Raw genomic sequence first — 236,920 nt, 5'->3', positions numbered from 1 at the left:
GTGTTGTTTCCAGTTCCAACAATTCTGTGTCTAATCCAGCTCCCTGCTAACATGCCTGGGAAAAGAGCAGTAGATGACCCAAGTGCTTGGGCCCCTGCACTCGTATGGGAGACCTGGAGAAAGTTCCTGTTCCTGGCTTCAGCCTCAGCCTGTTCCAGCACCAGCCTTTGCAGCCACTTGAGGTGTGAACCGGAAGAGGCATGATTCTCTCTCTCTCTCTCTTTTCCTATGTAACTATTTTCAAATAAATAAATCAAACTTCTAAAAAAGAAGAAGAGAATAAAGAGAACTTCAGAGGTTGTTTGGCCAGCTTGACCTAGGGGGTTCCCGGGCACAGCAATTTCTCATTTTAGATAGATGGCGGAAGTCCCACAAACCAGATACGTTGGTCGTGCAGCTTCCCATGGCAATGTGCAAATCCCTTCCAACACAACACCCTGGGCTGCTAGTGTTCCGGTTCACAGGAGAGGTGAGGGAGCTACACAGACCTGCTCTGTGTACACTCAGTGACCAGAAAGCAGCTCATGGTGTTGCTGGATGCCTCCCCCTCAACCTGAGCTCTCCTGCCTTATTTACGTGGATTGCTCCCTGCTGAAATGAAAAGCACAAGGTTTCCATTGTACACGTGTACAAAGTTAACTTTTTGAGAGGTCAAAAACTCATACCAACACCACACCCCTACCCAGCCTCTGTGCAGTTTAATTCCATTCTGCACACAAACCCAGGGCTAGGCTGCAGAGCGGATCCAACAACGACAACAACAAACGTGGACCCATGAACGAAGGCACAGACAATGCTTGATACATGTATGTAAGCAGGGTAGCCTGAAAAAAGTGTCTCTTTTGAAAAGAAATCAGGATGGGCAACACCTACAGAAAACGAATGCTGATCATTAAATGCAGGCAGTGACAAGTGGTTTGCTGTCTGTCAAATCGGTTTGACTTGGTTAAATACGTGGACATTTTCAGCTCAAAGAATAAATGAAACACCTACTTAGACTCAAACCGCTCCTGGAAAACAGCATTCTCAAGCTCATTCTGAGGCAGGAAAGCTCAGTGGTAACCCATATTCACTGCCGTTCTTCACAAGGAAATAAGAACCTGTAATATCTAAATGATTAGAATGAGCTAAAATTTTCATCTGCACAGTGTTAACATGCAGAATAAAATAAAAATATGAAATAAAATTGTCAGTACTAAAGCTGAGAGGTAAGAATTAATATCAGGAATATAGTTAATGTAGGTTAGAAAGAGCAATTATATGTTAGTCCAATAAAATATCTACAATAAAAAAAATACTGGGTTTTTTTTTCCTTTTTTTGGATTAGGTTACTACATGGTCCAGACAAGCCAGATCATTATGAAATTCCCACTTTAATTTGCATATCTAATTATAGCTCTGTGTATTATAAATGAGAACAAAATGAAATTAACAGATAAATTTAAGGGAGTATGTTTTGGCTAAAATAATACAATTAATGCTCAGAAATTTAAGAACAAATGCTGGACCCAGTGTGATGGCCCAGTGGCTAAATCCTTGCCTTGAATGCATCAGGATCCCATATGGGTGCCGGTTCTAATCCCGGCAGCCCCACTTCCCATCCAGTTCCCTGCTTGTGGCCTGGGAAAGCAGAAAAGGATGACCCAAAGCCTTGGTACCTTGCACCTGAGTGGGAGACCTGGAGGAAGTTCCTGGTTCCTAGCTTCGGATTGGCTCAGCATTGGTCATTGCAGTCACTTGGGGAGTGAATCATCGGACAGAAGATCTTCCTCTCTCTCTTTCCTCCTCTCTATATATCTGACTTTGCAATAAAAATAAAAATAAATCTTTAAAAAAATAAATGCATCTTTAAAAAAGAATTAATGCTCTGTATCAACATTTTTAAAGACTTATTTGACAGGCAGAGTGTGACAGAGCGAGGGAGAGGCAGGAAGATATTTACCTTCTGTTTTTCTGTTTTTGAGATTTATTTATTTATGTAAAAAGTAAAATTACAGAGAGGGATGCAAAGAGAGATGTTCCATTTGCTGGTTTACTTCATAAACAGTGGTAACAGCGCTGCCGGGCCAGGCTCCAGCCAGGAGCCAGAAACTTCATCCAGAGCTTCCCATGGATTCAGGGGCCCAAGCGTTTGGGTTATCCTATACTGTTTTCCCAGACGCATTAGCGGGAACCAGGTTTAGAAGTGAAGCAGCTGGGACTTGAACCCCTGTGCATGTGGGAAACCAGCTTCACAGGCTGCAGTTTAGCCTAGTGAGCCACAGCAGTCCCTATTTATTTAATTTACTTTTAAAAAAATTGTTATTTTATGATACAGTTCCATAGGCTTTGGAATTTCTTCTCCCCCCTTTTTAAGCCCCTTCTCCACTGATTTCCCCTATATTATTATGATAGTATAGTTCTTCATGCATATTCGTAAGTCCATCATTCCACCGTTTAAGTGTATTCTGACAACATTATAGGCATGGACAATAGCAGAGAGGCCAGCATCCTATTGTTAAGATGTATTTAGGTTTCACTGGGAGTTCATCTTTGATTTGGAAGTAGAGATACACACTGCACTGCGTCCTCACATCTGGATAGGATAGTCTATTACATAGTTACTATACATCCCCTTTAAATACAAAACCGTAAAACAAAGCTGACAACAGGAGGCAAGGTAGAAATTAAATCACATCCTACACAATGACCTATGTGTTGATAAGGAAATGAAAAAGAAAATAAAAAACCTTCTTGAAGGAACAAATGCTACTGTCCTGAAGCTGCTGCAGTTTCCAGAGACGCGCACTGGGGCACAAGCTTAAACCTCTCCCCGTCCTGCCTGTGCAGCAGAGGGATGCAATGGTGTCATGGAGCTGCACTGGAAGAGGAATGGACCAACCGGTACATGTACTTCATGGAACACTACTGAGCCATGAAGAAGAATGACATTTTACCATTTGCAATGAAATGGTCCCAAAGAGGGACCATTATGCTCAGTGAAGAAAACAATCCCCCAAGGACAAATATCCTATATTCTCTCTCTGATATAAGGCAACCTCCATGCAAAATATAAATTAAATAGATATATAAATAAATATGTATATACATATATTCTCATAGATGAACTATATAATGGAGACTGGCATATCAGGAAGTGGAGATACATTGCACTGCGCATCTCCCAAATAAACAAAGGACTCCCAATGAGACTCTTAAATCTACCTTGACAAGAAGATGCTGCATTATCTACCATTGCCTGTACGTACTAAGCCATGATACACTTCAATGCTGGACTTGTGACTGTTGCTGTTTTAATAATAGGGGGAAAACAATGGAGGGAGCAAGGGGGGATGGAAGAAGGTGTCCCTATGCCTATGGAACCGTATCATAAAAAGCAAACATAAAATAGAAAGCTGAAATGTTTGTCCCACCTGCCTTCCTCCATGCCCAATCCTCCCTTCACTAGGCCGGTGCCCACATGGGCATGCATCCCTCTTAACCGTGTAGGCAATATTGAAAAGAGAATAAAAAAAATTTTTTAAGATTTATTTTTATTGCGAAGTCAGATATACAGAGAGGAGGAGAGACAGAGAGGAAGATCTTCCGTCCGAATATTCACTCCCCAAGTGGCCGCAACGGCCGGTGCTGCGCCAGTCCGAAGCCAGGAGCCAAGAACATATTTCCGGGTCTCCCACACGGGTGCAGTATCCCAAAGTCTTGGGCCGTCCTCGAAAGCTTTCCCAGGCCACAAGCAGGGAGCTGAATGGGAAGTGGAGCAGTCGGGATTAGAACTGGCACCCATATGGGATCCCAGAGCGTTCAAGGCAAGGACTTGAGCCACTAGTCACATTACATTTATTTAGTCAAAGTTTAATCCAACACTGGCTGGAACAGTGAAGCCCCAAAAAGCTAGAATGAACTGTTGAACACTTAGGTTGGGTGCAGAATGAACAGTGTAGAACTGTGATGGGGGAAAGGATATGATGCAAAGGCAATAGACGGAGGAGAGAAATCCAGCAGGGTGGTGCTTCCAGATCCTTCTTGGCGCGTCCGAATGGCATGCCCACCTCACAAAGTGTGGGGTTCTGGCCTGAACAACGTCCAGAAGGCAGAGCCCGCCTGTCTAGGGTGCTCTAGGGTGCGTGTTTTGTTTTGGAAGAGTGTTCTCACTTTTACAGTCTACCCTGGGGGAGAGGAAATCTGGTCTGTATGAGTCACTTTGCTTCAGGGAGAAAGATGGCAGGAGGTGGGAGGATGGAAGGTCAGAGGCGGTCAGGCCTCTGCCATCTTGCCCATTTCCTTCACTTCAACGCCTGCAGTTTGCCAGGCACCCTACACTTTGGGGTGTCATGCTCTGAGCCCCCAAACCAAGCCAAACAAGATTTAAAATATAGTATTTTGCTGAGTGCCCAGACTTCTAAAAATGTCTTGGCTGTGGAACGAAAAAACAGCAACTGCTTCGTTACCATCTAATACACAGACTGTCAAATGATTTATAGACAGAAACATATCTGACAGTTTCATCTGATATTTTAGTTTTTTAAAAAAGATTATTTTAAAGACAGAATGGGGAGATGGAGAGAGAGATCTTCCATCTGCTGGTTCATGTCCCATATGGCGGGAAGGACCAGGGCCTGGAGCCTGGAATGCTACCGCAGCATTCCCAGCGAGTGGCAGGCACCCACACCTAGGCTGAGGTTCACTGCTCTCCCAGGCGCATTAGCAGGGAGCTGCATCAAAAGCCAGGATTCCCACTGGGACACCAGCACCGCAGGTGGTCGCTGGCTCGTGCAAAGATTTTATAATAAAATAAATTTCTATTTTTTTATTGGTCACAGGCAAAGATGTTGATAATTCACCCGTTATTTACCAAAAAAAATTAAAATACTCCCCTAGTCCCAGAGTTGTTTATAGTTACAAGTAGGCTGAAAGTTGCTAAGCACTTGGAGATGAATAAGCATTCACGTTGTCCGGAATTCTTTGGAAAACCCTTTGCTATCGCTAGGACGCCAGAACAAAGCCGTGCCTAATAGAGTGATTTATGTTCAGTTTGACTGGTGATACTTTCTGCCGCAGGTTTATTCACTCCTGAGCCTGATTCCTGTGGGGAAGAGGTTTGGACCTCGCGTCCTGCAGCCCATGACTTGGGCACGACCTACAGGTAAAAACGGCAACCCCACGACGTGCCTCAGTTTCCCTATGTACAGAATGAATGGAAGGATAGGGATTGTTGTCCAGCCCGAAGGAGATGACCCGGAGTAAGCGTTCAACCTGTGAGAGGCATTATTAAGACACGAGTTTTCCTTCAGCAGGGCCACTTGGCCTGGCTCCTTACTCGCCAGTCAGTATAATAATAATAATAATAATAATAATAAATTATGTGGCATCAGAACGTGAGCGGGCAGGGGCCACGTGACCGCTCCACGGAAGCCACTTGTCGGGGGGCCTCCCGAGAGTTGTTGGCAATTCAGCTGCGAAAGGGAAAGCGGGCGCGCCCGCTGCTGCCCGCGCGGTTTCCCGCCGCGCCCGCGTCCCCGGCGGCGGGCGGGCTCCGAGGCGCCCGGGCCGTGGCGGCGGCGGCGGCGGCGCGAGCGGCGCCCTCGGGGCCGGTGAATCATCCCGGCAGACACCGAGAGCCGCGGCAGCAGAGAGCGCCGAAACATGGCTGAAGCGGCCACGGGCTTTCTGGAGCAGCTCAAGTCCTGCATAGTTTGGTCTTGGACTTATCTCTGGACTGTGTGGTTCTTCATCGTGCTCTTCCTGGTCTACATCCTGAGGGTGCCCTTGAAGATCAACGACAATCTGAGCACAGGTAAGGCCGGCGGGGCGGCGGAGGGGGGGCGCCGGGCCCGAGGCGCCCGCCCCTCCCCCGCCCCGGAAAGTTAGTGCAAACTCGCGCGGGGCCGCGGGCCGGGCGGTCACGGGCGCGCGCCCGGCGGGGAGAGGACCGCGCCGGGCCCGCGCCCCGTCGCCCCGCGGCCGCCTGCCCGCCCGGGGGCCGCTCGGCTGCCCGGGGCCGCGGCGCCTCAGGTGGCGGGGCCGGGAGGCCGCTGGCCTGCCCTGCTCGGCGGCCCCGAGGAGGAGGAGCCGCGCACGCCGCCAGGCAGGCCTGCTGCTGGCGACGGCTCGGTGGCCGGATGCGGCCGCCGCACGCCGCCCTCCGCCGGTGCTCGTAGGCCCGGGGAGGCAGGAGGACGCGAGTCCCGAGCCGGCGAGTTCCTGGCGGCTCCCCCTGTGGGGGCTCAGCGCCTCAACTCCCCCGGCCCCTCGGGGCGCGCGCCCGGTCCTTCCTCACAGCCTTCCTGGCCGCGGGCGCTGAACGTCCGACGTGTCACCCACGGGGCAGGCTCGGCTCCGCGCCCGGGCGCTCCGGGGGACTGTTCGGGCGGCGCAGGCCCCTCTCCCCGTCAGCCCGCAGCCAGGAGCCGGGCTGCCCCGTGGGGCGCCGAGTGCGCTCCTCGTGCGGGGGAGTGGGAGGGTTCGGGATGGTGGCTGTCGGGGAGAGGGGCCCGGGGCGTCCGGAGATGTCCCCAGGAGGATGGTGACGTGTCAGGTCTCCACAAGACAGGCTTAGGCTGGGCGGCCGGGCTCGGCGGAGAGTGGAAGTGACCTCTGCAGGAGCCCGCAGAGCCGCGAAACGGACCCGCGGGCAGCGCTCCCGGCCCCTGAAGCCTTTCACACTTAACCCGGGCGGAAACGCGCGCCCCTCCACCACACTCCTGAGACAGCTCCGTCACATCACGCCTCTTTGCAAGGAAAGGTGACAGTCCTTAAGATAGTTGTGACACTTCAGGTAGACAGGCCGCCTTTTTTTTTTTTTTAATTTTAGCTTCATGGAACTCTGGGAAATCCTTACACTGCTCTGTGTTTGCACACCCCGGGAGTCCAGGTCTTTTCCATGGCGTTAACTGCTCTAGGACGCTTCTTGGAACGTTGCCGATGAAGTTTTAGTGTTGCTAGGGACTTGTGGTCTTCAGGTGGTGAATTTGAGCCATCTGGGTGACTTTAGCCTGCACTCACAGGAGTTTGTTTCATAGTATCTCTTGGTTAGTACCCCTGAAAGGCAGGTGAAAGTCTGCACCTCAATTAGTGTCATTGTCTTAATAGGCGCAGCTCAGCCCTTTGGAGTCCAGTCATCCCAGAACGTGTAGCTTTTTGGGGGTTTTCTCAGGGTGCCTGTCACAAAATATTGTCCTCTTTGCTTTAGACACATCTCTAAGACACCTTTGTTCAGTTGTTTGAATATGTATTGTAGTGGAACCAAGCACTTAAGTGGGTTTGCTTATTTTCCTCCTAAAAAAAATCCTTGTAAAAATGCAACTCCTTGAGACATCTTTTGTGTTTAACTCAGAACATACATTTGTGTACCACATTTTCTTCTTTTTTTTTTCTTTAAAGATGTATTTACCTGAAAGGCAGAATTGCAGAATAGGGGAAAGAGAGCTTGCAGCTGCTGGTTTGCTCTGCAGGTGTTTGCAATAACCAGGGCCGGAATATACTTAAGCCAGGAATCTCACGTGTGTGGCAGGGCTGCAAGCACTTGGCGGTTCTCGCCCGCTTTCTCCAGGCCGCTTTCTCCAGGCCGCCAACACGGAGCTGGATCAGAAGTGGAACAGCTCGGCCTCAAACGGATGGCTGTACGGGATACTGGCACGCAGCAGTTCCACCTGCTGTCCTACGATGCTGCCCCCCCACATCAAAGTAGGTTTTCTTCACATAGCTTTGTTCATGTGCACACGTATGTGCTTTGCATATAAGTGCTTTATCTGGAATAGGCAGGACGCAATATCCCTACTGGAAAAAATGGATAGTTTTTAAGGAGCAAAGCAGTAGGTCTTGTTCCAGTTACTTGAAATGTAGCGTGTTCTTCGAGACCTTTGTCAGTTTTTTTGCAGGTGTATTTCTCATTCCAACTTAAAAAGAGAAATATCTGAAGGTGAATGGTCGGCCCGGCTGCCTGCCTGCTGGCGGTGCCTCAGTAGACACGTGAGAGGAGGAACCTGCGGCTGTCTGCTGGGTGACGCTGGGCTTCTGTTTTCAGTGTGGCTTTATGCATATTTTAGTCATAAAAGAAGATAAAAGGAGAAGCTCCCCATGAGCAAATACCTGTGCTGTTTCAGGGGGGATGTGTGTGTTGGGGGAGGGGCCTTGGGCACCAGCGTTTGAGAAGTGAAATGATGGCAGACCAGACAGACTCGGGAGGCAGTGGCAGACAGCGGAAGGCTTTTCTCTTCCCTTTTAAGTGAAAGTGAGAAATTGTAGTTAGGAAAAGTGCCAGAAGATTGCTGTCAATATAATAATTCCCTCTTAGCTTTGCCAGTTCCCCTTCCCCTTGGGAACACATTTCACACTTTTAAGATACTGAGGGGGAAAGCCTTGGGAGGGAGGAAGAAGAACTTGCTGGTTTGTGCTCTCAGGGGCCTGGAAGGGAGCTGTTGCATGACTGCTCTTGTCCTTGCAGGGAAATAGACCTAAACGTCTTTTTTTAATTCTTAAAGAATTTTTATCAATATTTCCTTTCTCTGGTTTTGTATTTATGTGTTGCCTGATTTTTTTTTTTTTAAGGAGTTATTTATTGGAAAGACATTTACAGAGAGAAGGGCGGAGAGAAAATCTGGCTGGATTTACTCTCCAAGGAGCTGCAATGGCTGGAGCTGAGCCGATTCGAAGCCAGGAGTCGGGAGCTTCTTTGAAGGGTCTTATGTGGCTGGAGGGTCCCAAGGCTTTGGGCCATCTTCCACTGCTCTCCCAGGCCACAAGCAGGGAGCTGGGTGGGAAGTGGAGGAGCAGGGACACGAACCGGTGACCATAGGGGATTCATGCAAGAGGATTCATCCATTAGGTATTGTGCCAGGCCTGAGAACTAAATTTAAAAGAGAAAAGTATATATTTAGTTGGGAGACAGAGGGACTTTCCGAGCACACCTGTTCTGTTTCACTTCCCAAATGCCTGCAATGACTGAGATTGGGGTGATACTACACCGGTTGAAGCCAGGAGCTGGGAAATCGGGTCACAGGTGGATGGCAGGAACCGAATTTCCTGAACCATCACCTGCTACCTATTCGAGTCTTCGTTAACAGTAGCTGAGCTGAAAATGAAGTTGTTACTTCAGTGTAAAGTGTTGGGCATCATAACTGCCATATCAAATTATCAAATGTCCACGCCCTAAACAGATGTGTGTGTTTAAGATTTTATTTATTTTTATTGGAAAAGCAGATTTAATAGGAGAGGAGTCAGAAGGGTCTTCCATCTACTGGTTCACTCCTTAAGTGGCCACAGTGGCTGGAGCTGAGCCAATCTGAAGCCGGGAGCTTCTTCCTAGACTCCCATGTGGGTGCAGAGTCCCAAGGCTTTGGACCGTCCTTGACTGCTTTTCCAGGTCTCAAGTAGGGAGCGTGTGCAAGGTAAGGATTTTAGCCACTGAGCCATATTTGCGCCAGGCCCCTAAATGGATTTTAGTGAGACTAATCTTGCTACTACTAGGCCCTGTGGTGCTTGCTTTTCCTATGACAAAGGCACAGGGGTGCCTGGTGAGGCTGTTGAATCAATGGGCATCTGTGGGTAACCAAGTGCCCTTTCTTGAGGGAAAAACAAGATAGCCAGGTTCACTTCCATGATGCAGTCCCCATTGGTGCACCTGTGAGGATGGGGGGTCTGGTAAAATTTTTCCAAGTTGTTCTTGGGTACTAACTGGAATTTTTTTTTTTAAAAGATTTGTTTATTTTTATTACAAAGTCCAATATACAGAGAGGAGGAGAGACAGAGAGGAAGATCTTCCGTCCGATGATTCACTCCCCAAGTGAGCGCAATGGCCGGTGTTGTGCTGATCCGGAGCCGGGAACCAGGAACCTCTTTCCGGGTCTCCCACGCAGGTGCAGGGTCCCAGTACTCTGGGCCGTCCTCGACTGCTTTCCCAGGCCACAAGCAGGGAGCTGGATGGGAAGCAGGGCCACCAGGACTAGAACCGGCGCCCATATGGGATTCCGGAGCGTGCAAGGCGAGGACTTTAGCCGTTAGGCCACGGTGCCGGGCTCTAATTGGAATATTTTCAATATGATGGTTACCTGTAGTGATTTTAAAATTCCTAACTTCATCTGAGAATGTTTTATGGTAAATGTGCTTAACTTGATTTTTTTTTCCAATTTTTTGAGTGCCTCCTCTTCATTTTGCACTGTGATAGGCAATACATTGCGAAGTGGTACACATTTGTAAAACTTACTAAAGAGTTTAGAACATAGCTGCATTTGGTCATGATGTCAGGTGTATGAGATAATGGGAAATTCCCTTGAATTGCACCTCAGAGGATGAGGGTAATTCCACGGTTTTGAGTTGGGCTGCAGCTCAGTGGAGCTCACAGACCAAGGTATGAGGATGTGAAAAGTCTGGGCAGTCTTGGAGAAGTGCGAATGTGTGGAATTTAACGTGAAACAACAAAAGAAAAGGACTTCAATGAGCAGATTTTTTTTGGCCGTTCTGTCATGGAGTTTTCCAAGTAGAACTACTTCCAAGGTTGTTTTCGCAATGTGCTTGGGTTTCGTTTACAACTTCTCTGTTATCACCTGCTTGCTCTGTTTGAATTTTGTTGCTTTAGGACAGGAATTTAACTAGAGTATCGAGCTACTGGTAGACCACACAGAGACAGACTTTACGGAGACAACCGTATCTTGTGATGAAAAGACATTTGAAAAAGGGGGAGGTCTCGGGGAAAGACATACTTTGGATAGTACATACTAGTTAACTTTGGTAATTGTTTTTTAATGCCTTGTCTTGAGTTGGAAAGAGTTAAAAATATATTGTAATTTACTGAAAGTGGAATGAATTTTAATAAGATTAAAAAAAATGCCTTATAACAAGATAAAATAAGCTTTGTTACTTGTCATTGTTCAAGCGAATCAGTCTCATAGAATAGTGTTTTTCCAGAGAAGAAAAGTTAATTGTAGGTTGAAGCAGCCATGCAAGATACTATTCAGGAAAAAATAGATTTTTCAAAAAGATAATACCATAACTTGCTTTGTAGTGTGGTGTTGGTAGCATTTTTTCTCACCCTGGGTTTTAAAGTCTTAGAAGATTTAAAATACCTCCCTGGGGCAAGTGCACTTGGGGTGCTAGCATCCTATTTTGGCCTGTCTGGGTTCCAGTCCTGGCTGTTCTTCTGATTCTAGCTTCCTGCTAATTTACTGTCTATGAGAAAACAGGTGATAACTGAAGTACTAGGACCCCTGATACCCCTTGGGAGACCTGGATAGCAGACTGTTGGCTGCAGCCTGATTCTGCCCTGGCTGTCGTAGGATTTGAGCCAGTGGATGGAAGATCTCTGTGTCTCTTCCTTTAAAATAAAGATTAAAAAATCTCAACATTTACCTTTTCTTAAAATGTGCTCCTTGAGTACTTTCATGCCAAGAAGCTTAAGTGGTTTTTTCCCAGTTATTTTTCTGTTTCCTGAAAAACAGATGTTCAAAGTTTTTTTTTTGAAAAAAGATTTATGTGTTTTATTGCAGAGACAGGTTTACAGAGAGAAGGAGAGGCGGAGAGAAAGATCTTCTACCTGCTGGTTTACTCCCCAAGTGGCCACAAAGAACAGAGCTGAGCCTATTCAAAGCCAGGAGATGGGAGCTTCTTCCAGGTCTCCAGTGTGGCAGCAAGGTCCCAAGGCTTTGGGCCATCTTCCTCTATTTTCCCAGACTACAAGCAGGACCTGGGGGTGGGGATGGGGTGGGAGGAGTGTGCAGAGCAGGGGAAAGTGGAGCAGCCAGGACACAAACCAGGGTCCATATGGGATCCTGGTACTTGTAGGTAGAGGTTTAGCCAGTTGAGCCATTGCACAGGCTCCCTCAAACCTTTGAAATCTGTATGATGCCCTTTTTTTTTTTTTTTTCAAATGCTCAGTTTCTGTAATTCTAAAGGATGGGCTTGCATTGCTTAAGATGCCTTTGAGTTGTGGGACTCTGTCAGTGTCAGGTCAGCGTCACGGAGGGCACAGTGTAACACCTGTTGGGTGTACTGCCTGAGAGCAGGTGCCTGGTTTGTCTTGTCTGTTCTACTGTCCATCTCCAGTATCTAGAGCTGTGAATTGTTGGACCAAATGTGCTCAGGTATGAATTTGTGGAATGAATGAAAAACATATTGTATGGACTCAATGGTAACACATTTCTTGTGGGAAATGATTTGGGAAGCTACCTTGTAGTTATTTCTTGTGAGGTTGGGTGTTGTTAGCCAACTCTAAGCTATGAAGATCATCCTGAATTGTTTACTCATGTTCCAAAATTGTGCTGCATTTAGATCTATCCTTTAAGGGTAGGGCTTAAAGAAGGCTATCCTTCCCTCCATGTTGTGAAGTTGAATTAGTATAAACAATGTGAAGAGTTAAACTTTTTGAGTCAATTTAGGTAACAGACCATGGACATTCAAACAAAGGAATTTAAAGATAAGCACCTGGTATTATTTATAAGGAAGGAGCTAGAGGTCCTATCAGTATGGGAAAAGCTCTTTTCTGTAGGGGAAGAATAGGCTAATAGAAGAAATGTTTGCTTGGGAAAAACTTTAGAATAGTTTTGGCTGGCAAAATAAAAACTGAGTTAGTGCACAGAAACATAACTTGAAATGATCAGAAATACTACATTATAATCTTAAGTTGTATTGTCAGTTTTTCTTTCCCCATAAACTACATCTACTTCCTGAGAAAAATAAATACCATCTGAGATGACTGGAAAGGAACAGTGGATTTAGAATGAGAAGATCTGAGTTCAAATTCCAGGTAATAAACTGGGGTGACTTGGACAGATTTCTTTGTTCTTTTGTTCTTTAAGATGAGGACAGAACATCTCTTTCATCAGCTTATTTTGCAGTCTCCATGGATGACAGCATTAAGCCACGAGCATAGCACATAGATACTAGTGAGTATATATAGTCTCTTTGACTCTCTGGTCTGTTTCACTGACTGAATTGTATTCATTCATTGGTATATTCATCAACTGATTATTTTTCCATTGGAAGAAGCAAGTGCCTATAAAATTAAGGTTGTACTATTTCTGTCAGTTCTTATTTGAAGATCCAGTCTTGGGTGTTATCTTTCAAGATTCAGCACTTGTTTTCAGTGTTGGACAACCACTGTGTACTCTTTTGTTCACTAGTACCTCTGCGTGTATCTTGCTGCCCGTGAGCAAGGATCATGCGCAGCGCAAGTCACTTCCCAAAGATAGGTTTGAGTGCAAATCTATTGAGCGGAACTAGAAAGAGACTAAGAATTAACCTTCATTGACTTCTTATACGAACTAGATACTGTGCATGGTGTTTTATCATTGGTTATTAGATTTGCTGGACTTTTTTTTGCAAATCTACATTATATCATACCTGATTCTCTTTGTACACATGGAGTGAAAATTTGTTCAAAATATAATGTGTACTGCTATAATACTACACTCTGGTAGGAAACACCTTATACATGCTTATTTAAGGTATATTTGGTTGAGAAAGTGGCTTCCTTTATGGATTAGAATTTGGGGACTCTTGGAGTACACTGGTGTACTGCTTCCTGAGGGTACACCAAAGAGTGTGGAAGCAGGGATTGTGACTTTGTCGTCACATTTCCGTGATGTGGCCGTTGCTTGGTGACCACGCGTGAAAGGGTGAATGCCTGAATTGCAGGCGTGCCTTCTAGCGTTTGCCAGGTGAAGGCCCTGGTGGTCAGTTTGTGATTTCTACTTCACCTGCTAAGCTTTCCTGTCCTCTGCTTCATATGGGTGCTTTGAGTACTCCACACTCCAGCCTGGAATGACTGTTGCTCACAACAGAGGCCGGGGGAGATGAGGGAGTCTCCTGGGGAATCTGGGGCAAGAGTCCAAAAACAAGGGAGGAAAAAGAGCATTCTTAGGTATTCAGACGCGATGGTTGCCTGAGCTGGAACTAATGGAAAAATGCAGAGAAGGAAACACTGGTGGTGAAGAAGGAATGTTGTGGCAAAAATACAGCTGATGAGGCGGATCGGAGCAGCGCCTGGGTCATCTGGATGCGGGGCTGAAATGGAATTGACAAACCGTGTCGCTGTTGAGTGATAAAGAGAAGAGTATTCATACATCTTAAAGAACCCGTGGGGGCATTCTTGAGTAGTTGTGTGCTTGAGATAGTTGCCTTTGGCCTTGGTCATAGAATTAGTCTCTTGGCTAGAAAACAGTATTATATGCTGGGAACATGAAATGGTTTTTAAAAACAGCATTGTATGCTGAGAACATGAAATAGAAAATGGTTTTTTAGACTACAAAGTACTATTTAAAGCCATGCCATTATATTAGGTTGTTTCCCCAAGAGGTTATATTCTATAGGCTTGGATTTCATAGTGAAACTACAGGTTAAACTATATAATGGAATCTGTTTTTATCTTAGATACTCGTTCTGACATGGCACCAATCATGAGAATTTTGTTGACTGTTTGGAACCAAATTACTGAATGTTTGTTTCAAGTGTGAAATGTTATCACCCCACATCCTTATTGCTTTTGTGATATCAGTGATATAAAGATAGCTATAAAGGATTTTTGAGTTTTCCAGAAGGGAGAAAATAAGTAATGAAACTCACTTTTGATGTTATAGTGGAATGTGACAATGGTCACGTGTTACTCTCGCCCATTATTTAAATATAGCAGGCATTCCCGCACTACCTACTGTGCTAAAATAAGAAATGGAGAGGCCCAGTTCACTGTGGCAGTGTTTTATAGTAGATGCGGCCGTGGTTAGGGGAGTTTCGGTTTAACTGCAACTACTAAATCTCTAGAATAAGGAAATGGTCACATGGAGAGCATTTTATTTCCCTGTGAATTTTAGAAAACTGAAGGATAAGTTATTCCTCTGTGGGGACAAATGCTGGTCCTGGTTTTGCGGCTATGTCCACATCTAATAAAAGATCTTGGTTCAGTGTCAATCTTTGAGAGAATCTGAGCAGGCCAATAAGAGCTTACGGATTTTGAAAGGATATCTTGGGTCAGTGTGCAAGGACTATTTGTTTTTTTATGAAAAGCCTAAAATTACAATAGTACAAACAGTAGGAATACCCTGAGTTATAAAAGAGTCTTAAAGAACTAGCTTCCACACGTAAGCAGTTTGGGTCTGGATTTCTGTGTGATGTAGAAATAGGGGTTTGTTTCGTCCTACAGTCCATTGTAGCACCATCCTGAAGTACTCCTTTAATAGAAATGCATTCTCGTGAAATGTTGATAGTTCTTCCTTTTGTTGAGCTTTTCCAATTTTAGTCTCCTTGAGAATAACAAAACAGAATTTACTTCCTTACCAAATTGATCTTTTTGTTTATTGATAAGGTGCTATGCATTGTGTATTTCTAATAGGACCAGTAAAAATAATGCTCCTGGGGATACTTTGCAATTTATGACAACCACTTGACTTGGTTGATTCTCTCTGAGACATGCTTGGGTTTGTGTAGTCTCATAGGAAGAATTGTGTGAGCTGCTCAGCACTGCTTCTGCAGCTGGGTTTAAAAGTGTATGTGTGTGTGTGTGTGTGTGTGTGTGTGTGTGTGTGTAGAAATCTTACCCTCTGCCATTGACATCACTTATTTATGAGAAAAATACCCCCAATTCTACTGGGTTATAGAGAATCTTTTTTTTTCGTAGTTTACTTACGTTGAAGGAAAAGAATGTTTGGCTATTTCCTTAATGGCTTTTTCCAAGACAGCTGTAAGTTATATCCTTTTCTATGAGAGATGATGCAGGAGAGGCTGAATTACAATTCTAAAATATTAGAAACTGAGTTTCATTTTTTCCCTCTAAGTTGATAATTGTATATGCATCATCATTCAGTAAGTGTTGGGACAAAATGTAATGAAGAAATCTCATCCATGTGGTCACCTGGAGAATATGACTATCCAAGGAATAAAGTGAATCTTTCTCTTATATAATTTAACAATCAAATTCTGTTTTGGGAAGAAATGTGTAGAAGTGATGCTAACATCAGTTAAGTTTGAGCATATGCAGACATTAATAAATTTGGACTATGAAAGTGTTACTATAAATGTGTTGCTTTTATACCGAGTTGTTTTTTTTACTGCTTACCTACAGAGAAAAAAATGCTATATTGAAGTAGCCTTACTGGGGCAGTTAAAGGAAACTATGACTTAAAAATGAGCATTTTCAGTTTTAACTGAAGAAATATGGAGAAGTATTCTAAGGTATTCAAAAGACACAGCCTGTCGCTGTTTCGACTGAAGAGATGTAAGCTTTGAACTTGTGTGAAAACTGGCCAACTGCTGGGAGGAAAAGGAGCTATAGTGTTTCTCAGTCCGGAGAGAGCAAGCTAAAGTTTATTGCTAAGTGTGGTGACCCGGGCCTTCAGGGGAGCAGGGCTGGGCAGCGGTAGGCTCAGGCCAGGGCTTTTCCCCACTGTCTTGAGCGTGGGGCAGTGTTTTGGGACCAGCTCACTGCACATGACTTAGAAGTAAAATGTAAAGTCCTTTCTTCTGTTTGGAGCCGGCAGAATGAAGACATACAAATGTTTACAATATCATTTTAGTGGACTGCCCTTATTTTTATAGTCTTGTATTTATGTAGATCATAAATGTGTCTCATTAAAAAGATTGTGTTCCTGTGTGAGTGCTTTTGACACTGATATTATGAAAATTCCTTTTTAACACTGACTAGGGGCCGGAAGTCTGAAAAGTGCAGGTTGTCAGTCCTTTCAGATCACTTTATTATCTAGAGGCTTAAGATGGTTTAGGAAAGTTCATGTATCCTCCTAGGTGGGAAGCCTCACTTAGTGAGGCTTGCATTGTCTTCACCTTGCCTTTAATGGAGAACTCCCCTCCTGGCCCAGGCACATTTCCCTCATTCTTTTTAAAAACTTAAAAAAAAAAATTTTTTTATTGAAAGTCAGATATACAGAGAGGAGGAGAGACAGAGGAAGATCTTCCGCCCATTGATTCACTCCCCAAGCAGCTGCAATGGCTGGAGCTGAGCCGATCTGAAGCCAGGAGCCTGGAGCCTCCACTGGGTCTCCCAAGCAGGTGCATGGCCCGAAGGCTTTGTGCCATCCTCCACCATACTTCCAGGCCACAAGCAGGGAACTGGATGGGAAGTGGGGCCTCCGGGATTAGAACCGGTGCCCATATGGGATCCCAGTGCATGCAAGGTGAGGACTTTATCTGCTAGGCTACAGCACTGGGCACTCCCTCATCGTTCTTTTCGGACAGGCACCAGAGAATAACTTGATTCTTGTCATGTTGTATGCCTTCATTTTCTTGTTCTAGTTTTCTTATCACTTGATGCAGCAAATTATCCAAAAGAGTGGTAAACTGTCAAACCCATAAAATATTAATATAGCATATACTCTTCTTAGCAATAGGATGTATGTTATGAAGTAAAACTGCCTGCATCTTTTGTGATAAAGTATTGCAAAATATCAAAGGATTCATTTTGCTGTTTGTGCATGTCTGTCATTCTCAATTCTTTTTGTGTCACTAATCACCAGGTAACTCAAACCTGCATTTCTCAAGCTGTGCTCGCCTGGATATGCAGGCGATACGGTGCAGGACATAAAGAATGACAAGTATGAGCCCATTTTGAGGGGCCCAGGCCCTTGCAGGTGCTCAGCCCAACTCCTGCTTGTGAATACTGTGGCCCTGGCATTCTCCATTGTTCTCCCGGTCCCAGCACCACTGCCCGTCTTCCCCTCTAGTTCCAGTTGCGGACAATGAAGGGTGACTGTGGACAGGCTCCCTGTTCAGGCAGAGTGTGTGAGGGGGCAGCTATGCAAGTCCAGCAAGTCCAGTCTCTTGGGCCTTTCTGTCAGTAACATCCAGCTTTTCCACTTTTGATTCATTGACTTGTAAAGCATGATGGTGCCTTGAGTGCTTTTAGTATAAGGCTTCAGTTATGTACTACTACTGTAATCTTAACAGTAGTTACCTTATTTTCAAAAAATTAAGTTCATTTAATGTATCTCAAAGGGATGGGGAGAGGAGAGAAGGTGATAACATTTGTTTCAGGAAGATCTTTGATTTTCACTTCTTCAGTGACATATTGGTCGTTTAGAAGCATGTTTTTTAGTTTCATGTTGTAAATTTTCTATTTTTCTCTCAGTTAATTTTGTTTACAGTTTTTAAGGGGATGTATAATAACTAGTAGAGACTATCACACACAGATGTGAAGACACAATGCAGTGTGCTTCTCTACCTCCAAATCAAAGATGGGTTCCCAGTGAAACTGTTGAATGTGTCTTGACAATAGGCTGCTGGACTCTCTGCCATTGTCCATGTCTAGAATGTCAGGGTACACTTAAATAGCAGAATGATGGACTTAAAATTGTGAAAGATTACACTGTTGTAATGACTTGGAAGAAGTTAGTGGGGGGGGGGTGTGATCCAAGAAGGGAGGAAGGGAAATCCCGGAGCCTATGGAACTGTATCCAGGAATAATAAATAAATTAAAACTTTAAAAAGAGGAAAGGAAAGAGGGAAAGAAGAGAGGAAGAAAGAAGCTATCTCTCATTGGCTGGTTCACTTCCCAAATATTTGCAATAGCCAGGACTGAGCCAGGAACTTAATTCAAGTCTCCCACACGAGTGGCAAAGACCTAACCACTTAAGCCATAACCTGTTACCTTTGGGATACGTGTAAGCAGGGAGCTGGAATCTGGAGTGAAGCTGAGCCAGGAGTTCCAAAATAGGGCATCTGAAGGGATATCTTAACTGCTGTGCCAAACACCTGTTCCTGTTATCTTACGTTTGAACTGAAGGTGATATGGTAGGCTCCCATTGTATTTCTGTGAAGATTAAATGACATAACATGAGCGAAGTCTTAGGCAATGCTGTCACTTTCGAAGTGCTTAATGCATTTCATAATACTTTGCTGTAGCTACTATTGCTAATGCTACCGACTTTGCTCTATAATTCTCACTGTCGATAATCAGCCTTTTTTCCAATTTTAGTATATTTGCTGTTGAAGCAAACACAGCCTTTTCTCTAGGATTTCTAGACTGATACTGTATTTTATCTACATACCTATAGATATGTGTTTGTATATAAGGAACGTATTTACATTTGTATGAATACATGGGGCAACTGAATTAAAGGGTAATATGAATTTTCTATGAATTTTTTGAGGTTCTTTCATGTGTAGATAAGTACAACCATTTTCAGTTTTTATAGTCACATGTATGTTCTTTACGTGTGTTATAGTGCCCCTAAGTGTTTTTTAAAGTTCATTTAAGTTTTTCTGGTGAAATACGTGTCGTTCACAATACGAGCTTTTGTTATCTGTCATCTGGCTTTATTCATTAACCTTTTGTATTCTGTTGCCTGCTTTCATAGTATATCTGGAACTTCTTAAACTTCATGGGTAAATCAATTTATCTCTTTCCAAATCTTGTCCTTATTGGTTAGTTGTGGAAGATGACTTTGGTGTTCCATCTCTGTAGTCTTTTCCCATCAAGTAATCAATTCATTGATTCATAATTTTCCTACTGAGTCTCGGTATTAGTTGGATGAGGATGGCTGGAACGATGATGATCTGGCTGTGCCTCCTGTCCTCGGTATTTTGAGATTTTGAACTATAGAGGGAGAGAGAAATGAGCTTATTGGCGCATACTTTTCTTGCTCCAGTTAGTTCTAAAATAACGGAAGCTGTCAGTTACTGAACAATTCTGATGGTTGAGTTGGATGCTACACAAATTATGTTCCTGTTGATTCAGGTTGCTCTAATGAATAATCATAGGCTGGGTAGCTTGAACAGCAGGCATTTGTTTCCTACAGTTTTGGAGGCTGGGAATTCCAAGATCAAGATGCTAGCAGATCCATGATTTGGTAAGGCCTCGTTGGTTTGTAGGAGGCTGAGGTCTTGTATCCTTATGTGGTAAAGAACAGAGGAAGTAAGCTTTCCTGTGTCTCTTTATGAGGGCACCAATCTCATTCATGATGCTTCCACCCATGTGGCCTAATTGTATCCCTGAGACTCCTCTCCCATCATCGCTGTGGGGATTATGTGTAAACATATGAAATTTGAGCTGACACAAGGATTGAGTCCATAGTCTTCTAAGTTGTTGCAGGTTGTGGATCAGAGTTCTATTTTATACATGGGCTGGTCATTTCTTATGTGTGTATTCAGTCTTTCACTCACTTGAATGGTACGTTTCTTAACTATTGGATAGATCAGTTTTTAAAACTTATTTATTAAAAATGCAGAAATGGTTTAGGGTTATGTTTAGAGTCACATCTGCTGGCTCACTTCCTAAACGCCTCCAGCAGCTGTGCCTGAGCTGGATCAAGGAGACAGGAACACAACTCCAGTCTCAAATGTAGACACCACTGATTTGACTGTTTGTTCCGTCACCTGCCAACTCCTGACAGGAAGATAGATTTGGAAGCAGAAGTGAGATTTGAACTCAGGTACTCCAAAACAGGAAGCAGGTGTCGCAAGTAGCATCTTAACTGCCAGGCTAAAGGCCTACCTCTTGGTCACCTTTGAATATCAATATGCACTCATGGATACTTCTGCTTTGGAGTATAACTGTTACATCAATTTTATGGATCAAATTATCCTAGTTTTGGGATATTCTTTTTTTTTTTTTTAAGATTTATTTATTTTATTACAAAGGCAGATATACAGAGAGTAGGAGAGACAGAGAGGAAGATCTTCCATTCACTCCCCAAGTGAGCCGCAACGGGCTGGTGCACGCCGAACCGAAGCCAGGAACCTGGAACCTCTTCCAGGTCTCCTACATGGGTGCAGGGTGCCAAGGCTTTGGGCCGTCCTTGACTGCTTTCCCAGGCCACAAGCAGGGAGCTGGATGGGAAGTGGAGCTGCCAGGATTAGAACCGGTGCCCATATGGGATCCCAGGGCGTTCAAGGCGAGGACTTTAGCCGCTAGGCCACGGTACCGGGCCCGGGATATTCTTTTAAGTGATTTTTGTGTCACTTTGGCCCTCATCAAACTGAGGTTTTGTGTGAGAGTGTGTGTGTGTGTGTGTGTGTGTGTTTTCCTGTGAAGTTTTAAATTTTTCAGCCTTGTAAGACTTTCCAGAATCGTTTTTTGTTATGTATATTATCTCTTTTTAAAAAATCAACTCTTGGCTTGGGACTGGCAGAATGGCGTAGTGGATTAACTTGCTTTCTGCCATGCCGATATCCCAGCTACCCTACTTCTGATCCAGCGGTCTGCTTATGACCTGGGAAAAGCAGTTGAGGCTGATCCAAGTGTCTGGGCATCTGCCAGTCATGTGGGAGATCCAGATCAAACTCTAAGCTCCTGGCTTCGGTCTGTCCCAGTCCTGGATGCTGCAGCCGTCTGGGGAGTGAACCAAGGGGAAGCTGCCACCAAATCCTTCCCTCTTCCTTCTTTCTCTATTGCTAACCATGGTCCTGAAGTTGGTATTGTCCTAATGCATTCAATGTATTCACAAACTGCATACAGTAAATTGTGAGTCTAAAACATTTACTTGCTATATTCTGGTTCATACTCTTCTGCAAGTTATTTCTGTTATTGAGTTTTATGAAATCTTCCATTTTGGATATCTGGTTCACTTGTATTCATTGTTACAGTATTCTGTCTTGTGAACACACCATGGCACAGTTGTTCAGCATTAACTGACAATGCTACATGGATTTACTTGTATTTGTATCTGATTGCCTAAGGGGAAGTACAGTCTATGGTGACAGGACCATTGGGAAAGTTCGGACGTTTGTGGAGGACGTTTTAAATTGGTGTAAAAAATGGGAGAACCTTCCTGCCATTGAAAGGATGAGGACAGCGAATGCCTGATGTCCCTAAAGTCTGTCTACTAGGGTGCCACATGCTTTTTCCTGCACGTGAAGATTTGGATACAAAATATCCTGACTATGATTTCAGCATTGTGGCCTCACAGCTTCAGCTGCTGTCTGTAATGCCAGCCTCTTATATGCGTGCCAGGTGCCCCACTTTCTGTCCATCTGCCTGCCAAGAAACCTGAGAAGAGCAGTGGCAGGTGGCCCAAGTGCTTGGGCCCCTGCACTCACGTGGAAGTCCTGGACCTAGCTGGCTCCTGGCTCCTGCTTGGTTCAAACCCACTTTTTGTAGACACCAGTGGATGGAAGGTGTCTTTCTTTTTCCCTCCATAATTCTACCTTTCAAATAAGCAAATAAAACATGATCTGACTTTAATCTGAGTACTGCATATAAACCTAAAGCATATTTGGCAGAGTTTTAGCGTGGTGGTGGTGTTTGTAACTGCCAAAGCTATGATGCACATTGAATAAAGCCCTTACTTTGCCCAGAACTTTGCTGGGAATTATTCACCATTTGGGGAATTCAGGTCTGCAGTGTCATCTAGAGCCCAGTCCCTAAACAGCACACTCAGATCAACCTGCATTTGTTAGTTTTTGCATTCCTGGTGATGCTGTACAGGTGTGTATGTGTTTGCCAAGTTACTCATGTGGTCCATCAAGGTCATGAAAAGATTTGCTTATTTTTACAATTCTGATTTTAAAGGAGCCTAGGAATAAGGTGAGACACGTGAATTTACTTGAGCTGCTGAAGGAGGTACTCTTTGTTCTGCAAAGGCAGGTTCACCCCTGGCATGACTTTTCCTCCTGTTTTGCATCCTAAACAGCTTTCTTGTCTCATCCTAATGCGGCCCCGATTACACATTATGTTGTTGATATCCAAACCGTAATATAAACAGGAAATAATGTGTTTTTGGCGTTTATGTAACAGGTACGTTGTCTATTAAGCTTGCTACAGTGTAGAAAGGTGTTTAAAATGGTTTGTTCCAAAATGAAGCATTATATAAACTGTCTGAGCACCACTTCCTGCGGGCATGCTCTTAGAAGCGTCCATTTCTGGGCTGTGTGAGCATCTTCAGTTTTGGGTGTTGCCAGATTGCTAAACAGTGATTCAGTCAGTAGTTGGGTAGTAAGGCTACGTTAAAAATACAAACAACAAGAAAAACCACTTCCAGTTTCAGTGGCTTAAAGAAGTATTTATTTTTTTCTCTGTCCATGTGTGAATTGTTGTAATGTAAATGAGCCGGGTTGGATTCCTCTGGACTCGTCTGTCTGTAGGTTGGATTGAGTTTGGGTTCAAGTATGCTTCATCTCTTATTTGAGTAAACTTCTATCCAAACATCTACTTGAAAGAAGCAAAGAAAGGCAAATTGAAATACGTAAAGCCTTATGCAGGTCATGGCTACAACTGGCTCACTCCTGCTTTGTAGTGTTCCTGTCCCCTTCTGCCTCACATCCTTTGGTATGACATGTACGCCTATAGGCCATTAGCAGACACTCGCACAGAGGAACAGCTATCAGGAAGGCTGAGCTGGTGTACTCATAGATGGAATATGATGACTCTTAGTAGATAAGGGAGAAATTGCTTCCTAATCTACAGATTTTCACTTTTTTTTCCCTGAAAGCCCCAACTTCCTCAAAAGTTGGTGACAATGCATATCAATTTTGATGTCTTAGAATGCAGCACCTTGAAAAGCAATGATAGAATGGACCAGGTAAACCCCAGAAAAGGCTGTCCACTTGAACTTTGTGTAAGGATAAATACTTTGACATGTATTCTAGAGATTATTATGGCCAAGAAAGGAAGGATTAGTATGTGAGATCTAAATGAAAGTCCCAGAAGAAAACAGAACACATCCCCAAATTGGTGTTAAGGGGAATTGGCGATAATGGCTGTTGACAAAGATGTTGGCAGGCCAACAACGAAGAGTGAGAAAGGATCGCTATGCTGCTCGCTGGGGCTAGCAGTAGAAGTGAGCTACTACTGTCCTTAGTGCTGGACCCTGGAGAACAAGCTGTAAGGAAAGGCTGAAGCCTTCCCGGGAGGAAGGAGGCGAGGCTGTGATGACTACATCACGAGCTGGGAGAAGATGCCCTCTGCTCGTCTTCAGCCTTCTTCATCCCTTGTTGGGGTCTCCCATCAATGGAAACCACCCAGAGGGCCAGTGGGCTGGGGAAGGAGGCAAGTAGAGCTGAAGAGACAGACCTAATAAAACATCTAGCAGAACACGTTCTCTGATTCCTTGAACCCTCCCTGCCTCCCTTCTTTTGTTTTACTGTGTCTTCCTAATGAAGAATTTCTTAAAGGGCCGTTTTCAGCAGCCCTCTTTCTTAAGCTTCGCCATGCAGTAAGCTTGTGTGCATGCATACCATTCTTGACTCTGCCCATTGAGTACTGTCAGTGAGACCCAGCTTATCCGGCCCCCATCAGAGCTCGGTTGCTTTTGAGGCCTTGAGGTTCATCATGAGCTGTATGTGTGTTGCTGCAGACGCTGACAACTCTGTAGTGCCTTTTGCATCTCTCTTCAGTTCTTTCTTCTCTTTATTTCAGCCCTTATAATCTTATTACAGTAATCTCCCCAGTGATCTTCCTGCCTCTAATCTCTCCTAATCTCACCCACAACCAGGATATTGTTTTCAAATCCTTTAATGTCTGTTGCCTAGCAAATTAAGCAGAGATGTCTAAACTTACACTGCTATGTCTTCCACCTTTGGCTGCCATGAGCCTCCTCACTTTGCACTCAAGCACTGTCTTGCACACTGCATGCTGCACTCGGAGACTCGTGCAACACCATCGTTTCCATCATGCTTTGGTTGTTCGTCACCTTCAACAGTTCTCACTTGCCTTATCAGGGAGGCCGGATGATTCGTCTGCAAAGTTATCTCTTCTTTACGAGTCCTAATGGTTCCATTTACCGTAATCCTCTGTATGCCACCTCATCAGTACAGCTTGTGACCTCTACGCTGTCAGCATCCCGAGATTCCTGATGACCTTCCTCCTTCCCTCCAGAGACATACTTCCACAGTGTTGCACTTACACAACTCCATCCTTCACCTTGGCACTTCTGATGAATACATGCCAGTTATTTTGTAGAATGTCCTATACTTTGGGCTTGTTCAATGATGCCACATGGTTAGGTCAGGTGCATGATTATAAATGCCCCATTGAGTAGAATATAGCGGAAGTGATACTGTGTTTTATTGTGTATCATCAGGTGACATAATTTTCATTTGTTTGCTGGTAAGCCTCTGTTTGATTACCTGATTGAGGTGGCATGCAAGGATTTTCTACTGTTCAAGTTGCTCTACTTCCTTTTGTGGTTAATAAGTAACTTTGAAAACTATATAAATTCTTCATCAGACTTTCTTGCATCAGTGTGTACTGCCGGGTTCCTGCTTTATGTAGTAGGCTGTCATTTGTTGCTACTAGTAGTATTTTGACGCTTACAGGAACTTGTTCTAACTGGTATCTGAATTTTTGGAAATATCCCTTATTCTTTGAGGACATGATTGCTTCTTTCCTTCCTTTATTTTTAAAGATTTATTTTAAAGTCAGAGTTAGGGAGAGAGAGACAGACAGAAACAGAGGGAGAGATCTTTCTTCCATTGTTTCACTGCCCAAATGAGCAGGGCTAGGCAGAAGCCAGGAGCCTGGAGTTTCTTCCAGATCTCCCTCTTGAGTATAGGGGTTTTAGGAATTGAGCTAACTTTCACTGCTTTCCCAGGCCAGTTACAGGGAGCTGGAGCAGAAGTAAAGTAACTAGGATTTGAATCAGTGTCTGTATGGGATGCCAGCCTCCCAGGTAGCAATTTAACCCAATATGCTACACCACCAGGACACAGATGATTCTTACTAATGAATTCCAATCTTGTTTGCACTTTTCCCGGTCTAGCTTTGGAATCGTTTTCTCCAAGTGTCTCTTTATCCTTTTAGTGGAGAAAAATGTGTGGAAGTTGAGATCTGGACACCAGCTATGCTATTTGCTATTGAGTGTTGCTACATGCAGTCGTCTTAGGACAAAGTAAAGGGATACAAACACACGTGTGTGTATTTATCTATACACATACAGATGCATATGTGTACATTTGCTTGTAAATTGCTTTTGTATTTGCCTAGTCCTTACCTATCAGTTCTCCTGAAATTGTGAGTCCACATTGATACAATTGTAATCAGAGGGCTCATTCCATTTTTCTTCTTCCTATATTTGTTTCTTCCCTGGCAGTGGGAAACCTAGATCTTTCTATCCTTAGTGTATTTACTTACGTACTCAATTGACCCATATACCACAGGTATCTCTTCACATCCCTTCTCACCTGACATTAGCTCTGACAGGCTTGTGTAAGCTCTAGCACCAGTTGTTGAGCAACCTCCCTTAGAGACCCTGCTGTCTTTATTTGAGCTCCAAAATCCAATATATTCCATACCCTTCTCCCTTCCCCGAGAGGTCACCATGATCACAGCCCCAGCTCTCACACTGTGTGTCGGCTCTCTGTTCTAGTACATACTTCTGAGCTGCTTCTGCTCAGGCCCTGACGCCCCCACACAGGGCTGCCCATGTGGTTAGACGCTCTCCTTGCCCTGTGTTGCTGCTTCTGCGCTTCACTGTGCGTCCCCAGCCAGCATGGATGTCTGCCTTGCTTGGCCTTGCTATGGTTTTAAACTGAGTTATTTAAGAAGGGAAGAGAAAGAAAAGACAGACCTACCTTTACGATTATTTTTTTCTTCACCGTTTCTTCCTTCTTACCTAACTATGTATATATATATATATTTTATCACTGTTAGTTACTTGAAACGTAACTAGTAGTCTCCTTTTGGTTCTTGCCTTCTTTTATTCTGCTATGCCATTATCTATTGTCTCCTTTGCTTCCTAAGATGCAGTTGATCTCATTCTGTGAAGGTGTGAGGAAAGCTTGAAGAATTGAGCCTTTGTTACAGAAAGTGTATCTGCTGGAAAGCAAGTCTGGGTGCAAGTTCCAGTTTGCACCTATTCATTTCTCTCTCTCTCTCTCAGGAAAGGAGAGAAAGAAGAAACTTCTGAACATTGGCATGATTAATTTGTAGAGCCTCTCTTCTTGTGAAGGGAGTATTCTTTAAACATTTGTTCTAATGTCTAGTAAACTTGTTTTGTCTGAAACTGGCTATACGTTAAGTAGCCTCCCCAAGTGTGGCTGAAGTGCCTAATTGTCAACTTTTCCATTACACTGGGAGTTACTCCAAGATAGACTTGCTGTTTTCTTTTCAACGTTTATTTATTTTATGTGAAAGGTAAAGTTAGAGAGAGATGGGGGAGAGACAGATAGATCTTTCATCTGCTGGCTTACTTCCTAGATGGCCACAATGGCCAGGGCTGGGTAAAGCAAAAACCCGCAGCCAGGAGCTTCCAGGTCTCCCACGGGGGTGGGGCTGGGTTGGAAAAGGGGCAGCCGGGACATGAACTGGATCCATTTAGGATGCTGACATTGAGGGTGACGTGTTTATGCACTATGTCCAATGCTGAACCCTGCGCTGTTTCTTCCACACTTCACCATATGCAGAACTGAGACGGGCTGTATCTCTTCTTGGCTAGTGCCGTGGTTGTCCCGGAGTCTATGGGTTGTCTGTTGCCTAACAGCATACCTCTCGTGTCCGCATTAGAGGCAGTTCTATGGGGCCTATGCTAAGTGCTCAGGGAGTTCTTATCTATTTCATCTCACTTATTGTGCTTATTAATTTTCACCTCAATTTCCTTTCAAGGATGTAGTATTAGATGATGTATGTGGTCAATGAGAAGGTGACTCTATTACTAAACTTAAGATAAATGATCTAATATTGGAAGGCAAGTTTCTTGTGTAGTACAGTAGTGATTTTAATGATTTTCTTACTGAGTTGTTGGAGTATTAAATGAGGCACGACTTATGTAAATGTGCCCAACACCTGTGGTAGAGTAGGTGCTCGGTACGGGCATGACTTACTTCCCCTGCTTCAAGTTTAAGGGATCATACAAGAAAGTGAAGACAGCCTTAACATTGTCCTAATGGCCATTCAGAGATAATTTTTAGCTAAGAACTTCATGGCCCTTGACTGGGTGACTCCACAACTGTTAAATTCTTTAATGAAATTGTATCCTGACCAGGAACTGTCCGTGGCTTAGAATTCTGTCCTCAGTTTTGATCTCTCAATAGTAACTGGTTTGGAGTAACTTATTTTGACACCAGATGGCGCTTGTTCATGTGTGTCTGAGGCTTTCCTGTATAAAGTTGGGTTTAGACAAAAACACGTCTGACTTTTTAGAATTCTGTAGTGGTTTTCACACTCATCCTGCTGGTGAGATATTTTGGGGTCAAACCATAAGGCAAGGATAAAAGGGAGGTGAAAATTTCAAAATCAGTTACTCATCCAATTCTTTTTTTTTTTTTTAAGATTTATTTATTTTTATTGGAAAGGCAGATATACAGAGAGGAAGAAAGACAGAGAGGAACATCTTCCGTCCGATGGTTCATTCCCTAAGAGTCACAATGGCCCGTGCTGTGCTGATCTGAAGCCAGGAACTTCTTCCGGGTCTCCCAAGCGGATGCATGGTCCCAAGGCTTTGGGCTGTCCTTGACTGCTTTCCCAGGTCACAAACGGGGAACTGGATGGAAAGTGGGGCTGCTGGGATTAGGACTGGCGCCCATATTGGATCCTGGCATGTGCAAGGTGAGGACTTTAACCACTATGCTATCGTGCCGGGCCCTACCCATCCAATTCTGAACTCCTATTTTTAAGCATAAGACATTTACTAAGGAAAATGATGGAAAAAAATGTGAGTAAATATGGTATTCATGTTTTAAAGATATGTATGAAATTCAATCTATCCTAAATAATGAGTTAGAACTAGGAAAACAATAAAGCAACCTCTAGATTTATACTGATTTCCTCTCAGTTTTTCAATATGATCAGAAAAGCTTAGTGAATAATTTAAACTTGGATACATTATTACTGGATAATCAACATAGTATAAAACTCAGAGTTCACTGGAAGTATGTTGACTACTGAAAAACTGAAGCATTTTCTGTATGCCTTTGGGTAAAATTTAACAGATATTTATCAAGCCTCACATAATGATACAAGAATGAGACATGGTCCCTTCCCTTCATGAAGTTAGAGTTTGATTGAAGTTCTCTGCTGTAATAGAGATTATATGCAGATAAAACAATTATCAGAATTTTTGGTGAGGGGTTGCAAGAGGAATAGTGTTAGCTATTGCTTACTTCTTGTATTTTCAATGAATATTCAGCATAAACAATTTGGGACCAAATGCTTTGGTGAAATATAATTTTAGTTTTTAGAATTTTTCAAATGATACTCAGAATGTTTCTGGATATGTGTGAATTGGGAGTCTGTGATAATTGGAAGTAGGGGGAACTCTGCTTTTTCATACTAAGTGGAAGAGGGGACTAAGGAGTAGAGGTTGGTGGTGTCTTTGGTTTGGATATGGTTTGTTTTCCCAAGTTTCATGTGATGGAGGCTTGCCCAATGTAAGGGTGTGAAGAAGCCATGGAACCTGGAGATGTGATCCCTGGGGCAGGGAAGGGATCCTGGGAACCACTCTCACAGGAGATTCTCACCTCCTAGGAGTAGGTTACGTCTCGGGGGGTTGGGTTGGTTATTACAAAGCATGACTCACTCACCTGCTTTCTCTGGTGCTCTTCTGCACATGTGTACTTGTCATTTTTCTTGCATGTGTTTCTGCCCAACGATGCCATCTGCCATGCTATGGTACAGTATGAGGCCCTTTCCAGCCTGTTCTTCAGCCTCCTGCCTTAGACTGTAAGCTGAATAAACCTCTTTGCAGCAGCAGACTTTTGTCTAATCAGTTAAGATGCCTGTGCCCCACATTGGAGTGTCTGGGTGCATCTCCTGACTCCAGGTTCTTGCTCTTACAGACTCTGGACAGCTCAGGTAGTGACTTCCTACCCCCCTGTGGGACACCTGGGCTTCCTGGCTCCTGCATGGAGCAGTTTTGTAGGTATTTTGGGAATGAATCAGTGAATGAGAGATCCCTTGCTGTCTCTGTTTCTCAAAATATTTTGCAAGCTTATGTTTTTTTCTGAAATACCTGATCATAGGTGTTTCCTTATAGAAATACAAAGTAGAATTATAGCCTGTGATGGTTTAGGACACATCGTTTTTGCAAACAACAGAAACTGGCCCTGGCTAACCTAAGGAAAAGTGAAACATTTCAGTATCTAATGGAAGGCTGAAGTGAGATTCTGGATGGGATGAAGTCTAGACTGTCTTGAGGGCTCTAGGTAGCAGGAAGTATGGGATAGTTTTCCCAGTATGCCATGGGCATGATGAATGAATTCCATCCACTCAATTTTCTAATCTTACTATTTCTTTCTTTTTTTAAAGATTTATTTATTTTTATTGTAAAGTCAGATATACAGAGAGGAGGAGAGACAGAGGAATGTCTTCCATCTAATGATCACTCCTCAAATGGCCACAATGGCTGGAACAGAGCCGATCCAAAGCCAGGAACCAGGAGCTTTATCTGGTGGCCCATGTGGGTGCAGGGTCCCGACTGCTTCCCAGGTCACAAGCAGGGAGCTGGATGGGAAGCAGAGCTGCTGGGATTAGAACCTGCGCCCATGTGGGATCCTGGCACATGCAAGGTAAGGACTTTAGCTACTAGGCCATCGTGCCGGGCCCTAATCTTACTGTTTCTTAAAAATCATCTAGGTGTCAGAATCTTCAGATAGAGTGCCTGATACCAGGCCTAGTTGTCATTCATTGCCTTGATGAACCTGATGGTTGTCAGAGGATTTAGTTATGTCTTTGTGGAGGACAGATCAATGGGAAATTAGACTGCACATTTCCCCACACTGGTGAGATGGAGTAGTTATTTGATATCTGTAAAATAATACTGATGCATATTTTTTCTTTAGATTTCTTTAATTATACTGGGTCACTTGAAGCCACTGTTTGAAGAAGAGCATAGTAAAAACTGAACACTTCTGAGTCTTCTAGTGTATTATGTGCAGATTTCATAGTTTATTTTAAATCTAATGGTCAAGCTTAATGGATGTTAGTGGACAAATGTTCTTGTTCTGGTAATACGAGCACTAGAGGGCACTCTTTAAAAGACAAAGCATAAATAAATTTGTTTCTTAATTTTTGGACTTCAGGATCCTAATTGAAATAATTTTGGTTTGTGATTAAAATGGTTATTATATTATATTCTTATCAAGTTGGTACTGAACAAATTGTGATCTCTAAAATGCCAGAAAATACTTTAAATGATACACAAAAAGAATGGAGTGGTGTTACTGAAATTGACTGTCTCCCTTGCCTCAAGATGTGCTTCCAAAATGATGTGACTAATGACTAATGGTGTGAAAACTCAGTTGTCCAGGAAATACCTCCTCAGAGTTCACCATGCTGTAACCTCTCTAGAAGACACACAAAAAAGGTTTAGGCGTAAAACTGTCCTCAGCAAATATACGCTCTAGTGTAGTGCTCTCTAATAGGGATAGGACATACAAGCTGTGAGATTTTGCATTTTCTAGAAGAGTCATAAAGTAAAAAGGACCAGATGAAATGAATTAATTTGGTAATATATTTTATGTAATTTAGTATATCCAAGATATTACAATTTGAAAGTGTGCTATGGAACAGTTACTACAGGGAGGCCAGGATTATTGTCCAGAGTTAAGCCACTGCTAGCAAGCTGGCATCCCATGTCTGAGCACTGGCTCCAGTTCTGACTGCTCTGGTTCCCATCTAGATTTCTGCTAATGAGCCTGGGAAGGCGGTGAACAGTGGCCTGAGTGTGTGAGCCCCTGCTGTCCATGAGGGAGTTGTGGGTGGAGCTCCTGGCTCCTGCCTTTGGCTTGGGCTCTCTCTGGCTTTGAGGGCCATCTGTGGACTGGTCCAGTGGATAAATGCTTTCTTTGTCTTTCCTTCTCTTTGTCACTCTGCCTTTTAAATAAACAAATGTTTTTTTAAAAAATTATAAATTGGACTTTTTTTTTTTCCTTTGGAATGCTTGGATCAAGAAGGGTTTCAGATTTGGAATATTTGAATATATATGATCTATCTTGGGGGATGGGATCCAATTCTAAATGCAAAGTTCATTCACATTTCATGTACATTTTATTCACAATGGCAGTGGGTCTTATGCAGCATTTAGCATGTGCCTCAGTTTTCACTTACAATGTCATGTTGATCTTCAGGGATTTTCAGATTTTGGAAGATTTTATATGTCTGGATTAGGGAAATTCGGTGTTTAGTAGGACAGGCATGTATGTGTGTGTGGTGATTTCAAGGGCAGAAAGATTGATTGGTTTCTCTATAGAGTGAAGAAGTGAAATGAATAATTTCTTAACTGCCTTTTGTCCAGCTTGGGCCAGTTTGATGCTTGCTTGTTTATTCCTTCCTTCCTACCATCCCTCCCTCTCACTTGCCCTCCTTTTCTCTGTCTCCTTTCTCTAATAAGAGTGGGAGGAGGAGGAGAATGTGGAAGAAGAGAAGGAAGAGAGGAGAGGGGAGAGGCAAGAAAGAGAAGAAGCTTCCATCTGCTGGTTCTCTCCCCAGGTACTCACAGTGGGTAGGGTGGAGCCAGGCTAAAGCCAAGATTCTGGAAGTAGAGCAATGAGGGCTGGAACTGACAGTCCAGTATGGGATGCCTGGGTTAGAAATGGTGCCTGACTTGCATTGCTACAGCTCTGGCAACTTGAAAAACAGCAGCACAGAAAGATGTGGGTGAAGATGGTAGGGGCGAGACGTTGAGTCTTCAAACTCCTGCAGTATTCAAGGCTGTGGCCAGGCCCAAACCAGGAGTTAGGGATTCCATTCAGGTTTTCCACATGGGTGGCAGAGAGCCGCTGACTGCCAAGATATGCAGCTGGAAGCAGAGAATCAGGACTAGGAACTGAGCACTTCCATGCAGAATGTAGGCATCCTAAGCAGATGCTTAAACCCTATGTGTCTGCCCACCAGAATCCACTTTAAGACCTTAATGTTGTTCTATTGTGTGTGCATTTGAGAAAACAACCCCCCCCTTTTTTAAAGATGTTAGTCTATTGTGTTATTAAAAAAGGAAAGAACAAAAATAGGTGGACAACTTTCTGTGTTAGGTAGATTACGGTATGCAATCATAGGTTGAACTGTATTCTCTCTTTTATGATTTAGTCACTTATTGGAAAGACAAAGTTAAACAGAAGGAAAGAGAGGGGTAGAGAGAAAAGGAGGAAGAGGAATCTTCCATCCACTGACGCATTCTCCAAATGGCTACAATCTGGGGGTGTGGGGGATAGGCCAGACCAAAGCCAGGGGCCAGAGTGTCATCTGGACCTCTAACATGGGTGCAGGGGCTAGAGTACTTGGACTGTCCTCTGCTGGTTTCTCAGGCACATTAGCGGGGAATTGGATTGAACGTGGAATATCCAGGGCCTACGGAACTATATCATAAAATGATAGTAATAATAATAATAATAATAATAATAATAAAGAGAAAGTGGAGCGGCTGGAACTCAAACCAGCATCTGTACTGGATGTTGGCTTTGCAGGGTGTGGTTTAGCTCACTACTCCAGAATGCTGGCTCCCTGAATTGTCTGTAAGTAGGTTTTAAACTTGGTTATAACATTTAGAAAGCACAGGAGTAGTGAGTTCACAGCTTGGTGATTTTTCACAGAATAACGTACCCGTATCCCTGTGTCTTAGAACAAGAACCAGGTTGCTGGAGCCAGTGTTGTTCAACTGTTGTAGCTGGCGCTTGTGATGCTGGCACCCCTTCTCTGAGTAAGAGCCTTGGCTGCTCTATTTTCTTTTCTTTTTTTTTTTTTAAAGATTTTTTCCATTTTTATTACAAAGTCAGATATACTGAGAGGAGGAGAGACAGAGAGGAAGTGGAGCTGCCGGGATTAGAACCAGCGGCGGCTGCTCTATTTTCAATCCAGCTTTCTGCTAATACACCTGGGAGGCAGTGGAGGTTATCCAAGTACTTGGTCCCTGCATGGGCGACCCGATGGAGTTCATGATTCGTCACTTAAGCCTGGCCCAGCCCCAGCTTTTCTGGGCATCTGTGGAGTGAACTAGCAGATGGAAGAGTTCTATCTCCTCCAAACCCAATAGCTGTGCATATGAAGCAGTGAACCAATAGATGGAAGATATCCCTGTCCCTGCTGCCACCAGTTCCATCACTCTGCGGTTGAAATAAATAAATAGATCTTTTTTTTTTTTTTAGATTTATTCATTTTTATTGGAAAGCCGGATATACAGAGAGGAGGAGAGACAGAGAAGAAGATCTTCCATCCGATGTTTCACTCCCCAAGTGAGCCGCAACAGGCCGGTGCGCGCCGATCCGATGCCGGGAACCAGGAACCTCTTCCAGGTCTCCCACGCGGGTGCAGGGTCCCAAAGCTCTGGGCCATCCTCGACTGCTTTCCCAGGTCACAAGCAGGGAGCTGGATGGGAAGTGGAGCTGCCGGGATTAGAACTGGCGCCCATATGGGATGCCGGGGCGTTCAAGGCGAGGACTTTAGCCGCTAGGCCACGCTGCCGGGCCCACATAAATAGATCTTACAGAACTAGAACATTAGTTAGCACTTCTAAGGCTGTTGTCATATCCTATACCATAATTAACCCTGCCATGAATATTTTCTAAAAGCTTACTACTCCTTGATCGTCTTTTACCTTGTATTAGTTTAATCTATTTGAGTTTTACATAAATTAGATAAAACAGCACCTGCTATTTTTGTCTAGATTCTCCCCCAGCATTGTATTTGTAAATTACATCTGCGATGTTGTGTCAGTAGTTTGTTCATTCTCTTTGCTATACAGTATATTGCATGACTGTAACTTATCTATCCATTCTGCTGTTAGTGTATAAGGCTAGTTTCCAGTTGGAGCTATTATGAATAGTTTTTTGTTTTGAAAAAGCCATATGGGTTCCTAGGCTACTATTTTTTCCATCCTGACACACACTTCCTTTGAGGCAATAAGCAAGGCTAACCATCTGCTCACATTCAGGGAAGCAGAAATGTTATCTGGCCATTTTCTCGTTCTCCTCTAACTGAGCTATTTGATAACAGAACTCTTAACTTAATCATCTCCAAACCTGCACTATTTGAGGGCCAGGCATATACTAATCTAAACAGTGTTCCTGAAGGCTTATGCAGACTTTGACTTTCAAAATGGATACAAGGCAGAGGGGAAAGAGTTTATTTAAAATGATCAGTGGCGAATTTAAAACTTTCAGTCCAACAATAAGAAGGGTTCTTAACACACTGAAAAGAAAAATTTGGCTAAGGCATTAGTAGTACTCTTGATTGTATTGTAAAATATATTTCCAGATGAATAGCATAGGTAGCAAAGTAATAGATGAGGGACTTTTTTTTTGGTGTTTTTATAACCAAAAAAAGGTAAAAACAGAGGTAGGTCTTGTTTTCTGTTTTCTTATTGTCCTGAAACCTCTGTCTCTATGTATCTCACACCATGTTTACGTGCATAGCATTAAGCACTTCGGCACTGTTATCACCAGCATGCTTCAGCTGAAATGCTGTGCCCTTTTTCTGTCTTTAGTAACTGTAATACTGCCTCCTGCTTCTATGAATTGATCTACTCAAGGAATCTGGTTTAAGAAGAGTCATACACTGTTCATCCTTCTGCAACTGGCTTATTTCACTTAGCATAATATGTCCCAAGATTCTAAGTTTTCTTTTGAAGTACTTTGATTGAAGATTGTTATGGGGTTGATAAATAAATATATTTGAATTTCTGAGATCCAAAGACATCTTTCCAAAAGCACCAAAGAGATAATTATTTGCTGAAATATATCATGAAAGAATGATTTTTACATATTGTGAATAATAGCATCATTAATTAAAGGAGCAACTAATTTTCTGGGAGAGAGAGAACCTGATTTCTAGAACTGAACTTATTAGATCTGTATGAGAAGGTGTCTCTGCCTCCAAACAAGGAAAAACCAATAGGCACAATGATTTAGAATCAAAGGAAATCTTTGATAAACACATACATTTGGGACAGACCCCTGGCACTTGTTTTCAAGCAAGTAGCCCTGCATGAGTTGGTCTTGTAGCTCTCACTATCTACATTTGCATATCCAGTTATTTCTGTAGCCTGTCAAAATAACTGAGTTATCAAGAAAGTTCTTGAGAACATTGTGTGGCTTATGATGACATGGGAAGGCATATGATGTTTGAGAGGACCGCCACTCAGGCCTCATGGAAATGTGTGTGGGCTTTGTGTTGTCACAATGACGGGTCACTGTTCCTGCCCTCCAGTTCCCGGGGGCTAGGTATGTGAGCTGCACTATTCTCCTGCTGAGAATAGCATAGTGCCCTCTGTGAGAAATAGGTGGATCTTTTGGATGGTAAGAGTTGATGTTAAAATTGAAGGTCTTGGCATTCAGAGGGTTATCTCCTCTCTGAAAAAACTCAGATGTCTGATACGCAGACTATGAAGTGCCTGGACATGAGGTGCTACTTTATTCTCAGGATTCTTTTTCAGCCTTTATCATATGGAGTATGTTACTGTTGATGAAGGAAAACACTGAAGAAATTATTGACCCTTGGTTTACAGCAGAACCAGTGAACCTGGAATCTTACCTTTCATGCTTAAAACTGCATGGAGATGATTAAAAAGCTGTTATCCTGCAAATAATGGGAAGCAAGCAGGTCTAATCGTAGTAGACTGAACTCTCAACCAGATTGTAATTTAAAGTGGAGATTAATAAATACAAACGAAACTACTTGTAGTATTATGTAGAACAGTGCATGGACTGGTAGAACACATTTCCAAATTTAAAGGCCACCTTCCTGAGGTGGATGTTGCGTTGTGGTGTCGCAGGTGAAACTGTCACTTGGGACACCTGCCCCTATGTATTGAGTGTCTAGTTCAAGTTGTAGCCACTCCATGCTGCTGTTTAAACTTCCTGATAATGCTCCTAGGAAGGCAGCAGAGAATGGCCCAAGCAGGTGGGTCTCTGCAGCCTATGTGGGAGACTCGGATGGAGGTCCTGGCTGCCTCTGGCTGACCTGGCTCTTGCTGCTGTGGACATCTGGGGAGGGAATCAGTGGATGGAGGCTATCTTTCTTAGTGTCTTTTCTTCTTAAGGTCACTCTGCCTTTCACATAAATAAGCAAGCATTTGTTTTGTTTTGTTTTGTTTTTTAATAAAATAAAAGCCGTCCTCCTCCAGAAAGAACATCATTGGAAAGAAAACTTCCAGTGTAGGTATAGTGGTTTTCATGTTGTTTTCTGTTATGCTGTGTGGAGCTCAGGTGTCTGTTCTTTAATATCTCTGAGTTACAGAAAGGACCAGTGAAGGTGGTGGAGTTGCCGAGGTTAGGTAGAGGCCCTTCCAGAAGGAAGCCAGGTTCTTTACAGAGCCTGCATGCTGGAAGGAGGCATGTCTTCTGTAACAGCTATGGCAGTCAGACCACTTTTTGGATACATTAGTGTTACTGTTAGTTTAAAATTATTTTGTTTGTAATTTTGCATGACATACTGATGATCATGTTAATTTTAGTACAAGGAAAGGTGACCAGATTTCATTCTTCCAGACCCCAGTGCTGCAGGAATACCGAGTACCCTGTTCTAGTGCAATAGAATCTGATGTCTCTATCTTGCCTAAAGACAAAATATAGGAAAAGTGCATGCACATAAGTCTGAAAAAAAAACCCCACACTGCTTTATGAACGTGCTTTCTTGAACATTGAAGTTTACCTAAGCAATTTATCTGGAGACCCACTGAGAGCTATTATGAGATTTCAAATTTTTCAATATTTTATATAGTATTTGGTATATGCATAAACTTCATTAATTACATAGAATTGAGATAGTATTGCATATTTTCAATGGATTCTGTTTCTGATACTTGAAAAAATTCTTGGAAAGCCAGTATTTAGAAGTGTGTGTGTGGTTTTTTTCATTTTGATGCAAAAAGATTGAAATCCATGTAATTTTGTCATAATATGCATTTTCCATAAATTTTGTGAAGAGCACTCATAGGCATGAATTTGATTATTTTTTGCATCAAAATGAACTTTTTAAGTGTATTTCTCAAACTTTTTGAAGCATCTGTATAAAATCTCAGCTACCTTAAGAGATTTTCTGACAGCAGAATGTGAGAGTGTGTGTGTGTGTGTGTGTGTGTGTGTGTTAAACGCAGTATCCTTCACTGGAAACCCTAGAATGAAAAACCTGTGCAAATCAATAGTTATATGAAGTCAGTTATTTATGGCGTCAGATGCATTTACTGAATTGGATTTCTGGAATGTGTGTTTCCCTTCCTGTGGTGAACTCAAGCTCATTACAAGAAGATTCTCATGAAGGGGATTTGAGTGAGTAGTCTGCAGGCTACAGTGGATTTGATTCATGCGTGGAGGGTGTCTCTGCAGGGTGACCACAGTCTGTTTAGAGAACTGTGATCCTCAGTTGTTCCTATAGCTCGAGGTCAAGGTTCCTCAAAGTAATATGGCCATTGTTTATTGTCTATTTTATTTTAAAGTGAGAGGACTAGGCCTGGCATGGTGGCGTAGCGGCTGAAGTCCTTGTCTTGGATGTGCCGGGATTCCATATGGCCGCCAGTTCTAATCCTGGCAGCCCCACTTTCCATCAAACTCCCTGCTTGTGGCCTGAGAAAGCAGTCAAGGACAGCCCAAAGCCTTGGGACCCTGCACCCACGTGGGAGACCTGGATGAAGCTCCGAGCTCCTGACTTCGGGTCGGCTCAGCTCCAGCCATTGTGGTCGCTTAGGGAGTAAATCATCCTCCTGTATATTTGACTTTGCAATAAAAAAGTAAAATCTTAAAAAACTTGAAGGGACTGTCTTATGATTTCCTACCATAAAAATCTGTTTTTCTTTATAAAAGATTTCTCACTTATTTGCATTCACATGGATGGATAAAACATTTTTTCACAGAATAACTTGGTCCAGGTGGAAAATGATTACTTTTTAGATATATAACAGGAAAACTTCAATTATGGATGAAAGTCCTAATGTTGTGAAAATGATTTCTTGTACTCTGATAGTCGGGTTTAGGCGGAAACCTAAGGGGTTCCTTAGTCTTGCTTTGCACTGTCCACTGAGCTTGGAATTTCAGGATGTTGTCATGGACAAGTCTCTGCAAAATAAGGATGACTATATAATCTTGAGGTATTCAGAGATATGTTGTAGAAGTTGAAGACAAATGGATAGTAAGTGGGTTCTTAAACTCTGGCAAGGCTGGACTTCTAAAAATGTGGAACCTTTTTTAAAATTTATTTTTATTGAAAAGGCAAATTATATTTATGGCGAGAAGGAGAGACAGAGAAAGGTCTTCCATCCACTGGTTCATTCCCCAAATGGCTGCAATGACCAGAGTTGAGTCAATCCAAACCCAAGAGTCAGGAACTTTTTCTGGGTCTCCGAACTGAGTGCAGGGGCCCAAGGCTCTGGGCATCCTTGACTGCTTTCCCAGGCCACAAGCAGGGAGCAGGATGGGAAGAGGAGTGGGTAGGACATGAACTGGTGCCCATATGAGATCTGTCACTTGAAAGGTGAAGATTTAGCCCTTGTGCTGGGCCAAAGAATTTAGAACTTTTAATGTTTTAAAATGCTTTTTGATAGAGTCTATTTTGATCTTATGGTAAAGATGGAGAAAATGAATGAAAATGCAACATGAAAGCGTCTGCAGTAGTATTTCAGTGTCTAACACATGCTAAAAAATGCTAATTCTTGTTTTTTTCTTTGAAATCCTGTCTTATTGAAATCTGTGAAGCAGGCATTTCAAGGATCAACGTAAATAATTTATACAGTTACATTTTTCATTAATTCATAGAAAAGTATTTATGCTCTAGTGTTGAATTGAACTACCAAAAAGAATGCTTTAGTTTGCTGGCATTTAGTCCGAACTCAAAAGCTCTGCCTCCTGTCCTTCCTTCCTAGTTTTTTTTTTCCTTGCAGCCAAATTTTTGTTCTGTACTCAGAAAAATATGGAAGCTAACTCTTGAACTATTATTCCCAGTGACCTAAATAACATCCACCTTTAAGATATCGATCTCCTAATAACTATTGATTCCGATTGGTAGTAGCTGAAAAGACTTGACTATAACAATAGAACTTTTTATACCTACTGTATATTTAGTGTATTTCTGCTTTATAGCTGATGTTAAAAATATATGATCCCCTGTTTTTATCTTGATGCTTCAGAGATCTGTGCTTTAGTATAATGTTAAATTAATGCTTAATTAAAAAACTATAAGCCACTGGAATAATTAAAACAATTTTTTAATGGGAATGTTCCGGGTCCAACATTTGCAAATCTTTAACATGTATCTTTATGAAAAAGACTTCATTCAGGTAGAATTAGGAATACACTTCAGGGAAATGGTGTGTGGGAACCTAGAATATTTTGTTTTCACTTACTTCCTCAGCTATTTTTGAGGCATGGCCGGGTTTAAGTAGGAACCTATTGTGTAAAGTCTGGAAGTTCACTAGCATTTGTGCTGTGTTCATTGTGATATCATCTCTGCTCAGAGTATAATTTTTACTGTAAGAATTTCACACACATTCCCAAAATAGCTTACATTCTCAGCAAAATGCCAATACAGGTCTGTTGAATATGATTTTACTGAAACAAACCTTGTTAATGCGTTATAATGCTGACAAAATAACTTTAAAAATTTCCTCTCATTTTACCATCATGTGCCCACAACTTATGAGACTCTCTTGATGCAAGTAAGTTATGTTGTATGAATGTAAAATTTAATTTGTTTGGCTGTTGATGCCAAGTCTAGCATGAGGTTCCAATCCACTTTACTTTTTTTCCTGTCCATCATAAGCCACAGAGGATCACTGTTTTCCTGGCATGACACTGGCTGCTACTGTTCATATAAAACCACTAGTGTTTATGAACAAATATATCAGATTTCTTATGAAATGCTGACAGGCATTACTGAGAGATGCTGGGAGACTCGGTTGCATCTTGAGGTTTCCCAGTCATGCTTGAGTACTGATGGGCTGTGGAACAACTGACAGGGAGCACCGTGTTGAGATACAGGATGCCGAATTCCCAGACGTTAGTTTAAAAATAGATCATGCTTCTCAGACGTATGAAGAGCATGCTGGGGGTCCATGCGATGGCTCAGTTGGCTAATCCTCTTCCTGCAAATGCCAGGATCCCAGATGGGTGCTGGGTCATGTCCCAGCTGCTTTAGTTCTGCTCTGGTTTTCTTACGGCTTGGGAAAGCAGCGGAGGATGGCCCAAAGCCTCGGGACCCTGCATTCACGTGGGAGACCCGAAAGAAGCTTTTGGCTTCGGATCAGCTCAGCGCTGACTACTGTGGCAATTTCGAGAGAACCTCTAGAAAAGTGATGGAAGCTCTTTTCTCTCTGTCAGCCTGTCTTTCCAACAAAAATGAATGAAACGTAAAAAGTGTTGGGAAAAATTACAGCTTGAATTTGGAGGGCAGTGTACATACAAAAGAATTGTTCCATCCAAGTTTTTCTGTTACTCTTATCTTTAAGCATCATTTCGTCATTCAGGAAGGTAATATTTTATTCGCTATAAATAAATAAGCATACCAGAAATAGAAATGTCTGAGATGTTTTATTATTTAAGAGGGAAAGTCAATAATAGTAATTCAATTAATAATAAATACAAACCCCTAATGTTGGACCATTTAGAGTGCATTCACCTGTGTCTCCTAGCTGTAGAAAACAACACACACAGTTGTCTAAGAACCTTACAAAAAGGGATTTTTCTTGAATTCCAGGACATTTCCTGCCTCTTTGTGTGTGTGATTTAAGTAGTGTCAAAGTGCCTTTCTGAAGGACAGTGTCTGTTTAAAAAATTCTCAGGTTTATTTGATTTCTACCCAAATGCCTGCTGTGGCCGCAAGTAGGGAAGCACAGAAGTTGGGAACTCAGTCTGGGTCTTGCTTATGGATGGCAGGACCCAAGCGTTTGGGCTGTTGCTACCTCTCAGGCTGGGCTTTAGCAGAGCCCTCCAGTTGGGAGCACAGCCGCAGCTCACACACTATTATGGAATGCCAGTATCCCAAGGTATGTCTTAACTGCTGTGCTAAATGTCCATATTTTACTGGAAACAATAAAGCTTGTAAAGGAGAACAGTTTTTATGAGTGTATTATCTTCTTACATCTTTACTTTTAAAGTTTTCTTTAAGCCCGAAACTTTGCTACTTATCACACTCCTGTTTAAAAGGTGCTGCCACCAGATGGTAACAGTGTGACATACTCCTGCATTCTGAATTGTCTGTATTTTCGGAGATTTTATGGTGTTGCCTAAATTTATATTTCTCGACAACTTTAAGGGCAGAAATATACCTTAGCAATGGTTTATAATTCTTTTAACCAGTTATCTGACCTTCATTAAAAATGCAGTTCCTAATTAGAATATTTAGTCTTAATTTATTTAAGACCGTTTTGTTAGCTGCTTAATTTTGCAGCTTTTTGACTTCCTTCACACATAAAAATGTGTATTTCTCACTGGATTTTTCTTAACTTTTCTTATTAGTGAGCTTGTACTACTTTTGCAGCAGTGAATAAATGTACCAAGTAGAAAGTGAAGCCAGCAGTAATTCTGCCAGAGATATCTGTTGCATGCTTAAGATTTAAAAAGTAAAATTAATTTTACTTAAAAATATTTTATTTTTGATTCTGATAAAATATATTTATCTGATTCATTTTAAAAAATTATCTTATTTTTAATTGGGAAGTGAGATATAAAGAAAGGAGAGACAGAGAAGAAGATCTTCCGTCCAATGATTCACTTTCTAAGCGGCCTCAATGACCTGAGCTGTGCTGATCTGAAGCCAGAAGCCAGTAGCCTCTTTTTATTTTATGAAGATTTATTTTTATCGCAAAGTCAGATGTAAGACAGGAGGACAGAGGGGAAGATCTTCCATCTGATGACCACAATGGCAAGTGCTGTGCTGATTCAAAGCCAGGAGCCAGGAACCTCTTCCAGGTCTCCTAAGCAGGTGCAGGTTCCCAAGGCTTTGGGTTGCAGGAGCCTCTTCTAAGTCTCCCACGTGGGTGTAGGGTGCCAAGGCTTTGGGCTGCCCTTGACTACTTTCCCAGGCCACAAGCAGGGAGGTGGATGGGAAGTGGGGCCACCGGGACACAAATCTGCCCCCATATGGGATCCTGGCACCACATGCAAGGTGAAGACTAGTTGCTGGGCTACTGTGCCCGGACCCATCTTATTCACTTTTAAGTGTATATTTCAGTTTTGAATACACCCACATTTCTATGCAGTCTTCATTTAAAAAAAAAAGATTTATTTTCTATGTATTGATGTAGTTACTTATTTTTAAAGCTTTACAGAGAGAGACAAAGATCTTCTATCAGCTGGTTTACTCCCAAAATGGCTGTAGCAGTTGGAGTTGATCCTATCTGAAACCAGGAGCCAGGAGCTTCTTCTAGGTCTCCCATATGGATACAGGGTCCCGAGACTTTGGGCCATCCTCTACTGCTTTCCCAAGCTACACAAGCAGGGAGCTGGGTGGAAAGTGGAGCAGCCGGGACATGAACTGGTACCAATATATGTGAGGCTGGTGTTGGAGATTAGGATTAGCTGGTTGAGCAGTTACACTGGCCCTAGTCTTAAGATCTTTTGAAAGACATTTGACTCTGTGTGTGTATGAAGGAAGTGGGGAAGACATGCATGCGGAAAAACTAAGAGAAATGGTTCCCATTTCCTGGTTTACTTCTCAGTTGTCCTCAATGACTGGGGTTTGACCAGAGCCAGGAACTCGGAACTCGGTTCAGGTCTCCTGCATAGCTGGTAGGAAGCCACTCACCTGGACCGTCACCTGCTGCCTCCCAGGATGAAAAACTGGAATCGGCAACAAAACTGTGAATGAAGCAGAGGTACTTCGCTGTGAGATGCTGGTATCTTACCCAGCCTCTTAACCACTAGACCAAACACTTGTCCCCAGATCTCTTGTCATCTTACAAAATAGGAATTCTATTCCTGTTACAAAACTTGCTATCTTTCTTTGTGCCAGCCTGTTGAAACTTCCATTCAACTTTCTATCTGTATGAACTTGACTACTTTAGGAACCTCATGTGAGTGGAATCCTGTAGTATTTCTTTCTGTGATTGACTTGTTACATTGAGCATAATGTCTCAAGAACATTTTTCTGCTGTATGGCAGCTTAAAAAAATCCACAGTGCTACCATATTACTCCTACTATGTAAATAATTTTTGTCATCTAGCGATACATTGTGGATATCTTCCCATTTAATATTTACATAGCATTGATACATATATAATTTCCATTACAACAGGTGTAGAATCTGTTTTACAGATATGAAAGCTCAGGCTTAGAAGTGAACACTTTCCAGTTTATGAGTAGCAATGGCTGGGAATAAATTCAGAACTGCTTGACTCTCTAGTTGACAGTAGTGTGGTTCAGACAGGTTAGGATCGTGATTATTGTGAAAAAGTGCAATTTTGCGGACAGATCTTGATGGTAAATAAAAAAATCTGACTTCATGCTTTCCTTCTAGAGAATCTCCACAATTTGGAGAATAAGATTTTATAAGACACATTCTAGAAATACTTCCCAAGTGTTATATTTCACTGCATTTTCCCCTCAGAGTCACTGAAGTCTTTAAGAATGAATTATTTCTAAGAGGGTAATTTTTGTCCTGATAAGAAATATATTTTTCAATGGGTCTTCTGAAAAAACCAGAGCTAGAAAGCTCAGAGAGGAAGTTATTTGCCACTTATCTTTTTTTTAAAAGATTTTATTATTATTGGAAAGCCGGATATACACAGAGGAGGAGAGACAGAGAGGAAGATCCTCCGTCCGATGATTCACTCCCCAAGTGAGCCGCAACAGGCTGGTGCGCGCCGATCCGATGCCAGGAACCAGGAACCTCCTCTGGGTCTCCCACGCGGGTTCAGGGTCCCAAAGCTTTGGACTGTCCTCGACTGCTTTCCCAGGCCACAAGCAGGGAGCTGGTTGGGAAGTGGAGCTGCCGGGATCAGAACCGGCGCCCATATGGGATCCCGGGGCGTTCAAGGCGAGGACTTTAGCCGCTAGGCAACCACGCCACCGGGCCCATTTGCCACTTATTTTAAGAATAATGAAAGGTGCAGATGTCTTGAGCACAAACTAATGGAAATAGCTTTTGGTTTTCGAAGAGCCAGGAAGATGTAACGAATAGTGTAGCTCATTATAAAGTCATGGTGTTCTAGAGATTTAGAAAAGAGCTTGGAAATAATCTAAAATCTCTAATTTCGTACATGAGTTACTATTGTAAGATACCTAATCAAACTAGTTAGCTGTGCAGTTAAGCTTGTAATCTGTTTCTTGTTTCTCATGTTAATATTTTTAACTATTTTTAATTACTGGGAAAGAACTGCATCTATTTTTCATAGCTTGTGTAAAGTGGTCCAATTTGTACTTTGATTAAAATGAAAAAAACAGGTCCAGCTCAATGGCCTAGTGGCTAAATCCTTGCTTCCAAGTGCTGGGATACCATATGGATGCTGGTTTGCATCTTGGCTGCTCTGCTTCCCATCCAGCTCCCTGCTTGTGTAGGCTGGGAAAGCAGTAGAGGAAAGCAGTAGAGCAGTCTCAGGATCCTGTATCCATATGGGAGACCTAGGAGAAGCTCCTGGCTCCTGGTTTCAGGTAGGATCAGCTCTGGCCATTGTTTGTGCTTACGGAGTGAACCAGCAGGTGGAAGATCTCTTGGTCTGTCTCCTTCTCTCTGTAAACCTGCATTTCCAATTAAAAAGTAAATAAAAAATAGAGAACTGAGATGAGTCTTCTTAGCAGCAGTGACTGGTAACATTGATAAGAATCAATAGCTTTTGACTGGTAACATAATGGTGGTCTAATATACCCTGTTTATGGTAATTGAGTATTAGATAACTGAAAGATGCTTTCTTATTTGCTTTATAAAATTACTGGGAGGACTTGTTGAATGATATTAGATTTCTGTCATACTTACTTCCAATACTGTATTGAAAATGTGTGTGAGGGTGAAGCTGGCACATGGCTCAGCTGGCTGATCTCCCTGCAAGCGCCAGCATCCTGTGTGGGCTCCGTTTCATGTCCCTGCTGCTCCACGTCCCACTTAGCTGCCTTCTTACAGACGAAAGGAAGTAAAGAAGGAAAGAAAGAGCAAGAGACAGAGAGAGAGAGCTAGAAAAAGCAAGCCTAGCAGCTAAAGTCTTTGCCTTGCACGTGCCGAGATCCCAAAGTGGCCTGGGAAAGCAGTTGAGGACAGCCCAAAGCCTTGGGTCCTGCACCCGTGTGGGAGACCCAAAGGAGGCTCCTGGCTTTGGATTGGCTCAGTTCTGGCCATTGTGGCCACCTGGGAAGTGAATCAACAGATGGAAGATTTTCTTTTCTGTCTCTCCTCTTTTCTATGTATCCACCTTTCCAATAAAAATTAAGAAAAAAAAAGGAAATTTTTTTAATATTGTCAACTCTGCAATTATCCTAAGAGGAAACTTTCAGTGGAAAAGAAATCTCTAAAAACAAACAAAAAATTCCACTACTTTTTTTTTCAAGATTTATTTTTATTGGACAGGCAGATTTACAAATACAAGGAGAGACAGATCTTCCATTCACTGGATCACTCCCTAAATGGAGTGCAATGAGTGGAGCTGAGCCAATCCGAAGCCAGAGGCCAGGAGCTCCTTCCGGGTGTCCCATGCAGGTGCAGGGTCCCAAGGCTTTGGGCCATCCTCCACTACTATTCCTGGCCATAAACAGGGAGCTGGATGGGAAGTAGAGCACCCCAGACATGAACCAGTGCCCAAATGGGATGCCGGTGCTTTTAAGTAGAGAATTCCAGTTGAGCCATTGAGCCAGGCAACTCCACTATTTTTAAGAAAGTGTTTGTAAACCTTCAATACTGTACTTTCTTTGAGATACCTGCAATTTTAGAGTATTGTTAAAATATTTATTTGAAAGGTAGGATGGCAAAGATGGAGAGAGTGGGGAGAATAGGGGAGTAAAGGAGATTGAAAGATTAGGATGCTCCATATGTTGTTCCCGCCCCTTCCCACAGCATTGGGTGGCAAGAGCCCATGTGCTAGGGCCATCCACCTTCCACTGCCTTTCCTTATGTATTAGCAAGACGCTGAGGTGGAAGCAGAGCAACTGGGTCTGAAACTTGCACTGTGATGTGAGAGGCTGGTATCACAAACATCACACAGCATTGGATCCTTTAGGATATTCAATATAACTAAATTGTAAAAGATTCAACCATTCAGATTTCTTGGGGAAAAATAGGTAAAACTGATTTAAAAAAAAAAACAACCTTTTTTTTTTGGTCTTTTGGAAAATTAAAGACAGGTATGTCAAGATGAAGTAGCCTTTGTTATGGTTTATTTAAAGTTCTAGGCAAGATATACTCCAGATCAAGTCAATTGACAAGGAAGGAAAGATGGCTCAGAATATGTGGAAAATTGACTTGAATATGTAGAAAATTGACTTTTATATTCTGGGTCTGTTTCAGTGAGGGCTGTGTGGCCTTTCCAGCCAACTGCTTTTTTGAGACTTGGATAAATGAGTTGGAAGTCTTAGATATGCTTTAAGTAATTGTTCTCCCATCACCTTTGTTAGGTTTGTTTTAAAATTAATTGGTTGTGTTTCTATGGATCAAATGTACCTATATCCTGTCAAATGAATTAAAACAGTGACAAAATTATGACTAATAATTTAAATACTGACTCCTCCCAGGCAGTGTGGCTTTGTAACATTAAGTATTAGAAATAAATATTCATCTTATGTTCTTTATACTAAAAAAAATAAGAGACTCGATTTTTTTTTTTACCCTAGTTTTGCCCTTCTAATGCAAGAAGGAAGTGGGAAGAAATGGTGTGTTTTTTTTTTTCTCCCTAGAGTCTAAGAGTGACTTGAAAAGAGCAGCCAAAGGAACCCCAGCCGTTGCTGCTTTAGATAAGCATAAGGGTGCTAGGTGGGTGTTTAATGTCACGGGGCAGGAGGTTTCCCCTGAACTGTTTGCCTGTCCAGGGAGTTGTTTCATTTTGAAGTTAAAAGAATTGTACTTGGAAAATACCCAGTTTCCTGCGACTGCCTCATTATGGATTATACAGGTAAAAGTTAATTTAAATGATTTTGTCTGCCATTTAGAATTCCATAGAGTAATTTTTCAATTTATAGGTAAGAATTATGTTGCATGTGTACCTTAAAATTATTAAAAATTATTCCTGAATATGTATAAATTTTTTAAAGTTAGGCAAATAATTTATCACCATGAATAAATACTAGTTTCATTTCGTTAAATTTGTCTTCTGAATCATTTACCAATACTATTAAGATAAATGTTAATATATCCAGACCAAAAAAAGACACTGCACACTGAGGTGTCGATATTCTAGATGATCAGAAAGTGTCATGTATAACAATAAATGCTGTGTTTAATGCCTACGATAGCAGAAAAGCAGTTCACTAACATTTAGGAAAATCTAGGTTATGTATGATTTTTATATATAAAATATATTTAGTATTGGGCAAACATGTAAGGGACTTTCTGAGGTCTACCCTGGTTGTCCCCCATTTCAATTTGGGCTATAGTCAATAATGGACTTGAACTGCACTCTATCATTAATCCACATTTGTCCCTCTGGGGCAAAAGGTTTGACGTATAAACACTGGAGTTCAGGTTAAGCCACCCGGAGAATAAAACACAACTATGTACAGTCCAGAGCTGGTGGTTGGTGTGTTTTTGGCATGATTATGGTGGCTTTTACTTGTATGTGGCCTTATCTTTAGGATGATGATAGCATAATGAAATGAATTGGAGAATTCGTGTTTTTCCCTTTAATTTTCTGAATATGGATGCACTCAAATTTTTCTCTTAGGCAGCTAATCTTTTTCTTTTGAAAACTTCTTAGCTGTTTTCTCAGTTTCTGGTTTCACCAGTATAGGTTCAGGAGTAAAGTTAAGGAGTAAGTTAAGGTTAAGGAGTAAGGTTAAGGAGTAAAGTTAAAGTTAACTGTGGATAGTGGTGTTTGAGTGGGGGATTCCTTTAGATCTGAAGTTGACGTGTGGGTGGGAGATGAAGCTGTGATGAAGGACCTAAGTCTTTGCCCAAAGTTTGTGAAGCCAATTCAGAAGTGTATTATCCTAATATAAAAATCGGGATGATGGTCACATTGTTTGCTGACAGAAGGATTTCTCCTGCAGGGTAAAACCCACTTTCCATTCTCCCTATAATGAAACAGAGTACATTCAGAATAAATCTACCATAGTTTTGTATGAAGTTAGATCTGTAGATGGACAAGACAGCTGATTATGGTGTGCAAATGCAATCTTTGTGTAACTTCCAGGAGCTTGCTGAAGGACTTCTGTGGTGAATAGTTTTTGAAAGTAAAATACTTTAAGGCAGTTAATTGCCAAAAATAGGTTTGTTATACCTATTTCCCATTTTAGGGTTTCTGTTAAACAAGTTTACCCATATATGGGGTCATCACAAAGTTCATGGAAAATGCATATTAAGTAAAAACCCTAGATTTCAATTTTTTTTTGCACCAAATACAGCTAATTTATTTTAATAATCTAATTCAAGTTTCCACGAACTTTCCTTATAAGATTAATACCCTGGGATTTTTGTTTCAGAGGTATGAAATAATTTTCTTGAACAGAATAATTGATTAATTCTTTCACTTTTCTGTATCTTGAATACTACTATTACAACATTTAACCATTATTTTAAAGTAATGTTTTACATATATGTAATTGGTATTTAAAAATATGCAACATTAACAGGCTAAGTAGACCTCGAGAATGCTTATAAAAGAGGTTTGAGAACAAAGAAAAGTTGTTTTAAACAAATCCACAGATATGAGACTTTTGTAACTTGTATTTATTGTAGAGTTGATATGTAGTTTAAGTTCTTATCACAATAATCAGTACATTAAATTAGTCTGATATTGTAGGAACCTAGGGGATCTTCCTGATAATTTACCAGAAGCCAGCCTCCCGTTCTTATTTCTTCTTCTCATATCTCTTCTTTCTTTTTATCTTTAAAAGTTATTTATTTATATTTTATTTGAAAAGGAGAGAGAAATTTAGCAATATATGTTTAAATTGAAGAGAGTGAAAAGGGAGAGACAAGGAAAGAGAAGAAAGGAGAGAGAGACCTTGATGCTACCTGCTGGTTCAGTTCCCAAATGCCAGTAACAGGCCTGTTCCTGGCCGGGGCAGGAGCTCAGGACTCATCCCAGACAGACGGCCAAGATGCACATTAGCAGGAAGCTGGAATCAGGCCTATGGGTGGGGCTCAAACTTAGGCACTCTGACATGGCATGTAGGTGATGACTTAATTACTGCTTTGTCTTTCCTCATAATCCACACACTACTTAACATAATGCCCATATGCCTGTTACACTCACTAGGATATGAGGTTCAGAGGGGATCCCCTGAATGTAGAATATAGGCTTCCAGAAAATGGTGGTTGAGTGAATGCATGAATAGGGTTTCTTTTAAAAGTGATTGTTGACTTTAAAGATTTTTCACTGTTAATTTTCTTCATCACTAGTCTACTGATGTAATGATAACAATTTGGCTATTCAGCTTTTTTTTTCCTATTGTTTCTAATCTTGTCCTGAGATTTACCATCTTTATAATGGGAGGGCAGTGTTGTAGACATGGTAGTCAGCTTGGATCATGGAAAGATCTCTGTTGATGGAATGTCATTGTATGATGGTTTTGGGCAGTGCTGAGGGGAAGGTGTGAGTGGTGAGGAACTTCAGTTTTCTTGTCTTTACATTATTTTGCTTTAGGCAACAAAATGAAAGTCCTATTCATTCTCTGAACTGATTAAAGAAGAAAATTAGAGCAAATGGCACGTTCTGAATCATGTTTGTCAAAGTTAGGCCATCAGTGATGCGGGTTCAAATTTAAGTGTTTGGAAACACCTCAGCCCTCCAGGTTATGGAAGCTTTCATGGGAGACAGATGGTGGAATTTGTGTCATTTCTGCTGGCAAGCGAGATGCCTGAGTTTATTAGTGTATGGACTGGTGCTGCTACACTTGTCCAAAAAGTAGAGTTAAAAAATATTAAAGCCTGTAAGTTTCTCTTAGAAGTCTAGGCCCTCAAAAATACATTTCCATGTACATGTATGTATTCTTGTATGTGAGCTGAAAATGAGTGAGTCAGCAAAGCAGTTACTGTGTATAAACTATTCTCTGAAATTATTTCTTACCCAGGAACTGTCTCCTCATTCTACATTCCCTCTTGCCTTGCTGATGGTCACATCCACCTGCCATCTGAGTGACCATTCATATACAGCATCTTAAATGCAATTCAAATTTCTGACATTAAGGCTCAACTATTTTGAGGTGTATTACCCTTTTCCACTTTTACCACTGTAACTCAACATTGTTATTAATATTCTCCCTTTGGTTGTTGACTTGACCTATTATTTTGGAAATGATTGTATTGTATTGTTACAGTTTTCAGGAAGTTTTTTCTGTCATTTTAAACTTTTCTTTGGTGACCGTATTTAATTTTTAAGAATCTGTTTTCCATGATGCAGCTTTGTAGCTATAGGGGTTCTTCTCTCCCCTAGTCTTCCTCCTTCCTCGATTGCCCCTCCCTCTCTTCCTCATGTCATCATAATAGTATAGTCCTTTAGTACAAGTTATAAGTTCAGCTTTCTGATATTTAAATGTATTATAAGTATAGGCAAAAGTAGAAAACCTAGTAATGTAATATATTTGGTAGTAGAAGCTCATACTGTATAGTACCTTTAATAGGCAGCTTTATCTTTTAAGCATTTTTTTTTCACTTATCACTTTTTCTGTTTTCTATCGTCCCTTAACGTCATTGAATCCGTAAGATACCACGTAATTTTGACAATTTCTTAAAAATATTTTGAGAGGGAGAGTGGGAGTATTGCTTTGGAACCTCACTGCCTGGATTTGAATATCAGCAAATTACTTACTACCTGCATGAATTTAACAAACTATTTAGCCATTTGTCAAATGTGAATAAAAATGTTATCTTCTATGAAGAAGATAAGAGGATAAAATAAGTTAGTCCATGTAAAGTATTTGGGATATAGTTGGAAAAAAACACTATTGGTACTCTTTCCCACAAGAGTGTGTTCTTTATGTTTCAGCATTTTAGTAATATAGAGGTCAGTTTTTAATCTTGGATAAATTATGGAAAATTCATTTGGTGGAATATTATATATCCATCAAAAGGGTGAGATACATCTACTTATACTGATCAGTAAAGTTCCTATTGATACTTTAAGATGGTAAGTACTTTGGAGTTCTACATTGATTTCAGAATTTCATATTTAAATTGTATCAATTCAAAGAAATTTTTTTCTAAATTCAAATTAGTAGAAAAGGTTGTGTCCTTGGATGAATTGGTAGGGAAGAAACTTCTTGAACTTCCTCTGTATATGATCTTAAAAGTGTAGGATTTTAGGATTGCACAAATGCATATATACAGAGGACTTTTTGCTGTGTTGAACAGTTCACTTTAAATTCCCTCTATATTTTTCTCATTTTTTTTAAAAAAAGGTTAAGACTAAGGCAATGTGGGGTTACTTTTATTTGCCGTTGACTCAAGAAACTAAATATTACCTGCAACCATTTCTTTGAGTAAATGAAAAAGAAATGTATTACACTCTTTGCAAATGTCTGTCCACATGCAGCTGTGCACTGGGGATACAGCTTCTAAGGCGACTGAATTACTCTGGAAAATGGCAGGAATTTTCTTCGGGCAAAATCAAGGCAAGTCAGGCAAAGGAACAGAGTAGTTTGAATGTATATAGATAAGTAACATTCCTAGAGCTGCTATTTTTCACATTTGAAGAATTGTTGCAAAAGAAGAAATAGTGTAATTACTAATATTTAGGGGCGCATTGTGCTAGCACTTGTGCATAATCTTGCTGTTACACCTTATGTATTCGTAGGCTCAGAGTGTGTGTGTAATGCGTACATTTGTGATTGAATGTGCAGCTCTTGTTCTGTCAGTCTACAGAGGAGCTGCTTGTAATTACTTGTAAAGTGAGATTCTCTTATTTCTGATAGCCTTCCCTTGAAAAGTTACATTTGCTGCAGAAAACCAAGAACCCTGACCTGCCTGATATCTTTATGGTTAGTTGCTGTGAAGCCAGTATTTCAACTTCTTTGATGTCTCTTATGTGCAGTGTCACAAGATGAAGACCTTGCCGGCAGGCAGAATGTCTATGTGGTTTTTGGTCTTGTGCATTTTGTGACAAAGGAATTCCCGTTTGAATCGTGCTGCTCCCCTGAAGCCCCTGGAGCTCTGGCTCAAGCCGCGCACTCGGTCTGTGCAGTGTCCCTGACGTCATCCAGCGTATGCATAAGCCCTGCTATTGTCTTACTGCTACAGCAGAGCTGGGGATTGCAGTATCCGCTGTTGCTGCTCCGAGTCCTCCCCCTGCTGCTACCTAGCCCAGCCTCGCTGCATCCCAGAAGAGACACGTCGGCCTTCCTATGCCTAGTGGATTTTCCAAAGCAGCGCTGCAGTGTTTGGTGCTGTAGGAGAGATTGCTTTTCAGTCACACGGGAGAAAACCGAAGCTCCTAAGAGGAGAATCTGGCAGCTGGACACAGATTGGACTGCATTGTCTGGCTTCATGACCCCTGCTGTGTAGCCAGCTCATCTCTCACAGGCACACACTCTGTGCTTTTTCTTCTCTCTCTTTTTTTAACCCCTACCCTCGTCATCTTTCCTTCTTAAAATAATTTTTTTTTTTTTTAAAAGCAGCCTCTGGAGCCAGCCATGTTTGGCACTGAATCTTCATGTAAGTAAATGAATCGCACTCCTCTGCTATTTAGAAATCTGTCTGCTGTCATGGTTTCATTGACTTGGAGTTCATATCACTTTGCCTTTGGCCGTTTGTATTTTGTGTTTTGGCTTTAGTTACAAAGGAATTGGTCTGAGGGAAGGGGACTCCCCTTAACTGGGTTATTCATCCTTACGGCCAGGGATGTCACTGTGGTCAAAACCAGGCCTCCAAGAGGGAGGTAGGAACATGGAATCCAGGCAGCCTGCCTGGAACGTGCTGATTGATGCGATCAGGCCTGTCACTGAGCTATTGTTGTGGGCTTCGTGATGGTGCTTAAACCTTAGAATAGATACTGGGAGGATCTGAGATGATACTGTTTATTAGAAAGGAAAGACAAGTTCATTTTTTTTACCTAAAGAAAGAAAAAGGTGTCATTAGACACTCTTCTTCCACGTTTTCACAAAGTAGACTTTACAGCTTGATTAAAAGAGTAAGAAATAGCTCTGTTTTTGAAGATGCTTTTTTTTTTGCTTGCAGTGGCTTCGATTTTAATATGCCGAGTAGCATCACAGTCTAGCAACATTAGGTCCTTCTTAAAACTTACACAGTGAAAATGCCTTGGTGCAGAGCAGGCCCTGCACAATGGGATGGGTTGGACAGCACTTGTAGACAGTTAAAAATTGGTATTTTAACAAATGATCATGAACTATTTGAGGACTACTAATGTCAGGTATAGAATAATGCTATTTGTCAATGCTGTCGTACAGGTTCTGCAGAATATTTTGTCATCATCTGTAAGCAAAGGTGACAGTTAACAATTTCCAAAGAGACCCAACCTGCTGGCCTAGAACATTACACATTGGCAAGACACTGTCTTTGTGGAGGAGAAGGGAGGTTATGGCAAGAATAGGAAAATAATTTCTTGTAATTTGATCTTTTTTTTTTTTCTGATTTGAGGTGATCAGTGTGGCTAGTAGCATAGCTGATTATTTGTTCCAAAATTGTGGCATTTCAGAAGAGCTGATAACATTCAGATTTTTTTGTTTTGTTTTGTTCCTTGACTGGCTGTTTAAAAGTTAGCTAATTTTGTTGTTCCACTGTGCAAACTTCCCATGTTTGAAATCACTAGAATGCCTCAAGGTCAAGAAAGAGTAAATGGGAAATATGATGTCCCATTCAGCATGCGACAAAATTATTGCCTAATTTGATAAAGAAATTTTGAATTCAACTAATGGTATATGTGGAGTTATTGTCATCCAAGGAATAGAAATAGTTTATTAAGCATCCAGGACCATCCAGTTTCCTTTCAGTCATGGAGTTTTGTTAATATAGAAGCTTAGTTGTGGGTAGACATATTTATATTGTATGCTAAAGGAAAATTAGACCTGTTACTTTGGTCTGCAAATGGAAGTTGACACGCTGTAGGGGAGCCTGGAGTCTCTGACAAGGGACACTTAATATCTGATCTGTTTAATCAGACACACACACATCCGTTCTTGATTCTCAAAGCTGATCTTGGATATCACTCATGTGCTGTGTGGTACGGTGGAAAACTGCTGGTTGCTTTTGGTTTCCATAGCTACCAGATTTCCGAACAGAAAAATACCATTCGGGAGACTGGAAACTGTTGTGTGTTTCAGCAATTTTTGCTTTTCCTGAGGATTGGGTTTTCTTTCTGGCTTGTTGGTAGAAGCTCACAGATTTGTACTGTCAGTAGATGTTGGGTGTTGATAACAGACCGCCTCCTTTAGATGCAGAGATGTTCTAGATCTAGGCTCAGAGTTAAGACCAGTATATCTTCTTGGAATTCTGAAGCATAACTTTTTAGGTCTTTAATCCTCACCATTTTGGAGGAAATTATGAATTTGAAGCGTGTAGTAAATGCCTAAGACTAAGTGTGCCACTCAGTGAATTCCTGCCCATCCTTACTCTTAAAGAACCAGTATCCAGATCCCAACACACACCACTTCCATTTCTGCAGGAAGGTCTCACTGGTCTTTCTCATTCAATGTGACTTCCCCTCTTCATCTAAAAGTCTGCCACTGAGACTACTTGTTCACATAGATTCACGTCGTAAATGGTTCTTTTTAATTTCTTTTCTCCCTTGCTGTTTGCCTATAAGACAAAAAAAAAATTTTTGTTTTCAAATACTAGTTAAGCAGCTTGATTTTGTGTTTTAAAACTTTGAGATTAGGAACTAGCTTGAATTAGCCTAAAGTAATATTGTTTGATTTAAATGGACTCTACCCTGACAACCAAAACACTGTTTGAAATGACAAACAAAAAAAATTACCTGTAAGAGTAGACCCTGCTTCATCAAAACAATAAAAAGACTCTCCTCCATGTCCGACATCACCTTAATACCTTCACAGTGCTAGTCTCATCTCTAACTTAGGAATCTGAATAGAACACTGTTGTGTAGATAGGCCACAGTTCATCTATATTGGGCTAGTTTTAATTTGTTTTTTTACTTTGGGCTATTTTGAAACAGCCTTCTATAGTGTTTACACACTAATCATTAGGGTTGCACTCTAGGACGTTTAACTTTTGTAACTCCTTTTCCATCTGGAGGTGTTTCACGGAGCTGTAGTATCTTTTACTAAAATATGCTAGCTCTAAAAGTGGGATTCACATGCCTTTTCTACATATGCTTTGAGGAAGCGCATTTTTACTTTCTATTGCCAGAATAATTTAGGTGTAAGAAGAAAGTAGTATAAAATTTTTTTGGAGGAGGGAGGTCAATAAAATTTCGTATTTGGGGATAATTCATTTGATTTAATGATAGTTTATATTTTAAAATCAGTCAACTGAATTCTTCCAAAACAAAATAAGTTTACTATTAAAGTTTTATTGCATTTGTTTAAACAAATTTACTGCTTTATTAATATGAAGTGCAGAGGGAGAGAGAAGAGAGACAGCAAGAATGAGAGTGGGGGTGGGGAAGAGAATTTCCTACTTTCTGGTTCACTCCCCGCAGTAAATGCACATGATAGCTGGAACTGAGCCAGGCTGAAGCCAGGAGCTGGGCACTCAAGCCAGGACTTCCCTGTGGATAGCAGAGACCAAGTACCTGAGCCTTGTGTCACCTGCTGCCTTCTGTGGCTAGGATTGGGAGATGGAGTTGAGGCTCCAACTCGGGCATTCCGGATACAGGATACTGGCGTCCCAAGTAGCATCAAACCATGCCCTGCCTAAAGTTTTGAAAGGAGAAAAAGTTTTGCAGGAGCAAGAGAGAAAAGAAATGTGTTCATCTTTTCTTTCTTTGGAGTAGGGAAAGGTAATCCCCACTCCTCAGCACCACCTGCTGTCCTTTGGTTACATTCTGATAAGGCTGGATATTCTCTAAAGAATAGATATTTATTTTAAGTATGATGAACATTTATTCAATTAGCATTTATTGGGCCTGGTTCTCCTCTTTTTTCCCTCTCTCATGTGTAACTTTTTCAATTCCCAAGGGTGTCATTTAAGGTACAGTGCAGTGGGAATTGTGTCAAGCTCTAACACCTTAGCTTGCCTTCCAAAGTATCTGACTTAATAGTTTGGCGAAGAGAGCAACAGCTCACCTGCTGAGAAGCACGCTGTCCAGTGAGCAACTAGTGTTCTAATCTGTCCTATGAAAATGTTGTTACAATAAATTCTAGAGAATAGTTAGAGCATCTGTGAAGGGAGAAGAAGAAATCACCAAAGTGTTAACAAAGCAGTAGTTGGGACCCACGCCTGTGAGCCTAGCGGAGAAGGGGAAGTAGTGGCTGCAGGTGTCAGGGCATTGGAACATCTCTCACTGTACTTCCCCATCATCCTTTGTTGTCCACATCACTTATTGTAGTAGCCAGAGACTGGAAAGGATTTGAGCTACAATGTGGTGATTTGTGGGATTTGTCTGATGAGCATCACATATGCAACTGTTGAAATTTATTTATTTAGTGGTGTGTGTAGTGAGTTGGAACGGAAAACTTCTCAATTTTATTTACTAATTTATTCAAAGATTTTTAAAAATTAATTGAAAGGCAGAGTCACAGAGAGGGGGAGGGAGAGCCAGAGAGTGGTCGTTTACCCTTAAGTCTGTACTTGAATATAAAAGAAAAGTATTATCACAAGAGCTTAGATATGGAGAATATCATAGACTGTTGATCACAATTATGGGAAAGTAGTTATAGATTTTAGACATGGTCAGGTGGATCCCGAGATGCTGATGCTCATGTAAATTTTGACTAGTCATCATATTCTTTCTTCTAAAATATGCTCATTTGAATTTTCCTTTTGGGTTTATTGTCTATTAATAGCTGACATAACTTTTACCATCAAGAGTATTTTAAGCTAAGTAAGATGGAAATTTTCTTCCATTTTGGCATTTATATACTTATTTTGCTTGCACAGAAATGGAATAAAAATAGCAAGTAGTTATTTTCAAATTCTCAGATTTCTTATTTTCATGTCAGTGTTGGTTTCCCAGATTGTTAGTCTGAAGTTTGTTTAGCAAAAATGAAACGTGGGTTTTGTGTGATTTTTTTTTTTTTTCCCTTGTCACAATGGACCAGATTCATATCCTGTAGCGGTTCGGAATCTATTGGGGGAAATTCCCATATATGGAACTTTCTTCATAGAATCCCCATGGAGTTACACAGGATGTGAAGAGAAGTCATTGTTATGAATTCTGAGCTGGGAAAGCCACTGATGGATACTTTGTAAACAGTTATAGTATCTACATTAAGTTGGTCTAAAATACTATTAAGCTCTCAGTTTGAGACTAAAGGAGACACCCGACTATGAATTGCATGGTTTCTTTTGTTTTACTTTTTTGAGTGATGTTGGTCAGTCTATTTCCCTCCTAATTTGTTTTTATTTTTTGTAAAAGATTTATTTATTTTTATTGGAAAGTCAGATGTACATAGAGGAGGAGAGACAGATTTATTTATTTAAAATGTTTTTTTCTTATTTAATTGAAAAGGAAGATACACAGAGGGGGAAGACAGAGAAAGTTCTTCGTCTGATGATACACTCCCCAAGTGACCGCAGTGGCTGGTGCTGCGCCGATCCAAAGCCAGGAGTCAGGAACCTCCTCCAGGTCTCCCACTAGGGTGCAGGGTCCCAAGGCCCTGGGTCGTCCTTAACTGCTTTCCCAGGCCACAAGCAGGGAGCTGGATGGGAAGTGGAGCTGCCGGGATTAGAACCGGCGCCCATATGGGATCCCGGGGCTTTCAAGGCGAGGACTTTAGCCGCTAGGCCACGGTGCCGGGCCCAAAATACAGTGAAAATCTTAAACTTCCTATCCAAATACAGAAAAGGTGACTTGTAAATAATCAAAATACATATATTTTCTAATTTAAGCCATATTAATGTGTTAATTAATGCTTTATACAAATTAGGAGGGAGGGCCCAGCAGCGTGGCCTAGCAACTAAAGTCCTCACCTTGAATGTGCCGGGATCCCATATGGGCGCCGGTTCTAATCCTAGAAGCTCCACTTCCCATCCGGCTCCCTGCTTGTGGCCTGGGAAAGCAGTTGAGGACAGCCCAATGCACTGGGACCCTGCACCCACGTGGGAGACCCGGAAGAGGTTCCAGGTTCCCGGCATCGGATTGGCGCGCACCGGCCCGTTGCGGCTCACTTGGGGAGTGAAACATCGGACGGAAGATCTTCCTCTCTGTCTCTCCTCCTCTGTGTATATCTGGCTGTAATAAAATGAATTAAAAAAAAATAAAATACAGTGAAAATCTTTTTTTTTTATTTGAATTAATAGTGGATTCAGATATTATCAGAACTGAAACTGGATAGGCAGTTTAATACACGTATAAACTTTCATTTGTCACAGTGAAGTACCTGCGGCAGCTAACTTTGTAAAGAAAAGATTTATCTAGCTCAGTTTTGGAAATTTCAATTTAAGATTGGGCAGCCCCATTGGTTTGGCTTCTAAAGTGGGTGGCGTGCAGTGGGCGCGTGGAGTACATGAGGAGCAAGGATCCCGTGGTGAGTCAGGAATAGAGGTCTGGGTATAACAAACTCTTGAGAAAAGTACCTTCTGGGCCTGGTGCAAGGGATCCATTGGCTAATTCTTTCCCTTATCACCAGGACCCCATTTGGGCGCTGGTTCATGCCCCGTCCGCTACACTGCCTGTGTAGCTCCCTGCTTATGGCCTGGGAAAGCAGCAGAGGATGGCCCAAAACCTTGGGACCCGGCACTGGCCTGGGAGACCCAGGAGATACTTCTGGCTTTGGCCCAGCTCTGCTTCTGCCATTGGGGCCACTTGGAGGGTGAGCCAGTGGATGGAAGTTCTGTCTCTCCTTCTCTGTACATCTGATCTGCCTTTCTAATAAAAAAATAAATTAATCTTAAAAAAAAAAAAAAGGTAGCTTCTGAGGGTGTCTTGCCTTTCCCTTCTCCCCATCTAAGGACTTCCCACTAAGTCCACTTCCTGGACATAATTGGATTTAGTTTCTGCCCTCTTAGGAACCAGATCATGTTCAAACCCTAACAAATGCATGCTATGGACAGGACAGCAACTAAATGCCAGATTCTGTGACAAAGTAAGTATAGACTGTGGCTACTGGTTATCTGAACTCAAATCTTTAGCTTTACCATATTTTCAGCTGTCTCTTAAGTTCAAAGCGTGGCTTATCTGATGAATTCTCGATATTAGGAAAAGAGGGTATCTTAGTAAAGCGGGGCATCTGGAGAGCAGTGTCCAGCAGTGGTGAAGACTGGCAGAAGAAGATAACTTTGTAAGAGTGAAAGTAGGGGAGGTCCATCGTACGGAGTTTTGAAGGGACTCAGTGAGAGATCTGAAGGTAGGACTACACGAAACGGGACTACATGGTCAGGGTTGGCAAGTGCTCCATCTGGTTCTGCCGCTCCCCTGGAGACAGGCATCAGGGATCACAACAGGATTAGGTTAGTTCACCCAGTGTTGAATGTTCACGTCAAACACTTAGTCAGTGCAAGTTTTCCCCATGCAGTAGTCACATAAATACATTTTCAAAAAGTTTATAAGAACTTACTGAATTTTGAACCAAGATATTGAAGTGTTAAAGAAATGTCTTTGTGGGTGTAGAATAGATTATTCTGTGTCACAAATGATGCCCAGCAATTTTAATAGGATAATAATTCAGTTACCACTGGCCCCTTCTGAATTACATTTATGCCAAGTGAAGACATATCTCCAAAGAACAGCATTTTATTTTAGCATAGAAACTAAGATTGTTTGTAATCCTGATATAATTTTAGGAACTAGACAAATTATTTCCTTTTTTGAAAAAGTATTTACTTGAAAGACAGTGAGTGAGAGTAAGAGAGATGGGGAAGTGATGGGGGCAGGGAGATCTGTCAGAGCTGGGTCATGTCAAATCCAGGAGCCAGGAACTCAGCCTGTGTCTCCTGTGGGTGGTGTGAAATCAATCAAAAGGTGAGTCATCGCCTTCTGCCTTCTCCTAGCAGGAACTGAAGTGGAAGCGAAGGAGCTGGGACTGAAGGAAGTGGTGGTTTAACTCACTACCCCAGCACTGCTCTTATTTATTTTGTGTTTCTTTGTGAGAATTTCACACTTAATATTTAGGCTTTCTGGCAGAATTGGGGCAATACTGAGGCTGACCGGCATGAGTATGTTTTAGAAAATAACGGTGACTAGGTTTTGATGTTTACATAGTTCATCAGGGTACAAAGGGTCGAGGATTAGGGAAAATTAGGTGCGACCATTGTTGCCACATTTTCTTTTTCTTCCTCTATCTGGGGGAAGGAGGAAGATAAGGGGAGAAGCCACACCTAGCCTCCCAACCACCCCAGTACCCGGGGATGGGAAACGGCCGCCTGATGTCTTCCCAGGGTCCCCGGTGTGGATCATGCTCTGAGGGGTCTGCTCAAGAGGTTTCAATAATTCTGAAATGCTGTCGATCTCACCGATCCAAGGATGAGGAAATCCTTCCAAGGTCCATTAGTTGACATAGTCCACCTTAGAGTCTCCATTTGCCCAGATATGTGCTGTCAACGCTTAACTGAAGTAGTTGTCCAATTTGTTTTACCCTCCTTGTTCTGCTCTGGTACCAGATGTCCTCTGCAGGCCCCAATGGACTTGCCATATCTGCAGTGTGCATCTGGGCATGCCATCGATTGCTCCATCTTAGCCACTGAGGAGGCCCAGTTCTGACACATGTCTCCCATGGTCAGTTCACAGATCCTGCAATTCTCATGGTTGGAGTTCTGAGTCCAGTGGTTCATTTGGGGGGATCCCCAAAGAAACTTCATCTGAGGTGATCCCAGACTTGATTCTTGTGTTTGCCAGTACGGCGTCTGACTGTCTGTCACCCACATCAGACTTCGCACATACAGGCAGTTGCAATTTTTGGGTCAGTTCTGTCCCCTGCCCTGTTTCTTATGCAAGCCATTGGAAACTGCAGCCCCGACCAAAACATCCCACTACACACTCGGCCCTCATGTATACCAGTAGGAACTGTTGCCTAGTTGGAGTGACCTCCATAGCCCCCACTAGGCCTGCGCCCAGCCCTGGTTCCTAGTTCCTACATTTGCCAGTTTGTACAGGATACTGGCCAAGCCTGTCCCATACCCCATTCAGGTCTTATACACATCAGTGGGCATTGGAGCCTAGTTCAACCCAACTGACCCCACTATCAGCCCACACTCATGCTGGCGGGTACCACTACCTGTCCAGCCAAGCCCTCTTCTAGCCCTGGTTCTCATGCTCACCAGTGGGGGTGGCAACACGTTAGAGAGGTGCTCGTAGTTTCACTACTGGGCCAGTCCTGGATCTTGTACTCTCCAGGTGATTCTGCAGTTTAGCTTAACAGGATTCCCCCAACCCCTTGCCTATCCAGTTCCAGCATTTGCCAGCTGATGCTATGCAAAACCCAACCAGCCTGCACTTAACTCTGGCTCAGGCATGCACGAGTGGATACTTTGAGTTAGCCCAGCCTGGCTCGCCCCTTAACCCGTTCACATGCAGGCCAACAAGTACTGTAGCCCTGCTCAGCCTGGTCTGCCCCCAGTTCCTATTCTCACATTCACCAGTGGGAACAGTGATCCAGCAGGGAAGTCTGCTGCCCCACTACCAGGCTCCCCTTCTCCCCTAGGTCTCTTGTGTACTGGTTGGTAGATTCTGTGGTCCAGCCTGGCATGACCCACCACACCTTAGCATTTGCTGGAAGATTTTGTAGTCTGGCTCAGCCTGGTCTGTTCCTGGTTCCAGTTCATGCTGGTGGGTGCTGCAGCCTAGCCCAGCCCAGCCAGCAGGTTGTGATATTCTTTAGTGCCTTCTCAATTCCTGGATAATTCGGGGAATCCTAGGTGAGAGGCTCATAGACAATGCAAGACTGCGCTTACCTCAGATGTCTAGTTTCCCGCCTGAAACTTACCTAGATTTGACTCAGTGTAATTGTGTTCTGGCTCTCTTGCTACCTAGCGAATCACCTAACAACTTAGTTGCTGAAAGTAAGTATATCAAGGGCATGTGTTAGGTTGCTGTTGGGATACCTGCATCTCACTTTGGAGGGCCTCCTTTGATTCCTGCCTTCACTGGCTCTCATCTGTCTTGTAAATGGACACTTGGGAGGCAAGAGACAATGATTGAAGTACTTGGGTCCCTGTTACCCATGTGGGAAACCCAACTGAGTTCCAGGCCCCTGGCTTTGGCATGGCTTGGTCCAATTCTGACTATTGCAAGCATTTGAGGAATGAACTAGTGGATGGAAGATCTTTCTATGTCCATCTGTCTCTGCCTTTAAAATAAAATGAAAATTAACAAATGAAAAATTTAAACGAATACAAAACCCAAATCTCTTATCTTTCATTTGACTGACTGCTGAAGCCTGCTGATAGTTTTCATGGAGTCGGTCATAGTCACAGTCAGATTTCTTCTGGTGCTCCAATCACATAAAGGCTCACCTGAGCTTGAGCCTTAGTTGGGATTGTTGGCAGGAAAGCCTGTTGGCTGTGGTTTGGATGTGGTTTGGGTCCCCTTTGAGGGATTGTGTGTTGGAATCTTGTTCCTCTTTGTGGTGATGCTGGGAATACGGAATCTTTGAGATGGAGCTTTGAGTGTGCTGTCCTGGGAAGAAATCTATACTGGTTTCTCAAAGTGAGGTAGTTGTTCTGTTGAGGGCAACATGTTTTAAAGGAACAGGATTGGCCCCTCCGTGCCCTTTGACTTCCTGCCTAGCTGCATCATGGCTTCTCACAGGTACTCCCATCATCCTAGACACAGCCAAACTGACTTTTCCCAGAAATGAGCAGATAGCAGTATCATGCTTTTGAGCCTCCACAACTATGAACTAAATTGTAAACCTCTTTTCTTTGTAAGTACTCAGTCAGGTATTTTATAATAATAAAGGAAAATATATACCAATACACCTACACTTCTTCTTCATGTGACTCAAGCTTCTTATTACGTGGTGTGATATTGCTAGAGGGACATCTGATGACCAAGTATTTCATGAGACCTAGGAAGAAGTTTCAGATTTCTTGTAATCTAGTTACTCTCTGAAGTCACTTCCTCCACATTACATTGGCCAAGCAAGTTGCTAAGGTGCCTCTGGGGTCCTCTAAATCCAGGATCTGAAAACCTTTTCTGTCAAGGGACAGAGAGAATATTCTATACTTGTAGGCCATATAAGTATGGTCTCCTTTGTAATTAACTCTACCATTGTAGTGCAAAAACATCCATATACAAATTTGGTCGTGTTTCAATATTTATGATACATAATTTTAATTTCACTTAATTTTTATATATCAAAATATTCTCTTGTTTTTCTTTAGTACAAGTATTTAGAATGTTAACCATCCCTCTCCCCCAAAACAAAAAACAAAACCAAAACCAAAAAAACCCTCAAAGTTGGTTACAAGACCAGGCACGCAGTAGGCAGGATTTGGCTCATGGGTCTTAGTTTGCTAGTCTAATCTTTTTAGCATTTATTTAAACTTTATTTGAATTACTCAACAATTGAAATAATAATGGCAGACATATTCACGTATTATACAAAGCTGATATATTGGGTACTACTAGTAGATAAGATTACATGTTAATGTTTAACTTTTATTAGATGTATTTGAATATATAAATGTAAGTGTTTTATGTATTGAGCTCCTGTGTAGTATTATGGTTTTGGAAAAATGGTTTTGAATAAAACGAATGAATGAAAGAAAATAAACCAAACTCTATAATACTTATAAACTTAGTTCTAAGCTGCTCTCAGAACTCCGGGTAGCAGAGACAGTCAACATAGGGAGACCTGTTTGATTTAATTATGTGATACTTGAATGAAAGGAATAGCATGTATTAAAGCCAGAGTAAGAGCACAGCACTTTCAAGACATTTGTAATTCAGCTGTGCTGGATGGTGATGGAGGAACAGAAAATGTGACAATATTAAAACATGTTTTCCATTCCTTTAAGGTATTGTACAGTATGCCAACAAAGGAAGTCTAAAATAATTGTTTTTGAGGAATAGTTTACATATGGCAAAATATATCCCTTTTCAATGCACAGAGTGGTAAATTTCACAAATACATACATGTAGCCATCATTATAATATCAAGATATGGAATGTTTCAGTCCCCACATGTAGAATTTTGTGCAAATGGAATCATACAATATGCATGTCTGTTAGATTGCTCAGTATAATGTTTTTAGTTCCATTGTTCTTACTGGTATGCCATTTCTTTTATTATCTAGAAGTGGAAATAACCTAATTACCTCATTTATCTGTCTGCCAGTGCTGAGTGCATTCCTGTCTTAGGTTCTTATGAATAAACCTGCATGTATAATCTTTCAAGTATATTTTTCACATGGACATATGTTTTCATTTTCTTCCTAGTATAAAATATCTAGGAATGTTACAGATGAGACTGCCAAACTGTTTTCAAAAGTGATTCTTATTATACATTTTACATTCCCCCCAGCAATATATAGGAGTTCAATTGCTTCAGATTCTTGTCCACATTTGGTATTGGAAATTAAAGGTGTGTAGTGCCATATTATTTTAATTTTTATTCTTAAGATGTTGAAAGTCTTTTTTTAAAGTTTTTTTTTTTAATTTGAAAAGCAGAGCTATAGGGAGAAAAGTGTTCCATTTGCTGGTTCCCTCCCCAAATGGCCAAAAGGACTGGGGTTGGGCCAAAGATAGGACCCAGGAACTGCTTCCAAGTTTCCCATATTGGTGCAGGACCTAAGCGCTTGAACCATCTTCCATTGCTTCCCCAGGAGTATTAACAGGGTGCTGGATTGGAGGTGGAGCGTCCTGGACTCAAACCCATGAATCAATGGGATGTTGGCTCTGAAGTCAGTGGCTTAACTTGCTGTGTCACAGCATCAACCCCTGGCCATCTTTTAATATGCCTGTTTTCCATTTAATTATTAAATTTGATTTTTTAAAAATCTTTTGATTTATTAAGTTTTGAAAGATTCTTTAAAAGTTTTTATTTATTTTTATTGCAAAGTCAGATATATACAGAGAGGAGGAAAGAGAGAAATATCTTCCGTCCGTTGATTCACTCCCCAAGTGACCGCAACAGCAGGTGCTGACCCGATCCGAAGCCAGGAGCCCAGATCCCACTTCAGGGTCTCACACATAGGTGCAGTCCCAAGGCTTTGGGCTGTCCTTGACTGCTTTCCCAGGCTGCAAGCAGGGAGCTGAATGGGAAGTGGGGCTGCCAAGTTTAGGATTAGTGTCCATATGGGATCCTGGCACGTTCAAGGTGAGGACTTTAGCTGCTAGGCCATGGTGCTGGGCACAAGTTGAAAGATTCTTATATATTTTGATACAAGTCTTATTGGATGTATATTTTGGGAATATTATAGCCTTCAAACTTTTTGCTTTCTTAATGGTGTTACATTTTAAATTTTTATGAAGTCCAGTTTATCAGTTTACTTTGTCTTGCATAAGAATTTGTCTTACCTGTCTATGTAATGATTTTCCTTTACATTTTCTCACAGACGTCTTGCATCTGTGTATACTGTGGTTTATCCTGTGTGAATTTTTTTGTATGCTGTGAGTTCATAATGAATAGTAATTTTTAAATCATAATTGTTAGGTTATTCTATCATCATTTCTTGAAAAGACTATCCTTTCTACATGGAATTGGCAACTTTATCAAAACTCGGTTGACCCCATACGTCTGGCTGTCCTTCTTATCTTGAAGTTCCTTATGTTTATCCTTATGTCAGTATCATAATCTTGATTATTGCAGCTTTGGAATCAAGAAATATAAGCATTAAAAACCTGTTCTTTTTGATCCTTCCGTGGCTGTATAAATTCTGAAACTTGCTTCCCACTTTCTGGGAGAGGACCACTGGAATTTTAATGATTTGTTTAATGTGTGGAACAGTTTGGGAGATTTGGCATTTTGACAGTAATGAACATTCTTATTCATGAACGAAGCTGTTGTATTGGGCTTTTATTGAGGTCTCTAATTTCTAAAAGCAGTGGTAAAATCAGTTTTCAAAAGAAGAGAAGGGCTTTTTCAGTGATAAAAGAATACGTATTTGCAGTGGAGTGACTTACATAACCTCCCTCCAAATTATATGTTTCTAGGGAAAGTGCTGTAGAGTAAAATGTAAAAGTTGTGCTATTAATAGTTCAGATCCAGAGGACTTCTTTGCATTTGTAAAAATCTTCGCCTAAAAAATGAAATTTTATCAAAAAAAATCTTGCCATGAAGTTTTTCAGGGGTATTATATATTTAAGATTTATTTCTTTTTATTTTAAAGGCAGGTTTATAGAAAGAAGAAGAAAGTAGAGAGAAAAATCTTCCATCCACTGGTTTACTCTCCAAGTGGACACAACAGCTAGAGCTGAGTTGATCCAAAACCAGGATCCAGGAGCTTCTGGGTCTCCCATGTGGGTGCAGTGTCCAAAGGCTCAAGCTGGGATCTGTATGGGAACTGGAGCCTCCAGGAGATGAACTGGCATTCATATGGAAGGCTGGCACTGGTAGGCAGAGTCAATTGGGCCATCTTTCGAGCCTCATCAGGGATATATTTTAACAAATGCATAGGAATGGTTTGTGCCTAACGTACTTAACATTATGTTCATATAAATACTACTTTTATGGTTCTTAAAACGTTTCTCTCAAATATGGATTGCATTTCTTTTGTTTTATCTTAGCTATTTTACTATATACACTTTCCATTAGTGCCTAAATATTCACATTATTTTCATTACAAAGGAATGAATTTAGGAGTTTTTAAATCAGAATGAGAATCTCCTTGTTATTAAACTGCTCTGTTGTCCTGTTGGGTTATTACTTATTTTTAGTATGAAAAGTCTTCGGATCTACATGATTTCAAGATATTTGAAACCAAATCTCTTTCAAAATAGATTCACCCTTATTTTTGTTGTCTTTAAAAATTCAGTTAGGGGATGGCTTGGTGGTTTGGTAGCTACCATCTACAATGTAGGTCGGTGCCAGTTTGAGTCCTGGTTACTCCACTTCTAATGCAGCTTCCTGCTGATTCCTCTGGGAAAGTAGCAGAAGATGGTCCAAGTCGTTAGGTCCATGCCTGGGGAACCCAGATGGAGTTATAGTCTCCTGGCTTCCCCTGCCCCAGCTGTAGGTGCTGTGATCCAGCAGATGGAAGATCTCTCTTTCCCTTTCTGTAGCTCTGCCTTTCAAATAAATAAATTCCTTTAAAAAAATCAGCTGAACTTGAGTTTATTTAAAAACAATTAAAAAAAAACTTTTCTCATTATTCGATATTACTCAAAGTGGTTTTTTGAGTGCTGACACTTGATTCTGATTTGACAGAAATTGAACTGAAATAATGTTTCAATGTAGATACATTATAAGATGAATCTATATGCATGTTTATCTAATGCCTACAGCAGCTGACATTAAACTTCTCTACCCTTGTTTTAGGATGTTTATAAAACTGTAATAACCTCTAGTTCAACAATGCAGAATTTCTTTAAAAAAAAGTTAATTTGAGAGCTGGGGAAGGAGGGAGAGGGGGAAGGAGGGAGAGGGGGAAGGAGGGAGAGAGGGAAGGAGGGAGAGAGTGTGCAAGCCAGAGAAAATTGCTAGCTGTTGTTAACCACTCACATGGCTGAAACAGCGAGCCAGGGCTGGGTTAAGCAGCAGCTGGGACCAGCAAGCTCCACCTGGGTCTCCAGTGTGGAAGGTAGCAACTCAGCTACCTGAAGCATCACCATTCTCCGTTTGGTCTGCGTTAGCAGGAAGCTAGAATCGAGAACCTAATCTGGGACTTGAACCCAGGCATTCTAATGTGGGATACAGGTTTAACGGGTATCTTAATCACTATGCCAAATGCCTGCTACTAGTGAAGACTTTTGAAAGCTACAGGATGAATATGCTTAATGGATTATGAGTTAATCTGTGCTTACTTTCTGATCCTTTTTCTGAGTTAGTCCCAGATCGTCTTACTTTGTCAGTTATTTTTAGTATGTATGGATAGTGCAGAGCTTTAAGAACCTGGGCTCTGAGTCCAGCAGAAAATGGGACCTAGTTTTACTAGTTGCATCTTACATTCTATCTTTAGATTGTCTCTAAAATGGGGATGATCACTAATCCTATGGAATTGTAGTAATACTTAAGTGAAATAGGTATGTGGACTGACAAGTCCTTACTTGCACAGAGTATGTGATTAATAGTTTAATTTCTCTTAAAGTTTCTGTACCAGGAACCTGTCTCATAGCAGAGTCATCAGTGCACGGGACATTCAGTTTCAAATAGAGTAAAAAATGACAGAAACTGCAGTGTCAAAGACAATTGTGAAAGAATAAGAAGAAATGTTTTAAAATGGGAAAACATTGGTTTCTGCCATCTGGCAGCTAACACTTAGAGAAGAAACAGTGAGTGAAATTCTAATTCATGCATATTAATATTGTTTGTACTCATACAGAATATGATCAGTCTTCTAGCTTCTCTTTACATCCACAGTCTTCTTTTCCTTAGATATTCTGAGCTTCTAGAATTGTCACTTAAATCGGCCTCCCTTGCTTTTCTTCCTGCATATCTAAGTCCGTTTCCCCTCTCCTCTTCTCCCCTCCCTTCCTCTCTTCCCCTCTCTTCCTCTCTCTTCCCCTCTCTTCCCCTTTTCTCTCCCCTCCCCTCCCCTTCATGAAGCTTCTGTGTACCTCTATCAGACAGTGTCCTTCCCCAAGAGGCAGACAATTTTCTAATTTTCTAACTGAATGTTAATTTTGCCTTTGACTTCGTATATTAGATGGAACCACAGGTTTGATTTCTTTTATGTCCTCTGCATTGCTGATCATGTTCTCCCATGAATACTCTCTGTGACTGCTTTTTGAACTGAATATAAACTACTGTGTGATTGCAACTTTCTTTCCCCAGTTTAACTCTCACTACTACCCTGTATAAATACATTGCAGCCAAACAGATCTCCTACATGGGTGCAGGGTGCCAAGGCTTTGGGCCGTCCTTGACTGCTTTCCCAGGCCACAAGCAGGGAGCTGGATGGGAAGTGAAGCTGCTAGGATTAGAACCAGCGCCCATATGGGATCCCAGTGTGTTCAAGACGAGGACTTTAACTGCTAGGCAACCACACCAGGCCCGCAAGCTGTTTTTTTCTTTTCCCTTAAACTTCATCCCCTTATAAACAGTTCTTTTACACACAGGACAGTGATTTCAAACTCCTTCTCTAACATCATTGTCCCTTTGTAGACCCGCTTCTTTGCACCCATCACTGTCCTTCATCACAATGCAACCAGCATTTTTTAAAGGATTTATTTATTTTCAAAAATTTTTAAAAAGATTTTTTTTTTTTATTACAAAGTCAGATGTACACAGAGGAGGATCTTCTGTCCGATGATTCACTCCCCAAGTGACCGCAACAGCCTGAGCTGAGCCGACCCAAAGGCAGGAGCCAGGAGCTTCCTCCAGGTCTCTCACATGGGTGCAGGGTCCAAGGCTTTGGGCCGTCCTTGACTGTTTTCCCAGGCCGCAAGCAGGGAGCTGGATAGAAGTGGGGGGATTAGAACCGGCGCCCATATGGGATCCCGGCGTGCTCAAAGCAAGGACTTTAGCTGCTAGACCACAGCGCCGGGCCTGAATATATTTATTTTTATTTGAAAAGCAGATTTACAGAGAAAAGGAGACTCACACAGAGAGAAATTGAGAGATCTTCCAATCTGTGGTTCACTCCCCAAATGATCACAACAGCTTGGGTTGAGCTGATCTGAAGACAAGAGTTTGAGTCAAGACAAGATCTGAGTCCAGAGTTTCTTCCAGGTCTCCCATGTGGATGCAGGGGCCCAAGAAGTGGAGCCATGCTCTGCTGCCTGCCTAGGTCATAAGCAGAGAGCTGGATGGGTAGTGGAGCAGTTGGGACATGAACCAGTACCCATATTGGATTAGCCTGCTAGACCACCATGCCAACATCCAGCATTTTATTGGCTTATTATTCTTTCTGCTGGCTGGAGCGTGGATTCTGACTTTATACTCTAGAATCATTTTTCAGGGTTGCAGTCTTTTCTGCTAGCTGCATGGGCCTGAGATACATTGACTTAGTTTTTTTCCTCTGTAAAATGAGGATGCAGAGTATTACGTCATGAGGCTGTTGTGAATTTTAAATAGCTTAAAATATACATTATTGGGGCCCGGCACCGTGGCCTAGCGGCTAAAGTCCTCGCCTTGAAAGCCCCGGGATCCCATATGGGCGCCGGTTCTAATCCCGGCAGCTCCACTTCCCATCCAGCTCCCTGCTTGTGGCCTGGGAAAGCAGTCGAGGACGGCCCAGTGCCTTGGGACACTGCACCCGCGTGGGAGACCCGGAGGAGGTTCCGGGTTCCCGGCTTCGGATCGGCGCGCATCGGCCCGTTGCGGCTCACTTGGGGAGTGAGTCATCGGACGGAAGATCTTCCTCTCTGTCTCTCCTCGTCTCTGTATATCTGGCTGTAATAAAATGAATAAATCTTAAAAAATATATATATATTATTGAACATAGTCTAATTGAATACTGCCTGTTTTTTATTAAATATTGTTATGCTGGTCATTTGTTATTAATATTTAATGCTTTAAAATTTACCAGTTTTCATCATTTTGTGTTGTTGGTTTATGCTTCTGGTTGCATTGTATTTTCCACTAGGACTGAAATTGACAACATCTTTGTGTCTATGAAACTAATTACTGAAAGTAATTTGTTGATATAATTGTTGTCTGTGAGGTGATGGGAAGTGGTTCAGAGTTATTTTGAGGGGCAAACATCAGTGCTTCTGGGTTTTCTGTTTATGCCACATGATAGCTATATGTAACTTTGTTAAAGTGTTTATTTAGGAAGATGTGTACAAATATGACTAGACTTCATACCTTTGCAATGGTATCATATTTTAACTTCTTTCAAGCTTGCTAAGGACAGGCGTCCTAAATATAAATAACCACTCGTGGCTTTATATGGTGTATGTGTTTGCTTGTTAGATTTTCATAAGTAATGCATGTTTGTAATTCTTAACACACATGTATTTGCGATATTTGGATAAATGTATTAAAGCATTTTTTTTGCATTGTTGAATTCAAGTGAGTTAAATGGCATTTTCTCCTTTGAGGATACTGATCAGTTATTCTGAAATTGTAACTGGGCTAGAGTTATCATTTTAAGGGGGTGGTAAGGCACGTGTGAGTGTATGTTCTGGTTAGTTTCAGCAGTTCTCCCAGCATGCATCGGAGACGATTTTGTTTGCCAAGTAAGGGGAACATGCAGCAGCACTGCCCCTCCACTAGTTATGCATTATCACAAAACCTTTACAGTCTTGTCATCATCTGCCTCATCGTCCTTCCAGCTCTCATATAGGTAACAGCATATGGAGTTGATGTCTGGTTTCATGCAGAGGACTGGCATATTGCTGGTTGTTATTAATTTTTTTTTAAGATATGAAATAGCCCCCAGAGTTCCTGGGTTTTTATTTGCTAGGGAATTATCACCTGACTATTGTCCATTTGTTTTTCATGTTAAATGAAACTTTTCCGGCTTCTCTTGTTGAGGAAGTTGGGATCTTCATAACACCAGCTGTGTGTAGTGTCAGCCTGGGACAATAATTGAGGGATGCAGAATATGCCTCGCCTTTGCTTCCTGAAATTGTGCATTGATATCTTTTGTCACTGGACTTTCAAATGAGTTGAGAGCAACAGTTTTCTATTTTCAGGTTTGTTTAAAGGCTGGGGAGCAGACTTGCATGTGCAAATTCGAACTTCACTTGATACAACTAATTTGCTTAATGTAAAGTACACAGAAATGTTGACTGAATCAGTCACTTCCCTTCCCATCACAAACAATGGCCATTGATACGGTGAATGTTTCTGAGGCTGGAGAGGCCAGATCTGGAGAGCACCTTCATGTTACACCTTCCCGTGACAGAAGATGGGAAGGCAAGTGAGACAGAAGATAGAAGCTAAGCTCCTTCCGTTTATATTAGGAACCCACCTCACATGATAAGTATCCCACTCCTGCACTAATGATGGCGGCTGTCATTATCTCCTCACTCCCTAAGGGTCCTGCCTCTCAGCACTGTGACAGTTTACAGTAAGGGGTGGAATTGTGGAGCAGTAGGTTAAACTGCAGCTTGAGACTCTTGCATGTTATATGGGCACTGGTTCAACTCTTGGATGCTCCACTTCAGATCCAGCTTCCTTCCTGTGTAAGTGGGAAAGCAGTGAAAGATGGCCCAAGTATTTGGGCCCCTGCTGCTAAAATGGGAGACCCAGATGAAGCTCCTGCCTCCCTGTTTGTTGAGGCTATCTGTGAAGTGAACCAGACAATGGAACATTTTTGTCTCTCCCTATCTCAAATACAGCAGAATAAAGCTTTCAAATACAGAAATAAACCTTCAACAAGAAGAAGAAAATTTGTATTCGAAGAGATATTAAAATGATAGTGTCTCCCAGAGATCTCTATATGCTAATCCTTAAATCTATGGCTATGTTAGATTAAATGATAAAAATAATAAAATTTTAACTTAGCTTGAATTATGGTTCTTAGTGACCTAACTTAAAAATAAATCCAGGTGAACTATGTGTAATCATAAAGGTGCTTAAATGTGGGACAGAGAAGCAGAAGAGGAAATCGGTTGTAATAGGAGAGCTCAGTCCACTCTGTGGGCTTTGGCAGACAAGTCCAAGAACATGGGCAACTTACCTAATAAGTACATGTACATGTTTTCTCCTTTAGTTTTATAAGAGTTCGCATTCCATGCTTTGATATTCCTTGACTTTTGCTACTTTTATTCCCAAAACGGTTTCATATCTCATTCTTTGTCTTAAAAGATTTAGTTTCATTGAAAGACAGAAACACAGAGAGATTGTTTATTAACTTACTCGCCAGGGGCTGCATCAGTCATGACTGGACCAGGCTGAAGCCAGGAACCATGAATTCCATCTAGACTTCCCATGTGGATGCCATGGGCCCAAGTACCTGGGCATCATCCATTTCCTCCCTGGTGCATTGACAGGAATTGGGATTAGAAATAGAGCTACTAGGACTTAACCTAACCCTAACTCTTAATATGATTGCAAGCTGTGGCAAACCTAGTTCACTGCAGCACTGGTTCCTTGAGTTTTGCTTTTTAAGAGCTGTTAGAGATGATCATTTTGATTGATTATATTCTTTTAAAAATTAGCTTTAAAGTACTCCTTTATGTAATCACATCATAGTTTATTTGAGTAATACTCCACTGATGTTCTATTAAATCTATTTTGGCTTTTGTAAGTCTTGTGAATATATGTAACTTCAGCATAAATAGTCTATGAGAGATCAATTTAGGAGTTTAAAATTTGGCCGGCCATTGCTCACATGCTCTCCCAAGATGTCATCTAACGTACACTGTGTTTTGTGGTCTCTCTGAGCAGGTTGTGTCTTGATGCTTAGTTACAACCAAGTGCAAAAGCAGAAGAGCCTAAGAGACAGATGTGAAACACTGTCTGCTCGTCTCTGTTTCCTGTTAAATGTCAGACATTGTGGTGTGGTTGCCAGGAGGGACTCTTTCATCCTCCAGCTGACCTGGGTCTTGGAAACTATGGGATTCTCTTGGCAGTGATGAGTGGATATAGATATTCAGCCATAGCCTGCAGCATTGTTTCTGTAGGATGACTGTACAACCATAATGGAACAAAGCTGGGGGCACGTGATCTCTAGGCTTGCCTGATGCGCTGTTTGCAAAGTGATCACAAACACCTTTAGTTAACGCAATGATTTTCACATGCAATAGTTCTGGTTTGGAAAGGGCAAAATGATCTGTCCCATGAGCAGGAAAAATCATGTAGCACTTTTGGGGCTCTGGGCTCCCCGATAGCTTTATATTGATTTATTGATATCTTTATTCTTTATATTGATATCTATTCTAATTAATCTAAATCCAGTTTGTTACTTCTGTGGCAATCTTCTCTCGTGTAGTCATTGTTAATATCTACTTGTAGTCAGATTTACACATTTTTTTTGCTTTATTAGCCATCATAAACCTTCTCTTTTCTGTGCTTAAAAAATGTTATAAAAACCATCTGTATTTCCTTATATTGCCTTTTACTTTTCAGTTTTTGGCTTAGTAATCACCTTTTCCTCCCTTTTGAAAAAAAATTCACACTATTAAGTGTTAAATTAAGATTTGATCTAATCAGTGTTAACTGTATAGAATGTTTGAACTTAGAGGTGTCATTGTATCTGTTCTTTCATGATGCTGACAGTTAATACACACTTCTTTCTTTTGAAATTTTCAGTATAACTGCTGGAAGTGTGGCAAGTCATATTTCAAACTATCAATGCAACAAGCAGTTCACATTTTTGTTTTAGAATTGATGTAGGACTCATAAAGAATGAAATAGACATTCAAGAATGAGTTTTCTTGAACTGTCATGAAATGCATGCTGTTAATAGCCCTTGGAACACCTTGCTATTTTCTAGCTCTCTGTCAAATCTGCTTATGGCAATTTGGGGAAGGAAAACCCATTCAGTGTTAGCAATTTTTAATTTTGACTTAAAGTGTCCCCAGTGGAGGAATAAGGACAAATTATTATGCTTTGAGGCTCTGAATTGTTTGAAATTGATGTGGATAGAGATAATGGCTAATGAAGCAAGCATTTGTACGCTGGTCTCTGTGACGATACTTTTTCCATTGTGGCTTAATGATATTATACTCTGTTCCTCAAAGAAGTCACATGTTTGAGACAAATTCAATTTTAGGTCAAGCAGTAGTTACTTGATTAAACATACATTGCCTCCATGGTGACAGCCTTGTATTCCCAAGTCTTGTAGTGTTTAATTGCCTTTCACCAATTAAGACTCGTCCCCAATGGGGTCTCCAGGGAGTCAGACCTCCTCTCCCAGGTTGAGAAACTGATTGTCCACAGAGTATCCCAGAAATTCATCACTCCAGTTCTTCAGATATTCCGATTAGTGCTATTGTTTCGAGTCCAAACTTGGGATGTGACGGCATCTCAGGCCTGTGGGACAGTGTGCGGTGTCTCCATTGCCTGTGGCAGAGGTCCGGCCGAGTGCTAGTACCTGCTCTGCTTTGGGGATGAACATGATGGTCTGTGTTTCTCCTCTGTGTAGTGCTTTGTCTTTTCATTAGGTTTGAATTTTGTGGGATCAAAAGTTGGGGGTGATGATACCACTATTTTGTCAACTATAGCAGTGGTTTTTGTAGTCATTTAGTTTTTTTTTTTTTAGATTTATTTTTATTTTTATTACAAAGTCAAATATACTGAGAGGAGGAGAGATAGAGAGGAAGTGGAGCTGCCGGGATTAGAACCAGCAGCCATATGGGATCAAGGCGAGGACCTTAGCCACTAGGCCACACTGCCAAGCCCAGTCATTTAGTTTTTAAGACATACTGTTTCAAGGCACACAGCCCGGGGATGTTGCTGAAACATATCCCCTTTTTCCCCTCTCTCGGAAGTCTTTTTTCTTGATCTTGTAAAGAAACGACAAAGGGTTGTTAGTTTCAGTTGATGTATATATACACTGATTTTGGTGAAAGGGATAGACAAGCAAGAGGAAGGTGAAAGAAAGAAGTAAAATTAGAAATTTTACCTATTGGAACAAATTTGATAAAACTACTCTTTGCATTGAAAGTCTGATAAAATTTTACTATTTAGGAGCTTGATACATACCAGGTGACATCTAGGTGCTTCATACACTTAATTCATTTAATCCCTATGGTAGTTTTATTATCCCACTTCACACAAGGAGGAAATGAATTCAGAAAAGTTTTTAAAGAAGTTTCTCTAAGGTTATACACACAACTTTGTAAGTGTTGAGAATCATACTCAGGATTTTGTGACTTCAAAGTTGATATTCACTTGGTTTTATCTCTACTAACATTAGAGAGTCAGATATACAGAGAGGAGAGACAAGAGAGGAAGATCTTCCATCCACTGATTCACTCCCTAAGTGGCCACAATGGCTGGAGCTGAGCCGATCCGAAGCCAGGAGCCTGGAGCCTCTTCTTGGTCTCCCATGTGTGTGCAGGGTTTGGGCTGTCCTCGACTGCTTTCCCAGGCCACAAGCAGGGAGCGGGGCCACTGCGACACAAACTGGTGCCCATATGGGATCCTGGCACATGCAAAGGGAGGACTTTAGCCAGTAGTCTACCATTCAGGACCTTCTACTAACATTTCAATGCAGACATACCATGGATTTCTTGACTTCTGTGGTCTTGAACTCTCTTCTGGACTCCAGACCTATTTATGCAGTGTTACAGTTGACATCTCTACTTGCATGTTCTGTAAGCACCTGGAACCAGAGGCACCCCAGAGCCAATTTCTGTCTCCCACCTGTTGCTCACCATGCTATCCCTTTACAGATGTGACTGCTCTGTTCCTCTACTCAGGCTAAAATACTTGAAGTCACCCAGGATGCAAACCCCACATGAACTCTGTCCAAAAGTCCTGCTGCTTCCATGTGGATTGCCCTGATTCAAGTCACCATCTGGAGCTTAGAATACTACAGAGATCTTCTGATTGTGGACACTGCTTTCTTTCTTCTTGGCTTCCCCACAGATATTCCAGCAGACAGATTCCAGTTAGACCTTGTCAGTCTCCTGCTCAAATCCTTTGACAGGTCCTCGTCATGCTCAGAGTTAAAGCCCCAAGGGATTTATCTCAGTTAAGTCTCTTGCCTTGCCTCAGTCTTGTTCATCTGCTGTGTCTTGTTCTGCTGTGGCTATACATGGTCTCTTACTATCCCTAGAACACAGCAGGCCACTGCCACTGCAGTTTCTTAGCCCTTAATATTGCCTCTTTCTGGAATGCTCCTCTCCATATCTGCATGATGTACTTCTTTATTGCTTTCACACCCTTGAGCAAACGGTATCCCTTCTCAGGTACCTCAGCAGGTACCCTGCTCTGTCCCCTCCTCATCCCTTTCCTCTTATTTTTCCCTCACCGTATTTATCACCTTCTTCTACTAGATTGTATCGTTTATTTATTAGAACATACAGTCGGTTTTCTCTGCTTTCTAGCCTGGTACACTGTTGATGACCAGTGTATCTGTGAGCAGAATATATTATTCATGAATGTGTCAGACTGCCAAGAGTGAGGGAGTGAGGGACGTAGGTGCCATCCCTGGCTACCAGGTTTCAAAGTGATTTTGTCATTTTAGGATTTCTACTTTTCAGTTAAAGAGAAGCAAGTTCTAGAAAGATTCTGACTCTGGTTAAAGGAACTAACATTTCATACCATACATTTCCTACAGGTAAAAACAGTAATAGCCCCCTTAGGAATGTTGGTGTTTTGCTGTTGAGAAATTGATGGTGTGTGGAATTATGCGCTGTGCTAAAGCCTCCTTCCCTGTAACTGACCAGTCAGCCCCCTGTTGGTTGCTGTTCTTTCCACTCTGCCATTCTGCAGCACCACTAGCAACCATCACCGTGTTTGTAGAATGAGCTGCATTTCCTTAACTGGAAGCAGAAAGCCCTTGCCGGTCTGCAGTCAGCCTACCTTGGTAAACTTTAGTTGTTTTCCCTCTTCTGGGACCTTGCCAACTCCAGCTTGTCTAAGAAGTTTTACTTTCCACCTGGAAGCTCACATGCTTGGACTTTCACCCCTCACACCTCTGCAAAGTGTTTTTCCTCTAACTGAAATGCTTCTTCATCCCGTTTCTGCCTGACACATCTCTGGTTGGCTTTTGAATCTTAGCACATATGTGACTTCCATGAAGCTCCTCATCCTTTTTTTTTTCCAGCTTTCTCGAGGTGACTGGTCACGAGGTGTCTTGCTGGAGTACTACCTGTTCCAGCATCATGTTCTAGCTGGTCCACTAGCAATGGGCTTCCTTCTGTCCTTTGTTTTACCAGTGCCTGGGACAGGTGTAGGATAGACGAATATAGAATATACTACATAAAAGATTTATGAAAGTGAGTTAGTGGCAACTTGAGCTGTACTGCATAATAGATTTACATAAATATTATAAATTTAGAAATGGAAGAAAGGTATAATTTGAGAGAAGTCCAGGTGACGTATCAGAAATACTCTGTGGAAAAAGTACTTGTTATCCAGATTTTATTTTGCAAAGTTATTTCTTTCTGAGCCTTTTGTTCATCTATGAAATGTGAAATGTTATCTGTGGCTACCTAATAGTACGCATTTGTCGAGAGGATTCAACACAATGCATATAACGTATCTACCATATATTAAGTACTAAATTAATAGACATAATTATAAGAAAGCTTTCTGCAGGAATTAATTGTATTGCATTTACAGTTTGGTAGGTAAAACTTGCATTGAATAGATTGAACAAAATGCTCAACTGTGGGTATTAGTCATTAAAAAGTAAGCAAGTCTAATGTTTTGTGCTGTTCATTTTCAGAGTGATTTCTCTATTTTCTAGAAAGAGTCCTATTTGAAGCGATAAGTTGAAAATTTAAAAGTTGAAAACTTTAACATTTAAAAAGTAAATGGAGTTTAGATACAGTTATTGTCTCAGGCGAAACAGTTGGAATTTGGGAGTTCTGTATTTCTTTAGAGCAGTTTAATTGCAGGCAGTTATAATTTTAGTATTGTTTGAGTTAGCATTGGAGAAGGTTTTACCAAATGGAACACTTGATTGGAAGAACTGAGACTTGTCCAAAATCCACTATGATATAGTTTCTGTATAAGAGGATTATGTTTAGAGGTTCTCAAGGAAATTTTTAGAATCATCCAAATGTGCGTGGCTAGCTGCAGTACAATTTTACATTAATTTAGTACATGGCACTTCATAATCTGCATTATCAGATCACTTCCTCGTCTGTTAATAATGAAAACCATTTGGTTTCGACTGATGTGATGTGAAGTCTGTACTATCTGGAGGAGGTGAGCCAGCTTCATACCAGGTGTTTGAAGGCTGGGGATTTTTTTTTTTCTGTGTGGTTCTAACTCCACACCAATTTCATTCCAGAAATTGGCCTGAGAGGGCATACTGAAAAAATTAAAGGCATAAATAAATAATGACTTAAATCAAGTGGGAAATCATGGTTGTGTTTTCTCTGTCAAGCTATCATTTTTACACACCTATATAATAATACCACAAATTGCTTATGAAACTGAAGTATTCTTCAGTTCATTTGAATGTTCTGTTTAGCTCGTTGAGATACAGCAGTGAAGGATGGACGTGTTGACCTCATGGAACTTACACAAGGGAACTTTAAAAGTTTATGGAAAAAAAACCAAAAATTATATTACTTACTTTTCTGTATAAGCTTCATGGAGTCTGAGGTTTGTTCTGGGTGCATGGAAGCCACTGTAAGGATACATACATTAAATCCAAGAAGGCTCAATACCTTGTATTTTGTGAAAAGCAGGTAGGAGGGAATAGAGCAGGAATGGAGGCTTTTTTGTAAGATGAGGCGTGCCCGTGGCTTGAATTAGGCTGGGCTCATAGAGAGAAGCAGAGAAGGATGCATTCAGGACACACTGTAGAATTGGTGGTGGGTTAGGAAGGAGAAGATTGTTGGATTGGGTGCAGAGAATGAAGGAAATGGAGAAATCAAGGCTAGCTCCCAAGTGTGTTAGTGTGAGGAACTGGATGGATGGGAGTGCCATGAGCTGACAGGGAGTTATCTGCAGGAGCTAGAGAAGGACACACAACAAAAGCCAAAGGGATCTGAAGGTTGGCAACCCTTAGCAGAGTCTAGCCAGCCACATGTTTTCATTCTCATTCTCTTGCTCTTTACCAAAATAAAAGCTTTTCATCTGCCTCAGACTCTTGGGACACAGTGCAGCCTCTGTGTCATCCATAATTTATGCAGTGTTCTCAAGTAAAAGTGTTAGTGTCCAAGGCCTTGTGATTCTGATCTGGTTTTCTGGCATATTTCACATGGCAGGTATGAAAGGGAAGATTTAAACACATGAATCTCCAGTTATTGCTCTGGTGCATTTTAAAGGGCAACATGAAATTATACTCAGGGTCACTCTCCTTTTTGGTAGGTGTGTATTAACTAGAAAGGTGGTCATTCCTCCAGGACCAGTTCTACCAACGCCTGCATTCTATTTGTAGGAAACTAAACATTTGGATTAATGTGTTTTCTTTTAGCTGCCTTCCCCCTGACCTCTGTATGTATCACCAGAAAGGATTTTGGAGTTATAGCATTAAAACCTTCAATCTGACATTGCTAGTACTTTTTTAGGGGAAAGTGATAATTCTTGTCAACTATTATTCTTTTAGAAACAAATAGTTGTTTTTGTTTCAAATAAGATGATTATAGGCAAATTGGAAAGTATAGAAAGTTATACAACCCCTTGGAATTCCAGTCTTAAAAAAAAAAACTCATTAGTGTGATGATGCTTTGTACTCCATTTTTTCTTTTGTTTAATCGTCTCTTGTGGTTTATTAATTATCACCCTCAGACAACATCTGAAATAACTGCAGGATACTTTGTGGCATGGAGTACTTAATAGTTTTCCTACTTTTTAATTTAATTTTTTATGTTATTTATAGAGAAATTTTAAGTTCATAAAAAAAAAACAGGCAAGGTTTGTTGACTACAGTGTTTTAACAAAAGAACGTAAATCATTGAAACCAAAAAGCCACTGTCTTGTGCAGACCACGTTAGAAGAATGATTGAGGTCTCAGAACAATAGCCGTGGACCCTCATCTCTCGGGGGTGTTGTGTTGAGCTCTCACCTCTTGCAGATCGTGTGGGTGTTCTGGGAAGTGCCAGAGTTAAACATGGTTTTCTCCCCTTGGAAGGCAGCAAAACACTTGATGAAGACCATCTGGTCCTTTGAAGGTTCTGTGTTTGTTTGTTGCTGACACCTCTGGATCTGGCCTTGCAACCCTGACTAGAACTAGGTAGAGATAGTCATTGCCCTCTTATTCATCGCTCTTGGCCTTCTCATACCGTCAGCCCAGAAGGCAGTGCCTTAGGACTCACCAGGACTCCTCCTCGTAGCATCCCACCCAGTTAGGGACAGAACTTACAATGTAAATCCCCGCTGGCTCTTCCCTGTTCCTGGACATGACAGGTTTTTGATTGAGTTGGTTTTATTTGGGAATTTGGAAAAATATATCTTCATGAGTGAAGCACGCTGTTACATTTTAGCTGCTAAATTGCATATGAACATTTTCCTAACACATTTCTTAAAAACAACTATTTTTGATGGATATTTACTGTTGAACTCTCCTTGCACGAGTCAGGGAAATGCAGCAAATAAATTGGGAATGTAGCAATGTGATCATCTCATGATATTGCTATGCAAAGATGAAGATCTATGGACTAGTTATAAGGAAAAGTAGGTGAACTGTGCATGCTTTGAGTTAGGGCTTCTCTTCTAAGAAGTAATGGTTTGAGCAAGTTATATGCTATCACATTTAGGCTTGCTTTTAGTTGGCTTTAAAATCCCAAACATAGCTAGTGATAACCCAACTGAATGGCTTTAAAATTAACTTGGTTTCAGGGACATAATAATTAATCAGTTTCAATATAGCTCATATTGGTTCTTATGTTTCCTCTGCAGAATTCTGTTAGAGATACAGTTGAAGGATCGAGAGACCGGGGTTTTGTCATTATGCAGTATGTGAACATGGACTTGCCGTATTAACTTCCCAGAATTTGTCAGTTTGCACTGTAAAATATGAAGGTTAAGAATCAAGACCCGTTCCTGTTTGTGGCCATCAGTAAGACCTGACAGTTACAGCAATCCAACCAGAGTGGGACATTGTGGAAATTATGCAGGATCTCAGTTGGTTTTAGTTTTCTGTTAAGACTGTTTTTGTTGGATGCTAACAGATGGTAAAAGTTATACAGATACAAAATGAATTCGGTTTCTAATGAGTGTTCATTTTAAAATTCTTTTTTAAAAAGATTTATTTTATTTTCATTACAAAGTCAGATATACAGAGAGGAGGAGAGAGACAGGAAGATCTTCCATCTGATGACTCACTCCCCAAGTGACCACAATGGCTGGTGCTGTGTCGATCTGAAGCCAGGAGCCAGGAACTTCCTCCAGGTCTCCCATGCAGGTGCAGGGTCCCAAGGCCCTGGGCCATCCTCGACTGCTTTCCCAGGCCACAAGCAGGGAGCTGGATGGGAAGTGGAGCTACTGGGACCAGAACTGGTGCCCATATAGGATCCCGGTGCATTCAAGGTGAGGACCTTAGCCGCTAGGCCATGGCATCAGGCCCTAAAATTCTTTTTTGTAATATTTGTAAGTAGGTATGAAGGGTGTCAGGAATATTGAATAACTTGTGATAATGAGTGGTTATAAACAGCAGCCCTTGCTTTTCTGAAATAGATTGTTGTTTAGCCAACCTGGCAATCTGTTTAAATAAGACAGATACATCAACATCAATAACAATTTTTTTTTGCAAAAGAATAGTTGTTTCTCATAAAATTTGCATGATGATTATTTTAGTTTTCCAGTAAAACATAAATATTTGATTTATCTGTCTTCAGAAATAAATGATCAGTTTGCATAAAGTGGCATTTGACTTGGAAAAAGAAAAACATAAAATACTTTGTTTAATATTGATTGCTATGAGTCTCTCCATTTGTTGATAATAGTAACCTCTTTTTTTTCTTTTATTTTTAATTTTATGGTATAATTCCATAGGCTCTGGGATTTCCCTTACTGCCTCCCCAAGTTCCCTCCACCCAACTGATTTCCCCCGTATTATCACTGTAGTACAGTCCTTCATAAGTCCATCATTCTGCTAATTAAGGCCATCATTATGCTAATTCATTACTGGTACGGACAGTGGCAGGCAGTCTAGCGTCCCATTGTCAAGATACAGCCAACAGTCTCATTGCTAGTCCAACTTTGATTTGGAAGCAAAGATGCATATTACACACTATCTTCAGATCTGGATATGATAGTCTCTATTATGCATTTACTATAAATTCCCTTAAATGAGAAGCCATAAAACAAAAATCAACAACAGGAATAAAGTTAAAGAAAATTTACAGCACCATGGAGTAAAGTAACATGCTATTGAAAGCCAGTGTGTCAACGAAGAAATGAAAAAGAAAACAAATGTTTCTTGGAGAGAGTGATGATACTGTGTCATCTGTGAGTCAGTGAAGAATTTAATAAAAGAAAGTATTTTGAAGAAAAAATGAAAACAAAAGTATCGAAAACCATGGGTTGCAGCAAAAACAGTATTGAAAGGGTTATTGATCTTAAAATTTGCATGAAGGTTGCATTGTATCAGAGAACATATGGTATTTGTTCTTTTGGGATTGGTCTCTAGTTGGGACCATCTGGTTGCAAATGGCATAATTTCGTTCTTTTTAATGGCTGAGTAGCACTCCATAGAGTAGATGTATTAGTGTCTTTAACCACTACTTTTTGGATGGGCTTCTGGTTTGTTTCCATGTCTGTACTGTTGTAGATTGTACTGTTCTAAATTTGGGATTCTAGATCCCTTTCTCATGCAGTTTTAACTTCTTTTGGATATATTCCTAAGAGTAGGGTAGCTGGGTCATATGGCAGGTTTATTTGCAGTTCTCTAAGCACTCCCCATTACTGACTTCCATGGTGGTTGTACTAGCCTATACTCCTACCAACAGCGAAGGAGGGTACCTTTCTCCCCACATCTATGCCAGCAGGTGTTATTAAAATTCTGAATGTAGGCCAACCTCACTAGAATTAGGTAGAATCTCATTGTGGTTTTCGTTTGTATCTCCTTGATGGCTAGGGAGCCTGAGCATCTTTTCAGATATCTGTTAGCCATTTGAATGAATCTGTTCTTTTAAAAATGTCTGTTCATTGGTTGAAATCATCTGGACAATGAGAGGCTGGACTCTAGGCATGGTTCATGCTTGCAATGAAAGAACCATGACTGAACATGAACTGAACTTCTGCAACAATGTGGAGGAATCCAACATAGGGGGAGGCATGGGGAGGGGATGGGGGAATCCCAGAACCTATGAAACTGTGTTAGAAAAACAAAATTTAAAAAAAAAAAAAAAAAAAAAAAAAAAAGCTCCTGGCTTCTGCCAGGCCCAGCCCTGGCTACTGTGGCCAATCGGGGAGTGAACTGGCAGACGGAAGATTCTTTCTGTAACTCTGAAAAGTAAATCTTTAAAAAAGAGAGAAAAAAATGTGTGTTCATTTCCTTTGCTCATTTATTTACAGGGTTGTTTGTTCTGCTATCACTGGGTTTCTTTGTAAATCCTGAATTTTAGTTCCCTATCAGCTGTGTAGTGTGCAACAATTTTCCCCCATTTTGTTGGTTGCTGCTTTTGTTGGTCATTTCCTTTGCTGTACGGAAGCTTCTCAGCTTGGTGTAGTCCCATTCGTTTATTTTGGCTTTGACTACCTGTGCTTTTGGTGACTTTTGCAAGAAGTCTTTCCCCATTCCTATATATTGAAGAGTGCTTCCCTGGTTTTCCTCTGATAATTTGAGGCTTCCTGGGTGCAGATTTATGTCATTGATCCGTTTAGAGCTGATTTTCGTGCAAGGTGACAGGCAGAGTTCTTGCTTCTTACCTCTGCAGGCTGCTGTTTCTCGTGAACGTATATTTTGTGATCTCTTTTTGAAGACAAGTTAACTTTGACTTCTTAGTTCATTGTGGTTGCTATTCTTTAGAGGAAAGAATGTCTCAGAAAAAAATGATCAAGTTAAAAATCCCGTTTTCATATTCATTTTCTATTTTATGAGAAATTGTAGAAAATTTTACTCAGCTTTTAAGTCAGTGACTACTGCAAAAGTGCTGCGTAAAGATATCAGTAAAACAGCAGTGATGATTTCTGAGTTTTAATTAGATTATAATTCAAAAGGCGAGAGTGCTGGAGCCAGGAACTGTGTCTTTGCTTGTGTGACATATGGTAGAAGAGTACAAACAGCAGTTTCATTCATTCATGGGTACAAATGTATGGATGTGCGTGAGGATGTTTCAAAAAGTTTGTGGGAAATAGAATGGAAAGATAACTTTATTCTAGCACAAAGTAATTTTAAAATCCATGCATATGAAGGAGTCTTAAAGTTAATAAGTGTGTATTGTGAAAAAAAGTATGAAGTAGCTTCATATTTGTGCAAAATATGTAGGATTTCTGGCACAAACACATACATACACATGCAAACTAGTAAGTATGTGCCAATTTGTATTTATCCTACAGTTCAGGATTGTGGCATTTTTTTTCTTAAGGACTGATGATTTGATATGAATTAGATCCTGGAGAATGATTTTTGTTGCAAATTTTGAGAAAATCCCCCTAAAATCAGTCTACATATCATATTAGTTGCTGCCTAAGTTTGTTTTATAACAAATCTTTTACGGATCTTCTTCATGTGGTGCTACATTCCCTGGCCTGATACACCTCGGGGAAACCTTCTGTCCATATGGTTTCTTCCCCAGAGACGTGCCTGTAGCTGAGGACCTTTCGCTGTGCCAAAGAACAAAACTGCAACAAGTTGGCTTAATGATCTTGATTTTATTTCCCCTTGTCAACACTTCATTCCATAAAATGGAGTCAAGTGTTGCAATGAGCCCTCTGAAGAGTTTTTCTTAACTTTGGATTGTTACTATTATTTTCCGTGATACAGTTCTGTAGATATAGGAGTTCTCCCTTTTCCTTCCCCGCTTATCCCTCCTCATTTCCCCCTCTACCATTTCTCTTCCTATTATTACAGTAGAATAGTCCTTTAGTAACAGTTACCAATTCAGTGTTTAGCTATTTAAGTGCGTCATCATGGCATTGTAGGTATAGACAATGGTAGAAAATTTATTATCATATTGTTAAGTTATATTTAACTGTTTTGTTTAGAGTTCTGCTTTTATTTGGGAATAGAAGTACATAGTGCAATGTATCCTCACTCCACAGTATGCTAGTTTCCATTATATAGTTCATCTATGAGAATATATGTGTATATATGTTTACCTGTATATCTGTTGATCTTGTATTTTACATGACGGTTGCCATATATTATCATATGTTCAGAGAGAACATATGATATTTGTTCTTTTGGGATTGGCTTATTTCACTGAGCCTAATGGTCTCCAGTTGTGGCAAATGCTAGAATTTCATTCTTTTTAATGGCTGAGTAGTATTCCATGGGAAATGTACCAGTTTCTTTATTCATGAGAGCTTGGTTTTTATTAACAGAGCTGAAGAAACAAGGAAAATTACACCTAAAAATTAAAGAAAATTGGTTGCATGACATTTTCTCAGGGCCTTTGCACTTGCACTTTTTCTGCAGTTTGGTCAGATTTTTTGTACCAGCTCCGACCTCAGAGGTCTGAAGGACCATCCTTTCCCCCTCCCAGCCTGTGTCCCTCTGTTTCATCCGTGTGTTTTCTTTCTCAACGTTTCTAATTGTCTTCATATTTACTTAATAATAGTATTTACAGATCCTTCCAGGGTGCCAACCACCTGTCTTTTAGTGAGTGATCTATGAGGGTTTGCATGCAGATTTCTGCCACAAGACTAAGCTCTGCCGGGGTACAGGCCTTGTCTGGTTCATTATGTCCCCAGGGCCGGACACGTGGTAGACCGAGAGCAGATGAGTGAGTCTATAACGCTGAGTTGTTTCTTTTAGTAGCTTTAGTGAAATGGAGTTCACAAAGTAAAATCTCCCACTTGCGAATAACTCAGTGGGTGTTAGTGTATTCCCAGAGTTGTGCCACCAGCATCAAGAGCTAATTTTAGAATCTGTTCATCACTTTGAAGAGAAACCCTGTACCCGTTTCCCCCTCCCACCATTCCCTGGAAACCACTGGTCTACTCTGTCTCTGGATTTGCAAATTCTGGCATTCTGTATTAATGGAATCACGCAACACATAACCTTCTGTGACTGGCTTCTTACACTTAGCAGAATATGTTCAAGAACCTTTCCTTAGCATGTATCAACACCCGAATGCTGTTTTTATTACTGGCTTTTATGATTCCATCCATCAGCTGGTGGACATTTGACTCATTTTTACTTTTCGTTTATGTGTATAGTTCTGTGAACATTTTTGTAAACGTGTGCACAGGCGTATGTTACATTGTCATGCTTGTATGTATAGAATTGCTGAATCATGTGATTTTGTCAAGGTACTTCGTAACATTTTTGAAAAGTGTAGTCAAAGATAGTTTTATTTTGAAAAAAATTTTCTTTGAAATCCATACTTAAGTTTTTCATAATACTCATTTGTATAAACCTTTTGAAATATCCTCCTGTTTCTAACATTTTGAAGAACTGCCAAACTGTTTTTCAGTGTGGCCCAGGGGTCAAGAAAACCAGAGTTGGCTGGCGCTTAGAGCAGTAAGAGAAGGTTTTATTCAAGACTGTTGCAGTCTGGGAGATGAGACCCAGTGTGGAACTGGACTAGGTTTTGAATACAACAAGGAAGGATGGAGTTTATAATCAAGAAGCAGGGTGGGGTGCAAATGAGGTTGGTGGATGGAAAATTACAAAGAGATCAGCAAAAACTGACCTAACCGGATTCTTGCTGAGGGTTGGCCAGGGGGGATCAGATGTCACCTGAGGAACTGTTGAGGGCGAGGAATTTGGTGAGATTTGAGGGATGAGGGTCCTTAGGGGGTGGGAGAGGAAGAGAGAGCTGTGGCTGAACTGATCAAACAGAATTCTTGGTGGAAATGGGCAATACAGAGGTGGACACAGAGGTCCTAAGTCGAGTCCTGCTTGCAAAGAGTGCTCTGAGGAGCCTGGCTGAAGTTCAGCTAAGAGACAGTTTTTTTTCGTGCCCTAAACAGAAGCTTCCCATTTCCTTCCAGTGCTTTCCCTCTACTGTGTTAACAAGGAAACGTCTCTTAAATTTCCTTCGGTTCTACGGAAGGTCATTTCGTGGGACACCCAAAAGGTAGTGCTTTCATGGTGTTGGCTGAGATGTGATAGAGTACATGGCGTGTTTTCTAAAACTGGTTCAATTGTTTCATTTTTTGCTTTCATATTTACATATTAGTGATCTTTTTTCCCTTTTAAAACATCTTTATGGAAAGATGGCAAGCCATACTTTTGACATCTTTGGAAATCTCATGCTATAAAGAGTGTGACGTAGAACATTGGAATCATTTAGGTAAATTGCTAATAGTACCATAAGTGCATATTTGAAATACTGAATTGTGGCTTTTTCTCATCTTTTTTACTTTTTACTATTGTAAGAAGCATTTTCTTCCTGTGCCTCAGGGTATGTAGCAGCTCACATCTATTATTAATGCTGACTCGCTTAGTGAAATAGAATGTATTTTTTTAAAATAATAAACAGTTGCTAAAAATGATATCTTTGTTTCATCCTGCATTTTTCTACTTTCCCTCACCTGTCCATTACATATCACATTCTTTAATTAATGCAAATTCAAGTCTATTTTAAAAACTTAGCAGGGCTTCTGAACATAATTGTCGGGGAAAGTTGGGAATCCAGAGTTACTACTCCCTGAATTAGGAAAATGAAGACCCCTCTGCGTACCTAAAGCTGGGCGTCCTACCCCTCCCCGTGATTCAGAGCAGGCTAGGCAGGCTTTTCTGTGTAGTGGGCAACTGACATGTGCCAGCTCCCTTTGTGTGTGCTTTTTATCACAGGAAGTGGATTCTAATGATAATTGCTTGAGCTGTTTAATTAATATTCATGGCACACGCCTCTTACCTTACACGGTCCTCATTCTCTGTGTATTTAACTAATGTGCCATTTTGCCTGTCTTCTTTTTTTTTTTGGCATGAGGAACCATGATTTTAGAGGTTCTGAAGCAGGGAGCAGCTGGGGGAGGAATGAATATGTAGACCCAGTGCCAGGATTAACATACTGATGCAGCTATTCCGAGAGGGATCTTTTGAGGCAGGTTAAAAGGAAATGCCAAGTAGAGCTAAAGCAGACCTTACACTGGCACGAGATGCCAGTCATGGAAATGTCTGGTTCATTCTGGTGGATTTTGCTTTTGGGTTGCCAGCTGCGTCAAGCCAGCTGCTTTAAGCACAACTAAAGGAAGAAAGGAATATTATGAATATGCATTTAGCATTTTAAAATCTGCCAGTAATTTGTTAATCTGAGAATACTGACAGTACTATATAGATGAAAATCAAACCTTAGCGTTCTAATAGGAAAATATCTTATCCTTCCTTCCTTTGCAGAATTTTTTTTGAAAGATGGTACCCTTCCTTTTTGGATAATTTTCAGAAGACTTGGGAAAAATAATTTGCACTCTTTATGAATATAATATTATCAGATATAATTGAATTTTAATTTGCAAGTTGCTAAAATGAATTCGGGTGGACGTGCTGTGTAACTACTTAAAGCTGTATGAGTGTAGATTTTGCAAAAAGAGGAATTACCTACTGCAAGTTCAATGCCATCCCACAGCAGACATTCATATTAAGATCTTCTTAGGCAATGTAATGCTCCTCTCCTTCTAATTCTCTCCTTGGCTGATTGTTATTACCAAAAGAATCCCCAACTTGTTTTTCTGTGAAGCTTTCGATGCTCTTTGAGAAAAAACAGTGTTTGGAGCTTAGATTGATGTGAACCACCAGGTGCATGTGGAAGCATGGTTTGGTTCATGTCTTTCCAGGACCCCTCTGCTATGTGCCCAGGGTCCTGCTGTAGATTCTAGGCTCCTCCCCTCTATTCGCAGCTTCTCAGGCTTCCCCTTCAGAGGCTCTTGGCACACAAATGAGAGTGGAGGTCCTAGGCAGCTAGGCCCTTGAAGTTCTTTTAAATCGATTTCTCATCCTATAATGAAATACACACATGATTACTTTAACATAACAATATTTAATTTTCTAATCATCAAGTGAAATTGATGGTTTAGGAGGGCCTGTCATGTTTCCATTCAGGCTCCCTGATGTTACCTGTATGTGCTGTTTTGGAAATCATGGATTGAACTGTAGCTTTGGAGCAAAATGCTTTAGCTTTATGTTTGAAATGGACCTGATGGATGCCAGTTATTTCAGATCCTATGGTTTTTAGATGGTCAGGGAGCAGCTAATGTCAGTTTTCTCTTTAGTATGGTGAAAAGAGACCAGATTGAAAGTGCACAGCAGCCTGAGTTCCAGACCTGACTCACCAGTGTCCTGTGCTCCTGGGAAAAAACCCTTTAGCAACCCGAGGCTCATGTTCCAAGAGAATGGACTTTAAGAGAGAAAGTACCATTTTCCAAAGTATTTTGTGAAGTTTGGCTTGCAAAATATATTTCTTTTTGAAACAATTGATTTTAGAGGCAGAGAGGGAGAGAGAGAGAGAGAGGGAAGGAGAGAGGGAAGGAGAGAGAGAGAGAGAGAGAGAGAGAGAGAGAGGGAAGGAGAGAGAGAGAGAGAGAGAGAGAGAGAGGAATTCCATTTGCTGGTTGCTGGTTCATGCCCCAAATGCCTTTTGGAAGCTGGTTCATCTGAATCTAAGAGCGCAGAATGCAGTCCAGGTCTCCCGCACAGGTGGCAAGGACTCAGTCCAAGAGCCATCACCTTTCATAGTGTGCTTAGGCAGGAAGCAGGAACTGGAAAATGACGAGAGCCTTGAGCCCTCGCATTCTGATACTGGGTGAGGATACATCTGACCTACTGCTAACGCACACCTTAGTTGCTGCACCAAATCTTCCGTGGAAAAGATGCCTGAAGAGCAGTGATCGAGAGTTGGGAGGAGAGGAAAATGGGGAGCTGTTTGAACTTCGCAAGATGAAGATGTTCTGCAGATTGGTTGCATAGCATTGTGAATATATTTAGCTCTACTACCTGTGTACTTCAGAATGATCTAGATGATGAATGTGATGCTGTTTAAAGTTTACCACATTCTTTAAAAAGGTTTTCTGAAGACTCCACTTTTAAATAAATGCCATTCTATGTACCCCGTCACCCACAACCTCTGAAGACTGATAGTCACCATAGTCAAGTTTCTAAAACTTTGTACACTGAGAAAACATCTTCTCAACCTTCACCCAGTATGTCTGAAATTATCGCGTCCCTAATATACTAACATTAAGAAATAGTTCACTTGCTTAGAAGTGATCTGATGTCTTTTTCAGCTCAACCATGCCATTTTTCGAAGATATGCTGTGGTATTGTGGACTGTGCCAAAGAAGAAGACCTATATAACCTAGTTTGTAAATATTAACTCAGATTTCCAACTTTTTTCGGTCAAAACGTATATCTAAAGTAATGATCTTGATGCTGTACACTGAAGTAAATAGTTGAGGTAGCTCTGGATTTAAGGAGCTTGTTGACCCAACCACCAATCGTCTGCTTATAAAGTTGTTGAAGAAACATAAAATGCATGCCTTTGATGGCTTCCATGAGCATTTTTGTCGTAGGAGAGAGACTCTAGATGTATACATGCTAAACGTTCTGCTGTTTTGGCAGCGGGTTTTTTTTTATGAAGATTTATGTATTTTATTACAAAGTCAGATATACAGAGAGGAGGAGAGACAGAGAGGAAGATCTTCCATCCGATGACTCACTCCCCAAGTGACTGCAAGGGCTGGTGCTGTGCCAATTCAAAGTCAGGAGCCAAGAACTTCCTCCAGGTCTCCCATGTGGGTGCAGGGTCCCGAGGTTTTGGGCCATCGTCGACTGCTTTCCCAGGCCACATGGAGTTCACTTCTTTTGGTGTAAGACAGAGGAAGAGAGGTGGGTTTCTGTGCTCATCCCATCTGTGCTTACTCTTGGGCCTGTGTGTTGGTGCAAGGCCTGGCTGATCTGAGAAGAAACACTCAGCCTCACACTGCCCTGAACTTAGTTTTCTTGAATAGTTGTGCCGTATGTTTTATGGGATTCTTATTAAAAAAAATTAATTCTTCCTGATATTTCTTAGAAATAATGAGAGGATTTCAGAACATCCAATTTTAAATATAGTCTGTAAAATCAAGACTTAGGAAATATTTTGACAGATCTGTTAGAAGCTAAAATTACATTTTTCATTTCTAGATTATCCATGTAGGATTTAAGAAGTCAGGAAGTCAGGATACCAATTCAGAATTTAGCTAATGCAATCTGTCTATGGAAATATCTATATCTCTCTCTATATATCTATATATATCTATATATCTATATCTATATATCTTTCAGTGTTTATAGAAGTATTTCTTACTAGGAAATCTGAGTGAATTAGAAGTATTGCCTCGTTTTTTATAAACATCCCTTAGAGGAAGAAGGAAGAATAATATGTAACTATGACAAAGTATCACTAGCGCATAGATTTATTTAAGGTCCTAGAGAAGTGTCCTGGAATCTAGCCACTCCATTTGCAAGAGCAGACATTGTGCTCAGTGTCTATTACAGTGTAACTTATAATAGCTCCAAGTCAGATTTTTTTTTCATGGAGCTGAACAATTTATGCTGGATAACACGTAGTAACAGTAATCATAATTTTAGTATTATAAGCAGCATATGAGTTTGCCATATTTAAGCAGACTATGGGAAAAAGGCATGTATTATCAAATGTCAAGATGATTGGTAAAGAAGGCATTCCCAATAGATTTGAGTTCTCTTGTGAAAGGGATACTGATTTCCGATGAGTTGTTGATGAGATTAGTTCTTTGAAAGTTGCCTGTGCTAGATTTGGTATTAGAGATCTGTCACTTGTCTTACAGCTGAAAAGGAACTTACAGTTCAAATTCCTCAATTTATAAATGAGAAAAATACACCCAAAGACAGTAAGCTCTAAGCCCACGAGAGAGCAATAAATCTGACTCCTAGGTCTTGTCCAGGAAACAGAGTTGCACGCTGCCAGAAACACAGTGGATTGAAAGAGAGGAACTCTGTTGCGCTTATGATCCTGGGAATACTCTATGTGGGAGTTTCCAGCACTGACAGTTCAAAACCTGGAACTCTGGAATGTTGAGAAGGTACAATATTTCAGCTGCAGAATAGAAAAAAATGAGAATGTCAAGGACCATGTCAAGGACCGTAATCAAGTTTCTTCATTCTTAGTTTGAGGAGCATTATGGATTAGATTTGTTCATTAAGCTAGCCATCTGGTGACATGAATTAATTACCCTTATTGGGTGATAACATAAACATTGTGAGTCAGACTTGCCATGTCACTATCATTCTTCATGATGACTTATTATACTCTTATCAATTTATTACCACGCAGTAATATACATTATTTTAACAATACTACCTGAAACCCAGAGTTAGGCATAGAAGTTCATGGTCCACTGGAAAGAACTGAATGCCAGCTAAGTGGTAGCAAGGTAGCTGCTTGGCATCATTGGTCATTCCTGCTGTTATAAACTTTGGAAAACAGCAGAACAAAGAGTCACGTTTGTGTAGATGTCTTTAGGGGCAATGAAGTGTAAATTAGGATATACAGAGCATTCCAAGACAATTGCTGTCCACTCTGTTAGTCAGTTGGCTGGGGTGAATTGTCCCTTAGTGTGCCATTTGCCTTGGAATTTTGCGGTAGCTCAGCTGCTTAGTGATGATCAGAACGCTGTGACGCTGAAGGACAGTGCTTGGATGGGTGACACTGCTTCGTGCATTCTGTGCATTTTTCAATCACTTGTTGCTACTTGTTGAATGGCTTTCGTTCTCTGGCTTTGGAACAGTCTTTTAGATTCTTGAATAAATCTCTGTAAGGTCCATATAAAAGCATAAATGCAATAAAATAATTTCATACAATTCTTTTTGTGATTGTAAGTATAAGGGGGGGCACGTGGCAGAAGAGTTAGGACACTGCTTGGAACTCTCACACTCCTGCGTTTCATGTAGAAGTGCCTGGGTTCCAGTCTCGGCTCCACTTCTTGTTTCAGGTTCCTGCCAGTGCATGCTCTGGGAGGCAGCAAGAGTTGGCTGAAGTGTTTGGGTCCTCCCACCCGTGTGGGGCCCTGTAATGAGTTCCTGGCTCTGGCTTCGGTCAGGTGTATCCCTGGCTGGCGTGCTGGGTTTTTGTAGGGTGAACCTGTGGGTGAGTGACAGGTTGATAGATCTTTTTTGCCTCTTTCAAACAAAATAAAATAAATGCGAGCAAAGGAATCACTCTTAGTGAAATAAATGGTCTGATGGTCGTATACTACCAGTCTAAACCTGGAACTTAGATACTTAGAAAAATATATAATACTTTCTTCTTTCATTCTCTTAGAAAAACCTTTGAAGATTAGTGGATTTTTGTTGTTGCTATTATTTGTAAACATAAGCTGAAATAAATGGCAATACTCTGCAAAATTCTCCTAAATTCCTGCTTTATAAAGTCACTGATTAATTGGAAAACAGCATGTACTGGTTGTCTTAAACACTGTGCTTTTGTTACCCAAAAAATATGACATTTTGTGGCTGGCATTGCAGCCTAGTGTGTAAGGCTGCTTGCTGCAACAGTGGCATGCTATGTGGGCACCCCTTGGTGCTCCTGCTGTTTCATAGCTGAGCTTAAATGGCTTTCCTTCTCTGGCTTTAGGACAGTTTTTTAGGTTCTTGAATAAATCTCTGGGCTGTCCATATAAAATCATAAATGTGATGAAATAAATACTAATATGAGCTATGTGATGAAAAAATAATAAAATGAAATAAATAAACCCAGTCATGTCAGATAATGGGCCTGGGCAAAGCAGTGGAAGAATGGCTCAAGTGCTTGTGTCCCTGCCAGCCTTCGGAGCTCCAGGTGAATCTCCTGGATTCTCCAGGTTTTGACTTGGCCAAGCCTGGCTTTTGCAGCCGCCTTGGAAGTGACCCAGCAGATGATACAGAAAGTTTGGAAATCATCCACTATTTATTACATACTGTCTGTTTTTCAGCTGTTTTAATAAGAACGATGAAGGAAGCAAAACAAGTAGGGAAGTGCAACAATGCCCAATCTTTTTAAGAGTTAAAATTAGTTTTTGTAAAATTATGAGCCAGCAATGTAATTGCATGTGTTTTATCTATTCTACTTGATTATATGCTATATTTTAACTTCTGTATTAGATGCATGTTATAAGCTGTATTTTTCAAGTCTTAAGAAAGAAGGGAAGGAAGAAAAAAAGGACTAGAGGAAAACATTTATTGTCATTGTCTGTGCCAGGAGTGGAGCTTGCCTTCTGAGCATGGAAGGCAGCTCTATGAGGCTGTCAGTTCCTGGTTCGTTCTTCCCTCTGTCTTCTCTTTATTAACTAATAATATTAGTTTATTTTATTAACTACTAATAATACCAATAAATAGATTATTAGTTAGTTAATAATTGACTATAACACAGAGAAACGGAAATAGAGGAATTATCTGAGGATGTGGCCATTTGGGAAAACATCATAGGCATCCTGATACTTGAGTTTAAGTTTCCAAATTTTGACAACAGAAAAAATACTTTCTGCTGTAGAACTGTATTACAAATATATTTCAGACAGAAGCTAAAAATAAAATTAGAAAATCTTACTGATCCCAAGACAAATTACCTAAAGAAAAATACTTACCTTTGGGTACTCATTTCTCCCTCTGTGTTAGCTAAACTTCAAGTTGGAGTGAATTGAGTCCTGTGTGTTGGAAGCATGGCTTAAGTGGCTGCCTTGGACTGAGCACGGAGAGATGGCATCAGAGATAGACAAGAGGATATGACAGTCTAGACAGGAGAAAAGAGGGTTGAGAGACTGAGGACAGGGCAGATGGGAAGAAATGATCTGACTAGATATGTGTGAGAATACAGGCTGTGTGCAGACTCAGCTTGAACCCAGGTTGAGAGCTGCTCTGAGATCAACCCAGTGGAAGAAGCACTTACGACTGTGGTTAGGAATTTGTACTCGGGTCTGCCACTTTCCAGCTGTATGACTTTTGGACAAGTGACTTGAGTAATTTAATCTCCACTTGGGCGGGATAATAACACAGTCCTTGTGAAAATGAAGACAGTGTATGTAAAGCTTTTAACCATCGTTGATTTTGTCCAAGTCCCATGAATGCTTGCCATCACTGTTATTACCATTTGTGGGAAGAAATCAAGTCTTCATGCCAGTGAGAACCCTCAGCCATGTGGCAGTCATTACAGGAGTTGTTACGATTTTTCAGGAACCTTGTTTTTTTTTTTTAAAATAATTTGGTGGAAATAAAAATCTGTTTTATGTTTATACTTTCTTATGTTTATACTGTGATCAAAAATAATAGAAGCAAACCAATTTTAAGTTGTCATTTTCTGTTCTGTGGTTTGAAAACAATTGCTACCCGTTCTCTTGCATGTGTTCTGTGTAATGTTTGAGTATGTCATAGTGATGGTTTCCAAGAAAGAGAAAACAGAACACAAGCACATCATATTTCCGTACCGGAAAAAAGGAGAAAGGGAAAATGGGGGGTGGTGGAAGGTAGGGAAAAAGAAATTCATTAAGTTACTAATGCTCTGTGATGGGATTGAAAGAGGTTGTTTTCTGTGATGTTGAGGCAGACTTTATGCTAAAAATATATTCTTCCCAGTGCTCAGAAAGTGAGGTCCCGCCTCCCTTTTCCACCCTGAGTGTATCTTTTCAGCAGCTAGATTCCTACTTTGTTTTCTCTGCACCTGTGATCTGTCTCATATTACATTCCCCATCATTTCTAAGTCATTCCTGCGATGAGGCCTGAAAAATATCTGCTTTTAATGGTTTCTGGGTTTTGTGTCTGTTTACTTTTCATTTTTCAGGAGGTGTTGAAACAAGTAGTCCTGTTGTACTAACTCCTGTGATGACATGCCCCTCTGCTCATTCTGCGGCTCTTGGTGAATGATGTGGCTTGTATGGGAGCGCACTTTGCAGTGCAGTTGCCTGGAGCATTGTGAGATGTGGTGTATTCAACATGGTGGTTTATCTTTGTTTCCTTTCTTGGCATGTCATCAAAGACTCCCAGAGTGTCCTTTCTTTGTGTATCAAATACAAATAGAAGATAAGGATATTGAACAAATTTTAGATTCTATTGAATTGTATAGAGTGGTTTTCTTTCAGCATTTTCTTCCCAACTGTTACATAGAAAATGTTCTGTAAAAATTCTGGAAATAAAAGGAAATATAATCTAGGGAAAAATCACATCAGTTATGTTGGGTGAGAGGTTAACATACTTAATAAATTTATCACTCAGCTTTTCATTACTAAATGGAAATACCTGCAACAAGCTACTTATCAAGGGGAGATATTTATTTCTGTTAATGATTTTGGAGATTCATGGGCAACCCTGTTACTTTGGCAGATGGCAACAGAGTCCCAGTGTGGTGCAGAGCATCACATGGCAAGAAGAATCAAAGAGGAAGGATCCTCTGGTGAGCCAGGAAGCAGAGAGAATGGCTGGGCATGACTCTGGCTTTTGTAGCCATCTGGCTTAAGTGAACCATCTCCCGAGGGCGTGGCCCCCAGTGACATCAGAGCATTCTGTGAGGCTCATATCCCGAGTATCATAGTTGCATTAAGTTTTCATCCTCTTGATACCATCAACTTATGACTTTGGGGTTTAAAGATCACCATATATTTGGTAGACTTGTCCCTAACTGTGTAAGTAAAGAAAGCATTTATGTATCATTGAAATTCCAACAGAGAAAGTAGGCTACAACATGAACCAATATTTCCCAAAGAGTAAAACCTAGAGAAAAGCAGCATGAAAAATTTATATATCTAGTAATAAAAATTTACTTTGTTCTTTTTTTTTGGTTAAGATTTATTTTATTTTTATTGCAAAGTCAGATATACAGAGAGGAGGAGAGACAGAGAAGATCTTTATCTGATAATACACTCCCAAATGACCGCAGTGGCCGGTGCTGTGCTGATCTGAAGCCAGGAGCCCAGAGCCTCTTGCGGGTCTCCCACACAGGTGCAGGGTCCCAAGGCTCTGGGCTATCCTCAACTGCTTTCCCAGGCTACAAGCAGGGAGCTGCATGGGAAGCAGGGCCACCGAGATTTCAACCAGCTCCCATACGGGATCCCCGCGCGTTCTAGGTGAGGACTTTTAGTCTCTAGGCCACCGCGCCGGGTCCGTGTTTGTATTTTTAGAAAACTGGCTTACCAATTTGAAAATATGAAACCAGCTATGTTGACAGCTGGCCAACCCGGGACATTTGTGTGATTACAGATGGCTGCCAGTGTCTGACTTGGGGAAATAGTTTTAGGGGACCTCTAGAGTACTAACTGCTCCATTGGATGCAATGCAAAGCCAACATACAGTTACTAGGTTTGGAACGTGGAAGCCAAGGGCTTATTTCACCAGGCAGTTAGAGCAGCCGAAACGTGCCTGGTGGCTTCCCATGTGGCTTCTCAGGCACCCTCCCCGAGAGGAGAGGTGCTTCTCCAGCTGCCAGCAACCCTCTTTCTGGAGAGCAGTTTCCTTCTCAAAGGAAAATTAACTTAGTTCTTGAACTCTCTGAGAATTTAATGCAAAATAAAACCTAACAGTTAAATCTGATTTACTTATCTAGCTCCTTCTCTAGCCCCGATTTTTATCTTCTTTTAGGGCAAATTCTTTTGCTTTAAGTGAGCAAGTAAACTAATGGGCAAAAAAATTTTAGAATAAATAGAAAGTGGACTTATTTTCTCATGTAGTTTCAGCTGTTAGGAGCTGTGTGCGATGGTCATGCTCAAAATCATGGCAAAGTGCTTTGCTATGTTTTGGTTTTTCTCAAAGACATGCACAAAACATCATTGTGAAATAATCTAAAAAAATTGGCGTGAGAATGAACTAGTATTTCTCAGAAAAGCAGACTGTCCTTGGAATAAAGGTTTTGCATTATATTCATAATTCACTGACTCGTTTTGATGCTATCTTTAAGTCATTCTTAATGGTAAACTCTCAACTACCAGATGTCCTGTGAAGTTGTCTGTGCTGTTGGCCATACCAACTCACTGATGTTTCTTCTTGGAATTTGACCTTTGCTCCACCTCATCAATCTTCCCCCAGATTCTTATCCTTGATGGCACATTGCCAACCCTGACACCTTGCTGAATTCACCTGTGAAACATCTGATGCACGCAACTCCCCAGTGTGGTGTTATTACAGGCGCCCTTCTCTGAAACAGTTCCTCCCAGTGCACATTTCCTGCAATACTCTGTCTTCATCACATCTCTGTTCATGAATGCTGAGTGCCTTCTCACGGCCTGCCACATTATGCAGTGGAATTCTTTCTGGGTGCTGCTTGAGCCCTCGTCTTCTCGCCCACTGCTCCCTCTCAGCCTCCAGGTTCCCCAGTCTTGTTCCCTTGTGCTGAAATGGCCACCTGCCGTTTGTGCCCTTTCTCCTTGCCAGTCTCGTGTTCAGATCATACCCTGTTTTCAAGTCTCAGAGGATGGAGAGCCCATTCATTATCTAAGAATCCTCGATCTTCCCAGCTGGAATATTTGCTTATTCTAGATTTTATCTGTTATCTCTCCGCTAATAGTCTTTTATTCGGTCCTGTGTTACTGGTGTAGGTCTCTGAATTTCCACTCAAAGGAAGGCGCAGTGTCGTTATTACCTATTCCCTAACTCCTGCGTATGGTTTGGCATCTTAATTTTTTTCTATAAGCTCAGTGCAATTTTGATAATTGAATGAATTATTTAATATTTACTAAATGTGGATGATACACTTAAAGATGTTTTGGAATCTAAATCTTTGACCTATTATGGTTGTTAATAAATATTAATCTTACCTTTGTTAGTTATTACTATGAGTTTTAAATCAAAAATATCACCTGTCCAAAAAGCTAATGCCTGCCAGTATTTTGAACATTTTTTCTGTTCTTGCACATTAAGTAATGAACTTGCTTGTCAGTTTTGCAGTATGTAATCTTCCTAAATCTAACCGCAAAGGTTTCGGTCTTTTTTTTTTTTCTGTATACCTTCCAGTAAAGGGGAAGTAAATGAGAAGCTAGTGACTAAATCCACTTCAAGATAATGGAAAGTCCTAGTGCGTGCTGCTTGGCTGATGTGGTAAGGAGCCTTTCGGAGCACTGCCGTGAGACTAGATGAACCGCTGAGCCTTCGCTTTCAGACCACTCTGCACAGGCAGTCGAAGCGTGTGTGGCTGTCGACTACCATGAGAACCCGTCGAGACCTCTGCAGTCTGGTCATTTCAGCTCCCCAGACCATCAAGTGATAGGTTAGAAAAAACGTCCCAGATACAGATGAACCCCAAAGACTTCGTCAGTCGGGCCCTGAATGTTGGCTTTCAATCACAGCTGTTGACATAATTCTAGTGTCTATGCCTTGGGGCTCTGCCTACTCTTTGATGCACATTGGGTTTCCCGTTCTGCTCAAGGCCAAGCTCCTGGCTGCTGGCTTTGGATTGGCTGAGCTCCAGCCATTGTGATCACTTGGGGAGTGAATCATTGGACAGAAGATCTTCCTCTCTGTCTCTCCTCTTCTCTGTATATCTGATTTTCCAATAAAAATAAATACATCTTAAAAACAAAACAAAATTTTCTGCAGTATCTAAAAAATTAGTGATTTAACTAATGAGCAACCAGATTAACTAGACATTTGTGTATGAACACAGTGATGAGAATTGATAAGGTGGTGCTTGATAGTGAACATTTGATTTTCACTGATTTATTTATTCATTTATTTTTGTTTATTAAATGCAACTGTTGTGATGAGTTGTCTAACAACCTTTCAAGTAAGTTGAAAAAAAGTGACATGTGCTGTTTTGAAAATTTGTACTTTGTTCTGTGGGATTAACCTTAAGTAGTTATATAGTTGATGATTTGGTATGTTTGTTATAACTGCTATACTTATTTTCCAATCGCTCACAGCTGAAATGCTGCGGTTGACTCATCAGGGTCTCTGATGTGCAGGTTCCACAAGCCGTGTGTGAACGTCTTCTCTCCTTGAGTGACTGTTACAAATCTGTGTTACTGAATTCTCCAGTGGTTATGAATACACGTTAGGTGTTCACGACAATGGTTTTGGGAAGTAGAAATGAAAAAGACGCCCTTCGTTCTTAGTCTTGACTTTTTTCCTTCAGGTTATGCATCAGCCCCCAAGGAGTGGTGAACCCTTTTAACAGCACTTTGCTTGAATTTAAGACTTCTAATCAGCAGAAACAAATGATTTCACCAGAAAGAAAAACATGAAAAAAAAGAAAAAAGGAAAGAAAAAACCCTCTTGCTTTACTGCTGTGTACTCATGCTTTCTTTGTTCTCTCTTCTGTTTTGCAGTGAGCATGTTTTTGAACACGTTAACCCCGAAGTTCTATGTGGCTCTGACAGGCACTTCCTCATTAATATCAGGGCTTATTTTGGTAAGTGGTAGAATCTTTCTTGTTTAAAAACTTACTCATTACTAATATGTGTGGTAGTATGTGTATGAGAAAAAAAAATCTGGAATAATAAACCCAGGCAATGATCACCTGTTACGTGTGTGTGTATGTTGGGTTGGGAGACTTCAGAGAACTTTTACTATCCAGGTTACATATTTCTGTGAAATAGTTGAATGAAAATGGAAGCAGACATGTGTTTTGTTGAAAGAGAAAAAGCAAATGTATAACAAGAAACGTGAGATGAGACACAAAAAGCTAATGTAAAATTTACATCGAAGTGACATAATTAAGATCAGTAGAAATATAGCTGTTTCTTGAAATGTGTTGACATGATTTATGACAATTCTAATTTTCCCCCTTCTATTGTTTTGTCAAAATTTGCACTTAGATCTTCATTGTTTCAAAAGAACCATTACAAATAGGCAAAAGCAGTATCATTATCATCCATGTGGCTCTATCAACTTTTGTGCTAGAAGAATCACAGGTTGGCTGAGTTGTAGCTTCTTCAGTAGTCCATTTTAATGACCTAAAGTGAAGACCATCTACCATTACTGGTGGCTAGTCTAGTATAATTAAATGACTGTTAAGGAGAAAGATGTTTTAGAAAGTTTTTTTTTTTTTTCAGTATATGTAATGTTGTGATTGCTAGTTGTCATAGCAACAGGCACAAGAAAAATATTACAGACCTGCTATTTAGAAAAATGAAAGATCAGTAGGAAAGCAGTGACATTTTATGGCATGTGAAACAAGCCTAAGTGGGCCTAGAGTAAGGGAGGAATTTGAAACGTGGACCATCAGGATCCAGAGTAAGACGGCGCGGAGATGTGTGCAGGGCACGAGCCTGCCAACAGATGGCAGAGATGATGCCAGTGTGGGGTGCATTGTTTTGTGATCAGACCGTATCAGAACTTTGTCATATCGATTGTTGAACTCCAGGCCCGGGTTGTTTAAAGTTGTTATTGCTCCAGGAATGTGAAGCATTTTTTGCAGGAGCCCTTCCAAGAGGGACCCAAATAGAAGGAAGGCCCAGCACTGCCTGTGGAGACCAACACAAGGCACGTGGAGCGTCTGAAAGCTCCTCCTTAAGATGGATTGATTTCAGTACATGGGGTACTGTGTAGCACGCCGCATTGCCTTTTGCATCCTGATCTGTCCACCGTGTGTTTCTCTGAGATTGAGCCTGCCATGACCAACACACACAAAAAAAACTGTACAGATGTGTTCATAAAACTGAGACTGGTCATTACTTTATTTCATGTAGGATTGTATTTTATTCTGAGATTGTGCGCTTTCTACTTTTAAGTGTTAAATTTTCTTTCTGAAATGATGGTGATAGGAGTTTGGTAGTGTTATTTTGCTACTGCAACTTAGCAAAGACAACTGGAGCACTCCCAGGAGGGTTTTCAAATTTGCTGGAACGGGACTGACATGATGACTCAGTAGCTAAGCCTCTGCCTGCAAGTGCTGGCATCACACATGGACCCTGGTTTGTGTCCCAGCTGCTCCACTTCCCATCCAGCTCCTGTTTGTGGCCTAGGAGGGAAAGCAGCAGAGATTGGCCCAAACCTTGGGACTCCGCACCCACATGGGAGACCTGAAAGAATCTCTCGGCTCCTGGCTCCTGGCTTTGAATCTCAGCAGCAGCAGCCACTGCAGCCATTTGGGGAGTGAACCAACAATAGAGGATCTTTCTCTCTGTCTCTCCTTCTCTGTGTAAATCTTTGTTTCCAATAAAAATAGAATCTTAAAAAAAAATTGGGATACAGAAAAAATTTAATGCAGTGAAAAACCTAAAAGTCTGAGAACTGCTGGCCTAAAGATCCACAACTTCAGAAATTTACCTGCCTTCAGTCTGTGGAGGAACAGTACAAGCTGTCCAAAGGAGAAACTTTGAGCAGACTGGAGTCTACCCGGGGCAGTGCTTGGAGAGGAGGCAGACTTTAGATGCCCTCTGAAAACCTCTCTAATCCAGAGGATCCAAGATTGAGAAAAATGATCTGAGAAGGGATTTGCTGGAGTAAAACTGGAAGAAACTTCTGCCTTACTGGAAAACTAGAGGAAAAAATGGGGTGAATGGTCAAAGTGTAGGAATGAATTGCTCGCTCTAAAGGTTTCTAATTTGTCTGATTAAACAGAAGACTCGCATTCAAGGCAATATAATTAGTATTTAGAGTTATGTAAGAAGCTATGTCACTGTGTCAAGGATCATGCAATTTCCAGACAAGGACAAAAGTAGGTAAACATGAAAAGTGAAAGTGATGAGGCAATGAAGGTCAATTCCGTTTACACTGGCAATGAAAGTGAAAGTTATGGCAATTGAGGTTGCAAATGTCCTAGGATTTATGGTCATTTGGCCCTAATTCTTCCATTTATCTGTTTATTTTTGGTCTGTAGTAGCAAATGAGTCTTCAGGGGCCAGGGTGGTGGTGTCGTAAGCTAAAGGTTCTGCCTGTGGCACCAGCGTCCTATGTGGGCACTCGTCTGTGTCCCAGCAGCTCCATTTTGGATTCAGCTCCCTGCTTATGGCCTGGGAAGGTGACAGAGAAGGACTGTTACCTCAGGCCTCTTTAATGGATTGAAGAAATTCCAGACTGAGAAAATGCTTTCATGTGCTTGACAAGTTGTTTTTGAATTGTGTGTTGAAATTGTGGCAGTCTTTTAGGATGTGTAGTTTCTAGAAAGAAGGGAGAAGTGTTAAGTGCATTAAAAGTTATCATCTACATTGAAAAATGATATCTTAACATTTTTGTCCCAATGGATCTTTGGATTTGTTTTTTTCATTAAATAAAAAATATGTACTTTTTGGGTATAATTTGGTGGTAAGACAGTGGCCTCAAGGCAGACTTTTGTACCTTCTTGTTTCAGGGAATGCTCACGTGAGACCCCTGCCCCACATGTGCCAGGTGCTGACCTAAAGCCTTTACTGTGCTCATGCCTTACTCATCACAACTGTGGGATGAAGTCATTGCTAGTGTTGTTTTCTCTTAAACAGCAGCTAAATCAGTAGACGAGGCAAGTTAGTAACTTGCCACAAGTCACGTGGCTCATCAGTGGCATGGTCCCTTTGGCTTGCACAGGCAGCCGGTGCTTTTTTTTTTTTAGATTTATTTTTTCATTGGTAAGTCAGATATACAGAGAGGAGGAGAGACAAAGAAGATCTTCTGTCTGATGATTCACTCCCCAAGTGACTGCAACAGCCAGAGCTAAGCCAATCTGAAGCCAGAAACCAGGAGCCTCCTCCAGGTCTCCCACATGGGTGCAGGGTCCCAAGGCTTTGGGCCATCCTCGACTGCTTTCCCAGGCCACAAGCAGGGAGCTGGATGGGAAGCAGGGCCACCAGGATTAGAACCAGCGTCCACATGGGATCTCAGTGCATGCAAGGTGAGGACTTGAGTTGCTAGGCTACCGTGCCAGGCCCACAACCTGTGCTTTGTACATTCGTTTCCTTGCCTCTCTGGTGAGGTTCTCAGGTGTTTTTCTAGCCTGCTGAACAAATGGCAAGTCTGGATCTTATTCTTACAGTGTCTTGGTGTCGGTTCATAGGCTGTAGAGTGGTTACTGCACTGTGGTTTTATCCTTCTTACTCTGTAGGTCCAGTGGTCACTTCCCTTTTGACCCAGGGATGGTGAGGTACCCGGTGGTCACTTTCCCTTTTGACCCAGGGATGGTGAGGTGCCCGGTGGTCACTTTCCCTTTTGACCCAGGAATGGTGAGGTGCCCGGTGGTCATTTTCCCTTTCGACCCAGGGATGGTGAGGTGCCTTTGGCAGCGAAGGGATTTCTCTGGAGCATGCGTGAGCACTGCTGAGCCGGGGAGGCCTTCCCCGTGTGTGGGCAGTGCAGCTGCTGCGGGTCCCTGCTGGGCTGTCTTGTACATTTGCTTTGCAGTATTTTCGGGTAACAGAGCATACTCCCGACTGGCAGGAAGCTTTAAACAAACGAAAACCTATCATGTGGGAAGATTTTGAAAAGGTTTTCTTGCAAATGTGAGTTTGCACAGAGGGCAAAGTAATTACAGTGCGGGAGTAGCTCTTTGGTAGCTGAGGCTGCCTTGGAGATGTTGGTGCTCTCGGGAAGAGGCTCTGCCGGATGCTGCAGTGACCCCCGGGGGAGGTTTCTTTGCAGACACTGCTCTGCTCATGCATTTCTGGGTGAGGCAGCTCTGAGCCTAAGGACCAGCTCTTCTGTCAAGTAACTGTGCGCTTAGTGGCTTGTTTCCTGGCACCAGGGACACAATTACCTAACTGCCCTCCCCTGAGCAGTATTCTGAGAACCTGCCTTGAATATTCCAAGTAGAGGGTGACCCCAGAGGCAACTGGTGGTTTTGGGACTTCTGGATTCCTATGCTAGACACTGAAATTCTTTGAAGCTTAGGAGAAGAGGGTTGAAATGATAGAGCCATTACTCCCTTGACAAAGACAAAGTCGGCTAACATACAGGTAGAAACAGAAATCCTTTCTCAAGTATTGCTGTCTTTTACAGTCATGTGTTTAAAACAATTAAATATTTTTGCATAGATCACTGATTGTTGTTCATCCTACAAGCTGAAATCCAGTGATTTTGTTATGCTGTCTGTCTTTGGTTCTTGTTGCCTGACCCATCTAGGCAGCTCTCTGCCTAACTTAACTGCAGCCTGCTCCGCATAAGCCTTCCTGCATCAGTCCCGCCATAGTCTCGGGAGCTGCACCTGTCGCCACAGCCCACCAGCCAGTTCATCTTTAACTTACCAAGAAGGCTTTGCCTGATCTGCTGGGAATAGCCTCTGCAGTCAGAGTTTACTTCACTGGGACAAAAAAAAAAAATGAATCCTCCCTCCTCCCTTTTTTCTTTTTGAGAATGGTAAGGTAAATATATGGAGAAAATGCTCTTTTTAATTTACCCAAATGTCAGCAGAAATGGAAAAAGAAGTGTGTTATGTTGACATCTATGTATAGATCCCCACCTCTTTGGGAAGAAGTATGCACGCATGGACATGTCCATGTGCCTTTACACTTACACACACCCACACGAAAAGGCACCCAGGAATCATCTTTTAAAAGATTTATTTAAATTGGAAAGGTAGATATGCGGAGAAAAGGAGAGACAGAGGAAAAGATCTTCTGTCCACTCCCCAAGTGGCTGCAACGGCCGGAGCTGAGCTGATCCAAAGCCAGGAGGCAAGAGCTGCCTCTGGATCTCCCATGTGGATACAGGGTCCCAAGGCTTTGGGCCATCCTCAACTGCTTTCCCAGGTTAAGAACAGGGTGCTGGATGGGAAATGGAGCGACAGGGATATAAACCAGGGCCCACATGGGATCCCGGCAGATGCAAGGCGAGGATTTAGCCACTAGGCTATTACACTGGGCCCCCAGTAATTACTTTTTTTTTTAAAGTCAACAAAAAAGATTGAAAATTGAAATAGTAAATAAAATAAGCCCATGGATAGAATATTTTAAAAAGTATGTTTTGGGAATTGGTAAAGGAAATACTGATTGGATAGGAATCTTTAGTAACAAGAAATCATTTTATTGAATTCTTACCTAATGTGTTACTCTGCTGTGTGCTTTGCATGTATTATTCCACTCAGTTTTTGTTGAAAATTTAAGAAGGACATTTGTAATCGGTGCTCTATGCCACTAATAGGCATAAAGGTGAAATAATCTGGCCAGGGCTATTAAGCAAATTAATGAGGTTCAAATGAAATCTTCCCAACCGTATGCTCCATCCTCTCCTGTTCCAAAGTAAGGAGTGTGGCTGTTTAATTCTTTTAGAAATTTTACTTATTAATGTAAAAACAGAATGACAGAGAAACGGGGGAAGGGAGATAAACACACATACAGAGATCTTCCATGCTGTGGTTAATGAACCAGATATTCCCCAAATACCCACAACGGCTGGAGCTGAGCCAGACCAAAGCCAGGAGCCAGGAACTCGGGCCGAGTCTCCCATGTGAGTGACTGGATCCAGGTACTTGAGCCATCACTTGATGCCTTCCTGAGTGCATTAGGGATATGGGAAGCGTATTGAAAGTCGATATCCTTGGCTGTAGCCCAGCCTCCTCTGCTACAGTGGCCACTCATCAGTTCTTTTCATTCATCTGAACCCAGACTGAGCTTAAGGTAGCGTTTTGATTACTAGGGAGTATGAGTTATCCAGATAGAGATTCTGGAGCTGAGAATAAAACAAAGACACAGGGAAACTTGACAGAAGGGCTCTTGGCGTATGAGAAGCAGCACGTAACTGCCAGGCTGTTTCCGTTAGGAAGTAGCTTCCCTCCTTGGTCTCGAATGCAGAGCGGAGAGGCTGGTGTAGCGGGGGAGAGAGGTGTGATTCTCCTGGCCTTATCGGGTTGCAGCTTCTTGGATTCACCGTTGAAAAATGAATGGCAGAGATACCTGTGACCGCTGGTGTTGGAGGGATCAGATCAATGCTTGGAAATGGCAAAAAAATGAGGAGGATTCCGGAGCCATTGGCAGATCAGGACACCAAGCTGCCTTTTCCAGTTTGCAATGGAGAGGCTAGAGAGCCATGTAACTGTAGGTCAGGGTGGGAATCACTACCTGTAAACCAGTCAAGTTCGAAGGAGTAGGCAGTCAAGTGTGACCTGGTTACTTGGGCAGATAAGAATGCAGGGAGGAATAAAGCTAAATTTCCACAGCTTCCTTGTGGCATCAGCCCCTGTCTGGGAAAGTGGACAAGAGCAGGTGCGACGGTTGATGGTATTTTCATTTCACCAAACCCATAGAAATGGGCTATACAGATAAAGAAACCGGCGAGAGGGAAAGAGGGAAGAAGACAGCAGAGAAGTAGAGGAGACTGCAACCTTCTCGGAAAGAGGCAGATGTTCTTATGCCAGCTGGCCACAGATGAGTGCCCATTTACTCAATGTAGATCAGGGACCAACACTGACAACATTCTTTATGTGATCACCATTTTCTCCCTTCCTAGAACAGCTTTATCACAGGGACCAGATCTGTACTACTGTGTGCCCTGTGGCAATAATGGCAGCATAAATACTTAGTGAATGCACAGAAGATGCGCTGAGTGAATGAATGAACTGCAAGTGTCCGATTAACACAGGGAGCTTTTTGTTTAAAGTCATGGATTCCAAGCATCACTCCAGACCAATTGAATGAGAAGCGCAAGAGGCAGGAGCTGGAGGACAGCTGCCACCACAGTGTGAGCTGGCAGGATTGGGAACCAATGACTTGGTCTGGCATTGCCCGATTCTCAGTCGTCTCCATGACTTCAACCCAGGAGAGTGGCCCTCTGCTTCAGGCCATAGTAATTGAGGCTACAATGGGACGTGTCATTCTGTGAAGACACAAGCATGAAGTGGGGATGGATGTCTGTTGGCCTTGAAGAGAACCTCACCTCTGTGTTACTTACCTGGTGGCCAGGAAGGGAGCTGAGGGGAAATGAGTGTAGTCTTTCTAAAGTGCCTATGACTGTAGGAGTGACAGTGGCTAAGGCGGCGTTGGTTGAGATCTGGCAAGCAAACAGGAGATCAAGAGCGCACGTGTAGGCTTAGCCAACCAATAGTCTGAGACAAAGCACATAAAAACAAACTGAAACGCAAATGTTATGTTTGTTGTGAGAAATCACAAGAAACTTCAGGTTAGAAGCTCTAGAGAAAAGGATATACCCAAGAATCCCAAAAGGAAACTAGAGGCTACAGAGATCACTATAATACATGTCAGTGGCTTTGGTTTATCTCTTCGAATCCCAACTTTATGCCTTTTGCAAAACAAATAGGCCAAAAATCCAAGGAACAACTGCTTTAGAACCAGACATGTTTTAAAACTCGTGGCAGGTGTCTGTCCCAGCCATTGCTGCTGGACATACATTTCCCAATAGTTTCATATTTTCCTTTTAAACTCTACAAGTCAGTTATGTTTTCTTCTGTAATATTATGATCTGCTTTCTTAGGAAGCACTTAGTCAATTTTTGAGATCTGCTATCTTTGTGTTACTTGTGGGTTTGATGCAATTGGTTGTAGAGTTACTAGGATTTTGCCAAATGGGTATCTTAAAGTATGTTTGTAAAAAAGGATATGGGGTAGTCGCCGACTGTAAGATGTTTTATTGGAGAAATAAGCATCTTTAGGAAAGATTTGGGTCAGCAAGATTTGTGGAAAGGTTTTGTTTGTGATCCATTTTCCAGCATTGCATTCTTTTCCTGAATAGGAAGATGAGACAAGTTTGCACCTTAGACCACCTACCAAGCTGGGTCTCTCCTCCAACCCCCTTCCTCCGTGCCCTTTGGTCATCCTTTCTGCTTCTGCGAAGAGTAATACAGGTGATAATGGGCCATTGGCAGCCGAGCTTTTGCTAGATAGAGCTTTTATTTTTTAAAAAGATACATTCAGTTTCATTATAAAGGCAAATTTACAGAGAGAAGGAGAGACAAAGATCTTCCATCTGTTGGCTCACTCCTCATATGGCAGCAGTGGCTGGAATTGGGCCAATCTGTAAGTCAGGAGCCAGAAGCTTCTTCTGGGACTCCCACATGGGTGCAGGGTCCCAAGGCTTTGGGCCTTCCTCCACTGGTTTCCCAGGCCATAAGCAGAGACATAGATGGGAAACAGAGCAGTCAGGACACAAACAGCCACACGTGGGATGCTGGCACTTAGGGCTGGGGGGGCATGCATGTGCTTCCTGGGCTTTGGACATCATGGTTCTTGATTATTTGCACTCCTTATCTTCAGGGTTTTCTTTTTCCATTTCCATAAAAATATATGAGCTCTGTTGCTTTTTTTTTAAACAACAGACTGAATACAAAGTCTTTCGTTGATCTACTGTTTGTTCCATTACATTAACAGGCCAGCACTTCATTTGTCAGGAGCATGAGGAAAAAGCACTGGAGAGAATGTTTTTAATAACATGACATGCAAATTTCTGTCTTAATTTTACTGGTTATCTCTTAGATTAAAAACTGTTTTGTTTCTTTGAAGCAGGCCCACCAAGCTACAAGCACGTCCAAAAACTACTTCTAAAATCCGAATTTGTTTATGAGAGCTTTCCTGTTTACATTATAGGTGTGCACCAGGGAGAAGGATTCAAAGTGACATCAAATATGTGCGCATTAGGTAACACCATCTGCCCGTTTGGATCTGTGCAGCTTTTTAAAAATACTGCTCGGTGCTTGCCCACAGCCTGACATATTTCAGAATAGGGGAAGATTGTTATCCTGAGCCCTGGAGTGAAAAGCCTTGGTTTGAAGTTTCAGAAGATTTCATGTTCTTCTCTCCCCCCTCCCCCAGTTAGTTGTTTCCAAGCTGTTTGGCTTTTCAAAATCTGTTTTTTAAGAGTCGGGCCTTCCTTTGGAGGAGTATTCCCCATGTGCTACAGGGACTGATACCGCTGCCATTGGATGGTCCTTGAAGACCCTCCTTCTCCCCATCAGACAGCTGTACAAATAACCAGCTCTTTGCTGTGGCCTGCTGTCCCCACGTTAGAAACACTAATGGGTGGGGGGCATTGCAGTGCACACTCTAGTTCTGGCTGTTGCAGGAGCTTGAGGAATGAACCAACATATTAACAATTTCTCACTCGCTCTGTCATTCTGCCTTTAAATAAATTTTAGAAATAATAATAAAGAATATTGGGTGGAAGACCCATTCTGTTATAATGCAGGTGTCTAGCTAATGTGAGTCACACCCTAGGATGAGTCACTGCTTACATTTGATGGACTGTTTCTGGATGAGTCTTTATGGTTAGGAAAGCTCACGGGATAGTGCCAGAGGACACTCAGGATTTGAAAAACAAAATGGTAGACTTTTGTTTGGGTTTCTTTACATGAAGCAAGGAAATTACAATAAAAAGTCTTTTTGAAAAGTATTTGGAGATCCTTTGTCTACTGGGTTCAGTATTCAAACGGCCGCAGTAGCCAGGGTTGGGTCAGTCTGAAGCCAGAAATTTGGAATGCCATCTGGTTTCTCAAATGGGTGGCCTAAGCCTGAGTACTAGGGCCATTTTCAGCTGCTTTTCCGGGCAGGTGAGCAGGGATATAGAGCAAAAACGGAGCACAGGGGCTTGAACTCTTGCTCCGATGTGGGATGTCTGGCATTGCAAGCAGAAGCTTAACGTGCTGATCACACAAAGCTAGTCTTACTGTAGAGCACTGAGAGGATGAGTGAGAGAGTTGGCGCTTCAGGCTAACCAGTTGTTTCATTAGTGGTGTGACTTTGGTCAGGTCACTGTTCCTTGCTGGACATTTCTCATTCCTAGTGTGTAAATGAACCCTGCATAGTCCTTTGAGGACTGATATTCTGTGGTTGTGCTCCAGGAGCTGGGGGATCTGAGAAATCCTAAGGATAGTTTGTGTGATAGTTAATATGCGTGTTCATGTGATTTGCGTGGGGAACGTTGCGGATCTGTGGCATATCCTTGCAGTAGCGGAGGCCAAATCTTTGTAAGCCTGGAGCACAGGCCATGGCTAGTGTAGAACACTTAGTGCTGCTGTGTGAAGCAGTGAATGAACAGAGGCCTGGCAGTGCCACAGTGTGGAAAGCAAAGGGTTGGAGTGAAGATATCCCTGCCCCACTGGGAGTTAACAGCCACTGCCGGTAACAGACAAGGTGCTGTGCTAATCTGAACTGTAGACCGTCTCATAGCACTATGTGAGTTACATTGCCCTTGGGAGACATCTGCACCCTAACAGAATGTAAGTTTTGCCATTAATTCAAAAACTACATAATGTCAGCTAAACTAGCAGTTTTACATGGCGTTGCAATAAAAATTAAGGACCCTTGATGATAAATAATATTTCCACCTAGCAGTTGGATGTTCAAGGATCAAATAAAACATTTGATATTATAGACTCGCTTCTGGGTACAAGAGCTATGAATTCTTGATCTTCCTTTTTCTCATACATAGTCTCTTGTTCCTGTTATTAAAATGCTACATAGTAGTGCTACACTCCTCCCCCTTTAAGATCTGCTTATTTGAAAGACAGAATTAGAGAGCGAGACATCTGCTGGTTCACTCTAAAAGGGTCGCAATGGTCAAGGCTAAACCAGGAAGAAGCCAGGAGCTTGGGACTTTATCCAGGCCTCCCATGCAGATGGCAGGGCGCCAAGCACTCGGACCATCTTCTGTCGCTTTCCCAGGCTTGTTACAGGGGACTGACTCAGAAGTGGAGCAGGTGGGCACTCATTTGGGGTGCTGACATCTCAGGCAGCAGTTTAAACCACTGTACCGACCTCAGCCCTCTACACCCTTCTTTTTCACACTATATTGTCCCTACTCAGTGCAGGAAAAAAAATTTAATCATGTGAGAATGTCGAAGGAATAACCGAAGTTGAGTTAAGGCGTCTTACCAGAGGACTCGAAGCATTTGCTTTGACTGATACTTCCTTCTGGTTACCCAAATGTTCCTCTTGTGCTTTGAGAAGTCTTTGACAGAACAAAAGAGAGGGTGAAAAACCCCACTATTTTAAAATAATGTCCCCCAAATCCGTTTTAGAGAAGATAATGAAATCTTGTTTTCATGAAGTCAGAGGGGTCAAGATAATTTATTCTATGTTGATTATACATTCTGCTTCATATTCTAGCACTGTAACTATATTTGGAGAGTTTGAGATTCACGTGTGAAATGGTTTGTGTCCTGGAGGAATGAGCCTCCGTCAGACAGGGAAGGGAGGAAAGGCTGAGAAGAGAGCACACCAGAGCAGCGGTGGTGGGGAGGTGCTCACAGTGGCAGAGGGGTTCCGGGAAAGGTTGGTGGGGGTCACTTGATTTAGGGGGAGGTGCTGAAGCTGTCTTGGCCTCAGTTTCATCATTGGAGCATCATTATTCTTTCCTGTTATTACAAATGTGATTTCCTTTCTGGCCCGGAATCTGCAGTATGTAACAGTTTGGTAGGTCTGGGGTGGGGAGCACCCATGGTGGACAGCAGGTGCTCCTGCTGATGAGACGCGGTTTAGCACACGGGATGTTGCCAAGTCTTGGCAGTTGGGTGCCAACCATTCATGCAACGAGATGCCTCTCGTTCTTTCTGTCTGAGAAACTAACAGTTTTCTAAGGAGCTCTTTCTAGAAAGAAAAAAAGGAAAAACAAGAAATGTGCTTTTTGAAAGTTTTATGCAGGTATGGTTTATTCAGAACGTAAAGCTCCAGGAACTGGAAGTTCCGTAAGCTGTACTTTGAGAGTTGGCTTACAAATGTTTCTGGAGTCATGATTCAGCTATGGCAATTTTGTTTGAATATTATCCAAACTTGGAGGAAAGTAATATTGAACTGATCTTAATGGTGTTCTTTTATTCATAACTGTGAATCTTTTTTAAAAAAATTAGTGCTGAGCATAGAAAATCACATTGAAACTTTTAAATGTTACTACTGCATTTTCACTGTATTAAAATTAATTTTAATATAATTATTTTGAAATGAAAATTGTTTAGATGTTTAACATGAAATGAATGATTAAATGTAACATATTTCATGGGTGGTTTTACAGAAATGATAAACAGTAACAAGGACCCTGAATGTATTTACTGTTTTTCTCTTCTAGATATTTGAATGGTGGTATTTTCGCAAGTATGGAACATCGTTCATTGAACAAGTCTCAGTAAGCCACTTGCGCCCCCTTCTGGGAGGGGTTGACAACAACTCCTCCAACAATTCTAACTCCAGTAACGGGGACTCAGATTCCAACAGGCAAAGTGTCTCAGGTAAGGAAAGTTCTGCAACTCCGTTTCCTTACTGAACTGTTTCTATTGTCCTTACTAAATTATTATTGATACGTGGCTGTGAGTCTATGACAGTATGAATGGTTTTACTGAAAGATTAGACTTCAGAGAAAAATGTGGTTCATTCCCCCAGGTGGTTGGCACCCTGTCAGAGAAGTAAGGCAGATGTATCCAGGGGAAAGGAAATGTGTTTACTAATAGTTCTTGTTCTCCCTTTCGGTAAAGCAAACGGTCATTGCGGTCACTGTTACCAACCTGAGGCTTTCATTGCTATGCGCGTAGTTTCGCAGACCTGATGAATGGATGCATTTATTTCCTCCAGAATAATTGCAGGGTTTTTTTGCCGGTAGAGCTGATCACGTCACCCCTCTGCCGTACAGACTTCGTTGGCTTCCGTTCCCCTGCGGACAAAGCCTTATTCCGGATTCCACAGCACAGCGCAAGCTACGTCCATCCCATCTTGCGAGCTTCGGTGTCCGCACGACCAATGTCTTTCCTGGATTTCGGCTTCCTGCAAGCCTGCCTTTCATTTCTGGAGCATGCCATTCGTCTATCCCCATTCAAATCAGAGAGCACCCCTTGGGATGCCTTCCCTGACAGATTATACACAATCTCTCCACTTTTCTTGTCCCATAGTATTTTTAGCTTTAGCAACATTTATCAAATTTCAGTGTAATTTTAAAAAAAGATTTATTTATTTTTATTACAAAGTCAGATATATAGAAAGGAGGAGAGACAGAGAGGAAGATCTTCTGTCCGATGTTTCACTCGCTAAGTGACTGCAACGGCCGGTGCTTAGCCTATCCGAAGCGAGGAGCCACGAACTCTTCTGGGTTTCCCATGTGAGAGCAGGGTCCCAAAGCTTTGGGCCGTCCTCGACTGCTTTCCCAGGCCACAAGCAGGGAGCTGGATGGGAAGTGGAGCTGCCAGGATTAGAACCGGTGCCCATATGGGATCCCGGGGCTTTCAAGGCGAGGACTTTAGCCGCTAGGCCACGCCGCCGGGCTCTTCAGTGTAATTTTTAGCATAGTGCTTTACAGGAGTATCTAGCATCTTGCACAGTGTCTTTGAAATTCAGTGAACGCTTGAAGGCATTAATCCTGTGCTTTCTCTGCTTATCAAACAAAAAGGAAGGATACAATTTCCCAGCTCTCTCTTCATCCAGTCAATAAACATTTCCTAACTGCTTATTATCAGCCTGGGTTTGTGTATATTCTTATGAATATTTTGATTCTAAGAAGTCAGAGTCCTTATCCCCATCAAATTTTCTGTGGCCTGGTTCTGTGAGGGAAACTGACTGTGCTTTAGAGAATAAATGAGGAGTTCGTGACCACAGTGGCAGAAGGGGCTTGGTTTTTGAAAGAGAGGGCACCAGTCCTGTGACTTGAAGGAGAACAAGAAAGAAATGAGAAGACCTCAGGTTAGGGTTTTTCCTCCTCCTCCAGAATAACTCAGTCTACATTTCCCACCGGGCTATAAGCATCAACACATTTTGCACAAAGCTTTGATTCCAGATGTTGATTTGGTGCTCTGTTTTCACCTTTTAATTTGAGAGGGGTGAGGGAACAGAGAAGAAAGGAGGGAGGGAGAAGGAGCCCCTCCCTCAGTCTGTTGATTCACTTCCCGGATGCTCACTATCAGCGGGGCTGGGTCTCGCTGAAGCCAGAGGCCAGGAACCCACGTGAATGGCAGGGAGTCAACTACTGTAGCATGCACCTGCTGCTTTGCAGGGGGTGTGCTGGCAGGTAGCTGGAATCAGGAGTGCGGTCAGAACTTGAATCCAGGGCATTCAGCCTTAACCGCTTGGCCATATGTCCTGCTTATTATGCAGTTCTGTTTTTTTTATCTGAGATTTATTGTTTATTTGAAAGAGTTACAGTGAGGGGAGAGAATCAGAGAGAGGGAGAGAGAGATTTTACTTCCACTGGTTTGCTCTGCAAATGGGCACAGTAGCTGGGGCTAGGTCAGGCTGGGGCTAGCCAAGAGCTTAGAGCTCCACCTAGCTCCCCCACATGTTACTAGTGGGCTGGAGCCAGGATTCAAGCCAGTGCTCATAGCAGACATCAGCATTACAGGTGACAGTTTAACCCACAATAATAATACCAACCCCACGGCACTCTTTAATACACACTTTGCCAGTCAGTTGTGTGTAGTATGGGGCAACTGTTGTATAAACTTTTTTCACTCAGAGAATACATGCACGAGAGGTTGCACTACCCAAGTAAAATTGTCTGGGGAACATCATAAGTTCATTTGCTCTGTGAAAGACAGGCCTGGGCAAAGCAATATATTCTTCGACAAGATACTGTAAAAAAATATGGCTTATTATTAAGCCTAATAATAAGAGTCTAATGAGCAGTCTTAATTATTCAGTCGCATAACAAAAGCAGTTGTAGATAACTGTCACTAATTTGAATCTGTTGCAAATACCCTATAGACTAAATATGCTATTCTCTGACTGGAGTTGCAGTTTCTGAATGACCCAGAACATTTTAGAAAATTAGCAGGTTGAAAAGAGAAAGCATCTAATCTGAGGCTATTCTGTATAGTGAATACATTTATATTCTTGCCACCTCCTCATGCTGTCTGCCTAATTTGAATCTCTTGACATGGGTCTTCAATCCCATGAATAGTTGATCATCTTATTGCCATAATTATTTTGCCTTGATGAAGCCTTATTCTTCACATGAATCTTGACACTGTTATTGTGGCTGGTGCAACAGCTTAGTAAGGAAGAATCTAAGCTCTTAAAAATGTATTAAACGTTAATAACCTTAGAAATTCTCAGTTTTGTTTTTACTGGTTTTCTCCTTAGCTAAGATTCATCTTGAATATTTTTTTAATTCCATTACTATTTACTTAGTGCCTGCATTCCATGTTTTCATTTTTACCCTGTCTAATAAACACAGCATTTATGACTCTCCTGCAGGTTCAAGCAGTCTCCTTTGGAAGAGTAGGGCGGTGGGCACTCGACATGGTGGGCAAGATTCTGCTGTGGATGTCACATCTCCATTTGCAGTGCCTGGGTTTGCGTTTGGTCTTTGCTGCTTCCAGCTTTGTGTTAATGCAAGCTTGGGGCAACAGCTGGTCTTAGTTCAAGTAATTGAGTCGCTGGAACTCAGGTGGAAGATGCTGATGGGATTTCGGGCTCCTGGCTTCACCCTGGGCTAGTTCTGGCTGTTGAGTCAGTGGACAGGGCATCTCTCTGACTCTCTCAGCTAAATAATAAAACTTATAAGAAAGAAATAAGAATTAATTTATCTAAGAACTTAGGACTCTATCTGCTCACTTCTTGACATTTGGGTTTCTAACATTGGACGAACTCAGGTCAGCAGACATAAATCATGGTATTGAAGTGCCAGATCATCATGGTACTAATGCCATTTTCCATGTCTCTTGTGGTTTTTCTTTTTGAAATAAAAATCTATAGAAGTGCAGTGTCTAGATTTACCTCTATCCTTAATCATTTCGTATTTCATAGTCTGGTTTCAGCTATGTAAAAGGAAAATGAATAATGACTCTTTGCTTAACATTAGAGAGACTTGTTTAAAATTTCCTGTTGTCTTCATAATGATAAAATGAGTATAGGCTGAATAACAGAAGAATAAATGTATTGAGTTTGCAGGAGCATTAATAAGACAGCTACTTTCTGAATATTAAATGAGATGCAGAGTCTTTAATAGTGGGTGTTGGAATAGGGAGTTCCATGACGTGACTTATTTGGGAAAAATCATTTTGAAAAATCTATTCAAGTTTTCAGTTGTAAAATTTGGTCTGTATGAAAACAGTGTTGCTCTTTCCTTAAAGAATCACTGGTCTTGACTTAAGGCTAAAAAATATGACCAATCCAAGTGTGATTTGGAATGGGCCGGAGGGTGAGGGGTAAGAACAGTTGTCATGATTACAATGCAGATTATTTATGCATGGTTTTAAACTTTTGGGTCTGTGCAGAAAGTTAACTGAATTGCAGATGTTGTCAGATTTTGTGAGCAAGTTGAGAAATGGGAGTAATTATTCTGCTTGTTATTCTAGCCAACCATCAGCTTACTCAGTTGAGGTTACCAAATGGAGAACATTCTACTTGTTTTGGTTTATTTGAAAGCTAAATTGCATTTTCTTTCAAATATTCATTCCCTGATAATTCATACTGAAATGTTTTGTCGTGTCACTGTTTCTTACCATTTGTTAATTTAACCTTGTTTTGGAGCAGATCGAAGATTTTTTTTTTTAGAAAGATTTATTTATTTTAATTGAAAGAGTGTGTTAAAATGAAGGAAAGAGATAGAAAAAGAGAGGCACCTTCCATCTGTTGGCTCATTTCTTAAATGGCTTCAACACCTAGGGATGGGTCATGCTGAATCCAGAAACTTCTTCCAGGTCTCCCACATGGGTGTGAGGGTCCGAGGACGTGATCCGTCTTCTGCTGTTTCCCCAGGCAGATTAACAGGGAGCTGGATCAGAAGTCAAGCAATCAGGACTCGTACTGTCACCCACGTGGGATGCTGGCTAGTGGTTTAACTCACAGTGCCATGATGCTGCATTCTCATACCAGTGGAACAAACAGATTGCCTCTTCTACAGGAAACCATATAATTCTAATACTAATGCTCTTAGCACCTGCTATCAGCTTGACACAATACTGTCTCATTTAATTCTCATACTAATCCCATGGTACAGCAACTCTTGTTATCATTTTATGATTCAGGAATGTCAAGTCACCTGCTCATAATCACACAACTGCCTTACTTTAGAATCTAAGCTCTTAAGCAAGTGAAAAATTCAAGTAATTCTGTCTAGCTACTCTTTGAAGTCTGGAAATAATTTTGTTAAAATACTATAGTCCATGGTTTAATTTCTGAAGTGACGTAAATTCAGTTTACAAACAGCTTCATGGCAAGATTCCCAGTGGTTGAGAGCTCAGAATTTCAATTCAGACAGATGTGGCCCTAATCTGTTTTGCTGTGTAACATATTCCTTAAATTCCCTGGACTCCTATATGTGTTTCTTGTTGTTGTTATGAAGGTATATAACAAGTTTATGAAATTCTTTATTCCCCATTTCCAAAATGTCTTCCTCAGTTAACTGAGTTTGACGAAGGCTTTTTGCTTCGTAGCAGGAGAGAAATTAGTTAATATTCTCTGTGCCTCTGTCTCTTCTTTTGCTGTTGGTCATTGCTATCCTGATTAGCAGATTCCTCTCCTTAGGACTGGTTTCTAGTCTGTGTTGCCCACTGGCCTACAGATCGATTATACTGATTGTGTTTGGTACCCTGTTCTTTGCTGCAGTCGCTTGAAGTACCTGGGTTTGAGTGTGTGTGTAGGCTGGTTTCTGATTTTAGAAGAAAGTTTTAGAGTTAAGCAGAACATAAAATATTTTCATGCATGTGATTAAAAGTCCTGTGACTTTAGAGCCTTTTGGTTTTTCTGAGAATTTAGCTCTCTTTTTTTTCCCCTTGTGGAAGACCACAAAGAGGAAGGCCCGTGGTGCTTTCAGAATATACATTCCTTGTGTAGAGCTTCTGTAATTGGTGGCCAGATAGTGGCCCAATCCATTACCCTTTTCACTTTCCTACCCAGACTTTTGTTCCTCTAAGTCATAAACTGTATCTTTCTTTGTACCATAGGATCTAATGTGAGGATTAATGTATAGTGGTCACTGAATGTGCCTGAGCAATGGGTGAGCATTGTCGAGGATTAACTGAAAATAGAAAGGCATGAATGAACTATGACTGCGTTGGAGTTGTTAGTAGTGAATGGTGATAGTGAAGATGGGTGACAGACTGGACTAGTGCTTGCTTGTAGAAGTCCTTAATGATAGCAAAGGTTTGGGTGTGTGTGTCTTCCATTTAGACATGTCTAATCATCCCATTATAACATCTTTTCTGTATACTTTGGGAACTCTGGCAAGTGCCATTCCAGTCTTGCTGCTTCCGTTCGTCTTAAATTGCATCTTTGTATGTGTGCTACATTCAGAACACTGTCGCCAGTTGACTGCATCATGAACTGCTGTACACAGCGCCATCAAGAGCATGTTTGTGCTATCGACGTATTTTGAACTAAAACCATTAATGATGTTAGCAAGTCCTTGGTGAAGTTCCAGTTAACTTTTAGTGTTTCTGCAGGGCCCTACAAATTGCTGTTGTAAATGGGAGACTTCAGAATTGCTTCTGGTGATAAAATGTTAGATCTGATTCAAAATGAGGAGTTTATTCCTAAAGGCACAAAGATGGGGCCTCTCTGGAGATGGAGTTCCATTTCTTGACAAATCTTCCCTGTATGCTGTGTTTGGCATTTGCACCCTTTGTGCTTATCACTAACCATCAAGCACAGGCTCATTTAGGAGGTGTGTCCCCAGCTGGATTCCAGACTGAGTTTCTGTGGGAAAGAGAAGATTGAATAAAGTCAAACTTGGTTGTGTGTTCTTACTTTTTTCTTTAAATTGTTTGGTCCTTAGAAGAAAAGTACAAATGCCTCCTCATTTCAAAGAACAGAGGAATGAGGTTATTTCTTATGCACTTCATCATGTGTTTTTTTTTTTTTCTCACTTAAAACAGTTTGCAGTTCGGGAGAGTCAGATGGTGGAATAGGGTAAGGACACGTTTAAACAGACAGAGAAATATTAGCCACTGTGAAGCAGAGAGGGTACATTCCAGGAAATAGGAGAGGACAGAACAACAGCAGAGGGGCACCTGCAGACTGACAGACATAGGAAAGCAGTGAAAACAGCGGTGTGGTGTTGCAGTGACTGATAGCCCAGCAGCATTCAGCAAACAGTGATCTAAACTGCACCAGCAGCCAGAACTCCACCAGCAACAACGTGGGAAGGAACATTTATCGGGAGCTCCAGTGGTGAACTCAGACAAAGAATTGCTTGTTCTGCTGGTCTATTTGATTTGACCAGAAGCAGAGACAGAGCGGCAGGTCCCATACGGGTAGTGTTAGAACAGGGTGGATTTCACAGCCCAGTCCATCTCCTAGAGCCATATTGGGCACTGTTTTGTTTAAGGAGGCAAGGGCTAGGGACAGTACTGCGTATGCACTGAGCTGGGAGTGAACTCATTTCTGGCTCAGTGAACTGCAACAGCGTAGCATCCTACAGGTTCCACCCAAGACAGGTCTGGGTCTCAGCCCTAAAGACCAGCAAATCAAGAACTCTAGTAGTGGCACATCAGGCACCGTTTCTTACAGTGTGGCAAGGAATTTAAGACTGCAGGGTACAAGAGTGAACTGCGCATGCACTGAGCTTGGCAAGAACTCAGTAAGCTCATTGCATTGCACTGGTCCCACAGGCAAATAATACTGACTATGGCATTGTACAGGTCAAAATAGGTCCGTGTGGTCTTCAGACCTAATGGCCAACAAGTTCCTGCAAGATCAGTACCACCAACAACAACCTAGCTATATAGGATACCGTATGTCTCCCTACTTCTGGGACCTACTCCTACCGGAAGTGGGAGAAAGGTTGTACAGACAACGGTGCAGCCTCAGCATGGTATTGCAGCAAGTGGAGAGTGGTGAGCCAGGAGCTGGGGCTACAGACACCATGGTGGAAATCTGACATAAGAAGCCAGACCTGGAACTCGCTGGAGGGAGTAGCACAAGTGACTGCAAACAAAGAGCCGTGTACAAACTGCAAAAAGTAAAATTGAACTGCAGACCTGTGGGTGACACAGTTTAGAAACCTGCTCTAAGGAGAAGAATCTGATAACCAGAAGTACAATGACCAACAGCAATTGGGGACCCAGAGGCCCCAATGAATATTACTGAAGACTCCCCTGCAAAGTAGCAAAATCCTTTGCCAACTTCAGAGTTTACTGAGGATGACATTGAGAAAAGGGGATACAGAATTCAAAAAACTTGTTATAAAACTTCTTATCAAAAATGAAAAGCTTATAAAGCAGGCATTCAAGGAGTTTAAGGTGTATGTCACAGGAAATGAATCAAATGGAAAACTGATATATCAGAAATGAAAAATACAGTGGAACAAATTAAAAGTACAGTGGAGAGTCTCCAAAATAGACTGTAAAAGGCCAAATATAAGAGTTATGGGAGTCCCAGAAGGTGCAGAAAGAGATACTGGAATTAAAAAGGGAAAATTTCCCTAAGCTGGAGAAAGAACTGGGAAACAAGATCCAGGAGGAGCACAGAACTCCCAACAGGCTTGACCAAAAGCAATCTTCACCACGACACATGATCATCAAGCTCTCTTCATTTGAACATAAGGAAAAGATACTTAAATGTGCACATGAAAAAAAAAAAATCAACTGACATAAAGGAATGCCAATTAAACTCGCAGGAGACCTCTAACAGGAAACTACAGGCCGGAAGAGAATGGGGCGACATATTCCAGATTCTAACCGCAAAAAAATTGTCGGCCCAGGATAGCGTACACAGCAAAACTTTCCTTTGTCTTTGAAAATGAAATAAAATTCTTCCACAGTAAACTAAAGTTAAAAGAATATGCCTCTTTCAAACCTGCCCTACAAATGATACGTGTTCTCTCGACAGAGAAGAGGAATAGCACCCACCAAAACCAAAGGCAAATGTGAAGAACATCCCAGTAAAATAAAAACAGAAGACTAAATCAATGAACAACCCATTCCTAAAATGACAAAACCGAATTACCACCTGTTTGTGTTAACCCTGAATGTAAATGGCTTAAACTCATCAATCAAATGTCATAGATTAGTAGACTGAATTAAATAAACTCATCTATTTGTTGCCTACAGGAGACAGTTTTCAATAAAGATCAGCGGAAACCATATCTCATGGATTTTAATGTTTTTTGTTAATTTCATCTCTTCAAAACACTTTATTCTGATTAAATTCTTCAATGACTCATAGATCATACAGAAGCATCATTTTCTTCAAGAAGGTTCTTGATTTTCTTTTTCATTTCTTCAACACATTAGTCATTCAGTAGAATGTACTTTAACTTCATGGTGTTGTTAATGTCTTTATTTTTTTTGTTCTTTGTTTTGTTTTGTGGCATTTCATTTAAGAGAGGTATAGTAACTGTGTAATGGAGACTATCATATGTAGTAGCATGTTATTTAACTCCATGGTATTGTATATTTCTATTTTTCTTACTGTTGATTTTGTATTGTGGCTTTTCATTTAAGGAGATATATAGTAACTGTGTAATGGAGACTATCATATCCAGATGTGAGGATATAATGTAGTATGCATCTCTACTTGGAGACGAAGGACTCTCAATGAAACTGTTTACTGTATCTTGACACTAGGATGCTGGATGCTCTGCCATTGTCCATGCCTGCAATGATGTCCATGGACTGTCATAGACTGTGCATAAACAACTATACTGTACTAGTGATATAGGGGAGCTCAATGGTGGGGAGGGGATAATCCTAGGGCCTATGGAACTGTATCATAAAATGATGATAATAAAAAGAAAAATTAGGGCCCGGCGCGGTGGCCTAGCGTCTTAAAAAATTTGCTGTTCAGTTCTCTGATGAAAGTCACAAAATCAATTATTCGGCAATGTTTGCTGCACCCCCTGCTGGCTGCATTGTGACATTTCCTAAGTGATGATAGCATCTTTAGTTACTGCTCAGTGAACAAGTACATACATTGCTCTTTGCAGTTGTTTTTATTTAGGGATAATTTTAATTTCACCTGATATGTAATAAAGTTTCAATTCTAACTGAATGAAGTTTTTTTTTTAATAATCTGTCAATTGATGTTTGAATAGTGCTTATCCCGTATCCTTCCAGGCAGTGTAGTTATGTATTTGTTGGGGGAAAAAATTTGACACACCTTTTTCACTGATATTTCAGATGATATTCAGTAGGAGAGCATGTCTCCAAAACTTCCTTTTTAATTGTAAACAGTTCTACCATACATGTGCTTGCACATAATTCTGTGTTCATGTTTGAGGTAAATACCAACTTTATAATATTCATGAGATTATTTTTTCAAAGATTTATGTAACTGACAGGCAGAATGGCAGAAGAAGGGAGGGAAGGAGGGAGAAAGAAGGGGAGAGAAAGAAGGGGAGAGAGAGAGAAACCTGGAATTTCACCTGGGGCTCCTGTGTGGGTTGCATTCTGAGATGGGCTGCTAGTGTCAGACGCAGTGGGTTTACCCATGGTTCCACAACACTGCCACATCATGGAGCTTTAAGACAAGTCCTCTGATTTAAAAACGGTTCTCTGAGAAAGGGTGGCACTAACGTAGCAGCCCTAGGAGTCAGAACAGCCACATGGGCAGATATTATCATTGTTTGGCTCCGCAATGTGCTGTAAGCCTTGATCTCAAGTCAGTGTGCTGGTGAGCCTTCCAAGGGCTTCTTTGAAGAAAAATAAGTTTTTTTAAGTGGGCATAGTTTTCTAGTTACCACCCTATGGAATGATAGCCATTGAACATCAATTTCCCAAGAACAGAATTCAGAGATGCGGAGCTAAATACGCAAAGATTATTTCCTGAATGGCGAGTTAAGCTAAGCAACAACAATAACAACAGCAAAAGAAATCATCTAGGGTCATTATTTGTAAACATTGAGTAAATTTTAACTAGAATCCTGTCCTCATTTAAAATAGATTCATCTTCATTAAATGGAATCACGTATTCCTGTTGCGTAGATAAGCTTCCTTCTCTGTGTTAACAAATATTCTTGGGGATTACACGCAGTGCTGCCATCTTGCTGTGTGTTCCCTGTTCTCACACTGCATGCTCCTTTGTGTTTGGGTGTTCAGATGAGTGATCACGAGTGTATGTGCAAACAGGCCTGAGGCTAGAGTCCTAATCAACACATGGCCTTTTAATGTCCTTTGCTTTTCTGCAATAGTGACTCAATATTCTGTGTACATGATGTTGGGTGTATTTTTTTTTTGACTGTTCACACGCACAAACACTTTTGAAATAACTGATTTTATTTTCTAGTAAAACCCTGTTCATCCAAAGAAATATAATATTCTGAGTCATAGGGTATTTTGTTTTAATTGTACGGTGTTTTAAAAGAATTGCAGCTTAATAATCACACCCGTATTGTAAGACTTAAAGTTGATCATTGGCTATTTAAAGTCCTGTGGTTCTAGGTTTTTGCAGTCTTTGCATAATGAAAACAAATAATCTGTGAACACATACCAATATTTAATATTAGTATGCTGATTAGTACATGTGTCTGTGAAAGTAAGTGATGTTAAAATACCTTAAGACAGTTTATTTCCATAGCATTTCTCCTTTTAGTCATTGTGATCTACTTTCTCATCACTTCTCTCTTGGAAGGCCAAAGCAATCTGCTAAATTATCAAAAAACAAGAATCAGAAACTCTGAGAGTCTAAGGCCATTTGCATATTATGCCCTGGAGCTTAAATTTAGCTTGTCATGTGTGATATTGTTGGAGATGTATTTTAGAGTAGCAGAAAGTAAAGTTTTGCTTTTGTCTGATACTTTTATACCTATAATTTAAAAAAAAAAAAACGAAGTCATAGACTCTAGTTGGGAACCTTTAAACTGCAGCAGAAGTCATGAACTAACTGATTTTAGCTTAAGCCTTGGTTTGCCAAATGAGGAAACTTGTACGCGTCGATTAGGTTAAACTTTCTAAAGTCCTGGTGCCTCAGCCCATTTTCTGATTAACCACTCAGAGTTTTCCATGTGGCTTCCCATGTGAAGGACAGAGAAAACAATTATCTTATCAAATAGCCAGGAAGGGTGTTTTGCTGAACTAATTAGCTCTTAGTGTCACTGAACTTGAGTGTAACATGTTTGTATTTCTCTTTGTTGCAGAATGCAAAGTATGGCGCAATCCACTAAATTTATTTAGGGGTGCTGAATATAATCGGTAAGGACCTTGACAGCTTGGGAAACTGGTGGCTGTAGTTCAGAGAGCAAAGGCAACAGCAGCTGTTCCTTCACGTAGGGGTCACGAACAGTCTGAGTACATGCATTTTTTGATGCTACTCCCCCAGCTGTTTTTATTATTCTGTTTTATTAACTTTTTTTGCATAGGAATTGAGATCATGTACCAAAAATGTATAGCTTTTAGAATCTTTCTACTATAACTTTATAGTATATATTATATCATCAGAACTTTTTTGAAGTTTACTTGAAGCATGGCTGTAAAGATGTCATGGAAGTAGTTATTTGGGGGCTTAATTTAGCAAAGCTGGCAGAAAAATTAGAATTTTTTTTTGAAAAATCTCGTAATAATTAGGGCAAGTTTTCATTCACAAAGGCTGATCCATTCTCTGTGAAGATGTATTGATGCGTTTGAAAGGCAGTTGCACAAGAGAGGGACACAAGGGAGAGGGCTTCAGCTGCTGCACCTTGAGCCGAGCAGCCCTCGTGGTGGGGCTGTGTCCGCCCAAAGCCAGGAGCCAGGAGCTTCTTCTGGTCTTCCATGTGCAGGGGCCCAAGCACATGGGCCATCTGCTGCTGCTTTCCCGGGTACATTAACAGGGAGCTGGATCTGAGCTAAAACAGCCTGGTCTAACACCTGTGCCCAATATGGGATGCTGGAGTTTCAGGTAGAAGTGTAACTTGCTGTCCCATAATGCCAGCCCCAGGCTAGTAGAATTTTAAGACAGAACTATAGGGGGAAAAGCTTTACTTCAGTTTTGCTGCCATAATTTCTAAAGGGAGGGTAGAATTTTGTTTGAAGACTTTAAAAAACATTTTCAAATTTTTAGTGTTCAGCTGATTATGTTTTCATCCCTCTACAACTGAACATTCAGTAGGCATTGATTTACTGCCTCTAAAGTGTCTGCCCGCCCTGGTGCCCTTGCAGGTACACGTGGGTGACAGGACGAGAACCTCTGACCTACTATGACATGAATCTCTCTGCCCAGGACCACCAAACATTCTTCACCTGTGACTCCGACCACCTCCGCCCTGCGGATGCGAGTATGGAAAATCTCTCCAGTAGCTGCTTGGTGGGAGGGGGTGTTTGATTGAAGTAACAAGGTTTCTACTTAGGAATATCTGTTCTATAAAAATTTCGGTGAATAAAATATTAGATCGCTGGTGGAATAGTAGAACTGAACATTCTGACACTTACATAAAACTTTATCATAATGAAATATAGATGGTCACATGAATTCCTTTATTATGATTGAAAACTGAAAGACTATGTTAAAGGTTCACATATTTTGAAAAAAATATTAATTGTATATGAGTCTAACTGAATTTGTCATTGAAATGGAAAGAAAGGTTTTATTTTTCTGATGTTGTAATTGAAAATTGGGATTCATTGAATCCAAACGAGTAAGGAATACTTAGTAGAATTTTATGTATATTAGCGATTTACATGTCTTCTTATAGGATCATTAGACTTCCTTGGCTACTGGAATTCATGAGTATTTTCTAGAGAAAGACTTTGGTTAGTGTGTATTCTTGTAAAGATTTATTTATTTGAAAGGCAGATACAGTAAGAGGAAGAGGTCCTCCATCCACTGATTTACTCCCAAATGACCAGGCTGAAGCCAGGAGCTTCTTCTGGTTCTCCCATATGGGTGGCAGGGGTCCTCTTCTGCTACTGTCCCAGGTGCATTAGCAGGGAGGCAGATCAGAAATGGAGCAGCTAGGACTCACAGTGGTGCCCACATGGATGCCAGCACTAGTGGTATCTGCTTAGCCTTCTGTGCTATGGTGTTGACCTTTAGCATGCATTTTATACTATTTGGGTTACATATAATCTTACTGATATTTCTTGTATTATTAAATTTATTCAAAGGAAATATGAGAAAAACTTAAAAAAATAAATATGTACATATTATTAAGAAATTGGATTGGAAAATACAAATTTATAAAAAAATAAGGAATTATTATTCTTTTTTAATGTTACATATAGCCATATGAAACAGCACTGTACAGTAAGTATTACCAAGATTTAACTTACCACAGTGCACTCATGTTACAATGTGCTGTCATGTATGAAAATTCAGTATGCAGGCGAATTTGAGACACATGTACACATGTTAAGCAACACCCTGCTACATTTTTTGTTCACCCAATTCATAATTCCTAAAGTGGCTTAAAAGTGTTCCAAGATCCAGAACCTGAAGCAGGTGCTCAGGAAAGTGACCAATAGAAATGATGATGTGCCTAAGTAGAATGAAGAGATTAATTGTTATATAATCTCAAATATGTAAAAACTAACATGCTAACAACAAATGATAATAAGATACCAAAGAAATAGAAAATTTCTGTTCGAGCAGCTTTTCCAGAATTCTTTATTCCAATAAATTTACATCTATTGTTTCATGAGCACAAAGGTTTGTTATCACAAACTGCAAAGCAGTGAAATAGCCAATTAAAATACGTTTGAGGAAGTTTAGAAACTTGAGCTGACCATCTTGTTAATGAAATACTCTTTTGTAATTCAAGCTAAAAGCCATTAATTTAGCTGTTGTTGTTTATTGAGTCTTGTTCATTATATGTATTGATTGACCTACCTCTCCTTTTCTCTTTCTCTCTAAAACAGTAATGCAGAAAGCCTGGAGAGAAAGAAATCCTCAAGCTAGGATTTCTGCAGCTCATGAAGCCTTGGAAATAAATGAGTAAGTCAGGGCAAAATCTTGGTGTTGGAAAGAAAAATATCATCCTTTGCCGAACGTATTCGGTTTCCACTGATGGGATACTTATATTAAGGGTTAGGGATTATGGAGAGGGGGAGGCATTGCATTTTGTTAATGAAGGACAGCCATATCTGGAGGTAGTTTTAGTCATTTTGGAAAACGTGTCATTGCCTCTGCTATGATGCTCGATTAAATTCTTCCAGAGCTTTTCTTGGGATAATTTGAGGACATAAATGTAGTTCTTCATATACTTAACATACAAAACATGTGATGGACAAATTTTTCCAAATTTAGAACCCTCATCTGGACTGTCACATTTTCCTGATAGAACTTCTGCTCTAAGGTGAAGCATAATAAAGACACAAGTTGAAAAATAAATAACATTGAAAAATCTTTTCAAATCTAGACAAAGATAAGAAATGCTGTCCTTAGTCTTGTAAAACATTTTGTGAGTTCCCAACAAAAGCTGGGAAATCATTTCTGGAGATCTCAGAAAATGAGAAATTCTTCAAGTTGGAGTCACAAAAATTCAGGGTTGGCAGAGACCTTAAAGGTCAGTTAGCTCAACCACCCATCTGGTGCTTGCATCACCTCGGCACTCTCCTTGCCAAGTGGTCATTGTTCAACTATTTTGTGATTTGTCTGCAGAAGGTTACAGAATCTTCTTCAGCGGTCTTAGAAAGAAAAAAAAAATAAGTTGGAAATCCTGCCATTTTAACTGGTTGATCTATTTGGTTTCTGATTCTCTCATGCAACATGTTTATTTTTCAATTTCTTATCACCTATGAATTTTATATGCCTGCCTTTTGTGTGTCATCCATGTTTCTGAGAAAAAAAATAGGACTGGGAGTAGAGCTGTGTGACATGACACAAAGGAAAGTACTCTGCAGGTTCGTGTCTTCATGAAGCATTATTCTTTGGTGTAGTTCAGCCAATTATTACTAGGGTGCCCACTTACACTTTGTTTCAACACAGATTTCTCCATTTTCCTCTTATGAATCAGGTATAACTGTGGATCTTCAGTTTATAAAAACTCTATTGGAGTAAATTAAGCTAGTACAAATCTGATTTATTTAGTCCTAGTGAATTTAAGCTGATGCTTATCTCTTTCTTTTTAAGTGCTCAGAGACCATCCTTTTAATAATTCATTAGAATATCTTTCCAAATCACTGCTCTGTAGTTTGGGAAGTCTGCCTTCTTCTCCTGTTAGAAAATGTGTACTACATTTGTCGTCTCATCTTCTAGTGCCTTTCCATACTTTGTGATGCCTCAGCTGTCCACAGAGCAGTTCCATGGCCTCCCTACAAGCTCAGTTGGCTTCTCAGAATTTGCCTATGCTAGTGTAGTAACTCATTTAGAATGGGCCAGTTATTTGCTATCTTACATCTTTTCACCCATTTCAAGGTTTGATTTCTTCTCCCTTTTTAAGTCTGACAGTCATTTTGCTTGACAGAGAAACTAGGAACAAAACAGAAGAGACAAGTTTTGCTTTCTCTTTATTATCTACTGGTGTTAACAGTATATCTTCCATGTTTTGATATTGTTGTGTTGTTGTCTATTTTGCTTATTTAAGTTTTGGAGAGCTGGGGGTTCAGAGAGATAGATAGGACTTTAGGTATAATTTAAAAACAGGGAATAGATGGTTGTCTTCAGCCTTTTTGTTTTGTTTTGTCTCTGTTTATTTTTTGCAAGCCTCAACTAATTTGGAATTTGAGCTCTCCTGGCATTATTCTTCTAAGTTCATTCCACTCTCTTATGTAAGTCCCTCACTACGTGTTCTCCTTCCATCTTGTTTTTCTTTTCTTTTTTTCTTTTCTTTTTTTTTTTTTTTTTTTTTGTTTTTTTAACATGTCCTTTAAAAACCCGACCTGGGAAAGATCTCTGTGAAGCTGCATTGGTTACTTATGTGCTGCCTCTCTTTTCTTCCAAGAGGATCATTTGTGGTTGCTGTGACAGACATTTGAAAGCTGCTCAACCCTCTTCTGTCACTTCTCCTTCGAAGTCTGATGCCATTGAATCATGCCTCTTTTCTTTGAATTTTTTGAGGTCTAACTTCCCCTCTTTGATTATCCAAAAATGACATAGTAAGTCTCTCTGAATGTTCCTATCAATTCTCATTTCACCAACTATTTTTTTCTTCTTGGTCAGAATTCGGTCCAGAGTTGAAGTTCCCCTAATTGCTTCCTCTACCATCTGGGAGATAAAATTATTGCCAAAGTAAGTCAAGAACCTGTCAAGTGCCCTCCTTCTAACCAGTGAGACTTCTAGTGGCTATCTGGATGGTTGACACCCCATCATCACACTTCTTGCTTCTGTATGTGTATTGTGTTGTGACAAGGATGTATCATCTCTATCTTCCATTGAGCTGAGCAGTCTGTTCTGTACTCCCCAATCATTAGCACTTCTGTTGCTCTCTCGTTTTTCCTTCACTCACAAGCTCTTAGCATGTTTCTACCCCAAGCTCATGAGTTTCCACCTAGATATATGTTTCTTGGCCAGTAGTGCTACTCTGCCTCTCCTTGCAGGAATATTATTTGAAATATAAATGAGCAAAGCAGGCAAGCTAGCCACAGCCATCTTTGAAGCCCTAGCCCACCAACTGCAATCTTACAGCTAATTCCTCTGATGCTGTATCTACCACTCAATATTATAATCTCAATTCTCACCTCATTACGTTTGACCCATATGTGTATGTCGGCATCTGAAGTCTTAATGATTTCTTTTGATGCCTGCCTACCTAGTTATTTTCTCCAGTGAATCATTGGACAATTTTTGCTTCATTATTATTCTTTCCAAGTCATATATGCTGCCCTCCAAAGGAATTTGTTATATAGCTCTTTTTTTTTTTTTTTTTTTTTTTTGGTGGGGCAGGTGTGGGGAAGGAAAGGAGGGTACGGGGGTGGACCTTTTTCTCCCTATTTTACCACTCTGTTTGAAGTCCAATTGATGGTTCCTGCCTGAAATTAGAGGGCTTGACCAAAGATGTTACAAGATCCCTCCTCAAGGCGAAAATTGACTGGTAACCCCAAACCTTACATCAATCATTCAGTTCAGTCTCCTCCTATCTAGGTAGTATAGCTTGTGGGGAGTAATGTGGCGTTTGGTTTTACTTTCTCCCTCATGGTCTGATGGAGATAAGCAGGGAAATGGCCACAAAGAGACAATGCAGAAGGAAAATGAAGGGATGGGTACAGATCAGGACCTATGTGGTCTGTCCAGCCTCACCATTTCCCTGTCACTTTCCCATCTTTGGCAGTGGGTTGTTCTTTACGTGATTTGAAAAATCTACAGTTCCTAAAATTCCCCAGGTTCATTAGTTAACCATGGATCCTTTCTGACTTCCTGGCGTAGAGGGTTGTTGAAAGGATTATAGGAGATGAGATGTGTTAAGTGCCTGGTACAGTGCCTGGTACTAGGTAGCTAGTTAAAGGCATGATATTTAACATTCCTTTGCTTCTGTGGCTGGGGCAGACTTGAGCTCTTCAGAAGTAGCACTACCTGTAAGGTACTTCTTGTGTTCTCTGAAGCAGGAGCATCAGTGCTGTTATGAGATACTGAATTTTTCTTTGAACACGTCTTTTGATTTAAGAAATTCTGTGTTTTGTACAGAAAAGTAGACTTCAATATAGTTCCTATAACTTTGAGTGTTGGAAGGAGACGTCTGCTGAACTGCTGTTGTCAACATTATTAGCTGACATTTGTTGAGCACATTTCCACTGCTGGGCACTGTACTGAGCACTTTGCATGCATCACCTCGCTTAACCTTCACAACAACGTTGCAAATAGATTCCATGTTGTTTGCCATCAGGGAGGCAGAGTAATAACTTGCCCAAAGTTATACACTAATAAGAGGTTGAGTCCAACTGTTAAGACCCATCTTCCTAATACTACACATTCTACTTCTTGAGCTAAGATACCGATGTTTCTTTTGTGCCATTATTTTGTGTCAGCAACTATAAACAGGGGTGCATGAACCAGTTGGCCCGTTTGCATGTTTTGGCATAACTCCTTGCCCTTCTGCATGAACTCCTGTGGTTGATAATCACAGCTCTGGTATTTGTCATTGACGGTGACTGTTATCTGAATGAACAGGTGTGCAACTGCTTATATTCTTTTGGCTGAAGAGGAAGCAACCACCATTGCTGAAGCAGAAAAACTGTTTAAGCAGGCTCTGAAGGCTGGAGACGGCTGTTACCGGCGTTCTCAACAGTTACAGCATCATGGATCTCAGTATGAAGCCCAACATAGTAAGGTTTCTTCCAGGGTGATGAACTGGGGCTCCGGGTCATACGATGATGATTGATCAAGTCCAGCTCAAAATACGATGCACCTGGATGGGAACAATTACTGGCTTTTGCTTTTCTTCATCTTTGTTCATTTTTTTTCTTTCCTATAAGAGTACTTTTCTAATATACAATTAAAGTAGAGCCTCATTACTGCTTATTTTCACATTCTTTTTCTTGCTTTTAGATTCCTAATCCAAGAAATCAAACAGTACCTTTTAGTGGTCATCTTTCTTCTGTGTAGATCTCTTACATATTTCTGTTCATCAGTTCCATCTCTGTCCTATAACTTTATATCCCAATTAGGCAACAAGATCTTAATTAGTGTTATTAAATGATTGGTAATATAGGTCTAATGCAGCATAGGCTGAAAATAGGACAATTAAGAATATAGCAATTATTGCTGATTGTACCAGTATTTGCTTCTTATTTAGGAATTATTGATAGTGGCTTCCAGAAAGAAAGTATCATGCGTTTCTATTTTGTTATATATTTTTATATTAAAATGATGCCTTCCTTTATTTAGGATAACTTTATATATCTGAGATCTTTCACTTTAGCACACTAAACTCTTAGTGATGTTTCAGATAATAGTGTAGAAACAAGGCAACAAAACCATATCTGAAATTCCATGAGCCAATTGACTCATCACTTTGTAAGTGTATTTTCATGGAACTATTAAAATTTTGTTACTTCATTTTTTAAAAAAAGGACTTACTTATTTATTTGAAGCATAGGAGAAGGAAAGAGAGGGATGGAAGAAGGGAAAAAGAGAGAGAGAGATCTTCTGTCCATGGGTTTACTCCACAAATACGTATAATAGCCAGGGCTGAGCCCAAGCCCACAATTCCCCTAGCTCTGCTTTGTAGGTGGCAGTACCTGGATGTTTTGGCCATCTTCCACTGCTTTCCCAGGCACGTTAGCAGGGAGTTGGCAAGGAGGCAGAGTAGCCAGGACAGGAACTGGTGCTTCAGTGTGGCATACTGGCATCGTAAGGAGTGCACCACAACCCATTTCCAGTTGTTGCCTTTTAAGGTGAAATTTCTCTCCAGTCTCTCTCCTGCAGCTTAGAATGTTCAAATGCATTTCCTTTATATTTGTAATTATATGATTAAATTTTAATATTAACCTTGGATTTAGTGTAGAAACTGACTGCATTAGTCTGTATGATGAGGGTGCCAGCAAGATCTTTGCATTTTTACCTGCATGCTCATGTTGATGTCCACAAAACCCATCAACATTCATGTGGTTTTATTGTGCAGTGATCATAGAAGTTAAGAAAGTTCCCAGTCACTACCAATACCTTACCACTAAAAAACTATAGTGCAGTGCATTTTGAACACAGATATTCAATGTTTATTTTATGAGCTAAATGAAAATTAATGCATAACATTTATAAACTACTACTTCAGAAATTCTTTTTTCTTCTGTAAATTAAATCTTTTCAACCTGTCGCCTGAATCTATCCAAAAATATAATCACATCTTTAAAATAATTTGTAGGTACTTGGCAAATTTTCAGCACACATCTTGTTCTCATTGTTTAAAATTTGAAATGTTAGGACTTTGGTCTTAACATTTTTTTAATAGCTGCATATTATACATGTACTTAATCTAAAACAGGTGTGTCATATTTTTCTCAAACATGGTAATCTTATTGAGGATTATATGCATGCATGTTCTTACTAGTCTGAGAACACATCCAAAAAGACACATAATTAAATAAGAGATTAAGATAAGAAGTTGTTAATGTACTTTTAAAGACCATTTTAGTGACTATTATTTTAACTATTTAGCTTGTCAATGCTTTCTCTGACACTACGGTAGTTTTTCATTTTGTTGCATACTCTATTGTCATATCTGGAATGCGTTATATTGCCATCTAAAATCCACTGCTTTAGGGACCTGGAGATGGTTACGATGTCACTAGTGTTAGAGAAAGAATAATATGAAACAGAAGTTCAAGATGAGGCTTCTCCAGACTTAATGTCAAGAATTACAAAGAATAGTTCATTGGGATGCAACCCGAGACTCACCGCTGTGCTTCCTTACCAAAAGCTTGCGCACTTGAAGAATGTGGAATTCTTGCTTGTAAACCAAATGCGACATGGGCATGTTCATTTTCCCAGTTCTTTGTGGCAGATGATCTTTTCTTAGAAAATCAAATATTCAACATCCAACCTCAAAAAGAGGAGTTAAGTAATCAGTCACGTTACTTGGCCTTCGCAAGGCTGAGTACTTTACTTTGTGTTCATTCTGTTATTAACCAAGTGGTCAGTACTTCTGGCAATAAGGAAAAGCCGAGAGAGCGGTCTGTTTGGCTAAGGTTTTCCTTTAAGGACAAGGCAAATGGCCAATGCATTTTTTCTTGCTGCTCAACTGAAAGCTCGCTCTCTTTTTCTCTCTCACTCTGTCTTTTAAATCAATTTTGATGTTTTATATCTCCCTCTTCAGGGCGAGACACCAATGTCTTGGTCTACATCAAAAGAAGGCTAGCAATGTGTGCCAGAAGACTCGGGAGGACCAGGGAAGCAGTGAAAATGATGAGAGATGTGAGTTTGAATTCGTGTTTGGGAATGGTAGCCGTGCACCTGGCTATAGGCTGTCTGAGTCCACTGAATGGCAATTGCAAACATTATAAGTGATAGTTTGTGATCCTGTAAGCCCCGTAACCCTAGAGCCAGGCTGTCTGAGGTTCAGCTCTACTTCCCAGTTGACTAGGTGAGCCATCTTGTGAAAGTTAGAAAACTTCTTTTTGCCCTAGTTCTCTCATCTGCAGTTTGGAGAGAGCAGTAACAATCCTCCCAGTTACTTCTGAGGATCGTTGTGAGGGCTGAATGAGGTAATACATACAAAGCCTTTAATTCGAGTCTGTGGGTTGATTTTGTGACACAACAGGTTACGCTACCACTTACAAACCTTACATTCCATATTAGAGTGCCAATTCGAGTCCTCATTGGCCCACTTTTGACCCAGCTCCCTGTTTAATATTCTTGGGAAGACAGTAGGGAGTGGCCAAATACTTGCGCCCCTGCCGCTCTTGTGGGAGATTAGTTGGAGTTGCTGGTTCCTGGCTTCAGCCTCCTCTAGCCTCGGTTGTCACAGTTATTGGGGGAATGGACCAGCAACTGAAAGATTCTCTCTCTCAAATGTTCTTTAAAATAATAAATAAATCCTGAAATACTGACACATTAAAAACAACTGCATATATTTCCTTATTACTATTTGGGGCTGTGGCTGAAGCTATTTTAGTTGCCCTTTTCTCTGCATTTTAAGGAAGATTTGACATATTGTAATTTGATTGGTGCTATCTTCAAATTTTGTAATATTAGGAACTAATCCTGTTTGTAGTCTCTTAAAATATTTTTTATATTCTTGAATTGGGGTATTTTATTATTAGCAGTCACCATGAGATTTAAGATAGGATAGACGTGAGAGTTTTAAAGCAAAACAGAATCATTAGAAGTTAGGATTACATAGCTTTAAAACAGAACAGTGTTTTTTAGGGAAAGCAGTTATGTTTCATGGTTTGTTATTGTTGTTAGTGAGAACGGATATTCTTAAAGAAATTGACAACAGTGTAAATTGTATTTATGAGATGTTTTCTTTTAAAAACAACTTCAGAAAACATGTCATGCTATTCTTAGGTTCCTGAAGATATAGATGACTGTGCCTTTATAAAAGTGGAACAGTCAAGGGCTGGGTGGAAGTGGTTTCTTGCCTAATTCTCTACTCAGGTAGACTGTGAACCTTCTCCGGAAGAGCAGTAACTTGGGTGGATTCGCTAGTATCCTTGGAAGGGGGAGGCAAGGGGCGCCTACACTGAGGGCCTATCCCAGTTATCTCTGCACATAACAGTACAATATGAAGGCCCAAGTGAGACCCAGGTTGGGGTCTGACTAACCCACTAAGCAGCAGTGTAGTCCCCAGAGCTGAAAAGATTATAAGATCATTCTGAGTGAATGTGTGACAGATACCCCTTACGTAACACCAGGGCAAAGGGGGTTGGTGACAGTGGGATTGTTTTGTTTGGATGAAGAATTTAGGGAATGTTTGTAATAATTTTTTTAAAAAAGGTGGTTTCTCAAAGCTTTCTAATTTGTTCTCAAAGCTTTTAATTTGCAGAAATTCCATCCTCTGATATCACAGAGAAACCCCACTGATCACTTTGGCTTTGAAGGAGGTGGGGGCTTTATGAAAAAGAGATGTTCCTCTTCACCTGATCCAGCCACAGTCAGAGCTTAACAGTGTTGTTCTTTGGTCACCTCTTCTTGCAGGAGGAGCAGGTTTTGGAGATTTTGCTTATTCCGTGCCTAGGCAACTCTATAGGAAAAACAGATCGTGGTGATTGGAATCCTGGTTTTTCTTAGTCTCCTTCTACTTCTTTTCCAGATAAACTTATCTACAGTGTATCCTCCATGATTTGCTTTGTGTTTCATTGTTAGTGTTTGTTTATATTTACTTTTATTGATCTAGCCCAGATGTAGATCTTGGGGAGAAGATCTGGAATGTAAGGGAAGAAACCCGGAATAGGGAGTTGAGCAGTGTGGATGTGAGCATCTCGACTCCGTCCTTGACCGGCTTGGAGAGCCATAGTAGCTTTCTGCGTGCTTTTCACTTAGCCTTCTATAGGGTGGGGATCATGGTTCTTAACTGAAAAAGTAGCTGACGGGGAAAACCGAATGAGTGAGCAAAAACACCTGACCCGTAATAGAGATCCTGTAATTCTCCCCCAGCTCTTTCTCTGTTATGTAATTTATCAAATATTTTGCTTGACTGTTCTCCTGATGGACATTTTGAGGTGTTTCTGATTCGTTTTGAGTGACTTGATCAGCCAATCAAGTCATCCATGTGTGTATACCTGTGTGTACTTATACACATGTGTATGCATTTACACATGTTTGTGTCTGTACAGATATGTATTTCTCACAATACGTTTCTTAATGTCTCCTATTCTAAGGAGGCCAATAATTGTTGCCTTTTCTCCAGGTTTGTGAAGCATTCAGCAGATGTCACCCTTCCTTGGTAATAGGCCTGTGAGGGTCACTGTCGGATTAGGTGGAGATGTATATTTAAGAGAGAAATATTCAAAGTGCTCTTTCCTTTAGAAACTCCTTTTATCAATCCTAGATCCTTTTATCAAACCCAACCACAGAAGGGAGGTTGGGAACCTTGTGCTGCGGTCCGAGCCTCGAGGGAGACAGTTGTGGTTCCAGCCCAATGTGTCTGACTCTTTTCAGGTCAAGGGTCAGGCTGCATGGAGGCATTCACTCCTTGAAAAACATGCACACCAACTATCTTGCTGTGAAACTTCCTCTGATAAAGCAGAGCTCTGGATTCCAGGCAGGACTACTGATAAAGCATTTAGGCCAGAGGAGCTAATTTTTCATGAAGATATGGCCATCCTCTCCGCATATGTGTGGGTGTTAACTGCCCTAAGGAAGATTTTCAATTAGAAGTAGAAATATTGGAGTTAGAATGCCTCCCTTGTAGGAAGCAGAGTCATTTAAAAATTTTATTGGGAGATGCCTTAAGAAAAGGAAAGCTGTTAATTGGTAAGATATCCTGAGAGAGGATGAAAGAGAATGCTGGGATGCCTGGTTGCAGATAATTTCTGTATTTCAGGACTCAAGGTTTTATGATGGGTCAACAAAATGTTGATGCTGTCAGTGAATTATTAATGAGGTAAACACCAACTCCTTCATGTCAAGCAAGATTCACAGCTACTCATTTTTTTTTAAAGATTTATTTTATTTTTATTACAAAGTCAGATATACTGAGAGGAGGAGAGATAGAGAGGAAGTGGAGCTGCCAGGATTAGAACCAGCAGCCATATGGGATCAAGGCGAGGACCTTAGCCACTAGGCCACGCTGCAGAGCCTGACAGCTACTCATTTTTTAAAAGTGACACAGTGATTATTTCGAATTCCCAGAATATTTTTTCCCAAACTCACTTCTTTTCCTTTTGCAATCAAAAACATGAATGCAACTTACTCTTAAAGAAATCTAACGAAGTGTTTTCAGGCCAGCTGCTGTGTAGGTGCTGGTTTAAACCTTGGTTGCTCCACTTCTGATGCAACTCCCTGCTAATGAGCCTGGAAAGGCAGTGGAAGAACTTGGGTCTTTGCACCCATGTGAGAGACCCAGATGAAGTTACTGGCTGCTGACTTCAGCCTGACCCAGCATGGCCATTGTGGCCATTTGGGGGATGAACCAGCAGGTAGAATACTTTCTCTCTCTCTCTCTTTCTCTCTCTCTCTTTCTCTCTCTCTCTCTCTCTCTCTCTCTCTCTCTCTCTCTCTCTCTCTCTCTGTGGCTCTACTTCTCTCTCTGGAATGCTGCCTTTCAAATAAATCAATATTAAAAATAATAAAATTTTCAGAAAAAATATTTTGGTTGCAGAGATAGCCAAGAACACCTCTGGATTTTAAATTTCATTATTGTTTATTATCCTAGGTGGAAAAATCTGTACTTTTTGCTTTATTAAAGTTAAGGGAAAATCTTTGTATTTTTCTTAGTTTTGGTGATTTTGCTTCATAAACATTTGATATACACACAATTTCTTTTTTTCCATTTGGCTAGCTTCCATTTCCCCTGTGTCTTTCCCTGGCCCTATATGAGTAGATTTATAATGGAATTGACAAGGCCAGAATCTGTGCTCTAGTTCCTTAGATATGTTGTGTTAGAACTGGTGTGGAGAAATTGGTTTGGATGGGATGGACTCCCCCGAATCTTCTGCCCCAGATATTTGGTCTAGAGCAAGGCATCTTAACACTTGGCACTACTGACATTTTGGGTCAGAAAGCTTTGCTGTGGGAGAACAGTCCTGTGCGTTGTACAGTGTTCAGCAGTATCCCTGGCATTTGCCTACTCGTTACCAGTAGCAACTGACTCCACAGTTGTGATGACTGAAAATGTCTCCAGATGTTGCTCAGTGTCCTTTTGGGGCACATTTATGTCAATTCATCACCCGTTAAGAGCCAGTGGTCTGTTGGCCAGCATCCTGGCCTAGTGGATTAAGCCACCTTCTGTGATGCTGCTATCACAAATGGCTGCCAGTTCAAGTCCTGCCTGCTCCACTTCTGATCTACCTCCATGTTAATGTGCCTGGGAAGGCAGAGAGATGGCCCGAGTCCTTAGGGTCATGATCCTCTCTACTTTAGGGCAAATCCAGCTGGAGTTCCAGACTCGGGGCTTTGGCCTGCCACAGCATCATGCATTGCAACCATTTTTGAGTTCCCCAGTGGATAGAAGGTTTCTCTCAACTCTGCTTCTAAACTCTGTAATTTTGTCTTCTGAGTAAGTGAATCCATTTTATTTTTTAAAAGAGCCACTGATCTAGTAAAGTTTGAAGTGAAACAAGTGTATTCCAGGGCAGAAAACTTTTTCCATGCACTGCTTGTTTGTACCTTAAGTATTCCCCACCACAGGTACAGGCCTGAAAGCAGCCATGGACTTGACCAGGCTGGGTGTAGGAGCTGTTTGACTCAGGAGAATCCTGAAAAGGCAGAGTCTCGGGGCACGAGGAGAATACATAAGTGAACATTGTGGTGGGGCTGGTGAAAGAACCCAGAAGGGAGACTGGGAAAGCCTGATGTGTTGTGGTGGTCTCTCTTGCGTCTTTCAAATGCTTCCAGATCAGTCTTTTTTCATCTTTCAAGAAGCTGGCATGTTTGAAAGTTGACGGTAGGCTCTTCAACTTGACGGTTCTTCTCTTCGTTATAGTTTTATCCAGGTCTTTGAGCCATTCTCCCTTTTTCTTGTCTCACTGTCTCTGAAACCCCATCTTTTCGTGTATGGTCTGACACTTGATATTATATATCATCAAGGCCTCTTCTGGAAACAGTTTGTTTACTTAATTTTAGGAAGCCAGGATTTCTTAGTGTTTCTGAAATCTCACAATATCTCTGCTTGATTCTCTTCTTCTTCCTGTCTTCCAAAACTTGAAGTCCTGAGAGATAACATCTAGTCTCAGATTGTTACCATTAAAATGCTGACAAACATTTGTATGGTAATAATTGTGTCTTAAGCATTGTTTTAAGACTTTTATAAATTTAAAACGTATTTCAGTTTTTTAACAGTTCCTAACACAGGTGCTTGTTCAAGATCACATAACTAGTGAAGATGTCTGACAATGCTTTGCTGAACACCTGCATCAGCAGTACACAGGGTAGTAGGTTAGTACCTCCCTGATAGCGTTGGTGCAGGGACTGAGTTGAATAACTCACATGAAACATTTGTCACAGGGCTTCATGAGTAATGAATACTTCGTGTTATTGCTATTATCGGCTAAGATATATTATCAAGTGAAAAGCAGAGGTGGGCCTGGTGTGATGGCTGAACTGGCTCCTCTTCCCCTGGCAAGTGCCAGGATCCCATGTGGGTGCTGGTTCATGTCCTAGCTGCTCCACTTCCCGTCCAGCTTCCTGCTTGTGACCTGGGAAAGCAGTGGAGGACAGCCCAAAGCCTTGAGGCCCTGCCTGTGTGTGGGAGACCAGAGGAAGCTCCTGGCTTCAGATCTGCTCAACTCAAGCTGTTGCTGCCATTTTGGGGAATGAAATAGTAGATGAAAGATCTTCTATCTCTCCTCTCTATAAATCTGCCTTCCCAATAAAAGAAAAAGCATAACAAATATATATTAACATAAATCAGGGGTTCACAAACTTGATGGATCACTGTGCTGTACTCTGGAGGATCAGAAGCAGCCTCTTGGAGGTTCTGAATGGGGTGATGCTCTCCTGCCTCGGTGGTGTCATCCTGCGTTTGGCATGTAGAGACAGCCCCACCCTCCTGTTGTCTAGGCACAAAGATTTTGTTTTTTCACCGCAGCTTATCTTTGTCATGCTAATTTCTTTTTCTTCATGGTTTTTTTTGGGTCCACTGAAATTCTATTGTAATTTGGATGGATAGGTTTTTGTATTATTTTTAAACTTGATTCTGCACCTTTCATTGTGAAATCTCCTTTCTCTCTAAAAAACAAAACCAAACCACATTTTTATTGGAGGAACTTAAATCAAATGTCATGTTTCTTGACTAAATGGTAGCATTTGAAACCAAGGCTAAGGAAAGCTTATTGGAGACTCTTGCTAGATACAGGGCTGATTGCCTGTTGCTGGGCTTTCCTTATTGGTACGCAGGCATGGAGGGGGTATGTTAAGCAAGCATATTAGTTCTGAAAAGAGCTGATGAAAGTTTGAATTTGGAAGCAGCAGCAAAGAAGTAGATGGATTTGAGATATATTTGGATGTTGAATCAATAGGATTGGACTTATTGTCAAATTGCATTGGCTCTACTTTTCAAATGTGGGTCTATATAGATTCCCACTATGTCTCACTGTGTTCACATCCCTCCCATTGGTCTAAACCATCACCTTCTTTTACTTGCATTCTAATAATAGCCTTTTAACTGGCTTTCCTGCTGCTGCTGAATTTCTCTAACCACTCTGTGTATGGCATTGAGTATGGAGTCATTTAGGATATGTGTAAAATATTGTTATTCTGTGGCTTAAAATCTTCCAGTGACCTCTCATCTCAGAGTTTGAGCTCTGAAAGTGACCTACAAGGCTTCACAGTGAAGCCCCCATTGCTGCAATCCAGCCATGCTGACCGTGTTGCTATCTGTTGAATGTGCCAGATTCAGTGCTGCAGCAAAACCTTCATACTTGCTGTAACCTTTCCCCAGAATGCTCCTCTTGCAGAACCCAATGACTTGTTCCTTCACTTCTGATTAAATCTCACTTTTGCAATCCCACCTTCTGATTGCTCTATTTTAAATAGCCTCTATCTGTGTTATACCACCAACTCCTAAGCTCCTCCTCTATTGTATTTATTTTTCTTGATATTTAATCATTATCTGATAGTCTGTTTATTTTATTTATTTTTGTTTCTTTTCACTAGAATGTCACTTTAAGGTCTGGAATTTTGTTTTAATCTGTACATTACTGCTTCCCAGTAGAAGAGTGCTTGCCAAATAACAGCTACTCAATAACTGTTGGAATGAAGAATATCTGAACTGATTAAATAAGGAAAAAATAGAAGTAGTATAATCAAGGAAGATGTAGGAATGCGCATGTTTTTAGCCTCATCAGCTTGATGTCATACCATTTAGCTCCTAGGAGTATGACTGGGGGAGGAGCAAATCTCAGTGGTCCTGCAGTTCACTCGGGACTTGTTAAGCCTGAGATGCTTATTGTACTTCTAGGTGGACGTTTCAGGAAAGCAGTTGGATATGGTCTGGAATTCAGGAGTGAGGAGCTTGGAAGTTGCCAACGTTCGTTTTAAAGGATTTGAAGTCATTGTCTTGAGTGAGGTCATAAATGAGGGAACTTTTAAAAGCTCATGCAAAAGGAAAATAAGAGAAGATTGTTTTGCTATAAATATATTTCTTCATAAAGCATGTTTTCCGTGAACTTTTTGGAGACCTCACTTGGGGAAAGAGATGGAAAGAGAGAAAGAAGGTTAAGAAGGGAGTTCTGGAGGTCTCCAACACTGGGAAAAGGGGAAAAAGGGAAACATCCAGTGGCTCCAGCAAAGGAACAGCTGGAAAGTTACGAGTAAAACTGGGTGGGTGGGGTATCATGGTAACCTAGGAAGAAAAGAATTTTAAGAGAAAAATAGGCATTGGTGGTTTCAGTGAAATGAAAGAGGAAGTTTAGAAGTAGGCTAACATTTAATGGTTTAAGGTATCAAGTGATGCCAGTGTCCTATAGCAGGGTGGCTGAGTTTGATGCCCTATTATGGCTCCTGGCTGAAACTTCTTGCTAGTTCACATCCAGACAGATAATACTGATGGTTCAAGTATTTGGATCCCTGTCATAATGTGGTCGACCTGGATAGATTTCCTGGCTTTCAGCCTCAGTCTGACCCAATCTCAGCTGTTGTGGGAATTGCAGGTAGTGGGCCAGCAACTGCGAAGTCACCTTCTATGTCTCAACTAAGTAAGTTTTCTAAGAAGAGGTTTAGCGGGAGAGAGTGGTATAAGATAGTCAAAGAGCAGTACATTCTGTTCAAAACATTGCATTTTAGATGATGTCAAGGTCTGGAGTTTGGCTGTGATCTTGTATTGCTTAATTATAGTGGAGAGAGGCAGTTTTTAGCTTTGAGCAGAGTCTACCTAAGATGGGATATTCACCTGCACTGAAATTGTCAACACAGGCTAGGGCTTGAGGTCCAGAGTAAGAATATGGAGTCAGATAAAACAGCCTTCAGTTCAACTGGGTAGAAGACATGGCCCACCGTGGCGTGAACCTCTGAGGGTCAGAAATTGCTACTTTGGTGGCGCTAGAAGCCTGTTCTAATCCTGCGTGGTAGACACAAGTTTTGAGGGGTCAATCAACAAGCTACAAAAACAAGCTAAGAACTCAGGCTAGTGTTCTCTGAATAGCATGTGGATGTTGGGGAATGTCTGGGATACATGGGGAGGAAAGAGCGCTGGAAGGCTAAGTGACTGTGGAGCAGCATGTGTGTCAGATAAACATCACGGGTTGGCCTGCTGACCTCTGCCTGTTGCCATAAAAGAATATTCTGTACTTTTAAACTTTAGCTTGACTCTACCGAACGATGCCTGCCAAAGTGAGTTTTTGTTAAGTGGACCCCAGATAACCAAATGAGTTAATCTCCTGAATGGCATTATTTACCATTACCCATGTGATTGTGGAAGGGTGTCTGCCAAATGCAGCAATTGTGGTTTTGGCACAAAAAGTCCTTTCTGACAGTAATTGTTGGCCAGTGTTTCTAGCTGCTTGTTGAGACCACTCCTGGAAGAGCAGAGCAGTGCCATATCATCACAGGGGAGGGTGCACGTTGTCCTTTTGTCTGTGGGCTTGCTTCCAAGCCATTCAGCACGTGCATCAGAACATCCAGGTTTGTTCATGACCTCAGGGCTAGGTTATAGGCCAATTTTAAACTGTGTGGGAAAGCTTTTTCTCTATGTGTTACCCATCACTTTTTGAAGAGGACATAAATTATTCTTTCCCTCAAAACAGTGAAGCCAACTTATTTCTTCTTCACTAACCTCTCCCTTGTGCTTCTTGAAACTGCAGTTTGCCATTGAGTTCACAATAGGAAACCTCCTCAATACCACATAGATAAAATTTGTAGTGTTAATGAGAGCTGGCATTGTAGCACAGCACGTTAAGTTGCCACCTAATATACTCATCCTAAGTGCATCCAGCTCCCAGCTGATGTGCCTGGGGAGGCAACAGAAGTTTGGCTCGGTACTTGGGCTCCTGCCACCCATGTGGGAGACCTGGGTGAAGTTCCAGGCTTGTGGCTTTGGCTTTGCCAAGCCCCACCATTGGCAGTCATTTGGGGAGTGAACCAGTGAATAAAGGATCTCTCTCTCTCTCTTTTTCTCTTTCTCTCACTCCCTCTCCCCCTTCTTTCTCTCTGTAATGCTGACATTCAAGTAAAATAAATATATCTGTAAAAAGAAGGTCTGTCAAGTGTTTGGTTTTAGAAAGTTAGGTTTTTAAATATTCTGATGTAGAGGCAGGTGTTTAACACAGGTGTTCAGATGCCACTTGGACACCTGCAAGCCTTCTCTGGTGATTGGACTTACGCTGAGAGAGAGAGAGAGAGAGAAATATGTAAGGTAAAGAATTGCTGCTTGAGGAGGTAGAATTTGAAGATCTGTGTGACCTTGTTTTATGTTTAGCTGAGCAGAAACAGAAGAGGAAATTTTAGAATGAAACGTTTTTGTTATGATCTGTATAAATGCAAGGATTGTTTCACTCACTGAATTTTTTGAGGCAGAATTCCTCTCTGGACGAACCCTAGCCTACCTTTGACAGAGAAAGCAGGTTAATTATTTAGAGATAACCTTCTAGCCTTTTCAGTCTTTGGGAGACATACAGCTGTCAGTGGATGATCATCACCTGCCTAGAACTGTTACTTCTTGCTTTAATTCTCTGCAACATGTGCACATACATAATGAACTCAGTTCAGGGACGCACTAATGGACAGATGACTTGACTAGCTGATTGTGTGGGTCATCTGTGTCCATGGAACTTTTCAGTAGATGTAGCTTAATAATTGTCTCTAGATTAGCTCTGAAAAGAAAAAATGACATGTTCTCATTAGCATAGGACTAAGCCTCTCAGGGATGCGTTTTATGGTGATTTCTGCAAAGGCTCCCAGGAGCCTCTGGACTCATTCTTCCCATTCATGGCCTTCAGTGTCAGTGAAAATCACTGACAAAATTATAGCCATGCAATGGAGAGTGTCTTTTCTATTTTGTTTATGCCTTTATTTGAAGGCATAATTAAATAACGTCAAACTTGCAACTCTAACAAAATAGTATCTGCTGTTCAAGTATGAGACAGGCCAAATTCTATAAACTTTAATTAGGCCAGGCTCGCATTGACCTCAGTAGGAATCTGGCTGAGGACCTCTTTTAATTACCTCTGTCTTAAAATATGTAAGAATTTCCCCCATTTGCTTTTCTTACTCAAGGAACAATACATGGATAGCTAAACTAATAAAATGTTTAAATAGATACAAATCAAACCTGAAAGGTTTAAACTGTTGTTTTCATCCTGTAATTCAGCTGAGAAAAAGCATGCAGACTGTAGTTCTAAATTATGTCCACAGAGTATTTCAAATCCAGTGAATTAGCTCTCCTCTTCCCCCCACCCCATTTGAGCTCATAAATGTTAACCTCAGAAGTGCCTCAAATTCTTCCATTGAAATAAACTTGAACTGACAATAGCCAGATGATGTAAAATTGAAAATGAAATTCTATCCTTGGCCCATCCCATGTTCTTCCCCATAGGTATTAAAGGAATCGTAGGAGAGTTAATGTTTTCATTCTATGTAAACTGTAATATTTGGGCAAAACAGGGCATATAAATTTCTTGCTGCCAGGAGAAAGCAATTACCACTGTGGAGAAGATAGCGGGCAATAAATAAACAAAACTATGTGAGATAGTGAGCGAGCCCAAAGATTTATTTAGAATGACTTAGCTTATAGAAAACAGGCCTCTATACTTATCATATGCTTTCATTCAAGCTTGATATGGAAACTGTGGTCTTTTCTTATTATAGAGGCTAATTATATCACCAAACCATTTTTTGTATGTCATTTTTAAATAAATAGAGAATGCTACATTGCGTAACTAAAAACAAAGAAAAGGAAACCAAGCACACATAACAAGCAAATACCAAACCAAAAAAAAAAAAAAAAATGATGTGTCAACGTTAGGAAAAGATAGTGGCCCAGCTACATCTGGATGGGAGCTGTACAGGCGCCGTGCGAGAGCTGTCCGCCCCCTGCCCCCCTGAGTCTTGCTGAGAAAAATGAACTTGCCTGGTGTTCAAAAACTCCACTAGCCCTTGACATCAAGGAACCCTGCTGGTTAAGGAACTCTAGGTCCCCAGCTGTAAAAGCAGATCTGACTGCAAAGGTGGCAGTGCTCTTGACTCGGTTAACATGCCGCCTCTCCCAGGCTGACTCCCTGCTTATGCGTCTGTCTTCTCTGTAGTTTCGAAGAAAAGGGCCCCGGGAGTCGTTGAGGTGCTTGTAGAGAAGCAAGAAGGAATTTTCAGATGGAAACATTTTCTTACACATTCACCTAGTGCAAGCGTAATTCCAGTCCAAACCCCAATGCTAAGAGTCAGGGAAAGAATCTACCCTACTGTTGAAATAGTGATGCTTATAGTTCCTTAGGTCTCATCTTATCAGTAAACCTACTCTCTGGAACTCAGTTACATAAATAATAAGTGACTGTAACTTTTATGTTAGATTAGCAACTATTATCTTGGTGCTATTATAGAAATCAAACAGTGTATAAAAATCCATTATTTTAGAAGAAAATTCTCAAGTTGTTGTATAATCAGAGGCACCTTTTGTATAGCTGCTAGGAACACCTTGAGTAGTCATAGTTGGACCTCCAGTGAGAAGAAACTTTTTCCAAAGGGCAATTAGGAATTAGAAAAATCATAATGGTGAAAACCGAACTCTTCATGATTTGAACAAGCACATATGAAAGATACATTTAATGATCTCCCTGGTTTAAAAAAAAAAAGCAAAATTTAATTATGTGAAAGGCAGATTTTACAGAGAGAGCAAGATCGCCCATCTGCTGGTTCACTCCCCAAGTGGTCTCAACAGCCAGAGCTGAGCCAATCCGAAGCCAGAAGCTTCTTCCGGGTCTCCCACAGGGGTGCAGGGTCCCAAGGCTTTGGGCCATCTTCTACTGCTTTCCCAGATCGTAAGCAGGGAGCTGAAAGAGAAGTGGAGCAGTCAAGATATGAACATGGTGTCCATATGGGATGCTGGTGGATGCAGGGCATGGACTTTAGCCACTAGGTTCCTGTGCCAGGCCCGCATCATCATCTTTAAAAAGAACTACAGTGTATGTAGTGCTGTAGTCCCAGTGTGACCATGCCTCACATCCCCTCGGTCTTCCCGTATTTACATACATCTCCATAATATTGACTGCATCTAGTATTGTCTACGTACATTTTTCACGTAGTTAAATAGTATCTTGTTTGAGAGTGTATTTTCACTACAATATATTTCTTTACTCGTAGCTGTTTCAATTTTTGTCCTCATTAAGATATCTTAACTTGAAGCTCATTCTTTTAGTCTGCTGAATATTATTTGTCGTGTGAGTGTACCCGGCTTCCCACCGTGGATGACAGGCATCGTTGTCAACGCCTGTCTCAGGATGTGGCTCCTTGGAGATCTGTGTGAACGTTCTCTAGGGAATGTAGCTGGAAGAGGAAGTACTGGGTTATGGCTTAGACCTTTTCCTAATTTATTACAGTCTGCCAAACCAGCTGTGTTTGAAAAATACGCATTTCCCAATGAAACTGTCAAATATATCCTGACAGTAGGATGCTGGACTCTCTATCATTGTCTATATCTACATGATACACTTGAATAACAGAATGATGGACTTGTGGACTGTTGAAGGACTATACTATTGTAATAGTGGGGAAGGAGGGAGGTTAGGGAGGGCAGAATGAGAAATCCCTGAGCCTATAGAAGTATATCGTGGAAAAAAAAAAAAGACACTGCTTGGGATGCCCATATTCTGGCGCTGCAGATGACTGCTTACCATGCTGCACCACCACACTGACCCCAACAAGTGGAAGAAGCTTAACCCACTGCAGTACAACACCAGAAAAAATATATATAATATATATATATAATCTCATTACAAAACTCTTAATGAAGACCTTTTTGTTTTTATTATTATTTTTATTCACCAGGAGTTGGCGAGGGAAGGCCTGTTGGCAAAGTCTGCTGTCCTACTTGTTTTTGTAAATCACTTATAGGAACACAGTCCATATAATAATAATATACACATATAATAATAAGCACATTCACTTATGTGCTATCCACAGCTGCCTTTGAGTTGCCATATCAGCATTGAACAGCTGTTAACAGAGATGGTATAGCTTGAAAAGCCCAAAATGTTTACTCTGTGGCCCTTTACAGAGAGTTTGCTAATCCCTATAATAACAATATTAATATTCTCATTCCACTTACTTCTTCTCTAATTTGCTTTTTAAAATTCTGTAATATTCAAGAGTGGTTGTTGAGGCATAGTGGGTTAAACCAGTACATGAGATACCCACATCACGTGTTAGAGTACCTGGTTCAAGTTGTAGCTATTCTGCTTCTGATCTAGTTTCCCAAGTGTTACAGGAGGGCAGCAGATATGCCACTTCAGTGGGAAACCTGTGTGTGTGGGGGGGGGTCGGAGAGAGAGAGACATCACCCTTAAATGAACAACAATAGCTAATACTAAGCCACATAACATAGAAGATGATTTTGGGACGTGATCCAAAGAGTAGAAATGGTACTGCGCGTGGGGTGGGTGCTGACATCAGAAAGGGGTCGGAGTCTGAGAGCATACCGTAAGAGCTAAGACACAGGGGATGAGGAGACCAAAGCTCAGAAAGGCTAAGTAATTTGTTTAAAATAGCACAGGCGGTAAGTGGCACTGGCTAGATTTCAACTTAGGAGTAACTCCAAATATAGGGCGCTTTTCTCTGCAATATAGCTGGCTTCTTAAAATGATGTAAATGATACAAAGCAGATATGTAAGCATTGTATTGGAAGCACAATCAAGCTATCTTAGTTCTCCAGGACTTGGCAGCTCAGGGCCTGGGGTTCTGATGTGCTGAAATCTGGACTCAGTGTTGATGACTGGGTTTGAATCGTAGTTCCAGCACTGACCTTGGCTGAGTCAGTTAGGTCTGCAGTGTTGAATGCTGTTTGATGGGGTGGGGTAGGAGGGAGATAGCCTGTAAAGTGAGGAGGGTGTTGGGACAATCTCCACGGGCTCCTCTGGCTCTCACCTTCCAGGATGCTGTGACTTTAGGAGGTGGCATTTGATCAGGGCTTTGGAGGGTGTGGTGATTTTGACAGGCTGCCTTGTACATGAGGGGAGGGGTGGGGGGAAGGATTCCAGGTGGAGAAAACAGTCTGTGCAAACACCCAGTGGCTGGGAACTGGAGGAAGGGTTCTGGAAAGGATGTGTAGTAGTGTGGTCTGACAAGGCTGGTGCTCAGGCCTGTGGAAGATGGGAGAGACAAGAGGGCTCCATGCTGAGCGGACCTCAGGGTTAGTATGGGAACTGGATGTTTCTTCCCTGAAATTGTGAATGTGAAAGGTGCTTGGTCTTTAAGTATCCCTGTCCTGTGACCCAACACTGCCTATTGATACAGGGAAAATCTGGGTGCTGAGTCAGAACTTGTAGTTTCTGGCTAAACTTTTTCCATAATGTATAGGGTGGAAGATTGTCAATGGCCATAAGAACATGTTTAGGGATACACATCCCATGACTGAAGTCAACCTATGGTTCCATACACAAATAGGCACCCCAAAGGAAGAGAACTGGGGGATTGATCTAGAAAACATTCCAGTTATGAAATAAGTGTTCAACATCCATAATGTGTCAGAGATTTGACCAAGAATACAGAGAAGGCAGAGTTGCTGTTCTCACTGACTTCCCAGGCTGCTAGGAGAAATGAATCAGTAGGTCATTGTGACAAGGAGTTTGATAATCCAGGTTGGGAGTGACTAAGCTGCAGTGGAAGTTAAGTAAGAGGTAGAAGTGGTTAAAGATTCCTGGAAGTTGAGAAATTGACAAGGGGGAGTCCCCCAGAGTGGGGGAGAGCTGAGAGACAGAAACCCAATTGGCCTATTCCTATTCACAGCATTACGAGTGAGCATGTGGCTAGAGCACGGTGTGTGAGGGAAATGGCTACAGGGAAGGCTGATGCTGTGGACACTGGCTGTGTGTTGTGCCTCGGGCTTTGGATTGTATCTTCAATTTGATGAGAAACCAGTACTCTCAGAAGCATTCCTCACCACTCCCAGTTTATCAAATGTATGTCTATCTCTTAATAATATTAGAACATATAGAAAATATGGAGAGGGCCCGGCGGCGTGGCCTAGCGGCTAAAGTCCTCGCCTTGAACGCCCCGGGATCCCATATGGGCGCCGGTTCTAATCCCGGCAGCTCCACTTCCCATCCAGCTCCCTGCTTGTGGCCTGGGAAAGCAGTCGAGGACGGCCCAATGCATTGGGACACTGCACCCGCGTGGGAGACCTGGAGGAGGTTCCAGGTTCCCGGCTTCGGATCGGCGCAGCACCGGCCGTTGCGGTTCACTTGGGGAGTGAATCATCGGATGGAAGCTCTTCCTCTCTGTCTCTCCTCCTCTCTGTGTATCTGCCTTTCCAATAAAAATAAATAAATCTTAAAAAAAAAAAAAAGAAAATATGGAGAAATAAAAGTTCTTATTCTCATCAGAAATAACCACTCAAACATTTTAGTATGAGTGTGTTTCTATAGCCAAGTGTGTTTCTGTGCATATGTTTTTTATGAAAAGCATGGATTTATTGCAAAATACGCATGAGTCTCTATTTTTATTTTAAGATTAATTTATTCTTATTGAAAAGTCAGATATACAGAGAGAAGCAGAGACAGAGAGGAAGATCTTCATAAACTGATTCACCCCCAAGTGGCCGCAATGGTCAGAGCACATGGGTATAGGGGCTCAAGGCCTTGGGCTGTCCTCAGCTGCTTTCCAAGGGCACAAGCAGGGAGCTGGATGGGAAGTGGGGCCACCGGGACACCAACTGGCACACACATGGGATCCTGGTGTGTGCAAGGCGAGGACTTTAACCACTGGACTACTGCACTGGGCTCTCCCTTCTTTTTAAAACAATTTAATTATGAGAAAGAGCTACAGAGGGAGGGGGTGAGAGAGACAGAGAAGAGAGGAGAGAGAGAATATCTACTGGTTCCACTCCCTAAATAGCCAGGTCTCTACCAGGTCAACTCAGGAGGCAGGAACTGAGCCAGACCAAATCCTGGTGGCAGTAACTTGATCCTGGTCTCTGGTCTCCTGCAAAGGTGGTAGGGGCCCAGGTGATTGGGCCATCTTCCACTGCCTTTCTAGGTGCATGAGCAGAAAACTAGAATTTGGAACAGAGTAGCTCAGACTAGAACCAGCACTCTGATATGGAATACGGAGTCACAAGCTGTGGCTTTCCCCACTGTGCCACAATGTCAGCCCGCATATTCTGCTTCCTCTAACAATGCATGCCAGCATTTTCCAGGCCATATCATTGAAAAAAATTTTTTAGAATGTAGCTTGCTATAACTATATAGAATAGCCAGAAAATTACTGTATTTTATTAAACTTACATGTCTGATAATGGGTTAAATTTTTGAAGTTCCTTGCAAATGTTATGAGCACTATTACAAGGGATGTGATAAGTAGCTTTGTTGTCAATTTGTGGTCACGTGTGACTCTCCTTGGGATAGGTCTAGCTGTGTTGGTAGTTGCACGATGCACTCGATGTACATAGCTAAGGGGCCTTTGTGACAGCCCTGTAAAGGGTGAATTGAAACAGAGGTGGGCCAGAGTCAAGCAGATGAATCTGAGTAATTTAGACCAAGTATGAAGGCATAAACTAAGCCGTTGGCAGCAAGATCAGAGAAAGCAGGAGATGGCAGTCATTCCTGAGGTGTGCCTTGCTTAATAGAGCTTTCGGTGAACTTGGCCAAAGTCATCGGCATTTTTGACATATTAATTCAGAGGGAAGGGGCTTCAGAAATGTCTGTAGTTTAGAGAAGAAGGTGATAAGAAATACCAGGGAAGAACAGATTTGAAGGGTTGTCCTCAGTGAAATTCTCAACTAAAAATCTTTTTAAAGATTTATTTGTATTTATTTGAAAGGCAGAGTTACAAAGAGAGAGAGGGAGAGAGAGATCTTCCATCCTGGCTGAGCCAGGCCAAAGCTGAGCCAGGAGCATCTGCTAGGCCTCCCCCTTGGGTTCAGGGGCCCAGACACGTGAGCCATCTTCTGCTGTTTTCCTGGACACAGTAACAGGGGGATGCATTGGAAGTGGAACTGCTGGGACTCAAATCGATGTCCACCATGGGCTGTGGCTTTACACACTAAGCCACAATGCCAGTCCTACCCACTAAGCGTTAGAGGCATTGCCTTGAAGGACAGGAAGATAGTTTGTAAGTCAACATAAAGCTTAGGAAAAAGGTCAGAACAGGATATCAGGACATGGATGCTATCCCAGTGAAGGTGGTGGTGCCAAGATCCTGGACAAAACAAAACAATTTAAAAAACCCAGTTCTAGAGATAAGGGTGTTATCATAACACAGTGTGAGTGTGTATCCTGAAGACTTACAAAACAGAGAAGGTGGAAATCAGAGGACCTAGGAAATGAGCACCAGAAGAGAATGCTGTTGAAGAAGGTGAGTTTCAAAGGAAAAGACATCAAAGTCTTAAATGATACAGAAGTCAGACAAAAAGGGGGATTGGAGGGTCTCCAAGGAAGCATTTAAGTCACCTGTACTTGTGGGACGAGGAGATTGGGAACTGCGGGAAGGCAAGCCCGACACAGGTGATGCTGTGGGGAAGCAATGGAGCTGGGGCAGTCCAGCGCTGGGGACCATTTTTATTGAGACTGTTGTGAAGGCCTGGAAAGGGTGGTAAAGGGAGAGGGGGCTCTCTTTTTCTTCTTGTTCTTATTAAGTAAGGAGAGCAAGATTTCCAGGCTGTCATATGACTTCAATTACCTCTGCAGCATTTGCTCTTTGCCAGATTTGAGATCCTGTTATTGGTGATTCTTGGACATAGTGTGCTCTGTCCAGGCTCCCCGTGAAAACACTGCACTCAGGCTCCCAGCGTCTTACTGCAGGTTGTGTTTTAAACCAGCTGAGACCTCCATGTGTGTGCACACAATCTCAGTGGGTTTTAATATGACTCAGTGGTTAACCTTCAGCAGCTAATATTTGGAATTGTAGTTTTAAAAGTTATAGAATATGACTTGTGTCCTTGAAGTTTGATCATTACCTGAAGAATTGGCCAAAAATGATAAATGTTTAAATGTTGCAGTTTAGGAAATGTCTTTATTGTGTTGCCAAATGCTGAATGACAGAGCGCTTTAATTTTAACAAGCTTTAATTAGAAAGAGGGAAAAAAAAAATCAAAGGATGATGTCAGCTAGAATCAAAGTGAACCAGAGCAAGAAATACTTTTATTGGTTGCAGAACATCAAAAATGTGTGGTGTAGTCTGATTCACTTGCTTTACTAACAATGGAAATACTGCAGGCTTCTCTGGAGGATTCAGGTCATCAATCTCATTGAACATATGATCATTTTGATAGGAGCTTTTCATTGATGACATTTGGGGCAGCAGAAAAGTATTTGTTTCTAAAAATATGCTAGATTATTCTTGGCTCAAAAAAAACAATATACTAAATATTCCTATTAAAGAAAAATGGGTCATCTATGCAAGCTTGATGCAACTTGCTTCTTGCTTAGCAATGAGTTGGTCTGTTTTTGAATATTGTCTTTCTCAGTGTAATTGCTGTAAAGATGTTGACATCATTTTAATAGGTCAATTACACTCTCATAGAATACAGCACCCATAAACAAGAGTAAGAAAAGGGGGATTAATGTATGATTTTGCTGCATAAAGAACCTCATCATCCTCTAAGGCATTTTTACTTTCCTGTGAAACCATATTTTACTCTGAAATTCTTGTTCTTCCTACTTGCTCTGTGCCTCCCAGCAGTTCATTGTCGCTTGCGTGAAGTCCTGCTTGTGGACCTCTCTTCCTCCCCATCCAGTTTACAGTCTTCGGGCCAGTCATCATTGTAATCAACTCTTGCTTCTTGACTTTTCATTGAAATGGATCTGTCTTTCAGGTTTAATCTAATCATTTGACATTTTGCAGTCATATCAGGCTAGATAAAACTTGACTATTGTGGCACTTACACCTCCTTTATAAATTTATGGTCTCCAAATTGTTAGTCCCTCAAGTTGGCCTCTCCAATCTGTCACTTTGTGCATTTCCACCCCCATCTCTAAACTTCCTTCCTGCTACCTCTTTCCTTAGTTGCCAGAGATAATCTCTACTTCTGTTTTACTGAGGCATCCCCAGGCAAGAACCCGTAGACTTTTCTTACTCCTGCCTCCTGTCTACAGGTTGTCTTTCAACCATATCGCCTTGTAAGACTTTCCTGCTTCTTAACTTTGTCACACACTGATTGAGTCATGCCCCTGCCTTTCCCTTCTCACTGGCTTCCATCTAAACTGGCCTTGACAAGCTGACCGAAGACAAAATTGAAAGTCTGGGAAACATTTTTCAACTTTGATTTCTCTTTGGCATTTCATCATTATTGTATTTTTTTTAGTTTTTTTTTAAAGGATGCATTTACTTCTTCATTTGCAAGGCAGAGTGATGATGTTGGGGGAGATCTTCCTTTCACTGGTTTGCTTCCCAAATGGTCACACTAGCTAAGGCTGGAGCAGGCCCAAGATTGGAGTCAGAGACTCCCACCAGATCTCCCACATGGGTGGCAGGGACCCAGCTACTTGGGATATCATACATGTAGCTTCTCAGGAGCGTTGACATGAAGCTGGAACACAAGGCAAATCGCCAAGGTTCAGATACAGGAGGTAGCAGCTTAACCCATCATGTCTCGGTATCCATCTCCCCCTTCAGTTTTTATAAGAAGCTCTCTCTTTTGGGCTTTCTCCCTCTTAAGGTTAAAAATTCAGAATTTCCATTTTTCCACAAAATATCAGGAATAAGTGAAGCATTTAATGCTTTCCAAAATTATAATTGATATGAAAACATGTAATTCAATGTAATTGTACTTTTAAGAATCATACCATGTCTGTATTATAAAAATATATAAATTAATATCAATTATGCTTTAAAAATTAAAAATATATTTCTTAAAATACTTGTCATAATCATTGTACTATGTGTGTATACCAAAATGTCATGTTATTTTAAACATATACATAATAAAAATATTAGAGATGTATGTATATATTCATTTGTGTATAATGTAATTATTATAAATAATAAGTAAACCTGTTTTTAAATTTTCTAGTTAATGAAGGAGTTCCCTTTGCTAAGCATGTTCAATATCCACGAAAACCTTTTAGAAGCACTTCTGGAACTGCAAGCATACGCTGATGTCCAGGCAGTTTTGGCAAAGTATGATGGTAAGTCCTTGTGTAGTGTTTTTATACTTGAGTATTCCCTTCTCCTTGCTGTAATTCAGTGATTAGATTAGAGGGATGATTCAGATAGTGTGACGCCTTAATCACTTCTGGCTTATAGATTTTTCACTCAGTTTTAGAATGGTCTTAGAATTTCAGTGCCCCCATCCGGCAATTACATAAACACTGCTTCCTTCCCTCCACTGTGAAGAACCACATGGGAACCACAGCAGGCAGCGCATGCCCTGTTGGGACTGCACTGAGGGTCAGAGCTCCTGCTATGGCACCACATGGAGACCCTACAGTCTGACTTTGCAGTTCTTTGGGGCAGTATAGCTTTGGCACACGTGAGAGCTCAGTGGATAGCACTGAGTCTTCCTCTCAAGTCTTCCTTACCAGCAGGCAATCTCCATTTCTTCACATGGAAACCCTTGAAATCCTTTCCCTATTTTGGTTTACTCAATGATTAATCTATCCCATGTTACCTGTTCTTGATAAGCCAGAAAAATAAACTGATACATCCTGGAGATATAAAGGCTTTCTGCTCATAATGGCATTATCTGTGAATTCACTATTTGATTAATTGTACAGAACTTGTCTGCATAATTACCCATTGTGATGTGGCTGCAACACTATCTGTAGAACGTTATAATATTCTGTATTTCAGTAGCTTTTACTAGAAGAAATGTATTCATAAAATTGATATTAGGGAGTGGTTTCTTTTTTTTTGCTTTATAACATTTTAATTTTAATGGCATTTAAAGAGTTGTTTTCAGAATACAGATTTTCAGATTTGCTGCATTTTGCAAACATGCAGCAAAACATAATTTGGGTCTCACTTTTGGCATAGCAAGTCTCTGAAGTGGACTAATGTTATTGTCTACAGCCGAGAAACTGAAGCATCATGAGACTTTGTTTTTATTTTGTTTTCTTCAAATTCTTGCTCAAATTCATGGAAATGCTATCAGACCATGATAGCATCATCTTGCCTGTGCAGACACACCCGTGCTTTGAAATAAGATACATGCCACCTAATGTGGAACTGATTTTAGAAAGTGAAAAAAGTATTTGTATAGGGCCTTTTAAAGTCAACAAAATAAGGACTTGTTTGGCTTTCATGTCGGCTCACTTTTATTCTGTTTATGTGCTGGAATCTCACCGTTCATCTGAACACTTGTTCCCAGAATGAAGCTCTAAGCTTTGAGGCTGCCCTGCAGACAAAATACTCATACATTTTCTAAGGGAAAATGTATCCAAGGGAATCCAGTCCCATGCCCATAGCTTCAGGTGGCAGGACACATTTCCACTTGCCACCAGTGGCCACCGAGGTGTTGCAGACTTTCAGTGTTCACATTCGCAGTGCTGACCTGTGCTGAACAAGCTCTATCAAGACTTAAGAAAATAAAGATTTAACGAGTGGAGCCTTTGGGATCACAAATCTCATAAGGCTGCTTTCATGAAGATCTCAGTTCATTACAGAAATCATCAGCCTTGTGTTATAAGACTGATGGTAAAATAAAGAAATGAACTCATTTGGAGCTTTTCACTGTCTCCATATATCCCATTGCATAGTCTCATTTCCACAGCAACTGAACGCTGATTTATTAGATTCTGATAACATATGTTCCCATTATTTGTTACAACAGCTGTCCCACCCTCTACTGAAACTTGGCTCACATTTGGAAAAATTCCTTTGTTGCAAATGGACGAAATCGCCATACCAAGGCCCTTGTGTTGAGTTTTGTTTATGTTGTATACCTGGCAACAGAGATGATGTGCTTGTTCATTATTCATGGGAAAAAAAGCCTCATTAGTGGCAGGACACATGCTGTTGCTGAGATGCCTCATTAGGGCTTGGAGTCCAGCAGTTGTCAATAGAGTGCAGATGACCTAACCCCTGAATTCTGAGGGGAGTTTTGGTGCTGACTTGGCCCAGGCCTGTATCATTTACAGTAGAAATATAATGAAGTGGCTGCTGAAGTTACTGTTCTTGAGGGGTGAGCTGCAACCACTCAAAACTGTTGAAAAAACACGCTTCTCCTTCTTTCTCACCCCATCCCATGAAATGGGTTGTTTCAGGTTCAGCCATGCTTGCTTTCCCTGCAGGCCTGAAGGACTTCGGTGAGGCTGTTGGCCCCTGTGTGCATGTGTGTAAGGAAGTGGGCGCTTTAGAAGCACAGAGTTAAGACAGCTCTTAGGGGCGCCTGGATTCCTCCACCATCGTTCTCACCCATGAGATGCTGCAGGCGGTTCTCCATCCCTCTCCACGGGGCCGCTCCAAAGCAGCAGGATTACGTTATCTTTGCAGTGGAGTGCTCTGGTTGGGTAGATTTTTCTTGGATGGTTAATGGACACGCAATTCTTCATTACATTTACTAGGTGCCTGAGTTCCTTATTTTTTAAGCGTCATTTTGGAAAGCAATACAACAGGATTAGTGCTGCTTTTCTGACCTATGCAAAAGAGGATTTAGAAAGGTCACCAGGCATGGCAGTGACTGTGGGGGAAGAACATGTTTTGGAAAAAAGAGGAAGGCAAAATATATTCCTGTTGTCTTATGCTTCTTCATCATTTTTATTTAAAAATTATTTGGCTTTGAAATTCAAAGTCGTTGACATTCACAATTCCTCATACAGTGAAGTGCTTTAGAAACTGGATCCCTGCTGGGATTACTAGTTAATTGGTCCCACCTCCTTGTAACCTGCAGACCAATTTTGCTTTACCCCTGAGATGGCTTCTCAGATTTTATTATTCTAGCCATTAATCTGGGATGCTGTCTTGCCATCCTCTGGAGTTTTCATGCTCTTCTCTTTTCAATTTTTTAACCAGCTTTTATTCAGGTGATTTGTTCTGGCTTTGTAGTGCCCTTCGCATGAACTAAAACAGCAGCCATTGCCAACAGTTGTTGAGTCTGTCCAGTGTGCCAGTGTCAGCATGATTCTCAGCTTTACATAGATTAATTCGTTTATCCTCACCAACAGCATGTTTGGTAGATGCTGTTGTTTAGCCCATTTGACTGCAGTAGTAACCAACATAGAGAGAAGTTAATTAACTTCCTTACGGGAAGATTCCAAGATGTCAACACCTGTTGATATTATGTTACTAGAGAACAGTTTTTGTCAGACTATGAATTCTATGACTAAAGGAAAGCCAAGATAGAAGCACAGGTGGCCTGACTCCAGCCTGATGCCCTAAACCATCACACCATGTGCTTGACAGTATTTTAAAAATTGTTTTTATTAATCCTTTTGTTGTTGATCTTCTTACTTGGTACAGTTTATGAAGAATCTACCATTAATGTTAGTTAAATGCTCACAGTAACATTGTAAGGGGGTCATTATTCCATGTTAGCAGAAGCAGAAACTGGGGCTTTTTGAGTTTAAGTGATTTGCAAGACCACATTCCAAGAAACCTGCAGAGCTGGGATTCAAATCCAGGTCCAGGTGGCTCGAAAGCCCATGTGTTTTCCATAAACATAAGCCTCGCTAAAGTGAATTACTCTGCTTCTCTCCTGTTCTAACGGCATGGTGCCGAATTTAAGCAATGCCAAACTGCTTTCGCGATTCCTTTCTAATTATGCTTTAAGAAATGAGTGTATCTGCATTTATCTTATCTTTTTGAAACCGTCTTGCACATGTGATTATTTTTGTCTCCCATCAGTTTATATCTGATTTCTTTAGTCACAGAATTCTATTGCATCCATATAACTTGAAACTTATCTTTTTTTTCTGTGTAGTCATACATTTGTTTAAAAGACAACTGAGATTTCAAGGTCATTAAGCATCAGAACCCTTCTTTTAGAAGCCATTGTCACAAGCTTTGGATTGCCTTTCAGGAAAGTTTATGCCACCTGCGTGCAAAACTTCAAAGATCAGGGCTGTAAGCTGGAAAAGAATTCATGTGTTTCTTATTGTTATCATTGGTGCATTTCAATGCTAGAAGAAACTCAGAGTGTGAATCTGAGTACTGGGAACCTCTGCTTCTGCCTCTGTCTTGTTCAATTCTCTGGGGATACCAAAAGGCAGTGATGGGTTGGGGGGGGCGGTGCTGGCAGTGAGTGGGTCAAGTCTCAGCTCTCCCTTTCACTAGGTGAGTGAACTCGAACAAATTGTATGGTTTTCTTTTCAAAAACAAGTATGGTTTTCTTCCTCTTGAAATGGAAGCAAGACTTACAAAGGCTCAGTTACCAGAGATCAGCCACCTGGTAATTTGGTTGTGAGGATTACGGTGTTCAGATCCACACTGAGCATTCAGAAGAGCATGGCCACATTATAGGAGCTCGGAACTTGCTAGCTGCTGTGCAGAGCCACATGCCACCTCTGAATCTCATCACTTTTGATCAGTCTTGTTTAAACGCAGAACCGTATATAAAATGTAGAAATGAGAAAATAAGAACACAAGCTTGTGTCTTCCCAAAAGGTGGTGTTCCAATCTGTTTTTGAAACTGTGGTTCTAGCGGGACGTATGTATAGAGGCTTGATGATAACACAAACTGAGGGAGCCTGGGACTTAATGCAGGCAAGACTGGTTTCATCCTGCAGCTCCTTGCAAAGCGTGCGTACTACTGTTTCTTATGTATGCACAAAACAAAATGGGATGGAAACCCTGAGTAACAAATATTTGCCACCAGTGGACAAGATGTAGGTGTTGACAGAAACAAGTTAGAAAGGGCTCCATTAAGGCTTCCCTGTGGCCTTCACAGTAGCTAACATAACCACCATGCTTGCTCTTCGGAGATATGGTCCTAGAGACGCCTAGGAACCCCTTGCTTGTGAACCCCCATGGCTTGACTCTTTCTCTACCAACCCCTGGGTTTTTTTTTGGAGGGGGGGGGTGGTTGTTTTTTTGGAGCTTCTTTTTTTCCTTACTGAAATAAACCTCACTCTTCTACACTCATTATTGTGTCCAGTCTCATAAATGGTTGCCGACATTGGGACGCAAACCCGACCTCAACTCGCCAGTTTTTCTTTGACAAAATGTTTTAGTTTTATTATTGGTCAATAGTTTTTAAACTTTTGGGAAGGTGAAAGGAGAAATTCCAGGGATTTTCGTTCCTCATCACCAACTTCAGCCTTAGAGCAGTTTGCACCAATGAGTGTACAAATCCAGGTTGTTTGACATGTTTACTGCATTAAATCATGTAGTGATTGTTCTAAATTCAGGGGCTGAAACTTTCCTTTAAGGAGCAGCTGGTCTGTTTTTAATAGTCACCCTTGTTACATAAATGCAGCTATAGCAAGACCATTCTTACTATTGCCATCAAGCCCATCCTAAATTAGCATTATTATGTCATCTCGTGACAGGCAGAGAGTGTACTCTGTAGAACAGGACATGTTTCTAACATTGGAGGAATTACTTTCATCTCAGAAGATGGAAAGCAGAAGTTCTAAAGAAGTCGTTAGGGAATCTATGTTGAGACTATTCCGAGAATAAGCCCTTTATGATATTGTTTTGCAGAATCAGCATGGAGTTGTAAACAAAAATTTTCTGAACCTTGTTTGTTGCCCAAGACCTTATAACTAGCATTAATGAATCAGCTATCATCAGTTACTTTGAAATGGCCTCTGGCTCATCTGTCTTTTCCATACGCAATTGTGTAGTAAGCGAGAATAGGAAGGATTTGAGATGTCAGGAGGACCAGTGAATAAAATCTATACTCATCAACGTGACAAGTGTCCGGTGGTCTAGACCCCCCCCGCCCCCCGCCAACACAGTACTTTTCAGACAATCTGAAAAGAATTTTGATGCCGCAAACACTAGCAGCTTCTGAAATATCCACTGCAAAGGCTACCTTCTCCAAAGAAGCTATGAGATGTTGTCAATGCCTGGTGACAGACCCTAAAGACTGCTACTACAGTCTTCTTCCCTGAACTGGCTCTTAGGGAAATAGTGCAGGATACCAGGCCCAGAGAAATTTCTTGTACAAAAGATGAGCAGTGGATCCTTTTGGTTTTTCGCTGCTTCAAAGATGAAATGGTTGTCAGCACGGAAACTGCGGGGTGTGGCTTCGGGCTTGTATGCACCATTATTGGGAAATGATGGTCCCTGCATAGCTTTGTGCGGGATGCCCTGCTGGTATGGACACCAAGAGGCACACCAAGGCCACTAGGCCTCTGAGGTGACTTTCCAACAGATGATAGACTGCCAGGGACTGGACTCGTCCACGCGACGAGCAGGAGTTCTGATAATAGATGTCATTTCAATGAGAACTGCACACATGAGAAACTTCTCCTGTCTCTGACGATGGAAGACCTTTTATGAATGCATACATCTATAATCCTCACAGTTGGCCATGTACAAACCCTCTAAATTTATGTTGGCTTTAGTAATCCTTACTGCCCAGTTATAATTTACCAAAGTAGCAGCCCTCCCTGGCCAGCCATTACCATCACGGAAACTGCTGTGTTTGGCTCCAGGGGAAGAGCCACAGTAGGGCCTTCTGACACAAACCTTCTGGGTAATTTGGTCCAAAAGTTGCAAATAACATCTGGAATTTGGCTCTGTAGCATAAGATGAATTTTCTGGGTGTAGTTGAATGTGTATTGCCCGTCCCTCCCCCTGCCCCAAATTACTAAGGTCATCTAGAATTTCCTGATTGAATCATTGAACTCCCATGTGACGCATCTTTGAGGATTTTGTACATCAGTCCTTTTTATTTATTCAGTGACATTTTTACCTTTGGCTAAAGGGGAGCCCTTGGACTGACCTTTTGAAGATGGGTCAAAAAAGACCTCACACTACCTGCCACCAACAGCAACAGATGCTTACAGATAGGAAGCTGTAATTCTGTTCTTTTCCTCCTCTTGTGTCTAGAACAGGACTAGACTGAGAAACCTTATTGAAGACGTGTGTATGGAGGATAGCATCACATAATGACAAAACATCATAAGCAGGAGAAACGGAGTGCCTTGTTTACTTTTTCCAGTTTTGTTGGGTTGGTTTATGGTTGCACAATGTATTTGGAAGGCCATATTTTTGGAGTAACATGCGTTTCCAGTGTATTTAGTAGAGATTATATCAATTTGTTGCACAAGAATGAGATGCTTGGTACTTCATGAGTTTAGAGGATCACAGAGGACAATTAGATTATTATTGTTTTCAAATCACATCTGCAAAGCAGTTAAGGTCCTTATGTTGAGGATATTAATTTTGGTGTGTCTGGATTCATAGAAGAGTATGTTCTGTTCTGTGTCACCAAGTTCTCAGTCTAGTGTAGAAAGAAGTTAAAAAACAATAAAATACTAAAACCCCCCACAGTATGTTAAGTAAGATGGATCAGTGCTCAGTGAATCTGTTTGAAACCTCCAGGATAGACACTCTTATGTGCAAGCCCTGTGTCCATACAGTCTTTGGACTCCTGGATCCTAGGGTCATTCAGAATATCTGTGGCCCATGATGAATGGCTACATGGAGATACCGCTATGACATAATGCCCTCGTTTCAGAGATGGTTAGGGATTGATGTATATGCTGGCTGCTACATTTGGACACACTGTAGAATGACACAATGAGATTTGACCCTTCCTTGACTGAGCCTCTCATAGGAACAGTAGTGAAGGTCCTGTTAAATCTGTATCTCCATTTTTAGTATTGATAAAGAAAAAGATTAGGTTAAAGAGATGATAGCTGAAATTTTTTCCATCTAAACTTTTGCCCTTTGGGTTTTCCCAGGCCCATCTAATTGACAGTTATACTCATAAATACATAAATTTCTTCCAAGATCATTGCATTCCCTTTTTGCCATTATGAGCCATTTATGACTTTTGAAAAATTGAGAGTCATTCTCCCTAAGATGACCTTTTCTATTAGCAGGATCATTCCAATAAAGGATCCTCAAGGAGCCAAAGAGGTGTGGTTTGCCTTCCCTGTCTCTGGCCAGATTCTTCTTTCCTTCAACCTCATTACAGCTTTTACTTTTTTTGTTACTGCCCAAGTTCTTCATTGCATAGCTATTTCAAAAAGACATTTGTATTAGAGCATCAATATAATTTCACACAGCATTTAGCTGAGTGGCATAAACAAGACAAATGCAGTACATGTTTTCTCAGTAACAAATTTCTAACTTCCTCTTAAGATATCATCTACATTGATCACTTCTGGCTTCCAGAAATTACATTGGATATAAATGGTTGCAAGTTTAAAGAAGCTGCCATAATTAAGTGATGTGATATGTTTATTACATTATTTTAGGATTTCATTCAGCAAACATTGATCATCAACTCTGTTTTTTGTATGGCAACAAAGTAATTACACAACATAGCTTTGACGTCTGAAGGACACTACACACAGAACATAGACAATTAAAGGCATAGACAATTTGCTGTAAGATGTAAAGACGATGATACACTTTAACCCAAGATGGAAGCGGCATCTCTCACCCAGCAAGGGGAGGTGAGAGAAACTTTTCTAGTGGAGGGAGGTGGTGCCTGAATTAAACCAGTGCACGTGCTTGAGCCAAAGGTGTAAGAGCACCATTGACCTTGCCTCTGAGGAGAAGGCCCCAGATCCCACAGAGCAGAAGGACAGGGGAGGCAGGCAGTAGCAGGCAGGATAGGGGTTGAGTTAGGAGGGGCCGAGCCTCTATCAGCTTGAGGTCCAGCTTGGATTTTGTTCTGCGTGCCTGGAGACCTGGAGGCCATGTGAGCAGAACAGCTTCAATCTGGCTGCAGAGGAGAAAGAGTGGCAGCATGGTCCATGACTGTTTTTATGACTGGTGGTGATCACATAGGACAGAAGCTTCCAGACTCAAGAGCAGAATAAGCCACTGTGGTGACTTCAGGCACTAAAGCGGAGCCCAGATCTCTCCTGGGAGGAGACATTTGTAAGGTTTTGTAAATGCTAACATGAAAGAGTTGGCAAGTTTGATGTTTCTTTAAATGGGTGGGAATGTCAACAATAGACATATTTTTGTTTCCTGGGTGAACAAAGCATCCTATTTTGAACTGTAGTTATTGGTCAGTTAATGATAGGGATAAATGCTTCATTATAGGGTGTTGTCACTGTCTGATCATCAAAGAGTGTACTTATACAAACCTTCATGTATGTCTAGCCACATGCTTAGGCTCTATGATACAGCCAGGTTCCTAAGCTGCTAACCTGTACAGTATGCTACTACTGAATTTAATATGCACATTAAAATGTGGTACTGTGGATATCTAAATATAGGAAAAGCACAATAAACATTTGGTGTACAAGATTAAAATTGAGGCCCTGAGGTGACGCCTGCCAGGTATCCCAGATGTCAGGAGCTGCTCTAACCTCCAGTGCATTTTGCAGCTGCTGCGAATGGCACAGTTGTACCTATTCTGAATTAAGGCATCCCTGTGTTACACTGTCAGCCTGGTTCATCATAGACTTTAATGAACAAAATCATATACTTTTGTGTGTGTTTTAAAGATTTACTTATTTTTATTGTGAAGTCAGATATACAGAGAGGAGGAGAGACAGAGAAGATCTTCCATCCAATGATTCACTCCCTAAGTGACTGCAATGGCCAGACCTGGGCCGATCCAAAGCCAGGAGCTAGGAGCTTCTACCTGGTCTCCCATGCGGGTGTAGGGTCCCAAGGCTTTGGGCCGTCCTATCCTGCTTTCCCAGGCCACAAGCAGGGAGTTGGATGGAAAGTGGGGCCACTGGGATTAGAACCGGCACCCATATGGGACCCTGGTGTGTATGAGGTGAGAGCTTTAGCCACTATGCTACTGCGCCAGGCCTAAAATTATATACTTTTCTGAAGATTTTATGTATATACATGTGCCCTTTAAAAATTATATTTACATATATATGATTCATGTATTTCTCCTTTCACTTTTACATTTTTAACATTGTTGAAACACTGAATATGAACCTCTTATAATTCACTTGCAATGTAAATTTCTTGTAAATATTACCAGTAAAAATAGTTGATTGGAGCAAACATTTGACCTAGTGATAAAGATGCCTGAATTTCCTTTCTGAGTGCTGGCTTCCACTCCCACCTCTGATTCCCAGTGGCAGCCGGGAGGCAGAGATAACGGTTCACGCTGGGTGTCTGCCACCCACGTGGGAGATGTGGGTGGAGATTCCGGCTTCTCCCTGCAGCCTTACAGGCATCGGAGGAGTGGACCTGCAGATAAGAGCTCTCACTATTTTGTCTTGCTGTTGCCTGTCTCGCTGCCTCTGGAATTAAACAACAAACAAACAAAAACCAAAGACTTTATTTTGGTGTTTTCATTTAATCTGTTTTTTTGTTCACATTGATACTCCATTTGCCTATTGATAAATTTTTGTAAGTGGTAAAGAGGTTCTGTTTGCCTTTCATGATATCACCTTTCATGTAACATCTGAATTTATGTATTAAAAGCCATTCCCTCCTTAAATAAGCTTTACATTTAAAAATACGTATTTTTAAACCAGAATGATTACTCTTTGAAGAGCCAGCCTCTTGTGTATAATAAACTTGATTCGTTTGCAAAGATACAAACCACGCTTCATTTCATTCTATCTTGATATGTAAGAAGTAGCTGAAACTCTCATGTGATGTATGCGTTAAGCCCTATCTATTCTTAGTTTATACGTGATTGGACTTCTGTGTTCAAAGTGCTAGTGTGTCGAGAATCATTGTTCTTTATTGCTGCCAACTTACAGTTCTACTTTCTTATTTCTCCGGCAGATATAAGCTTACCAAAGTCGGCAACAATATGCTACACAGCTGCCTTGCTCAAAGCAAGAGCTGTCTCTGACAAGTAAGTGAGTAACAGCTTGTGCAGTGCTGAATGCCCAGCTGGACTCGATGAGATGTATTGCCTCCAAGGGATTTTTCTGAAAGTTTCTCTTAGGCTACGAGCCCCTGCTTATGAGCATGCGTTTTTCCAAAACCCGCTGATCTTCCCTTTCACTACTCAAAGGAGGGAGCATATATCCCCAGGCATTGGAAGGGTGTGTGGGTCCCTAAAGAGAGATGTCTGAAGTTCCATACCTCTGAACTGGTTTTTTTCTTTTTCTTTTTCTTACCCCGACAGTAGAGAACAAAAGGTCTGGTTAGGACTACAACAACATGCTGCTCTTCAGTTCATTTTTGCATATCCCTCTGCCTTCAGCAGCCCACAGCTGAGTAGTCCCTCTACAAACATGTCATGTGGCAGAGTGGGTGGCCATCTCCCCCTTCTCTGCCCCTCTGAGTCCAAGCTAATTGTCCACTCAGGGTCTCTCTGCTTGGAGTTGCCATTGGACTGGGATATTTGCCTTTTTGAACCAAGTAGGTAGCCGTGGCGTTTAGAATGTCCCAGAACACCCAAGAATGACTGGCGGGTGAAAAGGCATACGTGGCTTGGCTGTTTTTGAGTGGATCGACACTGGGGCTTCTCCGTGCGGCCCCGCGTACTGCTGAAAAGCAGAGGAATGGGAACAGCGTCCACTGGGTCCGGCGGGTTTGCTGTTCCGTGTGTGTGCACTTCAAGACCGAAGTAATTTTCTTTCATTCTTTTTTTTTTATCCTGTAGATCGCCAGTACCTACTGCAACATCTTTTCTCCCTACACAGCGACTCCAGCTTGGGAGGGCAGGGCCAGGGTTGTCACAGCTTCCCCTGTGGTGTCTGCCTGCCAAGCACAGCTCTGGAGTTAGCCCTGGGTGTGAGGTGAGAAAGAGATTGCATGGTCTGGTTGGTTTTTTTTTTTTTTAATTATTTTTTATTTTTCCTTTTTTCATTCACTTGGGCAGGTGTCACCCACAGTTTGGGTGTGCCCAGTTCCTGCCCGTAGGATCCCAAGCAGGCTTGCCTGTTACTGAAACTGCAACTTAACCTTCCATCGCAGCGCTGACATTGGGTTGGGAGCCTCCTTTAAAATCCTCCCCAGTTCTGTTTTTAACCAAGTGCACTCTCCCATAACGTGGTTTTCTCTTTTTCCTGCACCGTCTGCCCTTGTCAGTCTTTCCCCCCTGCTCAAAGCAGATTCCTTGTAGAAAACAGATTAGCTGTTTAGACAGACAGACTTGACAGCTGAGTTTACTCCTTACCAGCGTTAATAGCCAGCACACTTTTCTGCTTCTGCTGGGGATTTTGTTGGCTTTGGTCGAGGGGTCATTCAGAGATTCCATGTAGTGGATGTTTTGTGAGCATGTGCCTTCGGCTCACCGCGGTGTCGTGGGCCTTGTTCCGTAGCTGCCTTTCCCAGATGATGGCCAAGCAGTGGTCCCGACTGAATGCTCTGTGTCTCGCTGCTTTTCAGATTCTCTCCCGAGGCCGCATCGCGGCGGGGCCTGAGCACGGCTGAGATGAATGCAGTAGAGGCCATCCACAGAGCTGTGGAGTTCAACCCTCACGTGCCAAAGGTGGGTCCACGGGCACCCCAGGGAGCTGGGGGGTGCCCAGCAAGCACTCCCTGCCCACGATGTCCCCTTTGCAGGACACTTGTTGTAAACAAAGGGATTGCAACCTAGAAATGGTAATGCCGCGATAGTCCTTGGGCGCTAGCCTTGTCTTTCAGGCTTTGGGGCTGAATCATGGACTTCATATCAGCAGGCCGTGCTCAAGCAGGACAGGTCAGGAAGTGTGAACATGGAAGGACGTGGGGATCCTGAGGGCATCGAGGCCTTGGAGCTTTGATGGGGACCTCACACCGACTGCCCTCTGTACAGATCAAACTTGGGAAATGACCCTTGTTGTTAAATTCAGGTGTCCATTCTTCTGTCTAAATTGCTGACAGTTAAACTGGGTAAAAACTCATCAATGCGACAGTTCACGATTCTATAAATAAGTGACAGTATTGGCTAGAAAATCATAGTGCGAACTTCAGTCTGTGCAGCAGTGTTTACTTTGTAAATGCCGTTTGAACAGGGGTCCATGGTAGCAAATGTTTAAGTATAAGCCAAATGTTTGAGCAGTTTACAAATACTCCATATTTCTCTTAAATTTTTTTTTTCTAAAGTCAGTTCTAAAGAGATCCATCAGATCAGGGCAGAGGATGTTCCTGTAATGCTTTCTTCAGCAGCTGGAGGCGTCCTTAGGATTAGCGAGCGTAGCCATCTCTCTATAGCCAGCGTGTTCTGGCTTCGACGACACCATCCCTGCTGTTCACGTATTACAAGGCATAACTCTCTTGGCAGAATATGTGGTGAAGACTCAGAAGAACAACACATGAAGGCTGCTTACTTGTGTTGTTCAGTGCTGTAGCAAAAGGGTGTTTGTGTGTGTGCGAGATGATTTATGGAGTTACCTACTTTATTGTGTTCATATCCAGAGTGACAGAGATAAGTGATCTCATATCATTCCTGAGGTTTGACTCAGGGTCATCCTGTCCCTCAGCAGGAGCGTGAAGAGTTGTGCACTGTGCCACATTTGCATAAGAGTGTTTGTACCCACTCTGGTTCCATGGATAAGCACTGGCCTAGTGTTTGCCAACTTAGGTATCGTGTATAGGATGCCATGAATATATACCTTTATGTGACATACTTTTTGCCTAAACTGAATGTGTTCAGTCCATTTTGGTAAAAGGTTTAAAACTTACCATGAAAACATTATCCTGAATTGCAGTTGACTTAGGTCATCCATTAATATTTATTGAATACTGTTCTCTAAGTGCTGAGGCATTCTGAGAACAAAAATAAGGCTCATTTAGACATGGTATTAAGCAGTGATGTCCTGGGTTTCCAGGCAAAAAGTAACCTATCAACCAGGAAGCCACACATTTAGCATCTCAAACTCAAATTTTTGTTTTTCAAGTAAAAATAAAAATATAAGCCCAGCATACCTCCTTCAATAACGATCAACTGAGAATACATTTTAAGCTCTTGACAAAACAGCTGATTAACTTTTATTTGTAGGTTGTTAAAAATGATATTTATCTAAGAACTAGGCCTTAATTCTCCTCGTTTTCCTAACCAGAGCTTTGCAATCCTGGGGCATCAGACAGAGTCAATATAATACTTGGTGGTTAGAGATTTTGATTGAAGTGGTAGTTAATTCTTTTCCCAATAATGGTCTGAAATGGTTAAGTGAGTCTCTGAAGAATGATCACAGCCCCAAGAAATAGCTTAAGGTTGTCGTGAAAGAATTTCAAAGTCAGCTAGCTTTTATTTGGCTTACAAGATGGAGCTATTTTAAAGTGGAAACATTTGAAATATTTAACTTCACTGTCCTTTATAAGTGAAGCTGAGAAAAGATAGGTTACCCAGGCAAACCGATTCTCTCCACTGCTTGGCCTTACTCGTGGCTGCGTGGAGATGGGACCTGTTTCCCAGTCCTCTTCATCTCGTCACCTTTCCACAGAGGAAGGGCTTCCCTGTTGAGAACTAGCCCCAGCCTCAGGTGCACATGTGTTAACACAGGCCCGACAGCTTCTTTTACACCTGCTTTGCTGCGTGGTGGATTGCTGGCTGGTACCTAAGCACACACACACACACGACACTGGTGCCTTTGCAGGCTGAGGGTAGTTAAACATGAGTGAGACACCAGTGCAGGATCTAAACTCTCCTTGGTGTGAGAAGGCACCTGAGCCTTCATCTGGGTCCCTTTCCTCATGATGATAGGATCATTGTCTTTGTTCATGGTTTCTGGCAGCACAGTACTAGCTGAATGGCACATGACCTTGATAATTGTTCACAGCAGCACTGAGCTGTATCATTATTTTCATCCTGATTACATGAATGAGGGCACTGAACGTTTGGAGAGGTGAAAGTATCCTGCTCGCAGTCGCACAGGGAAACTGACAGAGCTCAAACTAATTTGGGGGTATCTCCTCTTCAATATCACCCTCCTGTGCCTCCCAGATCCCACCAGGGGGCAGACTAGCCCCAGTTTGAACCCTTCTAATGGTGGTGGGCGCTGGCTTCCCAGGGCACTTGCTTCCTTATGGAGATTGCAGATGTCCTCAAGATACCATCAAATCTGAGACACTTGGATGGCCTCTTTATCACAGGAGGGTTCGGTGGCCTATGGCAAGAACGGTCAGTATCGACATACTGTTCCACCTTACTAAAGACTGCTGAGAGGGAGAAAAATTACACATAACCACCTCCCCAGTAACAGCCGAGGACTTCTTTCTCTAAAGTGCCAGCTTATTTTCACCAGTATCTCAGTAAGCAAAAGTGCACAGGTATCTTTCACCATCTGATATATCAGGTGATTACCCCAGGAGGGTTACTCAGCTACTCCCTCCACCTGCGAACACAAGGCGCCAGGGTGAAAGATGCTCCTGCCCATCCTATGGGCCTGGGAAGTCAGCAAGCGCACACACACACACACACACACACAACCCTCAGCGCGCTCTGTTCTGAAGGGAAGCCTTATTGTAGTCAGGTGCTAGGCACCAGGATTTCTGAGTTTTTGATCACCACAGATTAATATGGAGGAAGCCAGCTCTCAGCTAATTTTTTTTAAAGATTTATTTATTTTTATTAAAAAGGTAGATATACAGAGAGGAGGAGAGACAGAAAGGAAGATCTTCCGTACAGTGATTCACCCCCCAAGTGACCACAATGGCCAGAACTGGGCCAATCCAAAGCCAGGAGCTAGGAGCTTCTTCCAGGTCTCCACATGGGTGCAGGGTTCCAAGGCTCTGGGCTGTCCTCGACTGCTTTCCCAGGCCACAAGAAGGGAGCTGGATGAAAAGCAGGGCCTTCAGAACATGAACTGGCATCCATATGCGATTCTGGCATATGCAAGGCAAGGACTTTAGCTGCTAGGCTACCTCACCAGGCCCTAGGCTGATTTTTATAAATTGAGCTGTCACTTCCCTTTGAAGAAGTTGCAGCATTATCCCAGCACCTGCTGAAGACCACGGAAGCTTCCTGGGAGGTTATTTTCCTTTTTTTTCCCCCACATTTAAAAATATTTTATTTGGTTTTACGATATAGTTCCCCAGGCTCTGGGGTTGCCCGTGCCCTTCCCCGAGGTCCCTCCCTGGCCCCTCCCTATTGATTTCCCCCCTAGTTTTACAATGGATGTCCTTCATGAACCGTCACAAGTCCATTACACTGTTATTGAGATGTTTCCCGACAATATCAGAGTCCATCATCTAACTGTCAGGATGTATTCAGTTCTTTCACTGGGAGTTCATCTTGGTCTGTATGCAGAGAGACATACAGCACGTTGTCTGCCTATCCGAACATATCAGTCCCCACTACACTTCCACTCTATATCCCCTAAAATACAGAACCAGTGAGCACAGTCCGCAACAGGGGGAACATAATAAATTTTCATCAACATGAAGTTATGCTACAAAAATAAATATGCATCACATGAGTGATGAAAACAGGAATCAAAAACCTTGTAGCAGGAGACGCCAGTGTGTGACCCCCGTGGCACTGAAGCAATTACAATTAGAAACTAGAAAGGCTTTGGGCCATCCTCTACTGCTCTCCCAGGCCACAACGGGGAGCTAGAGCAGCCGGATTATGCACTGGTGCCCATATGGGGTCTTGGCGCATACAAGGCAGGGACTTTAGCCACTGGGTTATTGAGCCGGGCTCATCAGTTATTTTCTTGGCAGCGGCTAGTCTAACATGTAAGGTAAAATCTCACTGTGCTTTTGATTGTGTGTCTCTGATAATTCCTGATGTGAAGCATCCTTTCATATATTGATTGGTCATTTGCCTTTGTTGGACGAATGTCTTTTCATGTTCTTGCCAACTTTTTAATCGTGTTTTGGGTTTTGGCCATTGATACCTTAGATCCCAGCTCATTTTCAGATACATAGGCTGCACATGTTTTCTCTCATTGCTCAGGTTGCCTTTTCTCACTATTTAATCACTTCCATTGTGGAACACAAGCTTTTTAGCTTAACGTAATCTTGTCAACTTTTGTATTTTTGCTCTTGTTGCCTGCTCTTTGGGTGTGTTGTCTAAGAAATCACTGCCAAGACCAATGTCAGGAAACTTTCCTACATATTTTCTTTTAGGACATTTATAGTTTCAGGTCTTACATTTAAGACTTTAATGCATCTTGAGTTGGTTTTTATGGAAGGTGTAAGATAGAGGTCCAGTTTTATTCATTTACATGTGGATATCTAGTTTTTCCAACACTGTTTGTTGATGAGAGTGGTATTATAGACATCAGGTTGACCATTACAAGTCACTTTTTATTAACAAACCTCTGTGGACATACAGATTTTTTAATGTTTAGATTTCTTGGGGTATATTTGAGTCAAGGGTAGGCAGGTCTTGATATTTATTACCGAATTGCTTACTTTAAATAAATACCTGAATGATTGTTGCAGTTTACCCTCCTATGAGCAGGTGACTGATTCATCAATCCATTATACCTTTACTGGCACTGAGCAGTTCCTCAGACATTTTTTTAAATTATTTTTATTGGAAAGGGAGATCAGACTTATGGAGAGAAGGAGAAACATCTTCCATTCATTCACTGGTACTCTCCCAAAATGGCCACAATGACTGGAGCTGAGCCTCCTCTGGGTCTCCCTCAGGGGAGCAGGGTCCCAAGGCTCTGGGCTGTTCTCTGCTTTCCCAGGCCACAAGCAGAGAGCTGGATGGGAAATGGAGCAGCTGGGACACGACCTGGCACCCACATGGGATCCCAGCATTTACAAGGTGAGGATTTAGCCATTGCACCAGGCACATGATATTTTTGCATGTAGAAGTACAAATGGAATTTTTTCTTTTAGTTTTGGTTATTAGTAAAAAAGTGGAATGTTATAAATTATTTATATTTATTCTTTCCTGGATTGTCAGAACCAAAATGTTAAAATTTTATCATCAGTGGAAAAATACAGTAATGATGACAGAGTGAGGGGTGACAATCTAAAGGTAGGGAAAACTGTGAAATATCATTGAAAAAGTTCAAAAGTGTTCTAAACCATGACTCTTAGTACTTCCTGTCCACATGGCCAGAGGCGACTATGAGAAGGGACAGTTAATTAGCTTTCTGTCCTTCCTTTCCTTCCTTCCTTCCTTCCTTCCTTCCTTCCTTTCTTTCTTTCTTTCTTTCTTTCTTTCTTTCTTTCTTTCTTTCTTTCTTTCCTTCCTTCCTTCCTTCCTTCCTTCCTTCCTTCCTTCCTTCCTTCCTTCTTTCTTTCTTTTATAATTTGACGACAGACTTAACATCTTGGTAGGACTAAAGACAAGTAAATGGAATTCCATTATGTAACTCATCTGATACATGCTCAATACGTCTCTTCCCCTTTACCTTCAGCTCCACCTCTGTGCTGGCACACTGGGTGGGAACCTGCACTAGCGTGTCCCTGACAGCCTCCAGATTAGATGGGAGGCTCCAGCATATCCTAGTCGCGTTGTCTTCAGAGCTTCTGCAGCTTTCAGTTGCTTAGTAATTGCTCTGCTTGTGACTGCCTAGGAGTTGCCCATTTCTCGTTGCCTTCTTCCTGTCATTCCACTCCCATCAGGTGATCCACTGCAGCACAGCACTTCCTGTTTGAGATGACCCTCCCAGCCCTGCCCTAGGCTCAGACTCCTTCCTCTCGCCCTCGTACTACCTCGGGTGGAGAAGGCCTGTAAGGCTGTTCTAGGAGTGAGTAAGGTTCCCCAGAAAACATCTCTGCTTTTTGAACCTTCATTGTCCGTCGTTACAGAGGCACAATATCTCCCCTTCCTTTCAGGGTTATAAATTGAATTTCCCAGTTTAGAGCTACCTTAGTAATCATACACACACACATGTATACTCATATGCATACAGTCGTAATTAACTCCCCTAGCAAAATATCTTTAATTTTATGAAGTTTTTACTGTTTGCCAAGAATTTCTTTTTTTAATGCATTGGGGGGAAAAAACCACACAGTTACTTGTTTTCTTCTCAGAGGTCCCTTCTGCCTATTAATTGATTTTGGATTGTGGGAGCGATGCTACAGCAGCAACCCCTAAGGCAGGAGGAGCACCCTGAATGGGAAAGAAGGAGGTAGTCGGGGAACCGTGTAGCTTGGACTGTGTGATCCAGAAGTGCAGAATCACAGAGGTGGGGGCCCACCTGAACATCCTCAGATGCTTCTTTCAAACCAATATTGACAGGCTTAGCAATCTCCCAGCCGTGGAAGCTGTTCTTCTCTTACCTAACTAACCCGGAAGACACTCTGACTGGGCATCCATTCTCCTTATCAAGGTATGCAAGTGTCCATACCTCCAGAAGAGGAATTCTTCCTTTGGCTTCCTCAGCTAGAAGAAGCATGCCTCGATCAGTCTCAGGTCAGCCCAGCACACTGGGAGTGCTTTTATTTAACCAGCCTTACTCTGCTCATTATTCTGCTCCAGCAGAATAAAGAAGAGGCATCGCTTAAACTTTACTTGATCCTGGGTATGGTGATCATCTTCCAGGTGCTATCCAGTTCTATAGCAGAGCCCCCTTGCCCCTCCTGATAGTGAATGCATGCAGAGTTAGTAAGCTCCTGCCATGTGTCAGGCTCAGGGACAGTGGTCACATCATGGCTAAACTCTTAAGGTGTGATTACTTCCCAGTCATTGAAAAGACAGGCCAGGCAGCCTGCTCACACTCGGGGCTGGGGAAGGCAGCAGGGCTCTAGCACTCCTGGAAATCAGATCTTGTGTTTTGCTGCTTTGCTGTTAGGAACATTCCCTAAGTGTGTGTCACAAGAGGGTAGCCTTGCTATAGACAGAGTGGCAAACCTTCCGCTCCTTTCCGAAGCCCTTGGATGAGGTAGTTCTCTAAATCGAGTTTCGGGGATTACAGGTATCTGACCTTGTCCGTATCAACGAGGAAAGCCCCCCCCCCCAAGTCACAGGGCACCCCACGAGCTGATTTGTGCTCCTATCCCTCATGGTAGTTTGTCTTTTATTCCCACAAAAACACAAGCACAAAGATAAAGAACCATTTTTAATATTTGTTATCTAATAAATGCTTTTTCACCCCTCATGCAGGCTCATGTGAGACATGAATGAAGCAAGTCAAAGTAGAACTGCTGTTGAACCTGGGATAACAAGTTCAGACAGCCCAGCAGCCCTAAGGCACCTTTGTGTGTAGTTTGGAGATAAACAGGTGCCGGGGCCAGTATATTGGTACAGTAGGGTAAGCTGGCATCTCGTAAGAACATTGTTTCCTGTCCCTGCCACTTCACTTCTAATCCAGTTTCCTGCTCTTGTGGTGTGGGAGACCAGTCGTTGATGGCCTAAGTCCTTGGGCCCCTGCCCTCCAAGTGGGGCACTTGAATGAACTCCTGGCTCCTGGCTTCTATTTGTCCCAGCCCTGGGTGGTGGTGTCATTTAGGTGGTAAACTAGTGCATGAAAAATTCTTTCTCTTTCTTTCCATCTTTCAAATAAGTAAATAAATAAATAATAAATAAAATCTATAAGTAAAAAAGAGAAAGGAACTCAGCATTGTAGTGTAGTGGATAAAGCCACTGCTTGCAAAACCAGCATCCTATAATGGGAACCTGTTCATGTTCCCACGAATGCTCCATTTCTTTTTTTCTTTTTCTTTTTAAGATTTATTTTTATTTGAAAGTCAGATATACAGAGAGGAAGAAAGACAGAGAGGAAGATCCTCCATCCACTGATTCACTCCCTAAGCGGCTGCATTGGCCAGAGCTGTGCCAGTCCAAACCCAGGAGCCTGGAGTCTTTCCCAGGTCTCCCACTTGGGTGCAGGGCCCCAGGGCTTTGGGTCGTCCTCGACTGCTTTCCCAGGCCACAAGCAGAGAGCTGGATGGGAAGCAGGACCACCAGGTTTAGAACAGGTGTCCTTATGGGACCCCAGTGCATGCAAAGCGAGGACTTTAGCCATTAAACTACGTGCCAGGCCTGTGAATGCTCCGTTTCCGATGCAGCTCCCGACTGGGATAAACGGTGGGGGAAGGCCTGTTACTTGGGCCTGTGCTATTTGGGATATCTGAAAGAAGCTCCCCTGGCCGTGGCAGACATCTGGGATGTAAATCTGCAGGTAAAAGAACTCTCCCTCTCTTTGTCTCACTGTCTGTCTGTCTGTCTGTCTCTTTCCCCCTCTCTCTTTGTAGCTCTGACTTTCATAAATCAGTCTTTTTAAAAGAGAAATAAAGGGAAACAAAGAAGCTAATAAGATGCCTTTGACCCATTCCCGGCACTGGAAAATCTGCTTGTGAGGCTCCACCCAACCACCAGGCTCCACCCATAGAACAGCGGGCTCCACCCATTCAACAGTGGGCCCCACCCATAGAACAATGGGCCCCACCCATAGAACAATGGGCCCCACCCATAGAATAGCGGGCCCCACCCATAGAACATTGGGCCCACCCACAGAAAGCAGGCTCCACCCACAGAACAGCGGGGGAGGGGGGTGTGGCAGGGTGGGGGAGCCCAACCATAGAATTTGTAGCCCACTCCCACTGTGAGCACTCCAACAATCCAGAGATGTTGAAGGGAGGGAGAATCAAGAAAAAGCCCCAGTTTTCATCGCCATCATTCCTGAGATCCCAAAGCTCCTAAGCCCTTGCTCTCCTTCCTGGGTCACTCAGAGGACAGTGAAGGGCCTTGTAGGTCCCATGGGTTCTAAGGGTTGCCACACTCCTGAAACTCATTTTCCCAATAGGGCAGCTAGGGCTTGATGGAATATTGAGGTGAGAACCTAGCCTAATAGATGCTTAATTTTTAAATTACAAGTCTAGGAGTGTGGAGAGGCATGTGAAAATAAGAGAAACAAATTAAGAATGTTATGAGAGAACTGCCTTTCCATTAAATTTTTTCTTTTTTGAAAAAACGCTCATCTATTATGAATCTGGAAACTCTGATTTCATGGGGATTTCAAGAGGCTTGTGGAGGGAAACATCCTGGTACTTGTGTATGCTAATGGGGTATCTACAGGACATTGTTATAGCGATGGAAATTCATTTCATGCAAACACTGGATCAATCCTCACTTTATATCTTGGTAAAGCTGATTGACAGGGTATAAAATTGCTTTTTAATCCAATTTAGGAAACAAAATGTGTAGTGAGTTTCAGCTTTTAAAAATGCTTGAAGCATGGAAGCAGAAATTTAAAATAGCCTGGCAGATTATCTGTGATATTGTATATCAATAGTACATTTCAGAAATATTATTTGAATATAAGTTTCTTTGAATTTAGTCATATTTTGTTCCAAAGCTTTTTTGGATTAGAGTAGGGAAAAACGTATTGTAGAAATATGACCCTGAAGAAAATGGATGAAAACCGGTTTTTAGCTGCATTTCTCAGAAATAGAAAGTTTCTGTCTCCTTCTTAAAAAAAAAAAAAAAAAGCAATGAATTTGCCTCTGCCAAGCCTTATCTGCCAAACTCACCCTCAACAAGGTCACGCTCCAAGGTCATGCTCCAAGGCCTTGCCCACCTAGGCCCCCAGGTCGTTTGTGCTCTTCTCAAACCTCATCCGCTTTCACCCCTCCAGAGCAGCTGGTCCCGTACACTGAGCCCTCTGTCTCAAAGCCGTCTCAGTTCCTGACTGCAGGTGCCACTCCTGCGGCTCTGCACACGCTTCTCTCGCCCTCTCTTGCGCACCCGCTCACGTTGGCTTTCTGGGGAGCATCGATTACTGGCCACTCCACTCTGACACAAAGCTCTCCTGAGAGCACACAAGATCTCTCTCTGCTCAGTGCCACCTCTGGTCCTGAACAACCACATCTACATCTTCAGCTTTGCTCCCTATCACTGGCCTCCAGCCACTTCTTCCTCCCGTGTCTTCTAGTCAAGGACCTCATGTTATTTGGTTTCTCCAGGTAAAAATTTCACAGTCAGCATTGATTTCTGCTCTTGTTCTCAGGTCACGTGAGCACTAAGTGTTGGGGGAAGTCCTTCCGTTTCATTCCTACTCTTGGGGACTGCCAGGAGTCTTCTAAGACCTCACTTTCTTCTATCTCTTTCCTGCTTGATATTCCTGCACACACTTGTCCAACTCTCCCAATGCCACAGCCTTTACCAGCTTTCCAAACCGTCCCCTTAGGAACCATGGGATGCTCCAGCCTCTGTTATATCTCCCCTAAAGTCTGGTTTTCCATCAGTTTCATGTATTCTGTTTTAAGATTCTCCCTGCCACCCTTAAACATTATTATTTTGCATCTAAAAGTCTGGACAGCACAAAATGACTCTGGGCTAAGAGTATGCCCTGGAGCATGTCACAGAAAGTCATTTACAACTGCTTTTCCTGCTTGACATCCTTGGAGAGTAGCAAAAAGCCGAGCTCCAGCACCCAAGCTGGGCCAGTGACAAAACTCCCCAAAACACTCCCCTTCTCCCATCTGTGAAATGGGAATAATATTGCAAGTGGCTCATGGAGTTGGTGTAAGGAGGGCCTGGGACACACTTGGCATATGTCAGCGCTTAGCTGGTGCGGACAGTATGTGTTGCATTACTGTGTCCTCAAGCCTCTCCACACGATGAGCACATCGTGTCCTTTGGTGCTTTGTTGCCAGGGCACAGCCTTGCTCCTGGCCTGGAATCTTTCCCTCCCCAAAGATGCAGTCCATCTCTGAGGGTAAACTCTGGTTTATTTGATCAGATTGGCTTGTGTATGTCTTTTCCTGTGAAGCCGTCTCAGACACAGTGCTCGTCATCTGCTTCCTTTGTACAAAGTACAGACCCAGTATTCTTACTGAGGAGCTCATCATGTCATATTTGGTGTCTATATGGTTTCTTGTTTCTCCTTCTGTCCTCCTTTCTCCCTCCTCTCCTTCCCACTTCCCTCCTGTGAAGATAATGTATCATTGGGCCCGGCGGCGTGGCCTAGCGGCTTAAGTCCTCACCTTGAATGCCCCGGGATCCCATATGGGCACCGGTTCTAATCCCTGCAGCTCCACTTCCCATCCAGCTCCCTGCTTGTGGCCTAGGAAAGCAGTCGAGGATGGCCCAAAAGCTTTGGGACCCTGAACCCGCATGGGAGACCTGGAAGAGGTTCCTGGTTCCCAGCTTCGGATCGGCACGCACCGGCCCGTTGCGGCTCACTTGGGGAGTGAAACATCAGATGGAAGATCTTCCTCTCTGTTTCCTCCTCTCTGTATATCCGGCTTTCCAATAATAATAAAATCTTTTTTTAAAAAAAAAAGATGTATCATCACCTATCTAACCAATTCATGTCTGTACCCTGAAGGCAACTTATGGGTGTTCCCATATCTATATTCTTGGGGCACACGGGCTTCCCCTATAGCTGTGTCCTTGAGACACTTTGGGTTCCCATGTCCATGTTGTTGGGGTGCACTGAATGTTCCCATATCTTTGTCTTTGCGTTACAGTAGGTCCTTGTGTGAGTTGTAGGTGTCTCCATTTCTATATTCCCAAGATACACTTTGGGCACTGACACATATGTGTATTTGGGTAGCACCCTGGCATTACCCTGTCTTTCATTGGGATGCAGAGTGGGTGCTCACACATTTTTTCAAATGAAGCAAAGTAATGTATGAATAGATAAATGTACCAAGAAGAAGCAGGTAGCTTGTGATGGGGAGCCCTGAGGGATAGTGCCAGTCACCTTGTTCTCTCACTTGGCAGTTCAACTTTGCTTCACTCTGAACTCTCTTCACCATATTGCTAGAATCTTGTACTTTTGAACAAACTCAGCCATCCATGAGATGTGCAGACAAGAGGAATACAACTCACCTCTATAATAATACGAACATTTCCTCTTTTAGTTGGGGAAAACACCTACTGTGTCATGAACAGTTACATACCAAGAACTCTGCGAATGCTTTACGTATGTCACCTTATAGAATCTTCGCAAATTCCAACCACAGACAGGTGGTGTTGGGGCACAGTGCGCTAAGCCTGGCATCCTAGTGCACAGTGGGATTGAGTCCCGCCTCGGTGCCCCCAATCCAGCGTGCTGCTGTGCCGTGGAGGCAGCAGGTGATGGCCTGAGGATTTTAGCTTATGCCACCCATGTGGGAGACATGTTGGAGTTCCAGGAACTTGGCTTTGGCCTAGCCCAACCTCAGCTGTTGTGGGCATTTGGGGAGGGAACCAGCAGATGAAGTATCTGTGTGTGCGTGTGTCTTTCAAATAAACAAATCTTTAGGAAGCGATAATGACATGTTTAAAATATTTAAGCTAATGAGATGTGTATCCTCATTGTTCCATTTTACTGGATGAACCAGGTGAGGCTCAGGAATGTTAAAGTGCATAGCCCAGGTCTAAGAGAGCCATGATTCAGGGCGGCAGTGGCACATGAGTCAGGGACCCCGGGAATGTGCCCCTCATGCCCTCACAGCAGTGCCTAAGGGCGCCATGCGGAGTGATTTTTGTCCTGTTCCACTTATGTCTCTTACTGGACCCAGGGATTAAACAACATTGAAACTCAGAATTTGTAATTTCTATTCCAAATAGTGCTGTTTTAGTCTCTGAATTCTTTATTGGTGTTTTAAGAACATCTCTCCTAGTTTAGAGTTTTGTTTTCTCTCTCTCTTTTTCTTTTAAATCTCAGTTACTTCTAGCAAAGTATTTAGGACTTTAAAAAGTTAGCCAAAATCTGGTTATCATTTGTGTGTGTGTGTGTGTGTGTGTTTGATGGAATTCTAGAAAATAAGTTTGTTTTACATAGAAATGTGTACATATACATGTTTACAGAAATACATATACTGAAAGAAAAATAAAAATGTTTATTACAGAAAACAGAATAAGAAATTAATCTTCCTGAAAATTTTAATTAATCTTCCTGAAAATTAAATATTTAGCCTCCATTGAAATTCTATGTCCAGTGTTTTTAATACCTACATGTACACTTTATTTTAAAAATGCTCTATAAAGTATATCACATGATCATTATATGTTTATGTATAATGTATGTATAACATGGTTGGTACTTTTTGCTTAGGAATATATTATGAGCATTTTCCATGCTAATCAGTGTTCTGCTATGTGGTCTTGGGGAGTATTTGATAGTCATCATGTACAAGTGCTGTAATTGAATTAAATACTTATTTTACATTTGGTTTACTCGCATATATTTGCTAATGACTTTGATGTGATTTATGCTTCTGTTGGTTTTGACGGTCTCAAAAGAGGGCACAAATTAATTCCTTGTCGTTAGCATCTGTGTGAAGGCTAACTTTGGGGTCATTTTGATGGAATTTTAAGGCCTTAACAAAAGAGACCTTAGCAGTCACCTAGGGTAAATGCAGTTTTCCTGGCAAGTGAGCCAGTCTCTGCTCAAATACACTGTTCAGTAGATGTTAGACCCAACCAAAGGCCGTAGCCCGCTGCTCTTTTCTGCACATCCTCACTCAAACGCCTCTGATGCAGCACAAAGAACTGGGTTCTGACACAAATATAGTTTGAAAAGTTGCTTCCGAAGTCTTCAGAAGCGCTGCACTTCAGAATCCGCATGGTTTGCAAATCCGGGAAGGAAGTTAGAGGCATCGCAGTGGGCAGGATTGCACAGAATCCTGGTTTAGTGAAGAGAAGCCACGTCATTAACACAGGCAGAGCGTGCCCTCTGGTTCGTGAGCTGCAATTCTTCTAATTGATTTCTGCATACTTGTGGATAGGAATCTGCCCTCTTCCATTTATTTTTCTCCTGACAAGTAAGATGTGAAATGTTTTTCCATGCCTTTCAAATTTAAATGTTGCACATGCTGAGAACTGATCTTGCCAGCTATTTTAAGCTTGGCCAGAAATGTAACACGTTTGTTATTAGCCTTCATCAATTGGTTAGAGCCAACATTTTGTTTGGAACTCCTAACGGCGTTTCAGTCTCCTTTATAGGCATAACCTATTTCTGCCATTAAAACAGGATTACAAGGGAGTTGCTTTGTTGGTGAGCTGCTCCCACCTGCAGCCTCATGAGGCAATCAGACCAGAGGTTGCTCACTTTCAGAAACTTCTTGGGAAGTGAGATTTCAATTCAACTTTTTAGGGTTACTTTCCTATGCCAGAAAGAGTAACAGATGCAGTAGAAAAAATAAGACGGTAAGATGCCAAGGTTCGTGCTCTTCGAGTCATCTAACTCAGTCAGGAAGAAAGACATACAGACAACAACTTTAGGTGGTGTGTGAAAAGTTTGCATGTACAAAGATCAGAGCAAGAACTTGGAGGGGAAGCAGTCTTTGCTCATGGTTTGCCTTTGAGGGCCATGGACAATGCTTAGCTGTCCATACCCCGCTCAACCTGCAAGCTAAGTAAGGCATCTTTTATCGTATATTTTCAATCAGTAGGTACTACCCTGATGAGTCTTCCGAGGGGTGCCCAAGATTTTTTTTTTCACATTATAAAGCACTCTAGTTATGTGGAGATTGGAACCCTTGTCTCCAGCCAAGCCATCCGGGGGGACTTTCAGTGCTGATGGAATAGCTCCCTACACTGCTCAATTCCGTCATCGTCAGCCACCTGCAGCACTTCAGGACTTGAAATATGGCTAGGGATGGATGCATTTTTATTTTTGTTGGATTTCAGTTACTTTAAACATAAATATCCACGGGTGGGAGGGGCCACCACTGGGCGGAGAAAGCACAAGGATGGCATCCCTTTGTTGGAAAGTTTCTCAACCTTCTTTTCCCTATCAGGTTGCCCCTGCTGCTGTGAATTTATTTTCTAATAGAAAATGTAGGTAATTTGCCAAGCCCAGTTCTTCTCTGGTGCCCCGTTCCTGAAGGTTCTTTAGACCAAGGGAAGAATTCCTTCATAGATATTTAATGAAATCACCATGAAAGTCCCTAACCGTAGGAATAAAGGAATCATAATTTACACATTTCTTACAGCTACCATCTGAGATGTATTTATACCTAGGACCATAAGCCGATTGTATTCATGCTTAGTTTCGAAATTCATGAAGCATGAATTTTCTTTAAAACACTGACTACTTCCTAGGCAGTGTCTCAATCATGAGACATTCAGATCAAAATTTTATTCCAGGGCTCTCATTAGGCAAGAACGTTTCCTCCTTTGTTTCCCTGATGATTAAGGAAAACCAAATGGTCCCCGCTAACTTACGCTGAAACAGTCCAGTTCCAAACACTTTACAGGTTTATGTCTCTCTCTTGACTCATCACCTTAGAGTCTTTCAGACCCTTGCTGGCAGTAGCAACGTACGTAATAGCTTCCATTAAAATAGCAGTCATGAGACTAACAGCTATCTCGGAGAATAAAATGCACCTTCGGTGTTTGTATTGTGGTTGACGTTCACTATAAATCTAGTGGTAGTTAGATTGCTAGGCAATTCTGTGGTGGTATTGTTCTCAAAAGATAGATATATTTTGCCCTGCACTATTTTAAGACAAGGTAGAAGGAAAAAGCACTAGCTTGTAGAGTCCAAAAAGGCAAATGACCAAGAAGTACTTTCAGAACTCGTGCTTGACACGTTCCCTCCCACACAATAAACACCTTTCATAGAGCAGATTGGAAAGGTGTCCTTCTGCCAGGGCTTTCTTGTCAAAGGGCATTTCTGAACCACCTGTAGGCCATGTGATGATGCCCACTACGCTTCCCTGCCTCCCTCTCCTATCCCTACATGAGGCCAGAGGCTTGAAGGTTTCTTGGTGTACCAGACCCACGGTGAGGAGAGTTGCAGTCACTGAGCCTGGCTTCTGCTGGTCTGTGTACCCCGTGTCAGGTGCACCAGCAGAAGGCCATGCATGGGGGACGCTCCAAGAACATAAATGCTCCAGGGAATGATGGTAAAACCACAGAGAGATGGGCCATAAGCTCCTTTCTGTTCATCAGGATGCATTCAGCCTTCACCCTCCTTCATAAATTTCCACTCACAGGAAAACACACAGGCAGTGATGACTGACGTTAAAACTTTTGTACATCTCTTCACATAGCATTTCTCTTTTTCTATGTTCATCTAATTCTAGTTGAATACATATCCTCCTACCCCATCACCTGCTAATCTCCATTTTAAGGGAGGTGCGTGAATTGTTTAAGTTGTAGTTGTAGGGTTGTAGTAGTAGTGTGTGGAGGAGGGGCAAGGGGCCGGAAAGAGGGTAAACTGCGGAGAGCGAGAGAATGCCAGCCAGAAGAGACATGAACATTCACAAATATGCGATACTCTTCTAATTTTGCTTCCTTTTCTGTTCTATAATTACGCAAAGGTCAAAAATGGACAGTGTCTTCTCTCAGATCCCAGAAACAACATCCCCTCCTGTCCTGTATTCCCACCCCCTTTGTGGGAGATAGGAAGGATGAGACAGGAGCTGATGCTTACCTGTCTTTGGGAAATGAACTAGAGGATATTGCAGTGTAGGGTCTCTCTCTTTCCCTTCCCTCGAGTCTTCCAGTGCTGAGGTGCCCCCCTCCCTTCCATCTGCATTTGAGCAGCTGCAGGGGCTCTTGTCATGGGAAAAGGTCCTTCAAAGGTGGTTGATCAGTAGACGAGGAAAGAACGAACATTGCTGGGCCATCTCAGATCTCTCGTGCACAGTTGGTTTAGCCATAACCTTCATGAGTCTATTTTAGAAATTTCATACTGTTTAAATACTGTTGTCTTCTGCATTTTCCTTTATGTTGTTTGAGTCTACACATATTTCTTTGACCAGTGTATCTTAGCCTGAAAGCCTCAGATCTGCACTGTAGGAAACTAAGGTAGGCCTAATCATCTGTCAGCAAACTCTGGGTCACTGGATGTTTTAGTCATTGCCTTCAAATGGAGGAATGAAGTTACAGGTTTGATAAGTGCTTGTACATGGTGGCTTTGGGGAAATCCACCTCTCTATTTTCAATATTGAATTCCAAATTACTGTGTATTAACACATCTGTATTCTGCCTTTTTAAATTTCAGTACCTACTAGAAATGAAAAGCTTAATCCTGCCCCCTGAGCATATCCTGAAGCGGGGAGACAGTGAAGCAATAGCATACGCATTCTTTCATTTGGCCCACTGGAAAAGGGTGGAAGGGGCTTTGAATTTGCTGCATTGTACGTGGGAAGGCAGTAAGTAATTTTCTTCCTTTGAAACTTTTTAAAAAGAATACAAAAATGTGCTAGAACTGTTTTTGTGGTGAGTATTCATGACGACTAATGAAGATATGCCTGTTGATGCTCTTCTTTTCTGTGATGACCCTTCACTAAGGAAGTTCATTACTTCGGCTGTCCAGGTCCCTGGTGTTGATGGGTAGCACTGTGATGACTCCATATCTACAGCTCAGAAAGACAAGTTCATGCCATTGGTGGGTTGACTCTGGACTCTCTTCCTGAAAGTACTCTGTTAATCTGACAATGGGAATCTCTGGCATGGGACCACACCTTGTGCTAGGTTCTACTTACCATTCCCAGGTAGCCTTTCTAAGAGGACTGCTAACGCCACAGTTGTTCTTCACCAGAGCTCGGTTAGGCCTGTATAAAGACGGTCAGGTGTTTGTGGTACTGGACTCCAGTGCTCAAAGGGAGGGATGGCGTTTGTGTGTTGGTTTGCAGATGCCTGCTAGAGGGATGTCAGATACTACCATATGAGTAAAAGTCCTAACAGTGGGTCACATGTACTCCCTGATGTGGAAAAGAGTGTCGTCCAGCTGGGCAGTAACCAGCAGCACGTGTGACTGCCTGGTGAGTTTTCCGAAGAGGGAGTTCTGTGGAATAGCCTAGTCCTGGGTAACTTTATGGGTCAAATGAGATCTGAACTAAATCCAAAGGAATCAGAACAGTGTTATAAACAAAGCCATGTGTGGCAAAATAATGTACAGTGGAGGTGTTTGAGAAAATACGAATTCTTTTAGAGACCATAGATGATTACATTTCATATGTATTGAAACTCTGCTAGCGTTCATTTAAGCAAAATAAATATGACAAAATATGTTTTCCCCCTTTCACGAAGAAACAAAACAATAAATACTAGAGTCTTCTGATAATTTTTTCTTAGTTCACCCTCAATGTGATCAGCCTCTCTATAACACGTGTCTTTGTAGCCCATTTCACTCTGTTTATCTTCACTGCTCCATTTTCATTCTGATAATCTTCAGCTCCTCCCGTTTCCTGTCCTTCCGTAACCCAGCAGGAATCCAAGCTGGTACAGGAAGGGAGGTGAGGGGGAGTGAACCAGGTTGGGGTAACTCTAAGTCGACAGAGATGAGACTTGAAGTTGTCAGAACATTGTTTTGAAAATATTTTTCTAGAGAATGAATAATGAATTCCTTTACATAATTTATTCTGTATAACTTGCAGGATGTTGATTGGCACATCCACGGCTACTTTGTAAGTGTAACACAGTGCAGGTGTCCGGTCAGCAGCAGCAACTGTGCATGCTGTGTTAGGACACCGCACACACTCCTAGGCTTGTGTGTGGCCATAGTAGTTTGCTTTTTTGTTGCATGTCAGATATTTTTTCTGGAATGGACAAGAGAAATGTTTATTTCAGCACAAGAAAGAAACCAGAAAGTCCAGCAAGGGTGAATATGAGGAGTGTCAATGAATGCTGGCTGTGCAAAAAAAATAAAAATTAAAAAAAAAATAGACAAATTAGCTTACCAAATAAGAATGCACTGGTACAGGAAGCTTTTGGAAAGAGTGATGGAGTCTTACCTTCCAGCGATGGAAGCTGGCACAAGTTCTATTCTGCTAATATGAAATTCACCAGTCCCCATAGTAAAGACAGATTGGGCAGGACAAGGGGTGATAAAGACCCGGTGTTGGGGATGGCATCATTGTAAAACAATAAAATAAATCCTGTGGGGAATGATTGCAACTTCTGTTTGGACATGGGTAATCGGATAACAGTGGGAGATGTTCTGAGTCACCTTTGGAGGAAATGGGGACCGAAAGAAGCCTGCGGTGACTCAGGGAGCTTCCAGCCCAAGCAGGGGAGCAGCATCAGGAAAGGCGGATTAGACTCGCAGAAACAAGTTATCAGGAGAAAAAGCAAAGGGGAATTTTTAGCTGTAAACCAGAATGGTGAGACATCAGGTCCCCGTAGGAAAAGAATATTCTATATTTGATTGTTACAAAGAGAGACAACACTGGAAAAGCATTTGTGCAAACAGGGAACCGTAATCTCATCCAAAGTGAGTTCTGACATTCTTCTTTCTCCAAGGGAGCCAGCCATTCAACTAAAGGAAAGAGAACTTTGGGCGTGCTTATTCTTGTAGACTAAATGCTTACGGAATGCCAAGAACCTTGAAGAACGGTGTGTAAGTGGGCACTGCACAGAGGCTGGCATTTATGTCCTGTTTCTTCCTCCTCCTGATAATATTCTGAGGGACAGGGATGGCCATCTTGGAGGTTCAGAGGAAGAAACAGATTCATGGAGACTGCTGAGTGACTTGCTGGAAGCCCTGCAGCCAGTCGCTGTTCCCTCCCTTCTCCGAATGGACGGACCAAAGGATCAGCCATTCCTGAAATGTTTGCTCAGAAGCCAGCCCTTGTCGCTGACATCATTATTTACATGGTGTGGTGGTGCTTAGAAAGTTCATAATTCTGTAGACACAATTTGTATTTTGTTGCTGAGTATTGGCTCACACATCTTAAATAAAGAATGAGATCAATTTAATAGAACAAGCAATGCAGATATAAACAAAAAAACTGGAAATAAATACACATGTTTTGAGTAGTTATTAGTGAATTGTGGGTTTTGACAGGAACAATCATGTTTATTTATATGAAAATGCCTATATTTAGAAAAAAATTGTAAAACATTAGAAATAGATTAGGTCCTGTTTAAAAACAAAGCTATAAATGTGTTATGTCATTTAGAAGAGAGAATTACCACTCCAACCCCAGACAACTAATGCAGTCTTATGAAATTATTCATAAATCTGTGTCTATTTTGGGTTAAATCAAATTTCAGAGCCCTGTATTTCAAATCAGTGGACTTAGATTAGAATCTTTACCCAGAAAGGTGAAATAGTTGGAGTGGTTTATACTTTACTTACTTGGGTTTTGGAAGCACTGAATGCTATGTCCACCCGAGGTTGGTGACTTTAGGGCCAAGCGTTCTCTCTCAGGGCTGTGGCCCCACCCAGTCTACCCAGAATAGGCTGCAGTTCCCCCAGCGCACCACTGGGTGGTGCCTTTTGACATCACCACCCTCATCATTTTTCCACTTGGAATCATTTTTTTCTTCCTTCTGAAATTTAAGATCATTCTTCAGCTTCGTTCCAGCTTTCCTTTTCCAGTTGAAAGAACATCCAGGGAAGGAGGTAACAGCACCTATTTTTGCCAGGTTCCGTGTTTTAGATGCTGATGTGCAATTTAGCTTTTGGAGATGAAACGAAGCTCTTGGTTCTGTCAAAAAGTGTTGTCTAAGGGGCAAGGGTGGAAACATTTTGTTTTGCTTTTTAATGAATTTATTATGCTGACACATTAGTCATTTTGTGGAATTGAATTTCCCACCAATCAAGCTGAAAAAAAACCTCCCCTTTTTGATCAAACCCCAAAGTCCAGCTGATGCATGGCAGATATTGTTTGGGTTTGAAACATATGGTGATTAAAAAAAAAAAAAACCTGAATCCTCAACCACAAATACATCAGCATTTCAAAGGTTTCCAAAAATGTTTGATTCATCACTGTGCCAGCCCCTGAGATTAAACAATATGTTCCTCAAAGTCAAGATAATTAAGAGAAGTTTTATAATGTCTCTTAGTTCATTACACAGCTTCCACCTTATCTGAATTATACTTAAACACTCTAGTGTCTGCTTATCCTCATATATACTGCTGCATATATGAGTTGAATATAGAAAACAGACATGGATGGAAGAGCTTATTTGGACTGGGTCTTACTGACACAAGGGTTGTGCCTTAGGGGGCCTTAGTGTAAATGGCACAGTCCCCGCTCCACCTGTGATAAATACTGATTGATGTGGCCTTACCTTCATCTTCCCTTGTGCTGTGCGAGCATCTCTTTGGGCATTGTTTACGTTATAGAGCAGTGCTGTCTCCTAACTGACTGTGGGCTCTAACTTTTTAGTTCTAAGTAGCAGAAGACAAGTGTGCCAAAGGGTAAATCACTTAGGCTTCCTTTGTTTCAGTTTTTTTCGACCTACCAAGTAAGACTTTCTTTGTGGAGACATGCCCCCCTCCCCGAAGAATCCACTAAATAATGTATAAGATTTGAAGGTGGCACTTTTTTTTTCCCTTAGGGAACTTGGGCAGAGTGTTTCCTTTGAGAAGAGAAAATGGTCCATTGTTGAAACATAGGATGAGATTGTGATTCTAATGTATTCTCTTTGAACCTAATGGCAAATGTTGCTTGCTGTAAGATGTGGTTCTCAGGGCATTTCCTCTACCAGACCTTTCCTCCATAAGGCTGGTCCCTCTTGATTTACTAAAGCAAGATCCCATTCACACCCCTTCAATAGAACCAGTGCTAAATTTCTTAATTTTGGAGAAAGATATACTCCAATTATAGCTAACTTTCCTTGAAAGCCATTATATAGATATCATATATATCCCACCTACTGCCCAGTGGGGCCAACCTACACTTTTCATTTATTGAGACTTGGTGACTCACTGTAATTTGGTACATTCTCTCTTCCTAATTGTCTTTGTGTTGTAGTCAACATAGAGCTGCTCTTTGATACCAATCATTGTTTTGTAAATACAAAGGTAAATAAGATTCTGAGATGCTCTGGGAAAAACATTGATGTGTGTGTGTGTGTGTGTGGTGTGTGTGGTGGAGAGAGACTTCTAGAGAAGATACAGCCACTATACTGTCATGAGCAGGGGCATTCAAAGAGTGTTAAGGATCACCAATAAATTAGTGACTGGGCAATAGAACCCTAGAATTTCTTTTCAAGATTGGAATAGAACATCATTTAATCCAGCCAAAAGAAAGTGGTTTTCCCAAGGCTGTGTAACTAGACAGCGGGAAAAAAATGTGGGACATCAACCAAGCTTTTGACTTTTGAATTTTCTTTAAAATGATTCACATAAGACAGATGACCATCCTGCTGTCTTGCTGGTTACCTACATTGTAGTCAAAAGTCAGAACAAAATTTGAATTTTGATGACAAATTTTCTGTTTCACCATGTATACATCGAATTATTAACAAAAAATGTGGCATTTTTACACATGCTAGAGTGTGACCTGCTAAAGTAGGAGCTTCCAGCTTCCCAGAGCAAGGGGAGAATCTTTCCTTGAGCATCTGGGCATCTTGACCTCTGGTGTCACACTCAGCCCTATTTTACCAGCATTGCAAGGTTAATGGCATCCTCATTTTATAGGCCAAAATACTGGGACACAGATTCATCACCCACCCACAGCCATACCTTGTTGTTTAGATATCATCTCTGCTGCTCTCCTGTTAAGGTGTACACCCCACCAATACTCTCAAGACAGGCTCCTATTACAGTGAGAATTTCCATACTTACTCTGAGCATCATTGGACCATGTTTCCCAAACTGGTTGCAGGGGCAGTGTGTGCTGGGTTCCGCTTTGTATCCCGTCAAGGAGGTGTCCCAACATCAGAAAGCACTCAGTTTGAGGGGTGACTGATTGTAAGAGAGCTGGAATTCAAACTCACTTCTTTCTGATGCAAGTAATCTAAATAAAGTTTTCAGATGCTCTTTGAAAAGGCAACGTGGGATTGAAAAAAAATTGACCAAAAAAATGACTTATTGAAATGGGGGGGGTGAGAGAGCATCAGAAGTTACCAGAAAAATCAGGAATCAGCTTGTCAGTCCTTCAGCTCATTGTTTGATTCTGTCAGGTCTTTGCCCAGTATGAGTGGAGCAGCTCCATGTGGAGCTTGGAACATACATTTTTTTTTATTGATTACATTGCATTATGTGACACAGTTTTATAGGCACTGGGATTCCCCCCCCCCACCCCTCCCCAAACCCTCCTCCCGTGGTGGATTCCTCCACCTTGTTGCATTACCACAGTTCAAGTTCAGTTGAGGTTCTTTTATTGCAAACATCTACCGAGCATAAAGTCCAGTATCTTATTGTCCAGCTAAGTTCAGCAGTTTCTTGGGGAGACCATCTCTGGTCTGATGGTAGAGCCGGCAGAGTATCATCCCGATCAATTAAAAGCCCCGACATTACATCAGTAACAATTTATAACGTTATGGAATTAGTTGACATGGTATTGAGTATCCAGAATGTTAAAAGAGAAAAAAAAAAGAGAATGCAAGTTCTGAACCACATCCTGTGACTTCTACATTGACATTTCAATTATTAGTTTATATACAACCGGGTTCTATACACCTTAAAATGGCTATAGATTACTATTCAGCTGTCTGATGTCTATTTTAATTTTAGCATTTAGCAGTTTATAGCGTTGAAACATGATTTTGCTGAACCTGGCTGTTTTTCAAGTAGTCTAACTCTATAACTCTAACAAGACATATGTCAACAGTTTAGGTGAACAGTTTTAGGAGGGGTGTGCAGAGGAATCTTCAATACCCTAGTGAGGAGTAACTAATCTTTGTGTCCCACCCTGTGAGTTATAAGTGCATCCCCACTGACCGTTTCCTGTCTGTTTCTAGCTTTCTTTGTTGCTCTCTGTCTATTCTAGTTTTTTTGTTTGTTTGTTTGGAACATACATTTTGTTAGGGACGGAGAAAGGCAGGGTATTGACTCAGTCTTGCCTGTGGATGGTGTGAGATGTTCATGAACTAAGTCCCAGTTTCATTTGCACCCTTCAAAGCACAAATGAAATCAAGGCAGTGGAGGAGATGGCACACGGAAGGGGAGTGCACAAATGCCACTGCTCTGCCACAGCTAAAATGTGAGTGGCCAAGCTTTGCTGTATCAGTTTCAGCCAAATACAGATGTGTTTTTAATCTCTGAAGTATACATTTTCTCAGGGATTTGAAGGTCAGTCATAAAAATGATCCGTTCACATGTTGCTTTTGCATTCTTCTTTGTAGCATCAGATCACTGTTAATACTGTACTTGCAAAATTTCCGAATATTTGGCCAAAGGCGCAAGGCTCTCCTCCTTGGGGTAGTTGCATGCATTTACAAAGAAAGGAACCAGGAAGCATGTGGCGGGGGAGGGGGGGAGGCTGTAACTGCAAGGTTTACGCAGTGCCTTTCCCCAATTCTGTCCAGATCGCCCCTGCTTATCTCACACTTTGCTGAATTCTGCACAGCAGGGTGGGTAGAAGGATAAAGTTACAAGCAGGACCTGTATTTGTTTTTGTTTAGTGAAACCAAAAGCTTTAATATTCTTTTTATGAACTCTTTGTGAATGACAGTGACATGACCAAGAGATACGAAGAGCTCTGCAAGAATCTTCACTATCTGAAAGTGGGAGGGGAAGCCAGGGAGCGTATTTTATGTGTATATGTATATTTTTAAAGTTGCATATAACCCATGTCTCCACCCTCTGTAAGAAAGACTAAAATCAATCAGAAGAAGAAAACTTGATACACAGGATTCTGTATGCCTGCCAAGTACTGGAGTAAAGAACGACATTTAACTGAAAAGACACCAACCAACCATTAGATTCCTATGGTTGAATACACACCAGATCCTGCACGCCTATATTTCACGTCAAAAATTGCTCCCTGAAGTGCAAACTGACTTCAATTTTGAGTAAAATTTAGCATTCAGATTTATAGCTACCTTGAAAACTAAGAGCTTATTTGTATCATATGAACCTGAACAGATTCTTAATTTTACCAGCCAGGTTGCACATGGAGAATCTGTTTGGTTGTTGTTGTTGTTGTTTCTGATGTAGATTTTCCAAAATGGGAAATGGTATGAGAATCTTGCCATATTATGGTATAAGTTTAAAAGCCAACGCTTCTCAGAAGAGATCTTAGTATATCTTAGAAAGGTCTTATGTTTTCTCCTGCCCCCCTGCAAGTCTAGTCTGCGAAGAGACACTGGCCCTTCAAGGGGTCTCTCCGTGTCTACAACGCCTGCAAGGAACTCCTCCTGCTTATTCTAGTGGGCAAAAGTCATCTTTGTTTGCGTCAAAGAAAAGGTCGGAATGAACTAGGGTGAGCCTTTCATTTTAAGAAGAGCTAAAGTCTGGGGCGTTTTTAATGTTTTAATCTCCGTTTAATAGGTTTCTGTTACAAGAAGAAAATTGATAACATTTTTACCTCAGCAAACTGCCAGCAAACTGGCTCTGCTCTAATCCCACATTTATAGTGATTTATATTCTCCGTGGCAATGTGCTGTAACCTCAGAGTGATACCACTGTGGTGTGGATTGACTGCATTCCAAATGCTGGAATCACATACATAATGTTTTTACTTTTAAATAATATTCAGACACCAGAATAAATACCATATGTGCACCGATGCTGGGTACAACAGAACCTTGTCGTGTGTGTATGGGCTGGGGGGAGGAGTGGAGAACATTCTTTGTTTCTGATTCCTGTTTGAAGTAAGTATGCAAAAGGTAAATATGTACATTGACAGCATTTTGAGAAGGCTGTGGGAATTATACAATTTCTGGAGATGCAGCATTTACAACTAAACTGATTGGCCTGCGTTGCCACAATCCCTCTCACTGGCCAGGACTGCGATCTGACATTTCCAGGGTAGGATCTAGCTGTTGTATTTTATGTCTGTGGCATGCTGTAGCTAAAGGACCTCTGCTGAAGCAAAATGACCTTCACGAGAATTCGTCATACGCACCGTGAGACTAACATGCTGATGACATTGAAACAGAGAGAGTAACACACTTGATCATGGGGAAGGACGGATGGACTGGAAAGGCATGATTCAGTGTGGGGGCAATGTCATGCGATGCCACAAAAGTGGAGTTTAGGTGGCCTGACATCATCAAAATACAGATAATCAATCTCTCCAGCTTCACTTTTTCCCACATGATGTTGAAGATTTAAAAGTTTCATAAAGTTTAGAAATACCTCCCAAGTCATGCATCTTTGCATTTTTGTTTTTATCCATCTTGGTTGGAGTCCTAATCCACTTAGACATATTTTTAAAATAGACATGGTAGAATGCCTTTCATATTTGTACATCTGTAACAAGCTCCAACAAGTCAATCCCCATTTGCTTCTTGGGGAAGCATTTCCAATCCAGGTTTGTATGATTACCATTGGCTGAGCTGTACTGAATTAGTGCTCATAACATTTTTATAATATTTTATACATGATGAAACCCTGGGCATTGAAATTGATGGCTTCCCTACCCCTTTACATCCCTATCCCCACCCAGTTTTTGCATGGTTTGCCCAGAATATATAGTGTGAGATTAATGTGTGAGTAATACATCATCATGTATCTCTGACATTCTGTCTGGCACAGGACACGGTTGGGTAAGTAGGGCCTCCCCTGCAGGAGTGTTCCCGACCATTACAAAAATATGGAGAAGTCTCTTTTTGCAATTGGGAGGTTAGGAGATAAACAAGGACCTTCTAACGTGGTGTCCCTCTTTTTCAGCTTTTCGGATGATCCCTTACCCCTTGGAAAAGGGGCACCTGTTTTACCCTTACCCCATCTGCACAGAAACAGCAGACCGAGAGCTGCTGCCGTGTGAGTGTCATCTTTTTCCCAGTCCTCTCTCTGCAGCCCGTGAGGGCGGCATGGCCAGAGGGGGTGGTGGGAAGAGGTGGGAATGATAAATGCCTATAATGTTCTTTGTCTTTTATTGCTTTGCTTTCTTCCCAACCCCTGCTCTTGTTTGATAGCATATGTATTAAAGTGAGTTATGCGAGTGGGTTTGGCTTCAAGCGCTCCAAATTTATCAAAGGGAAAGATGCCAAAAGACTGAAATAGAGATGGAAGAAGCATTGTGTGCCTATGGGCCTGTGCCCAGAGACCCCCGGTTTGGGGCAGATTTTCCCCTGCACCAGCCCCTCCTAGGGGGTTCTGTCAGAGGAGGCCTGCATGGACTGGAGCTCAGAGAGCAAGTGCTGACTTCAGAGGGAGCTGCGGGAGGGAGGGCAGCGCCGGGGTGCTGGCCTGACTGGGCGGGCCACGGGCGGGGCGGGGTGTCGTCCTTGCTGGGTGCTGTGATGCAGGGCTCCTGGCCGGAGGGGCTGGTGCGGGGCCTGTGCGGGGCCGGTGCGGGGCCTCTCGTGGACTGCACATAATGAGTTGGCGTAACATGTGCAGAGCACACGTGCAGCCTCAGCACACACGAGGCAAGCCCTGTCCTCGAGAACCTCACAAGCTAGCCGCCTAATGGCCCCGACCACATGTGGAAAATATTATTTCGGTTTTCTGCAATACAACATTGTTTTGACAATTCCGCCTAAATAGTGATTATCAGATCAGACTGCGTGTACAGCTCGTATCCAGGCTCCTGACTGGTCCTGACGGGGACATAGTTTTCTTCCTCAGATAATAAGCTCCACACTTTGACTATTTCTCTGTTCCCTGTCCTCACTCCCGCCTCATCTTCCCTGTTACCAGCCCGCCCCGGTTATACGAAGGTCTGGTCACTATGACATAGTTGACTCGGAGAAATAGTGGGACTTGGGAGCCCGGCGAGCACAGGGAGTATTCAGATGCCAGCACCATGGAGCCAATCACAGGGCTCCAGTGTGATAGCATCCGGGTCAAAGGCCAAACTGTGCTCGTGAGAGGGAGGCAGCAGGAGATGCGTCCTCACTTGCCGAGCTGCCAGTCAGAACGAATGTGCGAGATGTTCCATGGGGAACTGAGAGAGTTCAGTGACATTCTCCTCATTGTCTGAGCTTTATTGTTTAAGAAACAAAAAGGCTTTGGTGCCTCACACAGCATGTTTTCTTTCAGACATCCGTGCTATGGGCCATAGTTTACCTTTTGACTCTCTCTTCAGGGAGAGGGGCCTGCTGAAGTTTCAGTTTTCTGCTAAGACAGTTTTCCGAAAAGCACAGTGTTTTTAAATGTTTTAATTGAGTCCCACGAAGTCTCCATGGAGATAGATTAGCTATCAGAACAAGATTACAGAGTTCTCACAAGAAAAACTACATCAGGATCATCTTTAGGAGCCTGAAATAGAAGAATTGTGGCTCCCTTGGATGTAAGTGACGGCAGTGGTTCAAGCCTGCGTCCCTGCAGATCCTTCCTGAGGTAGGAGGGAGGCCATGGGCAGGCTGGCTGTCTGCAGTGCAGCCTCTAAGTGGCCCATTAAAAGGAGACATTTTGTCACATTCGGTCCCGAGAGCAGTTGCACCACGTGTTTGATTCCTGTTGGGCCAAGTCACCTGGATTCGGGTAGGCACGCCCTCCTGGGCTGCATCCTCTCCTGAGCCTGTCCCCTCGCCTTGAGCAGTGCGGCTGGCCCTGAGCAACAGGGACTGCGTGTCTGAGGAGGAGCATCTGGATCCTGTATTTCCCAAGAGTGGCCCTTTCAGTCAGAGTGGTGATGGTGCTCACCTGCAGCTTCCCAGCTCATCTCCGCAGCTTCCAGGCCCTAACTGGCCCTTTCTGCACTGGTCAAAGCACAGCCCATCCCACTGCAGTCGCAGGCAGCCACTTCCTGAACAGAACGGAGGAGTTGATTCTCTTGGCTTTTTTGTGTTAGAGCTTTTTGATTATCCTCAAACCCAATGTTTGAAGCTTGAAAGTCGCGACAGGCACTCTAAAGAAGCACCTGGTTTTTTGTCTTGTTTGGGGTGATGGTTGGAAGTATATTTATCAAGAGTCTCCTGCAGTTGGCCTTGACCCTCAACCATGCAGGGTGAATAGGCCAGCATGTGAGGTTTTTGTTAAATGTCTCTGTCAGGGTAGTATCCTCCACTGACATTTTTAAAATGTGCCAAAAAAAAAAAAAAAAAAAAAAAAACAAGGTAAGCTAACTTTGCCTGCTTATGATGATATGGCAAAATGCAGAAAGATGAAAATATAGGCCAGGGATTTTTTTCCCCCCAGTACATTTGGTTTGGGATTTTTATAGGTGTCATACAGTGAGTGTATGTTTGGTTCTTTTGTGGAGAAACATTATGTATTAGGCATGGAGGATGCGACCCTTCCTGTCTGGGTGTGTGCCATCACGTGCAGCCTCTAGTTAGAGCCCTGAAGGTTGGTCATGCACTTGGGAGAGCCAGTCAGGCTGGGTCGGATGTTGGCTGTGGTTTGCCAAGTGTCCTGCCTTTTTCATTTCCAACAGGAAAAGCTGAATCTGCAACGAATCCACCCCACCCTACAGAAATTCCCCAGGAATGCACTTCCCAGGGCCCTTATAGTTCCCTCTTGGTCTTCTCCACAGCTTTCCATGAAGTCTCAGTTTACCCAAAGAAGGAGCTCCCCTTCTTCATTCTCTTCACTGCTGGATTGTGTTCCTTCACAGCCATGCTGGCTCTCCTGACACATCAGTTCCCGGAACTCATGGGAGTCTTCGCAAAGGCCGTGAGTGTTTGCCAAGAGGGAGGCCTCCTGGGACACACAGGGAAAGCCAGAGGGGGCAGCCTAGGAGAAACTGCGCACTGTCGCACAGAGAGCGTTTGCAAACCGTTCACTGTTCACTATCACCGTGAAACCAAAGAGTTAAGGGTCAAGGGATAAAATGTGGGTTGTTCATGCATGCCTTGCCTCATTTCACCAAGCAAATTCTCAACAGTTAAAGAAAAAATCTCAAAATCCAAAAGGGTGGATGAAGTAATGTACAGAATGTTAGCAAATGAGGAGTGTGTGGGGAGTTGTTTAGTTTTGTACAAACCGAATGTGTCGCTATTTCTTTGGCTACCAAAGGGGCTTTCCTTCATGAGGAGGAGATGTGTGACAATTTAAATAGTTTGTTAAATGGCTACAGCCTTTAGCTCATTTAGGAAATGAACTGAGAGGGTGTGAAAGGCCTCAGAAATATGTTTCGTGACAATTAGATATGAGCAAATCCAATGAGAGTCTCTAAGGGTGGATGGAGAGGGGAGTTAGTAAGAAGCCATCTGCATGGATAGCACAGAGCCTTTGCCCCAGATTGAAAACTGACCGTTTCAGCCTGGCCATGCAGTGAGGGCAAGCGCACCGATGTGGCCATAGCTGAGTCTTTTTTTTTTTTAAGATTTATTTATTTTTATTGCAAAGTCAAATATACAGAGAGGAGGTGAGACAGAGAGGAAGATCTTCTGTCTGATGATTCACTCCCCAAGTGACCACAACTGCCGGTGCTGTGCTGAAGCCGGGAACCAGGAACTTCTTTCCGGGTCTCCCATGCGGGTGCAGGATCCCCAGGCCTTGGGCCATCCTCGACTGCTTTCCCAGGCCAAAAGCAAGGAGCTGGTTGGGAAGTGGAGCTGCCGGGATTAGAACCGGCGCCCATATGGGATCCCAGCGTGTTCAGGGCGAGGACTTTAGCCTCTAGGCCACAGCGCCGGGCCCCATAACTGAGTCTTAAACAAAAAGAATATGGAAGAGAATTACCAGTTGCTTCCCTGGAATTCCATTCAGATTTCAAGGTGAGTGGACTCAGAAAGGATCATTTCTAACTTGGTTGGGTTGATTTAATCCCTTTCCAGATGATTGACATTTTCTGCTCGGCAGAGTTCAGGGACTGGAATTGCAAGAGTGTTTTCATGCATGTTGAAGATGAACTGGGAATTCCACCGGCTCCTCAGTCTCCACATTTCCAAAATTGAGCTCATCATCCTTGCCCCCTCTCCGCCCCCAACCAGCACCCAAGCTGCTCCTCCTCAGGTTTCCTGACTTCTACCAGTGGCCCTGCCATCTCTTCAGTTACTCAAGCCAGCATCTCAGCAGCCCTCCCTCGTTTCCTGCCTCCCATCCCTCTTGGCCTTCGCAGTCTGTCGGTTCTAACCTTCTAGCAGCCAGGCGTTCTGCCAGTGTGATTTGCCTCTTCCTTTTCTCCATGTCTCACCACAGCAGCTCTCTTAAGCTAGGTCCTTGTTGTTCCTTTTATAGGCTCCTGCAATGGGCTGAACTGCTCTCCCAGCTCCTAGTCTTACTCTTTGCCAATCTTTCTCCTCCATACTGACAGAAGAATGGCCTTTCTATATTGAAAATCTAAGCACGTCACTTCCCTGCTTGAATATCTCCAATGGTTTCCTACCCATTTCAGGACAAAGTGCAGATGGTTAGCACGGCATCCAGAGCCTTTGACCGTCTGCTCTTGCTAGCCTCTTCTGCCTCCTCTGTCCCAACTCAGACACTGCTCTTTGCTCCTGATGAGTTGCTCACCATCCACAGGTGCACCGGATAGATGCTCGCACACCTGAGTGCGTTTGCATGCGCTCTTTGCACACAGTGTTCTTCTTTGTCACTGGCTGCATTGTCACTCCACTAACACCTGTTCACTTTTCTATGCTCAGCGTTCTTTAGATTTCTCCTGAGCTGAGTTAGATATCACACTGTGATTCCACAGTATTCCATGGATGCCTATATCATCACATTTATTATGCTGTATGATGAGTGTTGAAAACTTGCCTGTCCATCTGTAGAATGTGAGCTCCTTGAGAGCAGGGCTGTGTCTTCCTCATCAGTGTATCCCCAAAGCTTTGCACAGTGCCTCCTGTGTAGGTTTTCAATAAACGATTAAAAAAAATAAATGGTAGTGGTCTCTGCAGAGATAATCGATGTAAAATCAGACCTGCTTCTGCACCCCTTTTCTCCCTTTGCACTTACAGTCATGCATTCTTAGAGGTGAAAGGGACTGTAAACAAATTGCCTTCAACAGTGACACCCAGCAGAGGCCATTCAGACCCATCTTGAATCCTTTTAGTGATTTGGAGCTCACTTCCATAACAGCAAAGCCCATTCAATTGTTGAATCACTCAGAATTCTCCCTGTCATTACTAAAATGTGTCTTCTTTCATTTCCACTCATTATTTTTATCTTGCCAAACAATCCTACTTTCTCTTTAAAATTCTTAAAACAGCTCATTTCTCTGTGCCCCCCTTCTCTTTTTCCAGCCTGATTATTTTAAATATCCTTAAGTCTACTTTACATATTAGGTTTCCAAATTCAGTATCACTGAGGTTGCCACCTTGCTTGTTGCTTAGTTTATGGAGACACACTATTCATTATCCTAGTCTGAGTAAAAGTAGTTATTAAAACCCTGAGCATGTTAGATGTGACCTTCATAAAATTTTGATAATAATATATGTACATTAGATAATCACTGTCCCACCTTGTTTCTCTCTTAAGCATGTTTTTGAATATTTTTGTCAAAGAATGTCATTGGGCCATTTGTGATCTAGGATCAGTGCATTGATTCACAGCTTCTAGCATGCATAGAATTCACGTGGTCGTGCCACCAGCAATTCAGAATTCTGAGTGTTCCCTTCCAAAGACATCAATGTCACCAATCCTTTGAGCAACTGTTTGCAGCCAAGTGGTAGCTGGCTGAGCTGCTCAGCAAGGCAGCTTCTACAGGGTTAATGCCTGCTGCCATTTATGACTGGCTTGGTCCAGGGTGCCACATGGGCCCCTCAGTTGTCGAAGGCTCAGCTTTTGGAACAGGGCTGAGAACCACCACATGAATGAGCTGGCTGACTGCCCGAGACTTCCTTAATCAGCAAGGGCAGTGGGAGGTGATGGGCTTGTACACAAACTATGACTGGCTGTGCTCCAGATGCAGGAAAGGTGTTCTGGCTAAGGATGCTCACCAAGAGGCTGATCTCGGTTCATGTTTCCAAGACTGTTTTTGGTTTTTCAGGCTAGAAGCAAATGATTTTATAAAATAAAAATATTTGCCTTCAGGGGCCACATGTTTCCTATATATGTGTTAGCTTGATCAGTTGTCCATGATCTTCAAGCGTTGTTTAAAGAAGTTTGTTTTTAAACCTCTGTCTGGAGGAACACATTTATCTTGCCCTCTGTTGGGGTCTAGCGGTCTCCAGAAGGTCTGGTGAGACCTGGTGGGGAAGGAAGATGGATGGCCTGAGAGAGACAAGCCCCTCCCCACCCCCACCCCCGGGGCTTCTCCAGCATCCTTTCCACTGTCACTTGCATCAAGTCCACCCTGCACCCCACAGGTTATCACAGCTGCCCAAAAGGCCATTTGCAGCTTGTGAAAATGATTTTCTCAGCCTTCTGAGATAATGTCCCTGGGATAATGACTTTGAGTAGATGCAGGGAGATTGCACTGCCACCCCGCCAGGCTGCGCAGCTTGGGAACTCGGCCACATGTTTACGTGTTGGTCTGCAGCCAGCAAGGCATCCCACAGTGAGGGAAGAATTGCTGAAAGACAGTCCAAGGAGGGGCTTCATGGCCTGCCCTGCTCCCATGTGATGGACCTTAATGTCTTAAGACTACCTCTTCCTAGAATGTTTAGCCACCTAGGTAGATAAGGTTGCTCATAAATAAGTTATGCCAGGCTCACTCCTCACTGAGTGTGGGAAGATCTCCCAGGCTGACCTTCTGTTCTGAAAGGCCCTGTTTTTTAACCCCTCTGGTGCCTCTCCTTCCAGAGCCTGAGCCCCCTGACTTTTGACTGTCACCTTCACTTATAGGCCCTGACCTCTTTGAAGTCTGATATTGATTACAGTGAAATGTTGATTGTTTGATGGCACCAGGGCACCTGGAACACATTCAGATAAGCAGAGGCAACTGGCCATTCAAGCAGCCTGTTGGGAGCCATGACCTTCTTGAAGTAATGGTGGTTCAGGAAGAGGAGGATCGGGCGATTGAAGTCAGTCTCTCTCTGTCTCTGTCTCTCTCTGTCTCTGCCTCTCAGCTGAGTTGCTTTTTCTCACCACATGGCACTGATTGAATTATGGGGCATTTTGGTTAGGGCTGTCTGCCCTCTGAACAGAAGTTTTAGGCATTGAGATAGATGGGCTGTTCCAGGGTTGCCTGGGGTTGCTCATGCAGACTTAACTTTTCAAGCAATAAATTTCTGCCCAATTCCAGAAGTGAAAGTGCCTTTTCTTTCTGTGTATTGGTTGGGTCTTGGGCAAAAACAGTATTGACTAATTTTCAGGTATGTAAGAAAGTACGACTAAGCATAACCAGCAAGGCATGCTCCTGCAAAGTTTCAAAGCTACCACCTGCTGAAAGCGGTGGATGTTCATCTGCTTCTCAAAGGCAAGTGCTCAGGCACCTTGCATCCTCACCACGCTGTCTCCTTTCTCCTCCTGGTGTGGGGTGGGGAGGAGAGCGTGGGGAGACATGCCAAGAAGAAGGCAGCTTATTTGCAGGAGAGCCAGTTAGGCTCTCAAGGATAAAGTTCAAAGGAATCTTTGTCCATTCCCCCCAAGGATGTAGCATTCTAAATGTGAAGGAGAGACATAAATTAGCATTGCATGCACTTTAGGCAAAGGGCCTTAATTCTCTCGCAAAACCCTTGTTGAGAATACCAAGTGCAACACAGGAAAGAAGGCTCCTGTGTATTGTTACCCTGCAGTTATGGGCATCATATAGAGTGAAATTTCCTCTTGATTTGAAGCATCATGGACTTTGTAGGTCAGTGCCCAAAGGAAAGTAAAAACGAAGAAAAAGGACCTTTGTCTTGAATTAACCGTGTAACTTATTCTCTGTTCATTCTGTGTCTCAGGTTGAGGCTCCTGGTGTCCCCACTTTCCAGTGTGGGCGGTCACCCAGACTGAAGACTTGGAATGACACCTGTCACTACCCTGGCACATGTCTCATATTTAGCCATTCCTTTCCCACTCCCTCACAAATTTAGCAGTTCTGAATTTGTTTTTGGTCAGGTCTTTAAGATGTGGTAACTTCATCAGCAAAATCTCTTTGTTTATGGAGTTCTATCTTCCAACACCTGTTGGAATCTCTGGCTTATCCAGACCACTTAAGGACTTATCTCCTCTTTTAGAGTTGAGTATTATGGGCAAATGCTGTAGTTTAATGAGCCATAGCAGTCTCTGATTGTGTGTGTGTTTGAAAGGGACACATGATAGTTATAATACATATACAAATATGTGTATTTACAAGGGGTGAAAGTTCATGGGAAATAGAACCAAAAGATTATTTTGGCCACAAAAAACTTGAAATCCTTGCATCTAAAGTCTTTTAAAGTGCATAAAAAGTGTGTAGTATCAGTTTTTTACTAATACAAATCATTGAATTTCATCTTTCTACAAGCTTTTCTCCCATCCAAGTACTAACCAAGCCCAACCCTGCTTAGCTTTCGAGATCAGACAAAGTCGGGTGCATTCAGGGTGGTATGGCCGTAGACGCTATGAACTTAACTGAAGAACCCATTCTATACATGTTTAATTTTATATTGTATCGAATTGATTTCATTGCTAGGCTTGTTCCACATTTATTATCCTCTGATATGAGGATTTTACAAACACATTCAGTGGCAGATTGAGCAGTAAGTACTCCTTTCTGAATTCAGTGTCTCAGTAATTGTCTCCTAACTGCTTCATGAATGGGACCCAGTTTAGCTCTAAACTGTGGGGAGAGGTAGGCAATCCATCCAGTAGGATGTGCATCCCAAGAAGGTTGTCAAAAACTGCCATCCACCTGACATCCACTTGAGGGCAGGACAACCGTGCTTTTGCTCAAGCATAAACACAGCTATCTGCTCCTTACCTATACCCCAGCCTGGTGCAGGTTCCTCCCAAGCAGATTCTGGTCACTCTGAAACTTGCCCTTTACATATGCCAACTCAACCAAGCTGCACGTCATTTCCCTTGCCTTCCCATTTCTGCTGTGGCTGCCTTTTGTTTTTGTGTTTTGAGCCTGTTAGGCCCACCTAGCTCAAATTTTTCATCCTTATCCTGTTTCTATCTCATGCTTCTCCAACCATCCATTGGGATCTTTCTTGAGAAGTTTTTCCTGATCCTTTCAACATCATTTTTCTGAACTCTTCTGATACTTTGTTCCAGCTTCCGTCTTGTGTGGCTGTTGTGTTGTGGTATAGCTGGCCATTGTTTTGCTCCGCCCAGTCCCTGGTGGCTTTGTCCCCTCCATCTGTGGGCCTTGAGCTCTCTCGCCAGGGAAAGGAGTTGGAAGCATTATCCTCAACTCCTTACTGAGTTTATGTAATTGATGAAAGTGACAGAACAGAAATGGATTCCAAATGAACACTAATCAGTTTCTTTTATGCAAATCTCATACTTGGTGATCAAGCTATAATGTGTCCCAAGACCTTCTCAAGTGTGTGGTCTCAAAAGACCAAAAACAAACAAACAAACAAACAAAAAACATTCCTAAGGTCAGTGAATTTAGGAAACTTGCCTGCCATACCTCTTCATGAAGACCCAGAATCCATGGAATATAAGACTAAGCAGAAGCCTTTTTGACCCTGTTAAATGTTCTCTCTGCTGAACTTGTTTAACGGCAGAGCCACATGCCCCTACATGAATGATGTACACCCTCTGTGTTATCCCTTCTGTGGGAAATTCTGGGTGGGGTAGGCCGAACTGTGCTATGAGCAAGGGATTAGGACAGAGAGTTCTACAGTAGAACCAAGTGTTGGACCATAGCGGGATGATACAGGACAAAGAGACCATCCGTGTATCTTCTCTTCCCAACCTGTAGGGTCTACCCCTCCTGCCACACGCTGTGTGGTTTGTGGAAGGAAGCGGGTTCTTCAGAAATGTGGCAAATGCATCTGAGGCCAGGGGCCTGACTCGTGAAAGGCATAGCTAGGGAGCATCGTTCTCTGCATGAAAAGAGGAAGCAATTTAGTAGCCGAATAAAGATTATCAAAGGGCCATGCCAAGCAACCACCCCCCAGGACAAGGACAAGCCCCTGCAGAGTGGGCAGCCCACAGCCAAGGGGATGCCTGCAGACAAGCAGATGGCTCAGAAATAAACAGGACTGCAAGGGTGCTGGAGAGGCAGCCGGATCCCAGAGCAGTTTACATACAGCAAACCACCTGGCTGAACAGGTGGTCTAGACTGTCACTGTTTCCCCTAAAGTCTTCAGCCCGCTTGCCACCCAGCTGTCATTCCTGTTGGATGACACTGTTCACCTTTGTGGGCAGCCAGCAGATCCCGAAGACGAGTGGGATGACTTGTATACCACGCAGGTCGACTTGCACTGAGTGAGGAGGGCTCTGAGCAGACGCTGCTTCCCTTATCTCCCAGGGCAGGCAGCAGACACTGGAATGCAGCTCTCCCCGTCAAGCCATGTCTCCTGTAGAGGTCAAGATGAGATTGCAACGTCCAAAGGCTTAGTGTTCACGCATGAGTCATAGAGCTGCATCGGGCAGTCCCAAACTGAGTCGCTCCTAACGGCTGTGTCTCTCTGGTTTCGTTACAGTTCCTCAGCACTTTGTTTGCCCCTTTAAACTTTGTCATGGAGAAGGTGGAAAGCATCCTCCCGTCCAGCCTGTGGCACCAGCTCACGCGGATCTGAGGGAGCCCGCCACGCTCACTCACCTCGCCCCACTGGCTGCCTCCTCTCTCCCGTGTCCACTGCTCACGGACCGCGGGAGGGCGCGACGCTGCCAGGGGGAAGCCATCCCAAGACGGCGGAGTGTTCATGGACTGTCCCTTCCATATTAAAGGCTGTTTGGTTGTACACAATTCCTTCATGTTCGGTTCTATTTTATTTTGCCTTCAGAAAAGAAGAAAAAAAAAACATCAAAAATAAACTTTTGTGTATTGCAGCAACCAGTTGTGTGTGCCCATGTCTTATAACTCCTCCGAGTAGTGGCGTCCCAAGCTCAACCTACACGTTTGTTTCATTGGCCAGGGACTCAGATCTTTGAAATACCAAGGTTCTCTTTGATGATGCAACTCTGCCAACCCGAAGAATCCCTACAGTCAGTGACTTGAAACTGGAATTTTGGATTCAAAATTGTTGTTTTTCAACCCAAACTGAGTGTCCTACTAGGCCAAATGCATGAAAAAGGCTTCCAAAATAAATGACAGGAAGCAGGAATGGGGTGTCCCAATTCAGATTCCATTTAGGATGATATACAACTGTCATTCCAGGAATCATTTGTGTTTTGCCATTAGAAAACTATGAGAAGGAAACTTCTGACAACATGCTACCATCCCAACAGTGTGATAAAAACAAACCCCTTTACCAACCTTGCCATCTTTAAAAGTGAATTGATTGATTGGGGGGCAGAAACAGCTCCAATCTGCTGATCCATTTCCCAAATGCCGTAACAGGCAGAATCTGAAACCAGATTATGGGACCTGAATCCAGGTTTCCCATGTGGATGGCAGGGGCCCCAGCCATCACTTGCCACCTCCCAGGATTGGTACAGACAGGAAGACAGGTCAGAAGTGAAGTAGCTGGGACTCCAACCAGGCTCTCCAATCCAGGATGTGGGAGTCCCAGGTGGCCCCTTAACCAGAGCAGCGAATGACTGCCCTGCCATTTTCCTCAGTGCCAACATGATGGAGTTCCAGGGTAATCCTCTGCATGGAAGCACCGGCTACATGGGTGCCAATTTTTGTCCTGGCTGCTCCGCTTCGTTCCAGCTCTGCTTGTAGTCTTGGGAAGCAGCAGAGGATGGACCAAAGCCTTGGGACCTGCACCCATGTGGGAGATCTTTTGGATCAGCTCAGCTCTGCTATTGAAGCCATTTGGAGAGTGAACCAGCACATAGAAAATCTCTGTCTCTCCTCTGTGAAACTCTGCCTTTTAAATAAAAGTAAACCTTTTAAAATGCTTTTCCATACGGGTACTTTATTCTTGTCTTATTTGCATTCTTTGAATAGTTTAGAGATCTAAACTAAAACCATTAGTTTTTTTCACACCTTTAAAAGCTTTGCTCATGATTCATTCCTTGCTGAACATCTGACTTTCCTTTAAGCAAAAGAGAAGAAAATAGATTTGCGTTTCCTATTAGAATTAACAAGGGCCTCTACTTAAAGTCCTAATACAATGCTTTAGAAAAACTGCTGTCCTTTTTACAGGTGGTTTCCCCTGGTATTCAGATTCCTAAAGTTTTTCCACCAGTGTGAAAAGAGGCAGTAGATTAGGAAAGCACCAGGCCATATCTTCCTAGTTAGGCTTCCCATAGGTGCCCAGCTTTCATCCCTGAGCAAAGTCAGGTCAGAGAAAATGTTCAGGTGTACCAGGGCTGTTGATTTTTGTCTTTTTAAAAGTTTTATTATTATTATTATTTTGGTTTGGAAGGCAGAGTTAGAGAGCCCGTCCACCATCTGGTTCACTCCCTAGATCTCAACAGTGACTGGGGCTGGGGCTGGGCCAGGCTGAAGCCTGGAGCCAGGAGATTCTCCCAGGTCTCCACATGGGTGTGGGGCCATAAGCAGGGAAATGGAGCCGCTGGTACTTGAACCGGTGTCTATATGGGGTGAAAGCGCTTCAGGCTGAGGCTCAGCCAACTGCATCATAGTGCTGGCCCCAGGGATTCTTAAGCTTTTGACAGACTTTGCTTTGTACCTGCTTTGTGCTTTTGACTCTAGACCTTCAAGTAATTTCCTAGTGTAAAGTTGAACCCCACTTTTCAATCTCATGAGACTGCTCTTGTGGACTGCTCTGATTGAGTTACATTCTTCCCCTGACACCACCCTTGATGGACAAGATGCTCAGATGTTTTCAGTGAATGACAGGGACAAATAAACTTGTCCATGTTCATAGGAAAAAGATTGGTCCCAGTTGAAAAGGGCCAGGAGAGACTTAAAATTGTAATTTTGTTGTGCAAACAAGAGGAAATATGTAACACGATCTGTAATTCAGTAGATGAGGAAGCTAGGAGATTTGGGCCTGGCTGGGTTGGGACTCTAGGCTGTGGTAAGTACTGGATAGAAAATGTAAGAACTCATAGGCCTGGGAAACAGAAATGGGTCAAGGTAAGTTACTGTTAGAAAGCCCAAGTTGCAAGAAATGCAGCAAAGAAGTATAAGGTAAGAATTTAAAAGTACCTGGTGAATGTAGTAATTATGACCTTGATTTTGTGGAAATGAAATGTAGAAATTAGACGTTGAGGGGATAGAGGGAGTGGCAGGGAGAAGGCGGAAGGCAGACGGGGTCATGGGGAGGGGCAGGAAAGAGTCACAGGGGGGCTTGGTAAGGACTGTTGGAGGAATGGATCTGTGGGCTCCCTTTCCCCCGCCTGCCTTCTCAGCTCCTCTGGGCCTGCCTCTGCCTGTTCTGTTGCTCCAGTGGATCCACATTCAGGCCCCCTTTTGTTTTCAGAGTTCCATGCAACTTGAACCTGTGGAGAGGTGAAACAGAGCAAGGAAATATGAGGAGAGCAGGTTTGTTTGTTTGTTTGTTTGTTTTTAAAGATTTATTTAGTTTTCTTGCAAAGTTGTATATACAGAGAGAAAGAGAGAGAGAGGAAGATCTTCCATCGGATGGTTCACTCCCCAAGTGAGCCGATCCGAAGCCAGGAGCCAGGAGCTGCTTCTGGGTCTCCCATGGGCTGTCCTTGACTGGTTTCCCAGGCCACGGGCAGGGAGCTGGATTATAACACACGCCAATATGGGATCCTGGAATATCCAAGGCGAGGACTTTAGCCGCTAGGCTAATGTGCTAGGCCCAGAGCAGAGCAGTTTTTAAGGTGATCATTTTTACATGCTTATTATACTCTTTGTTCAAGGCCATGGTTACTGACTTCCTAACAAGCTGACTACTGGAAATTACACTGCATTCAGCCTTTCCTTTTGGTTTCCACATGAATATGCATCAGAATCCATCGCAACAATTTGTTGGAATCCAAATTCAGATAATCTGGATTAAATATCAGCACACGGAGTCTGGCTGTGCATGCAGGAAGTAATGCTATGGGACCAAATGGGACGATCGATGAGCTATTTTGTTTTTCATTGCTTTTTGTCAGTACCCAAGTTAGCCTGGTTTCATAACAGTGGGAGAGCTTGCCTTCCACCGTTTGAATGGCTTGTCCTCCCAAACCTCATGTAGGACTTGGGTCCGTATATATAGAGAGCAATCAAGAAGGTGGCCACTTAATCGATGCTGCTTAGAGGTGGGGCCATCAGTGTAGAGTGCCATGATTGAATCCAGCTAGCACTGTAAGGAGAAAGAGGTCAGGGGGCTCTCATGTGTGTTTCCTGTTTGTCGCCACAGGATGACCTCAGGATTCAGGACTATGCTAGCAGGAAAGCCATCGGAACTTGTTCCTCCAGAACTCTGAGCCAAAACAGACTTTGGATCCAAGTTCCCAGCCTCAGGTATTCCGTGATTGAAACAGTAACAGAAAATGGAATCATACTTATGCATTTTTATATGGCCTGGGATAATTAAACATAGAATTATCTACTCTTACAGAATTAAACTCAGATACGAAACATTTAATTTTAGTGCTTTGTTGTATAGATTTTTTTATCATCTTTAAACTATTTGTGGTAGTTAATTTCCTCCTCAGATGTTCATTTGACTGCATTTTTTCCTAGAAAATTGCCATTTTCTCTAGGTATTCAAATGCTCTACCACAGTGATATGAGCATATGATTTATATTACATATTTAATCTGTATGTATGGGTTTTTCCTCTTTCTTCAATTAGAATTGTGTATGTTTTTGGCTATCTCTTCTCCTCTTTTAATCAGACTCCCCAAATTTACTTATTTAAACTGATTCTTTTATAGAAGCAAATTTTGCCTTACTAATTTATTCAATCATCATTCAACCATTCTTTTTGTTAAATATTTTGTTATTATCAGTTTATCTGTTTTCCTAGCTTCTCTTGTTCATAAGAGTTATAATTTACTGATATACTTAAATGAATATTTTGTTCATTTTTATTTTATTTTGAAAAGGGGCCTATGTAAGCCTACGAATTTTCCTGAATGCAGCTTGCTTGTTCCCTACCTTCTTCTTTAAGTTGGCATCTCTTCATTCTTTTTTAGAAAATTCTGTTTCTGTTTCTATTTAGAAGTGATTGCTTTTGGATATTTCTTGATAGCTGGTTCTCCATTATTGCCTTTCAAGAATCAAGCCTTCATGTGACTGCAGCATCTGCTGAAAAATATAGACCCCCGACTATCAGCACCCAGTGGCAGTAAACCCCGCTATACTATATCTATGAATTACTCCTGAGTAAACTTCTCTTGTTTTCATAATTTAAAAAAAATTCAATTTTTCTTCAATGTGAAACTTTGAGGACAATGTACAAATACTTAAGACATGTCCATGTGCCTTTCCCCAGTTGTGTCTTCTGTTTGTCCCCTGGTCACACACATCAGCTTGAAGCACAAGTGTGGTTCTGGTTGACAGGAGGCAGGGTACACACAGGTAAGCAGGGATATGGGGTGACAGGAGGCAGGGTGCACACAGGTAAGCAGGGATATGGGGTGGCTTTAAGGAGCTGACATTGTGTCCTTGGCTTTGTTGAAATAATAACATCTTAGCTGTACTAGAAAATTGAAATTTTGAAAGGGGAAGGTTGTTTGGGATGTCTAGACAGTTACAACAAGCCTTGAAAGATCTAGGCTTGTAGTTCTGGTTTTTGAGGTTCAAGGATGGGTGAAGCCAACCAGCCAGGAACTAGCTAAATGGAAAAGTCCAAGCTAAGGTCGATGACGGTCAGCAAGAAGACTCAGGAGAACTGCAGGGTCCATGGAAACAGACCACCCTCAAGTGGTCACAGTAATCTCCCCAGGAGATACCTACAACTCTTTAGCAGGAGCCAAGAGGGCAGAAACGCAGCAAATTCTCTTCCCCGTCACTCCAACTCACTGCTAATTTGACCAGCCAGTGTTGTAGCCTGTTGGGCCCTTGAAGCTTGTGTGTGATCAGCCATAGGGAAGGAAATCTTAGGAATTGAAAGACCTCAATCCACCTTCCTTACAGGGCAAGCTAAGTTCAAGATGGTGTGGGTTTTCCCAAGAAGGGTCGTCAGATACAATTTTAGACAGTGCATGGGAGGTATAACATTTTGAGTGTTCTTTAAAACACTAAGCTTCCTCCAGGCCAGCAGGAAATTTCATCTTGGGCATTAGAATTTTGCCCACCTCCAAGTGGGTGGGCATTTGGAAGGTCAGTATTCTGGTTGATTCTGTTGGCATAGTTTCCAGGTTCCTAACTTCTCTGAAAAGTTAGAAAAAGTTAGGAAAGCACACTCGAGTCCCAGAACCCCAGGGTCCCATGCCTGCTCCCCAGGTGCAGCGCATCTGCCAGCTTGGCTGAGATCTGGGTGCCACTTCTCCAGCCCCTGTTCTGTACCCCCAGGACCCCCTTCCAGAGACAGGCCCGTCCAGCCACAAGCTTTCCCAGCCTGCCACTGGTGTTCTCCAAGACAGCTTTCGGGGGCCAAGAAATAGTTCTTGAAACACTTGGGACTCCTATTGGGAATTTCAAAAGGGAAGATGCAGGGAGAAAATATGATTGCTATATCAAACAGTATATTTTGACTCACAAAGCAATAATCTTCATGTTCACTAAAAATTGGACTTTTTGTTCATGCCTTCCTTCTTGGCTGAAATTTATTGAGGCCCTCCTGTGAACTGGGGTAGCATCCTGCTCTTCCAGTTGGTCTAAAATGCAGTGCTTTTCTGAGTTTTACTTGTGTGTGTGTCTATCTCCTCAACTGAACCACCAGGAATTTGCAATCCATGTGAAGAGCTCCACTATGCCATGATCAGCTCTCCAGAAACTACTGCAACTCTTCATTTTGGGTTTAAACGGAGACTTCACAGCCTAGCCATGATGGAAGGATGAACCAATGTGCAGAAATAGGACTAGATATGGAGGCTGTAATCTGTGCTGAACCGAGGAGTGGGCCACCCCACGGGGCCTGTCTGTCCAGATTCTTCCCTGCCTCTGCAGCATTGCTTCCCAGCAGGCATGGAGCGTGACCCTTGCTGCAATAAGGGTCTTATCATCTGGGATCAGGCAAGGCAGGTCGGAGAATTTTCTTGATGGTTTACTCAGAGACATAAAGTGAAGATTATAGTTTCAGTCTCCAGAACTCTGCACTGGGGAAGAAAAATTACAGTCTCTATAGCCTGCCCTTGGGAGGAAGAGAGCAAGTGAAAGATGGGTGGGAGAAGGTCAGAGAAAGATCTTTCCTTCTGAGGCGTAAAGCACCCAACATGACCATCTTTCCCCTTTATCTCCTCAAAGAAGTCCTATAGTAGTTTCAGGAACACAAGAGACCATTACTTTATCAAAAGCTCTAGTCACTTGACAGATGCCTCAGCCAAATAAGCTATATGCCAAGAACTGTAGACCCTTCTTAGAAAAGACCCTAAATATGTTATACATGTGTATGTAAGAATTTGAAGATGAATTCCTAAATGGTGATAAGTTCATGGCCATGTAGTGTATACCTTACGTGGTTAACATGATTAACAACCATGTAATATGCATGTTGTCTTTATATATAGTATCAAGTATCATTATATATATATATATATATATATATATATATATATATATATATAATCTTCACATACATTAAATGGTTATATATAAAATATATATTGCCATATAGGAAATTATCTTCATAGCCTCATATTCTAGGATTTGAATTCTGTGTCCTAGGACGTGAAGCTCAATAAATGTTGGCAGAAGGGGAGAACTGATGAAATGTTGAGGATAGGGAGGTGCTGGTGCAAAACCAGAAAGGGGTAGAATTCTTCACAAGTCCGGAGTAAAAAAAAGCTTATGAGAGAGAAGTAACAATTATTTAGCCTGTTAGTGAAATGGCAGTTTCATGAAGAGCTTTTGTAGAACTTTGCCATTAGGTTTTGTTTGGAAGTACTGAATGTGCCATAGAAGTTAAAAGTCCCAAGAAGGACTTCTCTCTTGGTGTGCAAGTGAAAGACCCAGGAAAGCCAGTGGGGTAATTTCATCTGAGAATGAAGGGTTGAGACCCCAGGGGAGCCAGCAACTGTGAAGTAAAGGCCAGAGGAGGTGAGATGGGGTGGCTGCACTCGCAGCAGCAGGCAGAGGGAACGGGCCTGCCCTCCTACCTTGCCTTGTGTCCTGTGTCCCCACAGATAGGGTGGGCCGAGTCACAGCAGTGAGCGGAGACCACCAGGTCCTCCCATCCAGACACCCACCTCCCCTGGAAACATCTTAGACACACAGAAACTGTGACCTACTCAGGGTGATAGAAGGTAGTGAACACATGCACACAGGTTCTCTGAACTCTAATGTAGTCACCCCCACGGGGCAAGCAGGGAGTGAGCCAGGAGCAGGGCTGGAAACCCCTGTACACTGGGCAGTGGCCACAACAGCACTGCCCAGGGTGCTTGCCTAGCTGCTTCCACCCCCTGGTTGCTTTACGTCTAGCTGGAACCTGACTGCGTGCTTCTGAGGGGGATGCCACCCCTCAAATACCCGAGGAAAAATCAGAGCTGTAGGGTTTTGTTTTTTTTGAGAAACCAGGTCTCAAAAAATGCATTTCACATTTTTGTTAACGTTCTGGCCATGTGTGTCATGACAGGAGGTCAGAAACTAACATTCCTAGATTAAATCATCTAGACATTAAAAACAAGTGTAATGCTGTAGTCTGGAAAAAGAAAGGCAATACAGGCCCGTGTTGGGTGATGCATTGCCTCCTTACCATGCTTCTGCAAATTCCCCGACATCAAAATCCCTTGAGAAGTCCCACATAAAGAAACCTGTTGATCTCCTTATCAGATCCCAGGACATGCTCAAAAACATCTTGCAACACTCTGGAAAACTCTGGACAAGACCCATCCAGTGTTCCAAGGAGAGGCCCCAAAACAGGCAGTGGTCGTTCTGAGTCCCTGCCCTGTGCTGACTGCGTGGCTGCATCAGGCAGGAACCCTGCTGGCCTTCCTCACTGGACCTAGTGGGGGCTGTGTCTGGCCTGGCTAGGAAGTCCTCATAGGATTGGCAATGGGTTTGTGTAAGTTTTTATTTGTGTGCCACATTTTGCTTTGCAGTATACATGTTGTGGAATGATTACGTGTAACTAAAAGAATTATCTCATAGTTACATAAGCATTACAAAAAGCTTGTAGAATATGGGATAAAAAGATAAGTGTCTTTTGGCACATGATTTAATAAAGCTTTTATCTGAGGCAGGGGTGGGAGAGAGAGAGAGAGAGAGAGAGCGAGCAAATGCTCCCATTCATTGGTTCATTCTCTCAATATCTACAATAGCCAGGACTGTGGGCCAGGTACTCAACCTGCATCTCCCATGTGGGCAGCAGGCGCCCAACTACTGGAACCATCACCTACTGTCTCCCAGCAGCATATGAACAGGAAGCTGGAATCACAGGCATGGCTGGGACTGAAACTTCAGTTGCTTTAGAAAGGGCCATGGCTGTCCCACGCAGCATGGTTGCCAGCACCTACTCTGGATGCATTATTTTTGTGATGAGAACACAACGTGATATGCACTCCCTTTACCTGTTTCAGGAATCTAACATCACTCGCCACAGTGCCTTGCTGGGGATTGTTCTCTTGCTGTGTGCAATTCTTTCTGTCAAGCATAATTTTGAATCCTTTGACCCATTTCCCTTCAGCTTATTCTCCTCCGTAAGCATGCCAGCCTTTGATAATCATTATTCTACTCTCCACTCCTGTGAGAACACCTTTTTAAATTCTTAGTCATAGCCATCATCTTTTTTCTTAATTTTAACTCATTTTTAAAAATTTATTTGAAAGAGAAAAAACTTCATCTGCTAGTTTAGCCGCAAGATGCTCACAGCACCTAGTGATGAGCGAGGTGGAATCCAAGAAGCTGGAATTCCATCCGGGTCTCCCACATGGAGGGCAGAGACCCAACTACCTGAGCTGTCATTTGCAGGAAGCTGGGTTCAGAAGCAGAGCTAGAACTTGAAGACAAGCGATCTGTTAAAATAATTTTAAGAGGTGGCCTAATTGTTGCCATGAAATTCCATTCCAAAGCTTAACATTTTCAGAATCCACATATGAATGAGGTCAGGTATTTGTCTTTCTGTGCCTGCATTATTTCGTTTAACAGGTTCATCTGTGTTATCGCAAAAGATGGTATTTCTTTTTTTTTTTTAATCAGCAAATCATATTCCATTGTGTTTGTAGACCATATTTTCTTGAGCCAGTCGCCCGTCCATGGACAGTTATGTTGATTCTGTATCTTGGCTATTGTGAATAGTGCTACAGTGAACACGGTGAGGCAGGCGACTCTTGAGCCGACCAACTTCCTTTCCTTTTAATACATACCCAGTGGTGGGACTGCTGGCTCCATTTTTTAATTTTTGAGAAAACTCCATACTGTTTTCCATAATGGGTGAACTAATTTGCTTTCCTGTCAATGGTATGTAAGTGTTGTCTTTTCTCCATATCAACACCAACACTTATTTTTTGTCTTTTTTTACAGCAGCCATTCTCAGTAGGGTAAATTGATACCTCCGTGTGTGACTTAGATTTGTATTTCCCTGACGATTCGTGATGTTGGGCATTGTTTCATATACCTGTGAGCCATTGTATGTTCTTTGGAGAAATGTTTATTTAAGTCTTCTGCCCATTTTTTAAGTGGACTGTTTGGAGGTTTCTGTTATGTGGTTGTCTGAATAATGACATTCATAATTTGATTATTAACTCCTTGTCAGATGTGTTGTTTGCGAATATTTCCTCCCAACCTATAGGTTGCCTTTTCACTGTGCTACTTCTTTCTTTTTCTGTGAAACTGTTTTTGCTTTTGTTGTCTGTGCTTTTCTCCAGATTTATTTATTTTTATTTGAAAGACAGATTTTAAAATGAGAGCAAAGACAGACAGACAGACACACACACACACAGATCTTCCATCTTCTGGTACACTTCTGTCAAACACTGGTAAACACAGCTGACCTAATTTGAAGCTGGCAGACAGGAACTTCTTCCAGGTCTCCCATGTACACACAGAGGCTTAAGGCCTTGGGCCATCCTCTGCTGCTATCCTAGGCCATAGACAGAGAGCTGGCTCAGAAGTGGAGTACACAGAACATGAACTGGTGCCTATATGGGATGCTGGTACTAACAGGCAGAGGATTAGCTGGCTAAGCCACTGTGCCAGTCTCATTGTTTATGTTTTTGAACAGAATTGTTATGGAAAATACCTCAACACAGTGTAGGCCATGTACGATAGACCCACTGCTAATGACATGGATGTGGAGAAGTTGAAAGCTTTACCTCTGCCATCCGGATCATAACAACGAAGCCTGCTTTTACCGTTTCTTTCACCAGAGCCCTGGAAATCCTAACCAGAACAATTAGGCAAAAGAAAGGCATCCAAACAGCCCCAAAGGGCTAATACTCCACCTGCAAACACTGGCATCCCACATGAGCCCTGGTTCAGGTCCCGGCTGCTCCAATTCCCATCCAGCTCCCTGCCTGTGGCCTGGGAAAGCAGTCAGGGATGATCCAGGGGACCCTCAACCCACGTGGGAGACCTGGCAGAGTCTCCTGGCTCCTGGGTTCAGATGAGCTCAGCTGCAGCCACTGTGGCTACTTGGGGAATGAACCAGTGGATGGAAGATCTCTCTGTCTTTCTAAATCTGCATTTCCAATAAAAATAAATTCATAGAACTGTATCATGAAATAATAAAATAAATAAATTTATAAAATAAAAAATAAATCTTTAAAAAATAAGGCAAACTTTATGAAGAGCTATGCTCTTTATAATAAAGGAAAATTTGGTGTGGGGGGAGGGAATTTAGGGAGGGGACAGAGGAAATCCCAGGGCCTATGGAACTGTGTCATAGAATGATAACAATTTAAAAAGAAGTTAAAATAAAATGTATATATTAAACAAAAGGCAAACTCGAAAGTATCCACTAAAATTATTAATCAATTATTTCAGTAAAATTGACCTTCAAAATCAACATACTAAAGTCATTAGTGTTTCTGTATCCTAATAATGAACTATCAAATAAGAAAATAAATTATTAATCCCATTATTAACAGCTACCAAAAAATACATAGAAACAGGTTTAACCAAGAAGGTGAAGGAACTATGCAGTGAAAACTACAAAACAGTAATGGAAGAAATTGAAAAGATATCTAATAATGGGAAGATATTCTGTACTCATGGATTGGATTAATATTGCTAAGATGTCCCTACTATCTGTGCTCATCTACAGATTCAAGGTAATCCCAATCAAATCACCAAACACAATCTACATTGCAACAACAAAAATCATAAAGTTGTATGGAAGCACAGAAGATCTCAAGCATTTAAATTGTACTTAGACACCAATACACCAAAACAAAGTGGGGAGATTAAAGATTGGGGCAGGGGCACAACTGAAGTGTTCTTTTTTCTAGTCCTGTCAGACAAGCTCAAGGGCCATGCCTGAGAAAATCCAAGGATTGGCTTTCTGGTTATGGAGATCGGTGGGGTATCTCCAACTCCTGAGGGCCACACCAAGTGGGGACTCCAGGAGTGAGGGTTTTCTGAAACCCTCCCCCAAACCCAAGACCTTATATCTAACAAATCACATCCTACGTGATTATTTTTAAAAGCAGGTTAGTGACAGCCAGGACAGTCCCTCTGCAATTAGAATGTGATGTCAGAGTGAGAAAATCCCCTGTTCACTGGGAACTCCCACGTCACTCATTTTGTATTAATGATATTTATTCTCCCTCGTTGTTTTATTCTTAAAAAATAGCTCCCTTGGTGGCAATGTTATGTTAAGCATATTACATGTGACTCCAAAGTCAGTTCATATATTACAGCCCGTTACACTCCTGGGTATAAGGTTCTTGAACAGCTCTCCCTCCACAGTCACAGTTGCACATTAAATATGGGCTGCCACAAGCACAGCCTGAGAGAGTTGTCTGTTACAGACCTGGCTTCTTGTTTTCCCTGGAAGTGTTCTCCCCTTCTACTCTATACTCCCCAGGAAAGATGTGAGTAAGGAGAGTCTACCTGGGGAAGGTGAGAAGGATTTGGGCCCAGGGTATGGGGAGCCAGGCCAAAAGTGGCAGCTGTTGAGTGCTCACAGCTTTCTGTGGGTGCTGGCAAAGGCTTAGCATAGGAACTGCCAGAGAGTGTGGAGGCAGAGTGGGGGTGCCTGAAATCATCAAGATCTTTGGCCAAAAACTGCAGTGTCTTGCCTTCTGCAACACTAATGCCAAAATGATGTTTTTTACTCTGCAGCCATCCAGTGTTTCCCCTTCTGTGGCTATCATGCTTTTAAGCATTGGCATTGGGGCATTTCTAAGAATTGTAGGGGTCTCACCAGGCTTCTTTGTTGTCTCTCAATAGAATCCACCAGGACAACAGACATGCATTTCCATTTGCAGTGGGATCCAAGCAGAAAGCTCCAGGAGTTACTTGGTTCCTCTACTCATTCATTCATTCAACAGCTATGTGCGTTGTGTTCCATCTAGCTCTGGGAATCCATCAGTGAAGAAGTGCAGCCCAAGTGTGCTCATCGTACTGTGACCTATGATGCAGTTCTCAGTCCTCGGGGGAAATGGCCCCGTGTGCAGGTGCTGGGGCAGCCCCAGCATGGCCGATGCCAAACACCGACAGCAGGTGCTCACTTCCCCGATGTGGCACTTTGGAGTAGGAAACAAGCCAAATTAGGCAGCTTTCCTGTCTGTCCTGCCAGGGAGCTCACAATAGGAGTCTCGGAAGCCCCAACGGCTCTCAAAGGTGACCAAGTTGGAGCCACTTTTCTCCTAGGCTACTGGCCAATTCTGGTTTCCCTTCCTCTCATGTTCTAAATTATCTGATCCAACACCATGAGAGGCCCCAGGCACCTCTCTGTTCCATGATAAGGAGGGGGTATCTTCAGACGACAAGTGACCTCCACAGGCCTGGGACATAGGAGTCTTAGGGGCTCTCCACAGTATCCCAAAGCAGAAGACCCAAGATCCTTGACAAATGAGCCTTAGATTGCATCCAAAATACAGCTCAGTTGCTTGGGCTGTCTGTAGCCATATAAGGAACTGGTCAGGAGCTGTTTATCAGAGAGGTTCTTGGGGGCAAAGAGAACCTGCAGGTCAGTGCAATTAGCTGAGCGCTCCCCAGCTCTGATGTGCCTGTAGCTGTCAGCACGAGAGGGGATGAGCTCTTCCAATGGAAATCTTGCTGTCATTTTCTATGGGAAAAGAGCCCCCCCGCCCCCCCGCCCCCCCCCCTCCGCTTTCCCTCTCCTCAACTCCTTCGAACTTCTTTGCCCAGATACACCTAGGGTCTTAGACCTCAGAAAACGTTAGCATATCAAAACAGCCAAGCTATTGGTAGCAAGGTATTTACATCAGAGTATCAAATCAGAATCAGAATCATTGGTCACCGTGATAGCCAATGAGGCGCCATGAAGATCACTGAGAAAGAGCTGTCACATTTGCCTTAATGTCTCAACAAGGACAGAGAAGGCAGATCAGGGCAGCTGCCCCGGTCTTCACTCCTCTGCCTTCCTCAACAGCAATCTGAGTGCCAGACAACTCCAAGCCCAAGGAACCCTATAGTATATATTGCCAGACCAACAAGTTCCTTTTGGAGCCTCATTGGAGATGGTTTCATACATGTAGATATGTGTAACTGATGCACATTTTCCTTTAAAATACTCTTTGTTTGCCTTGTGTTTAATGCCTAACCAGATACTGAAACATGCAAAGTTTTGAGAAAGAGGGCTCCACTCTCCCCTTCAGCAGTCTCCTGGCGCAGGAGGGACAACTACACTAAGCCCTGAGATGTTTGTCTCACTCTCACCTCTCCAGGCTGTTTTCTTCAACTCTCCTGTGAAGGGTAGGAATTCTGAAATGGGGCTTGGTTTGCCCTGGTATGTGCAGATAGCTTTTTATAAAAAACATTCCCCCGTTACCTCCATCAGAACAGCCCTCAGAACTCTGCCTTAAATACCTGCCTCTGATCCTCCAATCCTTTGATGTCCAGATGTTCTACTGATGTTGAGGAGAAGGAAGGAGACAGAGAAAAGAGGTTGTTTAGAGCCTAGAGAACTTGTCCTCTCGGGCTGAGTCATGACCCAGCTGCAGCCCCCGCACGTACGCTTGGAGTCCTGGGACACTGTGCCCAATGATGTTGAATAGTTGGAATTGAAATGCTTCATTAGGTGTTACAGAACCAATTCACCTAGAAATTTTCAGAAAATTTAGAAAATTCTCTCCATTTATGAATGGTAAATAGCATGACCAGGGCCTGGGGCTTGGAGTCTTGAAAAAACTAAGCTCCTTTGCTTACACTCCATACCTCCCCCATAGTCCATGTCCTACCATGAAAAACAGACTTCTGGGACTGGAGATGCATACATATTCAAAAGGCTAACACCAAGAATCTCCAGAAAAAAAAAATTTTAAAGATTTATTTATTTTTATTGGAAAGGCAGATATACAGAGAGGAGGAGAGACAGAGAGGAAGATCTTCCATCCGATGATTCACTCCCCAAGTGACCACAATGGCAGGTGCTGTGCCAATCCGAAGCCGGGAACCAGGAACCTCTTCCAGGTCTCCCACGCGGGTGCAGGGTCCCAAGGCATTGGGCCGTCCTCGACTGCTTTCCCAGGCCACAAGCAGGGAGCTGGATGGGAAGTGGAGCCGCCGGGATTAGAACCGGTGCCCACATGGGATCCCGGGGCTTTCAAGGCCAGGACTTTAGCCACTAGGCCATGCCGCCGGGCCCCAGAAAAAAAATTTTAAAAAGCAATCTCATTTACTGTTATATCAGAACTAATAAGATACTAAGGAATAAAATCAACCAGTGAGGGAAAATGTTTTATGTTGAAAACTGTCAAATGTAACTCATAGAGCTTAAAGAGTATACAAATCATGGAAAGACAGTCCATGTTCATGAATTAGGACATTTAGTATTATCAAAACATTCATACTACCCAAAGTAATTCATCATAATCTTTATCAACATTTCGTTGAAATTTTTACATAAATAGAAGAGGCCATTTCAACACTCAAATGGAGCTACTAAGTACCCTGAATAGTCCACATAATCCTAAGAATAAAGTTATTGATATCACACTTCCTTATTTTAAAATGTATTAAAATGCTACAATAATTAAAATGTTATGGTGCTGGCAGGAAAGCTGACATTCAAACCAGTGGAACAGAACAGAAAGCACAGAGCAACCCATGAGTACATGCATGGCCAACTAACCTTTGATAACAATACCAACAGCATACTATGGGGAAAGAACAATCTCTTCAGTAAATGGTGTTGGGAAAACTAAGTACCTGAAAAAAAAGGTAGAATTTGCGTGTGTACACCTGTGTGTATGTGTGCACATACATGTGCTTTGTGTGTGTGTGTGTGTACTCAAAATGGATTAAAGACTAAGTATGGAGACCAAGGTCCAGAGACTCAGCCAGCACTTGCAGTGCTGACATGGTTCATTTGAGTGCCGATCTGGGTTCTGGGCTGCTCTGCTCCTGATGCAGCTTCCTGCTGATTTGCCAGGGAAGGCAGCAGAAGATGGCCCACAGGCTTGGATCCCTTAGCCATCGGGAGACTAAGAGGATGTTCCTGGCTCATGCCCTTCCCTGCCCCTTCCCTTTCTGTAACTCAACCTCTCTAATGCATAAATGCTTTTAAAAAATGTAAAGACCTAAAATTACTTAGCTTTTTATTTTAATTTGCTTGTCTTCATTTTACGTGAAAGTCAGAGATGGAAACAAAGATCCTTCACCCACTGATTTTCTTCTCAAGTAGCAGTAAGAGCCAGGGTTAGGCAAGGTCTGACTGTAGGAGCCAGAAACTCTCCAGACCTTGCCCATGGAAGACAAGGATGCAGATACTTGGGCCACCATCTGCTGCCTCTCAGGGTGGGCATTAGCAGGAAGCCGACTGGAAGCAGGGCAGCCAGGATCTGAGCCAGGTCCTCTGGTATGGGAGGCGGGCATCTGCACTGGCAGCTGAACTGCTACGGCAGTGCCCAGCCCACGATCTGAAATCATGAAACTCACCGAAGAAAGTATAGGAACAAGCTGCCGTGGCGTTGATTCTGACAGCGATTTCTTGGAAAAGAGATCAAATATACAAGTTTAACAAAAGCAAAGATAGGCAAATGAATTACATAAAAGTTAAAAAAAAAGAAAAAGAAAAAGAAAAAGGGGTCTCTTCTATAAAGGAAACAGCCAGCAGGGAGAAAGGCAGCCTACAGGGTGGTGGAAAATACTTGCAAGCTGTATGGCTGATAAGGGGCTGGCATCTAAAATATACAAGGAACTTGAAGAGCAAAAATGTCAAATAATCTGATCTAAAACCAAGCCAGGATTTGCATTGCTAGTTCTCCAAAGACCAAGAAATGACCAACTGGTACATGAAAACATGGGCGACATCACTAACAATCAGAGAAACGCAATTCAAGACCACCATGAGAAAGCACATTACACTTGTCAGGGTGGCCACTCTCAGCGAAAAAGCAGTCATCTTGATGGGGATGTGAAGAAATCAGAACTGCTAAGGGCCCAGCGTTGTGGCATAGTGGATTAAGCTACTGCCTGACACTGGCATCCCATATGGGTGCTTGTTCATATCCTGAATGCTCTGCTTCTGATCCAGTTCCCTGCTAATGGCCTGGGAAAGGCAGTGAAAATGGCCCAAATGTTTGGGCTCCTTCCACTCATGTGAGAGACCTGGCTGAATCTTCTGGCTTCTGGCTCCACCCTGGCCCAGCTTGGCCATTATGGCTGTCTAGGGGATGAACCAGTGGATGGAAATTGTATTCTCCCTCCCTCTCAATCACTCTGTGACTCTGACTTTCAAATAAATAGATGGATAAGTAAGTAAATAAATCCTTAAAGAAAAATAAATTGGGATGGCTGTTTGCTCCTGGTGGTCTAATGTAGGCGGGTAACACCACTGGAAAAGAATCTGGAGAGCACTCAGAAAACTAAAACTAGAACTGCCGTATGATTCAGCAAGTCCCACTTCTGGGTGCTTAGCCAAAGAGAGAGAGAAAAGAAGCCAGAATCTCAACAAGTTATCTGTACTCCCATGTCCATGACTAGATTATTCACAATGACTCAAATCTGGCGATAACTAAATATCCTTCAAGTTAAATGAGCTTTTAAACAGACCCATCTTTTAATATTTAAGCTTTTTGATTTTTTAAAGATTTATTTATTTTTATTGGGAAGGCAGATTTACAGAGAGGAGAGACAAAGATTTTCCATCCTCTAGTTCATTGTCGGAGTGGACACAACAGCCAGAGCTGACCCTAACTGCAACCAGGAGCTTCATCTGGTCTCCCACGCAGGTGCAGGGTCCCAACGCTTTGGACCATCCTCCGCGGCTTTCTTGGGCCACAAGCAGGGAGCTGGATGGGAAGTGGAGCAGCTGGCATATGAACTGGTGCCCATCTGGGATGCCTATGCTTACAGGTGGAGGGTTAGCCAATTGAGCCCATCACATTGGCCTCTTAATAGTGTAAAAATAAAAATTGGAACCAACAGAACATTTTTTTAAAGTTGAAAGTGTAATCCCCAATCCTGTGTTTTGAGATTGAATCAATGCCCTGTCACCTTCAAATATGTCAGTGCACATTTGCTACAGACATGTCACAGCCCCAGCACAGGCAGCACCTTGCCCTAGTGCTGCCTTGCTCCCCTGCAACTCAGCGCCTGGCCCAGCAGGTGTGCCAGCAGCGCCCGGGGCAGCAGGGAGATCCCCTTCAGTCACACACCTCTCAAAGCCCTTCAGGTGTCTTCCCTTCAAAATCAGTTCTCAGACCTTCCTTGATCTTCAAGTCTTTGACATTTGGGGAGGATGGGGTTGATAATTTGGAAGAATGTTCTTCAGTGCCGACTTGTCTGATGTTTCCTGATGATTAGATTCGAGTTATGCATCTTTGTCAGGACCACTGCCCAAGCGAGTCTGTGTTCTCAGTGCATCCTATCAGGGTTCATTCTATTCCACGCTGAGGCTTGGGTGTGCCAGCCCTGCTGCAAAGCAGGCAGCCACGCAAGGGCAGGCAGCCACGCAAGGGCAGGCTCTTACTTCCCGAGGAAGACCAGCCTGCTCTCAGCAGGTGTGCTTGGCCACCAGCTGGCCATAATTGGAGAAATGTAGCTTCGAGGTGGCTATGTCATCTCAAATGAGCCTAAATATCTGAAGAAAAGGGCCAATGCACTGGGACTGTAGAGGAGAAGCTACCCGAGCTGGGACTTTACTGGTCCACCACGAGAAACCCCGTGCTGCCTTGGGACTGCTCCAGCAAGAGGCCTGGCCTTGATGTGGATCTTCGATTTTGAATTTCACAGCCTTCAGAACCGTGAGCCATAAGTCAAGCCATGGCTTTTTATTTGAAAGGCAAAGTTACAGAGAGAAGCAGAGACATAGAAAGAGATCTTCCATCCACTAGTTTACTCCCAAGATGACCATAACAGCCGGAGCTTAGCCAATCCAAAGCCAGGAACTTCTTCCAGGTCTCCCACACCGCTACAGAATCCCAAAGCTTTGGGCCATCCTCAACTGCTTTCTGAGGCCACAAGCAGGGAGCCAGATAGTGAGTGGTGCAGCTGGGACACAAACCTGTGCCCATATAAGATCCCTGTGCTTGCAAGGGAAAGATTAGCTAATTGAGCCATTGCACCAGGCCCAGTTAAATGCTATTCTAGGAGGTAATTAAGGAGATACTGCAGAGCTTCCAATGACTGAGAGCCGAGCAGATGGGCCAGGTGGCAGCTTATCATGGAAAGCCAACTCAAAGCACAGGTGGAAGTCATAGCCCGAATGCCTCCGTCTGAGAAGCGGCTTCTTCCATTGTGAGGCAGGAGTGTCCTCCTGGAAACCTTTCCACGACATGTTTCAACTCTCTGGTGAGTCAAACGCTGAGCTGGCTGCACAGGCCAGGGCAGCGCAGAGGCTGCCTTGCCATGAAAGGTGTAGTCAACTTGGAGGGAGGAAATGGTAGGATGGTGAAAAGCCAGGAGCCAACCAGTGATAGTAAGAGAGACAGCTACTTAAAATTCTGAAGTAGAAAGCAGAACGGGACCCCTGAGAAACCAGACAGCAGCGGTGCCGGGGCAGCCTGTCTTCGCAGGGCTAGAGGAACGGAGAGAAGTGGTTGGAGGAACTAGCAAAATTTGAAAGTGTCAGGGAGGCCCCAAGAGCTGAAGTGAGGGCCTAGCCAGGCAGTGCTGGAGCCACAGTGAGTCTGCCCTGCAGCGTGGGGGAGATGGAGGGTGGAGGTGGGCGCGAAGGATGCACACGGACCCTCCTGCTGCTGTCACTGCGGTAACACCAACAGGCTGGGGCAGCAAGCAGACAGACAAGGGCCCTGCCTTCTTCCTTCTCAGGCCTGCCTGTCAGCCTGCTCTCCGACCTGCTTGTACAGCTTACCAAGGTGGAGGGGCTCAACAGCCAGAGCTGAGCATGGACGAGTGGTGGGAGCTGAGACACTACAGTGCAATGATCAGCCAGGAAGCAAGCCGGCAAGGTGACACCCTAGGGAAAAACAAGCACATCTCTGTGTCCGAGCCTTTGTTGTACTGTTTCACCTGTTTATTCAGTCCTCAATCCTTCCCACCTGCTGAAAGTCCTACAATATTCACCTGTAGCAAAGGAAGCCCTGTAGCACAGGGGCCTGGAAACGGGATGGCGCGAGGTCGGAGCTTGGCACATTTGGGCAGCAATGAGTCAAGAGGGTCGAGAGCAGCTTTGGAGAGGGGCATATAGGCTGGATGGGGGAGGGGAGGTTCGGGGATTTAGATCTTGGAGGCAGTGAGAACAATAAAGATGTTGGAAGACCTCAGGGAAATGGTGAACACACTATATTGCAATAATTTCCTTGGGAGGAGAGAGCCAGAGGGATTCAAAATGAGTTTGGTGCCAGGGAGAGTCTTGTCATACATGAATTACAACCATTTAGAAGGGTGACCGGGGCCTTGGGTGGGGTGAAGGCAAGAGAAGAATCACTAAGAACGGGCGCCCGTAGGCAGGACATTGAGAGTAGGACGTGGTGAGACTTCTGAAGTGCGACACTAGACAAGCAGCAGAGCCACGGAGCAGCCTTCAGAAATGGAACTGCCCTGAATTCTGAAATGTTGGTCCTGTGGGAAGGTGGCCTCTGCCTCCCTGTCCCCCAACCCGCACCCTCCTCCAGGATGCCCCAAACTTGATCTCCTTATCCAGGATTATCATCAGAAAGTTGATGATTTAGAATTGATGCAAAAGTAACTATTTGCTGTGTTGCCAGGGAAGGTATTAGATTGGAGACTGGGAGTTTTCTCCTAGTTATTTAGCAGTGTGGCTAAGAGGATTCATTGGAATCATGTTGTATCGATGATTCCCAACCTTTGGTATTTATTGTAATCACCTGGGGAGGTTTTAAAAAAAATACCAACACCTGGGCTCAACTCCAACCAGTCTGGCTCAATTAATCTGGGATTGCAGCCAGTCTCTCCCCTCCCCCCAGAGCAGATCCAGGGGGTCGTGGTCAGGACTGGGGCAGGCAGGACAGGGCGAGCACAGGAGGATAAAAGGTGGTGAGGGGTTCTCCAATCTGAAAAATTTTTCTTTTCTGATAAGTATCTCTAGTTGTCAATCTGACAACTGCATACATTCTAGACTAAGCCCAGAGACGTTCCTTGCTGCCTCTTTGCTGTCAGCATCAGAACTCACCCAGTATTGATTCGTCCCATCCAGGAAGGTGGTGGGTACCTCTGAAGTTCCTCTGCCATGTAGCTCATCCAGAAAAAAGCTGCATGAGCTCAAAACCTTACCGTTCCTTCCTGCCCCCTCCCTCCTGCTTTCCATCTCGTATGTGTTCTACATGCTGTGGGCCAGAAGGAGGCCCTCAGGGCCATGTGATGGACAGGGCTCTTGTGGGAGCTTGAGAGTCACTGTGAATTTAGGGGCTGAAAACCCCAGTACATGTGGGCCATGCCTGAGACACCTTTGTGCTTGGCATCCTAACCACTGTGGGCCATGGTGGATGGACTTGAAGTTCCTTCCTGGGACATAGACTTTGATGTCAGGGAGCCTGTTGACATCATTTAAGGTGGGAAAACCTCTCAGTTTTCTCCACCCCCCCCATCCTAAGTTGCCGCCTCTAATATGTATCATTGCTTTGGCAGGCTACACTCAGTGTGCATGTGTGCCACTCATGTCAAAGACTCCGAATCACTCTCTCCTTTTCTGCATGATGTCATTCAACATCAAGCTCTTTTCAGTGCTCTGGGTGGTGGATTGTAGAAAGGGGAGAGCAGAAAACTGTAAGATGTTCCAGTTCTATCTCTGCTTAGCCCAACCCTCTGCCTGTGCCTAGACCTGGCAACCTGGGGAGAAAACAGTCCACTTAAGGTGACCTTCTCTTAGCTAAAACTTCAGTGTTTCTTATTCCATTGTTTCCACAACTCTCGAAAAGTTTCAAAAAGTTCATGAGAAAATTAAATTACAGAATAAATTTAGTGGATGTGCATTTGGCACACCCCATTTGGGATGTCCACATACCATGTTGAAGAGGCTAGGTTCAAGTCCCAGATACTCCACTTCTGACCCCATCTATTAGCTACTATGCACATCTTGGGAGACAGCAGGTGACAGCTCAAGTTTAACTTGAGGTCCTGCCACCCACATTGGAGGCCTGGTTTGCATTCTTAGATTCTGGCTTTGAATTGGCCAAGACCTGCTGTTCGTGGAGTGAACCAGTCAATGGAAGATCTCTCTGTATCTCTCTCTGGCCCTTTCTGACTCTGCCAAGTAAAATGGAAATAAGTAAAAAGTAAGCTTATTTGGGTGCTAAAAATGTGAAAATCTGTATTTTTTTTATAATGCAACTTTTCCATGAATTTTTGGAAGATCTTCATAAACTTTTGAACTCTGTTTTTCTAGTTCTGCCAGTAGGAGATTGCCCAGTTGCTAGATTATTCCATTTGCCTAAAAACAGGGGGGCAAAGATGAACTTTGTAAGCTTTTCTGAGAACTGCCTCTCCTACGTGTAGAAATGAAGTCAAAAATCCACTTGGAGCCAAGTCTTGTTCTGAGAGTAGTCATTTGTGTATCCAGGCTTAGTTGTGCTGCACAACGGCCCTACTGGACACTCACCCAGGGGGAGGACATAGCAGAATCTTTTCCAAATTCCTGTGGTTTATCAGTTTGCAAATGAATGTAAGATCCCACCCTCTTCCTGAGAGTCAGAATTAGAAATATCTGCTTTTTAAGAGTGTGGCCCTGAACAAACATCTGCTGGCATGTGCAGCCTCCGAGGGCCCCCGAGGGGGATTCTTTGGGAAAGAATCTTCTGGGTGAGACAGAAGGGCTCCTGGATCTTGCTGTGGAGCCCCGTTGTTATTCTCTGAGAACAGCAGCTGAGAGGCCCAGTGGAAACCAAGAGGGCTTCAACTTTGGGCCCAAGGATGAGCCGTGGGCCATTCAGCTACCTGGATTAGCCAGGTTGCCTCCAGCTCCATGACTCAAGTTCTTGCACTCTGCAGGGCTGCTGGCATGTGTAGCCTGAGGACATGTCTCAGTCATGCTGGCCCTTTTGGATTCAGCAAGTCCTGGGGTTTCTTGGACAGTTTGTGGTGGGAGCCTCAAGAGTGAGTGCCTGGATTTCTACAGGCTAGGATGAAGTATGAGGTGGGAGGGCGGAGGAAGACTAGGAAGTAAACCGGCGGTGGGTGTGTAAAGTGTAGTTATGGGGATTATACTTCATGCTCACTTTCCAATCGTGCGTTAGTCATGGGCAGTGGTGTAACCCTTAAGAGGGTCTGGAGGGAGGGTCTCAGGTCACTGTGGGATTCAAGCTCAGAAGGAATGAACACAGTTCTCACCTCACTCTCTCTGGCTTCCCATTTGAGGTGAGATCCCTCATCCACACACATGCCGTGATGTGATGTATTCTGCTGCTATTTCTTCACCAGAGACCCTGCCTGGAGGGTCCACTCAGTCCTGCACTGCGACCTTCCATAACACTGAGCTCCATAAATGTCTTCCTTTAAAACCAGCTGCTTCATATTTCCTTATGGTAAGGAAAAGCTGATTACTTCAGGGACCAGTAGGGCTTGGAGATCCTTTGGATTATTGATATTAAGCAAAGTATGATTTTTTGGATGTTTTCATGCTTGAGTCTGGCTGGGCCAGAGGCCGGGCCAGGAATTCAATTATTTGAGCTATTATTCTTGTCTCCTAAGCTAACTAGGAAACTAGAGTCAGGAGCTGGAGCTGAGAATTGAACCCAGGCACTTCAATCTCAGCCACTAGTCCAAGAACCCAAAATTTATTTTTTATAGGTAGAGGATATACATTTCAAAATAACAATAAAAGTATCATATAGTAAATATGTGAACTAGTAACATAGCGTTGTGTTCTATATTATTAATTTTTAAGATTTATTTATTTTTATTGAAAAAATAGATTTACAGAGAGAAGCAGAGAGAGAGAGAGAGAGACATCTTCTGTCTGCTCATTCATTCTCCAAGTAGCTGCAACAGCCAGAGCTGAGCCAATCCTAAACCAGGGGCCAGGAGCTTCTTCCAGGTCTCCAACATGAGCGCAGGGTCCCAAGGCTTTATTTAGACCATCCTCTGTTGCTTTCTCAGGCCACGAGCAGGGAGCTGGATAGGAAGTGGAACAGCCAGGACACCTAAGCAGTACCTATATGGGATCTTGGCACATGCAAGATAAAGATTTAGCCACTGAACCATCACACTGGGCCTTAGTTTTAAATATTTGAGAGACAGAGAGAGGATGCTCCCACCTACTGATTCACTCTCAGATATTCAAAGTAGTTAGGGCTGGGCCAGACCAAAGTTGGGAGTCAGGAACTCCACAGAGGTATTCCACTCGGATGAAGGAGTGCACTCACTTATGTCATCCCTGTTGCCTACTAGCATCGGGAGCCAGAGGTTGGTATCAAACTCGGGGACTCCAATATGGGATGTGGAGTCTCACACAGCATCTTAACTGCTGCTCTCTTTTTTGAAGATTGATTTATTTGAAAGTCATCATTATAGAGAAATAGCAGGAGAAAGGGAGAGAAAACAAGAAGAGGAAGGAGAGAGAAAGGCGAGATCTTCCATTCATTGTTTTACTACTCAAGTATCTGCCACGGACAGGGCTGGACCAGGCTGAAGCCAGGGGCCAAGGGCTTCATCCAGGTATCCTATAGTGTTGCATCCTAAGTACTTGGGTCATTTTCCACTGCTTTCCCAATCTGTTGTCAGGGAGCTGGATCTGCAGCAAAGAAAATAGAACTAGAACTGACACTCATTTGGGATGCTAGCATCTGCAGGAAGTTTTCCATCTCCTAGAACCACCATTGTGTGTGTGATCTGCTAGTCACCTATGCTGTGTTAGTACATGCTTCATGTCTCATAGTTGATTTCAGAGTGAGAAGAACAAATGCTGTGGAGCAAGGGAGGGAGAGACTTGCCTGTCTAAGGGAAACAATCCTAATAACCCTTGGTTGACCTTGTATTGAATCTGTAGTTTCATAGATCAAATTAATTTTAATGAAAATTTAGATTTTATAATAACATTTTAACATCAATAACTCCATTCAAAGTATCCTGAAAGTGTTGTAGAGTTTTTCCTCACACTTCTGCTTAGTCATTTTTATTTCTAATTAATTTCTTGCTGTTACACTACCAGAATTCTAATCAGTCCCCCTGGTTAATCAACATTCCCCACATTCATACTTAAATACATGTGTTCTTTTTAACACCAATCAAAGAACTTTGAAAATTATTTTCATTTCTCTATGAAATAAAATTGTGTATTTCGTTGTTTTATTAACTATTCAAATCTTAACAGACTTACCTAGTAATATCTAAAGTTTCTCAATATTTCTACCCTATTCTAAACAATGGAAAGAGACATAAATGCTTAAATGTGATCATGATCTTTCCATTTTGACATTATGAAAATACTTTATTATACTTTATTTCCATAAATTAATATTTATTAGTGAATTTTAAATAGTTGGTATTTTTGGAATTTAATCACATGTGTACAAATTCCTTTATTCAGATTTCCCAGTCCTTTTGCAGTTTATTCCTTTCTTCAATTCCTAAAGCTAGAGTTTGCATTTTGTAGATTCTGTTTGTCTGAAGCTGTCTCTATTTCATCCTTTTTTAAAAGATAATTTAGCCAAATATAATTATAGATTGACATTTATTTTCTTTCAAGATTTTGAAAACAAATTACAGTTTCGTTTCTAACCTTGCTTTGGAAAAGTCCACTGTGAGTCTGATTACTCCTTTCTAAGAAACTTGGCTTTGGTCTGGTAACTGCACCTACCCTCTACATTTGCTGAAGTATGTCTTGGTATCAATTCATTTTGCTTATAGAACCTGTTACTTATGCTTTGTGAAATGCGAAGTTTTTGTCTTCCATCTATTCTGGAAAAATGCTTGTCTTTCTCATAATCTTGGATCTTTTTTCCAGGACTTTTATTGTAAGACATATTAAGGACCTTTGTATAAATTTTCTCGTAAACTTTCCTGTCTTCTAACTCCTTTTCCATTTTTCCCTTTCATTGCTTCCTGAGCAGTGGTCTGGATAATTTCCTTAGCTTTATCTTCTACCTTGCTCACTCTTTCTTTAGCTGAATCTATTTTTTCTCTTCATCAATTCCACTGAATTTTTATTTTTTAATGATTAACTTAATTTGAACTCTAGAGAGACAGAAATGTATACTTAGTAGTATACTCCCAAAATGTCCATAACAGCCTGGATTGGCCAGGCAGAAGCAAAAGTACAATTGCAGTCTCTCACCTGCTGCTCTCCAGGGTATGCATTAGCAGGAAGCTGAGCCGGAAAGCAAACCCAGGTTTTTTGATATGGGATGTGGCTTGTCCACACTGGATTTATATGAAGACACATTTAGCCAACATTAGAACCAGATGACTACATTTACGTCTGAACAACATGGGTAGGAAAACAAAAATCTACTTAACAACATTTTGTTGGAATGCTTTGCTCTTTTTTTATTTTTTTTTAATTTTTTTGTTACTAAAGGGAAACTAAAAGGCTTGGTCCTGTTAGTAAAAAATGCACTTGCTGTATTTTATTGTTTTGTTTTAGCCATAGAATTTTTTTCTTTTTCAAGATTTATTTATTTACTTGAAAGTCAGAGTTAGAGAGAGAGAGGGAAAGACAGAGAAAATCCTCTGTGTGCTGATTCACTCCCTAGCTGGCTGCAATGGCTGTGGTAGAGCCAGGCTGAAGCTAGGAGCCAGGAGCCAGGAGCTTTATCTAGGTCTCCATGCAGCTGGCAGGCACCCACACGCTTGGCCCATCTCCCACTGCTTTCCCCAGATCATTAACAGGGAACTGGTTCAGAAGTGGAACAGTCAGGACTTGAACTGGCACACATGTAGGATGCCAACATGGCTGGCAGTGTCGTTCACTGCTATACTACAAGGCCAGCCCCACAGAACTATTTTCTGACACATTTCTCCATACTGTAAATTGGGTTCTGCCACTGCGGCCAGCTTAGCACAGAAGTATATTATAACATGTTGCTTTCTTGCTATTTCTCTGGTTCTCCTCTGCTGCTCTTCCTTTCTTAGCAGTAATTAGAATCTTCTGCTACTGCCATAGCAACTGGGGATACTAGAACAACCGTAGCCACTTGGGTTTGTGGTTTGAAAAGTATTGATCTCTGCTACCATAAAGACAAAACTTTCCTCCTCTTCTGAGTCTAGAATTTGAAGAGTCTTGTAATTGCCAAAGCTCTCTGAAGTTTCTGCCACCCTTCAAATTGCTTCCATTGTTACTAAAGCCATGACCGCCTTCCTCACTGCCATCACATCCATCATGACCACAGCTGCCACCAAAGCTGTTAGAACTACTGCCGCTTTTGCCATGGTCAAGGTTGTCATGTACTCAACCTTCACAACCACTGCAAATTTTCAGAACCATGTTGACAAGGCTAAAGTGCTGGCAAACTCTTGCTCAGCCAGGACTTCCCTGGTCATGGTCATTCATAGTGTGATGTTTTTGAATGAAAATTATACCCAGATATATGGCCAACAAAAAGCCCCTCTTTTCACCACTACTTCAATCAGTAATTATTTCAATCACTTCAGTCTTCCTATGCTGTAGAAAGCATATCTCTTATACAATGTTCTTCAACATTTCCTTAATGCCACAAGCAAAAGAGCTTTTTCATAGGTAACTGGGCACCTGATATGTTTTACTGTTTGAATTGACTAATAATAATTGTATATGTTTGGGCTTGGCACAATGACTCAATTGGCTAATCCACCTCCAAGCACCAGGATAGATATGGGTACTAGTTCATGTCTTGGCTCTTCCATTTCCCATGCAGCTTCCTGCTTGCGGCCTGGGAAAGTAGCTGATGACAGCTTAAAGCATCGGGGCCCTGCACCTGCATGGGAGACCTGGAAGAAGCTCCTGGTTCCTAGTTTCAGATTGGCTCAGCTCCGGCTGTTATGTCCATTTGGTGAGTGAACCAGCAGATGGAAGTTATTGTTTTTTGTCTGTCTCTTCTTTGCTTTGTAAATTTGATCCGCTTTTCCAATAGAAATAAGTCTTTTAAAAAGTAATCATATACGTTTATGGAAAGCAACATGGTAGTTCAGTACGTGTTATATATTGGAATGATTGAATCAACATAGCTACTATCCGATATTGTTTTTGTGATAAACATTTAACATCTTACATCTTGGCTGTTTTTGAATAGTGAATGTGTCATTGTTAACCACAGTAACCATTCTGTGCAATAGGACATCAGAACTTCATCCTTAGCTCTAGCTGAAGCTTGGCACCTGCTGACCAAGGCTCCCTTGCCGCCATCTGCTTGTGCCAACCGACCTGCTACTCTCTGCTATGTGAATGCTAATCTTTCAGATGCCACATAAAAGTGGGACCATGTCAGATCTGTCTCTGTGTACTTTATCTTATTTAACCTGATGTCCTCTAGATTCGTTCATATTGTTACCAATGACAGAAATTTGGCTTTTTTTTTTTTTGGCCATCAATTTGGTTTTTTTCTTTTAATTTTCTTTATTGTTTTATGACTCCGTTTAATAGGCTCTGGGATCTCCCTTCTCCCTCCCCAAGTTCCCTCCACACCTCACTCTTCTCCTCTCCAGTCTAGCAATTTGGTTTTTTAAAGCCCAATACCGTTTTTTGTATTCTGATGCTCTCATATGACATCCAATTAACCCATTGAAAACCCGGAAGCTCTGTGAATTGGAAATGGCACGTGGTACTGCTGACACGCTAGCTCAGCAAGATGGTGCCCAGCAGGTATCTGCTCACCTTGCTGGTCTCGTGGCAGCCTGGGCACCAAGGTTTGCTGCAGCCACGCAGCGCTCTAGGAGAGCAATCCATGGCACACCGCTCTTTTCCTTGTCCTTTTTGGTTGTCTTGTCCATCCCTTCACCTCCTCTCTTCCTTTCTGCTTCTCCTCCCCCTCCTCTGATTTTACAGCTCTTCCACCCTGTGTGACGCTGCCGTCATGACCAAGTCTGCTGGCACCCTAGTGGTATATGTGGCATCCCCAAATTCTAAAGGGCTTGGTGCTCACAGCTTTTGCTACCACACAGTCTGTGAGCATTCCCCATGGCTCAAAACGGCTTCCCAGTCTCTTATGGATTATTTTGAAGTAGAAACTTTAAAAGAAGAACTTCTGCAGTTCTTTGGTCTTATTGGGAGATTGAGACATGAAGGTAGCAAGAGGAAAGATTTATTTAATGATGATTTCACTGCTGCCATCATAGGCAGAGAATCATTAGGGTTTTATTATCGAGTTCTACTTTTAATTTCTGGGTGTTCCTTCTTTTTTTTAGTTGTCTTTTAGCTTAATCTTTCTGTAGGTGGTATCTACTTTATTCATGTTTATTATTCATTTTAATCACCCCCAACCGACTTACTTATGTAGCCTAGATTTATTAGCTTTGTTTCTGATATTTTGGAGAATTTCATTGTCTGGTTTATTTTTTCCTGTGAGTCTTGATCTGCTGGCTTATTTTGTGTTGTATAACTTTTTATTATGTATTTGGATTTGGTGAAACTTCATCTGTGAGTATATTCTTCATCCTAGTTGAAACAGTGACTCAAGAGGTCTTGCTCCCCTAGCTTAGGCACTACAATTAGAACTTTCTAATTTCAAGGTTAATTTCTTGGGGAACTGATGCCTGAAGCTGATTTGTTCTGTGAATTCCATGATCCAACTAAGCCAAGAAGAGATACGTTAGCAGACATCTTTCCCACCTGTACCATTGCACGGCACTTCCTGGCTCTTAGTCCAGTGGCCAGGCTTTTTCCTTTACTGAATGTGTGGCTCTTTACAGTTTCTGACTCTATGATACAGGAATTCCCCATTTCAAGAAAATCCAAAGCCTCATTTCCTACAGTAACATGAGCTTTCAGACTCAAGCTTATAGACAGGTTGGTAACCCCCACTGGACCACCAATGCCTAGGTTTTCAGCTTCCTGTTCAGTTCTGGCCTTTTGACGGTCATTTTGGGGAGAACTCACACATTTCAGAGGCTTTTAAAATTTTGCCTTATGTAGAGCTTTTTTTTTAGCCAGGAAGATGTGGGGCGGGAGGAAGTTGTTTTTGACATATTTGTTTCAGTTGTTTTCTTCCATCCTGTTTCCTAAACACTGGGGAAGATGTTTGACAGATAGTAAGGCATATCAGACAGTTGCTGAATAAATAATTTCATAAAAGATTTA

General features: G+C 42.2%; 1 protein-coding gene across 6 annotated transcripts; it reads left to right on the top strand.

Moving 5' to 3' along the window:
• The first annotated feature begins 5,428 nt into the window (after positions 1 to 5,428).
• Positions 5,429 to 207,075, top strand: ST7 (suppression of tumorigenicity 7). Of its 6 annotated transcripts, none has more exons than XM_058655027.1 (16): positions 5,429 to 5,794; positions 101,843 to 101,925; positions 114,431 to 114,590; positions 126,359 to 126,413; positions 127,359 to 127,474; positions 129,054 to 129,129; positions 131,296 to 131,364; positions 133,240 to 133,394; positions 135,884 to 135,981; positions 156,821 to 156,935; positions 167,581 to 167,653; positions 169,138 to 169,240; positions 186,534 to 186,684; positions 196,047 to 196,139; positions 198,802 to 198,941; positions 206,723 to 207,075. In XM_058655027.1, exons 1-16 carry the CDS (start codon positions 5,644 to 5,646, stop codon positions 206,816 to 206,818), a joined length of 1,734 nt encoding a protein of 577 aa, XP_058511010.1. In that variant the 5' UTR covers positions 5,429 to 5,643; the 3' UTR covers positions 206,819 to 207,075. The 6 variants fall into 6 exon arrangements, with proteins under 6 accessions (XP_058511010.1, XP_058511009.1, XP_058511013.1 ...); XM_058655026.1 differs by lacking the exon at positions 206,723 to 207,075 and adding an exon at positions 200,048 to 200,685; XM_058655029.1 differs by lacking the exons at positions 5,429 to 5,794; positions 206,723 to 207,075 and adding exons at positions 7,555 to 7,683; positions 200,048 to 200,685.
• The last annotated feature ends 29,845 nt before the right edge of the window (positions 207,076 to 236,920 follow it).

Source organism: Ochotona princeps, chromosome 25 (assembly GCF_030435755.1).
Source record: "Ochotona princeps isolate mOchPri1 chromosome 25, mOchPri1.hap1, whole genome shotgun sequence".
NCBI lineage: Eukaryota > Metazoa > Chordata > Mammalia > Lagomorpha > Ochotonidae > Ochotona > Ochotona princeps.
This window is presented reverse-complemented; position numbering and strand designations above follow the sequence as displayed.

What these genes read in the sequence shown, in the direction of transcription:
- ST7 (XM_058655026.1), top strand. Translation starts at nt 5,644, where the DNA reads ATGGCTGAAGCGGCCACGGGCTTTCTGGAGCAGCTCAAGTCCTGCATA. An exon ending in GAAGCCTTGGAAATAAATGA is followed by an intron (nt 129,130 to 131,295) that starts GTAAGTCAGGGC and finishes CTTCTTGGTCAG; the next exon opens with AATTCGGTCCAGAGTTGAAG. An exon ending in AGTTTTGGCAAAGTATGATG is followed by an intron (nt 156,936 to 167,580) that starts GTAAGTCCTTGT and finishes TTTCTCCGGCAG; the next exon opens with ATATAAGCTTACCAAAGTCG.